Here is a 248,803-nt window from a genome sequence, read left to right as displayed (position 1 = left end):
ATTCCCTTGCTGGCTTTTCGGTGCTCCCTCTTCAAGCACTATGGGCCAATGGCCCATCTAGCCTGGCATCCTGTTCTCACCAGATGCCCCCATGGGAAGCTCGCAAGCAGGACTTGAGCACAAGAGCAGCCCCTCTCCCCTCCTGGCTAGAAATGTGTCCTTGAAACCTCTGACTTTTGTGGGGCCAGAACGCACCCAAATGCACAAAGCAAGTGCTACATCTTTTGCCTGCTCACTTTTGCCTCATGCCCTGCCCACTGCTGGCCCAGACATTTGGTAGGAGGAGACCACTGCTTCAGGCATTAGAAGTCCCCTCCAGCAGCACACCCACAGTTGCCTCCTACCGCCCCACTGCCTTGCCATCAGTGCCAATTTTGGGGAAACACCGCATCTGTTTGGGGCAAATTCTCTGATTTCCCCAAGTCACCGGTAGATGGGGCAGAGCACAAAGCGGCACTTTCCGTTTCACCTCAAGCAGTGAAGCAGGATGCTCTTCCCTCGTCTGAGGGAGTGAGACCCTTAGGGTGATAATGGTTCCCTGGCTTCCCTGGAGGATCTGACTCACGGATGTCATCCAGGCATTAATTATACTCAATGTTTTACCCCAGTCTTTTGGAAAAGTAATCTGTGTGTTTTCTCTTTCTGTATCTCAGGGTAACTGGGGTAGCAGATCTTGCAGAGGCTGGAAAAAAGTGACCGGAGGGGATGCCCTCCACGTCACTTGCTTGAAAATCCAAATGGGTCAATGGGCCTAAATAGGCCAGCAAATTCATGGAGGACAAGGCTATCAAGGGCTACTCTGCCTCTGAATGCATTCCCTTCAACATGCTGCGTCTAAAAACCAGAATGTGCATCTTCCTGTCCATACTCCCGTGCGAGTCATGAGACCAGCACAAGATCACAGAGCTTAACAGACATACTTTTCTCAGGGCCGTGCTCTCACGTTTTGCAGTGCTCCATGTGGGAATGTTCAGGGATGCAGGAGAGGATATATTGTTTGATTATATCCTTTCCAACTTGTTTTACAAATTCTACAATTTAGCAGAGTAACATTCCCCTTTTTAAACTTGCACAGCAGATGTGTTTGCTTAGGTTCGCTAAAGCAAGCCTATAATAAGTTTTCCTTTGGGTAATTTCCCCTTTAAAAAGGTAAAGGTACCCCTGCCCGTATGGGCCAGTCGTAACCGACTCTAGGGTTGCGCGCTCATCTCGCTCAAGAGGCCGGGAGCCGGCACCGTCCAAAGACACTTCCGGGTCACGTGGCCAGCGTGACTAAGCTGCACTGGCGAGCCAGTACCAGTGCCGCACATGGAAACGCCGTTTACCTTCCCGCTATAAAGTGGTACCTATTTATCTACTTGCACTTAGGGGTGCTTTCGAACTGCTAGGTGGGCAGGAGCTAGGACCGAACGACGGGAGCTCACCCCGCTGCGGGGATTCGAACCGCTGACCTTACAATCAGCAAGTCCTAGGCACTGAGGTTTTACCCACAGCGCCACCCGCCTCCCATAATTTCCCCTTTAGTCCCTCATAAAAAGATAGACATGACACAGTCTTCTATAAAAGCAAAAAAAAGAGTTTACTCACACATTCTGTTCACAATTGGATCCCAGAAGGCAGACTTAAGTTAGAAAAGTAATATACATCTGGAAACTATCCCATAAGAAGACAGTTCCTTTGTCCTCTCTTGGCTGCAAGCATCTTAGGCTAAGCAGATGTTGCTTCTTCGACGAATGTGGTCAGAGAGAGAGAGAGATGGCGGACCAGTCCTGTTCTTTTGTTACCTGGGCAGGTGAGGTCACGCCCACCTCTAGTCACATGCAGAGGAAGTCTGTCCCAGGCAGGAGAAACAGGAAGTTCTGACTGGCTGGTCCAGACATCCCCTTTTATGTCCACTCTAGTGATGTTGTACTTAACTGCTCTTGTGTTTCACATCCCACACTCCACAATATCATGGCCTTTAAAAAAAGCATTTTTGGCTGGATGAGATCTCAGCACAAAATCACAAGAGATCACAATACCCAAAATAGCCACCATGCTCTTGAGGGGAAAAACAGGGTGTTCCCTTTTTTCAGGACATTTTCAGTGGTACCTCGGGTTACAGACGTTTCAGGTTACAGACTCCGCTAACCCAGAAATAGTACCTCAGGTTAAGAACTTTGCTTCAGGATGAGAACAGAAATCGTGCAGTGGCGGTGCGACGGCAGCAGGAGGCCCCATTAGCTAAAGTGGTGCTTCAGGTTAAGAACAGTTTCAGGTTAAGAACGGACTTCAGAACGAATTAAGTACTTAACCCGAGGTACCACTGTATGTGAATGCCAGTTGCTGGAAACCACAAGTGGGGGGAGAGCTCTTGTGCTCAGGTCCTACTTGCAGGTTTCCCATAGGCATCTGGTTGGCCACTGTGAGAACAGGATGTTGGACTAGCTGGGCTTTTGGCCTGATCCAGAAGGTTCTCATGTTCTTATGACAACCCCTCTAGTGGTGGTGGAATGTGGAACAGGTTCTCAACAATGAGGAGAATGGCTCTTTGGCAATCCATTCCATTGATTTCTGGACCCTTCCTGCCAGATGCAAGAGGGTGGCACAGCAGAGATAACTCCTGAACACCTCAGCAGTGAAGATGAAGACAGCCCTCCAGAGGAAGTCATTTATTCCATCAGGACACCTATCAATGGAAAGGTTGTGTTGAAGCCATCGCCTACCACCTCGGTCCAACGGTTCACACAGGCCCAGATCAACAGCCAGCTTGTTCAGTTCATCCATGAAGGTATGCAGCAGAAGGAGGGAAAGCAAGCTAGGTGGATGGGGAAATTAGGGCATGGGGACATTGGAAGCTCTCTTATACCTCATCAGACCGTTGGTCCATCTTAGCTCAGGACTATCAACACTGACTAGCACTTGCTCTCTGGGCCTATAGAGAGGAGTCTTCCCCTCCACTTCCTGGTGATGCCAGGGACTAAACCTGAGAGTTTCTGAAGGCAAAGTATGTGCTGCAGCTCTCCACCACCAAGTAGGTAAGTAAGTGCAGGAATGTCTTCTCCCAGACCCTGACATCCTGGGCTTCATTCTACAGGGTCCCTGGATGGAGGCTTTTCCTTTGACTTGTCTGATGGGGAGAACATGTCTCCCGGGCACTTCTTTGCTGTGAGCGCCAAAAAGAAACTGGTTATCACTCTGGAGAGCAAGAGAGATCTGATCGTGTGTCCGGGTAAGTTATCTGCAAGGCAACTACATGGGAGCATGGATAGAGCTAATCTGTTGATTTGTGTTTCTCTCAGTTTCTCATTTTTTTCTAAACCTAAGCTCACCTCTCCACTTCCCCACCCCAGACTGCATTTTTTAAAAGTCATTGTGAGAATTCACCAGCATTTTAATGTGCACAAATTTTTCTGTAAAATTTCCATAATTTACACAGAGTCATAGAATTGTACAGTTGGAACGGACCCCAATGATCCACGAGTCCCACCTCTAGCAATGCTAAAGAATATCACACAACCTCTCAAAACTTTGGGGGAACACTTTTTTCTTGTTTCTTTAGGAGTGAAACTGTGGGTGAAGCTTTTACTACACCACCTTCAGATGCTCAGCACCTCCTAACCATTTCTTTCCCAGGCTCTCTTCAGCCAATCAGGAGCCAGAACCTGAAAGCAGTGACCAATGATGAGGCAGAAGCCCAGTCGCTCTCTTACATCATAGAACAGCCTCCAGGCTTTGGCAAATTGGTGAACAGCCAGAAGTGGGAGGACAGAGGGCAGCTGAGCAACTTCACCCAAGACGAGGTAGAAGTCTTAGCCGCTTCTTTCTTGATGTCCCTCATGGTATCATACCTTGATTTTGAATAGAAACACAGGAAGCAATGTTTACTGAGTAAACTGAGTCTGGCCATTGTCCACATGGACAGTAAGGGTTGACGGGTCTACAGCTACTGCAGGAAAAAACTCAAAAATCAAGGTATACTTGAGGACAAACAAAGATTCATTTTCAATTAAGTGGCAAAAAATTATTTCATATCTTAAAAGACTCCAGTAAGAGATACTATTATCTGAAATTCTTACTAACCTCCTACCTTTAAGGGAAGGTTAGAAAGACCTCAAGGACAATAACATGATATTTATTAATAAAACAAATATTTTTATAAAATGTTATTACCCCACAACACCAATAATAATAATAATCATGTTTTGCAGGGAGTGTGACTGAAACTACCCAAATACATTATTTGTGTGTGTGCATTTTTATTTTGGTTTTGGTTCAGGTTTTTATTTTCCCCAGTGTGTTATTAAAATGTATGTTCTTCTTCAAAATAAATACAAAGACATTATTGGTTTGCTTTCACAGAGTGCCTAACCCAGTTTCCTTCTTACACTTATCCAATCAGGTGGATGCTGGGGTAATATCATATCAGCATGAAATGCCACAGGAACCTTTCTGGATTCTTGAGGACACTTTCCACTTCCGAATTTCTTCTCCCTCCATGATCTCAAACCTGTATGTCCTTGGTGTGTTGGTCTCCTTCAACATCAGCTGTCCTCACAGCTCCACTCTGTGGAGAAACAAAGGTAAAAGGAGAGTCAAGATGCCAAAACACACATAGAATCATCAAATTGTAGAGTTAGAAGGGACCCAGAGGGCTATCTAGTCCAACCCCCTGCAAAGCAGATATCACAGCAAAGAGAGCTGTTGTGAAGGAAAAGTTTGCTCCTTCCTAGGAAAGGCATGTGCTGTGATGTCCCTGTGCATAAAGATGACTAAGTTCTAGTAAAATCTGGGGAGATGAGGGGGCATTTGCTAGAAATAAATCCTTTGAATTCTCAGAGAACAGAAGCCCACATGGTGAGAACAGGATGCTGGACTAGATGGGCCATTGGCCTGATCCAGCAAGCCCTTCTGATGTTCTTATTGCTCTCTTGATTTTACTTTCCAGATGAGCTGCAACCTTTCTGTAATCATGCTTTTTTCTTTTTTCTTTCTTTTTTCTTCCACTGTCTCCCAGGCCTCACTGTTTCAGAAGCTCAAAGTGCAGTGGTCAACATCTCATTACTAGATGCTTCTAACCTTCTTGCTAAAGAACCTGCCTCCAGAAGAGCATCGTATGATGTGATATTTCTGGTGACGGAGCTACCCAGCCATGGGACCCTGTCCGTTGCCGATGGACCAGTTGATAAAAAGCATCCCTACTTCCTCCAGTCTGATCTTGCTGCAGGTGACTTGGAATATGCCCACCATGGACCCAGCACCCTGGGTGATCATTTCAGCTTTAAAGCCTGGCTCCGGCCCAGCACAGAGAGATCTATTCAGGCCCCACAAGAAGGGGAGGAGCCTGTCGTTTCTGGGATGTTCAACATCACAGTGAGTGACAGAAATGAAATGCCACCCGTGTTGCTCACCCAAGGCCAGGTTCTGCAGGTCCTCCAGGGTTCCCCTGCAATGCTTTCTCAGGAACAACTGAACACCATGGATCCTGATAGTTTTCCTGAAGAAATCAAGTACAAGATCCTTTCTGGGTCATCCAGTGGCTTTGTAGTCAATATCCATGCTACGCAGGTGGCAATTACCCAGTTTACTCAAGCAGACATCAACGCAGGGCACTTGAGGTTCATCGCCAATGGAACGGACTCTTCTGGAGTCTTACACCTTGCTATCTCCGATGGACACAATCCACCCATCTTAACTTCTTTGGAAATCATAGTTCTTCCAGCAACCACCTGGGCAACAAATCAAATCCCGTTGGAGATACCACAGGGTGTCAACATGGCCTTCCTGTCTCGCAAGCACCTTCTGGGGGCCTCAGGCCAAGAGCAGCAAAATACCATCTATAGACTCATCAGGGACCCACAGTTTGGTCAGGTCAATGTCAACCAAAAGCCCATGAGGGACTTTTCACAGAGCCAAGTGGACAATGGAGAAGTGACATTTACTTTCACTGACTTCATCTCCCCCAAAGATGAATTCCAGTTCCTTGCCACAGCAGGAGATGTCAACATTTCAGGCATTGTGAATGTAATGGTCAAGGCCTTGGTCAAAACCCAACAGGATATCCTTTGGCCAAGAGGAGCCACCGTCCAGCTCAACACTGACATCCTTGACGCAAGTGAACTGGGCAGCAGGACCAAGAGCATCCCAGCCTTCAAAATCCTCCGAGCACCCCAAGGGAGCCATTTTGTGAAACTCTCGAGAGACAAAAGGAACCAGCCCATCTCCACTGATGCCTTCACCCAGCAGGATCTTGAGGGAGGGCTAGTTGGGGTGGAGATATGGGAAAGAGAAGACTCTCAGGAAAACCTCCAGCAGGACAGCTTTCTGTTTGAGTTGGTGGCTGATGGGGTGCCCCCTGCTGTGGAATCAATGGCATACATCACCGAGGCCTTCAATTCCTCAACAGCCTATGGAGTGAAACTGCTCAAAGTGCCTGATTTCCAAGAAGGGGGCCAAAACCCTACAACCCAAAGCATAACCCCTTCTCTGCAGATGTTGACAACTAGGCGCCCAGAGCCAGAAAACACTGAGTATAACTCCAGTGAGACACATGTTCGTCCAACAGCATGGGCTGGGCACATAACAGTTACCAGTGCATTTCCTACGGAAAGGAGCACACTCCTTAGTTTCATTGAAGCCAATATGTTCAGCATCATTCTCCCCATCTGCCTCATCCTTCTGCTTCTGGCTTTGATCCTGCCCTTACTGTTCTACCTCCACAAACGGAACAAGACTGGTAAGCACAATGTCCAAGGCACACCCCCCAAATACAAAAATGGTACATTGGTTGACCAGGAGACTTTCCGGAAGACAGATCCCAACCAAGGCATCCCTTTGACAACGGTCAACACACTGGAGGCCAAAGGAGCAGGACCCAACTCAAAGGGGGTAGGGCCAGGAGGCCAGCAGGATCCAGAACTGCTCCAATATTGTAGGACACCCAACACAGCCTTAAAAAACAGTCAGTACTGGGTCTGAGGACTGGAGCGAGGGACAAAATAGCCTGTCTTGAGGTGGAGCACCATGGGCTGCATGGTTTCCTAAAGATTATCTCACCTCTTTCTCCTCCTCTGCCTCCTCCTGTTGCCTGATTTATATATGACACAGTCCCTGAGATTCAAGGAAGCCCTTCCTGCACAGGTCAAATTCTTTCCTGATTCTCCAGACCTGGTTTTCCTCAAAGATGTTGGCTCAATGGCAGGGAAGTCTCCTGGAATGAAATAAGTGAGACCCTAACAAGGCTGTACATTTTTCAAGGGAGAATAGAAAATTGCAGATTCTCCTCTTAACAATCAAAGCTTTCCTCTGTTGTTTTTTAAAAGCAGTTTTAAAGTTCTTATCAATGCAACAATGTGCTTGAAAGTATATGGAAATCTTAGAACCCAAAAGAGGAACCAACTGCGGTTTCCAAGGATTCATGAGTGGAGCTTCAGTGTGCTCACATAGCTCCTCCTCGTGACTAGCAGAAGCTCAAATAAATTATGCAGAATACTAAGTGCTGCCAGATAAATTATGCAAAACAAGAGAAAGCATACACATTTATCTAATTTATGCAGATTTCAGAATCCTGTTTTTTCAGAGAGTGAAGGTGTCACAGAATAATTGGGATGAGAGTGCTTTTTGAAAAAAAATGTTATTTATTAAGAAGACTTTGTGTGCAGCTTGCAAGCTTCAACCCAGCAGAAACTGGTGGGACATTTTTGCAGACTCTCTGGGGATGTCCGCTCCCCTCTCATCCCTCCTCGCCTCTCCAAATTAAAAATAATAATACCTTTATTGTCAATGTACAACCTCCATCTCCAGGGATCAGTGGTGTGAGGGAGCACTGGGCTGCACTTGTGACATCAGCAGGGCCATCCCTAGGTCTCAGGTTTAGCCACTGAGATATCCTGGCCTGGCAGCCCTAGAGGCAGGGGTGGGATTATGCTGTCGCCCCAAATACATGTGATTAAAAACAACAACAGGGAACAACCATGGGACAAGACAATCAATATCCAAAAGTGACTTTCTCCCCCTAGTCCGCTGTAGTTTAAGAGACAAAGCAGCAGCAACAGCACAGGGAAAAGTTTGGTGACACCTTAATGGTGTTTTTTTAAAAAACAATTTTTATTAACAGACCAATCAAATCAAATCAAATCACATTAATTCCAAATTACAAAGCCAAATTTTAATTTTTTTGTTGGGGGTACCCATATTTCAAGTTCCGAAAGGGATCCAATCATCTTGTTGCTGCTGCTTCACATATTTTTCCTTTTTCTTTGTGACCTCTGATAGTCTCCACAAGGGAGTTGAAACCAATTGTAGTCCTGTGTGGGTTTTTCCATTCATCCAAGGGTCATATTCAGACGGCTGCCGCTTTTCATCGCTTCCATAAATAAACACACTCTTGCCTTCTCCTTAATGGTTGCAAAAATTTACAATTGCATCAGCTTTCATGGGACAAGAGTCCACATGGTTTTGAAAACCAGGTTGCTAGGAAAGGCAGGCAGCCGTCCTTTCTTTCCTGTTTCTCCCTGCCTTGAGCTTCTGAGCTGGAGCCAAGCCTACCATAAGGCAGACTGAGTTAGTCCTGACTCAGGTGGCAGATCATAGAAGGCAGGATGTGGTGGCGAGGAGTTGGAGGACAGAGCAGTCTGTACCATAAGGCTTGCCAGGCATGCCCCTAAGCCTCAGTTATGCCAGAGGACATGGGTGTTTTCCCAAGCCATACCCACACCATACATTTAAAGCACTCCTATAGTGCTTGAGCAGTCATGGCTTCCCCCAAAGAATCCTGGGAACTGTAGTTTGTAAGGGTACTGACCTCACAAACTTTCAGTTCTTAGCACCTTTAACAAAGTACAGCTCCCAGGATTCTGCATGACTGCTAAAGTGCTAGACAAGCTCCCAGTGTTAAGATTTAATTGCTAGTCCAGTTGACCAGTGTGTGGAATGCAAGGGACATCACTTGCACTAGCCCTATTCTCAGTGATTTAATCAGGCACAACTTTCCCTCAAGTGGGGCACGTCTACAGAAATGCCCATGCACACTTAGGTCCCATCCACAAAATGCATTTAAAGTACTCAGAGATACCACTTCTGAAACAGCTATTGTTTCTTGCTTGTTCAGGGTACTAGCAACTGTACTTCCTAGCAACTCTCTGCCCTTCACAAGCTACAGTCCCCAGGATTCTTTAGTGGGAATGGGAGGGAAGCCTGGCAGTTAAAGTCGCATAAGAGTGCTTCAGATGTATGGTGTGGCTGTGCCTTCACTTCAACAGCCCTCTTGGGGGTGAAGCTAAGAATCATAAGCAGCTGCCGAAGCACCATCTGCTCCTCTCTGCTCCAGTCACGTGTTCTGAAACAAACATGGCATATGGCACATGACCCCACTGTGCTCTTGGGTTTCCCCTCCTGCCAATTAACATTCCAGGAGGAGGGAGGGAACTGTGATGCGTTTTGTTCTAGGACTCTGTTGGATGAGAGACCTGGTTCCTTCTTGAAGATTCCAGGCCCATCCTTGAATATTCCAGTTTTATTTTTTAAAAATCAGCTTTCTAGTCCTTTCACTTTTTGTGGCACTATAACATTCTACCTATAGCTTAGTGCACAGCTTCCTCATGCTTTTAAGTGTCCCACCTATGAGCCAAATTTCATTATGTTTTATTAACTATTTAATGCAATGGCATAGCTTTGCATCTATATTAGGCTGTAGTTATATTTTGGCTGTCCTACAGTGGTTCCCTACCGAGTTTATCACAAAATTTCTGGGTTTTCTTGAGTGGGTAACACAGGAAAAAGCTGCCCCGCAAAACTCTGACTAGGGTACTGTGTCATGTGATTGAGGGTTGCATCCATACTCTCCATTTAAAGTACATGGCTTTCCCCCAATAATCCTGGGAATTGTAGTTTGCCCCTCACAGAGCTATGATTCCCAGCATCCATAACAAGCTGCAGCTGCCAGGATTCTTTGGGGAAGTCATATGCTTTAATTGTGCTTCAGACATGGGCTGTGGGTAAGGCCTCCTTAGGCAAAAAGGTCCTGTGAAGAAGAGATGAAGGAGCTGGTCATGTTTTGGCCTGGAGAAGACAAGCTAAAGGAAAATATGATGGCTGCCTTCAAAGAGCCAAAAGGCCACCAGAGAAGATGGAGCAGACTTGTGCTTGTTCTTCCAGAGGGCAGAACCAGAACCAATGGGTGGAAATAGTAAGAAATAAGATTTTGGCTAAACATTAGGAGATTCTTCCTAAAAAGCTGTTTCCCAATGGAATGGGCCATTTTGGAAAGGCTCTCCTTTGCTGGGAGTGTTTAAATAGAGGCTAGGGGCACGGTCAAGGGTACCTTCACCTTTACCTTTAGGGGCATCTCCACACCAGACCAAAAACACCACACCTTTAAAGAATCCCAGAAACTGTAGCTTGCTAAGGGTGCTGGGAATTGTTGCTCTGTGGTGGGGAAGCTACAGTTCCCAGGATTCTTTAAACAACGGGCATTACTGTTAAATGTGCTTTTAGATGTATGGTGTGGATGTGGCCAGGGATGCTACACTGAAAAGATTCCTGCATGGAGTCTTGTTGACCTTTAAGGTTCCTTCCAACTCTAAAATCTCTGTCCAACAGCTCTTACTGTCAGAAAGTTCTTCCTGAGGTTTAATCGGAATCTCCTTTCCCATCACATGAAGCTTCATTGGTATGAGTACTACCCACCCTAGATCAAGTAAAACAATAGAAATGCTTAACTAACTGACCAATCACATCGGTTCTGCCCCCTCCCCCAACAAAAATCTTGGCCACACTCATGTTCCCACCACTGGTGTACACACAACATTAGTCTCAATCCTTATCTCTCCTGTCAGTTCTTATGAAACACTGGATTCTGATGAATTTCTCCCCAAACCTGCTTCAATCCCAATTGAGAAAAATAACAAGCTAAATGTGGTTCAGGCTCAAAGTCAATGAGAGGCAAACAGGTCCCAACTGCCCCATACATTTAAAGTGCTATGATGCCACAGGCACATCTCCGCCCCGCCTCGCCCCCCTGCAAAGGAATCCTGGGAGCTTTAGTTTGTTAAGGTGCTGAGAGTTGTTAGGAGAATCTCTATTCCCTTCACGGAACTGCAATTCCCAAAGTTCCCTAGGGAAGAGGGATCAATTGTTAAACCACTCTGAGAATTGGAGCTCTGAGAGACACACAGAGGGCTCCTAACAATGCTCAGCACCCTTCACAAATTACAACTCCCAGGATTTTGGGGGTAAGCCATGACTGATTAAAGTGGCATGGTGCAAATCATGCAACTGTACACACTTTTCAGTGCTATTTTTCTAGACAAAGAGATGCCGGAATTCACCCTGAATTTTCTTCTCAAAGGGCAATGGTGCCCACCTGAGAGATGCTGGGACTGAGTTCTGGTCTGTTCCAGCTGGAAAAAAGACTTCTTTTAATCCTGCTTCCAGTAACTTCCATTGGCGGAGTTAGCCGCTCAGGCACCCAGAGGCGGGGTGAGCTGCCGGGGGGGGGGGTGATCGGCACCCAGGGGGATTTTGTCACCCCCCTCGGGGATGACACCTGGGGTGAATTGCCCCCACCGTCCCCCTTCCTACGCCCTTGAACCCACCCATTCCCCCAGTCATGAGATTTTGTTGTTTTGTTTTCTGAAGGCACTGGTGATATGGAAATATCCCCTCTTGCTACCAGCGTGAAGCAGAGTATGGTTTTTTGTGGGCAGGTGAAGAATACAAGAGACTGACAGAAGGAAGCCATGCCTAAAAGCTAAACCTGACTATTTGGTTTTTTAAAACTAAAAAAAAACAGTGCTGGATTTATGTATAAGCTAAACAAGCTATAGCCCCACTCTCTTGGGGGCCCCCCCAAAAATTAAAAAATTAAAGGAAAAAAACCTGGATGTACATTTCCAAAATATAAGATAAAAAACAAATAAAATAAAACCTACATACAGCAAGAGTGTTTTGTGTTGTGTAGGCTCATATGATGTAAGTAAAGGGCCCCATTGCCTTCAGAAGCTTAGGGCCTCATCAGACTTAAATCCATCCCTGAAAATAAGTCTATCAGATGTTGCTTCACATGGACTGAGTAATTTATAACAAGGTAAAGAATGCCTGGAATAAAAATGGGCTATTTTTTAACAAAAACGCATGGTCATGTAAAAATTTCTCAGAGGGAGCAGGAACTTGTCTTCAAAGGAAGAGGCAGAGCAGCGTTATTTGACCTTCACATTTTGCAAGAAGAGGAAATCCAGATGACTTTGGAGATAAGGTAGGCACAGATTGGAGTCCTCTCCAGCTTCTGCAATGTTTCCTTTCTTAACACATGGGCTTGCAGCGCCAGCTCCACCATTAGGCAAAATAAGGCCACTCCCTCAGGTGGCAAAGGTGGAAAACCAAAATACAAAAAAAGCAGGTGCAGGACACCAGCTAGAGCCACAACGCTGTTAATACCTTTATAAGCTCAGTGGAGCAGATCTCACGTTCCAGCCATGCACATTTTATTTCATTTCACTTTAAACATGGGCCAGGAGCATAGCTGTGGGACCAGCATCACTCACATGGTCCATCGCTAGTTTCCAGCAGCTCAGAGCCGGGATTGTCTTCACGCTGTTGTTCGAAGAGTCACCTGTCAGCAGCCACACAAACTGCAGTGTGGCAACTTCCTTAAGAACATATGTAATAGGAGATAGATATAGATATGGAGTCTTGCGCCAACCCTGCTAGTGTAAGTAGTGGTTTTGTGTATGTAGAAAACAGCCTTTAACTGCCACCAAGTACACAGAGCGGCAGGGAAGACAGAACAAAAAGGATGAAAACACTTAGAGGAGACTCCCATGTTGAATGTTTGGATTCAAGGTAGATCCCTGGTGAAAGGCGTTCCCCTCCAACTCAATTAATCCCCACCCCTCAAAAAAGCTGTTACTGGTCCCATTAGCTCCTCATCCACCACACACACACATACTTGGAAAGAGACAGATGATCCATTCAGGGACTTGCACAATATCAACCATCAGAGTGTTATATTGCAAATGTGGTATTTGAGAAACTATGTAATGTAATGCCTGCTGTTCCATTTCAAAAGAGGTTCTCTTGTGCTGCACTCTGGTGAACTGTGCTTCAGATGCATCTTGGTTTCTGTTTCTCAGCTGACAGAAAGGGAATGTAAATAAATGGTGGTGAAAGAAGAAAAACGAGCTGGACCAGATGATAAGCAATCCCACATTCTTTCTCTTTTGTCAAGAGGGAGGAGATCTGCAACTTCAGTTCTCTCACACAACCAGCCGAGTAGGGCCATGGGCTCAGCTTTACACATTCTATTTCTATATATCACATCAGCCCTCTGAGGTACAGTGGCATCGCAAGGGGGTCGGGGAGAGTGGTGCGCCCCGGGTGCCATGTCTGGAGGGGTGACAAGAAGGCACCCCACAGGGTGCTCGCACTGCCACCCCCAGGTGCAGCTGCAAGCAGAGGATCCCGCCACCATCTGTACAGCGTTTGAGCAGAACCGGCGGCAAACCGCTCAGCACAACACATGCGCAGTGTCGCATGCATACGCTGTACGTATCAACGTTGCACATGTGCCCTACATAGTGATGCCACGCACGCATCGTACGGGGCGGTGCAATGTGTGTGCAGCTGGAGGCTTGCCCTGCCACAGGTGTCGGTTAGCCTTCGTTCACCCCTGCTTTCAGTGATGTGTTTTCTCTTTTTTGGTGGTGTCTTGAAGTCTTCACCTTGCCAGGCTGTCTTTCCCTCCCCACGTCTGTCCTGCTCTTCTCACACTGGTCTCATCCACACCATGTCTCTCAAGCGTATCTGTGATGGACAGCAGAGCCAGACCAGAGTCTGGGGACCAGGGGCCTGAAGCCTCTCTCTGAGTGGCTAGCCAGAGGAGAGGAGGCAGAGCAGCGCTTTGGGAGGGAAAATAATAGGAGCCGTTTCTGAGGGAGACAGTTGGACGGGGATGGATTTGAGAGGGGAGACAGGGTTCAAGTTGAGGGATAGTGACAGCCAAGGTGGGGGCAGCACAAACATGATTAAAAGTACTCAATTTATTGAGGTTCCCAGCAGATGCCCTCTATGAAAACTTTGCCTGTGATTTCCCCAGAAAAGCTCAACAACTTGGGCTGCCCCCCCCCCCAAATCCTGGCTATACCCATGGGGACAGGGTTCGGGATAGGGATTGGAATTGACTGAAGGAGAACTGGCTCTGATCTGAGTGGAACATCTGCTCTGAGGAGAATATCTATGGCCAGAGGAAGGAGCCTCTCAGCTCAGATAGGAAGAGCGATTTGAGGGTCTGGGGAATGTATTCAGACAGGAGTTCCCTGGAGGGCTGAGTCTGAGCCAGGAGAGGAAGAAGCTGTGGGAAGGCAGACTAAACCCGGGTCTCCTTCCAGTCAGGAGGGGAGAGATCTAGGAAAATAAGATCCCCAAGCCAGTCACAAGGGCTGAGGGGAATCCCCTAGGTCTGTTACACTAACTGGAAATACCTCAGGAGTGGCATTGCTAAGAGAGAGGGGAACTGACGAAATGGGCCCCTTGGTCAAGAACCAAATGAATAAACTGTGAAGGAAGTTGTGCTGTGGCAAAAGTATTTAACTGTGACACCTGTCATAATTAAGTAAAGGAATGAGAGTGAAGGAACAGAAACCGAGTTAAACATTTTACCACCTATTCTAGAAACCGGAACATCTACCTGAAGCATAACAAATGATTTTTAGCAACTGAAGTTTAAGAAATGCTGTGCATATACTACTGTGTTTAAGCCTGTGATGTCCTTATATTTAGTTTAAGTAATAAAAACTACCTGAAAGAACGCATCTCCTGACCCAACTTTGTTTCAGCAACCTCTTTTTGGGAAATAAAGCTTTTCTTGTTTGATGAACTCCTGCCTGAATTGAAGTTTCCCTCACACAAGCCCCCCACAAGATAGCCTGTGGTAAATGGTAGAATCATAGAATCATAGAGCTGGAATAGACCACAAGGGCCATCGAGTCCAACCCCCATTTAATTGGTGTACCGTGAGGTGGGTCCGCTACATTAAATTGGCAGTGAGCAGGGTGAATCCACTCCTTTGTTAATTGGTGGTTAGCGGTTGGATCTGCTACAGCATCCAATGCAAATTTAAAGCACATGACTTTCCCCCAAGAATCCAGGGAAACTCACAAAGCAACAGTTCTCAGCACCCTTAAGAAATCAGAGTTTCCTAATACATGAAATAAAGGTAAAGGTACCCCTGACCCTTAGGTCCAGTTGCGGACGACTCTGCGGTTGCGCGCCCATCTCGCTCTATTGGCCAAGGGAGCTGACTTTTGTCCGCAGAGTTTTTCCAGGTCATGTGATCAGCATGACTAAGCCACTTCTGGTGAACCAGAGCAGCTCACAGAAACGCCATTTACCTTCCCGCCGGAGCAGTACCTATTTATCTGCTTGCACTTAGACGTGCTTTCGAACTGCTAGGTGGGCAGGAGCAGGGACCAAGCAATGGGAGCTCACCCCGTCGCGGGGATTCGAACCGCGACCTTCTGATCGGCAAGTCCTAGGCTCTGTGGTTTAACCCACAGCGCCACCCGCATCCCTTCCTAATACATTACATTAGGGGAAATTACTATGCAAAAATGTGTATATTACGATAAAAGGGACTTCTTTAAAAAATGCAATCTGGTGTGGGACTGTGGAGAACTGAATTTAAGATTTAAAATATGTGAAACAGAGATACAGAAATTGACACATCTGCCCATCCCTAGCTGCAATACAGCAGACCTAGCCTCTAGGGCTCCATTCCCCTCATAAGAGCAAGCGTGGCCTAGTGGTTAGAGCAGGGGTCAGCAAACTTTTTCAGCAGGAGGCCGGTCCACTGGCCCTCAGACCTTGTGGAGGGCCAGACTATATTGGGGGGGGGGATGAACAAATTCCCATGGCCCACAAATAACCCAGAGATGCATTTTAAATAAAAGGACGCATTATACTCATGTAAAAACACCCTGATTCCTGGACTGTCCGCGGGCCGGATCTGGCCCCCGAGCCTTAGTTTGCCTACCCATGAGTTAGAGTGTCAGCCTTGGATCTGGGGTAGACGAGGGTTAAAATCTCCACTCGGCACCCCTGTGGAACCCTAAATCTTCAGGACAAGGAAATAAAGAACTACATAACTTTTAGGAGACATCTGAAGGCAGCCCTGTATCCGGACGTTTTTAATGTTTGATGTTTTACTGTGTTTTATATATGCTGTAAGCTGCGCAGAGTGGCTGGGGAAACCCAGCCAGATGGGTGGGGCATAAATAATAAAATCATCATTATTATTGTTACGGAAAAATCTAGGTGTGAGGCTGCTCAGTCACCCAGCTTGTCACGCAGAGCCCGCAGGTCCCTGCGGAATAAAGGAAGGAGTCCAGCCAAATGGAGCAATAGCTGTAGACCAAAGTTTATTGCGCAATAGGTTCAAAGAGCAAATTTGAACCCCGAGGATGGGATGACAAAGACTTTTAAAACTTTCCCACCATATCCCAGAATACAGTTCGTACAGCATCATTGCTACATCACTGACATGTCACAAAAGGGGAGGGGTTAACCTTGGCAAACATGTCCAGACAAGTCCTTGGTAGAAGATTAGCATAAGCAGACATGGGAGGGCAAGACTCAGGTATAAGATGAGCATAGACAAATATGTCTTAAGTACCCACCACACAAAAGTACAATAGAAGTTCCTTTGCATGTCTGGAGCCCGAGGTGAGTCAGCTGATGAGATTTGGCTTCCTTTGGCTAACAACAAGCCCAGGAATTGTCACCTCCGGGAATTTCCTGGAGTCCTTTTTCAAGGGAAAATAGCTTTGGAATGGAGGGAACAGGCAAAGGAGACGATTTTATATTCTTTTTAAAGCCAGGTAACTTCCCTGAGCTGCCAAGTTGAAAGGATACACTCAGGCATAATATTTGTAACATTTAACTTTAAAGATGTGCCCCTCCGTAATTTCCATATCAATTATTAAGCAGCTCATCTTGGGTGAGTCAGGGCCTCTCTGCCTAACCAACCTCACAGGATTGTTTTGGGATTCAACGAGGAGCGGGTGGAGAACCATAAACACCACCTTGGTTTTTTTTAATAAATATTTTATTGAGTTTTCAGACATGTTGTTGTTGTTTAGTCGTTTAGTCGTGTCCGACTCTTCGTGACCCCATGGACCAGAGCACGCCAGGCACTTCTGTCCTCCACTGCCTCCCGCAGTTTGATCAAACTCATGCTAGTAGCTTCAAGAACACCATCCAACCATCTCATTCTCTGTCGTCCCCTTCTCCTTCTGCCCTCCATCTTTCCCAACATCAGGGTCTTTTCCAGGGAGTCTTCTCTTCTCATGAGGTGGCCAAAGTATTGGAGCCTCAGCTTCACGAACTGTCCTTCCAGTGAGCGCTCAGGGCTGATTTCCTTCAGAATGGAGAGGTTTGATCTTCTTGCAGTCCATGGGACTCTCAAGAGTCTCCTCCAGCACCATAATTCAAAAGCATCAATTCTTCGGCGATCAGCCTTCTTTATGGTCCAGCTCTCACTTCCATACATCACTACTGGGAAAACCATGGCTTTTACTATACGGACCTTTGTTGGCAAGGTGATGTCTCTGCTTTTTAAGATGTTGTCTAGGTTTGCCATCGCCTTTCTCCCAAGGAGCAGGCGTCTTTTAATTTCGTGACTGCTGTCACCATCTGCACTGATCATGGAGCCCAAGAAAGTAAAATCTCTCACTGCCTCCATTTCTTCCCCATCTATTTGCCAGGAGGTGATGGGCCCAGTGGCCATGATCTTCGTTTTTTTGATGTTGAGCTTCAGACCATATTTTGCGCTCTCCTCTTTCACCCTCATTAAAAGGTTCTTTAATTCTTCTTCACTTTCTGCCATCAAGGTTGTGTCATCTGCATATCTGAGGTTGTTGATATTTCTTCCGGCAATCTTAATTCCGGCTTGGGATTCATCCAGCCCAGCCTTTCGCATGATGAATTCTGCATATAAGTTAAATAAGCAGGGAGACAATATACAGCCTTGCCGTACTCCTTTCCCAATTTGGAACCAATCAGTTGTTCCATATCCAGTTCTAACTGTAGCTTCTTGTCCCACATAGAGATTTCGCAGGAGACAGATGAGGTGATCAGGCACTCCCATTTCTTTAAGAACTTGCCATAGTTTGCTGTGGTCGACACAGTCAAAGGCTTTTGCATAGTCAATGAAGCAGAAGTAGATGTCTTTCTGGAACTCTCTAGCTTTCTCCATAATCCAGCGCATGTTTGCAATTTGGTCTCTGGTTCCTCTGCCTCTTCTAAATCCAGCTTGCACTTCTGGGAGTTCTCGGTCCACATACTGCTTGAGCCTTCCTTGTAGAATTTTAAGCATAACCTTGCTAGCATGTGAAATGAGTGAAATTGTGCGGTAGTTGGAGCATTCTTTGGCACTGCCTTTCTTTGGGATTGGGATGTAGACTGATCTTCTCCAATCCTCTGGCCACTGCTGAGTTTTCCAAACTTGCTGGCATATTGAGTGTAGCACCTTAACAGCATCATCTTTTAAAATTTTAAACAGTTCAGCTGGAATACCATCACTTCCACTGGCCTTGTTATTTGCAGTGCTTTCTAAGGCCCATTTGACTTCACTCTTCAGGATGTCTGGCTCAAGGTCAGCAACCACACTCCCTGGGGTGTACGAGACATCCATATCTTTCTGGTATAATTCCTCTGTGTATTCTTGCCACCTCTTCTTGATGTCTTCTGCTTCAGTTAGATCTTTACCACTTTTGTCCTTTATTATGGTAATCTTTGTACGAAATGTTCCTTTCATATTTCCGATTTTCTTGAACAGATCTCTGGTTCTTCCCAATCTGTTGCTTTCCTCCATTTCTTTGCATTGCTCGTTTAAGAAGGCCTTCTTGTCTCTCCTTGCTATTCTTTGGAAATCTGCATTCAATTTCCTGTATCTTTCACTATCTCCCTCGCATTTTGCTTGCCTTCTCTCCCCCGCTATTTGTAAGGCCTCGTTGGACAGCCACTTTGCTTTCTTGCATTTCTTTTTCATTGGGATGGTTTTAGTTGCTGCCTCCTGTATAATGTTGCGAGCCTCCACCCATAGTTCTTCAGGCACTCTGTCCAGCAAATCTAAATCCTTAAACCTGTTCCTCACTTCCACTGTGTATTCATAAGGGATTTGGTTTAGATTGTATCTTACCTGTCCAGTGGTTTTTCCTACTTTCTTCAGTTTAAGCTTGAATTTTGCTATAAGGAGCTGATGATCTGAGCCACAGTCAGCTCCAGGTCTTGTTTTTGCTGACTGTATAGAGCTTCTCCATCTTTGGCTGCAGAGAATATAATCAATCTGATTTCGATGTTGCCCATCTGGGGATGTCCATGTGTAGAGTCGTCTCTTGTGTTGTTGGAAAAGCGTGTTTGTGATGACCAGCTTGTTCTCTTGACAGAACTCTATTAGCCTTTGCCCTGCTTCGTTTTGATCTCCAAGGCCAAACTTGCCAGTTGTTCCTTTTATCTCTTGATTCCCTACTTTAGCATTCCAATCCCCTATAATGAGCAGAACATCCTTCTTTGGTGTCACTTCTATAAGGTCTTGTAAGTCTTCATAGAATTGGTCAATTTCAGTTTCTTCAGCACCAGTAGTTGGTGCATAAACTTGGATTACTGTGATGTTAAAAGGTTTGCCTTGGATTCGTATCGAGATCATTCTATCATTTTTGAGACTGCATCCCAGTACAGCTTTCGCCACTCTTTTGTTGACTATGAGGGCCACTCCATTTCTCTTACGGGTTTCTTGCCCACAGTAGTAGATATGATAGTCATCCGAACTGAATTCGCCCATTCCCGTCCATTTTAGCTCACTGATGCCCAGGATGTCAATATTTATTCTTGCCATCTCATTTTTGACCACATCCAACTTACTCAGGTTCATGGTTCTTACATTCCAGGTTCCTATGCAATATTTTTCTTTACAGCATTGGACTTTCCTTTCGCTTTCAGACATAGAACACATATTAAGCACACAAATACATCTACATTATACATAGGAAAAAAGAAAATAAAAGAAAAAGAAAAACAGAACTTTTCATAACTTTTTTATATAACTTATTGGACTTCCTCGCGTCTCCCTTACCCTGCGTTCTTGGCAATAAAAATTATCAGCAAATTGTTACCTTGTGTCATACCTTATTTTGTACTTCTCAAATGTTAAGTCTCTTAGCTTAAAGTAATTATTATCAATTAATTGTAGCTTAGATTTACCGTAAATTTACTGGAACCATATTTTTCTAAATCGCGCAATTTCTTAAGATTCATACAACTTAAACTGTTTTTGTAAATAGTCTTTAAACTTTTTCCAGTCCTCTTCCATTGTTTCTTCTCCCAAATCTCGGATTCTGCCAGTCATTTCCGCCAGTTCCATGTAGTCCATCAATTGCATCTGCCATTCTTCCAGTGTGGGTAAATCTTGTGTCTTCCAATACTTTGCAATAAAGACTCTCCTCCCCGAAGGGGAGGGGAGGGGTTGTGGTCGGGGCTCGAGCTCCGGCTAGCAGGGGGCGTGGCCCCCTGCTGCCCACTCACCTGGCTGGCGCTCACGCCCCCTCGGTGGCCATCCAACCGGGGGCCACGGAGGGGGCGTGTTCAGCAGCATTTTGCTGCAGCGCCAGCCTTCGCCCGGCCTCATTCTCCCTTCCTTCGCCCCTCACGAGTCACCCACCCTCCACTCCCTTTAGTTAGGGCTCAGGTTTTCGGCCTTGCTATGGACCTTAGGTTGGTCGCCCTGGTTGGCTGGGGGGCCTGGTAGGAGTTTTTCCATTTGGCACTAGGCCAATTGGTTTTTTCGCCTGCCTCGTAGCAATCGTCACAACTTTTTTTTTTGTGGTATTGGTGGGTAGGTTAGGCATTGGAATAATGTGTTGCGCTGTGTGGAAGTGCTAGGTGTGGCCATCGCCTATGCCTTCAATTTTTTAGGGGTATTCCGTTAAAGGAATCTGGGGGTCGTGTATTCCGTCCGATGCCTGCTTGGCGGGAGGCCTTGGCACGACCCTCGGTGACAGCAGGGGTGAGCCTATAGTCGGATCAGCATCGACAGGCTCCACCTACTGGTGAAGAACCCACTTGTTTCGATCCAATGCCTAAGCCAATACCTTTTCAAATGCTGTAACCAATAAAGTTGTGGCCTTTCTCTAGCCCATTAACCTTATATCACGTGTCCTTGTGTCTTCATTTCTCTTCACCGGGGTCGGGTCCTCGAACCACAAGTATCCTTGCCGCTGTAGTCGCATACATAAACACCACCTTGGACTCCTTGGAGAAAAAGGTAAATGCATTAAATTAAATTACATTAATAATGGAAAATGCTGTGGTATTCTTACATGGTCTTTCCTGGTAACATGCTCAGGGTGGAGTTATCCCCACCCACAGGACTCAAAAGCCCCCAAAGGAGGACTTCTTTTGTCTCTGGCTTCTAATCCAGCCCCTGCCAGCCTCCCCTGATCCCAGCACAACAATATGCTGAGAGACAAGCAGAAAGAGAGAGAATTAACCACGAGGTGGCTTTTGTTCCCTGCAACAAAGGGGTTATATAAAACTTAGTGGGAAGCAGAATCTTAAATAACCATGCATTGGTATTCTCTTGCTACTTCCTTCTGAAAGGCTGAATGATCAACCACTTGCAGGTAACCCAGGAAGGGGGAGCTGTACAGATGGCAGAAAAAACTGCCCAGGCTTACAACTCCACCCAGCCTCTGCGCTCCCTCCAGAGACAAAGGTTGCTTGCAATTTGCTTCCTGGCAAAAAGAAATGTATGTTTCAGTGACTCAGCGGCTGCCTCATAAGGAAAGATTGAAGCAGCCCAAAGACCTCGCCCTTGTCCTGAACCCTCAGCCAAATTGTGAGGCATCAGCTCTAGCACATTCTCAGTTGCCTTCCAGAACAAAACAAGGAAGGCACAGAAATTAAGGATAGCGGTGACAGCCGGTCTATTGAGGCAAAGGGCCCCTGACCCACTTGCCTCAGTCTGCTTTCAGCCAGCCCTCAACTGCCCTGTCTTCAGACTCACAACCCGCCCAGGGGTGGCAACACCTATCAGCTTCTTTCTCCTTGAATCATAGAACCCTTGAGGGTCATTTACCCCAGCCCCCTGCAATGTTGCCCCTCGCAGAATTCATTTGTGAGAAGAAAGGGGACTTATGAGGAAAAAAAGCCACTCCTTTTCCCTTATGGGGTACCCAAGAGCTCATAGAGTCCTTTTGTAGGTTCTCTATCGCTAGGAGAAAATAACAGAGACCAGCCAGAGAATATTGAGAAGCAAAGCAGCTGGTAAGCCTGATCTTTATTAAAGCTGTTGCAACAGGGTGCTCCCACACACACACACACACACACAGGAGGGCGAGATGGACCCTGAGCCATGTGCGCAAGCCCTTTTATAGACATTTTAAATTGCCCACCCTGGAGTCCAAGACCACTCCCAGAAACATCATACAGACGTCACAGAAGGAGTGTAGCCCAAGACCATCCCCTTAATACATCAGAGAAGGGGCAGAAATCTGGGTGTGTTGTTTACCTGGGCATCCTGGCCACTCTTTTGTTATGATTACTCAATTCCTGAATCCAGGTCTGCAGCATTCGCGCACCCTTTCCACCTCTCCAATTCATCCCCCAAATCCGGCAGGACCCGGCTGGAACAGAGACAGGCACGCGAAAGCTCTTTCAAAACACAAAAAACAAAACAGTAGTTTGCTGCCACCACTTCCTTATCTCAGAACAGCTCCGAAAAGTAACTTAAAGGAAAAAGATTCAGCTTTACCATGGCACAGACAGAAATCCAACAGGCTCTGGTAGGTGACTAAAGGATTAAGCACTGGTTCAGCTTCCCTGGCAGAAAGGCACAAAAGACAGAAACAGGAAACTTTTTCCAAAATTTATTAAAAAGAAAGGTTATTCAGAACATAAAAGTTGGCACATCTCTTACAAACCCCAAACAGAAAATAAAAACATTTTTTAATATCACTAACTACAGAACATACTCACAATGAGAACAAAAGTACAAAACTAAACAGTTCAAAGAAGTTCTCAGCTGACTCCACACCTCCAGCATCAGGGCAGGCCCTCTGCATAACAATGGCCTCACATGGCAAGGTACCAGGCGAGGTGGGCTGCTGCTTGAGAAGATGGGGTGCTACAAAGTTAGTTTCCTAAGGTTTTATCCCCTTTGAACCCACGTGGATTCAAAACTCAAAAGCCAATCAGTTCCTTAGATCAATTAGCAATTCGTGGATTCAAAACTCAAAAGCCAATCAGTTGCTTAGATCAATTAGCAATTCGCCAATGGTTACATGGAAGAACAATAACTCAGGCTTGTTAGGAGACTTGACAGCTGAATCCTGTTTAGCAAAAGGCCTTGAAGATTAAAAGCATTCCCAGAGCCAGACCAGATTCTTTGAGTTGTAAATTAAGCTTGATAACCCTTTTCACACAGAAACTGCATCTAAGACAGCCATGTGTCAAGACTACAAATCAGCTAGGAGCCTCCTTCCTGCAGATGAAGAAGATAACTTATTCACACTCTTAGAGACAGAGTCTGCAATTAAAGAACCAGTTATACATTCCCAGAATTCTATAGCATTTGGCTCTCCCATAATGCTCCTCTTTTACGTGAGCCAAAGTTTTAACCTACTGAGATTTCCCATTATCACTACAAGGTCACAAGCTCACACCTTATTCATATCTTAAGACAGGATTTGTGAAAGAGACAATGGGGAGATTTTCCATTTCCTTCGACCTTGCAGAGAAATATTTGAGGTCATTTCGGGAGAGAGAAAATGGTTTCAGGACTTTTCCACGGGTTTCAGACATGTGGCTTACATATTTGTATGTGTTTGCTTGGTACATTTATGAACATTTATTTTATATATAAGACCTTAAAATTCTTATAACAGGACCAAACACGAATTTGTTGGCTCTTATTCAACATCTTTATCAACGACTTGGATGATGGACTCAAGGGCATCCTGATCAAATTTGCAGATGACACCAAATTGGGAGGGGTGGCTAACACCCCAGAGGACAGGATCACACTTCAAAACGACCTTGACAGATTAGAGAACTGGGTCCAAACAAACAAGATGAATTTTAACAGGGAGAAATGTAAAGTATTGCACTTGGGCAAAAAAAATGAGAGGCACAAATACAAGATGGGTGACACCTGGCTTGAGAGCAGTACATGTGAAAAGGATCTAGGAGTCTTGGTTGACCACAAACTTGACATGAGCCAACAGTGTGACGCGGCAGCTAAAAAAGCCAATGCAATTCTGGGCTGCATCAATAGGAGTATAGCATCTAGATCAAGGGAAGTAATAGTGCCACTGTATTCTGCTCTGGTCAGACCTCACCTGGAGTACTGTGTCCAGTTCTGGGCACCACAATTCAAGAAGGACACTGACAAACTGGAATGTGTCCAGAGGAGGGCAACCAAAATGGTCAAAGGCCTGGAAACGATGCCTTATGAGGAACGGCTAAGGGAGCTGGGCATGTTTAGCCTGGAGAAGAGGAGGTTAAGGGGTGATATGATAGCCATGTTCAAATATATAAAAGGATGTCACATAGAGGAGAGAGAAAGGTTGTTTTCTGCTGCTCCAGAGAAGCGGACACGGAGCAATGGATCCAAACTACAAGAAAGAAGATTCCACCTAAACATTAGGAAGAACTTCCTGACAATAAGAGCTGTTCGACAGTGGAATTTGCTGCCAAGGAGTGTGGTGGAGTCTCCTTTTTTGGAGGTCTTTAAGCAGAGGCTTGACAACCATATGTCAGGAGTGCTCTGGTGGTGTTTCCTGCTTGGCAGGGGGTTGGACTCGATGGCCCTTGTGGTCTCTTCCAACTCTATGATTCTATGATTCTATGATTCTTCACTCCAGCCACAAGTGCCAGTGCCTCCTTGTCGAGCTGGCTGTAATTCCGTTCCGTCAGAGATAACGTGCTGGAAAAGTAAGCGAGCGGTGCTTCTCTTCTGTCTGGAAAATGGTGACTAAGGACAGCGCCGATGCCAAAAGGTGAGGTGTCGCAGGCAAGGACCAGTGGCCTGGCTTCAATGTACTGTACCAGCACACTGTCCAATGAAAGGAGAGTCTTGACCACGTTGAAGGCCGCCATCTCCTGATGACCCCAGGACCAAGGTGTCTTCGTGCTGAGGAGTTGGTGAAGAGGCTCGGCTACCATCGCTTTGTAGGGCAGGAACATGTTATAAAAGTTCAGCAGCCCCAGGAACGCCTGCAACTCTGTCTTGTTCTTTGGGATGGGGGCCTGCTGGATAGCACGGATCTTGGATGTGGTTGGGTGAAGGCCGGAGGCGTCGATAAGATAGCCCAGGAACTCCACCTGTGGAACGGCGATCTGGCACTTCTCCCTCGTTACTTTGAGTACGGCCTCCTGGAACCTGGTCAGCACGGTGCAGAGGCGCTCAAACAGCTGCTGGTGTGAGTCTGCGGACACCAAGACGTCATCACAATATGGTACCACACCCGGAAGCCCTTGCAGGAGATGCTCCATAAGGCTTTGGAAGATGCCAGGAGTCACACTCACCCCAAACTGCAAACGGCGACAACGGAATGCCCCTCAGTGGGTGACAATCATCTGGGCTTCAGCGGTGGCATCATCAACGGACAGTTGTTGATAGGCTTGGGCAAGGTCCAGCTTAGCAAAGACCTTACCCTCACCCAGGGAATGCAGTAGGTGGTTGACAACAGGAACCAGGTAAGCGTGCTGCTGAAGAGCCTTGTTGATCGTGCACTTGTAGTCGGCGCAAATTCTCACCGACCTGTCCTGCATGACAGGCATGGCAATGGGGGTTTCCCACTTGGCATGGTCAACCAGCTCCAAAACTCCTTGGGCAATTAGCTTGTCCAGTTGTTCGTCCACCTTAGCCTTGAGAGCAAACGGAACCCGATGTGGCTTTAGTTTGATGGGGGCAACTTGTGGATCAAGGCTAAAGGAGATGGGCGTACCCAAAGTGCCGTCAAAAACCTCAGCAAAGTCTTTGATCAGACCCTCAGTCTCAGCGTTAGAGATGCAGTTGATGCCGGTGACTTCCAGGCTGAGGGCATCAAACCAGTCTAGCCCTAGGAGGCTTGGCCGCTGACCTTCGACCACCACCAGTCGGAGCAGGCCCGAAAATCCTTGAAGGCAATCCAGAACCGGCCAATGCCTACCACGGGAATGTCGTTTCCCTGGTAGTCTCTCAGGTGTATGCGGTGAGAGTCGAGTTGCCTTTTGGACACTCTGGGTACGAGTCTTTTGATTGATGCTCCAATACACGATGGACAGGGCAGACCTGGTGTCGATCTCCATGTCACATGGAGCTCCTTCAATGAGCACAGCCTGCGTTGCGTAGGCGAGTCGGTTTGGCCAATCATGGTTCCGGACGGGCAGCGGCAGTTGATGAGAGCGAAACAGCTTTCCTTGGCGGACTGGAGTGAAGACTTGGACTTGCGATTCGGTGAAGGGGGGGTGTCAGACGGAGCTGATCGGCAGACCTTAGCAATGTGGCCCCTTCTGGAATATTTCTGACAGACACTTGGCAAGGAAATAGTTGCCTCCACAGATGGCACATTCCAATTGGCCCTTGGACTTCTGTTTGAACTTCCTGAGCTCCCACTTTGTCTGGTGCATGTCATCGTCTTCACTGGAGGATGCCTCGTCATCTTCGTGATGCACTGGAACTGGCTTCCTAGCAAGATGCGGGCTGCTGGCCTTGCAGATCTCCTGGGCGGATAGTTCAGCAGCTTCCGAGGCCACGGCCTCCTCAGTGGCTTTCTGCAGCGTGAGGTCTGGCTTGGCGAGGAGACCCTGTTGCAGACGGATGTCCCAGACCCCACAGACGATTCTATCCATCAGGGCATAGTCTAAGTTTCAGAACTCACAGTGCAATGTGGCCTGTTGGAGGGCAGCGGTGGAGTTGTTGGTTGACTCCCCCTCTGCCTGGTTCCGATGGTAGAACGCATGGCGGGCAGCAATCTTGGATGGTTTAGGCATGTAGTGGTTGCAGAGCTTCTCTTGAATCGTGTCCCACGGCACTGCCTGGACACTAGTGGCGCAACCAATGCTCGGGCCGTCTCGAATACCTCAGGCCCACAGAGGCTGAGGAATAGGCCCCGCTTACGCTCCTCTGACACTCCTCTGACACATCAGCTCGTTTGCTTGGAGGAAGCAAGCAAACCGAGCAAGGTAGGAGTCCCATGATTCAGAGGCTGGGGCAAACGGCGGTAGAGGCATGAGTGAAGCCATGGTTCCGATGCCAATGTGGTGGGCAATGGATGGAACACAGTGCTCTAGCCAGAACGGTCAGCTCTGAATTGGTTCTGCTTCGTGATTTCGCTCAGTTTTTCAGCTCAGTGATTCAGCTCAGCTGAGAGGGTGGCCGCGTCTGGCTGTGCTCTGATATCCATCAATCCCACCTTCATCGCCAGTGTTAAGTTGTGGGTGAACATATCAGATGACACAGAGATTCTTCAAACAGCTCTTGTTTATTCACAGGCCAGAACAGAACTGGGCTGAAGGTTTCAGCCAACCTGCTTATATAGAGCTCAACTACAAGGCAACAGTAACAACTTTCTGTAACTATCCAATCACAGAACGTCACTTTCAATTCCTTATTTGCATATGTGGATCTGAGTGAAAACTATCTACAGTATCCCCCTGCTGGCCCAGGGTAAGAACTTCAGTACATAACACAGCTCACATGCTTCCTGTCGACTATCTAGCTACCTAGTACTCAAGGAGCATTTCCACACTACACTGTGTTTTCCATTTGTGTGGTGCACTGTGAAAGTGTAGCCACTGCTTGTGAGACACCTCTGTGCGCATGCATGCATGATGACCGTAAGGCTGTCTGTCCTTCATAATAGTTCTGTTAGAAAAGGCAGGAGGTCAGGGGGCTGCATTTCACGAGAGACATCTTTTGCACTACTAGTTTAACTAGCAAAGATATATCATAACTGTGATAATTTATGTTGGAAATGTAAAGAGAAGGAAGGAACTTTTTACCACATGTGGTGGACCTGCCCCAAGGTGAAAGACTTCTGGGAGAAGATTTATAATGAATTGAAAAAAAATGTTGAAATATACATTTATAAAGAAACCAGAGGCCTTTCTTCTTGGAATAACAGGTTTGGAATTGCCCAAGAAAAATGTTAAATTATTTTTGCATGCCACAGCTGCTGCTCAAATTTTACTAGCTAAAAAGTGGAAAACGCAAGAATTACCAACTGTGGAAGAATGGCAGATGAAGATGATGGATTTTTCGGAGATAGCCGACCTAACCGGAAGAGTCCATGACCAGAAGGAGGAGGAGTACCAGGAAGAATGGTCAAAATTTAATGATTACTTAGTTAAATATGTTAAGTTAAATTAATTGGAAACAGCTTGCAGGTATTAGATTGGCTAAGGGTTTTATATAAGTTAATTTATATAAGTTATATAAGTTAATTTATATAAGTTAATATAAGTTAATATGTTTAATTTCATAATGAAAAGTTGTAAGGATGTTAAATGATTAAGTTAAGTTTTTAAAAACTCTGATTTGGAAAACCGTTAAAAGGATATACATTGAAATTCAACTAAGGGGAAGCGAGGAACTCACTTAACAATGTTAATAAGTATAACTCTATTAAGGTCATGATTTATGTTTGTTTGTTTTTTTGTTTGTTTATAATTTTGTGAAAACCAATAAAAAAATTGGGGGGGGGGAGAGAGATATCTAGTGCACTACTGCTGTCTCTGCTCTGTAGGATGGCTTCTCACTTGCATTGTAAGCATCTTGTAAAGAAGCTGTGTTGTTCTTATGCTCATTATAAAGGTGTCAGGGAGGGGATTTTTCCCAGCCCCACCTGGAGATGCCAGGGACTGAACTGGCAAGGCTCTTCCGCTGAGCTTCAGCCCTTCCCCAAATCTTCAGATTTGCCACTGCCAGCTCAGTAGGAACAGGGAGTGGTTTGTTTATTGCAGAGAGCCACTGTCCCTCCTTACGTGTTTGAGCTAACCTTTCATCTTGCTGTGCCAATCCATCGCCCTTTGCAAATGGGCCACATCTATGCTGCCCAGAGCTTTTGCTCCTTGTGACTAGGTTTTATTTTCTTCTGTGCTCTGGACAGCTGCTGGATACACGTGCCTGTTCTGACTTTGCCGCTGAATAACATCCACTATCCTTCTCTGTTTATGAAAAGGAAATAAATTGTAGCTATAAACCCACACGGGTGGCGCTGTGGGTAAAACCTCAGTGCCTAGGACTTGCCGATCGTATGGTCGGCGGTTCAAATCCCCGCAGCGGGGTGAGCTCCCATCTTTCGGTCCCAGCTCCTGCCCACCTAGCAGTTTGAAAGCACCCCTAAGTGCAAGTAGATAAATAGGTACTGCTTTATAGCGGGAAGGTAAACGGCGTTTCTGTGTGCTGCGCTGGTGCTGGCTCGCCAGAGCAGCTTCGTCACACTGGCCACATGACCTGGAAGTGTCTTCGGACAGCGCTGGCTCCCGGCCTCTTAAGTGAGATGAGCGCACAACCCTAGAGTCGGACACGACTGGCCCGTACGGGCAGGGGTACCTTTACCTTTACCTTTATAAACCTTTTATAGCATTTCATTTTTTTATATAAGATATTTATTATTTATTAAAATTTTCAAAGTATTACAAAGTAAAAATTCAAAAAAAATCAAAAAAAATCAAAACAAAAATGGTTAAAAACAACTCATTATTTCCATTACTTATTTTTCATTAGCTTATTTCCCGGACCTCCTCACGCCTCCCTTTTTTGTATTCCAATTCAGTTTGTTGGTTCAGCAAATCTTTACCCTCTTTGCTTATCCTAATCATTAATCTTAAAATATTGTAACATTAAATTTTTGCCTATTAATAATCCATTTTTCATATTCCCTTATAGTATTACAGCTGAAAACCACTTAATTTCTATTCAACATTGTCAGGGGTTTAGAAGCAGAGGCACGGGCAAGGGAGGAAACAGAGAGCGAAGGGGAGGAGGCAGAAGAAAAGATGAGTGATGACGACGACCCGAGATCTCCTAGTCTTTCCAGTGAATCAGAGGATTCACAGAAAGGAGCACCAGTGGCCAGGGCAAGGGGGGAGTCTAGGGGGGCACCCCAGGAAGATAGAGCCAGAGGGGACTCAGGGGGGAGCAGCTGGAAATCGGGACCAGCGTCACCGCCAGGAAGCAGGGAAGAGGAAGGGAGCCAGGGGGGAAGCGCTGGCAGCTCACCACAGGAGGGAGGGCATGAGTCAGGAGTGGCCACACCTCCATCGGGGAGCGAAGAAACGGTTAAGAGGAAAGTGGAAGGTTGGGCGCGCGCGCCAAGTTCAAATGCAGAGGAAGGCGGCGCAGTAAGCAGCCCCGAAAGGGAACCAGGTCCTAAAGCCCGGCGCAAGGAGGCAGGAGGGTCCGGGTCAGCGTCAGAAGAATCCCGGAAGGAAGAAGCCCCGGGGGGTAGAGGGACCCAGAGGAGGACAGTCAGGCGGAAAAGGTGGAGCAAGGCTAGGATATTAAGTTGGTGCACACGGGGCGGAGACTCAGACGGAGCTTCGCCGATCTAGCTACTAGACGTAGAGTTGCGCGCAGCAGCGTGAGAATGGAAACTGTAATTCAATAAAGACTTTTACTTAATGATCGCTGGCTAGCGTGATCCTCTGTGAGCTAGGATCTTCAAGCAGCTCTGACAAACATCATTCTAACATTCATTAATTTTACAATATTTCTGTAGATAGTCTTTAAATTTCTTCCAATCCTCTTCCACCAACTCTTCTCCCTGGTCTCGGATTCTGCCAGTCATTTCTGCCAGTTCCATGTAGTCCATCACCTTCATCTGCCATTCTTCCAGGGTGGGTAGATCTTGTGTCTTCCAATACTTTGCAATGAGTATTCTTGCTGCTGTTGTGGCATACATAAAAAAAGTTCTGTCCTTCTTTGGCACCAATTGGCCGACTATGCCTAGGAGAAAGGCCTCTGGTTTCTTCAAGAAGGTATATTTAAATACCTTTTTCAGTTCATTATATATCATCTCCCAGAAAGCCTTAATCCTTGGGCACGTCCACCAAAGGTGAAAGAATGTACCTTCAGTTTCCTTACATTTCCAACATTTATTATTGGGCAAGTGATAGATTTTTGCAAGCTTGACTGGGGTCATGTACCACCTGTATACCATTTTCATAATATTCTCTCTTAAGGCATTACATGCCATAAACTTCATACCTGTGGTCCATAACTGTTCCCAGTCAGCCATCATTATGCTATGTCCAACATCTTGTGCCCATTTAATCATAGCAGATTTCACCGTTTCATCCTGAGTATTCCATTTCAACAGCAAGTTATACATCTTTGACAAAATCTTAGTTTTGGGTTCTAACAGTTCTGTTTCTAATTTTGATTTTTCCACCTGGAAACCAATTTTCTTGTCCGAATTATATGCCTCCATTATCTGATAATAATGAAGCCAATCTCGCACTTTGTTTTTTAGTTTCTCAAAACTCTGCAACTCGGAAGTGTCTTCGGACAGCGCTGGCTCCCGGCCTCTTAAGTGAGATGAGCGCACAACCCTAGAGTCGGACACGACTGGCCCGTACGGGCAGGGGTACCTTTACCTTTACCTTTACCTTTACCTTTATAAACCTTTTATAGCATTTCAGACTGATCTTGTACATTCTGGAGGCTGTGTTCTAGGATGCCAAAAATTAACAAAAACATTCCCAATCCTGAACAAATCTGTCTGTCTCCTTTTAAATAGCTGGTAGGTTTCGTCACAATGCTGCAGTCGCATATCTTCAATGCCTTTTAATCATTGGAATTGGAGTCTGATTCCAGTAACTTGCATAGCAACAATCATGGAAGTCTCAAGTGCTTTCTCAGATGAGCAGGCACAAGCCAGTGCAAGTCAATGGAATAAGGATGGACTGAGTTCTGTTTTTCATGTTATTGAGACTGTTGTTCAGTAGTGATAACAATATTGTTCTTCCTAGTGCACATGTGAAGTAGGTGGCCTTTGTGCTGTAAGAAGTGTCCAGTGTGCGCAGCCTCCTAGTTATACAAGTCTGGGGTTGAATTTAATTTAATTTAATTTACTGCATTGTATTTGATAGAAATGATGGCACCTTGTATTCTAAGCTTTGCTTCAGGTGTTTGAAACAACAACTGTAGCTGATATCGAGAGGGGTGTTGTACAGATCACTTTGAGCTTCTAAAGAACACTGTTTCTGAAAGTAGTGTATGGTAAGTATATATTTATTTTTTAATTCTCAGTTTTTTTAATGTTATGTGTAATTAGTGATAATAATAATACCAGTAATGCACAAAGCGTTTTTAAAAATTAGTGTAATACAATAAACAGCAACAGCCCCTTGCTCCAATGGGCACATAAACAGAACCCAGCTCCCCGAAGGGAAAGAGGACCCCAGGACCGTGGCAGGGCTCCAGCCCACAGGCCCATCTGCCACCAGCTACTAGGGTGGGGGAGCAGTTGAGTTCATTTCGCACTTCCTGAAACAAAACACAGCAATGCTCCAAAATTCACACTTCCCCAAATGTTACAATGAAGTTCTCCTACCAGAAAATATGCATCCCAAAAATGTGAAAATATACAAAAATGCATTATATTATGGGAAATTGGTTTGAAAAAGGGTTTATGTTAGGCAAAATTGTGCACTAAGGTGTGTGTGTGAGGAGAAATGCTAAAATGCTGGTGAATTTTCATGTGGTTTTTTAAAAACAAACAAAACAAAAAATGTATTTTTTAAAAAAAGATATTTTATTGAAGATTTTAAACATTAAATTCACCAAACACTTATAACAACCTCACCCAAATACAACAAACAAAGAACAACAAAAACAAAAAAACAAAAAGAGTAACATATAATAACAAAAACACCACAAAATCAAATATCCAACATTCATCTTTTCTTAAGCTTTTGGACTTCCTCACATCTCCCATTCCTGCGTTCCCAGTTATAGAGTTATAAGCAGCAAATTATCACCTTGTTTCAACTCTTATTTTGTAGTTTTCAAATATTATGTCCCCAGCTTTAAGCATTTTTATCCAATACTTATATACCTAGTTTAGACATAATGTTGTTCCAAAATTTATCTTATTTCTCTGATCTCACTTATTCTCATATTTCTTTCAACTAAATTGCTGGTGCCGTGTTATTTTCAGTCCTGCGTCCTTCTTAGCACTCATACAATTTACGATGTTTTTGCAAATAGTCCTTAAACTTCTTCCAGTCCTCTTCCACTGCCTCTTCTCCCAGGTCTCGGATTCTGCCAGTCATTTCTGCCAGTTCCATGTAGTCTATCAGTTGCGTCTGCCATTCTTCCACGGTGGGCAGATCTTGGGTCTTCCAATGTTTTGCGATAGGTATTCTTGCTGCTGTTGTTGCATACATAAAAAAAGTTCGATCCTTCTTTAACACCCTCTGACCAACAATACCCAAAAGGAAGGCCTCTGGTTTCTTAGAGAAAGTATACTTAAATACCTTTTTCAATTCATTATATATCATTTCCCAGAAGGCCTTAACCCTAGGGCAGGTCCACCAGAGGTGAAAGAACGTTCCTTCAGTTTCCTTACATTTCCAACATTTGTTATCAGGCAGGTGATATATTTTTGCAAGCTTGACTGGGGTCATGTACCACCTATATATCATTTTCATAACATTTTCTTTCAAGGCATTACATGCCGTGAACTTCACACCGGTGGTCCATAACCTTTCCCAGTCAGCAAACATAATATTGTACCCAATGTCCTGTGCCCATTTTATCATAGCTGATTTAACCGTTTCATCTTGTGTATTCCATTTTAACAGCAAGTTGTACATTTTTGAAAGTACCTTAGTCTTAGGTTCTAACAGTTCTGTTTCTAGTTTCGATTTTTCCACCTGGAATCCTATTTTTTTATCCGAATTGAAAACCTCCTTAATCGGAGCATAATGTAACCAATCTCGCACTTTATCCTTTAATTTCTCCAAACTCTGCAATCTCCACAAAACAAAAAATGTAAGCTAATGCAGAAATGTGATACATTGAGCTTGAAATCAGAAGAATTACACCAAATTAACAGATTTCCTACCCCTTGCCCCCACAAAGCAAAATGACCATGTACCCATGTACTTTGAAGACTGTGGGAACAACTCCTTTAAAATATTTTCATTTCATTTGGCTTTTAGTTTTCTAGCTGGGTTGTATTTTTATTTTTATTTTTTTGCCTCCAGTATAAAAGAAGGCATTTGTCAGTAGCTACTTTTTTGTTCCCTTGTTGCTGGCAACTTTTCCCAGCTGTTGGAATCTCACTTTGCTGTAAGGGCTGGAAACTTGGGTTGAGATGCAGCCCTACAAATGCCATCTGAACATGGGCATATAGGGAAAGGCTTCCCCCATTGTTTTTTAACAGCTGCTTGCCACAGAGGAATGCAAAAAGAAGCTCGAGATATAGGATGCTTCATCTTTTTCACGGCCCCTTTGGGGTGGTTTTCACAGTGTGTAACAGCAATTCCAAGTCATTTAAATGTCCAAGGAAAAAATTAGCCATGAAGCAGCAGGTCCATGGCTAGGAAAATGAACGTCATGAAATTCCTCTCCCCTCCCCACACGGTAACTCCTGCAGCATGCCTCACCCCCAGACCTTTCTGTTGGAAGTAGGCACCAACAAGTAGTTTCCCCTCCTCATATGCTCTCTATTGCTGGATTTCTGTGGTCACTTGAAGAATGGGCGTTGTAAACAAAAATTGCCCTTTTCCCTTATGGGGTATCCAAGAGCCCATATAGAGTCCTTACATTAGGTTCCCTATTGGTAGGAGAAAATAACCAGAGAATATTGAGAAGCAAAGCAGCTAGTAAGCTTTATTTTTATTGATCTGTTGCAACAGGGTGCTCCCCTCACCAGCAGAAAAGGAGGAGGAACCCAGAACAATGGCGTGCAAGGCCTTATAAAGACTTCTGAAATTGCCATCCTGTAGATCAAGACCACCCCCAGAAACATCATACATACATCACAGAAGGGGTGTAACCTAAGACCACCCCCTCAGATACATCATACCTACATCACAGAAAAGGCGGTCTAAAACAGAAATTTGAATGTTGTCTTTCTCCTGTCGTTATTTATTTGCAGATTACTTGATTGGATTGCCTGGGGAGCCTGGCCAGTCTTTTGTAATGACAAATACTTAGTTCCTGGGCCATGTCACAGGCTAACACCTTATTCATATCTTAAATGTGCCCTTGAGACAGAATTTGTGAGGAAAGAGACAATGGGGAGGTTTCCCACTTTGACCTTGCAGAGAAAAGATTTGCTCAGTTTAGGAATCAAAATGGTTCCAGGTCGGTCTTCCTGTGCTGATCTATGTACATGCTTGGTTGGTACACTTATGAACATTACCATACAGTGGTGCCTCGCAAGACGAAAAGAATCCGTTCCACGAGTCTCTTCGTCTTGTAGTTTTTTTGTCTTGCGAAGCAAGCCCATTAGCGGCTTAGCGGATTAGCGCTATTAGCGGCTTAGCGGGCTTAGCGGATCAGCTGATAAGCGGCTTAGCGGATCAGCTGTTAAGCGGCTTAGCGGCTTAGGATCAGCTGATAAGCGGCTTAGCGGCTTGGGAAAAGGGGGGGGGGAGGGAAAAAAACCCCGCAGGAACTCGCAAGACATTTTCGTCTTGCGAAGCAAGCCCATAGGAAATTCGTTTTGCGAAGCACCTCCAACACGGAAAACCCTTTCGTCTAGCAGGTTTTCCATCTTGCGAGGCATTCGTCCTGCGGGGCACCACTGTATATCTAAGACCTCAAAATTCCTATCACACGGGCACTTTTCACATAATCATAAGCTGGAAACAAACTAATGCTTCTACAGTATTCCTAAGCATGCTTACTTGCAAGTTCATTTGGGACTTGAGAGAAAGTGTATTTAAGGATAGGAGCCTGCTTAGTGCTGATCCAGAATGCGGCAGCTAGACTGGTGACTGGGAGTGGCCGCCAGGACCAATAACACCTGTTCTGAGAGATCTGCATTGGCTCCCAGTACGTTTCCGAGCACAATTCAAAGTGTTGGTGCTGACCTTTAAAGCCCTAAACGGCCTCGGTCCTGTATACCTGAAGGAGCATCTCCACCCCCATTGTTCAGCCCGGACACTGAGATCCAGCGCCGTGGGCCTTCTGGCGGTTCCCTCATTGCGAGAAGTAAGGTTACAGGGAACCAGGCAGAGGGCCTTCTCGGTAGTGGCGCCTGCCCTGTGGAACGCCCTCCCAGCAGATATCAAAGCAATAAACAACTATTTTACTTTTAAAAGACAACTGAAGGCAGCCCTTTTTAGGGAAGTTTTTAATGTCTGATGCTGTACTGTTTTTAATATTCAGTTGGAAGCCGCCCAGAGTGGCTGAGGAAACCCAGCCAGATGGGCGGGGTATAAATAAATTATTATTATTATTATTATTATTATTATTATTATTATTATTATCATCATCATCATCATCATCATCATCAGAGATTGGGACACTGGTGCCAGAAGTGGGGTTGGGAGGGAATGCCTACCGGTTTCCTGGTGAGCACCATCACTTTGAAGTTGCTATAGCAACCAAGCTCAACCAACCTTAAGGTGCTGATGAGAGCACTTAACTGGCCTGCAAAGGTAGTGGGACATCAGGGGCAATTACCTATTGAAACCCTTTTAGTATGCAGAGTGAGTAGCATTTAAGCTAGTGAATTTTGGTTGAAGAGAAAACTTATTTGTTGCAATCACAGAGAGAGAGAGAGAGAGATGCAGAATGGTGGCAAAAAAACAACAAGGAGGACCCAGATCTCAAAATGGAAACTTTAGAAATGTTCAATGAAATAAATAAAGATATAAAAGACAGTGAAAAAAACTTGCAACGGAAATTAGAAGGGATGGAGACAAAGATAGAAAAAAATACAAAATCAGTGGCAGATTTGACCGGACAAATTAAACCCTTTTAGTATGCAGAGTGAGTAGCATTTAAGCTAGTGAATTTTGGTTGGATAGAAAACTTACTTGTTGCAATCACAGAGAGAGAAAGATGCTTTCAGGTAAGAAAATAATAAAGTTATTTATTGTAGGAAAATACATAACTTGGATAGAAAAGTTTATATTTCTAGTTGAACTAACTAGCGTAGAGAAGAACAAGGCAGCCATGCTTGCTCCTTTGGTCTCTTGGAGGATAGGTAAATATGTCTTCCCATCCTGAGTAAGAGAGAAGTAGGAGGAAGAGAGAGTTGTAAGCAGAATGCAATTTGAAAATATCCATCCGACATCAAAGAGATAGAGAGGTCAGCTCAAGAGGTTAAAGATGGATAGTCTGGGAATCTGGAAGTCTGGGAATCACATGCAGGGGGAGGATGCTCCAGACCAGGTGTAACAGGAAATTCTACCTTCGCTGGAGTAACACTCCATTGAGTGTCTGTGTCCACTCTAGGGAAACAAGGAATGTTGTATTTGACTGCTATGAGGATTATATCCCACATCCTGCAGTTAATGCAGGACAAGAGACTGGCCCAGAGTCTAGTTTTAGAGGGAGACAAATTACCCTGGAAACCCAATGCTATTCCATAGCAAGAAAATATGTGGCCTTTGTACATGCTCAGAGGTATTATTTCTTTATTAGCACTCAAAGCCCAGCATTCAAGCACACCAGTTCCAACCCACTTTAGTGCCTAGCACTAGTGAAGGACAGGGTGACGAGAGATGCATTGCCAAAAACCAAGGCTGCACATCAGCATAAAATCTGCACATGCTATATAGATGCTGATTTAGAAATAATTGATATAGTTTAATCAGAAATATAACAAATCTCACTGGAGTAACCTGGTGACTTGTGTGCCAACTGCCCAGTCTGTTGTTTCCTCTTGGTGATCAGCTTCAAGCCCACTCACCTACCTCCTAATTCTTCCACAACAGCACTCCTAAGAGAAGAGGGTCCTCTGTAAAATAGGATGCGCAGCCACCTACTGAGAAATGGTGTGTGCATGTGTAGGTGTATGTCAGTCTTTCTCATTATAATGACCGCTCCCCCCTGCAAGCCAATTCCATCGAGCCCAAGCGGCAGGCTCTACACTCACACATACTCTGAGCAGCTCCCTGCAGCAAGTGGCAAAAATGGTTTTAAATGTTTTAAGTGTTCTTAATTAGCTGCACCTCAAATGGTGGTTTTTTACAATATTATATTATTTTATTATTTTCTTTCTGCTTGGGGTGGGATAAATGTTTAGTTGGGGTGGGGAATAGTTTAAATTTAGCATAATTGTTTCTTGCTTTGTTTTACTTTCATTATTTTGTTAAGTTACTGTATAGTTTGTATTTTGCTTTTTAAGGGGAAAGAGTCAGGGCTGCCTGGGAGTGGGCCTCAGCCAATAGAATGGCTGGGGCAGGTTCCACAGGGGGAGATGTATTGGAACACCCGATCTCAGTGATCACGGGCAGGAGGAGGAGTTACGCTAAGACCAGACCATGTCATTACCGAGGAGGCAGGTTTAGTTGTTGTTTGAGGACTATCCCTGCCTCCAGGTCTGGTCCTGACCGGAAGGATACTGGAACCTGTATCCTGAAAGTGTTGCCTGACCTGAAAGTGTTGCTGTGCAATGCCAAGTCAATGATGAATAAAACCACTGCCATCCATGACTTGATCGTGGATGGAGGACGTGACCTGGCATGTGTGACAGAGACCTGGTTGGATGAAGCAGATGGGCCTGTCCTTGCCGCTGCTTGTCTACCAGGTTTCTCTTATGCACAGCAACCCAGGTCATGTGGGCGGGGAGGGGGGGTTGCAGTGATTTTTAGGAAGTCATTAGTCTGCACCAGGCGTCCCATTGGGAAGACCCAGTTTTCTGAGTGCATGTTCTAGAAGTTGGGCAATAGGGGCAGTACAGGATTCCTATTGGTGTACCGACCTCCTCGCTGCACCAAGGATTCCCTGCCCGAGCTGCTTCAGGTCATGGTGGATGTGCTCCTGGAAACACCTAGTTTGGTTGTCCTGGGGGATTTTAACATCCATGCCGACACAACCTTACAAGGGGCCACTTGGGACTTTGTGGAAAGCATGGCCTCCATGGGTCTGTCCCTGAATAAGTTTGGTCCAACTCATAGCCGTGGACATGCCTTAGACTTGGTGTTTACCTCTATGGATGTTGGTGATCTGACACTAAGTAAAAGCGAAACAAAAGAAGTGCCATGGTCAGATCACTTCCTAGTACAACTGGACTTCTCCGCAACCCTTCCCCTCTACAGGGAGGTGGGACTGATTCGGATGATCCGCCCCGCCACTTAATGGATCCAATTGGCTTCCAGAGAGTGGTAGGGGATGTTTTATCCCAAGTTGATGGCCTTTCAGCTGATTCCCTGGTGTCCCGCTGGAATGCGGAGTTAACCAGGGCTATTGACTGTCTGGCTCCGAAGCATGGAGCCTGGACAGCCCCGTGGTTTTCCCTGGAGCTGAGGACAATGAAAGAATCGTTGAGACAGCTAGAGTGCCAGTGGTGGAAAAATTCTGAATCAGACTGGACACGGGCTAGAACTCAATGTCGAGCCTACCAAGTGGCAATGGCAATGGCGAAGAGGGCCTTCTTCACCGCCTCTATTGCATCTGCAGAAAACAGCAGCAGGAGACTCTTTCAGGTGGTTTGCAATCTATTGGAACCACCTTCGTCACCGGGGCCTGGTAGGGACCCCAAGACCTCCTGCAATGCTTTTGCAAAGTTTTTTTGCAGATAAAGTCTTCAGATTTGGAAGGAGGTAGACTCCACCGTGGGAGCAGGGCCGGGGTGGGAGACTGGTAGAGTCCTGTCTAGTCTTGTTACATGGGATCAATTCCAATCTGAGAATTGAGGATGTGGACAGGCTGTTTGGACGAGTGAAACCAACCACCTGTCTCTATGATGCTTGCACATCCTGGCTAATAAAAGCAAGCCAGGAAGGGCTGGGTGATGGGCTCTGCGGGGTGGTGAATGCTTCCCTCTATGATTCATCTATATGAATCCGCTGGGAGACATCATCAGGGGGTCTGGGCTGGGTGTTTATCAGTATGCAGATGACACCCAGCTCTACCTCTCTTTTAAATCAGAACCAGTGAAGTGAAGGTCCTGTGTGAGTGTCTGGAGGCAGTTGGAGGATGGTTGGCGGCAAACAGATTGAGGTTGAATCCTGACAAGACAGAAGTTCTGTTTTTGGGTGACAGGGGGCGGGCAGGTGGGGGGGACTCCCTGGTCCTGAACAGGGGTCCTGAAGGACCAGGTGCGCAGCCTCGGAGTCATTTTGGACTCACAGCTGCCCATGGAGGAGCAGGTTGATTCTGTGTCCAGGGCGGCTGTCTACCAGCTCCACCTGGTACGCAGGCTGAGACCATACCTGCCTGTGCACTGTCTCACCAGAGTGGTGCATGCTCTAGTTATCTCACGCTTGGACTACTGCAACGCGCTCTACGTGGGGCTACCTTTGAAGGTGACCTGGAAACTGCAATTAATCCAGAATGCGGCAGCTAGACTAGTGACTGGGAGTGGCCGCTGGGACCACATAACACCGGTCCTAAGAGATCTGCATTGGCTCCAAGTAGGTTTCCGAGCACAATTCAAAGTGTTGGGGCTGACTTTTAAAGCCCTAAACAGCCTCGGTCCTGTATACCTGAAGGAGCGTCTCCACCCCCATCGTTCAGCCTGGATACTGAGATCCAGCGCCAAGGGCCTTCTGGCGGTTCCCTCACTGCGAGAAGCCACGTTACAGGGAACCAGACAGATGGCCTTCTCGGTAGTGGCGCCTGCCCTGTGGAACGCTCTCCCTTCAGATGTGAAGGAAATAAGCATCTATCTTATCTTTAAAAGACGTCTGAAGGCGGTCCTGTTTAGGGAAGTTTATAATATTTAATGCTGTATTGTTTTTAACACTCGATTGGGAGCTGCCCAGAGTGGCTGGGGAAACTCAGCCAGATGGGTTGGGTATAAATGATGATGATGATGATGATGATGATGATGATGATGATGGTCTCCTGACAGCAAGCCAGAAACATGTTTATGTTCAGACAGAGCCAAGCTCAGAAATTCTGATCCAGATTTGAAATCTGGGAGCTGCTCCAGCCCAGGAACTCAATAAAATGTTGGTGAATGTTTTAGTGATCATCCGTTTCCCTGTGTGGGTCTTGGTGACTGGGTCTTCTGGAAAGGCTCTAGCAGCAGCACCTCAAGAAACATATGCCTTGTGGCGAGTCATCCATTTAGTCTGTTTAGCTCAATACTGTCTACTCAGACTGGCAGCTTTTCGGGGTTACAGGCAGGAGCTTCTTCCCGTCCCACCTGGAAATGCCAGGGATTGAAGCTGGGACTCCTGTGCGCCAAGTAGGGTCCCTGCTGCTGAGGTGCAGCCCTGTTTGAGCACTTAAATGGGAAACAGCCATTATATTTTAAGTGCAGCAAGTGAGGTTTTAAAGCAACCTCCCTGCGATCCCAGCAAAGTCATTTCTTTCTGTCCCAGGGTGAATTCCGGAGCATCTATTTTGAGAGTTTCCAACTTCGTTCAGTTTGAACCAGGGCAAAGTTGAAGAAGGTATTGGAGAATCTGCCCATTACACACACACACACACACACACACACACGTAAATTTCTCGTTTTTCCAGACTTTCAGTTCTTCATATTTCCATATCAGCTTGCAATCTTTATTTATTATTATTTTTTCATTCTTTCCTCATGGTGATTTATCACCATTTGCATGCAAATTCCTCCTGATTTATACTTACCTCTATGAAATTTTGCATATTTTTGCAAAGCAATTTCCCCTCATGTAGTGCATTTTTGCATACTATTTTCATGATTCCACTCTGCACTATTTTCATGATTCCACTCTAACCACTATTCCACACTGCCTCTCATAATGGTATGCACAGATACAGAGAGTGCAATGGACTTTCTGATTCCTGTCTGTGTATATATTATGTGCATCTCTTGCGCATGCAATTTTCCATTTCAATGGGACTTGCATAAAGAAATCTTCCCTGTTAAATGCTGCCCAGATGTGTTTTTCTTGACTCTCCGAGTAGGAAAAGCATTGACGTGTGCTCTGAGTCTGCCTTGCAGCCCACTGCTTCCACCAGACCGCAGCAAAACATCTCAATCCAAAATAGCATTTGAAGCCACAGAATGAACCTCGGTGCATTGTGTTGCTAGCAACAAGGAATGCATCTTTACAGCAGTCTGGCAAGACAGCATGCCATTAGGAGAAAGCAGGAAAAGGAAAGGGGCTTCTGTTAAACGCTCCCTAAAGAAGCTAGAAGTTTGTGGAAATTGGCCCAGCTGTGACCTCCAGATCCTTCAGCATGGCCCTCGCCCCCCTCACTGGCCCTTCAGCTGGCTGGAACATGGCCATAAACAGTGGCGTTTGTCAGCTCAGGAGCATCTCAGACCCAGAGATTTCAGAGCCCAAACCTGAAACCTAGCAGCAGCCCCTGGTTATGTCACAGGGGACGTGCCCTGTTATGTACTGAGTTGAATAGGATCCAAAAGGCAGCAGTCTGATTGGTCCTAGAACAATCGGATCCCAAATGCAGCAATCTGATTGGTCCACAGGAGCCACCCAATCCAGCTGCAGGTGGAAGGGAATCCGCAACCTGATTGGCCTACAGAAGAATCCTGGAAATAGCCAATCACGTGGGGCCCATTGTATAAATAATGTACATATGGCAGACATTCTGGGGGAACTCCATTCCTCCTCACCACTATGAGCAGAATAAATAGCATGAAATCCACTCTCAACTCCGAGTATATTTCATGCCCCAAAGAATCTATGCAATAATTGTTGGCAATGGTTAATTGGGAGATGGGAAGAGGAAATACAGAAGCGTCGTCCCGCCCCCCCCGACTCTATGCCATCATTTGCACCAGCTCCTGCCAGGCTGAATTTTGCAAGCTGCACACACAACCTTCTTAACTTTTTAAGGTGCTCTCATTCACATGGAGAATCAAACCCTCCTGGGGGGTGGGGGGCAGCCAAACCTAGAGAATTCAGACCAGTCCTGGGGCTGGAGGGCTGGTAAACCCTCTTGAGGAGCAATAAATGAGGCTCTCAGGCTGAAAAAGGTTCCCCACCCTGCTACAGAGCCTGGAGATAGCCTGTTTTAAAGAGAACTGGGAGACAGGCCTCTGTCAAGCACCTTTGGGGGGGATTAACAGCAATGCAGAAATTAAAACTGGTTTAGGAAGGGTGCCAATGGGATGAGAGTTCATCATGCTCACTCTCCTTAGCCACTTCCAACTCTCTAGAAAAAGTAGCACCGAGATGAGTGAGTTGAACTAGGCCTAGGGAGACCGGGTCCAAGGTACCTCACTGCCATGAACATCCCTTGATGAACGCAAACCCTCCAACATTCCTCCAATGAAAATAGGGACACCCTAAGAAAAAGTGGGACATTCCAAGATCAAATCAGAAACGGGGACAGCTTCTCCAAATTAGGGACATCCCTGGAAAATAGGGACCCTTGGAGGGTCTGCAAACTTAGGCCTATTTCTCAGTCTAACCTGCCTCCCAGGATTGTTGTGAGGAACCCGTTTCTCTTTTGGTCCTCGTTTTCTGGTGATGCTGAAAAGTGGCCACCCTCTCAGAGGAAGACAACTTCTAAAAAGCTAGAAACTGTGTCTGATCCTAAAAAAGGTTAGTTTTTCCTTGAAACATGTCAGTGGTGGAATTTTGCATCTGGGAAATTTAGGCTAGTCAGTTCTTGTCATCTCTGGTTTGAACTTCTGCCACAGCTTCGCTGAAGGAGGGAGGGGGACAGAGTCGCCTGGCAGCTGGAGTCTATTAACGTATCGAGCAGGTCTCAAACAACCCCTGCAGCTCTTGTTGATCGTTTCCGGAATGAATCCTGTTCAGCAAACCAGACCGAGATCCTGGCCACCTGCCTGGAATGCCACGCCTGCATCTGCTTTCCTCTGACAGTTTCCACCCTGCTCCAAACTTCCACCTCCAACTCTGGGAGCCAGGAGGCAGCCGCACCACTCCGCCATAGACAGCAGAGAAGTTATTCAGATCACATTTGATGTGGAAATCTGATCTGATCTGCCTTTGAAATCAAATCATGCATTGTTGTTTTTTTGTTTTTGCCTTTGAGTGCATTGGCCTGGCTTTGATGAAGGCTCCTTCCGACTCTTCCTGTTAGTTGGCCGATGATAGATAGATAGATAGATAGATAGATGATAGATATAGATGATAGACAGATAACAAGGGGCTCCTACGCCTGCTAACTCCCCCTACCCTTTGCAAATGCCCCTTCCCCATGTGATTTGCAGAAACTGGGGTTCAGCTGCCTCTGAAACAGGAAGTAGCCATGGCTAGCATTGTCCTCCATTAATTTGTCTGCCCCCCTCTTTTGAGAGCCATCCAAGGTGGCAGCCATTATTAACTTTTGTGGTAACAGAGTCAATTCCATGGTTAATTGCTATGTGGAAGAAGTAGCTCCTTCCGTCTGTCCTGAATCTTCCAATATTCAGCTTCATTTGTTGGCCTGGGGTTCTACTATTACAAGGCAGAGAGAAAATATGCTCACTCTGTCTTGCCCCATGAGCAACCCCAGCTGCAGTTTCCGAACTGTCTTCAGAGTCCGCTCCATGTACACTGTGTTGCAATAATCTACTATGGAGCTGTGGGGACAGCCAGGATTGGGAATAGAGTCTGGAGATTAGCTTTAGTGGAAAAACGTCCATTAAATTGAAAAATACCGTATTTTTCGCTCTATAACACACACCCGACCGTAACACACACATAGTTTTTAGAGGAGGAAAACAAGAAAAAAAATATTCTAAACGAAACAATGGATGTATGATTTTTGTGGTTCATGCTGTGGCCACAGACATGTGATCTGACAGTGAGTTTGGAGTAGCCCAATGCAAAAATCCTGAGGATCCATGTGGATCCATGCTTTGTAACCACGTTTTTGCAGCACTGTGGCCCCAGGCAACAGTGGGTGCGTGATTTTTTTGGTGCAAGATGTAGCCATGGACATGCTATGTGATCTGATGGTGAATTTGGGGTGACCCAGTGCAAAATCCTGAGGATCCATGTGGATCCGTGCTTTGTAATCACATTTTAAGTGGGGGGGGGAGGAAAAGCACTCAAGGGACCAGGAGCACGCGTGGGGTGGGTGGAGAAGGATGCTGCTAATAATGAAGAAGAGGGGTATAAGGGGAGAAGGCTCCTCTCCTCTCCCACTTTGCTCCTTTAATGCAAGCAGGCTCTGCTTTTCTCCCTCCTCCCCGCTCATCCCCGGCTTAGCGAGCTGAAAAACTTTGCTGCTATTTAGCGAGCTGAGTGGGGAGGAGAGAGGGACAGAGAGCCTGCTTGCTTTAAAGGAACCAACCAGACAGGAGCGGCTCCTCTCCTCTCCCGCTTTGCTCCTTTAAAGAAGCAGGCTCTCTGTCCCTCTCTCCTCCCCACTCAGTGGCTCTTCTCCCGCTTTGCTGTTTCAAAGCGAGCCACGGAGGAGGGAAGGAAGGGGAACCATGGATCCTCTGCTCACGACTGCAGCAGATCCCCCCCACCACCACCACCCATAGGCATTCGCTCCATAACACGCACAGACATTTCCCCTTACTTTCTAGGAGGAAAAAAGTGAGTGTTAGGGAACAAGTACAGAATGATTACTTTGCACAGCCACCTTTGTTAATGATAAAACTAATGATTTACGTCACGTCACAGTGGTACCTTGGGTTACATATGCTTCAGGTTACATACGCTTCAGGTTATAGACTCCGCTAACCCAGAAATAATACCTCGGGTTAAGAACTTTGCTTCAGGATAAGAACAGAAATCGTGCTCCGGCAGCACGGCAACAGCAGGAGGCCCCATTAGCTAAAGTGGTGCTTCAGGTTAAGAACAGTTTCAGGTTAAGAATGGTCCTCTGGAACGAATTAAGTATGTAATCAGATGTACCACTTTATACTTTAGCTTTGTTTCAATTTCTTAACTTGCTTATTTGTCAGGGTTGCCATATTTCAAAAAGTGAAAATCCGGACACAAAAAGTGTTGAGCTTTCTGACGACCGAATCCTGGCTATGTCTGGGAAATTCCAGATGTGTGGAACCCTATATTTGTTATACCTTTTCTTTGTATGTTTGCTTGCTGAGTGAGGGGAGTAGAATGGTGCGACTTCATTGAACAGATAACATCACCTGCTTATGTATTTACTTATTACTGAAAACCCAACAAACATTTTCAAGCAGGAGGAGATGGGCTTTGCTTTCCTAGTTGCTAAAGATTCCAAACCATGTAATCCAATGTGCTTGGAGGGCAGAGTTTCCTTTATATTCCTACATGTATTTATTGCTACTCAGCTCAACCCAGAAAGAAACCCAAGTAGGCCACATCGCTGGGTGTCTCCTCTCCTGCAGTTATTTGCTGTGATAGCCTGAGGGACATTTACACAGAAGATGTTTAAAAAACCCTGCCCTCTCTGTAACCATAAACTGCTGTGGGTTTCATTCAGAAAATCAGGTCCCACGGTCCTTCAGAGCTGGACTCATTGGCTTCCACCAAATTGGACAAGGGCCTCCCTCTGGGCAGCAGAACTAAAGGCCAGCTTCTAGTTGAGGCCTGTCTTGTGGCCATGACTTCCATAACTTAGGTTGCAGTCCTAGGCACACTTACGAGGGAGTAAACCCCACTGAATGCAATGGGACTTGCTCCTGAGTAAAATCTCAGAAGGTTATGCCAGAGGTAAACCGCAGCTATGCTTAGGCGCGCCAACTCTAGGGGACCAAGATGTCTTCAGCCCCCTCAAGATTGGCTGGAAAGGGGCTGGGCCTCCTCCATGTGGACGCATGCACCATGTCAAGGCGCATCACAACTTCAGCTGTTGGCTCCTCCAGGATACTTGGCTTCCTCCAGTGACGCAACGACATGCACACACAACATATGCCAGACCCCCTCATTCTGTGGGTCAGCGTGGTGCCTCTGGCTACTCTCATTTGTGATAATGGCTTCAGGAGTAAACCCCAAGGAGAAATCCAAAGCAGCTGCCTTGTGAGACATCTTTGGGAAAAGATAAGGCTAAGGAGTAAACCCAGTGCTTTTTTTCTGGAAGTACTTAATTGGTACACAGTACCTTTTTCCCTTCAAATCTTGTGACAAGGTAAATGGAAGGTGGGGACAGCAAGCAGGCACCCATGGCTGAAAGGGGGATTGTGAAAAGCAGGAGGTGGAAGCCGCCAGGAAAAGAAGGCCCTTGTTTGGGGCTGCAGGTGCTGCTCTCTGTCCACAGGTTGTCCCGTTCCCCTTGACTGCCCCGCAATGCACACTCTCCCCCTGGATGCGCTGCTATGCCATTGCCTCACTGCACTGTGAGCAGCTGGTGAGCGCAAGCCCCATTTGTCTTTCATCTCTGCTTGCTCTTTCCATGCCTGTGGGGTAGGGGAGGGAGGGAGGGAGGGAGGGAGGGAGGGATATAGAGAGAGAGAGAGAAGGGGAGGAGACAGAAGCCTCTGCTGTTTCTGTGGCAAACCATGGAGGTGATCATGATTGGTGCAGGTGGTGGCTGGGAGGAGAAGGAGGATGAGGCAGGGGAGGGATGGGGTGCTGGGTGAGTGTGAAGAGTCCATGAGACAAGGTGTGGGGAGAGACTGAAGAAGGGGAAGGAGAGTGCAAAGTGGGATTTAATTAATTGAGGGGGGGCAGGAGAGAGAGAGAGAAGGCAAAGAGGATTATAGTGAGAGTCAACCTTCCACAAATCCAGAGTGGAATCCCTAAAGCCTTAGAGGCTTCTTTCCAGCAACTCCTGCTGCCAAACGTCTTGCTCTGCTTTCTTCTGGGCAACATCAGTGAAGCCAAGAGGGGGATCTTGTCATCTGGGCAGCCCAGGACCTCTCTGCACACGGCCCAGGCTAACGCAGCAAAAACAACATGGGAGGCTGCAGTTATGAGTTCCCAGTCTCCAAGGCCTAGGGATGGCATATGTACAGAATTTTCCAGACATATCTGGAATAGTGTAGTCGGTAGCTGTATCCAGGCGGAAATCAGCCAAATGTCTGGGAAAATCCGGGTGTATGGCAGCCTGTATTGGCAGCGCCGCTCTTGCTGATTTTCCAAAAATAGCTTAATAACTTTGGGCAAAACTAAAAAACAACTTTGCCCTCTTCCCCCCCCAAAAAAAAAGCTCAAAAAAAATTCTGTCACTGTTTGAAATATGACAATCCTACTGCAGCCACAACAGGCACTGTGGTTCTCCAGTGGTTTGGCTGTGAACCCCGGAGTCACGCTCCATTGCGTCTCAGGAAAGATGGATGCCCAACAACAACAACACCTGAGGCAGGCAATTCCATTTGTTACTGGACTCCAACTCCCATCATCTGTGACAGTCAGCTATGCTGGCTGGGGATCTTCTTTCTTTGATGAGCCGACTAAGATTGTCATTCATGAAAACGGTCTTAACAGTAAGTGACTGTGGAGGCCAATTCTGGATCCACATGTCCTTTCACAGTGAGGACACAGGTTTCTGGGTGGGAGTTGATCCCGGTGAGGGTTTACCAAACGTGCCTTTCTCTTAGCTCGTTTCTCCTTTCCACCCTGAGTTTGTGCTTCTTCAAAGTCCAGGACACCTTCGGTAAAGAGTAAGGTCACCAGAACTTCCATTGGTTACAAAAAAGGGTACATCTGGCAAAACTGCATACAAAAATATTAGGAGGCGTGTGCACTGAAATGTTGATGAATTTTCATGAGGTCTTGAAAAAGAAAAATGCAAACTGATGTGGAAAGAAAGAATGAGAAAGGGAGAGAAACTGAAGCTGACATGCATGTCTGTTCCTGACTATGGCTCCCTCTTCTTACAAGGAAGATTTTGGAACAAGAAGAAAGGTTTGGGCCCCTAGACTGTCCTTCATCCCCCTAGGCTGGCTGGCATGTGCCTAGTGCCATTGTTTGTGCACCGCCAAAGTGATCCTTTGTGGACATGCAGGTCTGCCCTTGCATCCAGTCTATCTATGTGTGCAAAGAAAGGGGCTGTTTCTTCAAGGTTTTTCAAGAAAATATCCTCACCAAAGTCAGGCCCTGGCGAGGGTGTGTGTAACAGCCTGCGGCTACGTTCCAGCTGGGTCACATACCTTGTCTCTGATGTAATCCTCCTTGCCACATTCAAGCTCAGAAAGACTTGCACTCTGTGGATTTTCAAAACTATTATTTTCATTATTTTGTTATTGCTAAACAAAAATGGGGGGGGGGGAGTCCAGACTTGCTTAAAGTTCTGCATACTTGTTTTTTGAAATACAGTACAGTAGAACCTCTGCATACTTGTTTTTTGAAATACAGTACAGTAGAACCTCGGCTTACATTAAGGTAAAGGTAAAGGGACCCCTGACGATTAGGTCCAGTCGTGACCGACTCTGGGGTTGCGGTGCTCATCTCACTTTATTGGCCAAGGGAGCCAGCGTACAGCTTCTGGGTCATGTGGCCAGCATGAGTAAGCCACTTCTGGCGAACCAGAGCAGCACACGGAAACGGCGTTTACCTTCCCGCTGGAGTGGTACCTATTTATCTACTTGCACTTGACATGCTTTCGAACTGCTAGGTGGGCAGGAGCAGGGACCGAGCAATGGGATTCGAACCGCTGACCTTCTGATTGGCAAGTCCTAGGCTCTGTGGTTTAACCCACAGCGCCACCCGGTCCCTCGGGTAATGTAACCTTTGGGTTGCGAAAGTGGCAAACCCGGAAGTATCTTTCCGGGTTTCACCGCTCATGCATGTGCAGAACAGGCACTTCCAGTTGCGGAAACCTTGGGATCCAACCAGAGCTCTGGAACGGATCCCATCCGCAACCAGAGGTACCACTATACTATTTACGTCTACTCAGATGTAAGTACTATTAAGTTCAATGGGACTAACAAATGTAGCCTTAACCATGTCTACGCAGAAGTTTTATTGCCTGGGCAATGCTTTCTGAATGCTGTATGGAAAAGCACATGAATTTGACCTTTGGAAATTTTGTAAGTAAACCATTTTAAACCTACCAAATGTGTGGTCTTTTTCTGGGTTAGAAGAGAAAAACTTTGGACTACAATCGAACCTCTACTTACCACCACTTCTTATGGCCGTTCCAAGTCGTGACCGCGGCAAACCCAGAAGTAACTGGCAGATTTGCCACCATTTGCGCATGTGTAGGAGTGGGCAATTGCCGTTCATACATGCGCAGAAGCAGGTAACCGCCGCCCATGCCTGCTCACAACGGTGTCTCTCCCAGCGACCCATTTCAACCTCTGGATGGACCTCCGGAACAGATTATGGTTGCAAATAAATGTTCTACTGTATTCAGAACAAGGGCACATTTTTTTAAAAAAATTCTTTTTTATTAATTTTCTCTTAATAAACCAAAAGTAAAACAAACATCGTTAAACAAAGTAAACTGGCATAAATTTCTTTTACAGTCCTTCATTGATTACATCATCTTATTAATATACCTCCTGTATATACGTGTTGACCTCCCTCCCTCCCGATTTCGAGCTTCTTAGTAAATCTTCCTTTTTTGCAGTTTCATCATTAATAATCTACACGTCGTAAGATTTATGTTATACCTGCTGTGGTTTTTAAGCTTCTAAAATTTCCTTCAATATATGTTATAAATGTGGGAATGTTCTGGGGTGCAGGAGAGGATATATTGTGAGATTATATCCTAATCCAACTTGTGCTAACAAGTTCCCAAAATATCAGCAGAGTTTATAGACATTCCCCTTTAAGTTCGCAATGGTAACGTGTGCACAGGTTCGCTAGAACCTCTATAATAATTACTCTGGTAATTTCCCCTTTGTTCCCTCTTAAAATACAAGACACAACACAGTCTTTATAAAAGTATAAAAGAGTTTACTCACGATCTGTTCACAATATGATCCCAGACGGCAGACAGGCTTAAAAAGTTACATATACTTAGAATCTATCTTGTTGCAAGATAGTCCTTATCTCCTCTCTTGGCTGGGGCCAAGAGAGCATCCTTACATGCTTCCTCATCGAAGGAAAATGGCAGAGAGAGAGAGATGGCTGCCTGCCCTGTGCTTTTGTCATTACCTGCACAGGTGAGGCCACACCCACCTCTGGTCACATGTGGAGGAAGTCCGTCCCCAGGAAGTTTACCTGTTTGCTGGACAGACATCCCTCCCCATGTTCTAACATGTACACTCTAGGAATGTTGTCATTGACTGCTCCTGTGTTTACATCCCACATACCCCTTCTCAGGCAATACAACATATACAAAACATAAACAACTTTATTCAACCACCCAGAGTCCCAGCTTGACACGTAGATTCTGGAAACTCTCTCTTGGTAGGGGTTTCGTCAGGATGTCAGCAGTCATCTCTTGGGTGCTGCAGTAGGATAGTTCCACAAGTCCATCCTGGATCATCAGGCGTATGTAGTGGTATTTAACCCCAATGTGTTTTGTTCTGGCCAGGAACTTCTCACTCTGCGTCAGCTTCAGGCAACTTTGATTGTCCTCTAGCAAGCTGACAGGCCCTTTTCTCACCAACCCAAAGTCCTTTATGAGTTGATCAAGCCAGGCGATCTCTCTGCAGGCTTCTGTTGCTGCAACGTATTCTGATTCTGTGGAAGATAATGCTACACAGCTCTGTTTATAACTGCCCCATGAAACAGGTCCATCCCCAAACATGAAAACATGACCACTTGTTGATTTATAATCAGCATTATCCCCAGCCCAATCAGCATCTGTATACCCAACCAACTTAGGGTCTTTGACGGCTGGTAACCTTAATTTACAATTCATGGTACCCTTCAAATATCGCACCACCCTCTTTACACCTGCCCAATCATGCTCAGTGGGAGAATTCACTTTTCTGCTAAGAATCCCCACAGCATTAGCTAAGTCAGGTCTACATGTGGTAACTAAATACAAAAGTTTACCAATCGCCGACCTGTAGTCATTGTTGTCTGGCAGCTGCTTCGAATCCTGCTGATTCTTCAGGAAGTCAGTAGCCATCGGTGTAGCAACTGGATGTGCGTCTTGCATCTGCATGTGCTCAATTAGCTCATGGATCTTCTGTCTTTGGCTGAGAAGAAATGAGCCGTCCTCTTCTCTTTCCACCTGGATCCCGAGGTAGTACTGGACATCTCCTAGCTCCTTGACCTCCACCTCCTTGCTAAGGTGTTTTACTATCTGTGTATAGTCTTTCTCACTTGCTGTGGCAATAATCAGGTCATCAACAAATGCTAGGATATATGAGAATTGTCCATTATTTGACTTATTGTACAAGCACTTGTCAGCGTCGCCTTGCTTGTACCCAAGTTGCGTCAACATTTTTTGCAACTTCTGGTTCCAGGCTCTGGCAGCCTGTTTAAGTCCATAAAGTCATTTCTGCAGTTTGCACACTAGATGTGCCTCATGTGGTTTTATAAAACCTTTGGGCTGTTTCATATAAATTTCCTCTGAAATCTGCCCATGTAGAAAAGCGGTAGCAATGTCTATGTGTTTCACCCTCATTTTCTTGGAGGCTGCAATGCTTAAAAGCATTCTTACGCTGCTGTACCTCACAGTTGGTGCAAAAACTTCATCATAGTCTTCACCAAAACGCTGTGAAAATCCCTGTGCCACAAGTCTAGCTTTGTAGTGCTGCACTTCTCCTTCTGACCCCTTCTTAACCTTGAAAACCCATTTACTGCCAATGGCCTTCTTACCGGGAGGCAGCTCAGTGAGTGTCCAGGTCTTGTTCTGATGCAGTGCATCCATCTCCTCCTGCGCGGCCTTCCTCCAGAGACTGGCTTCTGCAGCTGGCATCTCCTGTATCTCTTCCCAAGTGGAAGGTTCCTGTGGAAACGCCGACCCTGCAAGGTAGGACAACAGTACTGGTGGGACACCTCTGTTGGTTCTGGATGAGCGTCTGACTTCTGGTTCTGCGACTGCATCAGCTTCCTCATCCTCCTCCAACGCAGGCATGTCCCCATCTGAGTCCTCATCTTCGTCTCTGGTCCCGCCAGGGTTCTGGTCCTCTGCGTCCTCTGGTGCGTCGCCTGTAGGGGGCGCTGTAACACTCGAAGGCAGATAATTACTTTTTGGGGTCTCAAAAGGGAAATATACAAACTCTTGAGTCCTTTCTGACTCATCTGAAGAATCCACAACAGTGTTCTTAGTGTCTACTTTTCCATATTCATCAAAATAAACCGCATGGTATGCATTCGTCTTTCCAGTTTGTAAGTCCATAATTCTGTATCCTTTGCCTCCAGAAGCATATCCCACAAGGATACCTGCTTTTGCCCTGGAGTCAAGCTTGTGTCTGTGTTCCTTGGGCACGTGGAAGTAACACGGACTTCCAAACACACGTATGTGCGACAGATTGGGAGCTTTCCCATGCCAAAGTTCAAATGGTGTGCGCTCTGCACCTTTAGTTGGCAGTCTATTCTGCAAATAGACCGACGTGTACACTCCTTCGGCCCACAGCTTCTGTGGCAAACGTGCATCCTTTAGCATGCACCTTGTCATGTCCATAATGGACCTAAACTTTCTCTCAGCTATGGCATTCTGCTGTGGTGTGTAAGGAATTGTGGTGACGTGTGCAATTCCTTCCTTGGCCAGGAGAGCCTGCATTTCATTTGAGCAGTACTCACCTCCATTGTCGCTCATTAACACAGCTGGAGCTCTCTGGAATTTATTCTTGACCATGGCAATGTATTCCTGGAGCCTGTCCACTGTCTCACTCTTCTCTTTGAGGAAATATACAACACAAAATCTTGAAAAGTCATCCAGAAATATTAAAATATATCTATTCTTTCCCAGTGAGGGAACATTCATGGGTCCACAAATGTCAGTGTGCACTATGTCAAGCACTTTGTTGCTTCTTTGTTCTGCACAACGTGGAAATGAAGGTTTTACAGCCTTCTCAGTAATACAGCTTATGCACTTTGCTGGAGCTTTGTTGCTCTGCTTTACCTGCAAACCTCTTACAAGATTTCTTTTCTGTAGATCCAGAATGAGGCTGGCGTCCCTGTGTCCTAGCCTTCTGTGCCATAAGTCCAGATCTGCTTCATCCTTCTGGCTGGAATGTGCCACTTTTGCAGACTGGTTCTCTGAAAGATCAAGCTCATATACACCATTTATTAGCTTTGCTTGAGCAAACACTTTGCCATTTCTAGTCACTTTACATTCTCCATTTCCAAATGTGACCTGGAAACCTTTCTTGTCCAAAGTGGACACGCTGATTAAATTGCAACTCAGCTCTGGAACATACAAAACTCTAGAGATTGTGTTCTCAATGCATTCATTGTTTATATTGCATTTCAGGCTCATGGAACCTGCACCTTTTGCTTTAACAATGTTGCCATCTGCAATCTCAATTTCAGATCCTTCTTCATCATTTATCTCATTAATCTCATTAAAATAGTCCACATATTCAAATAATTTTATTTGCCAATCTTTGACAGTTGGGGTGTCTGGGTCCTTCCATTTTTGTGCTATTAATATCCTGGCAGCCACTGTCGCATATTGGAATAATGTCTGATCCTCTTTTTTAATTTCATCCCCAATTATTCCCAATAGGAAGGCTTCCGGTTTTTTAGAGAAGGTATATCTAAATATTTTTTTAATTCATTATATATGAGTTCCCAAAACTTTTTGATTTCTTCACAAGTCCACCACATATGGTAAAAATTCCCTTCTTTGATCTTACATCTCATAGAATCATAGAGTTGGAATAGACCACAAGGGCCATCGAGTCCAACCCCCTGCCAAGCAGGAAACACCATCAGAGCACTCCTGACATATGGTTGTCAAGCCTCTGCTTAAAGACCTCCAAAGAAGGAGACTCCACCACACTCCTTGGCAGCAAATTCCACTGTCGAACAGCTCTTACTGTCAGGAAGTTCTTCCTAATGTTTAGGTGGAATCTTCTTTCTTGTAGTTTGGATCCATTGCTCCGTGTCCGCTTCTCTGGAGCAGCAGAAAACAACCTTTCTCCCTCCTCTAGGGGAGCCAGTGTGGTGCAGTGGTTAAGAGCGGTGGACTCGTAATCTGGGGAACCGGGTTCACGTCTCCGCTCCTCCACATGCAGCTGCTGGGTGACCTTGGGCCAGTCACACTTCTCTGAAGTCTCTCAGCCCCACTCACCTCACAGAGTGTTTGTTGTGGGGGAGGAAGGGAAAGGAGAATGTTAGCCTCTTTGAGACTCCTGAAGGGGAGTGAAAGGCGGGATATCAAATCCAAACTCTTCTTCTTCTTCTGTAAAGTTGGAAAGGACCACAAGGGTCATCTAGTCCAACCCCTGAAATGCAGGAATCTTTCTCCCAATGTGGGGCTCAAACCCATGACCCTGACATTAAGAGTCTCTTGCTCTACTGACTGAGCTATCTCTTGAGGATAAATGAATCCTGGAGGCAACAGCAGGATATCAGCAATTCCTTAGGGACCATCCAGCAGCTCTAGATCAGTGTTTCCCAACCGGTGTTCCGCGGCACACTAGCGTGCCGTGAGACGTTGACTGGTGTGCCGTGGGAGGGAGGCGGGCGAGGCGGGCGGCGAGAGGCGTGGTGGCGGTGGCGAGCACACGTGGGGCGGCGAGCGAGCGAGCTCCCACATCCCATCGCCGCTCGCTTCGGCCGGCCTACTGGAGGAAGGTGCGAAAACCTCGCGCATGCGCAGGCCTTCCGCCTGCGACAGCCCAGTAGGCCGGCCGAAGCGAGCGGCGATGGGATGTGGGAGGGAGCTCGCTCGCCGCCCCGCGTGTGCTCGCCGCCCGACTCGCCCGCCTCCCTCCCACGGCACACCAGCCTACCTCCCTGCTTTTTCCAATTAAGGCAACCTCCACTCTCCTGCCCCTCCGCGTTTCTCACCCCAAAGCCTTGTGGGCAGCAGGAAGTGGGGCCGTCCTGCCTCTACCCCACGCCGGGTGGCTGCTGACACGTCCCTTGGGCAGGAGAGGCATCCGGCTTGGATGAAGGCAGCGATGCCGGGGGAACGAAACAGCATGGCAGGTCTGAGCTGGCGCCTGGAAGGACACAGATTGCTTCATGTCGCTGCATTCCACAGCTCCGAGGCTGGCAGGTGAATGCGTGCACTTCTCTCTCTCGTTTTATTTAATGTGCATTTTAGAAGCATGTGGAAATATCCTGCGTCATCAACCACTTTGGGGAAAGTGTGCGTGTGTGTGTTTGGGGCTAGATTTCATGCATGCCTTTTTTTTAAGTTCTCTTCCTGCTTCATCCACATTCACCCCCCAAAAGGCCATTTTCTGCGTGCTGAATAAATTCTGCAACTTACTATTTCATAATAAAGTAATTATAAAATACTTTCTTTGTGTTTATTTGATTCCTGTTAAAGAGAGTTACTTTATATATAGTCAATATAGGCACAGAGTTACTTTTTTAAACATTTTCTAATGGTGGTGTGCCGCGAGATTTTTTTCATGAAACAAGTGTGCCTTTGCCCAAAAAAGGTTGGGAAACACTGCTCTAGATACCAGTAATCCTCTCTGATTTGCACACGAAAGGAAACTGAAGAATCTTCTGTAGGGGTGTTTTTCAAACTTAGGGTAGGTGGGGGTCTTATGTGTTCAGGGCAGCAGAGTGCACTGCAATGCCCATGAGATCCCAGCCACCCGCCACCTTCGTTTGCCCAAAGGCCAGGGCCGGCAGCAGGATCCACAGGGGCAGCAGGTCCTGATGTAGATATTATGTTGCTCCTTTCTGATATAGGTCTTTACTCCCTTCTTCTTCCCTGGTGGGGAAGGGGGGTGCCATTTTGTGGTTCGCTGCAGCTTCCAAAATGTCTTGGTCCAGCCCTGCCCAAGGCACTCTGCACATCCTTTGTGCAACTTGGCATCATGGGCCAGCACCACCCCGGTTTCCTGTGCCAAGCTTGCTGTGCTTTGCTCCTTTTCTGGAAAAAGCAGAATAATGTGTTTCTTCCAGGCACCTGGGTGCAGATAAAGCTGATGACTGAGAGTCACTATCCTGCTCATACATAGGAGGATGCTTTACTGAGTCAAATGACTGGCCCATCCGGCTCAGTATTGTCTACACTGCCTGGTAGCAGCTCTCTGGGGCTACCAAGGGCTACCCTGGCACCTTCTGCATGCAGTGCCCAACCCCTGAGCCACTATATCTCATCCAAGTGAGATATTTAAGAGGCCTTCTTCAGAAGGAAATGTGCTGGAGGTGGTTGTGATTCCTGCATTGCAGTAGGTTGGTCTAGATGACACTTTGACTCCCCCATTCCAACTCTTCAGTTCTATTATTCTATTATGCACTTGCTTCAGACATGGCAAGTCACAGGAGCGCTTTCAGCAAAGTCTGCACAACCACCTGCTAAGAGATGGCCTTCAGGACCTCCAAGGTCCCATTCTAACCCTGTGACAATATCTGCCATGTGCGTTCTTTGGGCTGAGAACAAAATTGGCACACACAGAGAAGCAGGCAGACCATGGTGGGCTGGCACTTCACTGGCTGGGGGCTGCCCAGTTTAAGGCAGGCCAGTGAGACACAATAATCTCTCCCACCAATGGAGGCAACCTGTAGTGCTCATACCTTAGGCCAATCACATGGAGCTTATAACTCGCATGCTGCCTCCTGCATTGTTTTTGCTGTGTTTGCAGTCCCAAAGTGGCCTCCTTGGGACATGAGCCTGGGCAATGTGTCTGGGGGTTGTGGGCTGCCCAGGCAAAAAGATCCTCCTGTCAGCCTCACTGATGTGGTCCACAGGAAAAAGGGCATTTGGCATCAGCTTGGCTGCAGGAGTTGCCAGAATGAGGCATACAAGACACCATCCTACTGTCTTAGGCAGTGGTTTTCAACCTTTATGAGTCCATAGCTCCAACCACATTCTTTCTGCGGCTCCCCTGTGAAAGCCACTTTCGCTGAGGTTCCGTTACAAGACATGCATAAGTGGGGATTTGCCCGTTCTGCCCCCCCCCCTTTTTGGTGCAGTTTTTGGTGCACGTGCAAGTGGGAGCACACATTCCTATGGGAGCCCAAGCAATGCCACTGCTCTGCAGGACCGAGCTGACACACTCCAGCTGGCAGCCCCAGCCTGCCTTTCCTGAAATGAATGAGGAGAGGGCAAAACAAGATTACGATTAAAAGCAGAAATATTTTGTCATTGTGGGGAAGGAAAGCGAGAAACACACAGCACAGGACACACAAGCAGACATGGTCCTTTCCTGCAACATTCTCCCTGTCCTCAAAAAGTTGGGTGGCTGTCAAAAAGGAGGGCGGTTGCCGGGGGGGGGGAGGGAGACAGGAAGAGGGGGGAAGGATGTTGAGGGTAGAAGGAGAGAGAAACACAGCAGACACTCCCCACTTTCAGGGTTATTTTTAAATCCCTCCCTATAGAACACACACATCTCCAGGCCCATGCACCATCAAGCTACTTTGCTTTTTTTCTTGCATTTATCAAGCCCTTTATGTAAAACTAGGGAACTGTTAGGTACTGAAGCTGGGAAGGATTTTTGTTGGGGGGGGGAGATTTTAAGAAGATAAGCAGTCGTGCAAAAGTGTTTCCCCACTTTTTTTTGCTCCTGTTTTATTTTGGGAAACTAATGGGCTGCAAGGTAAGGAGAGGACAGTCCCCCAGGGCTTCCCTGAACATTCCTCAACTGACCTCAGGGTGCCATGGCAAACAGGTTGAAAACCAACGGTCTTAGAGATTCCGCTCTGGGTACACACTGAAGTGTCACATAAAATGAAGTGTCACATAACAGCCAATCCCTCTTACCTTGGAACTCTGAGCGTTGTAGCTCTGGGCAGGGGGTGGGATTCAGCACCCTTGGCAAACTACAGCTCTTGGAATTCTTTGGGATGGAGCCACGACTGTTTAAAAGAGAAATTTATCAAGCCAGACATGTTGGGCTTTTACCCATTTTTACTGGAGCAGAGGTTGTCCAGGCCTGATGAGGAGGGGGATATTTCTGAGGGATATTCTCTCACTTTCTCCAAGAGCAGCCGCAGGGTTTAATAAATGCAGCTGCTAAATGCCAGAGAAAACTTGCTGTCTTGACTCCCAGAGGCTTTGGACCAGTGGATCTCGGCTCCTGAAGGAATGTGATGAAATGCCAAGATCATCCAGTGCAGGGGGGCAGGCGGGGAGTTGCACACAGAATCATAGAATCATAGAATCATAGAGTTGGAAGAGACCACAAGGGCCATCGAGTCCAACCCCCTGCCAAGCAGGAAACACCATCAGAGCACTCCTGACATATGGTTGTCAAGCCTCTGCTTAAAGACCTCCAGAGAAGGAGACTCCACCACGCTCCTGGGCAGCAAATTCCACTGTTGAACAGCTCTTACTGTCAGGAAGTTCTTCCTAATGTTTAGGTGGAATCTTCTTTCTTGTGGTTTGGATCCATTGCTCCGTGTCCGCTTCTCTGGAGCAGCAGAAAACAACCTTTCTCCCTCCTCTATGTGACATCCTTTTATATATTTGAACATGGCTATCATATCACCCCTTAACCTCCTCTTCTCCAGGCTAAACATGCCCAGCTCCCTTAGCCGTTCCTCATAAGGCATCGTTTCCAGGCCTTTGACCATTTTGGTTGCCCTCCTCTGGACACGTTCCAGTTTGTCAGTGTCCTTCTTGAATTGTGGTGCCCAGAACTGGACACAGTACTCCAGGTGAGGTCTGACCAGAGCAGAATACAGTGGCACTATTACTTCCCTTGATCTAGATGCTATACTCCTATTGATGCAGCCCAGAATTGCATTGGCTTTTTTAACTGCCGCGTCACACTGTTGGCTCATGTCAAGTTTGTGGTCAACCAAGACTCCTAGATCCTTTTCACATGTACTGCTCTCAAGCCAGGTGTCACCCATCTTGTATTTGTGCCTCTCGTTTTTTTTGCCCAAGTGCAATACTTTACATTTCTCCCTGTTAAAGTTCATCTTGTTTGTTTTGGCCCAGTTCTCTAATCTGTCAAGGTCGTCTTGAAGTGTGATCCTGTCCTCTGGGGTATTAGCCACCCCTCCCAATTTGGTGTCATCTGCAAATTTGATCAGGATGCCCTTGAGTCCATCATCCAAGTCGTTGATAAAGATGTTGAATAAGACCGGGCCCAAGACAGAACCCTGTGGCACCCCACTAGTCACTCTTCTCCAGGATGAAGAGGAACCATTGATGAGCACCTTTTGGGTTCGGTCAGTCAGCCAGTTACAAATCCACTGAGTGGTAGCATAGTCAAGACCGCATTTTACCAGCTTCTTTACAAGAATATCATGGGGCACCTTGTCAAATGCCTTACTGAAATCAAGGTAGGCTATATCCACTGCGTTCCTTCATCTACCAGGCTTGTAATTCTGTCAAAAAACGAGATCAGGTTAGTCTGACATGACTTATTTTTCAGAAATCCATGCTGACTATTGGTGATCACAGCATTCCTTTCTAGGTGCTCACAGACTGTTTGCTTAATGATCTGCTCCAGAATCTTCCCTGGTATTGATGTCAGACTGACTGGGCGGTAATTATTTGGGTCCTCTCTTTTCCCCCTTTTGAAAATAGGGACAACATTTGCCCTCCTCCAGTCTGCCGGGACTTCGCCTGTTCTCCAGGAATTCTCAAAGATGACTGCCAGTGGTTCTGAGATCACATCTGCCAGTTCTTTTAATACTCTTGGATGCAGTTCATCTGGCCCTGGAGACTTGAATACATCTAAACTAGCCAAGTATTCTTGTACTATCTCCTTAGTTATTCTGGGCTGTGTTTCCTTTGCTGAATCATTTGCTCCAAATTCTTCAGGTCGGGCATTGTTTTCTTTATCGGAGAAGACTGAGGCAAAGAAGGCATTGAGGAGTTCAGCCCTTTCTGTGTCCCCTGTTTGCATTTCACCATCTTCTCCTCTGAGTGACCCACTGTTTCTTTGTTCTTCCTTTTGCTACGAACATACCCATAAAAGCCTTTTTTGTTGCTTTTAACCTCTCTAGCAAGCCTGAGTTCATTCTGTGCTTTAGCTTTTCTGACTTTGTGTCTACACGTGCTGGCTATTTGTTTGAATTCCTCTTTGGTGGTTTCCCCCCTTTTCCATTTTTTGTACACATCCTTTTTTAATCTTAACTCAGTTAAAAGCTCTTTAGATAGCCACCCTGGCTTCTTTAAGCACCTTCCATGTTTCCGTCTCATTGGTATTGCCTGAAGTTGTGCTTTTACTATCTCCGTCTTAACAAACTCCCAGCCATCATGAACTCCCTTTCCTTTTAGTATTACTGTCCATGGGATCTCACCCAGCACTTCCCTAAGTTTTGTGAAGTCGGCTTTCTTAAAGTCAAGAAATTGAGTCCTAGTATGCTTGGCTGCTCCTTTCCGCTGTATAGTAAACTTCAGAAGAGCATGATCACTCGCGCCTAATGATCCTTCCACTTCTACCCCACTAACCAGGTCATCAACATTGGTTAGGACCAGATCTAAAATGGCTGTTCCTCTTGTTGCTTCTCCCACTTTGTTGCTATTGTTTTCAAGGAAAAGAACAATCAGAAGTTTTTCCCCCTAGAGGGGAACTGTGAAATTGTAACTAAATCCTGGGAACTTGCAGCTGCTACTGATTACAACTGTGGGAAAGGATTTTGTGACCTTGCAGGACAATGCCTTCAGAAGCACTGTTGGGTGCTTTCTGTAAAATAAATGCCCTACTGGATCAGTTAAGTCAGAGGATGGTTTTTATGACTAATGCTGCCAGAACCTTTGATCAGGTAGTGGAAAATTATATGGAGCCCACTCAGGAACTAAAACAGGAGCGTGCCATGACAGAACAACAGAAAGAAGAGGACTTTGCTGAATCTTGGGCGCCAGGGATGGAGGGACTTTTAGCCCAGCAGGAAAATGAGCCTTTGGATTTGACAAATGAACTTGGAAAAAACCAGATTTGGAAAGACAAAGTTTGGATTGATTTGGAAATGGGGGGTTGGACTGATCCCCCTATGCAGGTATGTTTGGACTTTCTGAGTCTGGCAATGGGCTGTCAGAGGTTTGGAGCTGTTGGGACTTCCAATTTTGGAGGGAATTTGAAACATGTTTTAAAATACCACATGGAGCCTAGTCTGGACTATGAGAAAGGGGCTGATTTGTTGAAAAGGGTCAAAAACACTACCAAGCTGGAGTTCCCACGAGTGAAAGGAAAATATGAAGAAGAGCTGCGGAAGGGACATGGAAGAGATTTGAAGGCCTCGGATATAAGAGCACCAGGTTAATGTGCCAGACTAATGGGACAAAAAGGACTGACAATCCCGGGACCGGGGGGAAGGGACGCTGGAAGAAGATTGGATTGTTTTTATTCTCTTTTTTCCCCCTATTACTAGAAATGTTTTATGAACGTTGGAAAAATGTTGAAATGAAATTACTTGGCTCTTGTAAAAATGTTTAAAGAATTAGGTAAAAAGGTAATGGTTATGAGAAGTTGGTAAAAATAAGATTTAAGTCTTAAGTTTTAAGGTTTTTTATAAGATAAGATGATAATAGAGTAAGGTAACGTAATGACAGAATATTATGAATTATGGAAAGGATTTGCTGTGACAATTATTAATCAAGATACAAGAGATGGGAGGAGGAGGAGGTCATGGAAAGAAGGTAATGAAAATGGAGAATTTGAAAATGATGGTTTTCTGTTTTCTTTTTCTTTTTCTGTTTTTGTCTTTTTTCTTTGTAATTTTGTCTTTTTTCTTTGTAATTTAAAAAAATTCTTTTTTCAATAAATATCATTATAAAAAAAAACAACAGTTTCAGGTTAAGAACAGACCTCCAGAACGAATTAAGTACTTAACCCGAGGTACCACTGTACTGAAAACAGAGCATTTTAGAGTCAGCTACTTGTCTCAATGGTTAAGTATAATTGTTTAATTCACACTGAAATGGAGAATGCCTGTGTGTATTTAACTAGAAGACTCCGTTAAAGCTAAAGAAGAGCAAAAGAGCTTGCTGAGCTGCTTGATGGGTTCATCACTAACTGTTATTGTTCTCTGATGAGGTGTTTAACTTTAGATCGAATGAGAGGTTGCTGAATTGCAAATCACCATCTTGGAAGGGTCGTAGCTGGAGTCTTTTTTTCTCAGGCTCTGTGGAAGCAGAGATATAATGAAGCTCTTCAGGATCACACAGCCTTAGGCTGCAATGGAGGCTGGAATCGGAGAGAGACCGAATTTTGATCACAGTCCTTTTTAAAGTTATTTCTAAGATAAGCACATGTATTATGGAATTATGTGGATGCATATTTGATGTTTTTGTTCTGTTTTGAAGAAAATTCTGCAAGTAAATAATAATAATAGCTAATGGGTTCAGACAATGTTTCCTTCCAAAAAAGAGTTAGTTTTATGCATTCATTTGTTTCAAGCTGCACAATATTAATGTTTGCAATTAAAATGTCAGTAGCAATAAGATCTGCCTTTATTGAGTTGTGATGTCAAGCAATGCCAAACAGGATACCAAATGCAGATAGATTATGCATATGTGCACAATTGCAGGTGGAAGATATTTTTCTTTATTTGTTATATTGCCCCTTATATGCTGACCCAAGGAGTCACTTTTAAAAACCCTTGTTTGTTCAAGGAAGCAATAATCCTTCGATAGAGCAGGTTCAACAGTTATTGAAATACAGTTGACGCCCCACTTATGCGGGGGTTGCGTTCTGGGGCCCCGCAAGCATAAGCGAAATGCACATAAGTGGGGAGCCCCCTGTGATACAGCTTCCCACCCAACAGCTGTTGTTGTGGGGGGTAGCGGAACAGCAGTGAGAACTCCCATTTTGGAGCCCTTGAAATCTTTTCTTTTTTACAGCTTTTAAAAACTTTATTTCTGGACTTTGGGCTCATTGACATCCTCTTCAGGCTCTGTGGAGGGTCTCTTCGCAAGCCTGTGGGATGTGAAACACATAGCAGTCAAGTACAACATTCCTAGAATGGACATGCTAGGAAATGCTTTGTACCAGCCAGGAGAAAACTTCTTGTTTTCTCCTGAGCTGGGACAAACTTCCTCTGCATGTGACCAGAGAGTAGGTGTGGCCTAATCTGGGCAAGAAGGAGCACACGTACTTCTCTTGTTCTCTTCTTCTCAGCTTTGTTTCTCTCTATATGTGAGCAGAAGTGACTGCCTGTTTGCAGTCACTTAGGAATTAACTCCCTTATGGGTTAGTTCCACATGTGTATATAGTTTTGTAACCTAAGTCTGCCTTCTGGGATCCAACTGTGAACTGAATGAATGTGAGTAAACTACTTTTATATTGACTTTAATAAGATTGTCGTGTCTATTCTTTTTAAGAGGGACAAGAAGGGATCTTACAAGGAATCTTATTTAGAGAGGCTCAGACGAGCCTGCAACAAGCTAACTGCTGTGCAAATTTAAAAAGGGGGAATGTTTAAACTCTGCTAAGATATAGAACTAGCTAACACAAGTTAGGAAGGATATCATTAAACAATATATCCTCTCTTGCCTCCCTGAACATTCCCACAAAGCCATGGGGACTTTTCAGCTCTCTTCTGTTATGTCAGCTTTATTGAATTATTAACAGACCCATTACGTCTGTTACCGGAGAAGGAAGGCGCGGGGGGGGGGGAGAGAAAGTTCCAGGGTTAAAAATTAGAGTGGTGCAAACAAAAATAGCCTTTAGTTTGCCTTTCAGTTTAGCTCACTTCTGGGACCTGGAGATCATGATGCAAGAAATAACTAACTCCTTCCCAAATGCGGTGTGGAATCCAAGGACTGCAAAGCTCTTGAACCCAGCCATGTAGGTATAACCTATTTTTCCATAAAGCACAATTGCTGAAAAATGCCGTAAGATGCCGTAAGATCCTTCCTTCCTTCCTTACTTCCTTCCTTCCTTCCTTCCTTCCTTCCTTTCCTGCATTGCTTAGTCATTGCAGCACAGCATGAACTTACGGGGGGGGGGGGGGAATCAAACACATACTTCAGAGCCAGGCCACAAAGAACAGGGAGGAATGTTAAATGGAAGCAGGCTTGCTCAGTGCTCTGCGTTTATTACCCCCTCCCCTCCCCTTACAAAAAATACAGTGTCTGTTGGCAGCAGGTGTCCCATTCCTGGCGATGTCTGGGTGGCATTCCATTTGGGATCTTGGGCCTGAGCTGGTTTTCAGCTGGATTTTGGCAGCATGGGAGAGCCTTTCCTCCAGTGTTAAGGCATGGAATATGGCGGCAGCGGCTGGCAACTGTTGTAGCTGGCAGGGAAAGCACGGAGTCCTCAGAGGCAGGTTTTACTCCAGCCGCATGATGGCATCAGGAGCCATCTGAGCAATCTCATTGCTGTGCCAGCCACTCCTTGAAAGCCCTGCCAGGCTGAGAGGGGGGAGTGAAGTGGGTTCAGGGTTGAAATGTAAAAAACAAAACAAAAAACAGGAAGGTGAGGGAACAGATAGGCTATTTTTCTACCACAGGCTGACATAATATCAGTTTGTGAAGAATTTATATTTCACACATGCACAATACTAGCTGCTGGAAACCACAGGAGAGAGGGCTGCTCTTGCTTGCAGGTTTCCCACAAGCATCTGGTTGGCCACTGAGAAAAGAGGAGACTGGACTAGATGGGGCCCTTTGGCTGGATCTAGCAGGCTATTCTTCTGCTCTCAGGTTCAAGAAGGTAGTTCCCTTTTCCTCCCCATTACAGAGACCAAAACAAAAACACCCACCCACACCCCGAAGTTAAACCTTGCCAGGAATTCCCTATTAAAATGCCATTTCTGGGCAGCCATCCTACATAAGAGGAAACCCACATACAGCTCCACAGACATATGGCTACACTTGCGCATTCAGACCATGTCTCACTCACAAGGGGTATTTTTAAAAATTGCACATTGCTGCAAATATGTGGAGAACTGAATTTAAGATTGCAAAATGAGAAAGTGAGGGAACTAACAGTCCAACTCCCATCATTCCTGCCCACTGGCTAGGACCAGCCACCCATGAGGCACGCTGTGGTGACTCCTCAGGTGACAGGATCCACATGGGTAGCTGATCCTGATGCAGAGGTTTACTTTCCCCTTGTTTCTGATCTGCCCTCATTCCTTCTTCCCGGGGGGGGGGGGGGCATTTTGTGGTTCGCCTCAGGTGCCAAAATGTCTTGGGCTGGTTCTGCCATTGGCTGGGGCTGGTGCTAGCTGGGTCCAAGAACATCAAACAGACATGAACCCCCCCCCCCAACCGACCCAATACCTACCAGGACCAGATTAACTGCCTTCTGCCCTCAGGTGGATGGAGGATCCTGTCTCACTGCCAGTGTTAAGTAAGACCCAACTACCCAATCCACTCAGTTTCAGGACCTGAAATGGGAACATGCCCCACAGAACTTGGCTGGAAAACTGCACTGCAAAATTTGGAAACTTTCTCAGGGTGGATGTGTTTTGGTTCACGTATTGTTTTGGAAAACACAATTTTGGCAGGTTCACTTTCAAAAGTGAACGTAATTTAATTTCTCCCTCCTCCCTTGTTGTAGTCCAACAATGTCCAGAGGGCTCCACATTCCCCACTAGATGACTCCACAGGAACCTCCATGGAAAAGCCCAGCTCTGCTTGGGACTTGTCTTGCAGCAAAGCGACAGCCTCCGGCAGTAGAAAAGCAAGATTGATGATAATGTGCTGGTCCAGGGGGGAGGTTACAATGGGGCGAGGTCCAGGACCTGAGTCGAGGGTCGGCAGGCAGTCCTCCACGGGCGAAGCGGGGTCCACAGCGAGGAGCCAGGCAAGGACAGGAACTCTGAGGGAACAGGACTGGGTGCTGGCCGAAACAGCTCTTCAACAACGTTGCTCCTGCAACCTGGGACCGGGCTGACTGGCCTTTATCATCTCTGAGGCCAGGGGCGGTCCCGGCCCCCAGGTGACACGCCTCTCCTGGCCTTAAGGCGAGCACTCCTCCTGGGAGAAACCAGATCCCTCCGCCTCTCTGCCCTGAGCCTCTGCAGCTCAGGAGAGGCTGGTGGCTTACTGGACCCAGGGGAAGACACACTTTCCCCTGACTGGGCTGGGAGAGGCGCACCTGTAGGCAATGCGTCCTCAATCGCCTCCGGAGTTGATTCACCTGGTGCCTGCTCCTGAGGCTCCGGCACAAGGTGCAGGTGCTTCAGGATCAAGGCCCTGCCCCAGCTCAGCCGGCCCTGGAGGCGGGGACTCCTGTGAAGGCTGGGATTCTTCCGGTTCAGCCTCTGAATCAGATTCCCAGGCCATCACAGATAAGGGGGAGGGAAGCAGACCTGATAAGGAAGAGACCAGGAGGAATACGGTCAGGCAGCAGAGCAGCTGGTGGAACCCCAATCTTCATGGGTCTTTTTTTTTTAAAAAAAAATGCCAATAGGAAACATCTCTTTGTGACCTGCATGACACTGGAAGGCCATCGCAAACTGCAGGGACACTGGTGACCCTTTCCCAGGAAGACTTGGGGGGAGGCCCATGGCCCAGTGGCAGAGCATCTGCTTTGTGCAAAGGCCACAAATTCAATCCCAGACACCTCAGAGAGATGTAGGAGCAGCTGGACATAGAGGATAGGGCTATCACCCCAGTCTCAGATAAGCCAGCAGGTGCAATGTTAACTAAGCCAGTTGCTATGGCAACAGCCCAGTGCCCTCTATAGATGATTAAGGGATATCAGCTCAGCAGTCTGGGCTCTTGAGCTCATTGGCCTGTCAGTGAGTCTCTCTGTGAGTCGGCGTCTGCGCTACGTCTTGAAGCTGGAGCAACAGGGAGACCACAGGAGGGGAGAGGGCTGCTCTTGTGCTCAAATCCCGCTTGCAGGTTTCCTTGGGGGCATCCGGTTGGCCACTGTGAGAACAGGAGGCTGGACCAGCTGGACCCCTCTGGCCGGATCCAGCAGATGCTCCGCTTTGGTTCTTAAGAGAAGGTCTCCAGAGCTGCATCTCTTATTGCTTCACTTTCTTTCACTAGCAGCAGCAGCAGCAGCAGCAGCAGCAGCAGGAAAATAGGCTTCCTCCTGCTTGCCTCTCCTTGCAAGCAAGAGGGGAGGGAAAGGATGTTTAATTCCCTGAGACTCAGTCAGAAAGGAAGAATGTGATCTGAAGGGAGGGAGCTGGAGGACAGGCAGACTCGGAACGTCTGGTTCCAACATGTGGCACAAACAAGTTGTTAAGCCCTCTTGCACAACAGCATGGAGTCTGTAAGCAAATCCAACACATTCCCACTTCCTAACCTGATGCCTCTGGGAAGCCTGTCAGGGCAACGGCCCTCTTCACCTGAGGTCCCCACAGACTGGTATCCAGAGCCTGCTCCCTCTGAGTAATGGAAGATTCAGGACAGATAAAAGGAAGTCCATCTGTGCACAGTGCAGAGTTAAACCATGGAACCCACTCCCACAAAATGCAGTAGAGGATTAGACAAATTCATGGAGATTTCTGAGTTGGGGTTGAACAAAATGACTCTCGGCTTCCCTTCCAATTCTATCTGGTTGGCCACTGTGGGATCAGGATGCTGGACTAGAAGGGTCCCCCTGGCCTGATCCAGCAGGCTCCTCTTAGGTGCTTATGTTATTTAAATCTGGAGGTAGCATTTAGCCACAATGACTAAATAATAAGGCCACTGATAGCCTTATTATTTACTTATTTGTACTCTGTATTAATTGTATCAACTATTAATCCCACTCTTAAGCCCCAAAATGCTCCCACAGCAACTTACATGTTGCTTTATTATAAATGGTCCTTACCCTCAGGCTTAATTTTAAAAACACACACACACAAGAAAAAAACACATCACAGAAGGAGGATAGAGAACAAATCACAGACTTTGGAGTTGGAAGGGACTTCCAAGGCTCATCTAGTCCAATCCCCTGTAGTGCAAGAATCTCAGCTAAAGAATTCCTGGCAGATGACCATCCAACCTCTCCTTAAAAACCTCTAGTGAAGGAGAGTTCTTCCTGATGTTTGGTCAGGAAGCCATCCTACTCTTCGGAGCAGCAGAAAACAAGCATGCCCCATCATCCATATGACAGCTGTTCAGATATTTGAAGGTGCCTATAATAGCACCTCCATGAATTTTTCTAATCTTTCCTTAAATGAAGTTGCTAAGTTCCCATGGTTGGGATTCTAGAGATTGCCCCCCCATTACCCTCACAAGTTGGCACCTCTAGTGAAGCAGCCACTGTCCCTCACATCCTCCGGCCTCTGGCCAGCCCTATAGCTTCAATCTGAGTTGTGGATATTTTTGGATATAGTATTTTTTGATATGGATTGAAACGAGAGTAGCAGAGGACTTTTAAAGAATGTTTAGAGAATGCTCCCCACTTTACATGCTTTCACTTTTGCACAGGGGGCCAGAAACGTAACCCCCACGTAAGCGGGAAGTTGCCTGTAGTCTATTGCCAGAGCAACACCTGCTCTTCTGCTCTTAGATGCCACCTCTGCAGGGAGCTAACCATGGTCCTGTTCTCCTGCAAACTACCCTGGACTCCATCAAAGCTTGTCCTCTGCAAACCCCAACCTGGAGCAGGTGTTGCTTGGTGAAATCGCAGCAGTGGTTGTCGTGTTGTAGTCAGGGGTAGGTGATGCTTCAGTGCTCTGCATCTCTCTCTCTCTCTCTTTCCAGGGTTAGCAGAGCTGGAATATATGGGGCAACTTGCATGCCCCTCCCGATGTTGCTGGATGTTGCTCCCATTGGCCCCGGCCACTGGTCACACTTGCTGGGGCTGTTGGAAGTTGTAGCTCAACAACACCAGAGGGCCACAAGTTCCACCTCTGTGAATGAAGCTTAGTGAATCTCAGCTCAAAATCCCAGCCATCGTGTCAGAAACTGGGTCTGATGATATGGAGGACAGGGAAGGGAACATAATCAGAGATGGCTGCCCACCTTCCAGCTGGCAGGGTTAAAATATGAGGTGGAGCTGTCAAGTTCCTCATAGCTACTTAGTTACGCAGCAGGTGAAGGGGACGTTGCCAGGGTCCTGCCCTGCTGCTGCTAGCAAAAATCCACTGAGAAATCCAACCCCCCCCCCCCGGAAACACACACTTCTGTAAGGGGCGCTATATTGGAAGACTGGTTGGATCAGGGCAGTAGAACTCTGGCCCTCCAGATATTATCATTAATGTCATCATCATTATTTATTAAATTTGTATACCGCCCTTCATCCGAAGATCACAGGGTGGTTCACAACATAAACATATGAAACAAAAACACAGAATACCCTGTATACCCATCGTGTTGTTGGACTCCCATCATTCCTGACCATTGCCCATGCTGGCTCAGACTTGAGGATCCTGGAGACCAACATCATCCTATACCAGGGATGGGGTGGGGGTTCAGATTGAGGGTCACACTGCCTTCTGGACAACTTTCCAGGGGCCACATGCCAGGCAAAAGTAGCAGAGCAACCCAGGAACATTTGTGAGGGATGATGGGTCTTGCATTGCAGCAACATCCAAAGAGCCATGGGCAGTGGCAGACCTCGGGGTCTCAAATTTCAGTGGTGCCGTGTGTGCGATGCCAAAATTTGGCACCCCGGCCTCTAGTCTTCCATTCTACATCATAATTGTGGCCCCATGAGATTCTGTGCCCAGTGCAACTGAACCTAAATATGCCTCTGCCAGAGGCTGCCCATCACTGTCTTGGAATCCAAAGTGTGCAATCAAAGTGTGCGAGACGATCTGAGGTTTGTTTGCTGGCTTAAGTGTCTAGTTCTCATGATTACAGAAGTTTGAAACTCTTCTTTCGGAATGGGCTAAATAATCTGAAACAGGAGCACAAGTAGAAGGAAGCTTGTTGTTCCAGAGGCCTCATGCGTCAGAGGTCTAGGCATAAGCACTGTGCCAGGGCTGTGTGGTATTTTGACTGGGACAGGAAATTCATGTTGCAGAACTGGTGCACATTGGGTCTGCCTGGTTTATGAAAATGACATGGAAATCACAATGCTGACATAAGAACATCGGTAAGCAAATTACTTGTTGCTTCTCTGCATTTTTCAGCAGCAGGAGTTACTGACTCAAGGCTTAAAACAACATTCTGGTACCGCGAGAAACTCTGGAGTAAGTCCAAGCCAGGCCTGGTTTCCTTTCTATGCTGTAATTTATTCTCAATATTTCCCTGAGAAAACAACGCTCACGCACCAGGCCAATCTATCAGCCAGCAAGTGTTGACAGTAACTAACTCCACTAACTTTGACATCCTCCCAATCAGCCAAGGAAAGGCGCCTGTCTGGAAGCAATTTATACCTACGGACATGGACATCCACCCCTCTTCTCAGAATCCTGTCTTGTAGGCACAATTGTGAAGTAGCTTTGAATAACAAGAGGTCACGCTCCACCCGTAGCTCTTTGCTCCTGTCGTTGCTCCCTTTCCTGCATTCACCCACTCCCACCCCACCTGCCCATGTGACTCGGACTTTCAACTTTTTGCAAATGAAAACAGGGACACTCCTTAACTTCGACATCATTGTTCCTGCAGCAAGGACCTGCTTCCCAATCCACTGCAGCGAGGAAGGTGAATCTCTGGTTCATCGGCTGGGTGTGACTGCAGGGCACCCCTATCTGGCTGGAGGCCTCCCATCACTGCTGCCAAATCCTTTCCGTTCTGAAATCTCTTCATGTCAAGTCCAGGCTTGCTAATCAAGGTTGACACAGACATACCTATCTGCCTCTGTTTCCCCTTTCCAAAGTATTTGCAAATATGTCCTCTTTCCCCCCACCCCTCTCTGCCCCTCCCACTTTCTTACTGACCACACCTGCTCAGAATCCACATTTGGGGAGGATTCAGATGCTGCAACAGCTTCTGCAAGGGTGAGAAAACACACACTTGAATATGCATGACTATGCTTGGTGAGCCACAGGAAATGCAAAAGGTGGTTACAGGAGTACCATCTCGCCTGGCAATAAAGCACATGCTCTGCATGCAGAGCCCCAGGTTCAATCATTTGCAGTTAGAACAGGGATGGCTAATCTGCAGCCTTCCAGTAACTGCTGAATTACAACTCCTGTCATCCCTGGTCATGCTGGCTGGGACTGATGGATTTGAGTCCAAGCACATCTGGATAGCGAACCTGTGACTCTCAAATCCATCAGCCCCAGGCACTGTCAAGGCCAAAGGCTCTCCGAGTTAGATGGCTCTCAAGTGGGACAGCTGGAAATGACCACTCTTTAATGAGAATATACGAAATGGCCTTATACCAAGTCAGGCCATTGGCCTATCTAGCTCAATATTGTCAACACTGATTGGCAGCAGCTCTCCAGGGTTTCTGACAGGAGGCATCCTGGAGATGCTGGAGATTGAACCTGGCACCTTGGACAGGCAAGGCAGACACTCCACCATGGAGCTACTGCCCTTATGGAGACCCTACCAATCAGAGTGCACAATACTGGGCCACAGGGACCAAAAGCCTTTCTCATTACAAGGCATTTCTGTATGACCAAGTGCCTCTTAGAAGCTGTAGAATGTGCATTGATGACATGGGGGCAGGGAGAGGCATGCATGGTGTTCGGCTGAAGCTCAGATCAGACTGTGTTTCTCCAGCTCATTTCATGCTCACAGGAACCCTGAAAAAGTTCACAGAATCATAGAATTATACAGAGTTGGAAGGGAATCCCTGTGCATCAATGTGCATGCTTTGATGTGGGTAGGGAACTTATCTGACACATGGGATTCTCCCCAGCCCCGCCCCCTTCTCTTAGCGCCCCCCCCCCCGCCTTCCTGCATGTATTGCATCTGGGAACTCCCATGTTGCCTCTTACTTCTTTGGGTGGAGGATAAAAGAGGAGTGTGTAGAAACCAGCCTCATGTTTCCTCTGCCCACTGTTGCCTTTGGCTCCGCCCACCCCTGAAATGTGGCCCTCGGGAGCTTGTCCAGAATGGGCTCAACATCCCGAGTTCAGGGAGTGCGTTATGATCTTCAAGATGTCAAGAGCGAGTCTCGTCCCCAGGCTATGAGCAAAGGCTCCTCAGCCAGGGCTTGTGCTGGTTGCATTTCCAGCCACAGGCTGGCAGCTCCTGGGAAGTGAGGGGGTACTGGGAAGCCTGAGTACAAAGAGTCAAATGGGATTCCCCCCTGTGCAGCCTCCCTCTGCCAAGGCAACGCAGCATGTCAACATGTCTGAACCTTTTTCAGACCATCCTTTGCCCCAGTTCACCATAAACAAAAGCTCCTGCACCCATTTTTAAAAACTAATTAATGACGATACAACGGACCCTTTGAATTTTGCCCCAAAATACACTTTAAGTAACAAACCAAGCAGAACATAAAAATTGTGGTTCCCAAGTATTGTTTTGATTTTAGAATACAAAAAATAATAATCCTGTAGTTATCTCTGTGGACAGTTTAGAAAAAAAATACAAAGGTCTGATACCTTGTGTGTTTGTGTGATTTCCCAAAAAGATCCATTCTGTTGCACCAAAATTTACATTCCAATCCCTCTGCCTTTAAAAAAACACTTATTTAAGCTCACCACAACCTATCTAGAAAGTACTGTTGTGATAAGCAGCAAACAACCCTGATCTCATTCACCAATTCAGTGGGGAACTGGGCACAATTAGGATGAGAAAACTCTAGAAGATCAAGCCTGAGAAGCAGCAGAAAACAAATAATAAACTCCAAGATGACAAAAGTTCTGTTTCCAATTCATCTACAAAACGTATTTTCTCACTTCCTCTGTAAACAATGCAGATTGGGAAGCCAGCAAACCCTGAGCAGAGGAAGACAGAATGGTGTGTTCGCTGGAATGCCGTTTTGCCTCTCCATTCAGTTCGGACGAAGAGAGAAGCTACAACATGGAGTTGGGTTGCTGGTGCTGCAAGCTTCCCTTTTTGATTGTGTGCATACTGAGGGGCCTTGAAGGCACCCAAGTCCACCTGGCAATGAGGCCTCCACCTCACCCTCCCATTCCTAAACCCCCTTAAAAGTGCAAGCCTGGCTGTATGGTAGGAAGGCACACTTCTCATGCCCAGATGTACTCTTGTCCAGGCACAGAGGAAAATGCAAGCCCAGCTCATCCTCCTGCCAGGCAAATGAGAGCCAGGAGGTACTAGAGGCTGTCATACATCCGCAAGGTCTTCTCCAGCTGCTGACTGACTCTCTGGTAGAAGATGATCTGTTGCTTGAGGTATGACTGCATCATCCTCTTGAAGTCCAAGATGCGCCTCTCGTGGAAATGGTTCATCTCCGCCTGCAAGGCAAAGCCCACCACGCGGCAGCGCTTGCGGATCCCGTCTGCCTCCTCCTGGTCCATCTTCCCCTCGTCGCTCATCCTCTGGCTCTCCTTCACCTTGGCAAAGGCACCTGCCCGGGGGGAGTGGGGCAGAGAGAGACAGCAGGCAAAGGCAACATCATTAGATGGAGGGAACCCCACTCATAATCCTCGGTTTCCCCTTTTAAAAGGCACCGTTTGCGTTGGATGTGATTTTATGAATGCACAGTTGTTTTAAACCAGTGGTTCCAACTTCATTTTGGGCGACCCCACCCCCACCCCTTTGGTTCATCCCCAGTGCCCCCTATCAAACCCTATAAAAGCATCATTCAGAATAGCAGTTTGCATGACCCACTAAGGAAGATATTCACACAGTAAAATTCAGACCAGTAACAATTAATTGCACATTTATTCAAAATCCAATTAAAGCTATTTAGTTTAATTAATTCAACAAAACTGATGAACACCCAGGCCCAAGGGAAACCTGAGGTTTACAGAAGCAGAAATGAGAACACAGTCTGAAAACAGTCCAATGAGGACTGAGCACGCTCAGTGGCTGCAGAATAAACTGGGTATTAATCCCTCTATCAGCGTTTCTCAAATTTGGGTCCCCAACTGTTGTTGGATGACAACTCTCATCATCTCCTACCACTGGTCCTGCTAGCTAGGGATGATGGGAGTTGTAGTCCAGCAACAGCTGGGGACCCAAGGTTGAGAAACATTGCAAGTGGATACCTGGCACATTTTTATCAGGGCCAATGAGAGCGGGGTGTGGGGACCTGGTACAATTTTCTGGTGCCTATCTGGCATGTTTTATGTAATTCTCAACAGAATATACTGTTAATGTCCAATGCTGTGAACCAAGCATTTTCAACTCTATACAGATATCTGATTCTGCACTTTGACAGTGTGACAGCCCAGACACATCTTACTATGCACAGTTGCATTTGTATGTTTTTCTAAGTGAACACTGTGCAAATGCAACAAACTTGTATAGCGCACATTGTGTTGTGTTACATGTACAAGTTTAACATTTAAAGTATAAGGTTTGTTTGACTACAATCATGGGGGTGTTGATATTATTGATATTAGTCATTAGGATCTTAATATTCTCAACAAGTACAAATATTATCATATCTATTCTTAACATAAAAATAAAATTGCACATTTATTTTATAGCCTTGTAAAAAAAATAAAAATTAGCCATTCCGCCCTTGCTGAGGGGCCCATTTTTTATTTTATTTTTTACTGGTGCCTAAACCTGCTCTCAGTCGTCCTGATTCTTATTTTACGCTAATGCAAACCATTTCAGTTCTACCTAACCATCTCAAATAAACTGTCTCACATTCCAAGGTAGTAATGATTACCACAATATTTACCATGGCCTTAACAGGTCAGGATTTCTTGTTGGCTTAAGTTAATTTTGGAACCAGAAGGTTGCAAAAAGACTGCTCTGTGTTCTGATCTTGCTTTGACTTCTTGACTTCCTTATATCTTCCTTAAAATCACTGTCCCCCTTCTCCAAGCTAAGCATGATGCAATCTAGTTCTTAAGTGTGGAAATAAATAATTAAAAGTGCAGTTTGACCTCAAGCAAGACAGACTGGGAAAGCCAGAGAGGGGCCACATTTGGATTGTCATATCAATAACCTTTGATATAAGCAAGCTTTGTGCATTTGCCCACGCAAGCAAAAAAGCCAGGAAGCTACAGTTAACTATAGTTTCCTGTTGCATCTAAACTAGAAAACTGTGGTTGATCTAAAGTTTACTAACAGTGGAATCCTATATGTGGTCTGCTCAAACATATCTTTTCTGTAAACTGCTTTTTTGTTTTTTTACAATCAAGCAGTTAATTAATTAATTAATCTGCTAGCTAGCTAGGAGAAGTGGGCTGAGCATGCCAATATATTTTCTAGTATTTCTTTAAGCACACACCGCCCAGAAATATCACCAGATATATGGAAATGGATGAAGCTCTTACAGGAAACATCTCTCATGCTCTCTTTTGGGGTATATTAAAGAAGCAGTTCCAGCGTGAGATAGGGAGATGGTTCTTTATTTTCTCAGATTACCATGACTTATAACTGGGGGGAGACTCAACCACCAAGCTTGGAAGGCTGGCTAACATCAATGCCACCTTATTGGTCTAAGACAGGGCCAAGAACAAGGCTGGCCCTACCATTAGACAGAATGAGAATCTGGGGGCCGTAGCCATCTCCATTTTCCCAGGGTCTCCTCAAGTGGCTTGCTCTGGGGCCCCTAAGCAAGTCTGCAACCCTCAGGTACAGTGGAAGATGTTGCCCCATAATCACAAATAAAATTTAACTGCTGGTCTCGTAAGAAGATGCATGCAGAAGGAGAGGAAGGCACTATCTTATCCTTTGCTTCAGGCAACAAAATGTCTTGGGCCAGCCCCCAAGTAAGCAAGAGGAATCCCGTTAGCCACTACGGACTTCAGCAGGACTCTCCTCGTGTTTGCAAGATTCTGAATCTATAAAGAATGAAGCCAAGAGTCCTCACTATCCAGCTGCCACCTCACGCTAATGCAAATGAAGAAATAACCCAGTTTTTGGCAATAAATAATTCAGATGGACTGCCTAATACACGAGGCAGGCACAGCGGACTGCCTTCTGCTCTCGCTGCTGCACAGTGGCCACCCTTCGGACTTACTCAGGCATAAAACCGCATCTTCTGGGCACAAAAAGAAGGGATAGCATTGGTGCAGAAACCAGGCCACCTGCTGTCATTTGCAACGTACTCCCCATCTATAATTGATTGGGTTTTGTACTTTCTCACTGCATGCACCCGTTCACATCTGCTTGCAAAACTTATGCCACTATTGCCATGGCATCTGCATTTGCACCAGCGAATTTATTCTGTCTCGAAATTATTGGTATTAGGTAGTTAGATTTTGAAGACTGCAAACCAGGTAACTGTGCAGCACGATCCTGAGTTTGATGGTACTTATTCCCAAGTACTTAACTCACAAATAAGAAAAGATTGCCATCTTATGATGCAGTCTTGTGGATGCCCCACCTTGTCCACTCGCCTGTTCTCACAGGGGCCAGCCAGATGCCTCCGAAGGAAACCCGCAAGCGGGATCTGAGCACCAGAGCAACTCTCCCCTCCTGCGGCTTCCAGCACCTGGGGTTCAGAAGCCTGTCTGCCTTCCATTGTGGAGGCACAGCAAAGCCACCAAGCCTTCAATTAGGTTTAACTGTGGAGAGAATGGGGCTTGCAGAGTGATCCTTGGTGTGGGAACAGGAGTGCCAGGAGGACGTCCTTATTTTCTTCCGTGGAGGATGTTCTGCCCAATCTTGGCTGCCCTTCAGTCTCATTTGGGGCAACACCCTTCCTGACCTGGTTAAAAATTCTTGGGCATTAGGCTCTCCTCTCCAGCTACTTTCTTCAGCCAAATCTTCTCTGGATTGAATCTTGCCTGTCTTTATTCCAACTCTTGTTATCTTCACAGGGACTTGGGGTTTTTTCAGTGAACAGAAAGCAGATAATCAGAACAATTCCAAATTAATCCAGCCCCCAAATCCCTACGTAGACAAGCTTAATTTGCTCCTCAAATCCTTCCTCTGCCAGTCTGAAGGAGAACAAAATGAAACTATTCCAAAAATAAGCAGCTAAATGTCAAAAATAAGTGTCTAGACAAAAAGATTCAGCAAGATTCTGCATACTCTCGACGCTTCCCATGTGCCAACAGAATGTTGCCTCACTTCAGGAAACCATGACTTTTCCTGCCTCCTGGTCTTTCCTGAGTATAGGACTTTGGGGCAGGCCCCTGCCCCAGGTGGCAGCAGGGGTAGAAAAGCCCCCACAGAGGCAGCAGGGCTGGGACATAATACAGATCACAGTTGAAAAGCCACCATCTAAGTTCATTGGGCTGCATCCAATGCTAGTTGTACTTAGAATAGGCCCATTGGCATAAATGGGTATCATGATCTAAGGTATTTGGATACACCCCATCAAACCCAGAGCTTAAGCTTACCCAATTGCACCATTGTAAAAGCAATGATCCTACCCCTAACCCTTACCTGGGAGTAAGACCGATCCAGCTCCTAACAGTCAGGGTTGGGGAGCCTCTCCTTGGCTGGCTGGCCTCCTGTCTGGGATGCTGCAGTTGCAGGATTCCTGCATTGAAGAAAGGGGCCAGACTGGATGGCCACTAGGATACCCTCTACCTCTATTAATTCTATTAAATCACCAGCATGTCACTGTTTACATTAGCAAGATGCCAAGAGAATATGTGGTTGGAAATACCCACGTCCTGCCCTTCTTTACAAACTGTCAACCTCAGATGGGTGGGGAACTGCTTCAGATGTTGCTGGACCAGAATTCCCATCCTCCCTGCCCACTAAGCATGCTGGCTTGGGCTGATGGGAGGCCAGAACCATCTGGAAGGCCAGAGGTTCCCCAGCCCTGTCCTAGGAGAAGAATGGCAGAGAAGAGAAGATGATATAGAAGAGGTCTGAAATAGAATCCTGCAATACCCCAAAAGCCCACTGAACACATAGGCTTGCTCTCCCAGGGGTGGTGAATTCTCCCACCCTCACTGGCTCCAGGGAGTGGGAGCGGGCTGGGAAAGGGCCTTCTCTGTGGTGGCCCCTGAACTGTGGGACCCACAGAAGTGAGTCTGGTGCCTTCACAGTGACAGATTCTGGAGGATGCTGCAGACGGCTTCTCACCCTGGCCTTGGGCACCTGAGGACAGGCCTTACTTTTATGGCTTCAAGTTGTTCTTTTAAACTGTTTTAATAATAATAAATTAAAAAATTGTCCAGCAGTACCTTAGAGACCAACTAAGTTTGTTCTGGGTAAAAGCTTTCGTGTGCATGCACACTTCTTGAGGTACACTGAAACAGAAGTCACCAGACAGCGTATGGAAATGCCGTTTACCTTCCCACCGGAGCAGTACCTATTTATCTACTTGCACTTTGACGTGCTTTCAAACTGCTAGGAGCTGGGACTGAACAACAGGAGCTCACTCCATTGCGGGGATTCGAACTGCTGACCTTCTGATCAGCAAGCCCTAGGCTCTATGGTTTAGACCACAGTGCCACCCATGTTTAGTTGTTGTTGTTTAGTCGTTTAGTCGTGTCCGACTCTTCGTGACCCCATGGACCAGAGCACACCAGGCACTCCTGTCTTCCACTGCCTCCCGCAGTTTGGTCAGACTCATGTTTGTAGCTTCGAGAACACTGTCCAACCATCTCGTCTTCTGTCGTCCCCTTCTCCTTGTGCCCTCAATCTTTCCCAACATCAGGGTCTTTTCCAGGGAGTCTTCTCTTCTCATGAGGTGGCCAAAGTCTTGGAGCCTCAGCTTCATGATCTGTCCTTCCAGTGAGCACTCAGGGCTGATTTCCTTAAGAATGGATACGTTTGATCTTCTTGCAGTCCATGGGACTCTCAAGAGTCTCCTCCAGCACCATAATTCAAAAGCATCAATTCTTTGGCGATCAGCCTTCTTCATGGTCCATGTTTAGTAATAAGTTGTAATTCAGTAACTTCTCTTTCAAGTCTATTTCTGAAATTATTTTATAATAAGACAGCTGCTTTGAGTTCCTGTATTGATTGTCCTGGGAGGTTGAAGTGTTCTCCTACTGGCTTCTCTGTCTTGTGATTCCTGATGTCAGATTTGGCGTGGGTTTGGCCTGTTTGTCCAATAGGACGCTGTAGGGCGTGCTGGCATTTGGTGGCATACACAATGTTGGAAGATGAGCAAGTAAATAGTCCTGAGATGGTATGTTTGATGTTGTTGGGTCCAGTAATGGTGTTGTCTGGGTTTATGTGGCAGCAAAGTTGGCATCTAGGTTTATTGCAGGTTCTGGTACCAGTGTCCATGTTAAGCCTGGTTGCTGTATTATTGTGGGTGAGGAGTTGTTTAAGATTGGGTGGCTGTCTGTAGGCAATGAAAGGTCTTTCCTCCCAGAGCTTGAGAAAAAGAACTGTTGTTGTCTAGGAGAGGTTGCAAATCTCTGATGATGAGTTGAACTGTTTTAACCTGGGAGCTGTATATGATAACTAGTGGTGTTCTGTTATTTTCTCTTTTGGGTCTGTCTTGCAGCGAGTTCTCTCTAGCTTTCAGTCTGGCTTTTTTTTATCTGTTCAACAAACCTGTTCGACTTCATCAGACGGGTATTTTAGTTCCAAAAAGGTTTGCTGTAGATCTCTTAGGTGAGAATCCGTGTCTGTAGAGTTGGAACAGATGCAGCTGTATCATAGAGCCTGGCTATATACAATTGATTGTTTGGTATGTTTGGGATGGTAGCTGGAAGCATGTAGATATGTTTGTCGGTCAGTTGGTTTTCAGTATAAGGTGATGTCTATGCACCCATCCTGTATTTTTATAGTAGTGTCCAGAAAATATATTTCTTGCATAGATCAGGTCACTGAATGTCTGGTGGAAGGTGTCCAGGGTCTGCTGGCCATGTGTCCAGATAAAAAAAAAATTGTCAATGTATCATAGGTACAAGAGAGGTTTGAGTGGGTAGGAGTTTAGGAAGCGTTGTTCCAAATCTGCCATGAAGATGTTGGCATACTGGGGGGCCATGCGGGTGCCCATTGCTGTGCCGCTGATCTGGAGGAACAGGTCATCTCCAAATTTGAAGTGGTTGTGGGTGAGGACAAAATGGCAGAGTTTGGTAGCAAAGTCCACTGTGATTTTATCTGAAATGGTGTTCCTGTTTTTAATATTGTGTTTTAATGCTGCAGCAGACCCTGGGCAGTAGGGTGAAGGGCAGGTGATAAGTGAATACTGTAATTATAATAAAATATGGCGTAGTGAAGTTAGGAACTTTCAGTAGGCAAACTTTGGTCAAGCTGAAGAAAAGCACTGTGGGAAAACCAAAGGCCAAATGATTTATGGGAAATATACGTCTGTTGCTTTGAAACTGTAGACTAACTGGCTCTGGGAGTGTGAATACTTATCTCATGCATCTGCAGGAAGGAAAACTTCCAGTTGATTAGTGGTGATTTAACACCTGGTTACTAAGAGCTGTCCCTGTGTGAATAAGGGCTATCAAGCCTCATTACAGGAGAAAGGAGGATCTGCTGTGTTTCTGAGAAGTTTGGGAGCAACACTTTGATCCCGAGATTTTGAGTACAAACAAGCTTCAGCTGTCACAAGCTGAGTTATTATCCCACTCGGTGACCATTGGTAAATTTTGAATTAATTAGAAATTCTGATTGGTCCTTGGGGGTCTGATTACACGTGGGGTTTTAAGGATAAAAACCTTAGGAAAGGAGCAGGCAAGCAGGCAACATCCATCCGCCCTTCTGCCAGATTCACCACCTTGTCGGCAGTCGTCATTCATATGTGTGTTCTTTGTGATGAAGAATTCCTGTTGTCTTCTTGAGATGCGGATTCAGCCGAGAACTTTACGAACTGTCTTAACTTTTCTTGTGTTCTCGTTTTGTAAGTACCATATTTTTCGCTCTATAGTGCGCACCTGACCATAGGGCACACCTAGTTTTCAGAGGGGGAAATCAAGGGGGGAAATATGATTCCGCCCCCCCCCCCCAGCTCTGGGAGCAGCAGACAGGCTGAACGCAGCCTGTGCAATTCTCCCAGACCTTCTCCCTGCTATTGCAGGAGGTGGGGGAATTCCCGCATCTCCCGCAAAAGCCCACAGGAAGGAGAAGGGACTGACTCGGCCAGTCAGTCCCTTCTCCCTCCTTGGGGAAAAGCCCCCAAGAGTGGCGCGCTCTTTAAAGGCTGCACGGCTCCTGCGGGCTTTTCTGAGAGGTGGGGGAAATCCCCCACCTCGTAGAAAAGCCCACAGAAGCCGCACAGCCTTTAAAGAGCGTGTGGCTTCTGCTTGCTTTTGCGGGAAGTGGGGGAATTCCCCCATCTCCCGCAAAAGCCCACAGGAGCCACGCACCCTTTAAAGAGCGTGCGGCTCCTGTGGGCTTTTTGACCGAGTGCTGCGTTCCCCCACCGCCAGCCTCCAAACCAGGTCCGGGAGCAGCGCGAAGGCGTCGCACGCCTTCCCGCTGCCCCCTGAGCCTGTGGGGCTGGCGGTGGGGGGAAGCGCTGCTTTCCCCCACCGCCAGCCTTTAAACCAGGTTGAGGAGTAGCGCGAAGCCGTCACGCGCCTTCCCGCTGCCCCCCGAGCCTGTGGGGCTGGCGGTGGGGGGAAGCACTGCTTTCCCCCACCGCCAGCCTCAAAGACCAGACTCTCCTGGCTTCAGCAAAAGCAACGCGAAGCCTCCGGAGCGCAGGCTTTGGAGGCTTCGCATTGCTATCGCTGAAGCCAGGGAGCCTGCTTTCGCTCCATAGGACGCACACATTTCCCCTTCATTTTTGAAGGGGAAAAAGTGCGTCCTATAGAGCGAAAAATACGGTACGTTTAGCTAGCGATGCTTTACAATGTTATTTTCTTGTCTGAACCACATAAGAGATGTGCCTACTTTTAAGTATGTTTAATCTTGCTTTTTAAATAACTTTTAAAAAAGGATTTTCCTATTTTGTTCTGTGTGCCTTTCTGGGGAAAGTTTGAATCCAAAGTCTGACCACTTAGCCTCCTACTGAACCTGTTGAATTTCTGCCTGTGATTTGTGGTAAAGCAATGCAGGGTGGGGGCAGCCGGTAACAAGGAAGAGTAACCTTCTCCCTTGGGTTAATCTTCTGGGCTATCCCCGGAGAAGGGAGTGGTGGCAGCAACTACCCCTTCTGTTGTGTTTTGTCCTGAAAAAGTAAATGCTGTGGCACCACCTTCCCTCTCCTAGCCGGCTCCCGCTGGATTGTAGGACAGGTGGGGAAGGTGGGTGTGGCCCAGCATTACTACAGATGGGATGCACTGTAATGCTGACCTTATTCACCATCTGCCATTCATTTCCTCCCAAGGAAGACAGCAAGAGCATTTGCCTTTTGGGAAGGCAGGCCAGGCATATGCCCACATAAGACACCAGAGGGTGGGAAGGGGCCTCTCTGTCTACTGCCCCCCCCCCCCACTTTTAAACCATGTGCTGAGAAGCTGCTGGGACTCACTGCTTTCCTGCTGTCCTTTCCCTTTCCTCCTGGCACTTGTGTGCAAGTAAACAGGATCTTGCTTCCCTAGGAGTTCATGTCCTCCCTCACTGCTGACCGGAGGTTATATAATCCATTGTGGCAGCCCAGGAAGCAGTTATGGAGCTGGCCTCGTGACACCCCCCACCCCCACCCTGCTTACGATTCCTGCCTTTCTTCAGCAGAAAAAGAACATCTTACAGAACAGGAAGCAGAGTTTGGGTCAAGCTGCAGAGACCTCGAGATGCTGCTGCACCACAGCTCCCATCATCCCTGACAGTTGGCCATGCTGGCCTGAGTTCATGGGAGTTGTAGCACACCGACACTTGGAGGGGCCCTCTGCTCCCTCCCCCTGCACTCACACAGCCGCAAAGGTTTCACTGATGGCCATGGCGGGGCGGGAGGATTTCTAAAACTGCTGGGGTTTGGTCTGGATGACCCCTTGGCTACCTTTCACAGTGGGGACGCAGGTTTCTGGGCAGGAGTTGATCACGGTGAGGGTTTGCCTTGCTCTTAGCACGTTTCTCCCTTTCGTCCCGAGTTTGCATGTCTTCAATGTCCATGACACTTTTGGTGAAGGCTGTTCTCCAATTGGAGTGGCAGCTGTATATAATACAACTCGGCAGCTGTATCCATGACTGAGCAGCCCTATTTAGGATCCACTCTGCTCACCCTGAAAAGGGGGAGGAGCTAGAAAAGGTGCCCTAAACATAGTCTGCCTCCCTTTTTCCCTGACTGGATTACCACGCCCAGTGGGGTCAGCAGTGGTTGTAAAAGACAATTGAACTTTGGAACATGAAATATACGGACTGTGTTAGATAACTCTCACAATAAAGTAGGTTCCGTGATGTGATGTAGATTTCCCAGAACATTTTGACTTTAAACTTTCCAGAAGAGAATCCTATGCAAACTAGGGAGATTTGCATAGGGAATTTTTCCAGTGCCCTAGAGTGATCTAAATTCAGCATGTTTATTTTGTCTCCCGTAAGCAAAGCTCAGAAGTTCAAAACTGCCAAACTGGATTTGAACTGCTGTGAGCAAAATGGATTTGTGGGAAATGCAGCGCACCAATAAATGGGCTGTGGTTATGATCCTAGGCCACCTTTTCAAACCCACCTGGCACGGATCACCACCCACCTCGCTTTTCAGTGGGAAACAAGGCAGCTCTTGCCTCTGAGCTCAAACATGACTTCTCCTTTTCCCCTGCCCTGATTCACGGGAGTGTCAGCCTACTCCAAACCCCACCTTCAATCCACAGGTGTGGTTTAGATTCCATGTGTGTGTCACCTTAGTGAGGCATGCAAACAGGAGAGACGCCCACATTGTCTGCAATTCTCTCCTTCTCTGCTCCCACCAGCCATAAGGAAGAGATGGAATCTGCTGCCACAAGGTGCAGTGACAGCTGCCGGCATTTTGGCAATGCTCTCCAAAGGGAGCCTCGTTTCCTGGACTTTTAAAGTCAGCTTTATTGAGAGTTTTCCACACAAAGTACAATAAAGAGAACTCTGAGCCAAGAAAATAAATAGAAGAGAAGCAAGAGAGAAGAATAAAGTAACAGAAAAAGAAGAGAAGAAAGAAGCTCAAGGTCCTCTGCCATAATGGTATCTTGACCCTCATTCCACACACACAAGAGGGAGCTCTCCCCCCCTTCCGCCAGCCTCCTGCCTGGGAGATCCTCTGCACACTTCCTGTCATGCAAGGCCCCTCATCTTCCACCCACCACCTTCTGGGGTGTCTCTTCATTAGTCCAAGAAAGAAAATGCCAAAAAGCAAAGCATAAATATATATATATATAAGTAACATAGACCAAGCAAAGATTAAAGACCACAGAAAGGCAAGAGAAAAAAGCAAGAAAAAACAAAAATGAAAAGAGTGCACTCAGGTTATCTGTCTGCCAATTGTATCTATAACAATTAGTTAAAGTATTCAAGGTATAAGGGACGTGGGTGGCACTGTGGGTTAAACCACAGAGCCTAGGGCTTGCCAATCTGAAGGTCGGCGGTTCGAATCCCCGCAATGGGGTGAGCTCCCGTTGCTCGGTTCCTGCTCCTGCCAACCTAGGAGTTTGAAAGCATGTCAAAGTGCAAGTAGATAAATAGGTGCCACTCTGGCGGGAAGGTAAATGGCGTTTCCATGCACTGCTCTGGTTCGCCAGAAGCGGCTTAGTCATGCTGGCCACATGACCCGGAAGCTGTACGTCAGCTCCCTGGGCCAATAAAGCGAGATGAGCGCCGCAACCCCAGAGTTGGCCATGACTGGACCTAATGGTCAGGGGTCCCTTTCCTGCTTCATCCTGTTTAAAAAAGGGAAAGGGGTGTGTCTTCCATTTCTTCCCATCTTTTCCCACAGCAACCACAACCTTCGAGGCTTTTCGTCCTGTGCTCACTTCCACTTGTGCCCTGGAGCCTTTCTTCAAGTCCATCTCTGCTTGTCTCTTGGTGTTTCTGGTCATCAATCCATTTATAACGTCCTTAGGAGGACAAGCAAATTTAAGCACAAATTCGACCCACAGCTGTGAGGCATTTGCGAGCCTTTTTGCGGAGAAAATCCTGTTGCTCTGCCGTGACCTCCCTGCCAATTTAGATTAAGTGACTGAACTGGAGGCCCCTCAACTGTCTTTGGGTCCAGTGTTGGACCATTTCAATCAGATACTCCCTGCTGATGTGGATAGATTCCTCCAAGCTGATAGGCCCACCACCTGCCTTCTCGATCCGTGCCCGTCTTGGCTGATTAGGGCGTGTCCAGATGTCGCACGGACCCCCCTGGTTGAAATTATCAATTTGTCCCTTGGCACGGGGACATTCCCAGGGGAACTGAAGGAAGCAGTGGTGTTTCCGCTCTTAAAGAAAACTTCACTAGATCCTTTAGACCTATCCAATTACCGACCAGTTTCAAATCTTCCATATCTGGGTAAGTTACAGATAGGTAGCCGTGTTGGTCTGCCATAGTCAAAATAAAAAAGATCCTTCCAGTAGCACCTTAAAGACCAACTAAGTTAGTTCTTGGTATGAGCTTTCGTGTGCATGCACGAAAGTGTGTATCTGAAGAAGTGTGTATCTGAAGAAGTGTGCATGCACACGAAAGCTCATACCAAGAACTAACTTAGTTGGTCTTTAAGGTGCTACTGGAAGGATCTTTTTTATGATATCTGGGTAAGGTAATTGAGAGAGCAGTTGCTGAACAGCTTGGTAGGTTTCTGGAGGAAACATCGGCTTTAGATCCATTTCAGTCCGGGTTCCGTCCTGGTTTCGGGACCAGGACGGCTCTGGTTGCCCTAACAGATGATCTCCGTAGACAACTGGATCGAGGTGGGTCAGGAAGGCTGATTCTTTTAGATTTGTCAGCAGCCTTTGACATGGTCAATCATGATCTTCTGGACCACCGCCTCACCAACATGGGGATACAGGGCAAAGCCCGTAAATGGCTGTGCTCTTTTATCTCTGGTTGGGGACAGAGGGTGGCACTAGGGAGGGAGATGTCGTTGCACCACTCCTTGGTGTGGCAAGTGCCGCAGGGTGCAATCCTCTCCCCAATGCTTTTTAACCTCTTTATGCACCCCCTTGCCCAGACTGTCCGGAGCTTTGGGCTGGGCTGTCACCAATATGCTGATGACACTCAGCTCTATCTGCTGATGGATGGCCACACTGACTCTGCCCCAGATACACTGACCAGATGCTTGGAAGCTGTGGCTGGATGGTTTTGTGGGAGCCGATTGAAACTAAATCCTTCAAAGACAGAGGTCCTATGGCTGGGTCGGGATGGCATCGGGATGAGAGACCAACTCCCTTCTCTTGCGGGGGCCCAATTAGTGCCATTGCCTTCCGTTAAGAGTTTGGGTGTAATCCTTGATGCCTCCCTTTCCATGGAGGCGCAGGTTACAGCAACAACCAAGGCGACATTTTTCCACCTTCGCCGCATCAAGCAGTTGGTCCCTTACCTTTCCCGCCCCGCCCTGGCCACAGTGATCCATGCGACGGTCATCTCCAGGCTTGACTACTGTAATTCGCTCTACGCGGGGCTGCCCTTGAAGCTGACCCAGAATGCTGCAGCGAGGCTCCTCACGGGGTCTCTGCCATGGGAGCATATTCACCCAGTGCTTTTCCAGCTGCACTGGCTCCCGGTGGCCTTTGGCTTAGAATCAGTCTGATTCCCTCCCCCTCTTTCTTTTTCCTTTCTCCTCCTGTGATGAGGCTGCATTTTCAATATTTTAATGTATTTTAATCTTGTTTTTAAGTTTGTATGCATTCAACTTGTTTTTATTATTGCTTGTTAGCTGCCCTGAGCCTGGCCTTGGCTGGGGAGGGCGGGGTATAAATAATAATAATAATAATTATTATTATTATTATTATTATTATTATTATTATTATTATTATTATTATTTTATTATTATTATTTCTCTCTTCAGGCATCTCAACAGCTTCCTTTGTCTTTCCAGTCCTCCAGGCAGTCCACACCATCACCCGCTGCTGCCTAACGTGCAGGCAGAAATTGATCCAAATCTCCTCGGGCAGATCCCGCGCTTTCTGCCATCTGAAGTATCTCCAGTTTGATCTCTCTCAGAATTCCACGTATCCAGACTCTTAATTCTGACAGCTGTTCATCTAGTAGCCATTGTAAAAAAAATCCACACAACATTATTTTTACCAAATTCTGTTTAGTCACACACCCTTTGGGAGTCTCTGCTTCCAAGAACTTGTGTCTGCTTACACATTCCTTTCACACAGGAATCAAACACAGTTTTGCTTTTCATAGCAAACAAGCACGCTCACAATGGAGAGTTATAGGCAATATATGTTGAAGATTTAAAGCAGGTTCAGACTTTAAGCGTTTTGGTTCATTCTCATGCCTGTTAATGAGTGCTTTATCATCTCCCAGCAGCCCATTTCTTTTCTGAGTAGCAATTAACTGGCAGACAGAAAATCCCATTCTTATTTGCTTCCAGTCTTAAAAATTGTTAAAAGAAGGAGGTTTGCTGACCTGGTGCCCTGAAAGGGTGGGCCCCATGGAAAGTTCCTTGCTCAAGACGTTCACCCACCCCCCGGAAACTTCCTTGCCTCAGGGAAGCAATTCCAACAGAACACCAGAAATATTATTGATATTTTAGAATATCTGGAATTTAGAAATAATAAACAAATGGCCTTAATGCTAATAGACGCTGAAAAGGCCTTTGATAACATTTTTTGGTGTTTTATAAAAAAAGATAAAATTAATGGGTCTGGGAGAGAGATTTGAGAGAGGAATTGAGGCCATCTATACAAATCAAAAAGCAAGATTGATTATTAATGGCATTACCACAGAAAATATAGAGATTAGAAAAGGCACAAGGCAAGGCTGCCTCTAATAATAATAATAATTTATTTATACCCCGCCGATCTGGCTGGGCTTCCCCAGCCACTGTGGGTGGCTTCCAAAAACAAGCAGGATTTAGATTAAACAATAAAATACTAATTCATTGGTTAAGAACATGAGCTTAGAGGAGGAGAAAGATTTACAAGAAAGCACACGTCTAGAGATTAAGAATAAAGTAAAATACCTAGGAGTTTGGTTCTCAGCTAAATGCATAGACTTGTATCAAGAAATCATAGAATGAAATTAAGAAAAATTTGGAAATCTGGAGCAAACTTCACCTCTCCCTTTGGGGTAGGATATTGGCAGTTAAGATGAATGTTTTAGAATCATAGAATCATAGAGTTGGAAGAGACCACAAGGGCCATCGAGTCCAACCCCCTGCCAAGCAGGAAACACCATCAGAGCACTCCTGACATATGGTTGTCAAACCTCTGCTTAAAGACCTCCAAAGGAGGAGACTCCACCACACTCCTTGGCAGCAAATTCCACTGTCAAACAGCTCTTACTGTCAGGAAGTTCTTCCTAATGTTTAGGTGGAATCTTCTTTCTTGTAGTTTGGATCCATTGCTCCGTGTCCACTTCTCTGGAGCAGCAGAAAACAACCTTTCTCCCTCCTCTATATGACATCCTTTTATATATTTGAACATGGCTATCATATCACCCCTTAACCTCCTCTTCTCCAGGCTAAACATGCCCAGCTCCCTTAGCCGTTCCTCATAAGGCATCGTTTCCAGGCCTTTGACCATTTTGGTTGCCCTCCTCTGGACACGTTCCAGTTTGTCAATGTCCTTCTTGAACTGTGGTGCCCAGAACTGGACACAGTACTCCAGGTGAGGTCTGACCAGAGCAGAATACAGTGGCACTATTACTTCCCTTGATCTAGATGCTATACTCCTATTGATGCAGCCCAGAATTGCATTGGCTTTTTTAGCTGCCGCGTCACACTGTTGGCTCATGTCAAGTTTGTGGTCAACCAAGACTCCTAGATCCTTTTCACATGTACTGCTCTCAAGCCAGGTGCCACCCATCTTGTATTTGTGCCTCTCATTTTTTTTGCCCAAGTGCAATACTTTACATTTCTCCCTGTTAAAGTTCATCTTGTTTGTTTTGGCCCAGTTCTCTAATCTGTCAAGGTCGTTTTGAAGTATGATCCTGTCCTCTGGGGTGTTAGCCACCCCTCCCAGTTTGGTGTCATCTGCAAATTTGATCAGGATGCCCTTGAGTCCATCATCCAAGTCGTTGATAAAGATGTTGAATAAGACCGGGCCCAAGATAGAACCCTGTGGCACCCCACTAGTCACTCTTCTCCAGGATGAAGAGGAACCATTGATGAGCACCCTTTGGGTTCGGTCAGTCAGCCAGTTACAAATCCACTGAGTGGTAGCATAGTCAAGACCGCATTTTACCAGCTTCTTTACAAGAATATCATGGGGCACCTTGTCAAATGCCTTGCTGAAATCAAGGTAGGCTATATCCACTGCGTTCCCTTCATCTACCAGGCTTGTAATTCTGTCAACAACCGAGATCAGGTTAGTCTGACATGACTTATTTTTCAGAAATCCATGCTGACTATTGGTGATCACAGCATTCCTTTCTAGGTGCTCACAGACTGTTTGCTTAATGATCTGCTCCAGAATCTTCCCTGGTATTGATGTCAGACTGACTGGGCGGTAATTATTTGGGTCCTCTCTTTTCCCCCTTTTGAAAATAGGGACAACATTTGCCCTCCTCCAGTCTGCCGGGACTTCGCCTGTTCTCCAGGAATTCTCAAAGATGACTGCCAGTGGTTCTGAGATCACACCTGCCAGTTCTTTTAATACTCTTGGATGCAGTTCATCTGGCCCTGGAGACTTGAATACATCTAAACTAGCCAAGTATTCTTGTACTATCTCCTTAGTTATTCTGGGCTGTGTTTCCTTTGCTGAATCATTTGCTCCAAATTCTTCAGGTCGGGCATTGTTTTCTTTATCAGAGAAGACTGAGGCAAAGAAGGCATTGAGGAGTTCAGCCCTTTCTGTTTCCCCTGTTTGCATTTCACCATCTTCTCCTCTGAGTGACCCCACTGTTTCTTTGTTCTTCATTTTGCTACGGACATACCCATAAAAGCCTTTTTTGTTGCTTTTAACCTCTCTAGCAAGCCTGAGTTCATTTTGTGCTTTAGCTTTTCTGACTTTGTGTCTACATGTGCTGGCTATTTGTTTGAATTCCTCTTAATCTTAATCTTAACTCAGTTAAAAGTTCTTTAGATAGCCACCCTGGCTTCTTTAGGCACCTTCCATGTTTCCGTCTCATTGGTATTGCCTGACGTTGTGCTTTTACTATCTCCCTCTTAACAAACTCCCAGCCATCATGAACTCCCTTTCCTTTTAGTATTACTGTCCATGGGATCTCACCCAGCACTTCCCTAAGTTTTATGAAGTCGGCTTTCTTAAAGTCAAGAAGTTGAGTCCTAGTATGCTTGGCTGCTCCTTTCCGCTGTATAGTAAACTTCAGAAGAGCATGATCACTCGCGCCTAATGATCCTTCCACTTCTACCCCACTAACCAGGTCATCAACATTGGTTAGGACCAGATCTAAAATGGCTGTTCCTCTTGTTGCTTCTCCCACTTTCTGGACAATGAAGTTGTCTGCAAGGCCAGTGAGGAATCTGTTTGACCTTATGCTCTTGGCTGAGTTTGACATCCAACAAATATCCGGGTAATTGAAGTCCCCCATTACTACTATCTCCCTTCCTTTTGCATGCTTGGCAATCTGTTCCAGGAAGGCATCATCTATGTCCTCCGTTTGGCTTGGGGATCTATAGTAAACTCCCACAATGAGGTCACTGTTATTCTTCTCTCCCTTAATTTTGACCCAAATGCTCTCACTTTGGCTTTGAGGTTCTAAATCTTGGATCTCTTCACAGGTATACACATCCCTGACATATAACGCCACTCCTCCTCCTTTCTTGTCTGGTCTGTTTCTCTGAAATAGATTGTATCCCCCCATTATTACATTCCAATCGTGGGACTTATCCCACCAGGTATACCAGGTTTACCAAAAATGATTTTTTTTATTTCAAACCATTCCCATTTTAGAAGGTATGAATTGTTTTCAAAACTGGAGAAGGGCCATCGCAAGGTTAAATGGAATGGTAAAAGGCCAAGAATAAAACATCTAATTCTTATTGACCAGAGGGAGAGCGGGGTTTTGCTCTACCTGATCTTGAATTACCATTTTTTTTGCTCTATAAGACACACCTTTTCCCTCCTAAAAAGTAAGGGGAAATGTGTGTGCGTCTTATGGAGCGAATGGAGGCTGCGCAGCTATCCCAGAAGCCTTAACAGCAAGAGGGATCGCGAAAGCAGCGATCCTTCTTGCTGTTCTGGCTTCTGGGATTCAGAATTTTTTTTTCTTGTTTTCCTCCTCCAAAAACTAGGTGCATCTTATGGTCTGGTGCGTCTTATAGAGCGAAAAATACAGTATACCATGCTGCGACTGGGCTGTCATGGATTAGAGAGTAGACCATACTTAAAGACACAGATTTATTAGATTTAGAGGGCTTCAACAACAGGTTTGGTTGGCACATGTATATGGTTTAGGAGAAAGTTAAGGTACACAAGGGGTTTCTAAACCATATAATTAGAAATCACTCTATAAAATCTGGGACAAATATAAGAGAATATTGGAACCTAAAATCCCCTTGTGGACCTCCCTGATAGAGGCCACGGCAGTAAAAAGAAAAAATGAACAAGATGATTGGGCAACGTATAGAATGCTATTAGAGGAAAATAACAATTTTAACCTGAAAAAAGTTGATGAAATTAGAAGGTATGTGACGGATTGGCTACAATACTTTCAAATAAACAAGAGGTGGATCACTGATAGACAAACAGGATTTGAAAAAGAAACATCAAGACTAGAAAAAGAATTAGTACAAGCCAAAAGTAAGCAAATCTCCAAAGTATAATCTTCTACTTGAGTAGGAAACTAAAGAAGAAGTGAAAAGTGGCATGGTAAGTTGGGCCCAAGACCTTGGCCATAATATCTATATGAACCATTGGGAGAGACTATGGAAAGAAGATGTCAGGTTCACAGCGTGCTATAATTTAAGAGAAAATATTATGAAAATGTTATATTGGTGACACCTCACTACAGCCAGACTGGCCAAAATGTATAAGAGTAGATTGGAAAATTGTTGGAGATGTAAAGAGGGGAGAGGGTCATTTATGCATATGTGGAGGGAATGTGGAAAAATTAGGAAGTTTTGGGACGTTATAAATAACAAACTAAAAAAGATGTTAAAAATCCCATTCACAAAATGACCAGAAGCCTTCTTATTAGGGATAATGCCAACTGAAAGAAAAAAAGAAGTAAGACCTCTCTTTATGTATGCAACATCCGCAGCCAGAATTTTAATTGCAACGTATTGGGAAAATGAAATTACACCTACAAAATCAGAATGGCAAGTTAAACTATTAGAATATCTGCAAATGGCAAAAATGACAGGGAGGGTAAGAGGGTATTAGAAGCAAAAAGTAAATCAAGAATGGATTATATTCAAGGAATATCTTAAAAATTACTGTGACAGCAAAAACCTCCTGGCAGATCTTGAATGAGTCTTGCAATGTACAGATAATATAAGTAAATTTATTGTTTCTATTTAATTTTTCTTTCTTTTTCTTTATCAAATAATAATAATAATAATAATAATAATAATAAAAATAAAAATAAAAATTTATACCCCGCCTATCTAGCTGGGTTTCCCCAACCACTCTGGGCGGCTTCCAACAAAACACTAAAATACAATAACCTATTAAACATTAAAAGCTTCCCTAAACAGGGCTGCCTTCAGATGTCTTCTAAAAGTTTGGTAGTTATTTTTCTCTTTGACATCTGGTGGGAGGACGTTCCAAAGGGCCGGTGCCACTTTCGAGAATAGTATGAAACTGTGTAAAATAATAACAAGAGTAATTCAGGTTTTTTTGAGAACATTCAGAAGTCTACTTTAGGTCTTTTTAAATGTATTGCATTCTTTTTTATTTTTTTGTTGTATGGGATGGGATATAAATTGTAATATATTATATTGTTGTATAAGTTTGTGAAATATGTTTAATAAAGATTTTTTGAAAAATAAAAAACCCTAAAACGTCCTTGTCTCCAGTGTGCTGTCGTCTTCTCCCAAGACACTGAGGTTTCCTCTCTTATCTCAAAAGGGAATTATGCCTTGATTACCTCTGACCACCGCATAATTATCTCTGCCAATGGGATCACCAGTAGCTGATAACTTAGTCTGCCATCTTTCTTCCCCAGAAGTCCAAATGGAACCTCCAGTTTCCAAAGCAGTCTACCTTTCATGGCTGGTTGTTTTATGCCCTGCTGGCAAGCTTCCTGACTGGAATGGCTTGGGTCCGGTCCAAGAAGTCCGCCTTCCCCAAGCTCGGGCCTTCCAGAGATTTGAGACTCCAACTCCCATCATCCCCAACCATCAGCACTGAGGGCTGTGTCTGATGGGAGCCGTAGTCCCACTGGTGGAGGAAAGGGGTGCGGTGGGTGCGGTCTGCCCCAGGTGTTATCCTGGGGGGGTGACATCACCGCCCCGCCCCCTGGGCAGCTCACCCCGCTCCCAGGTGCACAGCATGTGTGCCGCTCTGGGTGCCGGAGCAGCTCCGCCTCTGCGTAGTCCATCTATATGGAGGGCTGCAGTGGCACTTTTCTGAAATTCCTATTAACCAAAAAGGGCCCCCACTTACCTGGGAGTAAGCCCCCTTGAACTCAGCGGTATTTAGTTCCAAGTAGATGCATACTGGATTGCGGTGTAACAGCACAACCCCAAATGTGCATTAAGATGATAATCATGTTAATTTCAATGGGACTTACTCCCAAGCAAGTGGGTGTGGAATAGTTTTTCAGTGGGGACTACAACCCTGCAAACTAGTCTGAAATGGGGTCTCTGGGAGTCCTTTTTTCTTTTTTAAAAAATCTTGCACCTGCCATGTACTCACTAGAGGGCCTTACATCTCAGTTGCCCCATCTGCAACAATAATACTGGTCTACCTTATGGTTGTTTTAAAGATTACAAAAAAGGAGAATGCATTTGATATATTTCGTATCCAGCTTAGTCGTACTCAAAGTAGACCCACTAAAATTAATGCCCATTCCTAGTTTAGGTCCATTAAGTTCAGTGGGTCTGCTTTGAGCATGTCTTGTTCAATACAACCCAATGGACAACTCAAGGAAATCGTACAATCACAATCACATGCAGATTTATTTAGGCATTAAGTCGTACTGATTTCAGTGAGATTTACTTCTATGTAAGCATGCAGCCTTTATCAATTAAACGCACATAAATTGGCATTCTTACTCCCAAGTAAACATGCAAATGTCTAACTGATTTGTGGATTAAACATTGCCACCTTGACACTATGGATATAAAACTCATTGCTGGAGTTCTGAAAGCACAACCCAAATGGTCAAGGGGATGGAGCAACTATGAAGAAAAGCTGCAGTGTTTGGGGTTTTTTTGTTACTAAAAAGGGGACATGTGAGAAGTTTGCCAGGAGTGGAGAAAGAGAAGTGTTTCTCCCTCAACACCAGAAGGAAGCTGCATGTTGGGAGATTCGGGACAGATGGTAGAAAGCCCTTCTTTCCACAGCACACAGTTGATCTATGAGACTCCCTCCCACAGGAGGCAGGAAGGGCGACCAACTGGGATGGCTTTCAAAGAGGGTTCAACAAATTCTTGGCATCTTCCCATAAAAGGATCCCTCTTTCCTGTGAATAAGCGCTTTGACCTCATGAAGACTTTCTTCTGAGCAGACATGCCTAGGACTATATACTGTCCGTCTCCTACGTGGAGGAGAGGCCTATCGATGGCTCGGCTCTGGGATTCTTCTGAAAACCAGTTGCTGGAAGGGAGGGAAGAGGGCTCTTGGCCCCGGTGAGAACAGGATGCTGGCCAAGATGGGCCATGGGCTGGATCCAGCAGGCTCTTCTTACGCTTTTACTACAGTGTCTGCCTGGGACAAGAGCCTCCCCAATCTGAGGGAAGCAGAGCTGAACTGGAAAGGCCCCTGGCAAGGCCCTCCTTCTGCCCCCCCCTCCCGCAGAGCGTGGCAGCCTCGCCAGGTCTTGGCACCAAGAGCCACCACAATGCTGCCTGTGCGGTGACAAGCTCTCTGTGTAACCATGCCCATGTGCCCCTCTGAGCCGCTGATCTCTGTGTAACTGTCTGCCTTTCTTCTCAATGCCTGGGCACAGTTCCAGGGAGATAAGTCTCAGCCGGCCTCTGTCTCTGTTTCTCTCACACACAGAGGCAGTGGCTCTTTGTAATGAAACCAAAAGGCAAGGCAGTGGGTGTCATGGAATCCTTTCCGATCCCTTGTTTCAATTCTGCTTTCATGCCTGTTACATTTATTTATTTATTTTACCTATATGACAAACTTTATATGCTGCTTGATTACAGAAAACCTCTAAGCTGCTTACAAATTATCAAAAAAGTAAAATTCTCAAACATATTTTAAGCAGGTGCTGAAAGGTTGCAGTGAGGATGCCTGCCTAATGTCAACAGGCAGGGAGTTCCAAAGTGTAGGTTCTATTCCACTACAAGACTGACTTTTTACGAGTGCGGAGCAAGCATGATGTGGACCTGTAACCAGTTCTGCAGACTGACATGATCAAAAGGGCATGTCTGGGGTAAGGCAATCCTGAAAGTAACCTGGGATTGTACTTCTTTATTGTACTATATTTTAAATTCTAGTCTTCCATTAACTTAGTTTGTGAGCTATTCTGCATCTGCATGCATTAACAGCTGGAAGGGAGGGGGAACCCAGGATATGAATAAAATTAATTATGTTACAAATAAATAAAATTCCCATAGGGAAAGCTGAGCGAAATGCATGCAACAAGGGGTTGAGATCAGAGCATTAATAAGCTTCCAGAGAGACTGGCTTGGTTCAACAAGCTAGCAAACAGGGGCAGCTCCAGAACTTCTGTGCTAAGGCCTCAGATCTGCTGCCTCTTTCCTCCCTTTTAAAAACTTTGTTTTGTTTTGTTTTACTTATTTTACAGCTGGGCAAAGTACAGTCCCTGCTCCCCTTCACTTTAATCTGCCAGAGGCATCTCTACAGATAATTTGCATATGCAAATTTTTATGCTGGGGGGAACAGGGCCTCAGGTCCTTTAATTCCCCAGAAATGTTCCTGTGAAACAGCCAGTTTCTCGTCCTCCCAACTTGGCCATCCTTGTTCCATCCTCATTGGGGATTGCGAGGACACTGCAGGTTAAGCCACACGGAAACTGCTTTGAGACATGGACACAGAATTCTCACTGTGGATTTCCAGCTTGCTGCGGATCGCATTGGAGTGTGATACTAGTTCTCTGGGACAGACTCGATCGCCGCAAGGGATTTAGGGGAAACACAAAGGCGCTGTGTACCTTTGGAAGAAGCCCGAAAGGATGTTTTGGGCGCTGGGGATATGGCTGCGCACTTAGCAAGCTCTCTTGCCCCCGATCCGCCCTATAAAGAGCAGGGAAGAAGGGCGAGATTGAGCTGCGAGTGCTAGGATCCATTCGCTACCCCGTGGTGAGAAGCCTCAGGCACCAAGCAAAAAAGCTGCAAGCTCTCCGATAAATTAAAGCTAAAAGCCAAAAGGATTAATTAATTGGCAAAAAAAATCTGGATTATAATTGGCAAAAAAAATGGGATGAAAAAAGGAGGTCTTTCCTGGCTGTGATGAGCTCTACTCTGCATGGGGACTTTCTACAAGTGCTAGAGTAGCGGATTGCATTTTGTTTTTCTTTTGCTGCCAAATAACTTTCACTAAATAATTTACAGGGTTGGAAAATAAAGGACTAACTCCCATCCCTGTACATAAAGGGGGAGCTATAATTTGGAAATAAAGACTTACTTGAACTCTGGAAGTACGATCTTTCCAATGGGAAGTATAGATACAAGACTGCTATACACATAGCGAGGAAACAGAGAAAAGTCTTAACAAATAAAAGATTAGGAAAAGAATTCATAACATCAGATAAGACAAAAGAGTAGTAATTTATGTATAGACAGATATGACCCGCAGCAAATTTTTAAAGGTGAGGAGGGAAGAATGATAGCCAAACAGATAACATCACAAGGCAAAAAAAAAAAAAAAAAGTAATAGAATATACGCACCGAATGAAAGAAAATCGGAACTTTATAAACTGTTAGAGGAAAAATTATTTGAATTTACAGATCAGAAAATAATATTTACGGGTGACACTAATGGGGTAGTGTCCCTGGATATAGATAGAACAATAAGCAAGACGGATTCGAAAGAAGGGAGACTACTTGCCACCTTTTTTTAATCTGGTGGAAAATCTTACATTAACGGACATTTGGAGATTCAAACACCCTTTGGAAAGGGAATATACTTTTTTCGCAGAACCAAATCAATTTGCTAGAAGAATAGCCTCAATATGGATTTCCAGTGACTAACATTAAGAACGAGAAAGGTGGAAGTACAACCAAGGACACTTTAGGATCATAATGCAATTTTATTGGAATTAAGAAGAGAAGAAAACTCACCATTTAGGTGGAGGCTAAATGAAGGACTATTAGATAATCAAATGACCTTGCAGAAAGCTCAAAAAAACCCTGAGAGATTATTTTGAATTGAATTTGAATCATGGTACGGACTTAAATGTGGTTTGGGACACAAGTAAGGCAGTGGTGAGAGGTTTCTTTACACAACAAAACACCTTGCAGAAAAAGGCAAGGGAGAAGAAAAAGAGTTATTAGATGAGTTGATTATGAAAAGCAATTAATTAAGAAACCCGGAAACAAACTGATAAAACAGTGTATTAAGATGTTACAAAGCCAATTTCCGATGCTAATAAATCAGGAAGTTGAGTGGGTGAAAAATTGATGAAACATAAAAATTTTGAATTTCTTAATAAACCAGGGAAACTTTTAGTGTGGCAATTAAGGAAGAAGGTGTCATGTGACAAAGGTATTTGAGAACAGAAGCAGTAAAAGAGTCTAGAAATGTGAAATGCTAAAAAGCTTCAGAATCATTTAGCATGCTGAATCACTGTGACTCATCTTGAGGATGACTCATTCCCTGTATAAGTATTGTATCTGCTTGCAGGCAGACTCAGTGACTCAGTCAGTGTCTGCAGTGTCTCAATCTATGTGTGTGGTGGAGCCTGTGGAGCCTGTGCTCAGTGGAAACTCTATGTATGCTCTGAAGCTAGTTTAATCTTCTGTTCACTATGCTGTTATTTGCAAACAAGTTTATTTTAACTCAGTAAAGCTTTTATTCTTTTACTGAAGAAGACTCTGCATTATTAATTTACGCTGTGCGTCAGAAAGGTATAAATACAATTAATAAATTGAAAGTAGAAGACAAAATAATAGATAATCCAAAAGAGATTAGGAAACAATTTGTAAGATTTTATATGGCACTATATTGGGCTGGAAAAGAAGATATAGTTAAAATCTAGGACTATTTGAAGCAGAATAAATTACCAAAGATTCCAAAAGAAAAGATATACCAGCTAAATGCACCTATTACATGATGGAATTACAACAAGCAATGGGACAAGCCAAATCAGGAAAATTGCCAGGACCAGATGGACTCTCAGCTAAATATAATAAACAAATACAAGATCAACTAGTTTTCCACTCAAAGATATGATGAATAAGAATGAGTAGAGGCACCGTATTTTTCACTCTATAGGACATACCGGACCATAGGAGGGGGAGAACAGGGGGGGGGGGAATTCTCCCCCTCTCTGCTCAGCCCCTTCCATTTCTCCTCCCGCTTCACTGAAGGGGCGCTGCACAGCTCTCCCTCTCTGCGCAGTACCCCTTCAGTGAAGGGGTAGGAGAAACGGAGCCCCTTCCATTTCTCCTCCCACTTCACTGGAGGGGCGCTGCGCAGGGAGGGAAAACTGTGCAGCGCCTCTCCAGCAAAGCGAAGCCTGGAGAGCAAGAGGGATCGGTGTGCACTGACCCCTCTCGCTCTCCAGGCTTCAAGCGGCTATCCGCAAGCCTTCGGAGCACAGCGGGAACTCCTGCTGCGCTCCGAAGGCTTGCGGATAGCTACCTGAAGCCCCCGGAGTGCAGCCTTTGAAACCTCCACAGAGCAGCGGGGTGCCTTCACCCCGCTGCCCTGCGGAGGCTTTGAGCAGCTAACCCCAAGCTAGAACAGCGAGACGAAGCGTTGCGGAGTGCTCCGTCTCCCTGTTCTGGCTTTGGGCTTAGCCGCACAGCCTGCATTCACTCCATAACACACACACACATTTCCCCTTAATTTTTGGAGGGGGAAAAGTGCGTCCTATAGAGCGAAAAATACAGTAAATTACCAGATACTTGGAAGGAGGCCTATATTACATTAATTCCTAAACAGGATTCGGATTTACCTTGGGTTAAGAATTTAATTCATTCCAGAGGTCTGTTCTTAACCTGAAACTGTTCTTAACCTGAAGCACCACTTTAGCTAATGGAGCCTCCCACTGCCGCCGCACCGCCAGAGCACGATTTCTGTTCTCATCCTGAAGCAAAGTTCTTAACCTGAGGTACTATTTCTGGGTTAGTGGAGTCTGTAACTGAAGCGTCTGTAACCTGAAGCATCTATAACCCAAGGTACCACTGTACTTTAAGTTAAAAACCAATCTCACTGCTAAATAATGATTAGAAACTATGCCAACATCTTAGCAAATAGATTAAATACTGTATTAAAAGATATTATTCATCAAGCTCAAGCGGGCTTTCTTCCTGGCCGACAGATGAAAGACAACATAATATAATAGACATATAGTGGTACCTCGTTTTGAGTCCGGGATCCGTTCTGGAGCCCCGGACGCTCGACAGAGCGTCACTCTGCACACGCGTGTGGAGCAGTTTTGCACTTCTGCATATGTGTGAAGCGTGATTTAGCGCTTCTGTGTGTGAGTGAGTGGAAAACCCGGAATTAAATCATTGTGGTACTTCCAGGTTTGCTACAGATGTTCCACGGAATGGACGGCCGACAGAGCAGACTTAAACCGAGGCATCACTGTAATAGAATATCTGGAGGCCAAGAATGATAAGAAAGCAGCTTTGATGTTTATTGATGCGGAGAAGGCCTTTGACAATATTTCATGGACTATGAAAGGATGGAATTTGGAGAATCATTTCTCAAAGGAATTGGCGCTATATACTCTGAGCAGAAACCATACTGATGGTTAACAATGTACTGACTGAAAAATGTGACATTACTAAAGGAACTAGACAGGGTTGTCCCCTGTTACCATTATTATTTACCGGTATTTTAGTCCTAGAAGTCCTGCAAGAAATGTAAGCGCAGGAGTGAAAGGAATTTCGGTGGGGAGCAAAGAATATAAATTGAAAGCCTTTGCGGACAATCTTGTAATAACAGTTGAAGAACCTTTGACTAGTGCAACAAAGGCACTAGAAAAGATTCAGCAGTTTGGACAAGTTGCTGGTTTTAAACTTAATAAGACAAAACCCAAAATGCTGGTCAAAAATATGACAGCACAATCTAAATAATTGATCATAGAAATAACTGTGGGGAAAAAGGTCAACTATTTAGGGGTATAGTTTGTCACGGCTAAAATGGCCGCTGTTTCTTTAATGCGAATAAAGCTGGGTCAGCATGACTCAGCGGTCTGAACCAAGTTGTATATATAAGTGAGAAATGTTAGTTTGGGCTGTGGCTGGTGTTTGGGTTGGTTGGTGCTGGTGTGTATAGTTATTCAGTCGTGTTTTGCACAAGGACTTTTAATAAAACTCTGCAAGGATATTCCCGTGGACATTTTTGTGCCGACAAGGAGACTGAGAAGATAAAGGGAGGTCAGAACCCTTTCCTTCTTTTTTTGCTTTTTACAAACACTGACAGGTTATGGGCCCAGTGTTTCTGAGCATGTGCAGAGTGCAAATCGACTAACAGCATTTCAGCAAGGAGCTGGTGAGTCCTGGTGGTGTACGGAGACAGTGGCTGTGCGTTGGAGCAGTTGGTGGCAAGCTGTAACTGTCTGCAGCAACGCTGGAGCGGCTAGGATCTGAGGATCAGGAAAGCACTCAGCGTCGGCTACTGGAACAATTTGAACTGCTAGAGGACCACAGTAGGGGACTCACAGAGCGGCTACACCAGTTGCAGAGCCAGGCGGGACCTGAGGGTCAACAGAGGCAGCAGCTAGAAGCCGGTGAGTGCCAGCCAGGACCATCTAGTTGGACTCTAAAGAGAGAGTCAGGAGAGATTGCTGGAGACCCCACAGAAGGGGCTCAGCAAGCACCAGCAGAGATGGCAGATTTCCAGTCTTCCCAAGTTGTAAATATTGGGGGAGGCATCCCTTTTGAACTTCTCTCAGAAAGCAACTGGCTGAGTTGGTCAATTAAAATGCAGCAGTTGTTAAGGAGAGATGGACTATGGGACTGTGTTGAAACTGAGGTTTTGAGACGGGACTCTGCTGAGAAAAAACGGCTGGATGAAAGGGCCCGTGCCCAAATTATGCTGTGTTTGAGCAACTCTCAGTTACTGCATGTAGCAAATGCCAGCACAGCGTTTGAGTGCTGGAATTTATTAAGGGCAATGCATGTCAGAGAAACTGCTGGAACTATAATTTCTCTGACCAGAAGGCTGTTCAGGACTGTTATGAAAGAAGGTGAGAGTTTGGCAACTCATCTTCAAACGCTGAAATCTCTGTTTCTTCAACTACAACAGAGAGGTAAGCGTTATGATGAGGCTGACCAAACCTACATTATCCTTTCAAGTTTACCTGAAAGCTGGTTGCCTGTGATTAACAGCATGGAGAGTATGCGTCCCCGAGATCTGACCCTTGAGTATGTGGTTGGCAGATTGACCGAAGAAGCAGAAAGAAGGTCAGATAGACAGGCTGAACTCCAAGAACGGAAGAGTTACAGCCGAGGGGGCCAGCAGCAGAATCTGCCAATGGAGCAACGCCAAGGTTTGGACTTGGCCATGGCGGTGAGGAGGTGCTATAAATGCAACCAACCCGGGCATCTCCAACGTCAATGCAGGGCAAGACTTCCAGGAGACGACATGGAGCAGAGACAGCAATCGACGCAGAAACATAAGCAGAAGGGGTTCTCTTCAGGGAAGAAGAACACGCGTTCTGCTCAGTTTGTGTCTGCATTTTCTCGAGAGGAGAGGAAGATACCTCGAGGAACATGGTTGCTGGACTCTGGCAGCAGCAGGATTATCTGCAACCGTCGGGAGGACTTTAAGACCCTGGAGAAGCCAGCTGATGGAAAAGACTCAATCTATCTTGCTGATGGTCGTAGAAGCAAGATTGATGGCCAGGGAACATGTTTCCTGCAGTGCTTGAACACTACTCTACCAGAGACTCTGTTTGTCAGCAGTTTGGATTATTGTTTACTGTCTGTAAGCTGTTTGATTAATGCAGGGTATAGTGTTAAGTTCACGCAGGATGGCTGTCTGATACAGAATGGAACTCAGGTATGTGGCCATGCAAAGATGGAAAATGGGTTATATGTAATGCAGGACAAGCCTGTTAAAGCAGCCCAGGTGGTTCAGGATAATTTGCCAGTTCATAAGGGGTGTATACATGAACTGCACAGAAAACTGGGTCACGCCAATTTCCGTGTGCTTTCAGAAATGCAAAAGGTGTGCAAGAACCTAAAAGTAAATAGCTGTAACTGTTTCCTAGATTGCAATGTATGTAAAATGGCCAAATCTAAGAGGAAGCCTGTGGCTTCTAAAAGTGACAGAGTATCTAAAGAGGTTTTAGAACTTGTCCATTGTGACGTGATAGGCCCTTTTCCACAGAAGACTGAAGGGGGCGCCAGATATGCTTTTCTGGTAATAGATGACAAATCACGTTTTAGTTGGCTGTTTTTGTTAAAGCAGAAATCTGAGTGTTTCCCCACATTCAGGGAATGGGTTGCCCAAGCTGAGAAGCTCTTCTCTCGGCCTGTTGTGCAGCTGCAAACAGATAGGGGCGGAGAATTTCTGAACAAACAATTTGGGGCATGGTTGCGACGTAAGGGGATCACTCACCGTTTGACTAACCCTTATAGCCCTGCTGAAAATGGTCTGTGTGAAAGACGTGGGGCTGTGATACAGTCAGTAAAGGACTGCCTGCTAGTGGATGCAGGATTGGGCCACAACCATAGGCTGTGGGGCGAGGCTTTTCTGACCGCAAACTTTTTGATTAATAGAACCTGGTCTAGCTCTATAAAAGATATTCCATATCGTGTGTTGTTTGGGAAAGAACCAGAGTGGAAAATGCTCCATAACTGGGGTGCTTGGGCACATGTAAACATTCCCAAAGCTCAGCGTCAGAAAGGGGGCGCTAGAGCGCAGAAACTGCGGTTTGTGGGATATCAGTCCTATGGCAAAGGGTGGCGTTTCAATTTACGCCCAGGACGCGTGGTTCTGTCACGAAGTGCAGACTTTGCTGACCAGGACAGATGGACTGCGATCCATGCCAACCCTGATTGCCTACTGCCCCTACAAGTAAGAGAAGAGGCTTCTTCTCAGCCATTGGCAACACAGGAGCAGAATGAGGAGGAGGCACAGATTTCCCCAAAAGATGTGGCAATAGATAATACTTCTCCAGAGGAAGAGGAAGAAGAGCCAGAGATAAGGGGGGAAGAAGAAGTAGTTGTGCCTAGGCGCTCCCAGCGTTCAAACAAGGGTGTACCTCCTCAGCGTTTGACCCTAGGAGGAGTGAGAGTATGCAATGTGAGTTGTGTGGAACCACAGTGTTATAATGAAGTCTTAGACTTACCCCCTGGGGAACGTGCTTTGTGGGAACAAGCTATGAAAGAAGAAATGGACTCTTTTAAACGTAACAAAGTGTTTGAGGTCATAATGCCGCCACCTGGTGGCAGAGTGGTGTCATGCAAGTGGGTTTACAAAAGGAAAACCCTTGCATTTGGGGAACCACGTTTTCGAGCCAGATTAGTAGCCAGAGGGTTCACTCAGATTAAAGGGGAGAGTTATGATGAAGTGTTTTCTCCCACGGTAAAGAGTGAAACTTTTCGTTTAATGCTTTCCATTGCTGCTGTAAGACAACTAGCAGTGCACCATTTTGATGTTGATGCTGCATATCTGCATGCAAATTTAGACCATGAAGTGTTAATGAGACAACCCCCTGGGTTTGAAGAGGGGAATGGTGCAGTCTGGCGTTTGAGAAAAGCTGTTTACGGTCTCAAACAAAGTGGAAGGTGTTGGAACCAGTGTTTAAATGAAGCCCTTGTAAAACTTGGTTTTAAAAGGAGTGTGGCTGATCCATGCTTGTACACCAAGGGGACAGGAAACAAATATCTAATGCTCTTAGTCTTTGTTGATGATTTGCTTGTAGCAGGGAGTTCCACAGATGAGATCCAGAAGCTCACAAGTCAACTGGAAAAGAGGTTTAAGCTTAAAGCCTTAGGGCCTGTAAGCAATTACTTGGGAGTAGAAGTAAGGCAGGAAGCAGATGGAAGCTTCCTATTGAGCCAGAAAGAGAAAATTCTTCATTTAATAGAGCAGTTTGGCATGGAAAACTGCAAGCCAGTTCAAACTCCCATGACACCAGATTTCCCAAAGACACTGTGTGATGATGAATTTGATCAGCCTGAGTTGTATCACTCAAAAATAGGATCACTATTGTATTTAAGCCAGTGGTCAAGGCCAGACATTGCATGTGCTACAAATGTTCTGAGCCAACGTGTATCTAAACCCAGTACTGACGATTGGTGTGCTTTGAAAAGGCTTATCAGATATCTAAAAGGGGACATTAAATGTATGTTTGAAGATATCTAGTACACAAGATGAAAAACTAGAAGTATTTGTTGATGCGGACTGGGGAAGCTGTGTAGCTACTAGAAAATCTACAAGTGGAATGGTCATGATGTTTGCCAATTCCATAATTGGATGGAGGTCAAAGAAACAAGGATTTGTTGCGACCTCATCCTGTGAGGCAGAATATGGGAGCCTGTCGCTAGCATGCAATGAAATCATGCGTTTTATACAGATACTAAAAGATCTAGATTGTAAAGTAAATTTGCCTATCCAAGTGTATGAAGATAGCCAATCGTGCATTGCATTAGCAGGCTCGGAAATAATGAAATCCGCATCAAAACATATTGCTATCCGTCATGCGAATGTGAGAGATTGTGTACAGAATGGGGTGATCAAACTGGAGTACTGTCAATCACAAGATAATATTGCTGATTTGTTTACCAAGCCTTTGCCAGCAACATGCCATAATGAATTGATGACAAAACTGGGTTTATGTATATAATGTATTGTTGTATTGTTGTAATGTATTGTTTCTGTTGGGGTTTTTCGCATTTAAGAAACAGAAGGGGTGTCACGGCTAAAATGGCCGCTGTTTCTTTAATGCGAATAAAGCTGGGTCGGCATGACTCAGCGGTCTGAACCAAGTTGTATATATAAGTGAGAAATGTTAGTTTGGGCTGTGGCTGGTGTTTGGGTTGGTTGGTGCTGGTGTGTATAGTTATTCAGTCGTGTTTTGCACAAGGACTTTTAATAAAACTCTGCAAGGATATTCCCGTGGACATTTTTGTGCCGACAAGGAGACTGAGAAGATAAAGGGAGGTCAGAACCCTTTCCTTCTTTTTTTGCTTTTTACAAACACTGACATAGTTAACTTCAAAAAATATTAATAAATTTAATGATAATTACATACCTATGTGGAAAGAAGTAAAGAGAAACTTGGAGGTGTGGGGAAGGATGAATTTATCATTTTAGGGAAGAATATCAGCTATAAAAAGAAATGTGCTACCAAGAATACTATTTCTGTTTCAATCAATACCACGATCAGTGTGGTAGGGCACTTTAAAGAATGGAAAAAAACAGTATCTAAATTTATCTGGCAGGGGACTAAACCAAGAATAAAATATAAGTTACTGACAGACTCTAAAGAAAGAGGTGGCTTCTCCTTGCCAGATTTGAAGTTATATTATGAAGCGTCCTGCCTTTTCTGGCTCCAGGATTGGATTTTGTTTTTAAAAACCCCAGATCTTTAGACGTGGATGGTGATGATAATAGGTTTGGGTAGCATGCATATTTATGGTATGAAAAAACGAGAGTACACAAGGGATTCCAGAACCACCTGGTAAGAAAATCAATCTATGAGGTATGGGATAGATACAAAAGTTTATTGGAGCGGAGAACACCATTGGAAGCAATTTAGGTTAAAAAATTGAATATGAGAGGAGAGTGGGCCACTTATAAAGAATCGTTAACAGAAGCAGAAGATCAACTAAAAATGAAGATATAAGAGAGTTATTAACAGATTAGTTACAGTATCATCAATAAAATGATGTCTTTAAAGTAGATAAGAAAAAAGGTTTTGATACAGAGAGGTTGAGGTTTGAAATAGATCTGTTGCAAAACAGTGTGAAAGTACCGTATTTTTCGCCCTATAGGACGCACTTTTCCCCCTCCAAAAATGAAGGGGAAATGTGTGTGCGTCCTATGGGGCGAATGCAGGCTTTCGCTGAAGCCTGGAGAGCGAGAGGGGTCGGTGCGCACCATAGAATCATAGAGTTGGAAGAGACCACAAGGGCCATCGAGTCCAACCCCCTGCCAAGCAGGAAACACCATCAGAGCACTCCTGACATATGGTTGTCAAGCCTCTGCTTAAAGACCTCCAAAGGAGGAGACTCCACCACACTCCTTGGCAGCAAATTCCACTGTCAAACAGCTCTTACTGTCAGGAAGTTCTTCCTAATGTTTAGGTGGAATCTTCTTTCTTGTAGTTTGGATCCATTGCTCCGTGTCCGCTTCTCTGGAGCAGCAGAAAACAACCTTTCTCCCTCCTCTATGTGACATCCTTTTATTTATTTGAACATGGCTATCATATCACCCCTTAACCTCCTCTTCTCCAGGCTAAACATGCCCAGCTCCCTTAGCCGTTCCTCATAAGGCATCGTTTCCAGGCCTTTGACCATTTTGGTTGCCCTCCTCTGGACACGTTCCAGTTTGTCAGTGTCCTTCTTGAATTGTGGTGCCCAGAACTGGACACAGTACTCCAGGTGAGGTCTGACCAGAGCAGAATACAGTGGCACTATTACTTCCCTTGATCTAGATGCTATACTCCTATTGATGCAGCCCAGAATTGCATTGGCTTTTTTAGCTGCCGCGTCACACTGTTGGCTCATGTCAAGTTTGTGGTCAACCAAGACTCCTAGATCCTTTTCACATGTACTGCTCTCAAGCCAGGTGCCACCCATCTTGTATTTGTGCCTCTCATTTTTTTTGCCCAAGTGCAATACTTTACATTTCTCCCTGTTAAAGTTCATCTTGTTTGTTTTGGCCCAGTTCTCTAATCTGTCAAGGTCGTTTTGAAGTGTGATCCTGTCCTCTGGGGTGTTAGCCACCCCTCCCAATTTGGTGTCATCTGCAAATTTGATCAGGATGCCCTTGAGTCCATCATCCAAGTCGTTGATAAAGATGTTGAATAAGACCGGGCCCAAGACAGAACCCTGTGGCACCCCACTAGTCACTCTTCTCCAGGATGAAGAGGAACCATTGATGAGCACCCTTTGGGTTCGGTCAGCGACCCCTCTCGCTCTCCAGGCTTCAGGAAGCTCTGCGCAACCCTCGGGAGACTGGCGCCACTTCGCGCCCACCTCCCGATGGCTGCGCAGAGCTGCCTGCTGTCCTGGGGCAAGCGCAGCTCTGCGCAGCCATCCGGAGTGGGGAGTGAAGTCGTGCCCGCTTCCCGATGGCTGCGCAGAGCTGCCTGCAGTCCCAGGGCGAGCGCAGCTCTGCGCAGCCATCGGGAGCGGGGCGTGAAGTCGCGCCCGCCTCCCGATGGCTGCGCAGAGCTGCCTGCATTCCGAAGCCTGGGGAGACCGGCGCGACTTACCACAGGCTGTTCTCAGGGCTGGGATTGGGGGAAGCTCGGGCTTCCCCCGCGCCAGCCCCGTGCCTGGGGGGGAAATAATTTTTTTTCTTTATTTCCCCCCCCCAAAAAAAACCTAGGTGCGTCCTATGGGGCAGTGCGCCCTATGGGGCGAAAAATACGGTACTTTAAAAAATGTACAAATTACTTTTAGAATTATATACAGTCATGCCTCATGTTGCATCCGCTTCAGGTTACGTTTTTTCAAGTTGCGTCCCGCAGCAACCCGGAAGTACTGGAACGGTTACTTCCGAGTCTCGCCGCTCGTGCAGAAGCGCTAAATTGTGCCACGCGTGCGCAGACAAAGCACCTCAGGATGCGAACACTTCGAGTTGCAGACGTGCCTCCGGGACGGATTATGTTTGCAACTCAAGGTTCCACTGTACAAAAGATGAAGAAGTTAAGACAGTGATGATTCACTGGGCAAAAGACTTTGGAAACAATATCCAATTTTCATTATGGGAAAAGTTATGGAAAGAGGATTTAGAATTTACTGCATGCTGTTCGTTGAAGCACAACTATATGAAAATGATGTACTGTTAGTATCTAACACTGAGTAAAATTGCGAAAATGTATAGAACTACCGTATTTTTCGCTCCATAGGGCGCACCGGACCACAGGGTGCACCTAGTTTTGGGAGGTGGAAAACAAGAAAAACTTATTCTGAACCCCAGAAGCCAGAACAGCAAGAGGGATCTGGCTTCTGGGATACTGTGTGGCTGTTCTGGCTTCTGGGATAACCACACCAAGCCTCTTCAGGGCAGCGGGATGAAGGCTCCCCCTGCCCGAAGAGGCTGCGCAGGGCTAAGGCAGAAGCCAAGACAGGCGCGTCGCTGAAGGGGCGCTGCGCCTTCTCTCTCTGCGCAGAGAGGGAGAAGGCGCAGCGCCCTTCAGCGAAGCTGGAAAAGGAACAGAAGGAGACCCTTCTGTTCCTCCTCGGGCTTCGCTGGAAAGGCGCGCCGCTCAAGGGGCGCTGCGCCTTCTCTCTCTCTGCGCAGCGCCTCTCCTTCACAGGAGAGGTGCCGCGCAGAGAGGGAGAAGGCACAGCGCCCTTCAGCGAAGCGGGAGAAGGAACAGAAGGAGACCCTTCTGTTCCTCCTCCGGCTTTGCTGGAAAGGCGCTTCGCTGCGAAGCGGGAGAAGGAACAGAAGGAGACCCTTCTGCTCCTCCTCCGGCTTCGCATGACAGGCGCCTCGCGGCGAAGCCGAGGATCCTGCATTCACTCCATAGGACGCACACACATTTCCCCTTCATTTTTGGAGGGGAAAAGGTGCGTCCTATAGAGCGAAAAATACGGTAGTTCAAAACTTTTCTTAAAAAACCAGAAGCTTTTTAGTTAGGTATAATAGGTGAAGAGATACCAAAAGAAGACAAAAAGCTTTTCATGTACGCAATGACGGCAGCAAGAATACTTCTAGCCCAGAGATGGAAGGAGGGAGAAGGGCCAACCAGAGAAGAATGGCAGACTAAATTGATGGAGTATACAGAGATGGCAAGAACTTTTATTTTAATGTTTTGAAATGGTTAAAGTTAAAATGTATAAAATTATGTAAAACCTATATATATATATATATATATATATATATATATATATATATATATATAGAATTCCCACTGTGGAAAAGAAGTCATCTGCTGCAAGGCATAGGAAATACTAACTCCATATGCTCCAACAGCTCCTGCTTATCCAGAACTTCCTGTTTGCTGATCCCTCCACCTGAAAAATATGGATATGGAACAACTGATTGGTTCAAAATTGGGAAAGGAGTACGACAAGGCTGTATATTGTCTCCCTGCTTATTTAACTTATATGCAGAATTCATCATGCGAAAGGCTGGGCTGGATGAATCCCAAGCCGGAATTAAGATATGCAGATGACACAACCTTGATGACAGAAAGTGAGGAGGAATTAAAGAACCTTTTATTGAGGGTGAAAGAGGAGAGCAAAATATGGTTTGAAGCTCAACATCAAAAAAAACGAAGATCATGGCCACTGGTCCCATCACCTCCTGGCAAATAGAAGGGGAAGAAATGGAGGCAGTGAGAGATTTTACTTTCTTGGGCTCCATGATCACTGCAGATGGTGACAGCAGCCACGAAATTAAAAGACGCCTGCTTCTTGGGAGAAAAGCAATGGCAAACCTAGACAGCATCTTAAAAAGTAGAGATATCACCTTGCCAACAAAGGTCCGTATAGTAAAAGCTATGGTTTTCCCTGTAGTGATGTATGGAAGTGAGAGCTGGACCATAAAGAAGGCTGATCGCCAAAGAATTGATGCTTTTGAATTATGGTGCTGGAGGAGACTCTTGAGAGTCCCATGGACTGCAAGAAGATCAAACCTCTCCATTCTGAAGGAAATCAGCCCTGAGTGTTCGCTGGAAGGACAGATCGTGAAGCTGAGGCTCCAATACTTTGGCCACCTCATGAGAAGAGAAGACTCCCTGGAAAAGACCCCGATGTTGGGAAAGATGGAGGGCACAAGGAGAAGGGGACGACAGAGGACATGATGGTTGGACAGTGTTCTCGAAGCTACCAGCATGAGTTTGACCAAACTGCAGGAGGCAGTGGAAGACAGAAGTGCCTGGCGTGCTCTGGTCCATGGGGTCATGAAGAGTCGGACACAACTAAACGACTAAACAACAACAACCACCTGAAAAGTTTCCATCTTATTCCTCATTTCAAGTTGCCTTGTTTAAATTATCATTCAGGCCAATGCCTAGGCTTGCTGCTCTTCCCATTTCACAGCCCTGTCCCAGCCCTGCCAGAAGTTAAGGTCATAATCTTGCATGTTGCAAACCACCCTGAGATCTGTGGATGGAGGGCAATATACAAATTTAATAAACAAGAATACATGCAATATCCAGTCCCTGGGGTGCAATGTGCTTTACCTCTGAGTAGGCATGCACTGCAAAACTCTGTGTAAGATCTTGGGGAAGGATGCATTTTGTCTCTAAATGGTCACATTAAATCCACCACCTGCCACTTCCAATACTGGCCAGGCTTAGCAGCCCATAGCAGAGGACAGTTGTGTTTCTCCAGCACAGAGAGGGCCAACGTGGTGCCCTCCAGAAGCTGTGAGACTCCAACTCCCATCAGCCCCAGACAGCATGGCTGAGGGTCAGGGATCATGGGAGTTGCAGTCTGGCCTCATCTGCAAGTGCCACCTTAGCTCCCTTGCTCTGGCCTCTCTCCAAGGAAAAAACGAAGATCTTTAAAAGCCTGTCAGCTAGCAAAGGAGGGTTGCTCAAGCCAGCATCTTGTGCTTCAGCACAGCCTCCATCTGCTCGGCATCCTCCAGGCCTTGTTGGAGCACAATTCCCATCAACCTTGACCACTAGGGCTATGTTGGGAGGGCTTCTGGAGGGCACCAGGTTGGGAAAGGCTGCTCAGAGTTATCCGAACCTTGTTCTGTGCACTGCTATTGCTGCTGCCGCAGAGGCAACTAACACCGGATGACCCATCTCCTGCCTGTCCTGACAGCCTGTAGGTTTTGTCATCAGCCATTTCATGCACTGTTTATTTTGATTTATTTTTTGCGTTTCTTTTATGGCCTCAGGGAAGAGGGAAATAAAGCAGGGCTGATTTTTAAAACCATGCAGGGCAGACACAGCAAATGTAGACAACAGGCACAGCTGAGCCTCCAGGAGAACATTATGGGGGCAGGGAACAGGGAGGCTCCCTATCTATCAGATACAGGGGATGTTAGCATACATGTCCCACTTTTCATCCAAGTGATCTGCTTTTACTGCACTTCAGCCCATGCCATGCTTTTTTTTGAATCAGAGGGCAATTAGGGCATGTGACTAGAGAAAGAGCCTGCACTGGAGTCCTTGAGCACAAAATCACAGGGCGGTAGTTGTATAACATGGGAACAGCATCCCTGCCTCCTATTTCCAAAGCCCAGTGGCATTCCTTGTGTAGCCCAGGGGGCCCATGACACACTAGAGAGTGGCACTGCCAGGCTTGCAGGAGCCACTTGATTCAGATTATTCACCACTATATACACATGCAGTGCAATGCTATGCAAGATGACTCTGGAGCAGGGCGGGGCAATTGCTGCCCTCCAGGTGTTACTGGACTACAACTCCCATCATCCCTGACCACTGGGCATGTTGGCTGGGGCTGAGAGGAGCTGGGAGTCCCAGAACAGGTGGGCCACCCTCGCTCTGGAGCAAGGCCTGCTGAGGGTATGCCTAGGAGTTCAGTCACAGAAAACTAGCAGATCAAGATGAAGGCTGGGCTGCATTCCCTCCTCCCTGACAGACTCTTTTTCTGCATGGAAGGGATTTGGGGCCCGAGAAGGGGCCCGAGAAAAGCACTCCATCCTGCGCCAGTCCTGAAAAAAGGGAGACACGGCAGGGCTGGTGTGCTGGTGTGCTACTTGCCATCACCACAGAGGCCCCACAGGTCACCTTGTGAGCCCGCCAAGGAAAGTGTGCAGCAGTCAGATGGCCAGACCCTTTTCCCAGAGATGCTCTTCCCCAGCACCACACTCAGTTCCTGACCTTGTTATGCTCAGTGTTCTCCCTGGGAATTTCCTGGCCCCAAGTGAGGCTCTGCCCCCAGCAGACCCCCAGCTCTCTGCCTTCTGATTGCATCTGGTCTGAGGGATGGCCCTGCCAGTCACCTTCCTCCTCCTTGGTCCCAGAGCCAACTTTGTGGAAACACAACAATGATGGAGACAAAATTAGGATGGGAGGTTCCACCTGCCACTGGCTCTGGTGCCACCTGCTGCTGGGCTCTTTGCTTTCCCCAGCAGGCCCCAGGCACCACCGCTCAGACCAGGCCAGGTACTTGTCAGTATTGTCTACTCTGACTGGCAACAGCCAGAGCAGCACGTCCCATTTTGCCGCTTGAGGCTCCTGCGACCACCTGCTCTGCCACCGCCATGTGCCTTGCCCCCTCCGCTGCTGGCAAAGAAGCAACATCGCCACCTCTGCCTATATTGGGCAAGTTCGCTCCAATTTTGGGTGAGATCTTGCCCAACATGGCTGTGATCTTGTCTAAAATCAGTGCTGATGGCAGAGGGCAGGGCAGGCGGGGCACCCCCAGGAATGTCACCTAGAGGGCTTCTAAAGCCTCACTGGCCTCATGTCTGGGCCAACTCTGGCAGCAGCTCTTCAGGGGCTCCAGGAGCAGCCCTTCCTCCCACCTGCAAGTCAAATTTTTAAACTGGACATTCCAGGGACAGAACCTGAAACCTTCTGCATGCCAAGCAGGTGTCCTAGCTTCTAGTGCTGGGCTAGGGTCCCTTCCCTGTTCTCTAGCAAATGTGTGTTTTGAGATCTCAAGACTCCTTTGCTGGACTCACTGCATGCAGTTCAAAAAATTCAGCATTCAGGTGGAGAACAGTTCAGACCCTCCAGATGCTCAGCTGCTGACAGGAAGGTCAATGAAAGACCTTCCAAGGAATATTCCCAGCAAGAAATTGCCAGTTGGTTTCTATATGCTTAGGCCTAAGTCTGAGTTAAGCTGGTCTCTCCCACTTACAGGTGTGAAATTGCCAAAATGCCACAGCAAGGAAGATGGTGTCATTGTCAGTGATGGCTGCAGTGAAGGTCAGGGTGCTTATCTTCCAGCTGAACTTTGTACTGAAACATCACAGACGGTGATGAAAGGAGTTTCATCACCTTTCAGCGCTGCTTCAAGGACTGGAAATCTGTGACCCTGCAGGTGCTGCTGGATGTTAACCCCCAAAAGCCCCAGAGGCCAGATGGTCAGTGGTCATGCAAGCTGGGAGTTGTAGTCCAGCAATACCTGAAGGACCACAGGTTCCCCCTCCCTGCCTTAACCATTTACCATGATTTCCTGTGTGTATTGAAGATAATGATTCCTGCGTCCAATGGAGGGTGCTCTAATCCTTGAAAGCCTTTGCCACGAATAATTCTAAGGGCTGAATAATTCCAGGAGCTGAAGGATGCCTCCTTCAGCAACTCCTGCAGCGAAGATGGTGCCCAACGTCTTGCTCTGCTATGTAGTCAACTACACTGAGTCCGCTTTACTCAGAGCAGACCCACTGAAGCAGTGAGCCGGTGGTTGTGTAGTGGTCAGTGTCCGACAAGTGTCATCAGCCCAATGCATCCTCTGCACCCTTCCTTCCTCTTCCTTGTCACAGGGTTTCTTCCCGCTTAGCCTCCCAGTCCTGCTCTGCAAAGCTGCCCTGTCTTTTGAGACTGCATGAGGGTGTTAACCCCAGCCAAGCTAGCAATGTCCCTTTCCTTCACAGAAACCAGACTGCAGCATGAGCAGCTGCAAGGCTTCCAACCATGGCATGCTGTCAAACCAACTTAGGCAATCAGTTGCAGAGGCTCCACAGCAACAAACCAACACAGAGCAGATTTACCAAGGCAGGTGGTGCAAAAAAACCTGACTTAAGGCTACCTACACACAAGAAAGAGCTTGTGAGAAAAAAGCACTGGATTCATTGGGACTTGCTTCCAAGCAGACACACCTAGTGTAAGTGTGATAAAAGGAAGTGTCCCTTGTGAAAATGGCCCCCCTTCCTCAAGGGAATGAGTCCAAAAAATACCCACAATCCTTTGCTTATGCTTCCTGGGATTCTCAGCCTCTCACTTATTGTCTGGCCTTAGGGAAGCAATAAATGCCATGGCACTGTAACTCCCAAATGGCTTCTACACTTAGAAGTGGGATCAGTTCCAACAGTTAAATCCCAAAGGAGCCAGGGCCCATTTCCTATGGAAAGGCTTCTAATATTTTTCAGGCAGAAATAATGCTTTTTAAAAAAGAAAAGAAAAGAAAGAAGTCTGGTTGTGAAATACTGATGGGTTCAGGAATTGTCTCCGGGGGAAGCTAGTAAGTTCAAATTCTAATTTACCGGGGGGGGGGAATCTTATGTAGGAAACTTATGCCCCGCTGGATGTTGCTAGACTCCAGCTGCCACCCCCCTCCAGCTGGCTGATGCTGAGTGGAGTTGTGAGACCTGCAATGTCTGGGAGGCCACAGGAAGCCCAGCCTGGTGCAGAGTTAAGTGGAATAAATATGTCACCCTTGTTATTGGACCAACACCCTGAGACTCCGTGCTTACTCCGAGGGATGCAGAGGATGCTGAACTCTAACTCACATCAGGCCCAGTCAACATGGCCAGTGGTCAAGGGAGGGTAGCTGGAGCCCAGCATCATTTGGAGATGTCCATGTTCCTCCCTGTCTCTGCTCTACCATCGATATGGATTGGCAAACCTGCTTGCTCACCACGGAGAGTAGATTGTATGGTTCTGTTTTGAATTATTGAGGGGTTTTTCATTGTTTCTATCATCTATTAGATGTTTTTATCTTTTGCACACCATTTTCAAGGAATCAGCAACAAGCATTTTAAAATAAAATAACAATAAGTGAAAGAATTACATGTTCCTTCCTCATTGGGTTCCGATTCTTTCCTAAGAACAGCCTTCTCCAACCTGGTGCCCTCCCAGATGTTTATGCTTATAGTTCCCATCAGCCCCATTAAGAGGAGCTGTAGTCCCAAGCTTCTGGAGAGGGGGCAGGTTGTAGATCGTAAGCCCCTCGGGACCTGACTTCCTCCACTCTGCAAAGCACCATGCGAGCCAATGGTCCTGTAGCAGCAACACGCAATAACGTTTCACACACTCTGAGATGCTACAAGGAGGCACCACTACAGATGGCCTCTCACTCGGTTGTTGAACGCAACACCCGAGCCACACCGGTTGCCTCCTCCTCCCCAGCAGTGTTTTGCCCCTAAGGTGCACTTGGCAGCACCCTCCTGGATGGCTGCACGCTCTGCACTTACCTTTCTGAAGATGGATGATGTCTGGGAAGTTGGAGAGGAGCCCCTGGTACAAGGAAAGCGTGTCCAGCATGAGGAACAGGTCGTTCTTGGGCTGCTCAGCAAACATCTCCCCCACGGCCTCGTAGGTCTTGCCCGTGTGCGAGAGGGCACCGTTGAGCGCACTGAAGCTGTAGGGAGGGTCCATCTGGAAGGACTGGCTCACAGCCTGAAAGGCGTTGCCCAGCTTCTGGAACTCTTTGCGGAAGCCGCCCAGGTGTTTCCGCACCAGCTCAGAAGCCACATTGGTCAGCTGCAGCACACTGTCGTCCATCTTCTTGCTGAAGGCCTTGAACGTGTCCACTCTGTCCTCCACGTCCTGCAAATCCTGGTGCTCCGTCGGGATCTGCAGGGTCAGCAGGAAGCTGGCGCCCACCATCTCATCCTTCTCTGCCCGGCGCTTCCCCAGCTTCCACTGCTTGTCATCGCCACAGGTGAGGAAGTGCTGGAAGCCCTCGTACTGCGACAGCGTCGGGTGGCTGGTCATGTGGTCCATCCACAAGATCAGCCGCCGCTTGCGCTTCTCAATGAAGTCCTCCTCAAAGCGCCCCGTGGCCTGCTTCTCGGGCAGGTGGGGCACAGAGACGACGGTGAACTTGTGCAGCAGCCGGTTGTACAGCCAGTCAAAGTGTTTGTACCGCCGGTAGACTGGCGAGTTGGTGCTGCTGGGCGTCAGCCGGTAGGAGATGTAGCTCTTGATGCCTTTGAACTTGGTCTGTTTGGTGGGATCCTCCACGGAGCAGACCAGAGGGTGCGGACTGGGCCTCCACTGGGGCCCATTGGGGCCCATGTCGATATAGTAGGTCTCTGAGATCTTAGACATCATAGGGACGTCGCCCAAGATGAAGGCCTCCACCCCAGACCGGACAAAGCAAGAGAAGCGGTTGAGGTTCCTCCCCACCACGCTGCCCCTCTTGGAAGACCCAATGCTGTCCTGCCTCTCCAAGGAAGGCTTGGGCCGGTAGCCCATATTGTATGGCCCAGGGTAAGACAGGTGCGGGGGCGGGTGCCCGTTGGTGCCAGGCCTGCTCCTGGGCTCCTCCACCACAGTGCTGCCGTCATCCCACTCATCCCAGTCATCGTCATCGTCATCTTCGAAGCTGCCCTGGTGGGAGACACTGGTGTTGGACGGGGTCCCATAGCAGGAGGAGCCATTTCCAGGGGACCTGGCTGGGCTGCTGGAATAGTCTGAGTAAGTCGAGGCTGTCCTGGAGCGAAGGATCTCCACGTAGGACGCGGGAAAGAGGCCTGTCTCGCCACGGCTATTGGTCCCCTGCAACCACCCGTCCAACGAGTTCTCACTGAAGATGACCAGCTCTTCGTTCTCCTCGATGCTGATCTCCTCCTTGTTTTCGCTGCGGAAGCTGTAGAGAGCTCTGGCTTTCATTGCCATGGCTGCTCACTGTGGCACAACCCGCTGCTGACACAAAAAGGTCTCCCCACCGCAAGCACTGCCGTTGTTCCTTGAATACTTAAGTCCCTACTTAAGCACAGCACTTGCCATGTGCCTTAAAATCTGAAACACTTTTGCGAAATCAAAGGGGTTTCATAGACTTTCCCGGAAAAGACCAAAACAATTTGTCTCTTTCTTCAGAATCAGTCCTGAGGTTTATCAGGTCCAACAAGTCGGCAGGCCCTGGTCAAGGGTGACCCGCTCAGGGCAAAGGAAACAGCATTGTCAACCCCTGCCCCCCTTTCAGGTTATACAGGACTTGGTCAGATCCATGAATAATTTAGAAAACTGTCAGTCCTGTGTTGATTTTATCTTGCAAACAAGTTATTCCTGAACCAAACCTGAGGTATCCATAAAAGTTAGAAGTCTCCCATTAGGTGAGTGATATCCAAGATAGGGCTTTTGTAAAGAAAGTTTATCTTTCAAAATGTATGTATATTTTTAAAATTAAATAATTTTGCTCAATTTCATCTGAAAGTAAATCCAGCGTAATACACGATCATGGTGCTGGGGAAAAAACGCCTTCAAGAAGAATTAAAAAAGAACAACTGAAAAAACCCTACTGTTGTTATTACAGATTGAAAATGTTTTGCAAGCCTTTTGGGTCTGATTCGAAATCCACAACCCTCCAGAGGGGTGGGGGGGGGGGAATTAAAAGTCGCAAGTCCATCCAAAACTGAATGGGTCACGCCTTTAGTCCTCAGAATAACACAAACATGCACAGCGCCTCCTATTTCAACAGGGCAGGCAGAGAGTTCAAGAGGACTTGTGGATGTCTTTTGCCAGGAGGGAAGAAAATGAAATAGAAACCAGAAGAAGTAGTTTGCTGCTTTGCAGGCCTTGGGAGGGCGAAAAGGCAGGAGGATTCCACGCAGCAACGTGACTTTCTTGCCGCCCCCGCCCCCCCCAGCTCTCCAAATAGATCTCCTCGCTTCCAGGGATTCCGCTCCGCCAGCTGAGCGTTAAATCCCTTCAAGGCCGCAGGTGCCTTTTGCTCGGGACTCCTTCAGAGCGGATCCGGCCAGCCTCGTCCGAGGGGTCTCCTGTTTCTTGCGCGGAGAGAAAGGGGCGCTGCGAAAGAGCGGGGCAGGAAAGTCCTTCGCGCGAGGCGGTCGCCGCTTCCCGGCGCCTGCGGAGCCCGAGTGTCAAGGGCAGCCTCCGGGCGAGCGCGGGTTCCGTCCGGCCGCGCAAGGGGAGGCCGAGCGCCGAAAGTTTCCGCGGAGTTGCTGCGACGGAGCCCGGCTGGTTGAGCCGAGAGCAGGATCCGGGCCAACGGGAGCCACTTCCGCCGGGAACGAGGCCGGGGCTGCGGGGAGGCGGAGCAGCCCTTGCCCGGCCCCCCGGCGGCCCTCGCCCGCGAGGCTGCCTCAAGCCCCGAAGGTCCCCCGGGGCCCCGACCCTCCGCGGCCTCGTCGGGGGCGCAGCGCTGCTCTCGCGGCCCGGTCGCGCTCCGTGACGCGCGCCAGGAGCCGGGCAGCCTCGGAAGTTTGGGGCGCCGGCTGGCCGCCGCGAACACGCGCGCACGCTCCCGCCCAGCCGCGACCCAGAGCCGCCCCGGCAGGCAGCGAGGACCGCGGCTGCCCTCTGCCGCCCGCTGCCGGAGCCGCGCCCGCTCTCCCGGGGAAGCTCGGCAGGCGCCAAGTCCACGTCAAGCGGACTTCAAGAAAAACGAAAACACAACCTCTTGTTTTTCTCCTGCTGCTACAACTCCCATCATCCGCAGCCAGCTGAGAGCTGCGAGTTGTTTTTCGGAAGCTGTGCTCTACAGACCACCGGGGGCCTGTCAGCTTTGTTCAGGTGACCCACGCGGCTATCTTTAAGAAAAAGTGGTCCTCCAGCACCCTCACTGACTTAGCTGGTATGGAGACTCCAGCTTTTCAGTTTTGCTTTTAAGTTATTCCAGCCAATTAACACAGACTTTGCTTAGGAATTACATGGGATGGGAACATTTTATTGAAAGCAGTCATTTAAATTGGGCTCCCTGTGGTTTTCTATGCACAGGGAATGAGTGAAATATGGAGGGGCACACATGTCTTTCATTTGCTTGTGCACCTGCAGTCCAAACACTGAATGATTGCATCAGTGAAAGGCAGACCCCTGGAGTGAACGTTGCACCCCAGTTCTCAATGCACACCAGAAAATCCTGCACTTATTTTGAAGTTCCACTGAATACTGTGTTCAGATTGTAGCTGTACAGCCTGATCCTGTTTGTTAGTGGTACTCACTGCCCTGTTGTGCTTACGTCTAGGTAACCATGTTACCTAGAACAATACTTCTATCCTATACGGATTTCAGGCTCACTTCAAGTATTGTTTATTTAAGTGGAATTTGCTTCCAAGGAAATGCATTTTAGAGATTCAGGTCAGACTGGCTTGGTGCATGCTAATCCTATATGCAAAAGAACTGGTGTGCCAAGGGTGGCTCCTTGTGTAGACAAAATGGCACCCCCCCACACATAAGAAGGAGGCATCAGCAAGCTGGGGGGGGCAGACACCAAGGTCTACAAAATACAAAACAAAAAACACCCTACCAGAGTAATCCAATGTACGTCTTCTCATAAAGAAGTCCTACTGTGTTCAGTGTGGCTTGCTCCCAAATTAGTGTGCAGGTCAGAGAATGGGTTGCAGTCTAGGGAAAGGGCATGAGGGGATAAAAAAAACCAACCCCATGAGGAATGAGCATGCTCAGTGGGCATGGACTGCTTACTGAATAATGGGAGGGCCCCAAAGAAGACTGGTGGGGTGGAATGGAGCACCCTGGAAAGAGGCATAGCTGGCACCCTGAGCAAGAACACTCTGTGCTGCAACGTTGTGCTGCAGGTTTTATCCCTCCCTGTAATGCTGATGAAGAGCTGATGCTCTTCCTGCTGCCCCTTTCCCCTTATGGCAGTTGTGGGTATCTGAAGAAGTGTGCATGCATGCCCATACCAATAACAAACTTAGTTGGTTTCTAAGGTGCTACTGGAAGGAATTTTTTTTTGTTTTGTTTTGACTACGGTAGACCAACACGGATAGGCAATTGTGGGAGGTCGTCTAGGCCAGGCTTCCTCAACCTCAGCCCTCCAGATGTTTTGAAACTACAATTTCCATCATCCCTGACCACTGGTCATGCTAGCTAGGGATCATGGGAGTTGTAGGCCAAAAACATCTGGAGGGCCAAGGTTGAGGAAGCCTGGTCTAGGCCATGAGAGAGAGAATGACGGGCCCAGGCAAGCCCTCTGACAGAATGGGGATTTAAACCCAAACCTCCCAGGTGAGGGGTTAAATCCAAAGAGAGTCCTACTCAGAGTAGACCCAATTAAATTAATGGGTGTGCAGATTAATTTCAATGAGTCTGCTGTGAGGGGCAATAACTTGATACTCACCTCCATCCATTGCAGTCTGTTGCAGTAAATATGATTATCAGAATTGATTTGCAGCTGGTTGTTCCAACTCTCATTTATAGCTATTTTAGATTGCAATCCCATCAGGAAAGATTGCTGCCCCCAGGGACTTTATCAAGGGCCATATGCATGGATAGTGCAGTATAAATGACGCAATAAAAATAATAAGGTCCACAATGCCAGTCAGGAAGGTCACATGTGGATGCCTGCAAAAGCACGTTTCATATTAGCTCTGCTTCTGGGGGAGCAACTGCCAGGCAGTGCCATCCTATGCATGTTCAACCAGAGGTCCGTCTGTGCCCCATGGGGCTTATTCCCAAATGAATGGTGCATGGCCTTGCAGCCAGGATACCATTGCGCTCTATCCATTATGCCACACATCTAGTAGCCGCTGATAGCCTCCATGAATTAGTCTAATCCTCTATGAAATCCATCCAAGTTGGTGGCCACGGCTGCCTCTTGTGGAAGGGAGTTCCACAGTTTAACTATGTGAAGAAGGACTTCTATTTATCCGTCCTGAATCTTCCCCCATTCAGCCTCAATGGATGTCCACAGGTTCTAGAAAGGGGGGAATCTTTTCTTTAGACGCTTTCTCTGGGCCGTACACATTTTATAAGCTGGCTGTCTCCTTGGGGCAGGCGCTCTCTTCATTTCCGCCTTTACCAAAGCGCTTTTGGAAATACGACCTTAAGCAAGCGGCCGAGGGGCGGGGCGGAGAATGCGCATGCGTCCCCCCGAGGCGGGGGAGAGGCGGGCCGGGGGAGGGGCTTTTCCTGGCCCCGCCCTTCCGCCTCGCCGAGCGGCGAACTCCGGGGAAGAAGCCGGTTGGCCGAGGCGAGACGGAGGCCGCGGGCGCGTGACGGTCGGCCGCTCGCTCCACGCCCTGAACTCTGCCGGTTCGAGTCCCGCCGGGAGGCAGCGAGGCGCGCCTGGGAGACCCCGCTTCCCGCCTTGGATGGTCCAGCGGGGAAGGTGAGCTCCGGCGGGAGACTGGGCGGCTTGGCGGGCGGCGGAGGCGCAGCCTGGGGGCGGGGATATCGGGCGGCCGAGAAGCATCGGCGCGGAGCCCCGGCCGGGCGACGGACCAGGCTTCCTCGGAGGGGTGCGATGCTGGGAAGCCCCCCAGGGCGTCTCATCACAGTCGGAAGGGGTTAACTTCGGATCTGGGGCTTATTTCCTACATACAGTGGTACCTCGGGTTAAGAACTTAATTTGTTCTGGAGGTACTTTCTTAACCTGAAACTGTTCTTAACCTGAAGCACCACTTTAGCTAATGGGGCCTCCCGCTGCTGCTGCGCCGCCGGAGCACAATTTCTGTTCTCATCCTGAAGCAAAGTTCTTAACCCGAGGTACTATTCTGGGTTAGCGGAGTCTGTAACCTGAAGCGTATGTAACCCAAGGTACCACTGTATAGAGAGAGAGAGAATAAAGATGGTGATGCAGTGCCGGGCGCTCCCTACCTGCATGTAGGTTGTTGTAAATAAAAATATGCCAACAAGTAGTTTCCCCTCCTCATATGCTCTCTATTGCTGGATTTCTGTGGTCACTTGAAGAATGGGCGTTGTAAACAAAAATTGCCCTTTTCCCTTATGGGGTATCCAAGAGCCCATATAGAGTCCTTACATTAGGTTCCCTATTGGTAGGAGAATATAACAGAGGCCAACCAGAGAATATTGAGAAGCAAAGCAGCTAGTAAGCCTGATCTTTATTGATCTGTTGCAACAGGGTGCTCCCCTCACACGCAGGAGAGGAAGAGGACCCACAAAAATGCTGTGCAGTGGCTTATAAAGACTTTTGAAATTCCCATCCTCTAGATCAAGACCACCCCCAGAAACATTATGCATACATCACAGAAATTTAAATGTTGTTTTTCTCCTGTTGTTGTTTATCTCCTGTCTAGCAGGTTACTTGATTGGATTTCCTGGGGAGCCTGGCCATTCTTTTGTAGTGGTAAAATACTTATTTCCTGGGCCAGGTCACAGGCTCACACCTTATTCAAACAGACATATCCTTGAGACAGGATTTGTGAGGAAAGAGACAATGGGGAGGCTTTTCCAGTTTAACCTTGCAGAGAAAGGATTTGGTCAGTTTAGGAATCAAAATGGTTCCAGGTTGGTCTTCCTGTGTTGATCTATGTATGTGCAGTTATGAACATTACCATATATCTAAGACCATAAAATTCCTATCACAAGGTCTACCCACCCGCCACTGCCCAGGAAACTCCAGGAGCCCCCAAAGAGGCCGGTGTTTCAGTAGGGAGTGTAATTCCTGAGTTTGCCATCACCCCCAACATCATGTGAAGACAAAGTCCCACTTTGGTCCCCTGCCTTTATTCAGCTTGGGGCCCAAGTGTGGACAGGCCCCGTTTCCTGTCTTAGGAGCCCTCGCCAAATGGTACCTTGAGAGGTGGGCAAGCCTATGCCAAAAAACCAGGCAAAGTTTCAGCTGCCGTCTGGACTCCATATGGTGCCTTGCGTCCAAATGTTGATAGAGACCACCAAGTCTCATGCAAGTTCAGCAGCGGTATCTCGAGAAGCAGATGAGCCTATGCCAAAAAAAGGACGAAGTCATGCCAGGCCATGTTTTGGTCTCCCATCTTGATTCAAAATGGCACCTGGCATCCAAATGTGGGTGAAGAGGCTGCCCCAACTTGGGAATCCTCATGCTGAGTTTGGTGATGACAAGAGAGACAAGCTAGTTAGCAGAGACGCAAAGACAAGCTAGTTAGCAGATTTCGGTCCGTTAAAGACAAGACTTTCTGCACCTGATGAAGCAGACAGATTCATCGCCGTATAAACGTTTATGGACTAAAAGGCCATTGGAGCAATGAGAGTGAATCTAATTTAGGTCCAATAGGCTGCTTTCTTCACACACACCTTTGACCTGCATCCAGAGAAACAAGTGGGATCATCAGAGTTCAAGGAGATGTTTCAGCCAGGCAAAAACTCTGGGGCCAGTAAGGGGCATGGCCTGGAGAGAGTGACAAGGGCCAGACAAGAGTTCTGAAGGGCACATTGGCCCCTAGGTGTGAGACATTCCTGGCTCAGAGCAGTCTTCCTCTCAATTTAAGAGCTGTGAGCTTCATCTTTGGCCTTTGGGCTTCCTGGAGGTATCCTGGGTAGCCACTGTAGGAATCGTAGAATCGTACACAGTGGTACCTTGGGTTACAAACACCTCGGGTTACAGACTCCGCTAACCCGGAAGTAGTACCTCGGGTTAAGAACATTGCTTCAGGATGAGAAAAGAAATTGTTCAGTGGCAGCGGGAGGCCCCATTAGCTAAAGTGGTACCTCAGGTTAAGAACGGTTTCAGGTTAAGAACGGACCTCCAGAATGAATTAGGTTCTTAACCAGAAGTACCACTGTAGTTGGAAAGGACCCCAAGCATCATCTAGACCTCTCCCACAGGATGCAGGACTAGATGGACCTTTGGTTGTGTTTGCATTGGCTTGACCTACTCTGAGCTGAACCAAATTAATTCTGCTGTACCTAAATGTCTTGGTCTGGCTTTCTTTCCCCTGTCTCGCCTACAGAAACAATGGAGGAGCTGAGCCAAGCTCTCGCTTTCAGCTTTGCTGTCTCCCAGGACCTCAACAGCACAGCAGCACCACACCCCCGGCTGGCACAGTACAAATCCAAGTACAGCTCCTTGGAGCAGGCAGAGAGGCGACGGCAGCTCCTTGCATTTCAGAAAACGTAAGGGGCATCTCTAAATGGCTATATTTCCATGTTGTTGCAGGTATTATTTATTTATTAAATTTCTATCCTGCCTTTCCTCCAAGGAGCCCACTGTGGCACACATGGTGATTCTTCTTCCCATTTTATTCTCACAACAACCCTGGCAGGTAGGTGAGGCTGAGAGACAGAGACTGGTGAGCTTCATGAATGAGTGGGGCTGGAATCCTGGGCTCTCAGGTCCAATACTAACCAAGCAATGTAAACCAAACCATCAATATAACATGGGAATGCAAATTCCACGTTCAAAACGAAAGAATGCTAATCATAGTCATTCCACATAATTAGGCAACTATAAATCTCCCAAAGCGGCATAAAAAGGAGCCATGGAAGCAAATTATATATGAAACATTGGATTGTATCCAACTAAGTTCTCCTTGGAGTAGACCCATTGAAATTAATGGACCTAAATGAATAATGTTCATTTGTTTCAATGGATTGGCTCTGAGCTCACACTGACTACATCTCATTGTCTTCTTGTTCATCTGTACAACAACCTTGTAAAGCAGGCAAGTACCGTTACTGCCATATTGAAGACAGGGAGTGGGGAATTTAAGAAGCAGACACATTTGCCACTAAGTTACCTGCCACACTCACCTGTCGCTCAGGAAAGATAATAGTTAATATATTTTAAAAATATATATAATTGTCTGCAGGCAACATGCCAGTTGCTGTCTCTTAAATTCTTAAATGCTTATCATTTCTGGCCTTTAGCTGTTGTATCTGAAATGGACTCTACCTGTAAGATGATGTAGTTCTCTTCTATCCTCTTCTCATATTTTTGACTAACATTTTAGTTTTTTTCTTTCTTAAGTTTAAAGCCTGCAACTAGCCCAAATTCCGTAATCTTCTCTATCACTATTGGCACACTTTCTTTTGGGTTCTCCGTGGTTATAGTCAGGTCACTGGTGAAGGCTTTTACTTTGAAGGTCTTGTTTCCAACAACTATACCCCTTATTATACCCCTTCTTTTCTTTTCTAATGTTCGTATTCAGAATTTCCAACACCAATATAAATAACAATGTGAATAAAGGACACCCCTAGCTTGTACCTCTCTTTATATTACAATTTTCTGTTAGATTGTTATTTATAACTAGTTTAGCTCTTTGTTGCAAGTATATTGCGTTTATACCTTTATAAAAAAATTCTCCCACTCCTATCATTTCTAATGTTTTTTTCACAAACCTCCAGGAGACATTGTCAAATGCCTTCTCTGCATCAATAAATAACAGTGCCACCTGTTTTTCGATTGTGACTTCCAGATAATCTAGAGCAGGGACGTCCAGCTCCCAAGAGACTGCGATCTACTCCCGGGGGGGGGGCTGGCAGTGATCTACCCATGGGGGGGGAGTTAAGAGTTGTTGAACTTTTTTTAGGGGGGCAGGTCAAAATTGTTGCCCCTTTTTTAAACAGTAAGTGTGCAGAATTAAAATAAATTGCTCACCAACAACACATTCGCTAACATACAAACACAGCGACGCAGGGAAAGGCGGAGGGGCGGAGACATGATTCTAAACAACGCAATAAGGATCCCACGGTTGACCACGATCATCCTGTGGTAAACCAGTTGGATACCCCAGCTCTAGAGTATCTATTACATATCTCATATTATTTTTCATATGGCTTCCTGGGAGAAATCCTGCTTGGTCCTCATGAATATAGTCTTTCAGTATACGTTTCAATTTACTTACTATTATATCTGCAAATATTTTATAGTCATTTTTAAGGAGAGATATAGGTTGGTAATTCTTAACTGATGTTTCCTTAGGGATTAAGGTTATATAGACCTCCTCCCATGATTCTGGTAGCTTCCCCGTACAGTGGTACCTCGGGTTACATACACTTCAGGTTACATTCGCTTGGGGCCTCCTGCTGCCGCTGCGCGATTTCTGTTCTCATCCTGAAGCAAAGTTCTTAATCCGAGGTAATATTTCTGGGTTAGCGGAGTCTGTAACCTGAAGCGTCTGTAACCTGAAGCATATGTAACCCGAGATACCACTGTACTGATTTAGAATCATAGAATCATAGAGTTGGAATAGACCACAAGGGCCATCGAGTCCAACCCCCTGCCAAGCAGGAAACACCATCAGAGCACTCCTGACATGTGGTTGTCAAGCCTCTGCTTAAAGACCTCCAAAGAAGGAGACTCCACCACACTCATTGGCAGCAAATTCCACTGTCGAACAGCTCTTACTGTCAGGAAGTTCTTCCTAGTGTTTAGGTGGAATCTTCTTTCTTGTAGTTTGGATCCATTGCTCCGTGTCCGCTTCTCTGGAGCAGCAGAAAGCAACCTTTCTCCCTCCTCTATATGACATCCTTTTATATATTTGAACATGGCTATCATATCACCCCTTAACCTCCTCTTCTCCAGGCTAAACATGCCCAGCTCCCTTAGCCGTTCCTCATAAGGCATCGTTTCCAGGCCTTTGACCATTTTGGTTGCCCTCCTCTGGACACGTTCCAGTTTGTCAGTGCCCTTCTTGAATTGTGGTGCCCAGAACTGGACACTGTACTCCAGGTGAGGTCTGACCAGAGCAGAATACAGTGGCACTATTACTTCCCTTGATCTAGATGCTATACTCCTATTGATGCAGCCCAGAATTGCATTGGCTTTTTTAGCTGCCGCGTCACACTGTTAGCTCATGTCAAGTTTGTGGTCAACCAAGACTCCTAGATCCTTTTCACATGTACTGCTCTCAAGCCAGGTGCCACCCATCTTGTATTTGTGCCTCTCATTTTTTTTTGCCCAAGTGCAGTACTTTACATTTCTCCCTGTTAAAGTTCATCTTGTTTGTTTTGGCCCAGTTCTCTAATCTGTCAAGGTTGTTTTGAAGTGTGATCCTGTCCTCTGGGGTGTTAGCCACCCTTCCCAGTTTGGTGTCATCTGCAAATTTGATCAGGATGCCCTTGAGTCCATCATCCAAGTCGTTGATAAAGATGTTGAATAAGACCGGGCCCAAGATAGAACCCTGTGGCACCCCACTAGTCACTCTTCTCCAGGATGAAGAGGAACCATTGATGAGCACCCTTTGGGTTCGGTCAGTCAGCCAGTTACAAATCCACTGAGTGGTAGCATAGGCAAGTCCGCATTTTACCAGCTTCTTTACAAGAATATCATGGGGCACCTTGTCGAATGCCTTGCTGAAATCAAGGTAGGCTACATCCACTGCGTTCCCTTCATCTACCAGGCTTGTAATTCTGTCAAAAAAACAAGATCAGGTTAGTCTGACATGACTTATTTTTCAGAAATCCATAATGACTATTGGTGATCACAGCATTCCTTTCTAGGAGACTGTTTCTCACAGACTGTTTGCTTAATGATCTGCTCCAGAATCTTCCCTGGTATTGATGTCAGACTGACTGGGCGATAATTATTTGGGTCCTCTCTTTCCCCCCTTTTGAAAATAGGGACAACATTTGCCCTCCTCCAGTCTGCCGGGACTTCGCCTGTTCTCCAGGAATTCTCAAAGATGACTGCCAGTGGTTCTGAGATCACATCTGCCAGTTCTTTTAATACTCTTGGATGCAGTTCATCTGGCCCTGGAGACTTGAATACATCTAAACTAGCCAAGTATTCTTGTACTATGTTCTTAGTTATTCTGGGCTGTGTTTCCTTTGCTGAATCATTTGCTCCAAATTCTTCAGGTCGGGCATTGTTTTCTTTATCGGAGAAGACTGAGGCAAAGAAGGCATTGAGGAGTTCAGCCCTTTCTGTGTCCCCTGTTTGCATTTCACCATCTTCTCCTCTGAGTGACCCCACTGTTTCTTTGTTCTTCCTTTTGCTACAGACATACCCATAAAAGCCTTTTTTGTCGCTTTTAACCTCTCTAGCAAACCTGAGTTCATTTTGTGCTTTAGCTTTTCTGACTTTGTGTCTACAAGTGCTGGCTATTTGTTTGAATTCCTCTTTGGTGGTTTCCCCCCTTTTCCATTTTTTGTACACATCCTTTTTTAATCTTAACTCAGTTAAAAGTTCTTTAGATGGCCACCCTGGCTTCTTTAGGCACCTTCCATGTTTCCGTCTCATTGGTATTGCCTGAAGTTGTGCTTTTACTATCTCCCTCTTAAGAAACTCCCAGCCATCATGAACTCCCTTTCCTTTTAGTATTACTGTCCATGGGATCTCACCCAGCAGTTCCCTAAGTTTTATGAAGTCGGCTTTCTTAAAGTCAAGAAATTGAGTCCTAGTATGCTTGGCTGCTCCTTTCCGCTGTACAGTAAACTTCAGAAGAGCATGATCACTTGCGCCTAATGATCCTTCCACTTCTACCCCACTAACCAGGTCACTAACCAGGTCATTTATTAGACTTAAAAAGGTAAAGGGCCCCCTGACCGTTAGGTCCAGTCACAACGACTTGGGTTGCGGTGCTCATCTCACTTCATTGGCCGTGGGAGCTGGCGTACAGCTTCCGGGTCATGTGGCCAGCATGACTAAGCCGCTTCTGGTGATCCAGAGCAGCGCACAGAAACGCCGTTTACACTGGAGCGGTACCTATTTATCTACTTGCACTTTGACGTGCTTTCGAACTGCTAGGTTGGCAGGACCTGGGACCAAGCAATGGGATCTCACCCTGTCGCGGGGATTCGAACTGCCAACCTTCTGATCGGCAAGCCCATGTGGCTTAGTGGTTTAACCCACAGCACCACCCGCGTCCCAACTTATTAGATAGAGGGTTTTAACAACTGTTTGGCTGGCATGCTAACTTACGCTACGATAAGGCGAGAGTTCGCAGAGATTTTACGACTCATGTAATAAAAAGATCTCTATATGCAGTCTGGACAAAAAATAAGGGTATCCTGGAACAAAAGAAACCCTGGTGGTTGTTGCCGATGGGAGCCATGACAGTAAAGAAAATTAACAAGATGGTTGAATGGGTTACGTATAAAGAAATTATCTGTGAAGAAGGCAACCAACTAAGACTCAAAAATTTTGAAGAAATAAGAAGTAAAGTCAACAATTGGTTACAATACCACCAAATACGTGACTTATTTAAACAAGATAAAAAAGGGCTTTAGTAAAGAACCTTCAAGATTCAAAAGTGACTTGATGATGACTTATGAAGTGATAAGGGAAAATTTGATAAAGATGTTTTACAGATGGTATTTAACACCAACCAAAATATGTAAAATACATAAAACCAAATCTGTGTTGGAGGTGTAACAAAGCAGAGGGGACATTCATACATATGTGGTGGACATGTGATAAAATCAAAGGCTTCTGGGATATAGTGTACGAAGAGTTAAAGAAAATGTTTAAACAAAACTGTTAAGAAAACAGAAACTTTTTTATTTGGGATACTAGACATAGATATTGCCAGAGAAAATAAGAAAATATTCCTTTACGCCATGGGAGTGGCGAGAACACTAATTACCAAAAATTGGAAAAAAGAAATAATCCCGACAAAAAAATAATGGCAAGACAGATTATTTTATTATATTAAATTGGCCAGATTGACAGAGGCAATTAGGGGTCAAACCAAACAAAAATTCCAAAAAGAATGGGTAAAACAAAGAGAATATTTTTAATAGCAGTGCCCTCAAATTAATACTTGGACTTATTTTGATTGATTTCTGCAAAATAATTTATGGTACTTAAGTTAAAAACAAAGAAAAAGGAGTAATAATGAACTAAAAAGGAGATAGTTTACCAAAAACGATAAAAGAACCATGTTGAGGATTAAATCAAATGGAAGAAAAGAAGAACTGAAATATGGTGTGTGTGTGTGTGTGTGTGTGTGTGTGTGTGTGTGACTATTTGTTTTGTATAAGTTTTCATATGTTTACTTTTTTGTTTTGTTTTATGTCTTGTTGTTTGTTTCTCTCTTGATTCTGTATTATTATTTTTATGTTCAGTTTGACAAGTGTGTGTATACGTGTTGTAAATAAACTGAATAAAATTTAAAAGATGATAGATAGATAGATAGATAGATAGAGAGAGAAATAGAGAGAGAGAGATAGAGAGATATGATATATAATGACAACAAAACACTGTCTAAAATGTATAAAATTTTATTAGAATGGTCAGTGAAGTATGAGGAGGTAAAATCAGCCATGGTAAAGTGGGAAAGAGATCTAGGTCATAATATACAACTCTCAGAATGGCAAAAATTGTGGAGGGAAGATCTTAAATTCACAGCATGGAATAAAATTGGTCAGCTCAGATTGAAACCAACAGACCATAGCAAGACATCAAAATCAGTGTTAATTAGGATTGCAAAAAAAATAAATTAAAAAAAAATTCAAGATTTTGAAAGAAAAAAAAGCTGATCAACTTTTCTGTCTGAATTTTCACTTTTTGAAATATGGCAACCCTATGTTAATGAAAAGTTCAGAAAGTGTCGGCCTGGCAGGCAGACTTATGAAGGCAGGATGCTACCATACAAAAGCTGCACGGTGGATTCAGTATAATGGTTTTAACTATGGAATTGATCGCTTTAGGGCTATTGCATTTCTTCCTTAATTTATTGTTCTATGACATTTTCCTTACTATCTCTGCTTTGGAATGGTGGTTTGTTCTAATACAGTAGTTGCATTGTTTACTGATTTTGTTTTGTTTTGTCTTTTTCCCTTGTTTTATTGGATTTTTTATTTTTGTGTGTGTATATATATATATATATATATATATATATATATATATATGAAATAAAATATTACTGTTTTGTTTGTATGTCACCCCGAAAGATATTGTTACTGGGCAGGATATAAAGAATTTTCTTTCCTATCTAAGTTGGTGGGAAATTTAATATCTTTCCTTCTTTTTCTTTCTTCTGACTAGTAAGCGATTGGATTATGTCAACCATGCTAGGAGGCTGGCAGAGGATGATTGGACAGGCACCGAGGAGGAGGAGGAGGAGAAGGAGAAGGAGGAGGCAGGTGCAGACAGTGCAGACATGGAGATGGAAGTCGGGACGAAGCTACCAAAACGCTACGCCAACCAGGTGAGGGGGACTGGTAGCAGAGAGGAAAACTGAGCAAGGGGAAAACTGGGCTCCAAATAGAAGCCAGCCCTTGTTGCTTTTGTGTATATGAGGTATCATTCTGATTATTTCCCTCCTGGGACATAATTTTCCCTAGAGCCTTATTTGTTAGCAAAATGTGAATTCAAGTTTCTGGCTCTTTAGAGTGGAGGCAGGAGGCTGTAGACTTGTGGTTCTGAGAGCAGAACCTAATGGTTGATCTACCTGAGGAAGCGGGTCAGAATTAAAAAGATGAGGTACAAATACTTCCCCCAATCTAATCTGACAAACTGGGAACTTAATAAAAAATTATCTCTGTTCAAACAATTATAAATTAATTATATATTATAAATTAATTATATATTATATTATATATTTATATTTATATAAATTTATATATATATTATATAAATTATATAAATTAATTATATATTATATTGAGAAAGAGAGGAGCTAAGCCAAAAGTGTCTCTGAAAAGCGCTTTTCTTATCCGTAATTTGCTTCCTGTGTTCTTATTTATAAATTCCTTGATAATCTTTGGAGAGTGATTTGTCTTGACTTTTCTGGCGTATTTGCAATTGCAGGAGACTTTTTACAATCCCAATCAAACCAATTAGCGTATTTTTCGCCCCATAGGACGCACCGCCCCATAGGACGCACCTAATTTTGGGGGGGGGAATAAAGAAAAAAAAATTTCCCTCCCCAGGCACGGGGCAGGCGCGGGGGAAGCCTGAGCTTCCCCCGACCCGAGCCCCCAGAACAGCCTGCTATCTGCAAGCCTAGGGAGCCGCGCCGGTCTCCCCAGGCTTGCGGAGAGGTGCGCGAAGCCCGGGGGCGCTCTTCGGCGCGCACCAGGCTTCGGAATGCAGGCAGCTCTGCGCTACCCTCCGGAGCCCCGCGTGGCTTCGCACCAGGATCCAGAGGGTGGCGCAGAGCTGCAAGAAGCCCTGGAGCGCAGGCAGCTCCGCGCCACCCTCCAGAGCCCCGCGCGGCTTCGCGCCGGGATCCGGGGGGTGGCGCGGAGCTTCAGGAAGCCCTGGAGCGCAGGCAGATCCGCGCCACCCCCCAGAGCCCCGCGCAGCTTCGCGCCGGGATCCAGAGGGTTTCGCGGAGCTGCAAGAAGCCCTGGAGCGCAGGCAGATCCGCGCCATCCTCCGGAGCCCCGCGCGGCTTCGCACCGGGATCCGGAGTGTGGCGCGGAGCTGCAAGAAGCCCTGGAAAGCCTGCATTCGCCCCATAGGACGCACACACATTTCCCCTTCATTTTTGGAGGGGGAAAAGTGCGTCCTATAGGGCGAAAAATACGGTAGTTTGGTGTTGGAATGAACTAGATTTGTACCTCCCTTGGACAATGCATGGTTTCAGTTCCTCTATTATTTGCTGATACGGTCCTAATTAATATGTTAGGTGCATTCATATAGTCAACATAGACTTTCACACTATATTTTAAATCCAGGTTGTGAACAATTTTTCCTTTCTTTAGGGAAGGAAATATTTTCATGTCATTTGCCATTGGTTTTTAATGCTATTCTATATTGTGTTGTAAGCTCTCCAGGAAATGTTTATTGATGAATGACTATAAATCCAACACCATTTAATGTGTTTGTGACCAAACAGAGGTGGAATATACTGTTAATATACTGTTATATTGCTCCTTGTATATAACTACCGTAGGGTTTTAAATAGGATTTTTGGACAGTTTTCTTTTTGAATTGCTGGAAAGAAATTTGCCAAGTATTGATTGTTAGGGATAAATTGTGCTCTGTTTGCTCTAGATGCCCTGAAAATCAGACAAAAAATTCTAGTATATTGGGGGTCACATGTGCTAGACTATAAGTAATTTCATTGTCCCCGAGAGGGGGCAATGACAATAAAGATATTATTATTATTATTATTATTATTATTATTATTATTATTATTATAACTTTCTCAATCTGGTATTTTGTAGTGATCAAGCTTTTTTTAGCAAATAAGTTTGTCTGACTGATTATAAATCTAAGAAATAATAACCACCATTAAGAGAGTGGGTTGTTGTTGTTTTTTGTATAGTTGGTACAATGTTAATAGATTTGGGTTATATCGAATCCTAAGAATACTTGGAGGAAATCCATTGAAATTAATGGACATGACTAACTTGAGTACATTCATGTCAGTGGATCTCCTCTGAGTAGAACTTGGTTGACTACAACCTTATTTGATTTTTCTCCTTTGTGGCTTTGAGTACAAGCAACGGAATTATGGTCATCTGGGAGCATTATAGAAAGAGAAAGTGGAACCGCAGAGGGCCACAGATTCAGGCTATGTACACACCATACATTTAAAACCCTGGGAACTGTAGTTTGCCTCTCACAGAACTCCTAGGACCTTTAGCAAACTACATTTCCCATTGTTCTTTTTGGAGTTAAGGGGGATGATCTTTAAATGTATCGTGTTTATACAGCTTGAAAGTTGTAACTGAAACTGAGATCCAGTTGAGATTTCTGCATTGCAAGGGTTGGACTAGATGACCCTGAGGACCCTTTCAACTCTACAGTTCTGTGCTTAATTAAAGAGTTTACTCATGTACAATGGTCAACCTAGGAAAAGTGGGAAAATAAACATAAAGAATAAACTACTTGAGGGAATGACCCTTATGTGATATTAATGTGACTATTTCTCATTTATTGATTTTATTTCATTTATGAGTCTCCTAATAAAAAATAGTCTCCAGATGACTTACAAAAATGCAGGGTTGTTTGCTTTTTTAAAACTAAAATGAAAATCAAACCCTGCATTTTAAATTATCCTAATCATTACTGTGAGTTCTGAAGTAATTTAGCAAGAAATAACCACAAAAAGGGAATGATATAATACTCAGTGTAATAAATAGGAAAGGAATTTTTAAAAAGTCATATGAAAATGATAGCAAAAGCCCACAAACCACGAGGACAAAGCTAGTCTCCCCCTACGGATGGTTCCATCCTCAAATCCCTCTAGCCCTGCGACATAAGAGTTCCTGGAATGCTGAAGTTTCATGGCAACTTTGAAGCAACAAAGCATTTTAAATTTGAAGAGTCCTTCATAGTTGCCAGTGCAGGGCTTACTCAGTGAGCCCTTGGGGTGAAGGCGAAAGGGAAGCCTTGGTTGGCTTTACTGTGAGGGCTGTTGAGGGCCTTTGACTTACTTTGTTTGCTTAGTTTTCTAGGGACAAATGCAGCCAGGGTTCTTTAAGTTCCCACTGGTTTAGGAAGCACGTTCTGTTTCAATGCTGTCCATAAGCAAGTGCCAGCTAGTTATGGCTTTCTCTGCAAAAGGAGGCCTTTCTTATCAGCCTTTGCTGAGCGACAAGCTTTCTCTTTCTCCCTTCTTGCCAGCCAGCCAAGAGAAGTGGCTTAGAGCAGCCTTCCTCAAACTCAGCCCACCAGAGACTACAATTCCCATCATCCCAGACCACTGGTTCTGCTACCTAGGGATCATGGGAGTTGTAGGCCAATAACATCTGGAGGGCTTAGAGCTACAGCAGTAGCCTGGAATTGTCATTTTAGGGGGAGAAACTTAATTTTTGTACATTTCTTCAGTGAGGGATCTTAAAAATATGTTTTTGGGTGTGAGTTCACACTTGCAATTATTTTTGTGATTGGAAAACATTTAGCTTAGTAAGTCTACTTTTGATTAAGAAGCATATAAACAGCTTTCAGAAAATGAAAGACTTTTACTTTTACCTTCTGAAAAGTGATTAATAATAACAACAATAATAATAATGAATAATAAAACTTCAAGCACTTGGCAATCATTTTTTTGTTTTCTATGCAATTTTACACATATTTTACTTACCAAGCAGTCAATCTTATCAATCAATCAATCTTATCAATCAGTTTTACCAAAGTATCTTTAGAATTCCTGAGCCACATTGCAACTTTTTAGCACCCCTCATTCTTGGAATTTGAAACTTCAACACTCTTGACCACAGCAGCTTCCTCCATCTCAAACCCCAAGAGGTGCCTAGAGCTCTGCGGTTTGCTTCATTGTGGCAGCTCTGGAGTTTGCTGCATCTAGTGGCTCTTTGGGCCAGGATTAATAAAAATAAAGAGGAACAGAGAAGGTATCCTCAGATCATCAGTCCAGTGCTGGCTCAGTACTGACTGGGTTGCCAGGCTCTTGGGCGGAAGTCCTTTCCAGGGGAGAATGAAGCTGAGGCCTCCTGCCTGCGAAGCAAGTGCTCTGCCGCTGGGTTATGGCCATCTCATAGCCTTGACAGCTGTTCAGGCCTGGCTTTAACCAGTAAGGTTTCTGGTTGCATTTCTCCTTCTGCGCCACGCTTTCCCAGCCTGGTGCCTCCACTTTTTTCCAGCTGCATCTCCCATCATCCCTGACCATTGGCCATGCTGCTTGGGGCTGACGGGAGTGGTAGTCCTACAGTGTCTGGCAGGCACCAGGCCAGGGAAGGCTGTGACATTTGCCGTTTCCCCCAGTGCTACAAGTGAACAATTTTCTTTGCTGCCTTTGTAGCTGATGCTGTCTGAATGGCTGATTGACGTGCCCCCAGATTTGGTGCGGGAGTGGCTGCTGGTGGTGTGCCCTGTGGGGAAGAGGGCTCTTATTGTGGCATCTCAGGTAAGAGACCGTGGCTTCTACCACAAGCCAAACCAAGGAAGAGTTTTTATCTTGCTGCTTTGTAAATTGTCTTCCTGCCGCATTCTAATAGCTTGGCAAGCTGGGGTTGAGGAACCTTTGAAATCTGGCAACTTTCGCGTCCGTGTCCAAAGGCTTATTGCATGTGAAACTCCTCCAAGACTACGAAATGGATCTGTTCCATCTCGCCCCATCTGAACAAGCTGCATTTTAACAGGGCTTAACAGAGCATTTTTTTTAATTTTAAAAAAAACACACTCCATTTTAAAAAGTATTTTGATGATTTCTAAGAACTTGTTTTCCCTGCTGCTTCTTATCTACTGTTTTGTTGATAGGTTTGTTTAATTGTGTATTGTGTTTGTGGCCTTTAACATTTTTGTGATCCCAGCCTTGTTTTTAACAACTTGCATGATCACTGTAGGTGACAAAGAATTCCATATAGGTGAGTCAGCAAGCTGGCGGAGGGAGGAGCCAATCACTCCATCCTTCCTCCAGCATCCACTTGGCATCTGTTGGCATGGCTTGCCAGGAATGGCCTGGCAGGCCAGAGTTGGCCCATGGGCTAGAGGTCCCCCACTCCTGCTGTTAAAAAAAACCATAATTTTCTCTTAATATGTTTCTTTTTAAAAAAAGAAATGAGAGCAGCCATCACTGCAATGAGTTTTAACAGTAATACAATTCCAAGGTACAGTCTCAAGTAATGGTCTTCAACTGGTGGGGAAGGACCCACTAGTGGGTTACAGCCTGATCCAAAGTGGGTCGCAATAGGAGTACTACCACCATGCAAATATATGGTAAAAAGATTAAGAAATGGGTCCCCAAATGCATATTTGGGTTGAAAGTGGGTCCTGAGTGTGAAAAGGTTGAAGCTAGCTGGTCTAAAGGCACATGAGGCTAAAGCTAAGCAGTTCTGGGTCTGAACAGGCAGTTGTCTGAAAACCTGAAGGAGCGTCTCCACCCCCATCGTTCAGCCTGGACACTGAGATCCAGCGCCAAGGGCCTTCTGGCAGTTCCCTCACCGCGCAAGAAGCGAAGCTACAGGGAACCAGGCAGAGGGCCTTCTTGGGAGTCATGCCTGCCCTGTGGAATGCCCTCCCACCAGATGTCAAGGAGATAAACAACTATCTGGCTTATAGAAGATATCTGAAGGCAGCCCTGTATAGGGAAGCCTTTTGATGTGTAATGTTTTGTTATGTTTTTATATATGTTAGAAGCAACCCAAAGTGCCTGCAGCAACCCAGTCAGATGGGTGGGGTACAATTATTCTTGTTGTTGTTACTATTATTACTACTACTACTACTACCACATGCAATACTGCCTTGGGCTTCACAATGGAAGAAAAGGAAGGATATAAACATAATAAAAGATATGTGGGGTTTGGGGGCCTCCCCCCCCCCGCTCTACTTGGAGTATACAATTTAGGAAGTCCTTTTACAGTGGGGGGGGGAATCACTCTTGTTTGTTCTTGATCCCTTCCTCCTCCTCCCTCTCTTCTCTCCTTTCAGGGCTCCACTGCAGCTTACACCAAAAGCGGTTTCTGTGTCAACCGATTCCCTTCTCTTTTGCCAGGTGGGAGTCACCGTACTTCAGCAACAGGGAAAGGTAACTTCTTGATTCCCCTCCCTTTTTGCAATCTCCCAATGGGCAAAGATCTGCTTGAAAGAGACACTCCAGGTCCTTACTCAAAACCAACTTTCGTGTACATTCATTACCCACCTTCCATGGGTTTTTTCTTTTCTTTTTGCCATTGCTTGAGCGATAGGTCATTATCTATAACAGGTATTGTTTGGAACAAGAACATCATTCTGGGCTATTTCATAGAATAGAATCATAGAGTTGGAAGAGACCGCAAGGGCCATCGAGTCCAACCCCCTGCCAAGCAGGAAACACCACCAGAGCACTCCTGACATATGGTTGTCAAGCCACTGCTTAAAGACCTCCAAAGTAGGAGACTCCACCACACTCCTTGGCAGCAAATTCCACTGACGAACAGCTCTTACTGTCAGGAAGTTCTTCCTAATGTTTAGGTGGAATCTTAGGTGGCAATATATTAATCTTTATCGCAGAAATTCTACCCAACAAGGACAGTTATAATTTATTCCATCTTAACATCTCTTTTTAAATTTCCACCCATGTCTTAACATAATTATTTTGAAACAACATACAATTCAAATTTCTCATGGTTAATACCTAAGTACTTTACTTTTTTGTCAATTTGAAATTCAGTTTTCTCTGTCAAAGTCTTGTTCTTCTGTTGTCATATTCTTTATTAAAATTTTCATTTTCTAATGATTAACCTTAAAACTTGCTAGCATGCCAAATTCCTATAATTTATTCATAAGAGTTTCCACTCCCTGTAATGGGTTTTCCAGAACTATCATCAGATCATCTGCAAAACTCCTAATGTAGTTTCCCTTTTTAATCTTTATCCCCTTAATTCTCTCATCTTGTCTAATATCTCTAAGCAAGACTTCCAAAACCAAAATGAAAAGCAATGGTGACAGTTGGCACCCTTGCCTTGTTCTCTTCTGTATCTCACAAGTTTTTTTTAATTTTCCTTTAACAATTATGTGAGCTGTCTTCTGCTTAATAAATCAATTTCACCCATTTAATGAAATCTCCAAAGTTCATTTCTTGCAAAGCTTTAAACAGAAATTCCCAGTTCACAATGTCAAAAGCTTTTTCTGTATCCCAAAAAATCAATACAGCTTCTTGTTCTGACAGTTCAAATACTCCAAAATATCTAACATATTTCTGACATTGTCTCTTAACTGTCTTTTAGGTAAAAATCTATAAATAAATCTATTAAAAAAAATATACATCATGACCAGCCTTGTAAAAAATAAAAAAAAACCTTGCTGCCAAAATCACTCCAAATAATTTATAGTCACTGTTCAGTAATAAGATTGGCTGATTTTTTTTACTGAGGTCAAATCTTGTCCCTCTTTAGGTCTAAGTGGGATGTTGGCCTCTTTTTAGCTATCTGGTATATGAGTATATTATTCATTGTCCTTGTTGTAAGGGTTGTAGAAGTTCTTCAAAAAATTGATAGTTAGCAGCTGGCCGCTGTACCTTTTCTTTCTTGGATTTTTTAATAGCATCGCATAACACCTGAATTGTTAAAGGGCCATTGATTTTTATTTATCTATTTTTGGGAGAGTCTGAGATTTTTGCTGGATGTTGTTTTTGCAAGTAATCATCTATCCGACCCTGCCCCCCCCCCCAAGATTGTTTGAGCTTTATACAGCTTAGAGTAAATTTGATCAAAGTTTCTTCATATTTGTATTGTTCATTGTTATAACATTGTTTTCTTGCAACTTCAGGATCACTTTCCTTAGTTTGGCTGAATTAACTAAAGCAAATAGTTTTAACTGGATTTTAAATTATTCGTTCCTATTTTGAATTTTGCCTGTTGTCTTTGTCCATGGAGTTTTCTTGGCAGGGATACTGGAGTGGCTTGCCGGTTCCTCCGCCAGGTGGATCACGTTTGGTCAAAACTCTCCACTATGACCTGTTCATCTTGGGTGCCCTGCTCGGCATAGTTCATAGCTTCTCTGAGTTATTCAAGCCCCTTCGCCACGGCAACTTCGCCACAGAAGTGCCTGGCGTGCTCTGGTCCATGGGAGTCGGACACGACTAAACAACAACAAAATTTTGAATTTATTGTGTAATTCTCTTCTTTAGTGGTTGTGCAAACAACTATTCTGAATAATGCCTGTTATAGGGTAGGGAGCACTGGGGATAAGTGTATGGAACCAAGGGACAGTGGCCCAAAGAAGTTTGGGAGCCACTGGCCAAGATTAATCTCTTGCCTCTTGTTGTGTGAAGAATACACAATCCTGGACTGCATCTACAGCGAGGCCCAGCAGATGTACTACATCCTCGATGTGATGTGTTGGCGGGGACACCCTGTGTACGACTGCCAGGTACCTTTTTGCCTCTGGTCCTGCCACTGGCTTGCATCCCTGGCAGCTGTTTCCTCCTCTCTGTTCCCTTTCTGAGACACTTCCTGAATTCTGCTAAAACTCACCTGTAATGGTGTTTTTGGAGATGTTGCCCCATAGTTAAATTTTAATTTTTTTTATTTAATGGGGGGCATATAAGAGGTACAACAATTCTGGGAGCAAAGTAGACCCAAGCCATTATGGGACTTAAATACTAATAGTGACACCTTGAACATGGCCCAGTAACAAATTGGCAGCCAGTGCAGATCTCTGAGCAGAGGTGTTAATACGCTGACAGGGCCTCGCTCCTGTCAGCAACCATGCTGCAGCATTCTGCGCTGGCTGCAGCTTCCGATGTTCAGCTGACTGCGGTTTTTGGCATGGCGACCAAGACTAGCCCTAAATAGTGGATCCCTCTCCATATACTTTCTTTTAATCTATAACCAACATAAGAGCTTAGCAAGATAAGGGATTCTGCTGAAGTCATGATAGTTTGCTTCACAATCCAGAGCAGAAGTAGTTGCTCTGCTTCTACAAAGCTTCTGTGTTGCCTCCTTTTGGGGTTGTTCCATGCGGAGCTCATAGAAATTCAGATGGATTTCCCATATTCAGGGCAGAGCTCTTGAGGCTGCTGCTTATCACTTAGTCCCCTAACATGACCCTCCTGGCCAGCATGGTGTAGTGGTTAAGAGCGGTGGACTCGTAATCTGGTGAACCGGGTTCGCATCTCCGCTCCTCCATACAGCTGCTGGCTGACCTTGGTCCAGTCACACTTCTCTGAAGTCTCTCGCCTCACAGAGTGTTTGTTGTGGGGGAGGAAGGGAAAGGAGATTGTTAGCTGCTTTGAGACTCCTTAAGGGGAGTGAAAGGTGGGATATCAAGTCCAAACTCCTCCTCCTCCTCTCTTTCCCCCCCCCCCCCAGACAGACTTCAGGTTCTATTGGCTGCATTCAAAAATGCAGGAAGAGGATGGCCTGGGAAAGAAAAGCCGTCTTAATCCAGTAAGTCCTTTTTGCTCAGAAGTGTGGAAGTTCTAGACAAGTGATACCTGCAAGGAAATAATCTGCTGTGAAGTCTTCCTTTTCAGGGCCCCCTTACAGGATACTCCATTTCATTTACCCTCCCCATCCCTGGTGTTCTGTCCTGTTCCCCCCTCCCCTGCCACCAGCCAGCATGCTCAGCCTTCAATCTGCTTTTTTTTTTGCGGTGCAGGGTGTTTTTTCCTAAATATTTTTTAATTATTATTTTTTGTGTGGGTGCTTCTGCATACCTTTGGGTTTACCTGCAAACTCGCTGATGCCTTCTCCTTGTGCTTGGGTGCTGTTGATTTTGGATGCGCAAGGGCTGGCAGGCACATGGAGAATAGAGTTTGCTGTGGCAATATATCGGAGGGGAAACTTTCTCAGGTCAAGGGCCACATTCCCTTCTGGGCAGCTTTCTGAGGGCCACATGCTGCTGGTGGGCAGGGCCAGAGGCAACAGTGTGCAGAGAACAAAGCTATAGACTTCGCTTTTGCACCATGTGCTAGCTTCTACACAGGATCATCCACCCTTCTTTGTCATCCGCAACCCTTCCCCTCTGCAGGGAGGTGGGACCGATTCGGATGGTCCGCCCCCGCCACTTAATGGATCCAAATGGTTTCCAGAGAGTGTCAGGGGGTGCTTTATCCCATGTTGATGGCCTTTCAGCTGATTCCCTGGTGGCCCGCTGGAATGTGGAGTTAACCGAGGCTATTGACTGTCTGGCTCCGAAGCGCCCTCTCTGATTGCATGGAGCCCAGATAGCCCCGTGGTTTTCCACAGATTTGAGGGCAATGAAACAATCGCTGTGATTGCAAGAGTGCTGGTGGCAGATAACTCATTCTGAAGCTGACCGGACACTGGTTAGAGCTCAATGTCGAGCCTACCAAGTGGCGGTAGCGACGGCGAAGAAGACTTTCTTCACTGCCTCTATTGCATCTGCAGAAAACAGCAGCAGGAGACTCTTTCAGGTGGTTCGCAATTTAGCGGAACAACCTGCTACATCGGGGCCCAGTATGGGCCACAAGATTTCCTGCAATGATTTTGCAAAGTTTTTTGCAGATAAAGTCGCTCAGATTCGGGAAGAAGTAGACTCCACCGTGGGAGCAGGGCCGGGGCGGGAGAGTGCTAGAGTCCTGTCTAGTCAAGTTGTACGGGATCAATTCCAATCTGTTACCCCCGAGGATGTGGACAGGCTGCTTGGACGAGTCAAACCAACCACCTGTCTCCTTGATCCTTGCCCATCCTGGCTTATAAAAGCTAGCCGGGAAGGGCTGGGCGATGGGATTTGTGGGGTGGTGAATGCTTCTCTCTGTGAGGGAGCCTTCCCAGACCCGTTGAAAGAGGTGGTTATTAAACCCCTTCTTAAAAAACCATCTTTAGATGCGGCCAATATAGCCAACTGTCGCCCAGTCTCAAATCTTCCATTCTTGGGCAAGGTGATTGAGCGAGTGGTTGCTGAACAACTCCAGGCATGCCTTTGAAGAAGTGGACCATTTGGATCCCTTCCAGTTGGGAATCAGGCCTCATCATGGGATTGAAACTGCCTTGGTCGCACTGGTCGATGATCTCCAGAGGCAGGCTAGGGACAAAAGTGAGAGCTGTTTCCTAGTTCTGCTGGATCTCTCAGCGGCATTTGATACCATCGACCATAACATCCTTCTGGATCGTATAAAGGGGCTGGGAGCTGGGGGCACTGTTAGACAGTGGTTCTGTGCCTGCCTCCTGGGCTGTGTCCAGAAAGTGGTGTTGGGGGATGAGTGTTCAGACCCCTGGGCTCTCACTTGTGGGGTGCCTCAGGATTCTGTCCTCTCCCCCCATGCTTTTCAACATCTACATGCAGCTGCAGGGAGAGATCATCAGGGGGTTTGTATTGGGTGTTCATCAATATGCGGATGATACCCAGCTCTACTTCTCTTTCAAATAAGAACCAGTGACGGCGGTGAAGGTCCTGTGTGAGTGTCTGGAGGCAGTTGGAGGATGGATGGCAGCTAACAGATTGAGGTTGAATCCTGACAAGACAGAAGTACTGTTTTGGGGGGACAGGAGGCGGGCGGGTGTGGAGGACTCCCTGGTCCTGAATGGGGTAACTGTGCCCCTGAAGGACCAGGTGCGCAGCCTCAGAGTTGTTTTGGACTCACAGCTGTCCATGGAGGCGCAGGTCAATTCAGTGTACAGGGCAGCTGTTTACCAGCTCCATCTGGCCGCAGACTGCCTCGCCAGAGGGGTGCATGCTCTGGTTATCTCCCGCTTGGACTACTGCAATGCGCTCTATGTGGGGCTACCTTTGAAAGTGACCCGGAAACTACAACTAATCCAGAATGTGGCAGCTAGACAGGTGACTGGGAGTGGCCGTCGAGACCATATAACACTGGTCTTGGAAGACCTACATTGGCTCCCAGTACGTTTCCGAGCACAATTCAAAGTGTTGGTGCTGACCTTTAAAGCCCTAAACAGAAGCCGCCCAGAGTGGCTGGGGAAGCCCAGCCAGATGGGCGGGGTATAAATAATCTATTATTAATTATTATTATTATTATTATTATTATCCATCCAGACAAGCAAGAGGCGGGATCAGAGTTCAAGGACACATTGCAGCCAGGAAAAAACACTCTGGGTACAAAGCAGAAACAGTGAGGGGAATGGCCTGGGGGGACTCCCGGGGGCCAGGCAGGAGGTCTAAATGTTTATTACTAGTAGTAGTATTATTTCCAGTTGCTAAGCAGCTGCCAGCCAGCAATGCAGCAGCCTAGTTGCAAGGTATACAATTTTGTTCTCTTCTCATTGCAAAGAAGAAATTAAACATCTATAAAGCAGCTCCTCTGGCTACAGGTCTGGGAAGGATATGGCCCCCTGCCTGAGGTTCCCAACCCCAGTGTACATGATGCTGATCAGTTCAGTAAAGAATTGCTTATCCTGGACTTGCCAATCTTGGACACAGTAACATCTCCCAATGGTGAAATATCACCTTCCGGGCATAAGGCAAACCTTCCGGAAGATTAAATTGTGTGTGCCTCCTTCCTTACTATTTGGGTATTAGCTGACTTCATCCCTGCTTTTATTCTCCCTGTTACAAAGGCAGATGTAAACAGAAACCACCTACCTTCTTTTGGTGTGGGGGGGGGGCGTTCTCCTGGTGCCTATACTGTGGGCAGGAGAAGCTGGCAGGGGCAGAATCTGTCTGCCTTCTGTACAGGGAAACTTTAGCAAATAGCACATCTCTCCAGGTTTCAGTTTGTAGAAGGCTTTGATGAAGAAAAGGAACACTGCTTGATTTGACCCACAGTGTGCTAAAGAGCCCCTTAGAACATTAGTCTTAGGTGGATGACTTTTATGTTTGAAGGACTAACTCATGGGTAGGCAAACTAAGGCCCAGGGGCCGGATCCAGCCCAATTGCCTTCTCAATCCGGCCTGCAGATGGTCCGGGAATCAGCATGTTTTTACGTTAGTAGAATGTGTCCTTTTATTGAAAATGCGTCTCTGGGTTATTTGTGGGGCATAGGAATTCGTTCATTTCCCCCCCCCTCCAAAAGATAGTCCAGCCCCCCATAAGATCTGAGGGACAGTGGACTGGCCCCCTGCTGAAAATGTTTGCTGACCCCTGGACTAATTGCTGCAACAAAATGCTGGAGCATGGGGTGCTCCTCTTCAGGATTCCTGCCAGCTATGCTCTTTCTTGGACACTCCAACCCCCACTTTTCTCTGGTTTACACACACAAAGGGTTCCCCCTTGTAACCACACAGGGCTTCTGGTCTGGAAAGATTTCAGAAATGGCTCTTGGGATTTTCCTCTCCACTGCCAGCTGACTGCTTCTCTGGGAAACTTTGGAGAGCTGAACACCGTTTAAAGGCTTGTTGAAGAAAGAAATGTGGGTCCCCAACTCCATGTGTATGTTCTGTGTCTAACACCCATCTTCACCATCTATTTATTTTATAGCAGTGTATAAATGAAATTATTATTAATAATAATAGCAACAACAACAACAACAACAACAATAATAACCATTATAATGCTGGCTGGGCTGGTGGGAGTGGGAGTCCAAGCCCATCTGGATGGGGAACCTGTGGCCCTCCAGCCACATAGCCCGTGGCTCAGCCACAGGTTATCAGAAGGCTCTCCAGTGGGAGAGCTGGGTCCCTCGGGCATGCCCCCTGGTTCTTCAACACAGGCTGCTCCTCTAAGATGCTTTGCTGTGGGAGCTCCAGGTCACCCACCAAAGAGGATTCCTCCAGTGAGGGGAGCATAGCCCTTTCCTTGTGGGCAGCAGCCTTCTCAGCAACAGGAATTCAGAGATACACTGCCTCTGAATCTGGAGGTTCCATTCAGCCATTGAGAGATGAATGGGAGAGTCTCAGATGTGAGCACTTGTAGTTCTGATCTTTCTTTTTTTCCCTTTTTCTTCCCTTTCAGTTTAAATTTGTGGGACTGCAGAGTTATTCCTGCACACCGGAAAGCCTGTGCAAGGTTCTGGCCACAGATTTCCCCTTTGAGGTAAGCAGTCATCTGTTGGCACCACAGCTCTGTCTCTTTCAACCCCAAGACTTGTATTCCTGGTGGAGAAGACCCCCCAAAGAACCTGGAGAGTAGGAGCCCCAGGGGCAACAGGTTCCGGCTAAGCAATACTGCTTACTGCCCCCCCCCAATTAATAAAGTTTTCAGGACCAATAAAAAAGTATTTCTTCATGCAGCACATAGTTAAGCAATGGAACTTGCTCCCACAGAAGGCAGTGATGGCCACCAATTTGGATGGCTTTAAGGAGGATGCAAAAGATTACCCGGGAGGGACTGCAGGCCTTGGACTGAAAAAGCCCTCAACCCCTTGCTTGATGCAGACAGCCCAGAGCTGTGATTGGGCACCCCCAAGTATGGCTTCCAGCCTGTGCTTGGCCGTCCAAGCGAGGGAGAGCCAGCCCACCCCCAAGGGGAGTCGGCTCTGATGTCCTGCTGCTGTTACGGTTTCAGAGTTTTGCCCAATGTTCTGCTGAAATTGCCTTCCTTTAACTTAAGCCCCAAAGATCTGACCCTGTCCTTTTGAGGGAGCAGAGAACATGTGTGCCACAAATATTCAGATTAGCAGGAAGGAAGAGAAATGGGCCAGTACCATGTGGATGGGGAGCAGATGGCAGCTGTCAGTCACTCGCGAACATGGCTGGGTCTGGCACAGGCATCGGCTACAGCTCAGGAGGTGGTTTTTATGCTGTTGCCCTCTAGAAGCACTCATTCTCTCCACTGGACCAAACTGTTAAGAAGCATTAGAAAGAACTTTCTGATGGTAACAGCTGTTTGGCAGTGGAACAGACTACTTCAGAAGGTGGTGAACTCTTCTTTATTGGAGGTTTTTAAAAAGAGGTTGGGTGCTCTTCTGTTGGGGATTACTTAGCTGCTGTCATGAGAGCCTTTGGGGGGCTTAAGAGTGAGTAAAACAGTTCTCTAAGCAAATGAGTAAATAAGGCCATCAGTCGCTGCTGTCATGATGGTTCTATGCCACGTCCAGGTTAGAGAACAGAAGCACTAAGAGGAGCCTGCTGGATCCGGCCCATTGGGGCCCCTCTAGGCCAGTATCCTGTTCCCACAGTGGCCAGCCAGATGTCTGTGGGGAAGCTGCAAGTGGGATTCAAGCACTTGAGTCCCCTCCCCTCGTATGATCTCTACCAAATGGCATTCACCACCCTAAGATCTCCAGGTATAGGGTGGTATATAAATAAAATTAAAATCCAGAAGCATGGCTGTCTCCGACCATGGAGGCAGAACATAGCCATGGTGGCTAGGAGCCATTGTCAGCTCTCTCCATGAATTTATCTAGTCCTCTTTTAACCAGGCAAGTTGGTGGTCATCACTGCATTTTGTGGGAGTGAGTTCCATGGTTTAACTCTGCACTGTGCACAGATGGACTTCCTTTTATCTGTCCTGAATCTTCCATTACTCAGAGGGAGCAGGCTCTGGATACCAGTCTGTGGGGACCTCAGGTGAAGAGGGCCGTTGCCCTGACAGGCTTCCCAGAGGCATCAGGTTAGGAAGTGGGAATGTGTTGGATTTGCTTACAGACTCCATGCTGTTGTGCAAGAGGGCTTAACAACTTGTTTGTGCCACATGTTGGAACCAGACGTTCCGAGTCTGCCTGTCCTCCAGCTCCCTCCCTTCAGATCACATTCTTCCTTTCTGACTGAGTCTCAGGGAATTAAACACCCTTTCCCTCCCCTCTTGCTTGCAAGGAGAGGCAAGCAGGAGGAAGCCTATTTTCCTGCTGCTGCTGCTGCTGCTAGTGAAAGAAAGTGAAGCAATAAGAGATGCAGCTCTGGAGACCTTCTCTTAAGAACCAAAGCGGAGCATCTGCTGGATCCGGCCAGAGGGGTCCAACTGGTCCAGCCTCCTGTTCTCACAGTGGCCAACCGGATGCCCCCAAGGAAACCTGCAAGCGGGATTTGAGCACAAGAGCAGCCCTCTCCCCTCCTGTGGTCTCCCTGTTGCTCCAGCTTCAAGACGTAGCGCAGACGCCGACTCACAGAGAGACTCACTGACAGGCCAATGAGCTCAAGAACCTGGACCATCAATCGTCCCCTATCTGCCTCATTATTTTTTAAAACCATCCAGTTTGGTAGCCATCACTGCTCCTGTGGGAGTTCCATAGTTTAACTGTGTGCTGCTTCCATGTACTTCCATGTAGAATGAAGCCCTCAATGGCTCCAGCAACTGGCAGAGCTCAGATCAGAACGATCCTCCAAATCCAAGTGGAGAGTCTCCTGTTTCTGAGCAGCCCCCAGCCCCAGCTATTGAACATTGCAGATTCTGACCAGGCTGGTGTAGCAGTAGCTGGATTTGAGCAGTATTTGGCAGGTCCCGCTTTCCAAGCCGTCCTGGGACCAAGGGAGGCACCGGAGTTGCTGGCCAGGATCCAAGGAAACTGCTGAGGAGTCCCTTGCATGTTCTAACTGAAATGCAGCTGTGCCAGCAGAACTTGGCCAATGGAAGCCCATTTTGACCACACACACAAACGGAGACTCCGTTCTTCCTCATTTAAGTTTAGTGCAGCTAAGCCTAGCTTGGGAGCAAAGGCTCCTTTTTTGTTAATGACTTGATTCAGTAATATGATGATGATAATAATGATGATGATAATAATAATAATAATAATAATAATAATTATTATTATTATTATTATTATTATTATTATTATTATTTATACCCCACTCTCCCCAGCCAAGGCCGGGCTCAGAGCGGCTTACAAGCAATAATAAAAACAAGTTAAATGATTACAACTTAAAAACAAAATTAAAAATACAACATTAAAATATTGAAACATTAAAATATTAAAATGTAGCCTCATCGCAGGAGGAGAAGGAAAAGAAAAAAAGAAAGAGAGGGAGGGAGGGAATCAAATTGGCTCCAAGCCAAAGGCCAGGCGGAACAACTCTGTCTTACAGGCCCTGCGGAAAGAAATCAGATCCTGCAGGGCCCTGGTCTCATGAGGCAGAGTGTTCCACCAGACCGGAGCCAGAGTTGGAAAGGCCCTGGCTCTGGTTGAAGCCAATCTAATTTCCTTAGGGCCCGGGACCACTAGGGTCTTGCTATTTATGGACCTTGAGGTTCTGCACCCGCTAGAGTTTCTGGGACAGCTTCAAGGGCAGCCCCGCGTAGAGCGAATTACAGTAGTCAAGCCTGGAGATGACCATCGCATGGATCACTGTGGCCAGGTTGGGGCGGGAAAGGTAAGGGACCAACTGCTTGATGCGGCGAAGGTGGAAAAATGCTACACTTGGCTGTGTGGGTGACTTATAGATGTTGGATATCACAGCACTGCCCAACCTGCAAAGCATGGTTTGGTGATCTGGGATTTCCTGCAAGCTCAAGTGGGCTCTGCCCCTTCCTTTTCCTTGGGGCACGTGCACTTGTTGGCTTAGTGGAACATAGAAAGAAGCTGCTTTATCCTGATGAATAGACCATTTGTCCATTTAACATCAGGATAAAGTATTGTCTTCATGCAGACTAGCAATTTCAGACTAGCATTGTCCTAAGCTCTAGCTGGAGATTCAGACGGTTCAAGACATACAGACAGTTCTGGCCAGATAAAAGAAAGGACTTCTTCACACAGAACATGGTTAAGCTATGGCACTCACTCCCACAGGAGGCAAGTTGGGTGGCTTTCAGAGAGGTTTGGGCAAATTCATGGAAGAGAAGACTATCCATGCCTCCTGGCCATAATGCCTCTGCTCTGCCTCCCCTGTCAGGCAGGAACGCTTCTGAATGCCAGTTGCTGGAAACCACGGGGGGGGGGGGCTCTTACACTCAGGTTCTGCTTGAAGATTTCCCACAAGCATCTGGTTAGCCACTGGAGACAGGATGCTGGAAACAGGTGAGCCATTGGCCTGATCCAGCAGGTGCTTCGTATGTTGTATGAATGCTGGTAATATCTAGCTCCAGTTAGTTTAGGAATGATTATGTTCCACTGGAGAGAGCCCGTTCCGTCGCAGCCAAGCCATACCTCCCTCCTGTGATAGGAACTGCCTGGTGTCTTCTGGATCTGAACAAACTCAGCACCATTTGCATGAGAACAAATTAGATCCCTGACTTCTTTGTTAACGAGAAATAAGCTTGGTACGTCTCTTTCGGGAATGTGTAATTAGTAAGAAATGGTGTGGGTTCATAGCTGGGAAATTCCAGGCTATAACATATCATTCAGCCTGCTGTTTGCATTGTTTGGCAGTGTAAGAAAGAAAGTACTCATGGATGATGGACAGATGATGATTTGTTACTAACGGCAGCCAGGCGGGCGATTGGCCATAAGTGGAAACAGAGGGACCTGCCATCACTGAGAAATTGGATGAGTGGGATCTGGGATGTGCAGTAATGTTGAAGCTTGCAGATATTTTTAAATACAGACAGTAAAACAAGCATTGTAGACTACAAGCCCCATCATCCCCTGAGCATTGGCCATCGTGGTCAGAGCTGCTAGGAGTTATAATCTCACAGCAATCTGTAGGTTGGGGAAAAGCTGTGACTTTTCCAGAGTACTGCATGTAACAAGTCAATGCATCAGTTTTGTAGAGAAATGCTCCATGTTCATGATGCACCAAAAATAGGTACAGGATAATACTCAGCCCTGTAGTTTATTAAGAGTTGTGCAGTGCATATAATTAGGATAATACAGATAATTAGGTTATTTATCCTACTTTCCCCCCTTCTCTAATATTTTGGAAACTTCTAATTTCCAAGGATGATTATTGTTCAGTGTATGGTTGTGTTACTATGTGTTTGATTTTTCTCTCTGCAAAAAGAAAAAAACAATGTTAGCACAAACCTGAGAAACAGACTAAAGTAAACACAGAGAAACAGGGCTGTTTCCAGAGTAAATTAGGTCCCTGCGCATGGAGGCAAAATTGAGCCTCTCTATCCAGAGGCATTGTACCACTGAAATACCTGTGGCTGAGTGAGCAACAGCAGGAAGGGACTTTCCCCCTCATGTCCAGTTTGGAGGCTTCCTGAAGGTGGACGTGATGGGCCTCTCGCCTCATATCTGGCAGAACTCTTCTCGTGTCCTCTTGCAGCGTTTACTGCCCTGTGTCGGTTGCCCTGAGCCATCCAAAATTCTGGAACCTTTTCCCAGAACACCTCAGCAGTACTAGATGCCCGTCCTCTTTTGCTCCCATTAATACAGTAGTATTCCCCATTTTGCAGAGGGAGGGGCTGAGGCACAGAGTGTAGCCCAGGGTCCAAAGGGAGCTGTTGCTCAGCCAGGCAAAGTCCTTGCCAGTAAGGCAAGCCGCTGGCGGAAAGGCAGTAAGGCAGGGGCTGAGGCTGTGGCTTTATAATGCTTGGCGGAACCTGATTGGCCCCTGGGAATCAGCTGAGAGTGTCAGCTGACTGAGCCCCATATTGTACTGCAACCTAGGTGGTGCTGTTGAGCAACACTGCTCTGTCTGTAAGGCAGACATAGGGGACCCTCCAAATCGTGTTGGACTCCAACTCCCATGAGCTTCAGCCAGCATGGTCAACCGTCAGGGAGGATGGGAGCTACAGTCCAACAACAACTGAAGGGGCCATGGACACCCCTCCACACACTGCCACATCCCTACTTGCATGGCTTGTGGCGATGGAAATGTGTCTCTGGGGAGCCCCTTTTTAAAACAAAAGCACCCCCACCCACAGTTCCTTGGTTTGAGACCAGCATCATGTCTGGCTCTAAGCATGCCTCACGCATGGCCATTTTGCTGCCACAGTTTGCAGCTCAGCTGCTTCTGTCTCGTCTAGAGAGTCTGGAACCTCTGGCTGTCCAGAGAGCAAAGTGCTGATGCTACTCCTTGCCGGTCAGACCCCAGGCTTTTAGGCAAACAGTAACTTCATCCATCCTTCCTGATTCAGCTGGCGTCAGTGCCGTGAGTCAGTGGGAATGAGGCAGACGGTGCATTAAATAAACACAAGCAGCTTCACAGGATGGAATAATCTGGGCTACTGAAAAGTGGAGAGGCTATTAACAAAGGCAGTGCCTTTGAGCCTCCAGATTCTGCTGCTCTCCGGGGACTTTCCCTCAATGCCTTGATCTTGGGGGGGGGGGGCACTGTGGCGGGAGAGTGTGGTTTGATCCTCTTCCTTTTGGAGTGACCAAGTGGGAAACCCTTCAGTCTTCTTTTTTTAAAAAGCTAGGAGAGGGCAGGCATTCCCCACTTTGGGAAGCTTTTTTCTTTGTTTTGTGTCCCAAACAGTATAAATAGTATGAAACTGATTTATGCACTTAGAAGGGTTGAAAGTGTCCATCCTGGTAATTCTCATCAGCCAAGCCAGCTGGCTCCAGCTGTTGGGAGGTCCAGTGTGAAATGTTGGTTGGAGAAGGCTGTGGTTGGGCAAGGTCCAAAAGCGCATGGTACAGCCAGCCCCCATCCTGAAAGCAAGCAGATTTTGGTCTGGCCAGTGTCTGAACTGGAGAAGGGCTGGCAATATGAACAACCTCATGTATATACCATCTTCCGTTCCATATGGGGGATGCAGGGTAACCATGCAGTCATTAAACAAGAGTCCAAGAGCTGGAGGGCGCCAGCTGGGGAAGGCTGCCTTAAGACATAGCTGTATAGTTTTGACCTAAGGGGTGCAGGTACTGAATTCTTGTAAGTATTATAGTTTTTAAAGTAGCAAACACAAACAGTGTGTTTTTGGGGAGGGGGTTAGAGTGACAATGCTTCCTTTGCCCCTCTGGTTGAATTGTGTACATACAAGGCAGTATTTTTCCAAAGTCTCCAAAAACAGATGGGAAATAAGATGCCAAAACAATTAACCTTGTTTGGGTCACATGTTCTGAGCTTTTTTAAAATAAATGACTAAATGAAGGTTGTTTTGTGCAAGAAAAACTCTCAGCATCCAATTTAAAAGGTGCAAAGGGACAATGGAACCCGACAATCCTGTGAGAACTGAGTGCCAGGGATACAGAGGGAGTGAGGTGCTGAACCCTGGTTGATGGGTGTTGTGGTGAATGTGTGGGTGTAACACATACTGTATGTTACATGCACATAGAATCTTAGAGTTGGAAGTGACCCCGACATATGGCCACCCAACCTCTGCTTAAAAACCTCCAAGGAAGAAGAGGCCTTCTGATAGTATCTTCTCTCAGTCTCCTCTTTTCCAGGCTAAATATGCCCAGCTCCTTCAACCGTTTCTCATAAGGCTTGGTTTCCAGACCCCCGACCATCTTGCTTGCCCTCTGCACATGTTCCAGCTTGTCAACATCCTTCCTAAATTGTGTTGTCCAGAATTGTACACAGTATTCCAGGTGTGGTCTAACCAAGGCATAAGAGAGTGGGACTGTGACTTCCCTTGATCTGGACACTAGATTTCTGTTGATGCAGCCTAGAATTAGCTTTTTTTGCTGCTGCAACCTTGTGTGAACTCATGTTTAGTTTGTGGTCTACTAAGAGCCTTAGATCTTTTTTTCATGTGTTGCTGTCAGGCCAGGTGCCACCTCCCCACCCCCGCCGTATGTTCTGATACACATACTTTAAAGCATGCACACCAAACCTTTGTAATGATACTACAAGCTTTGCATTCATCCAGTGAAGCTGAATGTTGAAAGAGTCAGGACAGTCAAAGGAACGTATCCCCCCCAGCTCATAGTTAAACTGCGGAATGTGATTCCACAGGAGGTATTGAGTGAAGGAATGAAGGAAGGAATGTGATGGCCACTGACTTGGATGGCTGCTGGCCCTGATGACTCTGCTCTCCCTCCATTGGTGGAGGCAACAAGCTTCTGAGTGCCACTTGCTGGAAGTTGCAAGTGGGGAGTGTGTTGTTGTGGTCAGATTCTGCTTGTGGGCTTCCCAGAGGCATCTGGTTGGACCACTTCGGGAAACATGATACCCGGTAAACGGGCTTCTGAGCTGATCTAACAGGGCATTTTCTTTTTACAAAATCCAAGGTATTACCCATGACGTCTCTCTCGGAAGGGTCTTGGCTGTGGTCCCTGGGAAGCTGTGGTTTGCCAAGGCAGTGGGTCAGTGGGTCTGGCTGTTAACCAGAAGGTTGGTGGCTGGAGCCCACCCAGAGACAATGTGGGCAGGCTTCCTGCATTGTAAGGGCTGGGATTAAATGATCCTTGGTGTCCTTCCAACTCCGTGATTCTGTGATTCTAAGGTTGATGCTGCTGGCTTTGGCGGCATTGATCAAAGCTGCTTCTTTCGAGCCAGAGCTCCTAAGGAAAGACAATGCTGGAGCGGGAATGAGGAGCCCCCCTCACCGGCCAGAAATGCTTGCAGAGAGTTTGTGTCTTTTGTCATCATTCTCTCCCCCCAACTTCTTCCCAGCTTCCGCTGCTCCTTTTTCCAGAGTCATCACTTCCCTGCACATAAATTGCCTTTTAAAAGCACAGGCCAATTTAGCTGAAAGTAGCAAAAGCTCAAATCTTAGGAAACTCCACAGCAGGTTATCTGTAAAATTCTGTTCCCCTTGGGGAGCTGAACATGAGGGGTAATAGAAAAATCTTTTCTTTTCTTTTCTTTTTTTACTGCCAAAGGGGGAATGTATGTACATGGGACTAGCAGGAGGGGTGTGGAGTATTCGCCAGCTGCAGTATTGCAGCAAGAGGAAATGATGGAAAGAGTTAAGGCTTGTTAAAGCACAGGATGCTCTTAATTCACATTGATTGTCAGAGGAGAGGAGGATCCTGGGAATGTTAAGGATTTCTTCAGCCTGAGCAAGCAGGAAGATACAAAACACAGCCACTCTCCCCTCCCTCCCCACCCTTATGAAGCTGGAGGTACCAGCAACTATTTTTCACATTCTAAATTCATTGGGATGCAAATCTCAATTCCCACCCCCACCATCCTGGAATCTCAATGGAATGGAAGTATTTGCATCCAAGGAAGCACACTTTAAATTATTTAAATTATTATTATTTAAATTATTATCAAATGCATGTTTAAGGTTGCATTGAAGCCAGTGCAAGGCTTGACTTGTCCCTTCCGTTTTTATTAGAAGATTTGGTCACTCAGCAGCATGCACTTCCCTGACATTGTTTCAGTTTCAAGGGATACAAGAATTGCAGAACTTTTGCGTTCTAATTTAGTGTGCCCCAAATGCCATTTGTTAGATATTTAGAAGTATTTCCTAGGTGCTGCCTCTGAAAATAATAGTTAGAACATTTGAGACTAACCAGTCTGGCTGGTATTATTTTCATGAAACAATGCACTTTTAGAAATGGGGACATCCCCCAGAGGAAGCTACAGCAGGGGATTTGCATATGAAGTGCTTTGAACACTTGAAAATGCTGTGGAAATGTTGATTGTTTATTAAATGTAAGAGCTTTACCAGTTCAGATGAAAGGCTCATCCAGTCCAGCATCCTGTTTTCCACGATAGAAAGCTAGATGCCTCCATCAAGCATCCAACAAGGGTCTACATCATCTCCCTTTGCCCCCTCAGCAGCTGGTGTTTGGAGGTATACTGCCTCTGAACCAGGAGGTTCTATGGAACCATTATGGCTAGTAACTTGCTCCATAAAATTGTCCTAAAAGGTAAAGGACCTCTAATAGTTAAGTCCAGCCACAGACGACTCTGGGTTTGTGGCACTCATCTCGCTTTACAGGCCAAGGGAGCCAATCATGTATCTATTTAAAAAATAACCCAAGTGTGGGGGTGGGGTTGGAGCTTTTTACAGAGACTTTTGGCTAGTTGATGAAAAGCCACTCATGTGATGGCGTACACAAGAGAGTTATAAATCTGTATTGCACCTTACAGTGGCCTGGTGATTAAAAGAAAAAGACAGGGCTTCTGCAGCTGTAATAGTTGTAGAGAAGAGGGGATTCTCCCCACCACCACCACCACTTCCTCTTTTTACTTGGCTACCCTATCAATGCACCTCATTTTTCATATTATTTATTTGGTAACACATGCTGTGCCAAAGTGCTCAAAGCAGTTTTCAGTTTAGGATGGCGGGAGGGAACCTGGGGTCCTCCAGCTCCTGCTGGACATCTGACTCCCATCAGCCCCCAGCCAATACTCTGGGGAAACGGGGGCTGTAGCGCAGCAGGGAGGACACGGGTTGCCCACCCCTGGCTTGGAAGAATGTTTTCTGCTCCACAAGCACAACCTCAGTGGGACAGACTTCCAGGTAAATGTACATTGGATTTCAGTTCAACCGGTGCAGCTCTATTCATGCCTACTCACAGGCAAATCCCACTGAATTCGGTAGGACTTGATTCAGATTCTGTTATCATTTCCCATCCAAGGAGCTCAAGGTATCAAGGTCTGCAAGGTGCCTATCATCACACCTTGTCCTTCCAACGGTGCCGCACAGTAAGCTGGCCTCCGTAGAATTGGAGCTGCAGTTAGTAAATTACAGTATATATTGCCAGGAGCTTGGAGGACCCTGAAAAATTCTGTGCCGTTTGGTGGGATTTTATCTTATGTACAGGAAAGACAGACTCACAGAACTCCCTCTCCATAGTACACTGTGAAATTTGGCCTTTCCTGAGGGTCTTAAGTTCTTTACTAACCTAATAGGCAGTCTCTCCTAGCTATACTGCACTGTTTTTATGTACTTCTGTCATTTTTATTCTGTTGGTTTGTGTGATTTACTTCCATAAAATGTGGAAATTTTAAAAAGGTGTAGGCTTTTTTTAAAATAAGAAAATTGCCATTATTTTAAAAGAGGCTATAGCTGATTCCCACAGCAAAAGGGGTGTGCTTTGAATCCACAGAATATCCCAATTGTCACCAAAGGCATACCCATAGAGTCCGCTCTTCTCCTGTTGGATTTAAGCTTGAAAGAAGCATTTCCTTCTAACCAATAGAACAGGAGGTGAGGTGGGATGCCCACAGCACTTTCTCCCATTTTTCAAAAGGCAGGTTACCCCTGGACCATCCTGTAATAATAATAATAACAACAACAACAACAACAACAACAACAACAACAACAATAATAATAATAATAATAATAATAATAATAATAATAATAAATTTTATTTATATCCCAGCCAAGACCGGGCTCAGGTAAGGCCTCATGTAAGGCCATGGACTGTATAGACCCAAGGCTGCTGCCCACCTGGTTTCTCTCTGTTCTCTTTCCTAGGTGGACGGGCTCCTCTTCTATCACAAGGAAACTCATTACAACCCTGGTAGCACCCCATTAGTGGGCTGGCTCCGTCCGTACATGGTGCCAGACATCCTGGGCATACCTGTCCCCCTCTGCCCACTGACGGCCAAGCCAGACTACGCGGGACTCCAGCTGCAGCAGATCGTGGAGCGAAAGAGGAGCCTACAGCAGGCCGCCAAGGAGGATTCTTCCAGTGTCAGCACAGCCCCCCAGGACGGCCGCTATGAACTGGAACACTTGTCCACACCAAAAGCAGAAGGCTTTCCCTCGGCTCTGAGGGACTCTGCGAGCAAGATGGAGAATTGATAGGTAGCCTGGGGTGGCTGCTTTTCCATGTTCAGGAGGAGAGCAAAAGAAACTTAACATGGGAGCAGCTCTGTTTTGAGAGCTCTGTTTCTACCCTTTGGGTAGAAGGATGACCACTTCCATAATAATTCTCCAGGCGTCGCAAGTTATTTAGCTGAGGCCTGAGATGTAAATCCTAATTGCTAGCAGCAGGGCTTGTTTAAAAGAATTAAAGCTGTGGAGCAATATGTGGAGCCGTCCTGTTCAGAGGCTTCTGTTGGTGAACTCATTCCGTTCTCTGATCAGTAGGGGAAAAGGATGACTAATTTCATGTATAAATATATAAATAAAAACCAATGAGCCTTTCTAGTAGGAAAACAGATGTCTAGTTTAATAGGAAGAGTGTTGAATAAAATACATATAATAAGAAATAAATTGAAAACAGGTATAGTAGCATTGGATATATTTAAGGCTTTTGACTGAGTAGAATGGCTGGCATTAGAATCATAGAATCATAGAGTTGGAAGAGACCACAAGGGCCATCGAGTCCAACCCCCTGCCAAGCAGGAAACACCATCAGAGCACTCCTGACATATGGTTGTCAAGCCTCTGCTTAAAGACCTCCAAAGGAGGAGACTCCACCACACTCCTTGGCAGCAAATTCCACTGTCAAACAGCTCTTACTGTCAGGAAGTTCTTCCTAATGTTTAGGTGGAATCTTCTTTCTTGTAGTTTGGATCCATTGCTCCGTGCCCGCTTCTCTGGAGCAGCAGAAAACAACCTTTCTCCCTCCTCTATGTGACATCCTTTTATATATTTGAACATGGCTATCATATCACCCCTTAACCTCCTCTTCTCCAGGCTAAACATGCCCAGCTCCCTTAACCGTTCCTCATAAGGCATCGTTTCCAGGCCTTTGACTATTTTGGTTGCCCTCCTCTGGACACGTTCCAGTTTGCCAGTGTCCTTCTTGAACTGTGGTGCCCAGAACTGGACACAGTACTCCAGCTGAGGTCTGACCAGAGCAGAATACAGTGGCACTATTACTTCCCTTGATCTAGATGCTATACTCCTATTGATGCAGCCCAGAATTGCATTGGCTTTTTTAGCTGCTGCTTTACACTGTTGGCTCATGTCAAGTTTGTGGTCAACCAAGACTCCTAGATCCTTTTCACATGTACTGCTCTCAAGCCAGGTGTCACCCATCTTGTATTTGTGCCTCTCATTTTTTTTGCCCAAGTGCAATACTTTACATTTCTCCCTGTTAAAATTCATCTTGTTTGTTTTTGCCCAGTTCGCTAATCTGTCAAGGTCGTTTTGAAGTGTGATCCTGTCCTCTGGGGTGTTAGCCACCCCTCCCAGTTTGGTGTCATCTGCAAATTCGATCAGGATGCCCTTGAGTCCATCATCCAAGTCGTTGATAAAGATGTTGAATAAGACCGGGCCCAAGACAGAACCCTGTGGCACCCCACTAGTCACTCTTCTCCAGGATGAAGAGGAACCATTGATGAGCACCCTTTGGGTTCGGTCAGCCAGCCAGTTACAAATCCACTGAGTGGTAGCATAGTCAAGACTGCATTTTAATAATCATTAAAAAATGATTATAGAAAGTTTATGATTTGGAGAACGATTTAAAGGATTAATAAATCAATTATACTTGAGGAACAAGGCATATAACTTAGTGAACGATGGTATAACATAACAAATAACACTAGCCCAAGGTACAAGACAAAAATGCCCCCTTCCCCCAATTTTATTTGTATTGGTCATTAAAACTCTGGCCAATGTAATTAGAGAAGATGGAAATATAAAAGGAATAAGCAATAAAGAAAAAGAGAAAAGAAGGTTTTTTGCAGATGACACCTTGGTAACAATTGAAAATCCGTTGGAAAAATTGCAGGTAATAGAAGCACTTTTGGAAAAAATATTGAGAAAGAACAGGGTTATTAATTAATTGGTCCAAATCAGTCAACATGTGTGGACACAGAGCTGTCCATGCAGCAAAAAGGAAACTATTGGATGTGAAGAGTACATGCGAGAGTCAATGTGTCTGATAAGCAAGTACTAAATGCATGCTTTTGTCTGTAGACTAAAGTGGGTGGGATCAGAATACAGTGGTACCTCTGGTTGCGAATGGAATCCATTCCAGAGGCCCATTCGCAACATGTAAAGCCCGCAACCTGAAGTGCCATATCGCGATTTGGCGCTTCTGCACATGCGTGAGCGGCGAAACCAGAAGTAACCCTTTCCGGTACTTCCAGGTCGCCGCAGGACACAACCTGAAAAAACGTAACATGAAGCAAACATAACATGAGGTATGACTGTAATTGCAGAATCTGCCTTGCAGATTCCAGCTTCCTCAGGACCTCAGCATCCAGTGTTTTTTAAAAATAAAAATGTCTAGCCTTTGAATGCAAAGATATATTAGCAAATGTATGGTCAGTTGGTCTGTTAATACTCCAGGTGGGGTCTGTGAGGCAGAATAGAGTGGGGCTATGACTTCCCTTGATCTGAACACTACACCTCTGTTAATTCATCCTACAAGTGCATTAGGTTTTTTTGCTGCTGCATCACACTGTTAGTTTACGTTAAGCTGGTGATCTGCTAAAACCCCCCCAGATCCTTTTCTTCAGCCAGACACTCCTCCTGCGCTGCTGGGATGGGTGGCTTCAGCACATTATTGAGTTAATGGCTGTGGTCGGACCCCATAATTCTCTGTGATGCTGCAAGGGAGGCATGTTGCACGTTTGGCGAATTGTTCAAGCTCTGTATTTGCAACACGTGTAGTTAAAGCCAGGCAGCATGACCGTAGCAAGGCTTCCTTCTAGGGAACAGGCTGCAGGCCTGATGGAAAATTGTGTGCCTTCAGCTTAGGTGTTTCATAACAGAAGAGCCTTCTAGATCAAGGCAGTGGCCCCTCTAGCCCAGCATCCTGTTCTCACAGCGGCTGAGCAGAAGCCTGTGGGAAGCCAGCAAGCAGGATTCGAGCACAAGAGCTTCTCGCCTCCCCCATGATTTCCAGCAACTGGCATTGCTGCCCCAACGGCAGAAGCAGAACATAGTCATCGTGGCTACAGCTGTCTCCTCCTCCATGAATTTGTCTAATCCTCTTTTAAAGCCATCTAGGTTGTGCTGTGGCAAGGAGTTCCATGGTTCAACTGTGTGCTGCCTGCTGGGAAAGACCCCTGAGACCAGAGAGAGCTGCTGCCTGTCAGAGCAGGCAGTGCAGGGCTTGATGGACAAACAGTCTGACATGGTCTATGGCAGCTTCTGTCTCCTGTACTACGGAGGTGGGGAACCTTCAGCCCTCACGGCTAATTAGGCGTGCCAGGCCTCAGAGGCGTTCTTTTCATTCATTTTATAACACATATCACCTTTTCCTCCAAGGAGTACATGGTTCTCTCCTTCCTCATTTAACCCCCTTAGCAACCATGTGAGATAGCTTAAGCTCAGAGGCGGTGACTGGCCAAAGGTCACCCGGTGAGGTTCATCTCTCCCAGGTCCTAGTCCAACACTCAAACCACTATACAACACTGTCCCCCCCCCCCCTGCTTGCTTGCCAGACTGTTTAGGGCAAACGCCACCCTCTTTTGCCATGTTTGATGCCAGATACAGGGAGCCTTCAAGGCATAGTTAGAATGAGTTCAAGCAGGTGATGCAGGTGGTCTTGCTCTGCAGACACAGCTCAAGCCCTGTCACGTTGTTTGGTGCTGCCACCCATGTGTCAAAATGGCCCAGGGTGCAGAGGGAGCTCAGGATCTGGTCCCGCTTATGCTATTCATGTGATGCTCACATTATTTATTTCAAGTGATTTTTTGCACCACTTGATTGTAAAAGAAAAGCCAAAAAACCCTCAAAGTGGTTTACAAAGAATAAAACAATAAAATTATCAGAAAAAAACAGTTAAAATTACTCTTGGAAACATTCAAAAAGAAAAGAAAATCAGCAACTAAAAACATTGACATTCTACATGTCTAGGTAGGGCTACTTAAATATGTTTTTAGCAGGTGCTGGAAAAAAATGCAGTGAAGATGCTCACCTGATAGGCAGGGAGTCCCCAAGTGTAGGTGCAGCCACACTGAAAGGTAGGTTGTTTGCAAATGTGGAAGGGGTATTATGTGGCACCTGCAATGTGGGTCAGTTCCACAGACTGAAGTGGTCCAGAGGGCATCTATTGGCTAAGGCGATCTGGTAGAGCTTCCTTTACTAATAGCAACACCTTGAACCTGTCTTGGATTTGTAGCTGGGTCTAGTTACAAAGGGGCCACTGGGAGATACCTTCCCAATGCCAGAGCATTCTCATGGGCGCTGGGAAGTTTAGATCAGGACCTCATAGGAAAAGCTTATCTAAAGAGGCAAAGCCAGTGTAGGATTCACACCGCGAAGAAGGTGTCTCTTACAGCACATTGACTCAAAAGCAGGTTTCTATTGGCTTCAATGGGATTTTCTCCTTTGTGCATGGAGTTGCCACCTTGATTTTTAGAAGTTGCCAGGGCAGGTTGCTGCGTGGGTATTCGTTTCTTGTCTGTCTGCTGCCGATGCCTTTTAGGGCTCTCTCTCCCCCCGCCCCCTTGGGAGCCCTCCATCCCGGCTCGTCCTCGGCTTGCTGTTGCCGCTGCTGCTGTTTGTGAATGAGATTCAATTTCTGAATGGAGCAAGCAGAGAGGGGGAGGGAGGCTTGGCAGCGAAAGGAAGCAGCAAAGGGAGCAGGATTGGTCTGCGACGGGGGGGGGGCAGGTCAGCTGGGCTTACTTCCTCCCTCCCTCCCTTTGCTCTGCCTGCTGCTTTTGAGGAACAAGCACTGCAGAAAGGAGAGGGAGGGAGGAGGCCCCCCACCCCCACGACCCCCCCCCCAGGCCACAGGACGGGTGCGGGGGGTGAAAGCTTCCTCCTCTGATACAGTATATATAAAGGAAGTTGCTTCCTACTGATTCTCTCTTTCTCTTCCTCTTCCTCCTCCCTCCCTCCCTCCCTCCTTTTTCTCCCAGAAAGCAGCAGGAGGAGGGATCTTTGCAGGGTGAATATCTCGGCACAATCTGGAGAGGATTTCAAGCTTTGGGGGCTGGGAAGTTTTGCCATTTTCTGCCCCTTCTTCCCTTCCCGTTAAGCCCCTTTGCCTTCCGATCCATATGTAGGCGTGTTTAATGCCCGAAGACATTCACCGCGGCTGAATCAGACTTGGCATTCTTATTTTATCAAGGGAGAGGTTTTTTCTTTTCCAGGACCTTTCTTTTTAATGGAACTTTTTTTGTCGAAGTTGCCGTTGTCGCCGTCCCTGTTACAGTGAAAAGGAGAGAGGGGCGCAAAAAACACCCACCCACCGAATACTAATAATCGGGCGCTCCCCTCCGTGCTCCCACCGCCCTTTTCAAAAAATACTTGCATATATCTACAAAAGCGCATCATAAAAGGGAAGACAACGACGACGGCGAAGAATGCGATCCTCCAACTTTGGGAGCGACCCGAGCTGAGCGACCCCCCGAAAAACGTGGGAGGAGGAGGAAAAAGGAGACGAGCTGCTTTGGGAAATGTTTGTGGGGTGGTAGCTGTGGGAAACTTGCACGATCTCCTGCTCTCTGGCCGGCGTCGAGTCCTGGGAGCGCCCCGAGGGCAGGATGGCGGCGGAGCTGAGCCCCGAGGAGGAGCAGGTAGGAGCTCGCCGGGCCCCGGAGCTTGGGGGGACCGCGGCCAGGGAGGAGGGCGGGGCGGCCGGGATGGCGGGGTTTCTCCGGAGAGGCGCCTCTCGGCTCCTTCCCAGGTCTTGGGCTGCGATGGGAGCCTCTCGGGCCTCTTGGCTGCGCTCTTTTAAACGGCTTCGCAACAACGCGGATCGCGAGGGGAAAGAGTAAGGAGATGCATAAATAGTATTTCTTTGCCTAGAGTAATGCTGCGCACCCATCTGTTTGGGGGTCGTCTCATTCCTGGAAGCGAAGCAGCGCCCCCCCCCCCGTCTCCCGACTGACGGGCCGAGGTCCGTGCTCCGTCTTGCCCCTGCTTCCCCTCCCCTCCTCTTCCCGGGGGTGAAATCCGTTCTTGGTGGGCGGGGGGAGCTGCGTCCCTCCAAGTCCCGCCACCCCCCACCTCAAGGGGAGGGGCGGAAGTGGGGCCCCCTGGGGAGGTTTCCATGGAGATCAGAACCGCGGCGGGGGGGGGGCTGCGACGCGGCCTAGTCGGAGCAGGAGCCTGGCGGGGCCGTGGGGCGCCCCCTCCCCTCCCGCTAGGATCCTCCGATAAAAGAGGAGGAGTTGAGAACAAGCCAGGAAATTCGCTTCTTTGGGTGGGGGCTGCAAGGACACACTCGCTCTTGGTTGAGGAGGGGGAAGGCTAATTCTTCCCGCGCAGTTGTCTAGGGGGGGGTGGATCCAGCCGCCTCAGGGGCTTCTCCCCCATTAATTGACGCCTCATTCATTAACTGGTTTTTCTCTTCTAATCCTCCCCCCCCCCGCCCCGTGTTTGTGTGTGTGATGTTTTCTTTTTTCTGGGGGGGGGGGAATTAGATTCCCCACCCCTTTCATAAAAGCTGTGAGGCCGGAGAGAGAAGCGCGACATGGAGCGGAAGTGCCGCGGAGGGGAAAGGCCGGCAAGCGCGCAGGATCCGCGGCCGCTTTCTGCCCGGGCAGGGCAGCCGGGGAGCTGGGCTTCTGCCGGGAGCCTGGCTGGGCTCGCCCTTCTTCCCGAGAGCGCGCCTGCGCCTCTGCCCGGGGCTCCGCGCGGCTCCCTCGGGGCTTCTCTCCCCGCCGCCGCCCCGCTCGCAGGGACTTCTCGCTTCCGCCTCGCCCTTTGCCCTTCGCCGTTTTCTGCTTCAGGCCCTTTTCACTTTCTCCCCCGGGAAGGATCCGGCCCTCCTTTGTCGCGCTGCGCTTGAGTCAGGCGAGGTGGATGTTGCTCATCCCTTCGGGAGGCGCCCCAGAAAGGGGTCCGCGACCCCCGCGAAGGCCGGGAGACACAAACCCCGCTCGGGAGCGTCTCTTCGCCGTTAAAGTTTTCACACTCCTAGCTTGTAGCAGAAAAAGTGAACGTTGTCGGTCCTGGCAGAGAAAAAGATACTATACTAATAAATGTAACCCTTTTATTTAAATAAAATGGTCTGTGGGAGTTTTTTTAATCTTGCGTTTCTATAGCCTGTCTTGGATAGAACTGAAGGCGGCATACATTGTTGCTATTACTCCATCCGATTGCAGGTGGCTTTGATTAGGTTTCTTAAAGAATGTCTTCCATGCTTTTCAAGCGAATTTCCCAAAGCATCTTAAAAACCAGCAATGTACAACAGCAGTGTAAAATCATGTAGTATTTTTAAAAAGCATAGAGCAGCAATAACTGCCCACCCCCCACAAAAAAACAATAAAAGCAGCAGTCAGAAAACGCTTTCCAAATGGAGAATGTCTTTCAGATGTTATCCAGAAAAAGATCAGATTTTCTCCTAGGGGCCAAGGTCTCTTCAAAACCCCCCCATAATTTTTTTGAGGGAGCCAGGCACCCCCAAAGTTGGTGGGCTTTGCCATTCAAGTGGTGGTGTGGGGGGCCTACCTGGGCCTCCCAAAATTTCATTCACGTTGGCACCCTGTCCCCATTCATAAGTTCTTGACTAAGGATGCGCCAGATAGGAAGGTCCCTGCTTCTGATTGTAAGGCTCAGACAGTACTTTGCAGAGTAGAAGAGGGCAGGTCCCCGCCCCGAGGAGACCGCCATCTAGTCTTGGTGGCATGGACTAGGACAGGGGGTCAGCAATTTTTTTTAGCCGTGGGCCGGTCCACTGTCCCTCAGACCTTGTGGCGGGCTGGAGAAGCGGCACCGGGGGGGGGAGCTGGAAGAAGAGGTGAGGGGGGCAAGTAGTCCTCCTCCCCAGCCCCAGCTGCTGTGCTTACCTTCCCAGGGGCTGCCGCCACCACCGCTGCTTCTCGTGGGTAGGCAGAGGGAGCTCGTCCGCTCTGCCCCCTGGCCCACAGGAGCACCAGGGCGGCAGAGGGAAGATGAGCGGTGTGAAAGGGCTGGCTCCAGAGAGGGGCTGCTTAAAATGGCACTCAGCCCCCTTCCTCCTCTAGGCAGGGTGCAGAGAAACCAGTAGGAGGGAGGGAGGAGGCACCGTCACGGTGTGTGGGGGGGGGGAATGGAATGGTGCAGGGGGGAAATGGTGCAGCCTGAATAAACAGAATCCCCACGCCGATGATCCACAGAGAGTCTGTGGGCCGGATCCTGAAGGCAATTGGGCCTGATCCAGCCCACAGCCCTTAGTTTGCAGACCCCTAGACTAGGAAGTCTGTTATTTGCTAGTGTCCGCTATCTAAGCATTGACCAGACCCTGACCAATGTGCTTCGTTTCACTTGCATTGTACATATATTACATATGTACATATATTATTACTCCATCCTGGAAAAGTGAACAGGTACATGCCCTAGATTTAAACCGCCACATATTTCTTAGCTTCTGAAAGTTGTTATTACTTATGTCAATTTCAGCATATCCTCCAAAGCCCAAAAACTAACTAGTCAAATACAGAAATGCAGTAATATGTTTACTGGATTTTCTTGTTAGCATCTTGGCTGCTTCTAGCAAATTAAATCACGTGTTGCTTTTTTGCCTTGTAAACTAATTCCATATTGCTCCAGAGCAGGGATTCAAGGCAAGTGACTAGCAGAGGGTGGTTGGGCCTCATGAGGCCTGGGCTTTGTTGGATGAAGCGGCTTCCTTTGGTTCCCAGGCTCAGCTTCAAGTGCTGCTTTTAACCTTTAAGGCCCTAAATGGCTCGGCATCAGCCTACCTGAAACACTGAATTCCCCAAACCTTGAGATCCTCTTTGGAGGGCCGGCTACAGATACCCCAACTGACCAACATGAGGCAGAGAACCACCTGGGAAAGAGTGTTGTGCTATGTTGTTAATTGTGTTTTGGTGTTTTCCCCAAAAAAAATTGCACTGGAAAATTCCCAGACGTTTTTCCCAAAAAACCTTTCTATGCAAATTAGGATAAGTTCCAGTGCAATTACACTATGCAAATTAGGGTGGTTTGTATTGGAGTGGGGGGGGTTGCATCAGGACATTTTTATGACACCCTAAAGAGAGATCTAATTTAGTGTGCATATATTTACTTGTATTATTGTTAATGAAGCTAATTTTTTTGAAGCCAAGCAACGTGTATTTGCAATTGACATCCATTCATAGTTACTAAAGAACTCATGAAACTGGAAAAAAATTCCAATGGAAAATGAATCACTCGGGAAAAATTCCACCACCTGCATCACAATAAATAAATAAATAACTTCCGGGTCCCTTAGTCAAAATTCTCCCAGCAATTTATCTTTCTCTGAATTCTTCAGACCTTTTGAGATCCTAGCTGTGCTTCCTGGACTCTGCCCCTTTCCCATGCCCTGCTGTCTTCTTCTGTTGTCCTCTTCTACTCCTGAAAACTCTGTTGCTCCTTCTCTCTGCCTCCCCCTCCCTGTGACCTTCCCTTTGTGCATTCCCAAGGGACTGGCAGTTGGCTTTGGGTGCCACAAGTTGCCATTCTTGACAAGAGGATATGAAAGGAAAGTGGAGTGGGAGAAGATATCAGCTTGCCCCCGCCCCCAAATGCATTCCATTTCTAGGAAAGCATTCCATTGGAATGTGGTTTTTATATTTTTAATTCTTTTTCCCCATTATTTATTTATATCCTGCTGCTTCATCTTAGTTTTCAAGGTAAAGGTAAAGGTACCCCTGCCCGTACGGGCCAGTCTTGCCAGACTCTAGGGTTGTGCACTCATCTCACTCTATAGGCCGGGAGCCAGCGCTGTCTGCAGACACTTCCGGGTCATGTGGCCAGCGTGACAAGCTGCATCTGGCGAGCCAGCACCAGCCAGTCCCTATTTTCTACTTGCACCCGGAGGTGCTTTCGAACTGCTAGGTTGGCAGGCGTTGGGACCGAACGACGGGAGCGCACCCCGCCGCGGGGATTCGAACCGCCGACCATGCGATCGGCAAGTCCTAGGCGCTGAGGTTTTACCCACAGCACCACCCGCGTCCCACTGGTAGCTTGCAACAAATTTTCAAGGTAGCTTGCAACAGATTTTAAAGTGCATGCCTCCTAAACTCCCCCTCCTCCCCCCAAAACAGATCAATGGTAAGAACAGAACAGCAAAGGTGCAAACAAAATATATACTGCAGAAAGTGTTAAAATGTATCCGGACTCAGTAAGAAGAATGCTGAAACAATACTCAACTCCATTAAAAACTTGCGTGAACACAACATTTTGAACTGGTACCTAAAAGTCATTTAGAAGGGTATGGAGTGAAGATTTGGGCGTGGGGGGAGAACTGCACAACTGAGCTACCTTTGGAAAGGAGATGCCTTTGGTTTCTATCCACTTCTCCTCAAGTTGGGGGGGGGTCTTAATAATTGGGCAGGTTCAGGTCAGAGTTGGCACCAAGCAGCTTAGAATAGGGATGGACAGTCATTCACCCCCAACCCCAAGCTGAATTTTTGTGGAGGAAAGTGGTCTAGGGTTGCACGTGCAAAGTGAGTTGACCCAATACACACATTCTCTCTCTCTCTCTCTCTCTCTCTCTCTCTCTCACACACACACACACACACACACACACGCCCAGCCACACAAATGTACACATACACTCTCACACTCACTCACATGTGCAAACTCACATGCATGCTGTCATGCACACTTTCACACATGCACAGATTCCCACATGTGTGCACTGTCTCTCTCACACATATGCTAGCTCTCCTTTCCCTCCTTTCTCAAATTGGTTTCTGTGTGGGGAGGTCTCCTTTCCCAATTCATGGAAAAGAAACCCAGTGATCTGGCCATGGGGGCCAAGACTTCTTCTGCTGACAGTTCCCTTCATTCTCCTGCTGAAAAATGAGGAGATTTGCTGCCCCTGTGGATCCTGCTGCCTGAGGCAGTCACCTCACCTTGCCTTATGAGTGGGCCAGCCCACCTCATAAGTAAACTGCTGTAGGCAAAACGGTGCTCTGTCTTTAGTTAAACAGAATTGCAAAGGCTTATTAATGAATGAAAGGACTCCCACTGAGGCCTGTACACTCAGAAAGTGCCCCCCCCCCATTGAAGCACTGGGGCTCACTTCCACAGGTCTTGGTTGTGATGCCTTTTCTCAATCAAGATTTATGATGTGCAGTTGTGTCAAAGCAGCCCCCCCTTTCCTCCCTTCTCTTTGCCACACAGCTGGGGCCCTGGATTCCCCGGACCACACACCAACTGCAAGGAACCGGATGTGCCTGCATTGTTAAGAGCCTTTGACTGTGACACTTGGCACCTGTTTTGGAGGCGCCCCTCCCCCCCTGCAGTTTAATCAAAGAGACCAGATGAGATAATTGGGGAGGAGGAGAGAGGGGAGGGGTTTAGAGGACCCAGTGGAAGACACAAGGAAGGAAGCAGGAGGAAAGTGACACTAGGCAGGTGTGATAGTTGAGATGAGAGCCCTCAGCGGAGTGATTTCATATTTGTATTATGTAATACATATTGAATGATCAGAGTGCTGTAAATGTTACATATATCATTAATATTAATTGTTATTAATCATTATTATTACTAATACTAATGAGGCACCCAGTAAAGATGGAAGGATGCCTTGTTCTATTCCAGGGGTGTCCAACTCGCAAGAGACTCCGAGAAAAAAAAGACAGTAATCTACCCATTCGGGGGGCAGGTCAAAGTTGTTGAGCTTTTTTGGGGGGCGCCTTTTTCCTGCCATGAATCAGTGACATCATACCCTTCTTCTTTTCACTGATTTCCACTTTTCTTACAGTGTGTGTTTTGGGGGCTTAAGAGGGAGGAGATGTGAATCTAGACTATATTGACCCTGACAAGAGAAACTAGCCATGCCAGGCTGCAAAATGGCTCCCTCTTTCCCAAAGCATGTTTTCTCAATATGCTTCTCCGTCTGCTTGGTGGCAAGGTCAGTGTAGGGAGTGAAATCCACAGTCAATCATTGCTGTCAGGATCAAAGCCATGTTTTAGTTGTGTGTTTGTTTTGTCTTCCCTGCATTTCCCTCCCCACAAAACAAATCTGGAATGGTTTTGTAGCCTCTGATCAGTGTGAGACTCTGACACTCATGCCTGCCCTTCTGTGATATCCAGAAGCATTATTGCCGGCAACTCCTGTGTAGGAGCCTTCCCACTCCCTCTCCTCCATAAATTTGTCCACCCCTCTTTTAAAGCCATCTAGCTTTGGGAGCATCACTGCCTCCGTAGTTGGACTATGTGCTGCACAAAGAAGGACTTGCTTGAAGCTTCCAGCCTTCAGCCTCATTAGATATTCATAAGTTCTAGCATTATGAGAGAGGGAGAAAAACTTTTCTTTACTCATTTTCTCCATGCCATGCAAAATTTTATAATCTCCTGTCCAGCGTTCAAAATTTTCCAGGCACATTTTGCACCTGGCTGTTGGCCACTTGCAACCAAGTGAAGATGCCTGGGCACTAAGATGGTGTCTGGCGTCTTCTCCATCTGAAGGTGCATCCCTGGGGATCCTTGGATCTGGACTGCTTTCACACACTAGCAGCACATCCTGTAGAATTGTATCTGTGATATTTTATCTGCACAACCTGTATGAATTTCAGGAACCAAAAGTTTGTATTGAAAAATACAGCTTTCGAGCGATCTGGCCTCCATTTTGGTGACTAACCCTGGTTTAAGGAGCCATTTGGTGCCTCGCTTATATATCGTGAGTTTCTGCTTCTGTCATGACTCCTTTTGCTCACCTTTTCTCTAACTAAAAAGTCCCAAACACGTTTTAGAGGAGTTGAAGGGCTCTTCCTAGGAAGAAACCTTCTGGTTGATGCAGCAAGAGGCACCTTCTTCTCCACCTTCTAGATGTCTTTCATCATTTAGTAGAATGAGAGCTGAGCCAAAACGCCTAGCCTCATTGCATGATTTCAAGTGTTAAAGACACCTCCCCATGTTCAGCATCGCTTGGCATGCACAGCAAATTTATCCATGTTGTTTTTCATTCCATTTTTCTGTTGCCTTTTCCCTTTTCTTCTGTCCTCGCTTGCCCTGGTTCCCACATGCCTTTCCAGTCAGGATTCCATCTATTTGCAATGTTCAGGCCATGAGTGCTGTTCCTTATGGAACCAAAATGGCCTCACTCAGCCACAGGAGGGAGGGAGCAGCAGGTCTGGGGGAAATGTGCGAAGTTTGTGGAAAGATGGGGAAAGAAGTCTAGAAGAAGGAAGCCAAGTCATTGTCTCTCCCACACACACACCCCCGCCATCCCCAGTGGTTCAGTGGGGACTGAACTTGCTTGGTGACCATGGAACGCTGAGGGATTTTTTGGGTGCAGATGTAATGGAGTATTCTGCAAAAGGGCATGACACTCACCACCACTATTTTGCTACCGATCCCACTTCTCTGGATAATGTTTCATAGCTTTTGGCTAGTACAGTAAACTTATTGATGATATTTGTTAATATTTGTATAGCACTTTTAAGTGTTCAGAGTGCTTTGTGTGCATTATTTTAATCCTTACAGCAACCTTAAAGGTAGGCTGACATCAGCATCTCTGTGTTGAAGATGGGGGCTGAGACCAAGGTTTGCCTAAGGCAAGCTTGTGCCAGAAGTGGGATTTTGAACCTGGATGATAGCGCCATTGTTCATGTCATGGTTTTCCCAGTGAGTCATGGGAATTGTAGTTTGTTAAGTGTCCCATGGGCTGTCAGGAGACCCCTCACAGAGCTACAGTTCCCAGGATTCTTTGGGGGGGGAGCCATGACCACTGACATAGCATTAGGGTGCTTTCAGTGTATGGTGTGACATGACCGAGATGTGATCAATACAAGGGCACCCAAGCCCAGCAGGTTGGTACTATGTGAGCATCACACCCCAGGAAGGATGTTTTTGTAGTGACAACACTAACCTAGTTGTTTTGAGGCATTGCAAAAGATGGGTCACATAGAAGCCTGAAGTCTTGGCTTACCCAGGGGTCATTCATCTTTACATACCTTTCCCTGTTTACCCAGAAATAAGCATTTTTAGGGAAGGATTGTTGTGCCAAAAGAGAACATTTAGGAGCATAAGAAACTGCTTTGTCTTGAGTCAGACCACTGGGCCATCTATCCCAGTGTTGTCTACACTGACTGGCAGCAACCCTCCAGGTTTTCAGGCAGGGTTGCTGTTGTTGTTGCTATTAAATTTGTATACTGCCTTATACCCGCAGGTCTCAGGGCAGTTGCAACATAAAATCACAATACAAAAACATCATCATCATCATCATCATAATTTATTGTACCTCACCTATATGACTGGGTTGCCACAGCCACTCTGTGCAGCTTCCAGCGTATGTAAAAACATAGTAAAACCTTAAAAAGCTTCCCTATACAGGGCTGCCTTCAGATGTTTTCCTAAATGTTATATAATTACTCATCTCCTTAACATCTGATGGAAGGGTGTTCTATAGGGTGGGTGCCACTACTGAGAAGGCCCCCTGCAAACAAAAACAACATAAACACCCCCCAAATCCCCAACAACTTTTAAAATTACATTGGATGTCAATCAGCCAAAGGCCTGGTTAAAGAGGAATGTTTTTGCCTGGCGAATAAAGATGTATAATGAAGGCGCCAGGTGAACTTCCCTGGGGAGAGCATTCCATAGATGGGGAGCCACTACTGAGAAATCCCCATTCTTGTGTTGCCACCCTCCAAACCTCTTGAGGAGGCACACAAAGGAGGGCCTCAGAAGATGATCACAAGGTCCGGGAAGGTTCATATGGAAAGAGGTGGTTCACAAAGTATTGTGGTCCTGAGCCGTTTGAGGCTTTATAGGTCAAAACAAGCACTTTGAATTGGGCCTGGACACTAATCAGTAGCCAGTGCAGTCAGACGAGGATTGGTGTAATATGCTCAAACCGTCTTGCTCCGGTGAGCAACCTGGCCGCTGAATTCTGCACTAGCTGAAGTTTCCGAACCGTCTTCAGAGGCAGCCCTACGTAGAATGCATTGCAGTAATCTAACCTTGAGAATACCAGAGCATAGACAGCAGTAGTTATGCTCTCCCTGTCCAAATAGGGATGTAGATGGGCCACCAGCCAAAGCTGATGGAAGGCACTCTGGGCCACTGAGGCCACCTGAGCCTCGAACGACAGCAAAGGATCCAGGAGGACCCTCAGGCTATGAACCTGCTCCTTCAGAGGAAACGTAACCCCATCAAGAGCAGGCAACCTCCCACCCATCTGGTCTAGGGAACCGCCCACCAACAGAGCCTCAGTCTTATCTGGATTGGGCTTCTGTTTCTTGGCTTCTGTTTCCAGTCCACTACCAAGAGTGGTCCAGCACTTCCACTGCCTCACCTGCAGATGTCAAGGAGAAATAGAGCTGAGTGTCATCAGCGTACTGCTGACAACGTACTCCGATCCTGCGGATAACCCCACCCAGCGGTTTCATGTAGATGTGTTAAACAATGTGGGGGATAGGATTGAGCCCTGAAGAACCCCACACTGAAGGCTCCATGGGGCTGAAAAACATTCCCCAAGTAACACCCTCTAGGAACAACCATCCAAGTAGGACTGGAACCACTGCAAAGTGATGCCACCCATCCTTAGTTAGGAGTGTCGCTCCAGAAGGATGCCATGGTTGCTGTTATCAAAAGCCGCTGAGAGGTCAAGAACAATGAAGAGGGACATGTTTCCCTTGCCTCTCTCTTGACAGAGGTCATCATACAGGGCAACCAAAGCAATTTCTGTGCCAAAACCAGGCCTAAACCCCAATTGAAATGGATTCCGAAAATCAGTTTCTTCCAAAAGTGTGTGGATCTGGTCTGCAACCACTCGCTCCAGAACCTTGCCCAGGAAAGGGAGATTAGCAACTGGCCAGTAGTTAGTTTTTCTGAATCCAGGCAAGGAGTGGTTTTTACCACTGCCTCCTTCAAACAGGTGGGGACCACCCCGTCTTGTAAAGAGGCATTGATCACCTCCCTGACCCAGCCAGCTGTTCCATCCCTGCTGGTTTTTATCAGCCAGGAGGGACAAAGGTCTAGAGCGCAAGTGGTCGCCCTGACTGATCCGAGCACCTTGGCCACATCTTTGAAACTCGGCCACAACTGAAACTCAGCCAACACAACAGGACTAGACTGTGCTCTGGACACCCCATGAGATTCATCTGCTATAACAGCAGAGTCACGGTCTTGGTGGATGCAAGTGATCTTATCCTCAAAATGCCTTGCAAACGAGTCACAGCGAGCTACTCTTGGTTCTCCCACCTCCTTTGGGCCAGCCTGTAAAAGGCCCGGAAAAGCTCTGCCGGATGACATAATGAGGATGCAATGCAGGCAGCAAAGTAGAATCATAAAGACATAGAATTGTGGAGTTAGAAGGGACCGCAAAGGTCAGGGTGGATTTGATTTAAATCAAATCGATTTAAATCATGATTAAATAACAATTTAAATCACTAGTCACTAAGACTTGATTTAATTTTATTTTTTTTACAGAAAGACACATAATTGCTTTTATAATCTTAATATTTACTGCGAAAAACTATTAGCTTGGCAGATGAAAAAAAGACAAAAGTTAAATACTATTGTTAATTTGGAGGTGGATGGAAAGAACATTCAGAATCCAGTGGAAATTAGAAAATGTTTCCAGAGGTATTTCAAACAATTATATACACAAGGGCCCCAGAAAGAATTTGACATAGACCAGTTTTTGAAAACAAATGGATTGCAAAAAATTTCCCAAGAAAATAAGATAATGTTGAACTACAAAATTACGGAACAGGAGGTAGAAGGTGCCATTCAGAATATGCAGTTGGGAAAATCTCCAGGGCTGGATGGATTAACCTCAAAATACTATAGAACTTTGAAGGACTGGATAATTCAACCACTAAAGGAGGTTTGCAATGAAATTTTGGAGGGGGGGAGCGCCAGAGTCATGGAAAGAAGCATATATTACACTTATACCGAAAACTGAGTCTGAAAAGACACAACTTAAGAACTACCGACCCATATCCCTGTTAAATGTGGATTATAAAATATTTGCTGACATTTTGGCTAAAAGGCTTAAAAAAGTATTAGGGGAAGAGATACACAAGGACCAAGCTGGCTTTCTCCCAGGCAGGCACTTGTCTGATAACACGAGGAATATAATCAACATTTTGGAGAAGCTGCAAGAGGACATTAACACTAAAGCAGTTTTAATCTTTGTGGATGCTGAGAAAGCCTGTGATAATATTTCTTGGAGTTTTATGAAGAAAAATCTTCAGGGGATGGGGGTTGGTCAAGGGTTTGAAAATGGTATAAGTGCAATTTACTCAGAACAAAAGGCTAAAATAATAGTTAACAATGTGGTGACAGAGGAATTTAAGATTGAGAAAGGGACACAACAAGGCTGCCCAATTTCCCCATTGCTCTTTATTTCGGTCCTGGAGGTTTTGTTAAATATGATTAGAAGGGACCATTTGATCAAGGGTATAAAGGTCGGAGCCAAACAATACAAATTGAAAGCCTTCGCAGATGACTTAGTATTGACGTTACAGGAGCCAGAATCTAGTACTAAAAGAGTATTAGAATTGATCCAAGAATTTGGTCATGTGGCAGGATTCATAGAATCATAGAGTCATAGAGTTGGAAGAGACCACAAGGGCCATCGAGTCCAACCCCCTGCCAAGCAGGAAACACCATCAGAGCACTCCTGACATATGATTGTCAAGCCTCTGCTTAAAGACCTCCAAAGAAGGAGACTCCACCACACTCCTTGGCAGCAAATTCCACTGTCGAACAGCTCTTGCTGTCAGGAAGTTCTTCCTAATGTTTAGGTGGAATCTTCTTTCTTGTAAAGATTCAAGTTGAATAAGTTAAAAACTAAAGTCCTTGAGAAAAACTTAACAACGATTGAGAAAGAGAGGTTTCAGAATGAGACAGGTTTAACGGTAGTTAAGAAGGTGAAATACTTGGGGATTAATATGACATCCAAAAATGGGAATTTATTTAAAGATAACTATGAAAAATGCTGGTTGGATATCAAAAAGGATTTAGAAATATGGTCAAATCTGAAGCTTTCCTTGTTGGGTCGAATTGCTGCTATAAAGATGAATGTATTGCCAAGAATGCTGTTTTTGTTTCAATCACTACAAATTCTGGACAAAATGGACTGTTTCAAGAAGTGGCAGAGAGACATTTCCAGATTTGTCTGGCAGGGCAAGAAGCCCAGAATAAAATTTAAAATATTAACTGATGCAAAAGAAAGAGGGGGATTTGCCCTGCCAGACTTTAAACTCTATTATGAATCAGCAGCTTTCTGCTGGTTGAAAGATTGGCTGCTTCTTGAGAACACAGACATTTTGGATTTAGAAGGTTTTAACAATGTTTTTGGGTGGCATGCATACTTGTGGTACGACAAGGTTAAAGCACATAAAGCATTTAAAAACCATATTGTCAGGAAAGCATTGTTTAATGTCTGGACAAGATATAAAGACTTATTTGAAAATAAAACCCCAAGGTGGTTGTTACCGATGGAGGCAAAGGCTCAGAAAAAGCTCAATATGGAGGCCAAGTGGCCAAAATACTGGGAAATTTTGGAGCAGGAAGGAGACAAATTGAAATTGCAGAGTTTTGAGAAACTAAAAGATAAAGTGTGAGACTGGCTTCACTATTACCAAATAAGAGAGGCCTATAATTTAGACAAAAAAATTGGCTTCCAGGTGGAAAAATCAAAGTTGGAATCAGAACTGTTAGATCCAAAAACAAAGGTACTTTCAAGAATGTATAACTTGCTGTTAAAATGGAACACTCAGGACGAGACGGTTAAATCTGTTATGATTAAATGGGCACAGGACGTTGGACATAACATTATGTTTGCTGACTGGGAACAGTTGTGGACCACAGGTATAAAATTTACGGCATGTAATGCCCTAAGAGAGAATATTATGAAAATGATTTATAGGTGGTACATGACCCCAGTCAAGCTTGCAAAAATCTATCATTTGCCCGATAATAAATGTTGGAAATGTAAAGAAACTGAAGGTACATTCTTTCACCTTTGGTGGACGTGCCCAAAGATTAAGGCTTTCTGGAAAATGATCTATAATGAAACGAAAAAGGTATTTAAATATACCTTCCTGAAGAAACCAGAGGCCTTTCTTCTGGGTTCTGGGCATTGTCGGCCAATTGGTGCCAAAGAAGGATAGAACTTTTTTTTATGTATGCTACAACAGCAGCAAGAATACTCATTGCAAAGTATTGGAAGACACAAGATTTACCCACTGTTATGTACTGAGTTGAATAGGATCCAAACTGAAGCAGTCTGATTGGTCCAAGAACAATGCAGCAGTATGATTGGTTGGCAGGAACCACCCAATCATGCTCCAGATATAAGTGAATCCATAACCTGATTGGCTTACAGTAGAATTCCAGAATTAACCAATCATGTGCAGCCCATTGTGTAAATAATGCATATAAAGCAGATACTTTGAGGGGACTTTCATTCATTCCTCCTCACCACTATGAGCTGAATAAGGAGCATGAAATCACTTTGCAACTCGTGAGTATATTTCACTGGCGACGAAGGTGGGATCCCGCTGAGCTGACTGCCACACACAGCACCGCAGCACCGCCACCTGCCGCACCGCTGCCTCGCACCGTGTATCCAGGCTTCAGCTCCGGGACACATGGAACTCAGAATGGCAACCGACAGCAGCTTCTCGCTGTTCAACCCAGCATCTGGAGACTGGGAAGCGTACGCCTCCCATTTCACCTTCCTCCTAGAAACCAAAGGGGTCACCGATGAAGAAGACGCCAAGAAGAGGGCGATATTCTTCAGCATCTGCGGAGAGGAGACATTTGAAATCGCCCGGGCTCTCCTTGCACCTGAAGACGTCGCTACTGTTCCATACAAAACAATAATGGAACAGCTGAAGGGGCACTTTTCGCCGCAGCCCTCAGTGGTGGCTCGTCGAAATGCCTTCTACGCAAAGCGGCAAGCCCCTGGGGAAACCATAGCTGGGTTTGTGACCTCTCTCGCCAAGCTGCCCGGTTCTGCAACTTCTCAGAGCTGGAGAACATGCTTCGTGACCGCCTCGTCGGTGGCCTGAAGGATGAGAAGCTGCAACGACGCCTCTACGCCAAGAAGGACCTAACGTTCCAGGTCGCTCTGGAGGAGGCCCTGGCAACGGAAGCTGCCAAGAGGTCGACGCAAGAGGCACGGCTGAGCCTGCCACCCCAACCGAGGGTCCACCATGAAGACCTCACTGATGACTCAGGATCTGACAGGGAGGAGGTGCACCGAGTACAGCAGCGCACTCAAGCAGCCCACATACCACAGCTGCCTCGACGAGAAGGAGGGAACTGTGCAAGCTGCGGAGAAAGTCACGAGAGGAGGACCTGCCGTTTCCGCAACACAGAGTGCAGGCAGTGCAGAAAATTTGGACACATCGCCCGGGTGTGTCGAGCTCGGCCCACCCAACGCCAGGCATCAGATGACCAATCCAAGAGCCCCAGATCCTGGGGCCCAACGCACCAAGGCAACTCTACAGAGCTCATGGACTTCCAGGTATACCAGTTGCCCCACCCCAACGTAGAGAAAATTTATGTAGAGGTACAGATAGAGGGGGCCCCATGCCGCATGGAGCTTGACACGGGTTCAACTCTATCCATAATCTCGGCAAGGACCTTAATGAAACTGTGTCCTACTGGGGGTCCCAAACTCAGGCCGGCCCCATTCACCCTCCGGGACTTCCAGAAACGTAAGGTCCCCACAATGGGGGTGGGGACCTTCAGGGTGCAATACCGAGGGCGGACGCGGCAACTGGACTTGCTCATGGTCAAGGGCCCTTACATTAGCTTACTGGGATTGGCATGGTTTGGACCACTGGGGCTAGCCATCACCGGGGTGAACCACACTACCTTACAAGTGGACGCCATCTGCAAGGAATTTCCAGGGGTTTTCGATGGGAAATTGGGACAGTATACGGGCCCCCCCCCCATTGCTCTGCAGCTTGACCCCGCAGTACGACCAGTCAGGCTCAAGGCCCGCCAGGTCCCGTTCGCCCTGAAACCCCGTATAGATGAGGAATTGGACCGGCTCGTGGAGCAAGGAGTGCTGGAGCCGGTGCCTAATGCCCCCTGGGAAACCCCAATCGTCACACCCGTCAAGCCTAAGGGTTCGGTCTGCATCTGCGCAGACTACAAATGTACCATAAACAAGGCCCTCACGGCCCATGCATACCCAGTGCCAGTGGTCAGCCATGTCCTTGCCACCCTGGCTGGGCCGAAAATTTTTGGCAAGCTGGACTTGGCCCAAGCATACCAACAGCTGCCAGTAGATGAGGCCACAGCAGAGGCACAGACGATTGTGACGCACAGAGGAGCGTTCAGGGTAAAGCGGCTGCAATTCGGGGTCAGTGTGGCACCAGGCATATTCCAGAACCTAATGGACTCGCTCCTTAAAGGGATTCCTGGTGTCACCCCTTCTTCGATGATGTGTTGATTGCCGGGCCCACACCAGAGGAGTTTGAGGACCGCCTCCGCACTGTTCTGCACCGTTTCCAGACAGCGGGTCTCAAGGAGAAGCGGGAAAAATGTCTACTAGGAGTGCCTCAGGTGGACTTTCTGGGATTTATGGTGGACGCAGAAGGGGTCCACCCGACTGGGGACAAGGTACAGGCCATTTGTGATGCCCCAGCGCCCAAGAGCAAGACTGAACTTCAGGCCTTCTTGGGACTATTGAACTTTTACCATTCCTTCCTTCCCCACAAGGCGGCGGTAGCAGAGCCCCTACACAGACTCCTGGACAAGCGGGCCCCTTGGGTGTGGGGCCAGCGCCAGGAGGCTGCATTCCAGGCAGTCAAGGACTTGCTTGTCTCAAACTCGGACTTGGCACACTTCGACGAGAGGCTGCCGGTGGTGCTAGCATGCGACGCCTCGCCCTATGGCATTGGCGCTGTCCTGGGACACCAACTCCCGGATGGAAGAGAGGTACCGGTGGCATACTTTTCCCAGACACTCAATGCAACCGAGCGGAACTACTCGCAAATAGACAAGGAGGGTCTGGCAATCGTGAAGGGAGTAAAAAAATTCCATGATTTCTTGTATGGGCGGCCCTTCACCGTGGTGACTGACCACAAGCCGTTGCTTGGCTTGTTTGCCCCCGAAAAGCAGACCCCCCAAGTGCTGTCTCTTCGCGTCCTCAGGTGGTCAATTTTCCTTGCCAGCTACCAGTATGCACTGATTCACCGCCCGGGGAAGGCAATGGGCCATGCGGACGCCCTCAGCAGGCTACCACTACCGGAAACAGGCCCTGACCCAGCAACTGCACAAGAGATTATGAGCCTGGAGCTGCTTCCCGACCGCCCCATTCAGGCACAAGAAGTTGCACACCATTCCAAGAAAGATAGGGTCATCTCCCGGGTCCTGGACTGGGTGTGGAGGGGATGGCCCAGCAGCAGCCCTGGGCCAGAATTCGCTGGCTACACAACCCGCAAACATGAACTGTCGGCCCACAAGGGGTGCCTGTTATGGGGAAGCAGAGTCGTTATTCCCCAGCCCCTCCGCAAAAGGGTCCTCACAGCCCTACACGAGACACACCCAGGGGTAGTAAGAATGAAGGCCCTTGCCAGGAGTTATGTGTGGTGGCCAGGGATCAACAGAGAGATAGAGGCCTGGGTCAAACACTGCCAGGCCTGCCAAGAATCCCGCCCAGATCCCCCAAGGGCCCCAGTCCAGTCCTGGGAGTCCGCCCGAGCACCATGGTCACGCCTGCATGTGGACTTCGCTGGCCCCTTTCAGGGGAAAACATTCTTCATAGTGGTGGACTCCTACACCAAATGGCTGGAAGTCGCACTGGTACCGTCCACTTCTACATCCGCAGCCATCCGGGTACTACACAGGCTGTTCGCAACCCACGGGCTCCCTGACACTCTCGTCTCAGACAACGGGACTGCATTTATGTCAGGAGAATTCCAAACCTTCACAGCGCAGAACGCCATCCGCCACATCCGCTCGGTGCCATTCCACCCTGCCACCAATGGCCAAGCAGAACACATGGTGTGGACCACCAAGGACACCCTTCGCCGCATTACGCAAGGGGATTGGGAGTACCGCCTTGCCACATTCCTCCTAGCACAGCGCAGCACAGCACCCCCAGCTCAACGACTGGCCGGAGCCCCGCTGAACTACTAATGGGTCGGCGCCTTGCAATCAGATTGGACCGCATTCACCCCGATAGAGCTCAGGATGAGGTAGTGGTGGGGGAAGGCAGGAACCCCCGGACCTTTGAGGCCCAGGACCCAGTGTACGCAAAGAATTTTGGGGCAGGCCCAGCATGGGTACCCGCCACAGTCACCAGGGTCACTGGCCCTGTGTCGTACGAGGTGCTAACGGATGGGGGGCAATGCTGGCACCGCCACTGCAACCAGATACGGCGAAGATTCCCAGGAGAAAACCAGTAGGAGGAAAGGTCAGAGGAGTCCCAAGGGGGGACAGTGAGGCCCATAGAGCAGGAGGGGCCAGCAGGAGAGGTAGAATCAGTAAATACAGAGAGGACCCGCGAGGCTGAAAGGACACCGGAACCAGAACCATGACTGAGCGAGCCGGTTGTGCAAGACCAAACAGCCCCATCACAGCCAGCATCCTTGGAACACGAGCCAGAACCTGAACCCCGGACTAGGGAACACCACAGGCCGCAACGCACACGTAGGCCGCCGGTGTACCTCAAGGACTATGAATGCGACCTCCCGGGCAGGACTGGAACTTAGAGGGGAGGGGTGTTATGTACTGAGTTGAATAGGATCCAAACTGAAGCAGTCTGATTGGTCCTAGAACAATAGAATCATAGAATCATAGAATCATAGAGTTGGAAGAGACCACAAGGGCCATCGAGTCCAACCCCCTGCCAAGCAGGAAACACCATCAGAGCACTCCTGACATATGGTTGTCAAGCCTCTGCTTAAAGACCTCCAAAGTAGGAGACTCCACCACACTCCTTGGCAGCAAATTGACAGTGGCACTATTACTTCCCTTGATCTAGATGCTATACTCCTATTGATGCAGCCCAGAATTGCATTGGCTTTTTTAGCTGCCGCATCACACTGTTGGCTCATGTCTAGTTTGTGGTCAACCAAGACTCCTAGATCCTTTTCACATGTACTGCTGTCAAGCCAGATGTCGCAGCCAGATCGCCCTCACAAGATACTTAGCTATCCCAGAATTAGAGCGTCTCTGCAAATGCAGAAAACAGGAACCCGATACTTTAGAGCATATATTATTTTCCTGTGATTTTGGCAGTTATGCCAGAAAACAATTATTTGAGGCCCTAAAATTTAATAGACAGATTCTTACACAACCAACTGTTCAGGACCTGCTGGCGGACAGCGATGATCAAATTACTTTAATAGCGGCTGAATTTTTAAGTGCTGTCCATGTAGAAAGAATGGGCCATGATAAAGAGTGGTTTTTAATGGTAGGTGATGTTGCTGTGTTGTATTACATTATCTATGTACATTGATTTATTTCTTGGAGTAAATTGGGATAGGATAGGATAAATTGTGTTCGTTGAGCCTGTATTTTATACAGTCTGTATATGATGTTTGTTTGTTAATGTGTGGTGTGTTATGCCTAATGAAGGATTTTGATTGATTGGAATAATAAATTTTCAGAATAGTTTTTACAGTTATATCAAAAATTACTGATTTGGTTACACTATTAGAAATACATTGACAGATAATTATGAAATTATTGTGAGGTTTAATAAGTTAACTGTTTCTATTTGGACAACTTTTCTGCTGTACTTTATTGGAAGGAGAAAAACAATCATTTCCTTAATAACAATTTAAACAATTTGTTTAAATAAAACAATAACATTATAGCATATGTATCAATGTTTGTTAACTGATGTGGTTAAATGATTTTTTAAAAAAAACACACACCTTAGACTGAATTTTAGCACACATGAAAAACTTAAAGCAAATCCTTATTTCCTGATGAGGACTATAATGTAACTTAAATAGAAAACTATCCTTAGAAAGATTTTCCATCCAAAAGCATTTTACTTTAAAAATCCAATTTAAATTTAAAAATGTGATTTTTTTTATTATATATATATTTAAAATTCATTGATTTTTATCTACCCTGCCAAGGGTCATCTAGTCCAACCCCCAGCAATGCAGGAAACTCAGCTAAAGCATCCCTGACAGATGGCCACCCAACCTCTGCTTAGTCCACCATCTCCCAAGGGAGTGTGTTCCACTGCCTAACAGCTCTTACTGTCAGAAAGTTGTTTAGTTTGATGTTTAGTCTGATGTTTAGTCAGAATCTCCTTTCTTGTAACTTGAAGACATTGGTTTGAGTCCTACCCTCCAGACCAGGAGAAAACAAGCTTGTTCCTCTTTCGTGTGGTAGCCCTTCAGATATTGGAAGATGGCTATCATATCTCCTCTCAGTCTCCTCTTTTCTGGACTAAACATCTCCAGCTCTCTCAACCATTCTTCATAAGGCTTGGTTTCCAGACCCCTGATCATCTTGGCTGCCCTCTGCACATGTCAACATCCTTCTTAAATTGTGGTGCCCAGAATTGGACACAGGACTCCCAGTATTGTCAGACCAATACAGAATAGAACAGTACTGTTACTTCCTTTGATCCAGACATTAGACTTCTGTTTTGACTGGCTGAAGATCTTTTGTTGGAAGTTCCCTGTGTTTTCATGCCAGCCACTTTGACCACCTTCCTGCTTTCCACAGTGGCCGGTCAATTGCCTGCAGGAAGCTCATAATTTTTTTTGGATGCAACAACTTTTTGGTGCTGCCTCTCCCAACAGTGGTTCTGTGCTTAACTGGGGCTGGGAGGGGATCCAGATTCAGATACATGCTCAGCCCTGAAGTTACTGGGGTGACCTTGGGCTGCTCACCATCTCTCAATCTAAGCTGCACTGCAGGGCTGTTGTGGAAGAAGGACCATGTATATTGTTCATTGGAGGAAAGGCAGGAAATAAATGAAATAAATCATTTTGCACACAAGTCAAACAGTCAAGCCCTCTTCTCAGCAACCCCGATAAAAAAGGCCTCCAGTACAGCGGCATATAGGTGTTGGTAAGATGGCTACTGCCTTCAGGCTTAAAGTATACAAGACAGAACACAAAAGGAAATGGGATTGGGGAGGGAGGAGGGCAGGGGAAAAAAATAAAACTAGAGCGCTGGCTATAGAGAGAGCATTTGAATGACCAGCTGGAATGGAAAGGTTCCATTTAGCTTTCATGTTCACCTTCCAAGACCTTAATGAAAGGTTTCTGTGTTTGCAGGATGCACAGATAGCAGGGAAGCTCTGGGAGCTGTGGGTTTTCTTCTTTAAGCCTTAAGCTTTTAAAGCTGCTGGTTGCTTTTAAACAAAGTATTTTCAAGGAACGCCTTGTGCGAATTGTGTGGGATAATCCACAGCATATAACCAACATACTTAAGTCTAATTAATGCATGAAGGGGTTAATACCATAGAGTAAGCTGTCCTGCCAAGCTCAGCTAAGTCCACTTTCCCTCGCCTTGGGACAGGTGCACTATCTGGGGGGATTGAGGCCCCCCTCGATTTTCAAGGAGGGAGCCGGGGCCCCTCAAAATTTCCCAGTGGCCATGTGCACATGCCACAAGTTGTGGTCACATCGCGTGCGCTAGCCACGAGGCATTCTCACAACATGCCAGCATGCCCTGCGGCATGCACACACAGCATACTGACACTGCGTGGCCCCGGCCCCGTCAGTCGTGGGGGCAAGGCAGTGAGCTTGCCTCTGGAGGAACTAGGTAATTAAACCTTTGCTCCCCTTTCAGTCTACCTTCATTCATTCAACTTGTTTTTATTATTGCTTGTTAGCTGCCCTGAGCCCGCCCTTGGCTGGGGAGGGTGGGCTATAAATAAAAATTATTATTATTATTATTACCTGAGAAGCTCATTGTGTGAAGAGGCTCAGCTGCTTGCTTCAGCTCAGACCACATGGCTCTCAGAAGCCACTCTTGAGTTCCTATACCAATACTTTAGGAACTTTCACTGCTCTGTAACTAAGTAAGTTTTACTGCCTGTGCAACTTTTTCCACACATAACTTGCCATGTGTGGTCTTTTTATGTGCTGGGGGAAGAGGAAAACTTTGGAAGGAACTCACAAGGGCATATTTTAAAAGGTCCAACAGCCTATATTTCCACGCTTTTCTTTGCTTTATATTTTGTGAAAGGCTTCTCCACAGAAATTTCAAGACTTGAGAAAGACCTAATACAAACACACAAAAAGTCGCTCTCTAAAATGTACAGATTTCTCCTTGACTGGGAGGTCAAAGAGGAAGAAGTAAAATTTGTTAAGGTACAATGGACCAGAGATTTTGGCTACAACATCCAAATGGAATCATGGGAAAGGTTGTGAAGGGAGAAAGAGAATTTCATGAAAATGCTCTACAGATGGTACTTAACACCTGTAAAACTGGCCAAAATGTATAAATCTAGGTCAAACATCTGCTGGAGGCACTATGACCCACATGTGGTGGAACTGCAAAAAAAAAAAAAAAAAAGGAATTTTGGGGAACTATATATAACTAACTTTTAAAAATGTTTAAATGTTCCTTTCCTAAGAAGCCTGAAGCCTTCCTGTTAGCTATAATGAGCAATGAAATTCCAAAAAGGGTAAGGAAAAAAATTATTTTTGCAGTAGCAGCAGCAAGAATTCTGATTGCTAAGGTATGGAAAGGAGATTCTACTCCCTCAAAATTAGACTGGCATAAGAAAATGTTAGAACATGCAGAGCAAGCAAGATTCCGAGACCATACCGATCAAACATTTAATAAAGAGTGGAATATTAACAGAGAATACCTACAAGAAATCTGTAATAATAAGTGTAATAATCTAAATTATTTCGCAGGCCTGCAGTTGAAGAAGGAGCAAAAAGGGTTTTCTTGTGTGTGTGTGTTTCTTTGTGGCTGATTAGCTGTTCTCCCTGTGCAAAGGTCAGAGGGGGCAGGGTTTCTGTTGAGGAAGGTGATTAGCTGTGGGAGGAGCTTATCAGAGGTAGCAGGGCAGCGGCGCATGCAGTTTGATCCATCTTTTAGATTTGGGGGAGCTAGTCTCAAACGTTTGTTGGGGGAGACCTAGGTTTTTTTGTGGGGGGAGTTATTTGTCCTGTCTTCACACTTTTTATGATGGAGGACCGCTGTAGCCACCCCCAACAACACGTTCTCAAGATGGAGGGGGAGGGAACAGCTGCAGTCGCCTGCGGTTCCTGCACAATGTTTGCCATCTTGCCAAAGGTTGTAGGCAGCTTTACCTGCAGCAGTTGCATGTTGATTGCCCTCTTAAAAGACAAAGTCCAGCAACTGGAGGAACGTGTAGCTACGCTCCAAAGTATTAGAGAGCTGGAGCTCTTCTTGGAAGCAACAGAGCACACCGTCTCCACCAAGGAGGAGACAGGGGACTCCCCTGAGAAGGAGGCTAGTTCACCAACACAGGAGCCAGATATATGGAGAAACGTGACTCAAAGAAGTAGGAGGCCCAGGGTTCGTTCTGATTGTTTAGAAATACACAATTGCTTTGAGGTCCTCTCCCCTAGCATGGAAGACGAAGAGCAGACTCCATTTGAGGATCTCTCCCTCATTACAGTCGATCAGGTATATGAAGACGAGCAGCAAAGTCAGCCCTCAGGGAATGTGCAGGCGACCTTGGAATGGACAGCTCACGGAAGAACCTCGGCCAAACCTAAGAGGAGGCATGTTGTGGTGTTAGGGGATTCCCTACTGAGGGGAACAGAAGCAGTGATCTGTGGGCCTGACAAGATGTCTCGGGAAGTGTGCTGTCTCCCTGGGGCAAAGATCCAAGATGTAACTGAACGACTGCAAGGAATCATAAAACCCACTGACAAATACCCATTCCTCTTGGTTCATGTGGGAACCAATGACACTGCAAGCAATAGCCTCCAGAAGATCAAAAGAGACTACGAGGCTCTCGGCAGGAAATTGAAGCAACTAAATGCACAAATTGTCATCTCATCTGTCCTCCCAGTTGAACGACGTGGCCCAGGGAGAAAGGGGAAAATAGTGGAAGTGAAAAGCTGGCTTCGCAAATGGTGTAAACAGGAACGGTTTGGATTCTTAGATCACGGACTGCAGTTTCTTGAAGATGGACTTCTGGCAAGCGATGGGCTGCACCTCACAACGGTTGGGAGAAATGTTTTTGCCAAAAATCTCAGAAACCTCATCAGAAGGGCTTTAAACTGACTAATGTGGGGGAGGGAGACAGTGCTCCTGAAGGTAGGAGTCTATCACTGGATGAAGATGATCATCCAAATGTCATAGACCAAATGGAGCAAACAGCACGCAGACCTAGTGGTGGGAGGAAAAAAATCCTTAAATAAGAGACACGGGGGGATGATTAATGGACTTCAATGTCTGTACACTAATGCGCAAAGCATGGGAAATAAACAAGATGAGCTTGAGCTCTTGGTACAACAAACTAAATATGACATAATAGGCGTCACTGAAACCTGGTGGGATAAGTCCCATGATTGGAATGTAATAATGGGGGAATACAATCTATTTCAGAGAAACAGACCAGACAAGAAAGGAGGAGGAGTGGCGTTATATGTCAGGGATGTGTATACCTGTGAAGAGATCCAAGATTTAGAACCTCAAAGCCAAAGTGAGAGCATTTGGGTCAAAATTAAGGGAGAGAAGAATAACAGAGACCTCATTGTGGGAGTTTACTATAGATCCCCAAGCCAAACGGAGGACATAGATGATGCCTTCCTGGAACAGATGGCCAAGCATGCAAAAGGAAGGGAGATAGTAGTAATGGGGGACTTCAATTACCCGGATATTTGTTGGATGTCAAACTCAGCCAAGAGCATAAGGTCAAACAGATTCCTCACTGGCCTTGCAGACAACTTCATTGTCCAGAAAGTGGGAGAAGCAACAAGAGGAACAGCCATTTTAGATCTGGTCCTAACCAATGTTGATGACCTGGTTAGTGGGGTAGAAGTGGAAGGATCATTAGGCGCGAGTGATCATGCTCTTCTGAAGTTTACTATACAGCGGAAAGGAGCAGCCAAGCATACTAGGACTCAATTTCTTGACTTTAAGAAAGCTGACTTCATAAAACTTAGGGAAGTGCTGGGTGAGATCCCATGGACAGTAATACTAAAAGGAAAGGGAGTTCATGATGGCTGGGAGTTTGTTAAGAGAGAGATAGTAAAAGCACAACGTCAGGCAATACCAATGAGACGGAAACATGGAAGGTGCCTAAAGAAGCCAGGGTGGCTATCTAAAGAACTTTTAACTGAGTTAAGATTAAAAAAGGATGTGTACAAAAAATGGAAAAGGGGGGAAACCACCAAAGAGGAATTCAAACAAATAGCCAGCACGTGTAGACACAAAGTCAGAAAAGCTAAAGCACAGAATGAACTCAGGCTTGCTAGAGAGGTTAAAAGCAACAAAAAAGGCTTTTATGGGTATGTTCATAGCAAAAGGAAGAACAAAGAAACAGTGGGGTCACTCAGAGGAGAAGATGGTGAAATTCAAACAGGGGACACAGAAAGGGCTGAACTCCTCAATGCCTTCTTTGCCTCAGTCTTCTCCGATAAAGAAAACAATGCCCGACCTGAAGAATTTGGAGCAAATGATTCAGCAAAGGAAACACAGCCCAGAATAACTAAGGAGATAGTACAAGAATACTTGGCTAGTTTAGATGTATTCAAGTCTCCAGGGCCAAATGAACTGCATCCAAGAGTATTAAAAGAACTGGCAGATGTGATCTCAGAACCACTGGCAGTCATCTTTGAGAATTCCTGGAGAACAGGCGAAGTTCCGGCAGACTGGAGGAGGGCAAATGTTGTCCCTATTTTCAAAAAGGGGGAAAGAGAGGACCCAAATAATTACTGCCCAGTCAGTCTGACATCAATACCAGGGAAGATTCTGGAGCAGATCATTAAGCAAACAGTGTGTGAGCACCTAGAAAGGAATGCTGTGATCACCAATAGTCAGCATGGATTTCTGAAAAATAAGTCATGTCAGACTAACCTGATCTCATTTTTTGATAGAATTACAAGCCTGGTAGATGAAGGGAACGCAGTGGATGTAGCCTACCTTGATTTCAGCAAGGCATTTGACAAGGTGCCCCATGATATTCTTGTAAAGAAGCTGGTAAAATGCGGTCTTGACTATGCTACCACTCAGTGGATTTGTAACTGGCTGACTGACCGAACCCAAAGGGTGCTCATCAATGGTTCCTCTTCATCCTGGAGAAGAGTGACTAGTGGGGTGCCACAGGGTTCTGTCTTGGGCCCGGTCTTATTCAACATCTTTATCAACGACTTGGATGATGGACTCAAGGGCATCCTGATCGAATTTGCAGATGACACCAAACAGGGAGGGGTGGCTAACACCCCAGAGGACAGGATCACACTTCAAAACGACCTTGACAGATTAGAGAACTGGGCCAAAACAAACAAGATGAATTTTAACAAGGAGAAATGTAAAGTATTGCACTTGGGCAAAAAAAATTGAGAGGCACAAATACAAGATGGGTGACACCTGGCTTGAGAGCAGTACATGTGAAAAGGATCTAGGAGTCTTGGTTGACCACAAACTTGACATGAGCCAACAGTGTGACGCGGCAGCTAAAAAAGCCAATGCAATTCTGGGCTGCATCAATAGGAGTATAGCATCTAGATCAAGGGAAGTAATAGTGCCACTGTATTCTCCTCTGGTCAGACCTCACCTGGAGTACTGTGTCCAGTTCTGGGCACCACAGTTCAAGAAGGACACTGACAAACTGGAACGTGTCCAGAGGAGGGCAACCAAAATGGTCAAAGGCCTGGAAACGATGCCTTATGAGGAACGACTAAGGGAGCTGGGCATGTTTAGCCTGGAGAAGAGGAGGTTAAGGGGTGATATGATAGCCATGTTCAAATATATAAAAGGATGTCACATAGAGGAGGGAGAAAGGTTGTTTTCTGCTGCTCCAGAGAAGCGGACACGGAGCAATGGATCCAAACTACAAGAAAGAAGATTCCACCTAAACATTAGGAAGAACTTCCTGACAGTAAGAGCTGTTTGACAGTGGAATTTGCTGCCAAGGAGTGTGGTGGAGTCTCCTTTTTTGGAGGTCTTTAAGCAGAGGCTTGACAACCATATGTCAGGAGTGCTCTGATGGTGTTTCCTGCTTGGCAGGGGGTTGGACTCGATGGCCCTTGTGGTCTCTTCCAACTCTATGATTCTATGAATTGACTTCTGCATGTAATAAGAGAATTTTACAAAATTAACACAACTGAACAACCTATGAGAGATAAAGTTAAGTGTGCGGTTGTAATGTAATTTAGGAACCACAATGGGGGGACTGGAAGTCATGTCGGAATTTGTGATGTGTGAATTCAGTCTTTTCTTTTTTTGTAATGAGTGTTGATTTTGGATTGCCTTTTGTTGATCATTGCGTTTTGTTTTGTTTTGTTTTGTACCTGTTTTATTTTTAAAACTAACAACACATTTTTTAAAAAAATTGTTGTAGCTTGCCCTGGGACCGCAGCATGAAGGACCGTGGTGATTAACGGTGTCTTTTTCTTTTCTCTTCTCTCCGGAACAGGCAACCAAGCAATTCCTTGAAGAGATTAACAAGTGGACAGTCCAATACAATGTGTCTCCCCTCTCTTGGAATGTGGCAGTCAAATTCCTCATGGCCAGGAAATTCGATGTCCTGCGAGCGATCGAGCTCTTCCATTCCTACAGGGTAAGGGGATCAATTCCTCCCCGGAAATGGAGGGAGAGAGCTGGAGAGACCTCATGGCTCACGAGGAGACCCTTCCAGGAGCCCAAAGGGACTTCAGGGAGGGCAGAGGAGAGGGCTTTGTGGAGGCTGCTCAGCCTCCCTGCCTAACAGCTGATGTGAAGGGTTGCCTGGCAGCTGCCACTTTTCACGTCCCAGAGCTTCAGTTCCAATTGTGGTTATTTTGGGTACTATATTTTTAATCTGGCTTTGCAGAGAGAGTGCATTTAAAGCAGGGGTAGGCAACCTGAGGCCCGTGGGCCAGATGTAGCCCAATCGCCTTCTCAATCCGGCCTGCGAACAGTCCAGGAATCAGCGTGTTTTTACATGAGTAGAATGTCCTTTTATTTAAAATGCATCTCTGGGTTATTTGTGGGGCATAGGAATTCGTTCATATCCACCCCCCCAAAAAATATAGTCCGCACATGGTCTGAGGGATGGTGGACCGGCCCCCTGCTGAAAAAGGTTGCTGACCCCTGATTTAAAGGGTATCTAGAGGGTGCTTCCACTTACGTGATTTTCACTTATGTGCCAGAACATGTGGGGAGTTCCCTGTACTAAAAAAGATTAAAATTTCTATCAGCATTTCAAAGTGTCTGGGGAGGCCTGTCTAAACAAAAATGTTTTCAGCAGGTGCTGCTGGACTCCAGCTCCACTCAGCCCCACCCAGAGGGCTACTGGTCTGAGTGGACGAAGGATCCCCACCTTGGTTGCAGACAATAACAGAGTCTTTTCTTTCCTCCTAGGAAACCAGGCTGAAGGAAGGGATCGTGAAGCTGAAGCCTCATGAGGAACCTCTCCGCTCAGAGCTGCTTAGTGGAAAGTTCACCATCCTGGTGAGTAAGGTGCTTTGCTTGGGCAGACAGAGCTGTGGATAACTGTGGAAGTTGGGCTTCCTGTTTGCGGAGGCAGGGGACACATGTCTCCATAGTGTGGTTTTAGATCATAGAATCATAAAATTGTAGAGTTGGAAGGGACCCCAAGGGTCATCTAGTCCAACCCCCTGCAATGCAGGAATTACAGCTGGCCATCCAACCTCTGCTTGTAAAACTCCAAGGAAGGAGAGTCCACCACCTGCCAAGAGTGTCCATCCTACTGTTGAACAGCTCTTACCATCAGAAAGTTCTTCCTGATGTTGAATCAGAATCTCCTTTCTTGTAACTTGAAGCTATGGGTTCGAGTCCTACCCTCCAGAGCAGGAGAAAACAAGCTTGTTCCATCTTCCGCATGACAGCCCTTAAGATATTTGAAGATGGTTATCATATCTCCTCTTAGTCTCCTCTTTTCCAGGCTAAACATACCCAGCTCCTTCAACTGCTCCTCATAAGGCTTCGTCTCCAGACCTTGCATCATCTTGGTTGCCCTCCTTTGCACACCTTCCAGCTTGTCAACACCCTTCTTAAATTGTGGTGCCCAGAAATGGACATAGTATGTATTCCAAGTGTGGTCTGAGTAAGGCAGAATAGAGCAAGAATTTGACTTCCCTTGATCTGAGCACTAGACTTCCTTCTGTTGATTCAGAATAGCATTAACTTGTTTGCTGCTGCATCACACTGTTGACTTATATTAAGCTTGTGGTCCACCAAGACCCCTAGATGCATTTCACATGTACTACTAGTAAACCAGGTGTCCCCCCCATCTTATACTTGTGCATCTGGTTCTTCCTGCCTAAGTGCAGAATCTTACATTTCTCCCTGTTGAAATTCATTTTGTTAGCTTGTGCTCAGTTCTCCAATCTGTTACGGTCATCTTGATTCCTGATTCTGTCTTTTGTGGCATCAGCTACCCTTCCCTGATTGGTGTCTTCTGCAAATTTGATGAACATCCCTTCAATTCCTTCATCCAAGTCATTTATAAACACATTGAACAACAATGAGCCTGGGACACAACACTGTGGTACCCCACTTGTCACTTTTTTCCAGGATGATGAAGAACCATTAATGAGTACTCTTTTACTCTTTGGGTTTGGTCAGTCAACAAGTCACAAATCTACCTAACTGTTATCTTGTTCAACCCACATTTTACCAGCTCCCTTGCAAGAATATCATGGGGACTTTGTCAAAAACGTTACTGAAGTCAAGTTACACTATGTCCACCAAATTCCCCTGATCCCCCAAGCTTGTAACTCCATCAAAAAAAGAAATGAGATTTGTTTAGCATGACTTGCTTCTGAGGAACCCATGTTGTGTTTTAGTAATCACAGCATCCACAAATGTGGGAGGGCAGATTGTTTATAACAGTGCTTCTTATTAAACTTGGGTCCTTAGCTGTTGTTGAACTACAACTCCCATCATTCCTAGCTAGCTGAGGATCCAAGTTTGAGAAACACTGGGAGCCTGCTGAGTCACCCAGTGGCCCATCTAGTCCAGTTCCCACAGTGGCCAACTGGGTGCTGAGAAGCCCGCAAGCAGGATCCAAGCACAGGAGCCCTCTCCCTTCTTGTAGTTTCCAACAACTGCTCTTCAGAAGTGCTGCTGTCTCCAACTGTGGAGGCAGAGCAGAGCCATCCTGGCTGGTAGCCCTTGATAGCCTCCTCCTCCTCCTCCTCCTCCTCCTCCATGAATTGGTCCAATCTTAGCTGATGACTATCCCTGCTTCTGGAGGGAGGGAGTTCCATCCTTGAACTCTGCATTGTGTGAAGAAGGACTTCCTTTTATCTGTCTGGAGTTTCACTCTGCTTTCCCCGCATCGCATCCTATTCATGAATCAACAGCGTCATAATTACTTTGGCCCTCAGAGCTGCTTGTTTGGTTTATTAGGTTTATCTCCTTTGTTTTCCTCCAAGGAGGTTCAGGCCCTGTAGATCACTTCTGCCTGTCGACATTTTTTATCCTTGCCGCAACCCTGTGAGGTAGGCTGGCAACCCCTGCTTTGCCTCAGCGTTCCACGCCATCAGGTAGAAAACATGCGCAATCTCATCTGATCCGAAAGCTAAGCAAGGTCAGGCCTGTTTAGTGCCTGGATGGGACCCCCCCTGGGAACACCAGGTGCCACGGGCTTCTGCTGGGATAGCTCAGTCGGTAGAGCATGAGACTCTTTAATCTCAGCCACGGGTTCCAGCCCCATGTTGGGCATTGCAGGGGGTGGACTAGATGACCCTCATGGTTCCTTCCCACTCTATAGTTCTAGGATTCTAGGATTTGGTCATGCAACAGCCAGAATTCCAAAGTGGCTTTGAACGGATTTTGACTTTTTATGCCTCTGCAGCGACTGATCTGTCCCTCTTCTGCTTCATTGCTGATCTTTTATCTCTGGCATTTTTGCAGAGCGTACGAGATCCCACTGGAGCATCGATTGCCCTCTTCACTGCCAAGTTGCACCATCCCAACAAAAGCATCCAACATGTGGTCCTCCAAGCGCTCTTCTACTTGCTGGACAGAGCTGTGGAGAGGTGAGTAGAAGACTTTCCATCCCTGTGGGGTTTGCTTCTTTCAGATGACCGCACTTCAATAATGTGTGTGTTTTCCCCTTTGGCATCCTGTGTGCAGCTTTTTTGCAGCGTTGCCTTCTCATCTGACCCAGAATGAGACCCATATAAGAATACAAGCAAAGCCTTGTGGATCTGGCCAGTGGCCCATCTAGTCCAGCGTCCTGTTCTCACAGGGGCTAAACAGATGCCCCTGGGAAACCTGTAAAGAGGACCTGAGTGCAAGAGTCCTCTCCCTTCCTTCGGCTTCCAGCAAGGGGTCTTCAGAAGAGCTTACTGCCGTCAGTTGTGGAGGCAGAGCAGAGCCCTCAGGGCTCGTAACCACAGAGAGTCCTCTCCTCCATGAAGCTGTCTAATCCTTGGTGGCCATCACTGCCCCCTTCAGGAGGGAGTTCCATAGTTCAGCTCTGTGCTGTGTGAAGAAGGACTTTCTTCTATCTGCCCTGAATCTCCCAACATTCAGCTGGAAGCCCACAAATTTCAGTGTTATAAGAGAGAGAGAAAAAAACTTTCCTCCATCCCTTTCTCCTTGCAATGCATAATTTTATAAACTTCTGTCATGAAGAAGAGTGCGTGTTAATTCTGGATAACTTCAGTCAAATAGTTAAGCACATCCTTTTTCCTGTTAAATTAAAATACTTAACATTGACTGGTTTATGATCTCAAGGATCACAAGGACCAAAAGCCCATCTTGTCCTGTCTCTCATGGTGGCCAACAAGATGCTTCTTGCGAAGGCCACAAGCAGGACATGATTCATCAGCGATCTCTCCCTGTTACTTTCCTCCAAAGGGTATTCAGTCATCTGCTGCCTCTGATCCTGGAGGTTCAATGTAGTAATCATGACTTAATGGCCAATGACAGACCTCTCCTCCTTCATGGATTGGTCTTACCTCCTTTTAAAGCCTTCTGAGTTGGTTGCCCTCACCTTAACCTCTGGCAACCTTCCTATCAATTAATCCTGGGCTGTTTGCAGAAATACTTCCTTTTCTCTCTGCCAAACATGGGAGGACCCTGAGCTCTCATGGAATGAGAGTGGGAGAACATCTCCCTATTCACCAGGTGTCATTTTAGAAACCTATAAGCAGCATCCTAAACATCTCAGGTTCTGCTGATTTTTCCATTTCTGTCCTCATTCCTATACAATGGATATGCTGTTGGGCTGTTACCAAAGTCCTAATTTGTGCACACTTTCTCTTTTCTACCCCCTGCCAGCTTCGAAACTCAGCGAAATGGCCTGGTATTTATATATGACATGGCAGGCTCCCACTATACCAACTTTGAGCTGGATCTCAGCAAGAAAATCCTGAACCTTCTGAAGGTAAAAGGAAGGGCCATTGGTGTCGGGGGGGGGGGGGGCAACCTCTGTTTCTGCCAAGGGCTGCACTCCTGTGGAGTTGACCCATACCCACGGCTGTGTGCTGGCTATGGGCAGGGATGAAACCAGTGGTGGACTGGGTCACCCACCCCAGTAGGCAGGACCCCCTTTTCTCTCTTTCTCTGTCCTGCCCCTTCTCTATCTGTCACCCCCCTTTCCCCTCTCTCATTCTCACTGGCTCCCTGCCCAGAAGCCTTAAGCAATTGCTTGTCAAGGGCTGTGGGAAGGAGGCCAAGGCCTGTCGGCTACAGAGACCTGGATGGATCCTGCAGTCGCTTGGAGTTCTGTCCTCCCTCTCATTGCGGAGGTTCCCCTTGGTTTGGCTAACATTATGGCATGAGGGGAGGCATCAGGAACGGGGCATTTTACGGAGTAAATAAATGGGGTAGCCGTCAAGGTGGCTCTTGGCTCGGAAAGATGGCAAAGTAGCCACGAGGATTGTGTCTTCCTCAGCCTGTGATGTCCCTCCAGACGTTGTTGCACTACAAGTCCCATCAGCCTTTGCAGTGGTCATGCTGGATGTGGCTGATGGGAGCTGTGGTCCAACAGCAACTGGAGGCCACCTGGATGGGCCAGACTGACCTTGTCTCTGGCCTCCCCCTTGCTGACCTTGGGAGGGGGAAGCAGCTGGAGGAAGGCTGTGATGCTGCTCTTAAAGGCTTAAAGGGTAATGGGCCTGGGAGTAGGGTAGTCCTTCCGTCAGTAGCCAGCATGTCTAGTGGTTAGACCATTGGATAAAGACCTGGGAGACCAGGGTTCAAATACCTGCTCGATCAGAGAGCTCCCTGGGTGACCTTGGGGCAGTCGCAGCCTCACAGCCTAACCTACCTCACAGGGTTGTTGGGAGGGGCAGGGAACCTGGTGTGCCACCATCAGTTCTTTAGAGTAAACGTGGGCTATAAATGTGGATAATGGTGGCAGGAAGAGCCATAATAGTAGCAGCCAAGAGGCATAGCTGTCAACTTACAGATTTGAAAATAAGGGACCAGCAGCCTCAAAAATAAGGGATCAGCAGCCAAAATAAGGGATTTTAGTCAACCAGCTGAAATACAAAGTTAAATAATTTTGGAGAGCAGCGCCGGTTTTTGGAGAGCAGCGCCGGTTTTTAGCCCTTCGTTTCCAGAGGTTGCTGCTCAAGACACGAGCTGATGAAACACTGCAATTAAATAACTACAAGCAGCAACCACTTTTTGCACAAAACAAAGTCCAAGCTACGAAGATGCTGCTGCAGTTCTGTATCTTTTCTCTCATGCTCCATCTGCAGCTCTCAGTTCCATCAGGTGGGGCGGAAGGAAGGGGGGGGGAATAGCGCCCGAAGTAAACCCACAGATCAGACCATCTATGCTAGTCTACCACTACAAATCTATGGGAGAAGCGCTTGCGGTCCTTCCTCCGCTTTCCCCCTCTATGGTTAACCCTTGGAACACCTGCCCGCGCCTCCGCCTCTGCCTCCTCCTCCTCTCTCTGAACTGCTTTCTCTATGGTTGCCCTCGCTCTCCTTTCAAGGCTCCTCGGCAATTCATAGGGCGCACCAGGCTGCCCATCTCATCCGGGTCCTTTGGCGGCGCAGCCGCAGTACGGCCAATCGGGGGTGGTGGCGGTGACAGGCAGAGGGGAGGCCCCAGGCAGAGACGCTCAGTTTGGCAGCCGCGAGGAGGATGGTGGCGGAAGGGTCCGAGGCTCCCGCCAGTCCCGGTGGGGAGGGGCTCCCGGGGGCCGAGGCTGGTGAGAGGAGGCTGGAGGGGGGCGAGCCGAGCAGCCAAGCAACACAGTTGGAGCCTCCCTCCTCCCTGGCCGGCAGGGAGGGAGAGAGGGAGAGGAGCTGCTTCCTTTGAAACCCGGGAAATTTAGAATCATAGAGTTGGAATAGACCACAAGGGCCATCGAGTCCAACCCCCTGCCAAGCAGGAAACACCATCAGAGCACTCCTGACATATGGTTGTCAAGCCTCTGCTTAAAGACCTCCAAAGAAGGAGTCTCCACCACACTCCTTGGCAGCAAATTCCACTGTCAAACAGCTCTTACTGTCAGGAAGTTCTTCCTAATGTTTAGGTGGAATCTTCTTTCTTGTAGTTTGGATCCATTGCTCCGTGTCCGCTTCTCTGGAGCAGCAGAAAACAACCTTTCTGCCTCCTCTATGTGACATCCTTTTATATATTTGAATATGGCTATCATATCACCCCTTAACCTCCTCTTCTCCAGGCTAAACATGCCCAGCTCCCTTAGCCGTTCCTCATAAGGCATCGTTTCCAGGCCTTTGACCATTTTGGTTGCCCTCCTCTGGACACGTTCCAGTTTGTCAGTGTCCTTCTTGAAGGGACATCATAAATAAGGGTCAGCAGTGGGACACGGCACTGGGATAAGGGAGTTTCCCACCAAATAAGGGACGGTTGACAGCTATGCCAAGAGGTAAGGTATCAAAGATTCTGTATGATTAAGAACATAAGGAGAGCCTTCTGGATGAGGCCCATGGCCCTTCCCGTCTAGCATCTTGTTCCCACAGCAGCCATCAGATGGCTGCAGGAAACGCACAAGCAGGACCCAGGCCCAAGAGCCGCCTCCCCGCCTGTGGTCTCCAGCAACCAGCATTCAGAAGCATTATTCCCTCTGGCCAGGAGAAGGAGCAGAACCCTCCTGGCTAGTAGCCATTGAGAGCCTGCTCCTCCATGAATGGGTCTAATACTTTTTTAAAGCTGTCCCAAGTTCTTTTTAAATGCCCCCTGAATCTTCCAACCTTAAGATGTATTGGCTGTCCACATGTTTTAATGTTATGGGAGAAGGAGAAAAACTTTTCTCTTTCTCCCTGTCATTGATCTTTTTATAGACTTCTCTCATGTTGCCTCCCTTACCTCCCTTTTCTCTTGGGACTAAAAAGTCCCAAATGGTGCAACGTTTCCTTGTTGATTCCCCCCCCCCTTTACACTCTTAAGCATGTTGCTCTTAGAAGGTGTCTACTTTAAAAAATAAATAAATCCTGTTGGTATTTCACTTTTGAAGTGAAGTTGGTATTTCACTTTTTCACTCCTCTCTTGCGCAGTGACATCAGTGTGGTGCAGAGGATGTTTTCACCTGCACTGGAATACCAAGATATGCAGTCATGCCTTTTGGATGGTCCCTCATAAACTGGAGAAAGGGACATACAATGGTACCTTGGTAGTCGAACAGCTAGGCTCCTAAACAAATCAGCTCCCGAACACCGCAAACCCGGAAGTGAGTGCTCCGGTTTGTGAACGTTTTTCAGAAGCCGAGCGTCCAATGTGGCTTCCGTGGCTTCCGATTGAGTGCAGGAAGCTCCTGCAGTCAATCGGAAGCATCATCTTGGTTTTCAAACCATTTTGGGAGTCGAATGGACTTCGGAATGGATTAAGTTTGAGAACCAAGGTACCACTGTACTTAATTTAAACAAGTTTATCCACTAAGGCCTAAAGCACTGGGGATGTATCCAGTAAAGGCTGTACCCAGACTAGGCCTATTGAACAGTCATGCCTGTCATTTTTAAATGGGTCTAGTCTGAGTGGGGCTAACATGGAACACAATCCACCAACTGGCTGATGAGATGCTGGTGAATTGGCAAATCACAGATATGGAACACAAATGCAGAACCAAAGAGGTCATCACCTTGGACAGGATGACAGCAGTCCCTGTGGTTCAGTCAAGGCATTTGAAGCCATTTTCCAGAAAAGTCAGAAGCAACCATTTCCTCTATTTAATTGACCTTTTTTAAAAAACAAAAAAACAAAATTAAAATAATATAAATAAAAAAGAGCATTTGAGGTTCCATAAATATGTTCATCCAATTAAAAGTGAGTCAGTTAATTACCCTGGAGCAGTGGAGTGCTTGTTCAAAATCGGAGCCTATGTCATGGAAACTCTCTCTGTCCCTTAAGCCCGAATAGGAAGACCGTGCAGCGGAAATATGTTCTCTCCCCACCCCGTTAGGACTCCTTTTTATTTAGTTCATTGTTTCACAACAAAAATGCAAAGAGCAATGGCCTTTTACTGAGTCAAACCATTGTTCCATCTAGCTCAGTATTGCCTACACTGACCAACAGCAGCTTTCCAGGGTTTCAGCTTTCCAGGGTTTCTCTCCCGGCCACACCTGGAAATGCTGTTGGGGAGGGAACTTTTCCCTGCATGTAAAGCAGTGACAATAACCACAACCTCCCCCCAACAAAATTCTCTTGTTGGTTTGCCAGGGAGGGAGGAGTTGCAAAGGGACTGCAAAATTGCCTTCCAGGTTTCTCTTCATCTTCTGTGGAGCCCTGAAACCTCACTTTGCCATCTTTGCATATACTTGGGTCTCCCTCTGTTGGCCACAGGAGGAGAAAGCAAAAAGGTTGGCAAGAGGGTGTTGCTGTCTTGCTCACAATCCAGATTGATTCCCGTTTGGCTGCTGGCACTCAAGCCAGTTGCCCGACTTTCCGAGACACCTGTGGAAATCCTTCCTATTGGACCAGCACTTTGAGGTGTTGGCTGAAATGTTATATGGCTGTCTCCAACTAAGTTCTTCTCAGGGTAGACCGATTGCAGTTAAGGAGACTAAGTTGTGCCCATGAATTTCAGTGGGCTTACTCTCAAGTCAGACTAGAGTGAGTTATAGTCCTGCAATAAGGCTGAGTGAGCCTTCGACACTTCAGGCAGCAGCTGCTGGAGGGGAGCAGCTGAGCCCCCGGCAATCCATCTCCTTGGGAAGACAGAGTCGCATGGTGGTGCGGCTTGTTGGCCCCCTCCCCTCGGTAAAGCGGCCTGCTCCCCTCAGGTGTACTAGAGGATACACCTGAGGTAAGTTTCAGATTCTGCACATGGCAGGCAGATTTGATTTGGTCCTTTGCCTGAGGCAGCCGGATGTCTGGGGCTTACTCTGGAAAAAACATAAACAATTGGCCTCTGCCTCATAAGAAGCACCTGCTGGATCAGGTCCCTGTGGCCCATCCAGTGGCCAGCCAGATGCCTCTCTGGGGGAAGTCCGCAAGCAGGGCTGGAGCGCAAGGTCACAATTCTGTCCCCTTGCGATGCTCAGCAGCTGGTCCTCACAGGCGTCGCTTTCTCTGTCTATAGGTCAGGCAGGGCAGAGCTGTTGGGCCATAGCCATCCATAGGCTTCTCCAGAAACCTTGTGTGTGCGTCAAGTGGCTCCCTGTCATGGATAATGCTGAGAGCGATTCAGAAACATAAATTTCCTCCTCCAAACTGTTCTTCCCTGCCTCTTCTCAGGGAGCCTTCCCAGCCCGTCTCAAGAAGGTATTCATTGTGGGTGCTCCTATGTGGTTCCGAGTTCCATACTCCATCATCAGCCTGCTGCTTAAAGAGAAACTCCGGGAAAGGGTGAGTTCACCATCTCCATTGTGCTGCTCCTCCTCCTCCTCCTTCTTCCTACTGCTACTGTTGTTACTATTACTGTTGTTATTAGTTATTGTCTGCCCTTTCCCCTAAGCTCCTAGGGCAAGCTGCAACAATCAAAACACAGTATTAAAAACAGTTTAAAACAACTTGCAATAGCTGAAATAAGGTGGGATCCAAAAATATGCACCTCAAGTGTCACAAGCCAAGATAAAGAGGTGCATCTTCAGTGTTCGCCGGAAGCTACCGTATTTTCGCTCCATAAGACGCACCTAGTTTTTAGAGGGGGAAAGCAAGGAAAAAATATATTCTGCGCAGAGCATGTAAGAGGCTCTCGCTTTTTTTGCTTTAAAGCCTTCCGTCCCTCCTCCCGCTTCGCTGAGAAGCCAGCAGAGCAAGAGCAATAGCTGTGCAGCGCCTCTTCTGCTGGCTTCCCAGCAAAGCGGGATGAGGGACGAAAGGGAGCCCTTCCAAGGAAGCGCTGAGCAGAGCCTGGCAGCGGCTCTTGCTGGCTTTTCCGGGAGGTGTGGGAAGGGACAGAGGACAGCCTGTCAGTCCCTTCTCCCTCCTCAGGGAAAAGCCCCCAAGAGCCGCACTCCCTTTAAAGAGCCACGCGGAGCGTGTGTGTGGATCTTGGGCGCTTTTAAACAAACGCTCCACGCGGCTCTTTAAAGGGAGCACTGAGCAGAGCCTCCTGCCTGCATTCGCTCCATAAGACGCACACACATTTCCCCTTACTTTTTAGGAGGGAAAATGTTTGTCTTATGGAGCGATAAATGCGGTATGTAATGAAGGTGCCAGGTGCACCTCTGTGGGAAGGGTCTCCCACAACTTAGGGGCCACCTCAGAGAAGGCTCTCTCCCAGTCTCCCCTCCCCACCATGCCTGTGAGGATGAGGAAACAGCTAGAAGGGCCCCCTCTGTCAATCTCAGCACCTTGTAGGAGGTTTTGTGGGGGAGGAGGCAGTTTTCAGGTATGCGGGGCAGGGGCAGGGGGGCTGAGTAATTTATGGCTTTAAACACCCACCTGAGCACCTTGAATTGGGCCTGGAAACAAACTTGCAAGCAATGCCATCACCTGACTGCTGCATTTTGTTGTTGTTGTTTAGTTGTGTCCAACTCGCCTTCCAGGGCAGCCCCACGCAGAGTGCAGCGGAGGGTTCATGTTTTGCTGTGCCTCCCTTTCCACCTGCCCCCTCTCTTGTAGGTCCAGATGGTGAAGATGTCTGAGCTGAAGGAGTACCTGCCCCAAGAGTGTCTTCCCGAGTACTTGGGCGGATCCCTCAAACTAGATCCCCTCAGCTGGAACTGCAGGTTCCTCCCACAGCAGAACGGCCACCCGGACCCCCTTGATGAGCTGATTCTGGTGCCACTGGCACCCCCCCGGGACAACGGCTCGGTGCACACGCCGGGGCCAAAGGCCATGACGGTGCAGGAGGTGCTGGAGCATGTCACCCAGAAGCAGAAGCGGGGCATCTATGAGGAGTACGAAGGCATCCGGCGCAGGAGCCCGGCAGGAACATTTGCCTGCTCCTTGTAAGGGTTCAAGTGTGGCACTGGGGGCAAGAGGTGTGGCAGAAGGGGGAGGGTGATTGCTCCTGGCGCCCCCTGCCAGGGGAGCACCCATAGGATTCCGCAGTCTTGGGAAGAGAAACTCCCCTTTCCTCGCCCCACACAATGTCCAGTTTCATCCAATTTCTGCAACATTTCTTAGGTCTTCACTTGTAGCCTTGTTTGTGGCCTGCAGAGCACCAGGTGGTTGGCTCAGAGAACAATCAAACCAGCTCTTGACTGTGGTCAGTGTCAGGGTGTATCCTGTCATTTTTCAGGTACAGTGGGGAAATTTATCCCATGCGGCCATGTGCACAGGAATTAAGCTCTCCAAGAGATCCATATTGAAGAACATAAGAGGAGCCTGTCGGTTCAGCTCCACGGCCCATCACGTCCCGCCTCCTGTTCTCACAGTGTCCAGCCAGATGCCTCTCTGGGGGAAACCCACAAGCAGGATTTGGGCCCAAGAGCAGCCCTCCCCTCCTGTGGTCTTCAGCAACTGCCATTGAGAAGCCTTGCGGAGGTGGGGCAGAGCCACTGTGGCCCCCAATAGCCTCTCCTCCAAGGATTTGTCAAATCCTCTTTTAAAGCTGCCTAGACAGACGGCCTCCACTGCCTCTTGCCTGAGGAAGGACTTCCCTTTTATCCGTCCTAAATCTTCCAACACTCAGCTTCCTTGTATGTCCCTGAGTTTGTGTGTGTCTTTAATCCAGAGGCCCCACAAGGCCAGGTTCCCCATCTCCTTGTGTTGCACTCACTGTGCCTGCTCTTGCTTGCCACAGGTCTCCCTTCAACCAGGAGAAGAACAGATATGGGGATGTGCCGTGCCTTGACCAAACGAGGGTGAAGCTGTCCAAGCAATTCAGCTATCCAGAGGTAAGCTGGCTGAGGGTTTTGGCTCTGCAAAGCTGCCTTGTATTGAATCGGACTGTCGGTCTAGCTCAGCCTTCCACAATCTGGTTCCCTCTGGTATTTATTGGCTATATTTATTGATCACTCTTTTCCCCCCAAGGGTAACTCAAACTAACTTACAAAATCTAAATGAATAAAACGCACAATAGTGAAGGTCAATCCTTATTTTAAAACATAGAATTCAAATGGCCTACAAAGTAAAGGAGGCCAGAGATTATTAAAGAGCCAAAGACCTGGAGAAAAAGCTGACCCAGGGAGAGCATTCCACAAGCAGGGAGCCATCACTGAAAAGGCCTATTCTTGGGGTGCCAGCCTCCCGCCAAGGGGGCGGGTGAAGAAGGGCCTTGCATAATGATCCCAAGGTCTGGGCCAGTTCATAGGGGGAGAATCAGTCTTGGAGGTATTGGGTTCATGAGCAGCAGAAGGCTCCATAGGTCAAAACCAGCACTCTGAATTGGGAGCCAGTGCAGTCAGGCTTGGGTTGAAGGAGCGTCTCCACCCCCATCGTTCTGCCCGGACACTGAGGTCCAGCGCCGAGGGCCTCTGGCGGTTCCCTCACAGGGAGAAGCCAAGTTGCAGGGGGCCTTCTCGGTAGTGGCACCCGCCCTGTGGAACACCCTCCCATCAGATGTCAAAGATATAAACAACTACCAGATTTTTAGAACACATCTGAAGGTAGCCCTGTTTAGGGAAGCTTTTAATGTTTGATGGACTACTAATAAAAGTTTAATATTTTGTTGGAAGCTGCCCAGAGTGGCTGAAGAAACCCAGCCAGATGTGTGGGGTATAAATAATAATTTTTTATTTTATTTATTATTATTATTATTATTATTATTATTATTATTATTATTATTGTTGTTGTTGTTGTATTTTGTGCTCCTGTGAGCAGCCTGGCCCCCAATTTTTGCACCAACTGCAACTACCTTCAAAGGTAGCCCCACATAGAACACATTCCAATAAGACAGGATGCTGGGCTAGAACTCCCATCGTGCTTCCTAAGTGGTCCTGCTGGCTAGGGCTGATGGGAGCTGGAACCAAAGATCATCTGGGGGGCACCAAGTTTGGGAGAGTGCTATTGTCTGCACTGACTCAGAGCAGAGGGGTCAGTTTCTTCATGCAGAAAGTTTGAAAAATGCATATCATTATTCAAAGTAAATGCAAGCCAGAAATTGGGGTTCTTGTGCCATGCTTCCCACCCACAAAAAAACCTCCCACAAATTCTGTGCTTGCAATCAATGTGAGCAGATGACATTTGTGGAAATGGCACCCCTGTTTTTTAAAGACATTTCTCTTCCACGTTTGTGTTGTCCAAGGAATTCTGGACAGCTTACTTAGTGTTTGGTTCCACCGCCATTAAACTTTGTCAGGATGGTGAAGCAGATGAACAGCAATGAGCCCAAGATTGCCTTGTGAGCTTTGTGACTGAGTGGGGAATTCAGCCAGGTCTCTCCGCTCTTATGTTCATTTACATGAGTTCTACATTTCCAGGCAACCCTCCAGAAGCAGTATGCAGAGTCAGGAAGTACTGTATGTTTCGTCCTATAGGGCGCACCGGCCCATAGGACGCAGCTCGTTTTTTTGGGGGGAAATGAATAAAAAAAAAATTATCCCCCCCCCCACCGCGGCTGCCGCCCCAAGCCTTGTGCACACCTGCCCGAAGCACGGGGCACCCTCCAGAGGGCTCCCCGTGCTTCGGGCGACAGGCTGCCGCCCCAAGCCTCGCGCGCCCGGCGGTACCTCCTGCCGGGCGCGCAAGGCTTGCAGACACTCGCTCAAAGCACGGGGAGCCCTTCGGAGGGCTCCCTGTGCTTCGGGCGACAAGCTGCCGCCCCAAGCCTCGCGCGCTCGGCGGGACCTCCTGCCGGGCGCGCAAGGCTTGCAGACACTCGCCGGGGCTGCAGGCTGCTGCCCGCAAGCCTTGTGAGCCTGCGGGAACTCCCGCCGGGCTTGCAAGGCTTGCGGATAGCTTCCTGAAGCCTGGAGAGCGAGAGGGGTCGGTGCGCACCGATGCCTCTCGCTCTCCAGGCTTCAGCGAAAGCCTGCATTCGCCCCATAGGACGCACACACATTTCCCCTTCATTTTTGGAGGGGGAAAAGTGCGTCCTATGGGGCGGAAAATACGGTAGCTAATGGGGAAGGGCTGTCATTCAGAGAGATGATATTGTCCCAGGTTCAATCCCCAGCATCCCCAAATAGAAGAACCATCAGGTGAGACGAAAGATGTTCTCTTCCTCAGCCGCTGCCAGTCTGAGTCAAGTGTCCTTGGTTACAGGGCCAACCAGGTTCGTCCTGAAAGAAGGCAGCTTTTTAATCCAGTTCATCTATTCATAGACAACAGACTGCCCCGAACCAAGCAGCTCCACTAGCAAAAGCATTTTAGATGGTGCAACAAAACTCCCTCTCCTTTCCCTGGGTACCCCCTAAATCGCTGCGGGTTTCCCTCCAACCCTCCCTCTGGAGCATTTCTCCTTCCTGCGTAGAATTGGGCCCAATTTAGCCTTTGTCATGCAGTGGTGCAGGAGGAAAGCCATGGGCTGTTGCCCCCCTCTTTCTCCCCTGCACATTCTCATGCGCCCCCCAAGGGTGTTATGGTGTGCCTCTGCTTGGGTGTCACTGCTTTGGCCTGTCTGTCAGGGTGACTTTTCCTGTTGCGTCTCTCCAGCTGACAGATTACATCAATGCCAGTTTCATGGATGGCTACAAGCAGAGGAATGCATACATTGGCACCCAAGGTAGGGAGGCCCTGGGCACATCGGTGTTTGGGGTGGTGATCTGGCCAGGGGAGCAGGGCGGGCGGGCGGGCGGGCAGCCACTGCATTCCTGCAGAGACCGTATTGCAGAGGAAGCAGTGGTGGCACTTTCCATCACAAGCTGAGATTCAAATTAGAAGAGCCTGGCTGGATCAGACGAAAGTCCCACCTAATCTAGTGTCCTGCTTCTCATGGTGGCCGACCAGATGCCCCTTGGAAGCTCAGGAGCAGGACTGGAGTGCGACATCACTCTCCTGGCTGGTGAGTCCCAGGAACCGGCACGCAGAGGCCTGCTCCTTTGACCATGGAGGCAGCAGAAGGCTTTGCAGACAGGAGCCGCTGATTGCTGTTCTCTTCCATGAATCTGTCTGATCGCCTATTAAAACCACCCAAGTTGGGGGCCATCACGGCCTCTTGTGAGAGCAAATTCCTTTTTATTATTAATTTTATTTATAGGATTTTTGAAGACATAAACAATAATCCAACATCATTTCATGGAATTCCATGGTTTGGCACTCTGCTTCCATCGTTCAGCTTCATTGGCTGCCTCCAAGTTCTAACATTAGGATAAATAAACTATTTTTCTGCTTTCCCCATGCATAACCTTATGCACCTGCCTTTGCATACCTTGCTCAGAATTTTTCCTGAACTAAAATGTCCCAGATGTAATCTTTCTTCTCATAGGGATTTCTCCATTCTCCTTGATCTTTTTGGCGGCCCTTTGCTGAACCTTTTCCATCCCTACAATATCCCTTCTGAGGTGAGGCCTCTCTGCACCTTCCTAGGGTGCCTTTCCCAGTGAGTTCTGCCCCCCCCCCACTCCAAGGTGTTCAGAGCTTTGCTGTGTACAGTTCTGGTCACGCCACCTAAAAATGGATATTGTGGAGTTTGGAGACATGCAGAAGAGGGAAAGTGAAAGGATCATGAGATGGAGTGACTCCACCAGAGGGAAAGCTGGCAGCATTTGGGACTTATTAGTTTAGAAGAAAGGCCAGTAAGAGGTGTTGCAAGAGAAGCTTATAAAATGAGGCATGGCATAGAGAAAGTGAGTAGAGAATTTCCCCCCTCTCCTCTCTTGTAACACTCATAGACAACCAAGGAATCTGAATGTTAGAAAATTAAGGACAGGTAAAAGAAAGTCCTTCTTCATACAGTGCATAGGTAACCTGTGGGAACTTACTGCTGCAGAAGGCAGTGATGACCCCCTCGCCAGCTGGCTTCAAAAGGGGGTTGAACAAATTCATGGAAGAGGTGCTCTGCTCTGCTGCCCTGGCCAGAGGGAATAATGTTTTTGGATCCAGTTGCTGGAAACCTCAGGAGGGGGAGAGGGCTCTTGTGCTCCAATCCTGCTTGCAGGTTTCCCAGAAGATTCTGGGAGAACAGGGTGCTGGGTTAGATGGGCCCTGGAGCTGATCCAGCACTTCCTCGTGTGCTTGGGATCCCCAGTAACTGGTATTCCAGGACAGGCAGCACTACCCAGCCCACCACTCCCCTGTCCAGCTCTTTAATGGAGCTAGCTGTGCCCCCAGCATCTCAATGCAGAGGTAGGGAACATGTGGCCCTCCAGATGTGGTTGAACTTCCTGTTGCATATTTAGCAGATTAATTGCACTGCAGAAAGTGTGCTGGGGAGACCACACGTTCAGGAAACAATGAAGAAACGCAAAAATATATTTTGCTTGGCTTTAATTACAAAAACAAAAACTCCTCTTACATTAAATCTATAAGTATGACCCATTCACCAGGGTAGTGAGAGAGGTACATGCTCCTCTTTATATACTATACCCAATTGCCAACACAGCTTAATTAACACAACTTAACAGCACCTGCTATACTGCTTCACAGCTATAAAACTAGGTCATGATATTTACTCTGGCCTTTAAAGAGATACACATCTTGTGAAACAATAATGAACCTTAATATTTAAATAAACCATTCAACACTTCCAACTCCCATTAGCACCAAACCAACATGGCCAGCGGTCAGGGATGATGAGAGCTGTCGTCCAGTGACCTTTGGAGGGCCACAGGTCCCCCCTCTCCCATCACCATCCAGGACCTCCCAAGGTGAGAGCTTCAGTTTTAGCTCTCTTGGCCAAGAGGCTTGAACCAGAGGTTGGGGAAGCTGCGGGCCTCCAGATGTTGCTGGACTACAACGCCCATCATCCCATCATAGGTCATGTGGGCTGGGGGTGATGGGAGCTGGAGTTCAAGGATTCCAGCCCATGGGCTTCTTGCAATACTTTGGAAAAGCCCCCTAAGACGATGACTGTTGCCGCAGTTTTCTCACCACATCTTACAGTACTTATTTGGTGGGAATGCATTTAGCAAGTTAACCATGGGTTGAGGAGTTGTCTGAAGCTGGGTTTTAGCAAGCCAGGCTGTTGTTCCGCCCAGTCCAGGGATCTCTGGCTGGCAGCAAAGCTTCATGAGCTGAGAGTCCTTTGAAAGGGAAATGCCAGGGAGAATGAATCCTTACGTTCAACCTTTAAATGAGGTCTCGTGGCTTTAGATGGGACCTGGAAAACCATGGTTTGCATCCCCACACAACCATGGAGCCTGGCAGAAGACCTTGGGCCAGCCATCTTCTCTCAGCCTCGTCTACCTCACAGGGCTGCTGGGAAGATGAATGAGGGGAGGGAGAACATCTGCATCACCTGGAACTCCTCGGGGGAGAAAGAGGAGGCCTTCAGTTCCTTTCCCTTCTTAATTTGTGTCTGTCTGTGTGTGCTGCTGCTTCTCTTCAGGGCCGTTAGAGAACACATATGGTGACTTCTGGCGCATGGTGTGGGAGCAAAATGTGCTGGTGATAGTCATGACTACGAGGTGAGTGTTCAGGCAGAGCCACACCTTTCTGCACCTGCACTCTGCCTTGGAACTGGGAGAGGCACAGGTGCCCCACTAACTGACCACCTTGAGATTTATGGGGGGCACAGTGCCTTTGTGACACCCCCAAGCCCCTGTATTACTCGGAAAACTCCTCCGGAGTTTTTCCACACTCCCTGTCTGTTCGCGACGGAAACCGGAAGTCCACTTACTTATTTATTTCATGAAGTTTATACATGGCTTGATTGTTAAAAAGAAAAGGAAGAAAATCCTCAGAGCGGTTTACAAAGAGAAAAAACAATAAAGTCATCAGTAAAAAAGGATGCTTTAAAACATTCAGGAATCAAAATCTACAATAAACTAAGTAATGGGTGGGAGAGCTGAAAAAAATTCACATCTGGCAACCAATGTGCCCCTTTGGCTTCAGATAGGACATGGGTAGGTAAAGGTAAAGGGGACCCCTGACCATTAGCTCCAGTCGTGGCCAACTCTGGGGTTGCGGCACTCATCTCGCTTTACTGGCCAAGGGAGCCAGCGTACAGCTTCTGGGTCATGTGGCCAGCATGACTCAGCTGCTTCTGGCGAACCAGAGCAGCGCACAGAAATGCTGGATCGGTACCTATTTATCTACTTGCACTTTGACGTGCTTTTGAGCTGCTCGGTGGGCAGGAGCAACAGGAGCTCACCCCGTCGTGGGGATTCGAACCGCTGACCTTCTGATCGGCAAGTCCTAGGCTCTGGTTTAACCCACAGCACCATAGGACATGGGTAGACAAGGCTAAAAAGCCCAAGACAGAAATGTTCATGGTGGCTCCTTGACCAGAAGCAATGTATTTAGCATTAACTCTAGAAGTGTACACTCGATTATGACCAAACTAAGCCTCCTAGAACAAAATATACACCAGGATTACTCAAAAGCACACACACAAATTTCATAGAACGATCATATCCTTGAACTGTAAAGTTGGAAGGGACCCTCTACAAACTGCTTGAACTTGGCCTGGTAGATATGCAGATGTCATTCACAGGAAACATGGAGTCTTTCTTCAGTGTGGGCTTCTGATTAAATCGGTTAGCCCTTCAACTTCCCTTTCTTGTGTTCAAGGCTGGAAGAAGGAGGCAGACGGAAGTGTGGCCAATACTGGCCATTGGAGAAAGACTTCCAGACTTGCTATGGAAACCTGACCGTCACCAATCTGGGAATAGAGAACCTCAACCATTACAAGAAAACCATTCTGGAGATCTACAACTTTGAGGTAACCACAAATTTCTCTAAGTATTTCTCAAACTTGAGTCTTCAGCTATTGTTACACTACAACTCCCATGATCCCTAGCTAGCAGCACCAGTGGTCAGGGTCATCCCTGGTAGTACAACAACAGCTGGAGACCCAAGTTTGAGAAACACTGCCTAAGGCAGTATTGTGTTCTGGTCCTGAGGAAGAGCCCCACAAGACAAGGCAGGTTGGTTGTGCCAGCACCAAGGCGGGCTGCTAGGGAGCAACTTGCTCCTGGTGAGAAGGGCCTTAGCTGAGTGGCAGAGCTCCCAGGTTCAATCACTCCAGGCAGGGTTGGGAGAGACTCCTCCCTGCCTGGAATCCTGGACGGACTATCCTGAGAATGTTTGTGTTCCTAATACAGACACGGGGAACTCCATAAATGGACAATGTGTGTAATGTCTGATTCATGTTGGACATTGTGAACATTAGATATGTTGATCAGTGAATCTGCAGTGTATCCAGCTGGAGAATATTCCTATTGATAAAGCAGAGTAAAACACCTTGTGGACAGTCAAGTGTTGGGCCTACTCGCAAGTGTCGCTGGGAGGCCGAGGGCACAGCATACGCACTTTATGCAAGGCCTCTCAGAATTCTGGGCCAAATTAGCCTGAATTCAGCAGCAAGGAAGGCCAGGTTCTGCATTCTGAATAAATACTGAAAAGTTGGGTGCTTTCACTTATTTTGCACCTTTGATTCTGCCTTTTCTGTGGTGACCAGAAGCTATGCAGAACTGAGTCTCCAGTGTCTGGAAATCTTGATAGTTACATTTTGTGTTTCTTTGGGCTGTAGCCAATGTAAAGGTAAGGTAAAGGACCCCTGGACAGTTAAGTCCAGTCGAATTTGACTGTGGGGTGCGGCACTCATCCCCTCTTTAGTGTTGAGTTAAATTCATGTGGCAATAGTGCATACTTGCCAGTGGAACGTTGTTTCACAAGACAATGTGTAAGTGGCTTGCTGGCAACTTTGTGGCACAACAGATTGTGCAATCTGTTGCACAAAATAGTTTCCCCCAGTGCAGCTCTTGCATTTGATTAATCCGTTGTGCAACATTGCAACTCCTTAGTCAGCCAGCACAAGAGCCTTTGCCTGAGTGCACAGAGAACATTTAATAGAGCCCTGATTGCTCAGCAGCCATTGTCTCCATAGAGAGTCAGTGTAACTTAGCAGTTAGAGTGCTGCTCTAAGACCTGGAAGACGCAGGTTCAAATCCCCGCTCTGCAACTAATCTCACTGGGTGACCTTGGGCCAGTCACTCACTTTCAGCCTAACCTGCCTCACAGGGTTGTTGTGGGGGTTAAATGAGGAGAGGGAGAACCATGTATGCCACCTTGAACTCCTTGGAGGAAAAGGTGGGATAGGAATGCATTAAGATAAATAACAAACAAACAAACAAACAAACACTTTCAAATATATTTACTTGGGGTTCCCATTATGGGTATACAGTTGGGGCCTGTTGCTTATGTCAACCGGTGAAGTAATTGTGACCCTTCCAGGAAGCAATCACTGCTGATCTAAGGAGAAGAGGGGTGAGAAATGGGGGGGCATGTCCAGGTAAAGGGGGTGACATAAGAGAAGGGACAGGCAAGAGCGGGGTCCATCCCTTTCTCCCCTTTCCGCCATTCTTCCCTCCGCAGAGCCGCGAGAGGCGACTGGTGACCCACTTCCAGTATGTGAGCTGGCCTGACTATGGTGTCCCGACCTCAGCAGCAACTCTCATCGACTTCCTGGGGGCTGTCAAACATCAGCAGAGGGTGGCTGTCAGTGCCTTGGGGCCACGCTACAAAGGCCATCCTGGTGGGCCACCTATTGTGGTGCATTGCAGTGCTGGCATTGGCAGGACAGGTAAGGATGCCAAGACAAAGAAGCTTTCAGTGGACGCGGGTGGCGCTGTGGTTTAAACCACTGAGCCTCTTGGGCTTGCTGATCAGAAGGTCGATGATTCGAATCCCTGTGACAGGGTGAGCTCCCGTTGCCCAGTCCCAGTTCCTGCCCATCTAGCTGTTCGAAAGCACATCAAAGTGCAAGAAGATAAATAGGTACTACTCTGGCGGGAAGGTAAACAGCGTTTCCATGAGCTGCTCTGGTTTGCCAGAAGTGGCTTAGTCATGCTGGCCACATGACCTGGAAAAACTGCGGACAAACGCAGCTCCCTCGGCCTATAAAGCGAGATGAGCGCCACAACCCCAGAGTCGTCTGCGACTGGACTTGACTTGTCAGGGGTCCTTTAGCTTTATCTTTTTTTAATGGAAAGGCGGAGAAAGACATCTGCCTGCAGCCTTAGTGAGTGGTTGGCGTTGACCAGTGATGGGGCCTTTTCAGTGGTGGCTCCTCATTTGTGGAATGAGGCTTTCCCAGGCACGGTGTGTCCCAGCTTTTTCCTTATTAACATTCAGCCAGGATTTCAAAGCATTCCTGTTCACCCAGGCATTTGACGGCAGCGGGTACTGTTCCTCCAGCAACCTGGAGATTAATCTTAAGGCTGTGTGGCTGTTTTTAGATGTTCTTAATTGTTTTTAAACAATTAAGGCCATAACACTTGCATAAAACTGTTCCAAATGGAACATAACACCATAACACTGGCCAGTTGCTAATCTCCCTTTCCTGGGCAAGGTTCTGGAGTGAGTGGTCGCAGACCAGATCCAGGCACTTTGGGAAGAAATTGATTTTCTGGATCCATTTCAATTGGGGTTTGGCCTGGTTTTGTCACAGAAACTGCTTTGGTCGCCCCGTATGATGACCTCTATCAAGAGACAGACAAGGGAAACATGTCCGTGTTAGTTCTTCTTGACCTCTCAGCAGCTTTCAGTACCATCAACCATGGTATCTGGAACAACTCTCTGAACTGGGGGGGGGGGGGTGGCACCGCTTTGCAGTGGTTCCAGTCCTACTTGGATGGTCGTTCCCAGAGGGTGTTACTTGGGGAATGCTTTTCAGCCCTGTTGAACCTTCAATGTAGGGTTCTGCAGGGCTCAATCCTATCCCCCATGTTGTTTAACATCTCCATGAAACCACTGGGTGGGGTTATCCAGAGGTTTGGAGTACGTTGTCAGCAGTACGCTGATGACACTCAGCTCTATTTCTCCTTGACATCTGCAGGTGAGGCAGTGGAAGTGCTGGACCAGTCTTGGTAGTGGAATGGATGAGAGCCAAGAAACAGAAGCCCAATCCAGATAAGACTGAGGCTCTGTTGGTGGGCGGTTCCCTAGACCAGATGGGTGGGAGGTCGCCTGCTCTTGATGGGGTTACGTTTCCTCTGAAGGAGCAGGTTCATAGCCTGGGGGTCCTCCTGGATCCTTTGCTGTCGTTCGAGGCTCAGGTGGCCTCAGTGGCCCAGAGTGCCTTCCATCAGCTTTGGCTGGTGGCCCATCTACATCCCTATTTGGACAGGGAGAGCATAACTACTGCTGTCTCTGCTCTGGTATCCTCAAGGTTAGATTACTGCAATGCATTCTACGTAGGGCTGCCTCTGAAGACGGTTCGGAAACTTCAGCTAGTGCAGAATTCAGCGGCCAGGTTGCTCACCGGAGCAAGACGGTTTGAGCATATTACACCAATCCTGGTCTGACTGCACTGGCTACCGATTAGTGTCCAGGCCCAATTCAAAGTGAAATTAAACATATTAATTCATCACTTAAATAGAATCCTAAGCCAATTAAATATCTGCAAGCTGTTTCCAGTTAATTTAACTTAACATATTTAACTAATTTAATCTTCCTGATACTCCTCCTCCTTCTGGTCGCGGACTCTTCCGGTTAGGTCAGCTAGCTCCGAAAAATCCATCATCTTCATCTGCCTTTCTTCCACCGTTGGTAAATCTTGCATTTTCCACTTTTTGGCTAGTAAAATTCAAGCAGCAGTTGTAGCATACAAAAATAATTTAACATCTTTCTTGGGCAATTCCAAACCTGTTATTCCAAGAAGAAAGGCCTCTGGTTTCTTTATAAATGTATATTTCAACATTTTTTTCAATTCATTATAAATCTTTTCCCAGAAGGGACAGGTCCACCACATATGATAAAAGGTTTCTTCCTTTTCTTTACATTTCCAGCATAGATTATCACAGTTATGATATATCTTTGCTAATTTTACAGGAGTCAAATACTATCTGTACATCATTTTCATTATATTTTCCTTTAACACAGTACATGCAGTGAACTTGACCCCTTTCTTCCACAATCTTTCCCAAGCCTCAAACATTGTATTATGTCCTACATCTCTTCTTTTTTATATATATTTATTTATTAAGTACAAATTAGAAAACATACATATTTCCAACAAAAGAAAATACAAAAGAAAAAGAAAATACATATAACCACAGTTATTTATACCTCTACAAAATGCTATTCACAATAAAGGAGTGAAATGAAAGATAAGATATCAGAAAAAAAGAAAAAAAGAACAAAGAAAAAAAGAAAGAAAAAGAAAAAAATCATAAGTGAAATTTTTAAAAAGTAGATAAGTATTCACTATACATAGCCATTTCCCATCTATATTTATATTCAATTGTATAATTTCATCTTGTCCTTATCTACCTTAAATAAAGTGGTTTTTTTTAAAAAGACTTCCACCGTTTGCCTCACACGTTTTTAATAATCCGTTCGTCAGATCCTCTGTTCCTCATATTTTCCCTTTGGATTTCCTTAATGTCTCACTTTGTATTTTTTATATTACGCACAAGATTATTCTAAACACAACCAGACTTTTGTAGTCGAGCCCTTGTTTTGTAAATAATCATTTAAGAACTCCCATTGCTTCATAACCATAGTTTTGGATTTTCTCCTTATTATATCCGTCAGTTTTTCTAGTTCCAGGTACTCGCAAAGTTTCCCCAACCATTCTCTTTTTGTTGGGCTGCTGTCTTTTTTCCAATAGCTAGCAATCAAAATTCTTGCCGCTGTTGTCGCGTATAGAAATAAGTTAGTTTTATCACACGCTAGCAAGGTTATGCTTAAAATTCTACAAGGAAGGCTCAAGCAGTATGTGGACCGAGAACTCCCAGAAGTGCAAGCTGGATTTAGAAGAAGCAGAGGAACCAGAGACCAAATTGCAAACATGCGCTGGATTATGGAGAAAGCTAGAGAGTTCCAGAAAGACATCTACTTCTGCTTCATTGACTATGCAAAAGCCTTTGACTGTGTCGACCACAGCAAACTATGGCAAGTTCTTAAAGAAATGGGAGTGCCTGATCACCTCATCTGTCTTCTGAGAAATCTCTATGTGGGACAAGAAGCTACAGTTAGAACTGGATATGGAACAACTGATTGGTTCAAAATTGGGAAAGGAGTACGACAAGGCTGTATGTTGTCTCCCTGCTTATTTAACTTATATGCAGAATTCATCATGCGAAAGGCTGGACTGGATGAATCCCTAGCTGGAATTAAGATTGCCGGAAGAAATATCAACAACCTCAGATATGCAGATGACACAACCTTGATGGCAGAAAGTGAGGAGGAATTAAAGAACCTTTTAATGAGTGTGAAAGAGGAGAGTGCAAAATATGGTTTGAAGCTCAACATCAAAAAAACGAAGATCATTGCCACTGGTCCCATGATCTCGAAGCTACCAGCATGAGTCTGACCAAACTTCGGGAGACAGTGGAAGACAGGAGGGCCTGGCGTGCTCTGGTCCATGAGGTCACGAAGAGTCGGACACGACTAAATGACCAAACAACAACAATCTTTTGGGATATCTTTATCTATAATTCCTAGTAGATATGCCTCTGCCTTTTTTGTGTGTGATGTCCTGATCATTTTTTTTATTTCGTTGTGGATCATGTCCCAAAAGGTTTTAATCTTTGGGCAAGTCCACCACATGTGGTATAACGTACCTTTTGTTTTGTTACATTTCCAGCATTTGTCGTTGTTCCTTTTATTTATTTTTGACAATCTGTCAGGGGTTAGGTACCATCTGTGGTGAATTTTTCTGAAATTCTCCCTTAATGAATCACACGCAGTAAAATTTATGTTTTTCTCCCAAAAAGTTTTCCATCTTTCCAGATCTATCTCATATCCCAAATCGTGCTCCCACTTTAATATGTTTTCCCCTTTCGTCTCTTGTTCTGAGGTGGTTTTCATTAATAATCTATACATTTTTGCAAGTATTTTTTGATCGCTTTGCAATATTTCCTTTTCTAATTTTGAGGTTTTATTTTCAAATCCCCCCCTTTTATGTATTTTTCATATGTTGCTTTTAATTGATAATATTGTAACCAATTTATTCCAAATGTTTGTAATTGTTCATAAGTTTTTAATTTAATATTTCTGTCTGCATCTTCTAATATTTCCCTATATGTTGGCCAAGTCTCTTTTGCATTACTCTTTAATGTTGTAGTTGCCTCCACTGGTGAAACCCATTGGGGAGTTTTCTCAATAATTTTTCCTTTTGTTCTTTCCCAGACATCCAATAGATGTTGGGATACTGCCAGGGAGATAAAGTCCATCATGGCCCCCAAGCCGGCTGCCGGACGATCCATCGATCTCCCATAGTCACGCAGTATGAGCGATTAGCGACACGAGTTTCCTGGAAATACCTTGCCACATTCCAGGGCTCATGCACACTCTTATCAGCAGATAATGCACAACCAGAAGTCGCACTCAGGAGAGCATTATTTACAAGCTTTTATTCAGCGTTGATCAGAACAAAGAAAGACATGACTGTTCTGCGTCAGTGTCTTTGACAGAGAGAGAGAGAGAGAAACGAAAGCAATAGCAAACATAAACATCGTGTGAACAGGACTTGCGCAGACTCTGTGACTCACAAAGCCTGCTCCCTTTTAAGGTGGAACGGAAATATCCTAACAATAGAGCCTTTCTTACTATGTGATTTGTAATTTTTTATGTTGTTCTTTTTTGTCATAAAATAAATAGCCATGCCAGCCGTATATTTTGTCCCAACCCTCTAGTGTTAGGACTTCATTATGTTTTAATAATATCCATATTTTTATCCAACACCAACACGCTGCCTCGAAATACTTTCTTAAATCTGGCACTGCGAATCCTCCACTTTCCTTTGGGCCCATTATTACTTCTAATTTTATCCTTGCCTTTTTCCTCTGCCATATAAAATTTGCAAGATCTCTTTGCCAGCTTATAAAATATTTAGTTCCTATTAAATTTGAATCGTTTGAAATAAAAATAGAATTTTGGGGAGTATCATCATTTTAATCATAGATATTCTTCCTCCTAATGATAATTTTAGTTTTCCCCATTTATCCATACTTTAATTTCTTTCCATTTTTTGATATCATTATACTTAAATGAATTTGTATTTTTATTTGTAATCCATATCCCTAAGTATTTCACTTTATTTTCTATTTTTAGTCCTGTTGTTTCCTCTAATTCCTTTATTACCTTTCTCGCCTATATTTTTTGTTATCAATTTCGATTTATCTTTGTTCAATTTGAATCCTGCTACTTCGCCAAATTCTTTCATTCTTTCTAATGCTTTTTTTATACTTTCTTTTTGTGTTTCGGTTGTAATAATCACATTCTCTGCAAATGCTCTTACTTTGTAACACTGTGTACCAAGACATATGCCCTTTATTTCTTCATCCTTTCTCAGAGCTATTAATAGGGTTTCTAATATTGTTATAAATAGGAGTGGGGATAAAGGACATCCCTGTCGTGTCCCTCTCTCGATGTCGAATTCTTCTGTAATTTCGTTGTTTAGGATTAATTTGGCTCTTTGTTTTTTGTAAATTGCTTGAATTCCATTCATAATTCTTTTACCTAAATTTAAACTTTCGCAGGTTTTAATCATAAATTTCCAAGAGACACTGTCAAATGCCTTTTCAGCGTCTACCAAAAGCAATGAAATTTCTTTACTTTGGTTCATTTCGGCATATTCTATTAGGCCTATAATTATTCTAGTGTTGTCCTTTATTTGTCTGGCTGGCAAAAATTCTGCCTGATCTTTTTTAATTATCCTTTTTAGCAGAGTTTTCATTCTATTTGCAAGAACTCTAGTAAATATTTTATAGTGTATATTCAATAAAGATATTGGCCTGTAGGTTTTTATAAGTCTCAAATCCGTACCTTGCTTTGGGATAAGGGTTATCAATGCTTCTTGCCACGAACTGGGTATTTCTCCTTTGTCTAAAATTTAATTGTAATTTGGGTGTTATTATTTCCTCTAATTTTTTATAATATGTTACTGAAATTCCATCTGGTCCTGGCGATTTCCCATCCTTCATATTTTTAATCACTTTTATAATCTCTTCAAGTTCAATATTTGAATTTAAAATTGCATATTCTTCTTCTATATCTGGTAATCTGTTTTCTAATAGGTATTTTTGGATTTTCTTTTCCTCTTTCAATTCTACTTTATATAATTTTTTAAATATTTTATAAATCTTTCTCTGATTTGTTTTGGGTCAATAATTTCTTTTTCTTCGTAAATAATTCTATTTATTACTCTTTCTACCTGTCTTTCCTTAATAAACTATGCCAGCATCCTACCCGGTTTATTTGCCCGTTCAAAATATCTTTGTTTTGTCCATGTAATTTTTTTCTCAATTTCTCTATTTATTAAATTCGATAGGTGGGCTTGTAAGTTCTTTATTTGTTGGAGGATATCTTCATTTTTGGGGTTTTTCACTAAATCTTTTTCTTTCTCTCTTATTTATTTATTTCCATAATATTAGTCAAAATAAAAAAATTCCTTCCAGTAGCACCTTAAAGACCAACTAAGTTAGTTCTTGGTATGAGCTTTCGTGTGCATGCACACTTCTTCAGATACACAGGTGCTACTGGAAGGAATTTTTTTATTTTGACTATGGCAGACCAACACGGCTACCTATCTGTAACTCATAATATTAGTATCTTTATTTATCATAATATTCATAATAATTTATCATAATATTCATAATTTATCATAATATTCATAACTCATAATATTAGTATCTTTATTTATCCTTATCCTTCCCATTTGTTGTATTACATACCCTGCATATAGGCTTTACACGCTTCCCAAATCATTTTTTAATCCGTATCCTGATTTTCATTTATTTCATAGAATTCTTTCAATATTTCCTTAGCCCTTTTAGAATCATAGAATCATAGAGTTGGAAGAGACCACAAGGGCCATCGAGTCCAACCCCCTGCCAAGCAGGAAACACCATCAGAGCACTCCTGACATATGGTTGTCAAGCCTCTGCTTAAAGACCTCCAAAGAAGGAGACTCCACCACACTCCTTGGCAGCAAATTCCACTGTCGAACATAGCCCTTTAAAAGGGCTATGTCCTACATCTCTTGCCCAATCTATCATCACAGATTTAACTTGTTCATCTTTTGTATGCCACTCCAACAATAACTTATACATTTTAGATAATTTTTTTAGTAAATTTTAGTATCCAACAACTACATCTCCAACTTAGATTTTTCAAAAGCAAAACCTTTTTTCTTATCCCATTTATACAATTCATTAATCTGGTGATCACTGGGCAATAATTTTTTACTTTTTGAATGTTGTCTAGATTTCTACAACTGATTTAGGGTATTTTTGCACTGCTGAATCAGGAAATGGCATCCGTTTCTCTCCATCAGGTCAGGTTTACTGTAAACTGAATGGTGGGCATTGAGAAAGGTAAGTACAAGTAAATTGCATGTTGCTTCACCATTTTTCAAACTTCAGGGCTTGAACTTCCATTTCTTGGAACTCCTGAAATGCTCAGCGGCAGGGAGGTCTCTCTTCAGAGTTCAACAGTAGTCAGCCATCATGACTGCGTCCCAGCGACCCTGATACCTGGTCTCCATCTCTTTCATGTCCTGATGGAATCTCTCCCCCTCCTCGTCACTCATTGAACCCAGGTTCTCAGGAAACCGGTCCATGTGTGAAAATAGGTAGTGCATCTTGACGCTAATGTTGTATCCCAGGTTTCTGAAAGCAGCCAGCATGTTGTTGACAAGTTCTGCGTAGTTTCTGCCCTTATTATTGCCAAGAAAGTTCTTCCCTACCAGAACAAATGCCTTCCACACTTCCAGTTCCACCTCGTTCATTGAGTTTCCGAACTCTGGATCTCTGATGAGCTGATGGATCTGAGGACCGTCAAAGATGCCAGCTTTCAACTTCTCCATGGTCAATCCTGGAAAAGCCTGGCACAAGTAAGTGAAGCAGTCACCATCCTTGTCCAGAGCCTTGGTGAACTGCTCGATTAAGCCGAGCTTGATGTGCAGCGGTGGGAAGAGTATTCTGTCTCTGTTCACCAGAGGGTCGTTGATGATGTTCCTTTCTTTGCAAGGCACCAATTCCTCCCGCACAGGCCAGTCCTTCTTTGTGTAAGGCTGAGCACGGTCCCTACTATCCCACATGCACAGAAAACATGGGTACTTGGTGAAGCCAGACTGTTGTCCCAACAAAAAGTTCACCATCTTCAGGTCAACACAAATAAACCACTTATGCTGATCATAACCAATTTTCTCCAGCACATACTTCACCGCTTCATAGTTCTCCTTCAGTGTAGTCGAGTGAGCCAGGGGTATAGAGGCAAACTGGTTGCCGTTGTGTAGCAGAACACATTTCAGTGATCGCTTGCTGCTGTCAATGAACAGTCTCCAATCTTTGGGTTCGTACTGTGGCACTCCAAGCTTGAGCAGAAGCTGCGCCATATCTGCACAGTACACCAAGTCCTTCTCTTCCGAGAAAAAACGGAGGTACTCTTGATGCCTGTTGCGGAAGAAGCTGATGCGAGCACTGTCAGAGATGAGGTTTTTTCCCTTCAATCTGGATGCCAACAGTTTGGCAGAGTCCTTCGACAAGCTGAGGTCGCGAACTAGATCATTCAACTCCTTCTGGGAAAATGGATGTGGAGCATCATCTTCAAGAACCACTTCTTCTTCTTCATGTCCTTCAACACTGGAGGCATCTTCGTCACTAATGTCAGGAAGTTCTCCGAAGATAGGCACTGGAATTTCATCACAATGAGCTACAGGACGAGGTGCTGATTGAAGATCAGGATACTTTGTGGGGCGGCTGCCCCATTAACTTAGTTTTGATCCTCCAACTTTATGCTTTGCTGCACCAATTTACGGAAGATTTCAAGGTTTTATGACTTCAAACTGATCCCTTTTTGACATAATCACCCAGAACTATCAGACCTGAATACTTCTTGTCATTAAAATAATCATTTCCAATCAAAACAATTATTCGACATGGCATTTTACCCCCACCAACTTCTTCTAAAATGCTCCACACAAGCGTACATGTGAACAAAAACGTAAAAAAAGACATGTGGCCATAGCTCAAAAACTTGACCTGATTGAGCAAAACCAATGTGATTTTTGGATTCAGCGCATCAGATTTGTCCTAAATCAACTGAAAAAATGCAGACAACAAATTTGTTGTAGACCGGTGTAATGTAACCAGTTTAACTTATCTTTAACTTGATCAAATGGTTTTAATTTGTAACCTCCTTCTTCCAATAATAAATCATAATATCTCAACCATTTGGTATCCATATTTAGTTTTTTCGGGGCCTTTGCCTCCATTGGTGAAATCCATCTGGGAGTCTTTCTTTCTAAGAGATCTTTATATTTTTTTCCAAACATTATACAGCGATTTTCTAATTACATGGTGTGTGTTTTTTCCAAATAATTTTTCCAAATAATTTATTTTTTTCAACATGTAATTCTTTTTCCAACAATCCTTATTGTCACATTATAATCCCTTTGACTCTGCCGAGTCCTGACTTCCCTCCCGACCGCTGGTATATACATCACATACTTTTTGCTTATAATATTGTCATAACTCTACTGTTTTACATTGGAGGTGTTATTCCAGTCCTGCTAGTGTCTTAATATTTTTGTTGTTCTCCTTTATATATTCAGTAAATTTATTCCAATTGTTATTGTATCTCTTGTCCTCTTGGTCCCTGTCAATTTGGCAAGTTCCGCAAAATCTATCATCTTCACCTGCCACTTCTGGATGGTTGGTAAATCTTGTGTTTTCCATCTTTGGGCCAGTAAAGTTCTTGCGGTGGCTGTGGCATACATGAACAAGATCTGATCTTTTCTTTTAATTTCTTTTCCCACCAGACCTAGCAAAAATGCCTCTGGTCTTTTAGGAAAAGTATACTTAAATATCTTTTTAAGTTCATTATAGATTAACTCCCAGAACTCCTTGCCACAAGTCCACCACATATGAAAGTAATCGCCGTCTATTTCCCTACATTTCCAACATTTTCTGTCTCTTTTCCTATACATTTTAGCTAATATTATTGGCGTCAAATGCCATCTATACATCATTTTTAATACATTCTCCTTTAAAGCCATACATCCTGTAAATCTCAAACCAACATTCCATAATTTTACACATGCTTCCAGCTCAATATTGTGCCCAATATCCATCGCCCATTTTATCATCGAGTCTTTAACCTCTTCATCTTTTGTGTACCATTCAAGCAGTAAGTCATACATGCTAGATAACAATTTTCCTTTACACTCTATTAGTTAAACTTGGAATTTTGACTTTTTATCCTCAAACCCATTTCTCCTTTTATCCTCACTTAGTAGATTATTAATCTGATGATATTGTAGCCATCCCATTAACTCAGTTTCAATTTGGTCATATGGTTTCAGTTTTATCCCTCTCTCTCATCAAAATGTTTATTCGGCTTTACGCCCATCATAAAGCACAACACACAAAACAAATCAAATAAAACAGCGGTCTCGTACAAGCCACAAGTAATATAACACAATTCACAGCTCACAAGGACAAATATTGGCAATTCAAAAGAAAAATTTAAGATTAAGATTAAAAATTTAGGCACTACGCTAAAATCAATATCTGATGTCATTATCGAAAATTCTTATAACTATCAATAATCAGCTAACATTCCATTCCATCTCTTGTACGAGAGGACGGCTGTTAGGAATTTAGCAACCTGTAGGGTAATATAAGGATCCACATCTTGAAGAGCCCAGGCAAGCTGTAGGTCTACTGGTTTGTCAGCCATAGGCTGGATTATGGAGTTTAGTATACTAGCACGAGCTGAACTGTACATAGGGCAGATAAACATAACATGATGTAGAGATTCAGATGTTTTCATTTCACAAGCACACATTGAAGGGACTTGGCCCTTAGTGAATCTATGTCTCAGCACATTTGTTGGAAAAACATTGAACCTAGCTCTAATGAAGGCATATCGGTGAGATCCGGCCATAAGCGATGTTAAGTAGGACGGAGCATGGTAGATAGGGGTTATGCCGAGATTTAACGGCGAGCAGGCTCCACCACCAGCTAAGAAATTTTGGTATAGCTCCGCATCATCCAGCCTTTGATTTATACACCTTTTTGCCACGTTTAGATCCAGTTTGAGCAATTCAGTGGGCGAGATCTCATAGGACAGCAATTTGGCATGGATTTTTCCTGACCACAAATTTGTGAAGTCATCCCGCTACATGCATTGAATGAGATAGTGGTTCAGGAGTTTATGCCATAGGGATATCCAGTAAATCAAAACTCTCCTCCATAAAACTAACTCCACTGAGGGGATCTTCATTTCTAAGCGAATAGCCGCATTACTTACGCATGTTGGTAGTTTTAAAAGTCGGCGTAAGAATTGGCTTTGAAGCGACTCTAAAGGTGAGAGGTTTGCCAAAGCAGCCCATAAAGGTGCAGCATAGGCCATTGTGGCCATCACTTTGATGCTATACACTTTCAAGGCCACAGGGATGAATAAGGCCCCCTCAGAGTAGAAAAAACGGAGGAGGGTGTGTGATAGGGCTTTTGTCTTGTTTTGAAGATATTCAACGTGCGCTTTCCACCCTAAATTATATTGAAAATAAATTCCTAAATATTTAAATTTATGTACTTGTTCGATTTTCGTGCCCCCCAATTTCCATGAATATAATTTTCGACTCCTTGAAAATATCAGTACTTTGGGCTTGGTGTGGTTGATAGACAGATGATTAGTATGGCAATATGACGCAAAAATCTTTAGTGCCCTCTTTAAACCCACTCTGGAGTAGGAGAGTAGTACCGCATCATCTGCGTAGAGAAGTAAAGGACAATGATAATCTGCTATACGGGGGGGTGTGGATAATTTTTTGTGAGTCGATTAATGGGTTCCTCATATCACTGATAAATAAGTTAAAAAGAAGTGGCGCTAAAATACAACCCTGGCGTACACCCTTATTTACTGGCACTGGGTTAGTTAGGTCTCCAGCAGGGGATATTCTTACCCTGGCCACGGACCCGGCATGAAGTTGGGAGATAAGCCACAGGAGCCTTCTATCTATTCCCCAGCAGGCAAGTTTATCCCATAGTAATTGCCTCGGAATACTATCAAACGCAGCTTTCAAATCTATGAAAGCTGCGCAAAGTTGGCCCCGTCGAGGTGTCGAGTATTTCCGGGCTAAGTGATAAAGAATAATTGCCTGGTCTGTTGTGGATCGGTTTAATCTAAATCCAGCTTGCTCATGCCCAATCAGGTCAGCCTCAACTGACCACTTCATCAACCTTGCCAGCAAAAAACGGGCATATATTTTCCCAATGGACGATAGCAGACTGATATTCCGGTAATTCCCTGGGTCACTGGGAGGGCCTTTTTTGTAGATAGGAATTATAATGGCCTCCTTCCACGTTCCTGGTATTAAGCCCGTGGCATTTATTGCGTCAAACGTTTTAGCTAAAATCCCTGCCCACCATGCAGAATGTAGCTTTATAGCCTCAACAGGGACCAAATCTGGCCCAGGGGCCTTACCAGTTTTCAGCTCAGCTATCAATTCTAGGATTTCAGCAGGGTCGGTATTGGGCCAGACGGGAAGGGGATTAGAAGGTCTCCAGTGAGTGGCCGGAGCTTCTGCCACTGAGAAATATTTTCTCAGGAACTGCTCCCATGTAGGGGCCGGGATCACCGTTAAGGGGTACTTTGTGTTTCTTCCCTTTATTAAGGACCAAAATTTCCGGGAGTTATGAGATTTTGAGGCAGAAATTATAGTCTGCCAGCAATTTAAATGCCATTCCCATTTGGCCGATTTCTGGGCCTGTTTGTATGCTTTTTTAGCCAGGGAATAAGATGGAGGTAAGGCCAGAGCGCCGGAAAGTTTATAGTCATTATATATTGTATGTAGATGGAGTCTGGCTAGTTTACAAGCAGAGTTGAACCAAGGGGCGCCAAATTTAAAATAATCGTTTTTAACTCCATAGGATGGAGAAGTAAAAAAGCGAGTTAAAACTTCTATCAGGCGAGAAAAAAAAATTCATACAGGTAATAGGATCACACGGGACTATTCCTACGTCCGGCTGATCACCAGGAAACTTTTATCGGATAAAATCCGTATATCTATGGGCGTGGGCAGGGGACCATCTAATCCCCTTTGTTTTAGTGGACGGCTCCACAATCACCGGGATTGGGTGGGAGCGCTCGAGCAGCTGCCAGTCAACACATAACTTGGTTGTCAGGGGAAGATGGTCACTAAATTGGGCATTATCAATTTTAAAAGAGGTGACATTCAAAAATAGATCCCGGGAAACCAATACATAGTCAAGAACACTGTTTGATTTTAACCCCAGGTGGGTGAACTCTCCTGGTATATCTGGAGGACACCTGCCATTTAGTATAATTAAATTAAGGCATAAGTCATCTGATAAAGCATCACTCCCGCCTTATTGACTTTTACATCCTTTGATATTCTAGTGGGGATATATACTAGATCGTAGGTTTGAGCACCGGGGTCGACCCACCATTTAGACTTTATAAGAGCCTCCCGATTTGAGGCTATCCGAGCGTTAAAATCACCTCCGGTAATGGAGGGGACATTAGGATATTTAAGATAACAAGAAAGTAAAAAATCCTCTAGGGATTCCCATCTAGAAGTAAGATCAGCTGCTAACCCTCCCGGGGGGAAATAGACATTTGTAACCAATATAGAGAAGTTTCCACCAGAGATCAGTCCAGTAATAGCATAAGGCGGAAATGCGTGCACTAGTGAAAGTTTAGCCCAAAGTTTAGGGGAGATACCAATTGTAAGGCCACCTTTAGGGCGGCCACCATTTGTTGACGGGCTAGCAGGCAGACATATAAACTCAAAGCCATTTAACTCAATTTCCTCCTCCATCCAAGTTTCTTGTAATAGTATGATAAGAAAGGAATTAATATATTTTTGGAATTATCCCTCTCTCTGTTTTCCTGGTAATATCCTCGTATGTTACTCGTTTCCCTTCCATATTGCTTTTTTTAATTGTCAGTATGTCTACTGGTGATATCCACCAAGGTGTCTTTCTCTCTAAGAGATTTTTATTTCTCTCCCACACTTCATATAATGATCTCCTAAACACATGATTTGTGAATCCCTTGTGTACCTTCCCTTTATCGTACCATAGGTATGAGTGCCACCCATACCTATTATCATGCCCTTCTAAGTCCAGGAGATCCGTGTTTTCCAATGTTAACCATTCCTTCAACCAGACTAAGCAAGCAGCCTCATAATATAAATTCAAGTCAGGCAGGGCGAAACCCCCTCTTTCTTTTTTGTCTACTAACATCTTCATCTTTATTCTTGGTTTCTTCCCCTGCCAGACAAATTTTGATAAGATTTTCTGCCATTCTCTCAATTGTGCTGTCCCTTTGATTACCGGTATAGAAGAAGAAGAGTTTGGATTTGATATCCCGCCTTTCACTCCCCTTCAGGAGTCTCAAAGCGGCTAACAATCTCCTTTCCCTTCCTCCCCCACAACAAACACTCTGTGAGGTGAGTGGGGCTGAGAGACTTCAAGAAGTGTGACTGGCCCAAGATCACCCAGCAGCTGCATGTGGAGGAGCGGAGACACGAACCTGGTTACCCAGATTACGTGACTACCGCTCTTAACCACTACACCACACTGGTTTGAAATAAAAATAACATTCTTGGTAAAATATTCATTTTTATCACAGATATTCTACCCAGAAATGACAATTTCAGGCTAGACCATGTGTCTAAGTCCTTCTTGATTTCTTTCCATACATTCTCATAATTGTCTTTAAACAGGTTTATATTCTTCGATGTCATCCAAATTCCCAGGTATTTCACCTTTTTAGCTACCATAATTCCTGATGTGGCTTGTAATTCTTCTATATCTTCTTTACTCATATTTTTTACTAACATTTTTGTTTTATCTTTATTTAACTTAAATCCGGACATCTTTCCAAAATCCTCTATTTTTTTGAGGGCTTCTTTTACACTATGTTTTGGGTCTTCCAGGCTTAAAGCCAAGTCGTCTGCAAAGGCTCTTATTTTAAACTCCTTTACCCCCACTTTCACCCCTTTGATTTCTGGGGATTCTCTCAGATCCTTATTTAATACCTCCAGGACAGTAATAAATAATAATGGAGACAGAGGGCACCCCTGTCTGGTACCTTTGGATATCCCAAAATTATCTGATAAGTTGTTGTTAATAATGAGTTTTGCTTTTTGATTCAAGTGTATTGTGTTGATCTCCTATTAATAACACTTTATGATCTAAGTATTCTAACATTATTTCATTTAGTTTGCCATAAAATTCTGCTTTCTTTTCATTTGGCACGTAAATCCCAACAAGTATCAACTTTCCCCCTTGAAACACAATTTGCACCATTTGCACCTAATTACATGGTTTTTAAATGCATTATGGGCCTTTACCTTGTCATTCCATAAATATGCATACCAACCAAACACATTGTCGAATCCCTTCAAATCTAATAGATCTGTATCTTCTAATTGCACCCATTTTTTAGTCCAGCAAAGTGCAGCAGCTTCAAAATAATTTTTTTAATCCGGCAGGGAAAATCCCCCTCTTTCTTTAGAGCTCATAAGTAATTTATATGTAATTCTGGGGTTCTTTTTTTTAAAAAGATATTTATTAGAGGTATAGAAATGACAGAAAAAAGAAAAAAAGGAAAACAACAAAAAACAAAAAGCACAAAAAATTCAACAAGACATACATTTCAATACATAAAAAAGGAAAATAAAAAACATAAAAACCAATACAACAATAAGAAACACACATCCAATACTCCATATCTTTATCTTTCATTTGCTTGTTTCCTCGACCTCCTCACACCTCCCTTTTTGTATTCTAGTTTAATTTTTCCAGCAAATTCTTTCCATCTTTCTCAATTTTTGTTAAGTAATTTATCTTAACGGTCTAACATATTAATTCACTCTGCAAATCCTTGCTATCTTTCACTGTGTTCTGTCTTTCAATTTACCTTAATTTTTTTTAACCTTATCTTACCATAAAATACCTTAAAGATTAAAACTTAATATTTATTTATACATAACTCCTTATATCATTTCTACTAAAGCCAAATAGTTTCATTTGATCAAATTTGCAGATGACACCAAACTGGGAGGGGTGGCTAACACCCCAGAGGACAGGATCACACTTCAAAACGACCTTGACAGATTAGAGAACTGGGCCAAAACAAACAAGATGAACTTTAACAGGGAGAAATGTAAAGTATTGCACTTGGGCAAAAAAAATGAGAGGCACAAATACAAGATGGGTGACACATGGGTTGAGAGCAATACATGTGAAAAGGATCTAGGAGTCTTGGTTGACCACAAACTTGACATGAGCCAACAGTGTGACGCGGCAGCTAAAAAAGCCAATGCAATTCTGGGCTGCATCAATAGGAGTAAAGCATCTAGATCAAGGGAAGTAATAGGGCCACTGTATTCTGCTCTGGTCAGACCTCACCTGGAATACTGTGTCCAGTTCTAGGCACCACAATTCAAGAAGGACACTGACAAACTGGAACGTGTCCAGAGGAGGGCAACCAAAATGGTCAAAGGCCTGGAAACGATGCCTTATGAGGAACGGCTAAGGGAGCTGGGCATGTTTAGCCTGGAGAAGAGGAGGTTAAGGGGTGATATGATAGCCATGTTCAAATATATAAAAGGATGTCACATAGAGGAGGGAGAAAGGTTGTTTTCTGCTGCTCCAGAGAAGCGGACATGGAGCAATGGATCCAAACTACAAGAAAGAAGATTCCACCTAAACATTAGGAAGAACTTCCTGACAGTAAGAGCTGTTTGACAGTGGAATTTGCTGCCAAGGAGTGTGGTGGAGTCTCCTCCTTTGGAGGTCTTTAAGCAGAGGCTTGACAGCCATATGTCAGGAGTGCTCTGATGGTGTTTCCTGCTTGGCAGGGGGTTGGACTCGATGGCCCTTGTGGTCTCTTCCAACTCTATGATTCTATGATTCATTCCAACATTTTTCCTAATACTCATTAGTTTTACACTAATTCTCAAAATAATTAAAAAAAAAACTTTCTTCCAATCTTCATCCAACGTCTCTTCTTCCTGGTCTCGGGTTATGTCAGTCCTTACTGTCCATTCCATCTAGTCCATCAACCTGGTGCTCTTGTGTCCGAGGCTCTTAAGTCTCTTCCATGCCCCTTCTGCAGATCTTCTTCTTGTTTATACCTGCACTTTACCTTGTCTTCTGTTGATCTTTTTCTTAGTTTCTTTCCTTTCTCATTGAGGAATAGGACTCGGGGAGACTCCGACCCAAAAATATCTCCATCTCCCCTCAGCAGATCAGCCCATTCCCCACAGTCCCATTCCCCACACTCAGCACTGTAGTCAAAAAGTATTTAAAAGCATGTTTCAAAGACCCTCCAAAATTAAAAGCCCCCACAACTCCAGACCCCCCCTGGCCCACTCCAGATTCAATCTTCAAGAACAGCGGCTTATGCTCCTGCAGGGCCTCGGGTCTCTCCATTTGTGTTACTTGAGGTTCAACAGCGACCTCCTCCATTATCTTCTGCACTTGCACTTGCCCTGTCAAAACAAGTTCCTGAGTTGGTTCCTGGATGGTTTCTATATGGGTATTCGCCCTTTGTCAAAAGTTTTTGACTGCAATAGTCATCAAATCCATCTTCTCATGCATCTGCTCCAACAAAGCGCTTGTCTTGCAAAAAGCAAGCACCAAAACTTCTTCTAAACACATTTTTCTTCAAGGCCAAAGTCTGGTCTCACAATCCTAATCTTGCAGCTGTAAATTCCCCAGATCGACTCCAACAACAATTTAACAAGCTCCCTCTAGAGGAGACAATTTCTATTTGTATCCATCTTTTGTAAACAGGTCCAACAAAAGAAAATTACTTTCATTTTTTATATATTTTGTATCTTTTGATTGCAAAAGGCAACATTGAAATCAGTTTGTTTCTCTTTTTTTAACTATCTATCAAAAGACGTTCCAGTCAATGAACTTCCCCAAGAATTTCTGTCTCTGGCACCCCGTTCCCATGTTTGAGACGGTGGAAATTTATCTTTCTTTACTCTCTCTCCTGCAGGCTTGAACAAACAAAATCCCCCCCCCCTTTTCTTCTGCTTCCAAAAGGGGTTTTGATGGTTATAACTGAAGGAAATTTAGTCCTTTATATGCGACTTTCCAGACTTTAGCTTGCAAATTTTTGCTTCAGTCTATTTACAAAAAGCGGAAGGCGGACTTCCTGTTTAGAACCTTCCTGCTTCGGTGCCAAATTAAAATGTTTCTTAATCCAATTTTCCGTTTTACTCACAGGTACTTGTTTAGAGTCCAATTGTCCACAGGAAAAAGTCAGCGCTCTCCGGCAACGGCTGTGCGGCTTCACTCCGTAAAAGTAGCAGTCGATTCAAAACACCGAGCCGCTTACCCCACGTCGCTTTGGATCCCCGAAAAGGGGTTTCCCTGCGAGTAGGGGAGGCGCTCCTGGTGTCTGCCGAATCCCACATTCCCAGGCTTCCTCCGCCTGGGATTTTTAAAGGGTCTCCGCCTTCGCCACGGTGGCAAGACCCGATTTTCACGGAGCGGGTTCCTCCCAGTCAGAGAAACTCTGCCATTGCCAGTGGCACTAACCCGGAAGTCTCTTTAATTCTGGGTTTCTTCCCCTGCCAGATAAATCTAGATAATGCTTTCTGCCATTCTTTAAAACATTTCACATTATCTATAATTGGGAGGGCTTGAAACTAAAAAAGCATCTTTGACAGCACATTCATCTTAATCACAGAAATCCGGCCCATTAATGACAGTTTTAAATTTGACCATATCGCCAAATCTCTTTTAATTTCATACCATAATTTCTCATAATTATCTTTGTATAAATTCAGATTTTTCCTGGACAGGTTCACCCCAAATATTTAACTATTTTCACAAAATCTAGGCCCGTTTTTTCTTGTAATAATTTTCTTTCCTCATTATCCAGATTTTTCTCTATTACTTTGGTTTTGCTCTTGTTTAATTTAAATCCTGCTACCAGACCAAACTCTTGCATCAGCTCCAGTGCTTTAACTGCACTGGAGTCTGGATCTTATTATGTCAATACTAGATCATCAGCAAAGGCTTTTAATTTGTATTGTTTCGAACCTACTGTGATACCTTTGACTTGTTCATCCTTTCTAATCATACTTAGCAGGACCTCCAGGACTGAAATAAACAGCAGAGGGGAAAGTGGGCACCCTTGCCTGGTTCCCTTCTCAATTCTAATTTCCTCTGAAACCACATTATTTACAATAATTTTGGCTCTTTGTTCTAGATAGATCGCTTTAATGCCATTTAAAAAATCATGGCCTATCCCCATACTCTCTACGTAATGTAACATAAAACTCCAAGATACATTGTCAAAGGCTTTCTCTGCATCAATAAACATTAACATTGCTTTACAACTCTTTCTTGCTTCTAACTTTTCCAAAATATCCACATAATTTCTAATGTTATCTTTCATATGTCTTCCAGGCAGAAATCTTGCCTGGTCTTTGTGAATGTACTTAGATAAAACCTTCTTTAGCCTGTTGGCCAATATATTTGCAAAAAAATTGTAATCCACATTGAGTAAGGAGATTGGTCTGTAGTTTTTAACATTGGATCTATCTTGACCCTGTTTAGGAATCAGAGTAATATAAGCTTCCTTCCAGGTTTCAGGTGCTTTGCCCCCTTGCAGAATCGAATTAGATACTTCTACCAGAGTTTGGATGAGCCAGCCTTTCAGTGTCTTATAATATTTCACTGATAGACCATCAGGTCCTGGTATCTTGCCAAGTTGCATTGAATTTATTGCCTGTTCCATTTCCTGATTTGTAATTAAACCTTTTAGTAGGTTCTTTTTATCCTCCAGAATCTGCTGCAAACCATTAATCTTTATAAATTGCTCGATTTTTCCCATATCCTCTTTATCCTTTTTATACAGTTGTTTATAATATTTATAAAAGCATTTTCTAATGTCTGCAGGGTTCTCTATAGATATTCCTTCTGTTACAATGTTTGTAATAGTACTTTGTTTTTGTCTCTTCTTTAATTGCCAGTCTAATAATTTCCCATATTTATTTGCAGATTCAAAATTTCTTTGTCTCATCCTTCTTATCTTCCATTCAATTTCTTGATTTACTAACTGTGAATATTGAACCTGTAAAGCTTTAATTTCTTTTTGGATCTGCAAATTCTTTGGGTTTTCCTCTAAGCTTCTTCTCTTTGTCTTTTAGTTAGTTGTTCCATAATTTTATCTTTTCTCTCATTCTGTGACTTTTTCCTAATTGAGTTTTGTTGTATCAGAAACCCTTTCATTACAGCTTTGTTGGCCCCCCAAATAACCCTTGTTTCCGTTCCTTGATTCATACTAAGTTCAAAATAATCCTTTAGGGGTTTTTGGTCTTATTAACAATTGATGTACTTCTCAACAAATCATCATTCATTCGCCATCTGAAGGAACCCTGAACAAACATTTTCAAATCCATAAAAACTGCATTATGATCCGAGCAAGTTTTAGGGCAAATTTCTGTTTTTATTACTTTAGGAACCAAGTCTCTGGATATCCATAAATAGTCCATTCTCGAAAATACTTGGTTTGCATCTGAGAAAAAATGAAAGTCTCTTTCCATTGGATTTTATTCTCCATATATCTGACAAATCAATTTTTTCAGTTAGGTCAAAAAAAGTCTTAGGTAGTCTGCCAGAATTCGTAGCCTTTGATCTCTGAGTTCTATCCATCAAAGTAGATGCAACTCCATTCAAGTCCCCCATCAATATAATTTTATAATCTATGTATTCCAACAGACTTGTTTCCAAGTTCTTAAAAAATTCCACTTTGCCATCACTAGGTGCATAGATTCCTAATAACAAATATTTCTCGCCTTGTGCTGTAATTTCAACTGCTATGTGTCTTCCTTCCTCATCATTAAAAGCAAATTTTGGATTCCATTTTTCCTTAATGTAGAAAACCATTCCTCTTTTTTTAACTTTGTCAGAAGAAATAAATTCTTGGCCCAATCTTTTATTTATTAGAGTTTTTCTATGTAGTCTTGTGATTTGGGTTTCCTGTAAGCAAATTATATCCAAATTTTGTTTTTCCAAAATATGGTAATTCCCCCCCCCTTTTTCGGGGTAAGTTCAAGCCATTTACGTTCCATGAATAGATTCTCAATGCCATATTGTCTACTTACGGAGATGCTGCCTCTCCTCCCAGTGGCTGTGAGGTTTGTAATCCAAGTTCTACCAAGTGCCTTTTGCATAAATCTGTCCTCCTCAAGAGTCTTTATCTTCTGCTGTCTTCCTTCAAGTTTGAAAGATAGCCCCTCTGGAAATTCCCACCTAAAAAAGATGCTCTTTCTGTCAGTCAGGTCCCTGTACTGAGATCTCAGGTTCAAAAATTGCTGTGGAATTTCTTTAAAGAGCACCACCGATTTGTCAGGAATTTTAAGGCCTTTTTTATAATGATGTCCCAAAACGATCTCTCTTTGTTCCTTGGTCTTAAAGACCACAATACTATCGTAAGCTGTTTTGGTCTCTTTTTTAGGGCCAAATCTGTAAGCTTTCTCTACCCAATCTTCCACTTCCTCTTTTTTCAGATCCCAGAAATCCACAAAAAATCCTATCAAAGATTCTCTGAGTTTATCTTCTTCCAGAAAAGGGACCCCTCTCAATCTCAGATGTGATTCTTTTGCACTCAATTGGAGAAAAGCGATTGAATTTGCATTTTCGTACTGCAAGCGTTCCAGATCCTGCACTCTAACATTCTCCAGCTGTGTCAACCTTGCATCATGTGTGTTTATCTCATCTTTCATGTTGATACTTAAATGTTCAATCTATTTCCCCAATTTAGTTATAGAAGCTGTGTTACGATCTAATCCTTCTTTAATATCATTTAACATTGACATCACCGACTCCTCAAATTGTGGTGCTGCTTTAGAACCACGTCTCAGCCTTTCTCTTTCTGAACTCATAGCTAAAGAATGTCAAGGTCAGTCACACAGTCTGGTACAATAAGGGAGAAAAACAAGTTCCCTCCACCAATCCCACTGCAGCCGGATCAGGAGCAGCTTCCTTAATCTTTAAAACTCATTAAATCCCAATGACAAAAATGGCAAAGAAAAATTTTTCCAAGGCTCCCCTTGCTCTGAGGGAATCCGAAGACACTTTTTATCCACTTTAAAATGTTGCCAGGCATCGCAGGAAAGTTTATAACCAACTCAGTAGAGATGGGGATTGAATGTTTCCACTTCCATTGTGATGTCACAATAGAGACTAGACTTCCCTCCTGGGTGGTCCGGTACCAAAAGAGGATATCTCAGACTTATTAATAGATTTCCAAAATAGCACAAATTATCCAAAGCCCCCTTTCCTCTGGGGGTGGGGCTAAATTGCTTGCAGAGTTTTAAAAGTTTTTCTTTCCTTTTAGGCTTTGGTCTTAGCGCACCGATTTTTACTTTGTTCCACTAAGGGGACAGACCCCCGTTTTTAAGTCTCCCTTTTCTTCCCAATTTTCCAAATCAAGTTTTTAAGTACTTACAGTTCCAACTTTCAGTCTCTTTTTTAATGAAGGAATTGGCCACTCAAGCTAGCCAGTCTCAGAGCTTCGCTGCTTTGAAGGAAGCACTCGTTTCTGCTGTGCTGCGTCTCCCACTCCGCTCACTCTTGGGGCTCTAATGAGCTTACCGGGGAGCAGGGGAGTCGCTAAAGTGCACCCGCTGGAACACCAGGTCCTCAGAACGCCCGATCTGAGGGTTTTTTCGGGGGCTCTTTCAGCCGAAAGAGGTCTCGACTGCCATAACTGTGCAGTCAACCGGAAGTCCTTGTTTTGACCTATAAAGCCTTAAATGGCTCAGGACCGCAATACAGGTGAAACTCAGAAAATTAGAATATCGTGGAAAAGTTCATTTATTCCAGTAATTCAACTTAAAAGGTGAAACTAATATATGAGATAGACTCGTGACATGCAAAGGAAGATATGTCAAGCCTTTATTTGTTTTAATTGTGATAATCATGGTGTACAGCTGATGAAAACCCCAAATTAACAATCTCAGAAAATTAGAATATTAAATGAAATCAGCAAAACAAGGACTGCAAATAGAGCAATATTGGACTTCTGAAAAGTAGAAGCATGCATATGTACTCAGTACTTGGTTTGGACCCCTTTTGCATCAATTACTGCCTCAATGCGGCATGGCATGGATGCTATCAGCCTGTGGCACTGCTGAGGTGTTATGTAAGACCAAGATGCTTCAATAGCAGCCTTCAGCTCTTCTGCATTGCTCGGTCTCATGTCTCTCATCTTTCTCTTGGCAATGCCCCATAAATTCTCTATGGGGTTCAGATCAGGTGAGTTTGCTGGCCAATCAAGCACAGTAATCCCATGGGCATTGAACCAGGTTTTGGTACTTTTGACAGTGTGGGCAGGTGACAAAGTCCTTCTGGAAAAAGAAAGCAGCATCCCCATAAAGCTCGTCTGCGGAAGGAAGCATGAAGTGCTCCAAAATCTCCTGGTAGACTCCTTGCAGGTGTAATGGATTGAATAGCTACTGCACCTTTTCACAATATTCTAATTTTCTGAGATTGTTAATTTGGGGTTTTTATCAGCTGTACCCCATAATCATCACAATTATAACAAATAAAGGCTTGACATATCTCGCTTTGTATGTCATGAGTCTATCTCATATATTAGTTTCACCTTTTAAGTTGAATTACTGAAATAAATGAACTTTTCCACGATATTCTAATTTTCCAAGTTTCACCTGTACTTTGTGAACCACCTCTTTCCATATGAACCTTCCCGGACCCTGAGATCATCTTCTGAGGCCCTTCTTAGTGTGCCTCCTCAAGAGGTTTGGAGGGTGGCAACACAAGAATGGGGATTTCTCAGTAGTGGCTTTTTTCAGGGTTTTTATTGGGTTATTGCTTTTATTTTTATTTTATATACTGCGATCTTTTTATGTGAACCGCCCTGAGACCTCCGGGTATAGAAATTCAATAAATAATAATTAATAATAATAATCAGACAAAAAGAAATTTGTGAGGCAGCCAGGGCTTCCTTATTCCTATTTGTGTATACGTGTGATATTTTTCAGGACAGTGGACTATATCCAGAGTTTTCTGTCCATGAAAACTAGGGCTCTTGCACTAGTGGATGGGCGAGTTTCAGTTTTGCGCAGTGGAGGAATCCAGTTCAGCAGCTGCATTCGCAGACGCTCATTGGACAGTAGACTGTTCCTTCTGTTGCTTCTGTTGCAGGGCAAACGTGGCAGCAAACTGCTTGATCTTTCTCTTGCATCACAGTGTTCTGCTGGTGCAAAACGTTTTGGCTGCAGAACAAGTATACCTTTGTTACTTTAAATTAGCACTTCATTGGATAAAACCCACAATGAATGAATGAATTTTTGGCTGAAATCAGTCATAGGGTGGGGAACCAAAACGTGGGGAACCTGTGGCCCTCCCGGTGTTAAGAACATAAAAAGAAGAGCTTGCTGGATGTGGTCCCTGGCTACTGGCCCGTCCAGTCCAGCATCCTGGTCTCACAGTGGCCAACCAGATGCCCAAGGGAAACTGGCAAGCAGGACCCAAGCAAAGGAGCCATTTCTCCTCCTGCAGTTTCCAGTAACTGGTATTCAGAGCCACCAGCTGTGGAGGCAGAGCAGGGCCATGATGTGTTGCAGGACCACCCTCCCTGACCCTTGGTCCATGCTGACTGAGGCTGGGGGAAGCTGGAGTCCAACAACACCTCAAGGGCCCCAGGATGTGGGGGAAGGTGGATGTGGAGTGTCCAAGGGGTCCTGGCTTGGGTATGGCTTACGGTGATCTTCTTCCCCCAGGTACCTTCTGTGCTCTGGACATCTGCCTGTCTCAACTGCAGGACGTGGGCACGCTGAACGTGCAGCAGACAGTGGTGCGGATGAGGACGCAGCGAGCTTTCAGCATCCAGACCCCCGAGCAGTACTACTTCTGCTACTTGGCCATCATTGAGCATGCGCAGAGAGAGAACCTGCTCCCTTCCTCCTACGCCTGGGCAGGGAAGGAGAAGAGCTAATAGGAATCCTGGCCCAGCGGCCACAGAGCAGCAGGGACCAGGCCAAACCCTGTTTCCTCCCTTCCTCCCTCTTGACCAAACCAGATTCGTCAGCATCTTCAGATGCAGCTTTGCCCAGAACACTGATTTGAGCCAATTTTTCTGCCGCTGAGGCTATCAGAAACTTTCTGTTTGACTAGCTGGCTAGCTCAAATTACAACTAGTAGCCATGGGCTATGAAGGCTTGCATTCTCCAAGACTAGCACCCTTGATTGAACTGTGCCTTATTAAAAAAAGAACAAACCAAACTTCCGGTCCTGACTTGCCACTAGAGGCAAACAGGGAGAAGATGGAACTCCTTGCCATGTCAGTGTCCTCCACCTTCTGGAGACAGAGGGGGTGCTGCTTTCCTGGTTCTGATGCAGAAGGGGACCCTTTCCAGTTATATCCAAGGCCAGGATAGAGGAAGATTTCCGTCTTGCCCACCACTGAATCTAGGTGTTTCCTTCTCTGTATGTACTTAATACACACTCCTCGTTCAAAGATGTAGCCAGTATTCTCTTTGCATAAATACGATGCAGAGTCTTAATATCTTACAGGGACCTTTGTATTGAGTGGCAGCGTCAGTGTTATGAATTATGTTAATGGTTCTTGTCTGCCCAGCCTGCCCAAGGTTGGTCTTGCCCACTGTGCCATCCCAGTTCACCCACTGATGTAGCTTCAACATACACACACTTGCAAGGGCACACCTGTTGTGCAGAGGCGTACAGGTTGCGTGCAAGTTGTGATGTCGTATCACACAAATGCCGCAGTGCCTGGTGTGTGTGTGTGTGTGTGTGTGTGTCCATGTGATGTTGCCACAGCAGGATGCACCCTTAACCTGCAAGGATCCTCCGTGCGACATCCCAGTGGGATTCTTCTCCCCTGCCTTCACCTTTCTTGCCTGTGATTGTATCTTAAGCCTGCAGAAAAGGTTATTAGCTGGGGTGCAGATCTGTGGGTCTCTTTTCCTGCGATGTGGGGCGGGGCATGTGGAACCCACTTGCAGTTTTGCTGCTAGCCAGGAATGCTAGGCAGTTGTTGGTACGAAGGACTCAGCAGGGGACAGTGTGGATGTGAGTGGCCAAATAAGTGGGGCTTAACCCCCAAACATCTGGGAGAAGGGAGGTAGAGGAAGGAGACTTGATATCGGGCCTCAGATCTGTTCTCTTCCACAGCCCCTCCTCTCCGACAAAACCTTGAAAGCCAATTTTGTTTAAGTGGGGGAATTCTTGCTCTCTACACCCAGTTCTTTCTCCTTGCGCAGCCTGCCAGTGACAAGACTGGGAGCTCCTGTTTTCTTAAAGCAGGCTGACAGCCACCCTCCACCCCAATTTCTGCTTGGAGAGGAGGAGGGTGGCATCTGAGCTGCCCTCAGTAACTTTATACTGGAATAAGCTCTTTTGAATGCGCATATTTTTTATTTTTTACATTCTCCTTTTCTTTCTTTCTCTCCCTCTCTCAGTTTTGTATTTAACATTAACTTGATCAAGTCCGAATTGGAGATAACTGTAAATGTTCCTATTTGCTATTGTATGGCGATTTCTTTCTCTCCCTCCCTCCCTCCCTCCCTCTCTCTCTCTCTCTCTCTCTCTCTCTCTTGTATTTGCAAATAAATATACCTACAACCCACACCTTCACTGCCGTCTCATTTGTTGTGTTGGTTTAAAGCAGAGGTGGTGAAAGTCAAGCCCCAGGGGCCAGTCAGTCTGCCTGTTAGGACTCTTCCCCAGGCCCCCTCCATTCTCATACTTCCGGCGCTGGTTTTGCCTGACAGGAACAGGCCCTTGAGCTGTGATAATGCTTCCTGCTTTCCTGTATGAAGCAGGGTGCGGAGAGTTGGAGACGCCTCTAGGGCTTTGGCCTGGCTCCCATAGCAAGTTCCGAGTTGCATCTGTTTGCTCCACCCCCTTTGCCTCTGGCCCCACCCAGCCTGGCATACAGCTTTCCCAAAACTGATGAGAGTGTGTGCTCCTCAAGCTGGAAAAACATTACTTGGCCCTCAGTTAAAGCATGTGAATGACTGGGAGATTCCTGGTGTGGGTCAGTTTCTGGTACCAGCTTAAACTGTCGTGGTTTCTTTCCCAATTTCAGTTTTGCACTGAACATCTCTCAAAAATAGTTGATTTGTTTATTTTTGGTGAGCAATTCTTGGAGGTGTACTGCAATACAGTGGTACCTCGGGTTACAGACGCTTCAGGTTACAGATGCTTCAGGTTACAGACTCCAATAACCCAGAAATAGTACCTCGGGTTAAGAACTTTGCTTCAGGATGAGAACAGAAATCGTTCTCCGGCGGTTTGGCGGCAGCAGGAGGCCACATTAGCTAAAGTGATGCTTCAGGTTGAGGACAGTTTCAGGTTAAGAACAGATCTCCAGAACGAATTAAGTTCTTAACCCAAGGTACCACTGTACTGGATTGATGCATGGAGCAGATGGAGGAAGCCCCTATTCCATCTCCGAGTTCCAAAAATCCAGTTAATATATAGTCCTCAAATCCCGGCTGTATTGGATTTGTATTGGATCTGGTAAGAACTGATGAATTAGCATAGATAATGTTTTTGCATGATCCTAGCTGAAAGGCCAAGAAGCAGTCAGATCATTTACATACCTCATTTCCTACAAACCCACTGTGCTCCAAGCAGCTCACAGAAGATGGGAAAGTGGGAAGCTGTTTACAGGAGTTAAACCATGGCAGAAGTTCTCTAGGATGTCCAAAGGGATCTCTCCCAGCCCTTTCTGCGGTTGCTGGAGATTGAACCTGGAACCTGTTACATGCAAAGGAAATGCTCTGCCAGCAGTGCTTGGGCTTTCTAAGAAGCCAAACAAAATCATTGCACTTTTGAAATCCGTGCTTTTGGAAAATTCAGTCTGCCATATTGATTAAAAATGGCATCCAATTGTACCCAAGCAAAATACAAAAACCTGCTCCTTGAGAGCAGGTAAAATTGGGTTACAAAAGCTAAGAGGAGTCCAAATGCATAGCAAATACAGAAACAACTTTCCAAAATTTATAACAGATAAATTCCTCTCATGCAAGACTTACTTGGCAGTAGCTAGTATCAGTCCAGCTTCTTTTCTTTAAGTCCTTCACAAACTGGCATTTCACCCCACCCATCGCATCACAACAAAAAGCCCTTTAAACATAAGCAATTTATCTCATTTATTGAGACCTTTGCTGCTGTTTTGGTCTCCACCTGGAGTGGAAAGAGGATCATTGATTCTGGTTTCTCCTATTCTTTACTTGATTATATTTTCTTTCTTTTAAGAAAAAGAAAGAAATCAAGGTAATTGGGTGGTTAAAGCTCAGCTCAAAATTGCAGGCATTTTGTTGGCAATAAAATGACTCACTCTTCTGCTTCGTGCAAATCCTGTGACCTACCTGTCTTTGGCAGCACCTTTGACTGAACTCCATTAAGGATTGTTATATTTGTCCAATATTTAGTTGCTGCCTTTGTTGCAAGGAAAGAGGCAGCCCTTTTTTTTCTCTACATCACAGTCATAATTACTGAAACCAAAACACCCACCGAGTTCTTTGGCCCATGGCTACAAGTCGGGGGCAGTGAAATAGCAATGGCAAAAGATGAAATACGTCTGTCTCTTGACAGCACAGAGGGTTTCCCAGTTGCCTCCACCTCTTACCAGCCTGTGAAGTGAAATCAATAACTCGGCATGGAATCCCAGATCTCAGTACCTGTGATTTCCCCCTCCACCTTCCTAAAAAATGAATTAAACACTTCCATTTCCAACCACAATTCAAGTTTTTAGCTTTACAATCCTATATGCCTTAGAACCCAGGAATATGGATGGACGTGAGAAACTATGTGGCATGATGGCTAGTGTTGGACAAGGACCTGGGAGGGAAATCCCTACTCAGCCATGGAGCTCACTGGGTGACCTTAGGCTAGAAGCCTAACCTATCTCACTGGGTTGTTGTGAGGATGAAATGGGAAGGAGGGGAACTATGTACACCACCTTGAGATCCTTGGAAGATAAAGCTGCTGTATGAATGTAATAATAATTTACTAAATCAGACCTCTGCTCCACCTGTTAGTCAATGTGAACCATGGATATGGAACCTATGGCCCTCCCAGATGTTGCTGGACATCCTTCCACATCAGCCCCAGACAGCGTAGTCAAGGTCAGAGGAGATGGATATAAAAGCGCCTGCTGGATCAGGTCAATGGTCCTTCTGGTCCAGCATTCTGTGGGAAACCTGCAAGCAGGATTCAAGCACATGACCACCCTCCCCTCCTGAAGGTTCCAGCAACTGTTATGGAGATCAACGAAGGTTACCCCTCCTGGCTTACAATGACCAACAGAACTCTCCAAGGTTTCCAGTGGGAGCCATTGCCCCCCCCCCCGGACCTGCAGTTGGCAGGGGCCTGAACCTGGGATCCTCCTCTGCGTTGGGAACTTTGGCTCCTGCCATAAAAATAAATCAAGATCCTGGTTCTTGTGGTTCTAAATAGAGGGATGGTTTAAATATAACGATTGGAAGGTGCCACACACAGAATAAAGCTATTGCTCCATTGAGCTTAACTACTGTTTACATGGACTGGCAGAGGCTCTCCAGGGCTTCAGGCATGGACGGTCTCTGCCTTCCATGGAGATGCAGGGGGCTGAGCCTGGGACCTTCTGCATACAAAGTAGATTTCCTCCTGCTTGCATGGAGATGTTTGCCCAAAGCCCTTCTCCAGACCCGCAACCTCCTGAAGTAAGGCAGGGAAGCAATCGAGGAGCACCATTTCTGGTTGTGCTGGCTCATCTCTGCCCCCCTCTGCACCTCCACGTGCCCTTGGGGTGCCATGTGTAATCCCAATGTCTTTTGTTGGTTTGTCTCCGTCTCTGCAAAGAGCTGCAACACACGCATCTGGGTGCAGGCAGAAGTACAGCCTGCACCTCCAGGTGGGGGAGGGACTAGGGGACCTATTGGGTCTCTCCCAACTCTACAGGTCTATGAGTCTATTAAATCCTAGAGAACTGCTGCCATTCATTGTAAACTAAGGTTAAGGGAACTCATCTAAGCATCAGGCCAGATACCCATCTTCCCTACCCCTTGAGTGAAGAGGCTGCAAAATGGCAAATGCAAATCATTGTAAACAAGTGTAAAGTGATGCATGTTGGAGCAAAAAAATCTTAATTTTGGGGGGCTCATGGGGTCTAAACTGGAGGAGACAGACCCAGAACAAGACCTTGGGGTTGCAGTGTATATCTCAATGAAGATGCTGATCCAGTGTGCAGCAGCTGTGAAAAAGGCACATTGCCTGCTAGGAATCATTAGAAAATTGAAAATACAACTGCCAATAATATCATAATGTCATTATATCAATTATGGTATTACTACATTTGGAGTACTGTGCACAGTTCTGGTCACCTCACCTCAAAAAGGATACTATAGAGTTGGAAAAGGTTAAGAAAAGGGCCACCAAAATGACCAAGGGGGTGGTGAACCCCCCAGTGAAGAAAGTTTGAAGTTTGAGGCCTTTTTAGTTTGGAGAAAAGGCAAGGAAGAGGAGACACAACTAGGGCTGGGCAATATATCAATCTAATGTCCAAAACCAGTTTGAAGTCCATATTGTGGTAATCATAATTTCATAATTTTTAACACTGATGACCATAAGTTTATTCACAACTGCTTTAAGAGATTAAGCCTTCTATCCTATCAGCACTTGATAATGGGTGGAGACTTTAATGAAATTTTAGATCCACAGATGGATATCACCTCAGTAGCCAGGAAAAAAAGGACAAAGGTTAGAGTGACAATTAATAAATATATGATACAGTGGAATTTAGTGGATTCATGGAGACTGCATCATCCTAAGGAAAAATCATATACCGTACATATTTTGCAAGAATTCATAATACCCAGCATAGAATTGATTTTTTTTCTAACATCAGCATCATTACATCCCTTTGGTAGCCAATGTGACACTGATATTCCCATGACAGCTGATCACTCAGCGGTAATACTGGAATATAATTTATCTAAAACCCAGGAAGGTATGAGGATATGGTATCTTAATATATCATTACTAAATGAAAAAGAACTTAATTCAAAATATAACCCAAGAAACACAAATATATTTTAAAAATAACTCCAAATCTTCAATGTCAAGACTGATGGAATGGGAAGAATATACAGTGGTACCTCAGGTTAAGAACTTAATTCGTTCCGGAGGTCCGTTCTTAACCTGAAACTGTTCTTAACCTGAAGCACCATTTTAGCTAATGGGGCCTCCCGCTGCTGCCGCGCCGCCGGAGCCCAATTTCTGTTCTTATCCTGAAGCAAAGTTCTTAACCTGAAGCACTATTTCTGGGTTAGCGGAGTGTGTAACCTGAAGCGTATGTAACTTGAGGTACATCAGAAGCTTACATCAGAGGGAAGATAATATCCTTCTCTGCCAACAATGCCAAGCTGCAAAGATTAAAAGAAAATAATATTAAAATTTCTTTAAAAACACTATGGCACCCCATGGCAAATGACCCATCTACGGGAACATATGAAAGAATACAACAACTAACATTAGAACTGAATAATATACTAGCTCAAAAGATTGAGTTCAGCCTACGAAGTCTAAGACAAATATATTGGGAACAGGGAGAAAGACCGACAAAAATTCTAGCTAATTGTCTAAAATAAAAGAATGCGAACCAAATAATACCCTTAATAAGAAATGAAATAATATCGCAGTGACCTCATCAATAGATATCAATAATGAATTTTTTTAATTCTACAAAAAAATTATATTTAGGGCCAGAAAATATATCAGAGGATGAGGTGGAGAACTTCTTTCAAGATATTAAAATACCAACTATTGAAGAATATAAAAAAGATATGCTATCAGCACTCCTAAATATGTCAGATATTGAGAATGTAATAAAAACAATGGGGAATGGGAAATCACCTGGACCAGATGGTTTTCCTATAGAATGGTATAAAATATTGAAAAATCTACTAGTTCCCAGACTTCTATGAGGAAATAGCTCATAAAGGTATATCTGCTACAACATTCCATGAAGCTTTAATAATAATTATTCCAAAACCTAACAAAGACCCTACTAAATGTGCAAATTATAGACCAATATCACTAATGAATGTTGATGCAAAGATTTTGAATGCAATATTGGTGGCAAAATTACAAAAAATTATTCAAGACTTGATACCTAATAATCAATCAGGTTATAAAAACAAGACAAGCTACAGATAATATCAGATTAACAAAGATTTGATGAAGAGGAGTTTATGATATTGTCATTAGATGCAGAAAAGGCTTTTGAAAGAAATAATAATAATAATAATAATAATAATAATAATAATAATAATAATTTATTTGTACCCCGCCCATCTGGCTGTGCTTCCCCAGCCACTCTGGGCAGCTTCCACAGAGACCAAAAATACACTAAGATGTCACACATTAAAAACTTCCCTGAACAGGGCTGCCTTAAGATGTCTTCTGAATGTCAGGTAGTTGTTTATCGCTTTGACATCTGATGGGAGGGCGTTCCACAGGACGGGTGCCACTACCGAGAAGGCCCTCTGTCTGGTTCCCTGTAACCTCCCTTCTCGCAATGAGGGAACCGCCAGAAGGCCCTCGGCGCTGGACCTCAGCGTCTGGGCAGAACGATGGGGGTGGAGACGCTCCTTCAGGTATACTGGGCCGAGGCCGTTTAGGGCTTTAAAGGTCAACACCAACACTTTGAATTGTGCTTGAAAACGTACTGGGAGCCAATGTAGGTCTTTCAAGACCACTGTTATGTGGTCTTGGTGGCCGCCCCCAGTCACCAGTCTAGCTGCCGTATTATGGATTAATTGTAGTTTCTGGGTCACCTTCAAAGGTAGCCCCACGTAGAGCGCATTGCAGTAGTCCAAGCGGTAGAGAACTAGAGCATGCACCACTCTGTCGAGACAGTCCGCGGGCAGGTAGGGTCTCAGCCTGCGTACCAGGTGGAGTTGGTAAACAGCTGCCCTGGACACAGAATTGACCTGCGCCTCCATGGACAGCTGTGAGTCCAAAATGACTCCCAGGCTGCGCACCTGGTCCTTCAGGGGCACAGTTACCCCATTCAGGACCAGGGAGTCCTCCACACCTGCCCGCCTCCTGTCCCCCCAAAACAGTACTTCTGTGTCAGGATTCAACCTCAATCCATTAGCCGCCATCCATCCTCCAACCGCCTCCAGGCACTCAAACAGGACCTTCACCGCCTTCACTGGTTCTGATTTGAAAGAGAGGTAGAGCTGGGTATCATCTGCATATTGATGGACACCCAGTCCAAACCCCCTGATGATATCTCCCAGGGGCTTCATATAGATGTTAAAAAGCATGGGGGAGAGGACGGAACCCTGAGGCACCCCACAAGTGAGGGCCCAGGGGTCTGAACACTCATCCCCCACCACCACTTTCTGAACACGGCCCAGGAGGAAGGAGCGGAACCACTGTATAACAGTGCCCCCAGCTCCCAGCCCCTCTAGACGGTCCAGAAGGATGTTATGGTCGATTGTATCAAAGGCTGCTGAGAGATCCAGCAGAACTAGGAAACAGCTCTCACCTTTGTCCCTAGCCCGCCGGAGATCATCAACCAGCGCGACCAAGGCAGTTTCAGTCCCATTATGAGGCCTGAATCCCGATTGGAAGGGATCCAAATGGTCCGCATCCTCCAGGCGTGCCTGGAGTTGTTCAGCAACCACCTGCTCAATCACCTTGCCCAAGAATGGAAGATTTGAGACTGGGCAATAGTTGGCCATACTGGCCGGGTCTAAAGATGTTTTTTTAAGAAGCAGTTTAATGACCGTCTCTTTCAGCGGATGAGGGAATGTTCCCTCACAGAGGGAGGCATTCACCACCCTGCAGAGCCCATCACCCAGCCCTTCCCGGCTTGCTTTTATTAGCCAGGATGAGCAAGGATCAAGGAGACAGGTGGTTGGTTTCATGCATCCAAGCAGCCTGTCCACATCCTCAGGGGTAATGGATTGAAATTGATTCCATGCAACTTGACCAGACAGAGCTCTAGCACTCTCCCGCCCCAGCCCTGCTCCCATGGTGGTGTCTAGCTCTTTCCGAATATGAGTGATTTTATCTGCAAAAAACTTTGCAAAATCGTTGCAGGAGATCTTGGGGTCTTTACAAGGCCTCGGTGGTGAAGGTGGTTCAGTTAAATTGTGGACCACCTGAAAGAGTCTCCTGCTACTATCTTCTGCAGATGCAATAGAGGCGGTGAAGAAAGTCTTCTTCGCCGTTGCTATCGCCACTTGGTAGGCTCGAAGTTGAGCTCTAGCCTGTGTCCGGTCTGATTCAGAATGAGTTTTCTGCCACCGACGCTCTAGCCCTCTCAACGATTGTTTCATCACCCTCAGCTCCGAAGAAAACCATGGGGCTGTCTGGGCTCCATGCGATCGGAGAGGGTGCTTCGGAGCCAGACAGTCAATAGCCCTGGTTAACTCCGCATTCCAGCGGGCCACCAGGGAATCAGCTGAAAGGCCATCAACATGGGATAAAGCATCCCCTGCCACTCTCTGGAAACCATTTGGATCCATTAAGTGGCGGGGCGGACCATCCGAAAACCCAATGTTCTGGACAAATGGAAGAATTTCAAATTTAATTAGTTTAAATCGAGGAATGAGACAAGGATGTCCTCTTTCCCCATTACTATTTAATCTCTGCCTGGAACCATTAACAAGAGCAATAATTCAGGATGAGCATATCAAGGGTGTAAAACACAACAAACATAATTACAAAATTGTATTATTTGCGGATGATAACCTTTTATTTATTACAAAACCAGAAGATACAATTCCAAAAATTATGGAGAAAATAAAAACCTTTGGCAGAATATCGGGATATTCTATAAACTGGACAAAATCAGAGTTGGGCCAAGGGCTACATTGTATAGAAACCATCAATTTCGGATGTGCAAAGACTTTATCAAATACTTGGGTATAATGATTTCATCAGATACAGACCAAATTGTAAACTTAAATTTGAATCAAATTATAAATGAGATTTCTTTTGACATAGAAAGGTGGGGACCTCTAAACCTCTCCCTTTGGGGAAAGGTTAACGTCCTCAGAATGAATGTTGTTCCAAAGCTTTTATACATTCTTAGAGGATTACCAATACATATTCCCAAATTTTATTTCCAAAAAATAAATCAACTATTTAGATTGTGCCTGTGGGGTACAAAGCCACCAAAAATATCACTACATAAAATTCAACTGCCAACTAAGGAAGGCGGCTTTGGTCTCCCAAATCGGGAACTATATCACCAGGCTTACCTGCTGAGTAAGACTAATGACTGGAGAGCTAGCAGGAATCCCAATTGGGCTACTCGCGAGTGTAGTTTCTTTGAACCTCTTATAGGGTGGACTAAACTTGGCTCCAATTTTATGAAATATCCTATTATCCTGGAGACTATTAAAGCACCTATAAAAATTTGGATGAATATAAATAAAAATAATAAAGATGACCCCTATCAGCATGAGAAATTAACAATATGGGCCAGCCCAAAATTAAAAATTGGAAATAAAGTAATAATTTGGCAAAATTGGATGACAAAATGTACTTTGACATTGAATCAATTAATTTATGAAAATTACAAATTTGTGGAATATAAGACTTTGCAAGTAAAGTATGGATTAACCAGTGAAACACAATGGCAATACATCCAATTGAAACATATGTTGGAAAGGCAGTTTGGCTATAGCAGCATCGGAAACACCCATGCTGCTACAAGATTTAATCCCTGCAACAAAAACAAAAAACTCTACACTTGCACTAAATAAAACCCTACCCAACAGGAAGAAATATGATTTAGAATATGATAGACAAAAATGGAGTGAAGAGCTAGGGGTACATATAACAAATGATATATTGGAGTCAAGTAGTATAAAATCAACAGAACTAGCCTCTATGGATCTAAGACTAAGACTTATTCAGCAGAAAATAATATTCAGAGTCCACTAGACTCCAGCAAAACTATAGCAGAAGAAAATAACAAGTGCAGACAACTGCTGGAGATGTGGGAGTAAAAATGCGAACTTAGTACATAAAATGATTAACCGCCCGATGATAAGATCATTTTGGTGCGACGTGAAGATACTTATAGTAACAGTAATAAAAAGAAATTGTTATTTAGGGGAATTGAATTGAATTTTAAATTATATTCTGGAAACGTGGGAGATTTCAAGGGGTCAAAAAAAATGGGTGTACCGTGCTATATTAGAAGCAAAAAAAGTTTTTTGATGAAATGGAAGAGCCGCAAAACGATTCCATTGAGCACATGGATTGATAATATGGACAGATTAGCTACATATGAACGAATTGCATGTCGACGCAAATTAAGAATGGATAAATATGAAGAAATCTGGAATGAATATTTAAGCGATAAGGCGGATAGTGGGGGGAAGTGGGGGGAGGAGAGAAAGGTGGGAAAATATTGTTTAAAAGGTGCAGTCATAGGTATATCAGTGTATTTAAATCTGAATTGTCAAATTGTTATTATTGACATTATAGTTTTTGTTGAAGTGTCTTTTGCGGTTGTTGTTTGTATCGAAAAAATGATTAAATAATTTTTAAAAAAAAACAATTTCATAATTTTTTACCTGGCAATATATCGCAAATCATGATGTTATTCTTTATACTTTCTCTCTCTTATCTACTCTAATCTGTTTGCCAGCTGAGGATAACACTTCATTTATCTGCAAACCTGTGCCACAATAAATCTGTTAGTCTTTAAGATGTCACAAGACTCTTATTTCATGTTGCAACTGCAATGGCTTTTCCCTCTGGAAGTTGCCTAATATCTAAAACATTGATTAGAGTTTTCACTGTTATATTTTGACAGTTTGAGTATGGTTGCTGTATATTGAAGTCTTTTAGGCACAACAATTAATAAGTAATTAAAGAGGTTTTAGATTGTAGTGTTCAGGTATAGATGCTTGCATAAAAACCAACCTTTCTGGACAGCACGCAGACCTAGTGGTGGGAGGAAAAAATCCTTAAATAAGAGACACGGGGGAATGATTAATGGACTTCAATGTCTGTACACTAATGCGCAAAGCATGGGAAATAAACAAGATGAGCTTGAGCTCTTGGTACAGCAAACTAAATATGACATAATAGGCATCACTGAAACCTGGTGGGATAAGTCCCACGATTGGAATGTAATAATGGGGGGATACAATCTATTTCAGAGAAACAGACCAGACAAGAAAGGAGAAGGAGTGGCGTTATATGTCAGGGATGTGTATACCTGTGAAGAGATCCAAGATTTAGAACCTCAAAGCCAAAGTGAGAGCATTTGGGTCAAAATTAAGGGAGAGAAGAATAACAGAGACCTCATTGTGGGAGTTTACTATAGATCCCCAAGCCA

The 248,803-nt window shown here is 45.8% G+C and overlaps 4 protein-coding genes and 1 long non-coding RNA gene across 20 annotated transcripts in view; 4 read left to right on the top strand and 1 right to left on the bottom strand.

The window, feature by feature from the left end:
• Nucleotides 1-8,380, top strand: part of CSPG4 (chondroitin sulfate proteoglycan 4) — a 111,233-nt gene extending 102,853 nt beyond the window's left edge. For both annotated transcript variants that reach the window (XM_083475497.1, XM_083475498.1), the window contains 5 exons: nt 2,572-2,770; nt 3,077-3,211; nt 3,616-3,782; nt 4,382-4,562; nt 4,997-8,380. In XM_083475497.1, the coding sequence (XP_083331623.1) occupies nt 2,572-2,770; nt 3,077-3,211; nt 3,616-3,782; nt 4,382-4,562; nt 4,997-6,957 (2,643 nt within the window). In that variant the 3' untranslated portion in view covers nt 6,958-8,380. The remainder of the gene's footprint in view (nt 1-2,571; nt 2,771-3,076; nt 3,212-3,615; nt 3,783-4,381; nt 4,563-4,996) is intronic.
• Nucleotides 8,381-63,297: 54,917 nt separating this feature from the next.
• On the bottom strand, nt 63,298-119,093 carry SNX33 (sorting nexin 33). Of its 8 annotated transcripts, XR_014519221.1 has the most exons (4): nt 115,895-119,054; nt 114,336-115,549; nt 108,243-108,510; nt 81,531-81,697 (listed from the first exon to the last, which is right to left on the bottom strand). XR_014519221.1 is itself a non-coding variant. In XM_083475791.1 (3 exons), the coding sequence occupies exons 1-3, from the start codon at nt 117,468-117,470 to the stop codon at nt 73,895-73,897; spliced, it is 1,770 nt and encodes a 589-aa protein (XP_083331917.1). In that variant the 5' UTR covers nt 117,471-119,060; the 3' UTR covers nt 73,054-73,894. The 8 variants fall into 8 exon arrangements, 7 of the variants coding, with proteins under 7 accessions (XP_083331921.1, XP_083331917.1, XP_083331918.1 ...); XM_083475791.1 differs by lacking the exons at nt 81,531-81,697; nt 108,243-108,510; nt 114,336-115,549 and adding exons at nt 73,054-74,138; nt 78,089-78,185 and having other exon boundaries at nt 116,042-119,060; XM_083475794.1 differs by lacking the exons at nt 81,531-81,697; nt 108,243-108,510; nt 114,336-115,549 and adding exons at nt 93,190-93,337; nt 109,935-109,992 and having other exon boundaries at nt 116,042-119,054.
• Nucleotides 119,094-120,715: 1,622 nt separating this feature from the next.
• Nucleotides 120,716-157,462, top strand: SNUPN (snurportin 1). 6 transcript variants are annotated; one of them, XR_014519239.1, is made up of 11 exons: nt 121,616-121,884; nt 124,445-124,607; nt 124,694-124,756; nt 131,426-131,584; nt 136,091-136,195; nt 137,719-137,815; nt 140,042-140,139; nt 141,081-141,158; nt 144,919-145,063; nt 145,586-145,666; nt 156,719-156,762. XR_014519239.1 is itself a non-coding variant. In XM_083475887.1 (10 exons), the coding sequence occupies exons 1-10, from the start codon at nt 121,631-121,633 to the stop codon at nt 157,046-157,048; spliced, it is 1,428 nt and encodes a 475-aa protein (XP_083332013.1). In that variant the 5' UTR covers nt 121,616-121,630; the 3' UTR covers nt 157,049-157,462. The 6 variants fall into 6 exon arrangements, 3 of the variants coding, with proteins under 3 accessions (XP_083332015.1, XP_083332013.1, XP_083332014.1); XR_014519240.1 differs by lacking the exon at nt 156,719-156,762 and having other exon boundaries at nt 144,919-145,043; XM_083475887.1 differs by lacking the exon at nt 144,919-145,063 and having other exon boundaries at nt 156,719-157,462.
• Nucleotides 157,463-161,016: 3,554 nt separating this feature from the next.
• Nucleotides 161,017-238,066, top strand: PTPN9 (protein tyrosine phosphatase non-receptor type 9). Of its 3 annotated transcripts, XM_083475799.1 has the most exons (14): nt 161,017-161,112; nt 162,016-162,675; nt 189,549-189,692; nt 190,475-190,564; nt 192,995-193,119; nt 194,369-194,474; nt 199,745-199,855; nt 201,077-201,405; nt 202,203-202,296; nt 204,995-205,064; nt 207,828-207,906; nt 209,012-209,162; nt 210,818-211,025; nt 236,202-238,066. In XM_083475799.1, exons 2-14 carry the CDS (start codon nt 162,643-162,645, stop codon nt 236,414-236,416), a joined length of 1,755 nt encoding a protein of 584 aa, XP_083331925.1. In that variant the 5' UTR covers nt 161,017-161,112; nt 162,016-162,642; the 3' UTR covers nt 236,417-238,066. The 3 variants fall into 3 exon arrangements, with proteins under 3 accessions (XP_083331925.1, XP_083331924.1, XP_083331926.1); XM_083475798.1 differs by lacking the exon at nt 161,017-161,112 and having other exon boundaries at nt 161,762-162,675; XM_083475800.1 differs by lacking the exons at nt 161,017-161,112; nt 162,016-162,675 and adding an exon at nt 162,723-162,872.
• LOC310693700 lies at nt 214,760-220,752 on the top strand. Its single transcript, XR_014519343.1, has 4 exons — nt 214,760-215,591; nt 215,989-216,930; nt 219,345-219,833; nt 220,223-220,752. It is a non-coding gene; the product is annotated as an uncharacterized lncRNA (long non-coding RNA).
• Nucleotides 238,067-248,803: the final 10,737 nt, after the last annotated feature.

The sequence above is a fragment of the Podarcis liolepis genome (genome assembly GCF_965112155.1).
Source record: "Podarcis liolepis genome assembly, chromosome: 14".
In the NCBI taxonomy this organism is placed as follows: domain Eukaryota; kingdom Metazoa; phylum Chordata; class Lepidosauria; order Squamata; family Lacertidae; genus Podarcis; species Podarcis liolepis.
The sequence above is the reverse complement of the archived record's forward strand: the minus strand, read 5'-3'. Positions and strand labels throughout refer to the sequence as shown.

Excerpts from the sequence above, each read along its gene's own strand:
- SNUPN (XM_083475887.1), top strand. The coding sequence starts at position 121,631 with ATGCGCATGCGTCCCCCCGAGGCGGGGGAGAGGCGGGCCGGGGGAGGG. Across the intron at positions 136,196-137,718 it reads CTCTTATTGTGGCATCTCAG|GGCTCCACTGCAGCTTACAC; the intron begins GTAAGAGACCGT and ends CTCTCCTTTCAG. Across the intron at positions 137,816-140,041 it reads TACTTCAGCAACAGGGAAAG|AATACACAATCCTGGACTGC; the intron begins GTAACTTCTTGA and ends TGTTGTGTGAAG.
- PTPN9 (XM_083475799.1), top strand. The coding sequence starts at position 162,643 with ATGGCGGCGGAGCTGAGCCCCGAGGAGGAGCAG. Across the intron at positions 193,120-194,368 it reads CTGGACAGAGCTGTGGAGAG|CTTCGAAACTCAGCGAAATG; the intron begins GTGAGTAGAAGA and ends ACCCCCTGCCAG. Across the intron at positions 199,856-201,076 it reads AAGAGAAACTCCGGGAAAGG|GTCCAGATGGTGAAGATGTC; the intron begins GTGAGTTCACCA and ends CCTCTCTTGTAG.
- SNX33 (XM_083475791.1), bottom strand. The coding sequence starts at position 117,470 with ATGGCAATGAAAGCCAGAGCTCTCTACAGCTTCCGCAGCGAAAACAAG. Across the intron at positions 78,186-116,041 it reads CATCATCCATCTTCAGAAAG|GAATCCTGCAACTGCAGCAT; the intron begins GTAAGTGCAGAG and ends TCTTCAATGCAG. Across the intron at positions 74,139-78,088 it reads TGGATCGGTCTTACTCCCAG|GTGCCTTTGCCAAGGTGAAG; the intron begins GTAAGGGTTAGG and ends CCCCCCGGGCAG.